Source organism: Stegostoma tigrinum, chromosome 19 (genome assembly GCF_030684315.1).
Source record: "Stegostoma tigrinum isolate sSteTig4 chromosome 19, sSteTig4.hap1, whole genome shotgun sequence".
In the NCBI taxonomy this organism is placed as follows: domain Eukaryota; kingdom Metazoa; phylum Chordata; class Chondrichthyes; order Orectolobiformes; family Stegostomatidae; genus Stegostoma; species Stegostoma tigrinum.
This window is the reverse complement of record NC_081372.1, coordinates 47,094,295-47,333,155: the sequence shown is the minus strand read 5'-3', so window position 1 is coordinate 47,333,155 and position 238,861 is coordinate 47,094,295. Positions and strand designations below refer to the sequence as shown.

At 41.3% G+C, this 238,861-nt stretch overlaps 4 protein-coding genes across 10 annotated transcripts; 1 reads left to right on the top strand and 3 right to left on the bottom strand.

Annotated features, from left to right (window-relative positions):
- Positions 1-25,390: 25,390 nt before the first annotated feature.
- On the bottom strand, positions 25,391-62,914 carry ccndbp1 (cyclin D-type binding-protein 1). Of its 2 annotated transcripts, XM_048550121.2 has the most exons (11): positions 62,771-62,914; positions 54,650-54,709; positions 53,621-53,700; positions 53,452-53,533; positions 48,822-48,918; positions 44,206-44,279; positions 43,607-43,683; positions 40,378-40,628; positions 39,701-39,761; positions 38,242-38,288; positions 25,391-26,366 (listed from the first exon to the last, which is right to left on the bottom strand). In XM_048550121.2, exons 1-11 carry the CDS (start codon positions 62,886-62,888, stop codon positions 26,258-26,260), a joined length of 1,056 nt encoding a protein of 351 aa, XP_048406078.1. In that variant the 5' UTR covers positions 62,889-62,914; the 3' UTR covers positions 25,391-26,257. The 2 variants fall into 2 exon arrangements, with proteins under 2 accessions (XP_048406078.1, XP_048406079.1); XM_048550122.1 differs by lacking the exon at positions 38,242-38,288 and having other exon boundaries at positions 26,252-26,366.
- A 10,493-nt stretch (positions 62,915-73,407) lies between these two features.
- Positions 73,408-144,543, bottom strand: znfx1 (zinc finger, NFX1-type containing 1). 6 transcript variants are annotated; one of them, XM_048549995.2, is made up of 14 exons: positions 144,342-144,543; positions 123,357-123,492; positions 116,541-118,448; positions 112,543-112,674; positions 107,325-107,473; positions 107,092-107,235; positions 106,376-106,496; positions 93,369-93,601; positions 92,120-92,259; positions 90,246-90,400; positions 86,857-87,002; positions 84,020-84,130; positions 81,189-81,284; positions 73,408-78,434 (listed from the first exon to the last, which is right to left on the bottom strand). In XM_048549995.2, exons 2-14 carry the CDS (start codon positions 123,475-123,477, stop codon positions 75,993-75,995), a joined length of 5,898 nt encoding a protein of 1,965 aa, XP_048405952.2. In that variant the 5' UTR covers positions 123,478-123,492; positions 144,342-144,543; the 3' UTR covers positions 73,408-75,992. The 6 variants fall into 6 exon arrangements, with proteins under 6 accessions (XP_048405952.2, XP_048405949.2, XP_048405950.2 ...); XM_048549992.2 differs by lacking the exon at positions 144,342-144,543 and adding an exon at positions 137,408-137,485; XM_048549993.2 differs by lacking the exon at positions 144,342-144,543 and adding an exon at positions 137,069-137,466.
- A 134-nt stretch (positions 144,544-144,677) lies between these two features.
- Positions 144,678-165,915, top strand: LOC125461639 (aurora kinase C-like). Its single transcript, XM_048550593.2, has 9 exons — positions 144,678-144,790; positions 146,247-146,303; positions 151,326-151,638; positions 156,435-156,489; positions 157,181-157,372; positions 159,850-159,988; positions 161,055-161,203; positions 163,851-164,025; positions 164,903-165,915. Exons 2-9 carry the CDS (start codon positions 146,262-146,264, stop codon positions 165,089-165,091), a joined length of 1,254 nt encoding a protein of 417 aa, XP_048406550.1. The 5' UTR covers positions 144,678-144,790; positions 146,247-146,261; the 3' UTR covers positions 165,092-165,915.
- Positions 165,916-167,640: 1,725 nt separating this feature from the next.
- On the bottom strand, positions 167,641-225,600 carry fam210b (family with sequence similarity 210 member B). Its single transcript, XM_048550154.2, has 3 exons — positions 225,102-225,600; positions 177,327-177,508; positions 167,641-171,009 (listed from the first exon to the last, which is right to left on the bottom strand). The coding sequence occupies exons 1-3, from the start codon at positions 225,354-225,356 to the stop codon at positions 170,793-170,795; spliced, it is 654 nt and encodes a 217-aa protein (XP_048406111.1). The 5' UTR covers positions 225,357-225,600; the 3' UTR covers positions 167,641-170,792.
- Between the last annotated feature and the right edge of the window lie 13,261 nt (positions 225,601-238,861).

The window sequence follows — 238,861 nt, the reverse complement described above, 5'->3', positions numbered from 1 at the left end:
CATAATAGTTGGAAATCCCTTCTGTACTCACAATGGAGTGTTGCTGAGAGAGACTGAAGTAGACTCCATTTTGAACTCCTGCATTATTTTTCAAAATGGATTTTATTTCAAATGAAAATTATAACAATAACGTGATGTATTAGTTTACACAACATTGCAGTTCAATCCTATATAATTGGTTGGTTTCAGTGCAGTGTAACTGAAAACTTATTTCCAAGATTCGGGCCTGTGAAGGTCAGATTTCACAGCTGCTCATAATAAAATTGGAATTTGTAAAATGCAAAGAAAGATTTCCATTACAATATGTTTGTGCTTCCAGCATTTTGAAAAGAAATTCGTGAAAGCATGCCATAAAATGTTTGCAACACTGAAGAAGACCATTCATCTCATCATGTTTGTACTGGCTCTCTGCAAGACAATTTCATCTGTTCCTGCTCTCCTGCCATTTCCCCATTACATGGCAAATTTTTTCATTTCAGATAATACTCCAATTTTCTCGTGAAAGCCAAATTTATCAACTTGATGCAATATTATACAGATGAAAATGTGATCAATTGAAATCATGAAGATTATGTTTCCTTTAATTTTAATATGTGCGATTCTTTCTTCCTTTTTTAAAGCAAGTTCTCGGTTGAACTCAACCACTCTTGTGTCCTTTCAGAACAGCGTACAGAATCATCAGCATTAAATCTGACAGCTGCAATTTAAAATGGACAGTGCAAGTGCAGGAGTTCATTTTTATATGAATAACAACAACACTAACTGGAATCAAATTTGGTTTTCTGAAGTGCTCAAACATTGTACGTGACCTAATGTTTTTGCGTTTGGGAAAGGTGCACACACCTATTTGAAGAGAATTATATAGCTTGTAAACAAAACTACAGAGATGGGCTTGGGAGAGGACAATTGTGCCAAAAGATGTGATAGAAAATTAATGACCCATAATGTACCCAGAACAATAATCTCTCAACATGTTTCAGGGGACTGATGACAAATGCATCTTATTTCAACACATTGGAGTTTTGTAATTATTGCAGCAAGTGCTCTCTATTTGTTCAAAATTGTTAATTTCTATTCAAGGGCAATGTTTGGTGTGATGGTGTTGCACAAGTTATTTTGGATGTTGGGCTGGTATTTACTTGCACTTTAAGAGAGGAAATGACCAAATCGATCACTATATTCTGTCTGAGCACTGCACCTTTGATACACATGCTTGTGGACAAACATTACATATGAATATAGTAATGTTAAGTACAGTGTTTATCATAGTTTCTGTATGTTATGCGGGTTTTTGCTATGCAATGCATCCTCTTCAAATCTCAGTTGACCCGTGATCTTTCAAAGATACTCTTTGAACAGGTCTTCAATAGTCATTGGGTGATAGTGAATGGAATCACTAGTGCTGTATATGCATCAAAAACCATTAATTCTTGAATGAGTGCAGTAAGCACCAGTACCAGTGGTGATGTCACAGGGATTTGGTCAGAATAAAAAAATTTGGAGGAGACAGACCGTGAGCTAGTGTGGCCCTCACAGTCTTTGTAGTAATGTAGATCAGATTCATGTCATCTGTAAATTGTTGCAATAATGCAATACATTTCATATCACTTACTTTTTAAAGATTCATTAATTTGATTTGGGAGCCACTGGCTGGACCAGCTGTTATAACACAGCTCTCGCTGTCTTTGAGAAGGTGAACTGCCTTCTTGAACCACTGATGTCCATTTTGTGTACTTAGACTCACAATGCTGTTAGGGAAGGAGTTCCAGATATTTAACCCAGTGACACAGAAGGAATGCTGATGTATTTTCAAGTCATCATGGTTCCCCTGTCCTTAGAAATTATATTAGAACAGATTAATTGTCTCATGTACAGGAGTACAGTGAAAAGTTTACAACGTCACCCCACACAGCACCATATTAGATACAAAGTATCTTGGTACAAATCTAAGGTACAAAGTAGAGAGATGAAAAAAAAGTTACATTACCTTATAGATATTTATAGCAATAGTCAGAAAAGTAAGAACAAAAGTTAAAAACATAAACATTTCAGTCTTTCTTTAAAAGGGCCAGATCAACGCAGGATGGCTTCCACACATGGTCTGACTAGGCTCACAAGCCACTGACCGTTTGCACTGGTCCCCAGTCCAACAACTGTTCCTGCTCTAGGAACACTCACTGTCCTGCTCCATTTGAGCCTCAGGCCTGCTGGCCATCCCCACACCGCATGGGGTACATTGGTTATCCTGCTTCACTCAGGCCTCCAGCCTGCGAGCCATCCCCGCACCGCTCAGAGTACATTGGTTATCCTGCTTCACTCGGGCCTCCAGCCTGCGAGCCATCCCTGCACCGCTCGGGGTACATTGGTTATCCCACTCTGCTTGGGCCTCCAGCCTGCGAGCCATCCCCGCACCGTTCAGGCTACATTGGTTAGCCCCCTTCACTCGGGCCTCCAGCCTGCTGCCCATCCCCGCACTGCTCGGGGTACATTGGTTAACCCGCTTCGCTCAGGCCTCCAGCCTGCTGCCCATCCCCGCACCGCTCGGGGTACATTAGCTATCCCACTCCGCTCGGGCCTCCGGACCACTGGCCATCCCCGCATTGCTTGGGCCTCGAGCCCACTCCATGCCATTCTGCCAGCCCACTTTGCTCTGGACAACAGCCACTCCAATGATGCCACCTCCATTCCAAGGTAAGCGTATTTTTTAAATAAAAAGAACTTTAAAAAGAGAAAGGAAGAAGAACGAGATAAGAATAAAGAAAGAAAAACACAGATGGAATAGATGATCCCTGGATGCTGCCTACTCCATCGCAGCCATTTTGGCGATTATAGTGCTCGTGGGTTTGAAAAGTGCTGTCAAAAGACCAATGGTGAGTTTCTGAAGTGCATCTAGTTGATGGTACACAATATTGCTACCGAACATCAGAGGAGGAGAAAGTGAATGTTTGTGGAATTGTTCCAATCAAGTGGGCTGCTTTATCCTGAATGATGCCAAGCTTCTTAAGTGTTTTTGGAGCTGCACTCATCCAGGCAATTGAGAATTATTCCATCACACTCCTGACTTGTACCCTATAGAATGTGAACTGACTTTAGGGAATCAGAGTTTCCTAGTCTCTAACCTTTTCCTGTGATCACAGCATTTATATGGCCAACCTAGACCAGTCCTGTCCAGTTCAGTTTCTGGTCAATGGTAGCCCTCAGGAAATTATCAGGGGATTCAGTGAGAAGTTCTGGAACTGAAATGACTCACCCCCAACAACCACAACCATTTTCATTTGTACCAGGTAAAACAGGAGCGGGTTTCCTCCTTTGACTTCAGTTTTGTGAGGGCTCATTGACGTAACACTGAGCCAAATGTAACTTTGATATCAAGGGCAGTGACCCTCACTTGAGTTCTGGAATTCAGATCTTTTGTCCATGCTTGAGCCCCCAGTGCTGTAATAAGGTCAAGAACTGAATGGCCCTGACACATCCAAACTGGACATCAGTGAGCAGATTATTGCTAAGCAATAAAGTTGGTATCCATCACTTTACTGATGATCGAGATTAGACTGATGGAGCAGTAATTGGCCAAGTTTGGTTTGTCCTGCTTTGAGTGCCCAGGACAAACCTGGGCAATTATGTGTGACTATGACTTTAATTAAACTAAAAATGTGGATATCCCAACCTACCCTCGATCGTTTCATGCTAGAAGGAGCTTGTATACATATTAGTTGTTTATTCCATGCTGCTATTTCTGATTACTTCTTAACAAGGGTGTTAGGCAAGTTTGAAAATGGCAATAAAAGGATTCAGACAGGAACAGAGGAGTGAAGAGGTTAATACTAATACTTTAAATCCACTGGTTGCTTCACGACCATTGGCAAGGCCAATATTTTGAACCTGCCAGCACAGTTCTAAAAATAAAACCAATTCAATTTAACGTAGGCTGCTTGATAAAACACTTTTGAATTCCAAATCTGTTTGTTATATTTACAGTCATAGAATCATGCAGCGTGGAAACAGACCTTTCGGACTAACCAGTCCATGCCGAACATAATCCCAACTAAACTAGTCCCACCTGGCCCATATCCTTCCAACCATGTCCTATTCATGTACTTATCCACATGTTTTTTAAACATTGTAATAGTGCCCACATTCAGCATTTCCTCAGGAAGTTCATTATATCCGTGAATGACATTTTTAAAAAATTGCCCCTTATGTCTTTTTTTAAATCTTTCTCCTCTCAGCTTAAAATTATACCCCCTCATCTTGAAATTCCCCATCCTAGGGAAAAGAAAACTACCATTAACTCTTTCTATATCCTTTATTATTTTAAAAACCTCTATAAATTCGCAACCTCCTATGTTCCAAAGAAAAAGTCCCAGCCTATCCAGCCTTTCTTTTATAACTCAAATCTTCCAGGCCTGGCAACAATCCAGTAAATCTCTCCTGAACCCTCTCCAGCTTAATAACATCCTTCCTATAACTGGGCAACCAGAACTGGTCACAGTACTCCAGAAGAAGCCTCACCAATGTCCTATACAACCTCAACATGACTTCCCAACTCTTGTACTCAAAGGGCAGAGCAGATAGGATATATGCATCAGCCTCATTCTCTTTACTTTCATCCATTTTAATTTATAATCTTGAACATGCCAAATAATTTCACCAAAATAAATTACTTTTATAAGAATTTGTGACATTACTCCCACTACAACATCTCTATTTACCATCTTATCTTTTAATCCAACTCTGATTTAAGACTGGTTGTAACCTCCAAATATACTTCCAATTAATATTTTCTCCTTCATCAACTCTGATTGGAAAATGGCATTGTGGCATTGCTTTGAGAGCTGTTGCTTTAAGATATTGATGTGTTATTGAGCACAGAGTACATTTATAAACCACTTAACCAACAGTTATGCAGGATCCAGCAAGAAGCAAGCTAACAGGAGGTTGCATGCACAGATATCTGTAACGGCAAGTTGTCATCTAACCTCTTAATAAACCTTTTTGAGATTTTCAAGCAAACTGAACTCATACTTTTCAATCTGGTTACATATCAATAACAAAAGAAAACATGACACATTTTGTTGTACGCACCTCATACACTTTTCTAACTTTAATGCATGAGCTATTATCATTTGAGCTCAAACTCTGTACAGCTTCTTAAGGCGACCACATTGCGTGATGCACCCTTACTGGCAGTGAACTGAGACCAGCAGGGATCTGATGGGCATTGTTTTTACACTAATAGTAACCCATGATTACCACAATGTTAAAATACTAATGAATGTTATGCACCTTTGAAAGATTAGAAGAAACCAGGTCAGCACTGCAATTTTTCATCTAGAACAAACATCAAGTTTTAGAAACCAGAAATGGCTTGCACATGACCCAGTTTCATTTCTCTCATTTTTAGAAAAGTATACGGTAAGTACAATTCTTAATCTTGTTAAAATAGCTACAGCAATATGGAAAATGAAACAAAATTTTATCTATGCCATTAGCATTGCAAATTTCAAATCATCTGACCCTCAGAAAATTGGCCATGACCTAATCCCAAATTCACATGCTGAAACTCAGAGCTATGTTTTACAAAATATAGTGGAATAAAGTGCGTGACACTCTAATGCCAAGCTTTCTTGTGGCCTTGCCATGTGTCAGACAGAAACTGCAAAAATTTCCCTGTAGTGGACACAGATTTACAAAGTCTAACCAACTCAAATTTACAATCATTGTGGAGACCAGGAACAGAAACCAGGCTCCCAATTCATCACAATTGATGAGAATTCACTTTTCAAATTTTACATTGTAGGTATCTAACCAACCTCAACAGACACTAGACATAGACAAACAGACAAGTTCTATTCAGTAGAAACTATAAATTCTACATTAGATCATTGATTTTGTGGCAACCTTCTGTCTCATAGAATAATGAATCTTAGAATCACTGAAAAATGTGTTGCAGCGGTTAGCTTCATGTTAAACATTGCCTGGTATAGTTCAGGAGCTCCACTCAGACATGGCTGTCTCTGCCACATTAGCTGAATTTCTTGCCTATTGGGATGAGACGGGATCTTAGTTCTTCAATGTTTCTGATCTCCACAATGACTCTAAATATCAGTTGGTTAGACTTTACAAATCTCTGACCACTACAGGGAAATTTTCACAGTTTCAGTTTGACGCATGGCATGGCCACAAGAAAGCTCGAGATTAGAATGTCACGCACTTCATTGTGCTATATTTTATAAAAGATAGCTCTAAGTTTTAGCATGTGAATCTGGGATCTGGGCCAATTTTCCGAAGGACATATGATGTGAAATTCGCAACATTAATTGGCATGGATACTGGATATCACTCCAAGTTGGTGGCACAGTAAGACGCTTCAGCTGGAGATCATATGCTCTATCCATTCCTTCTTTCATTTGCTCTTTTATTTTTCTTTTTTATCCTTTCTTTCCTGTCTTCAGTCTGCTCAGCCTCCAACCTCCTAGCCTCAGATCTCCTGGCCTCAGTGGAGACCCAACGAGATGTCCTCTTGGCCTGGCTTAGCGGCCTGGCATGGCAGCCTCCCAACTCAGTAAGGCATCTTTCCTGTCCAGCATGGTGGTCTCTCAGTCTAGCAGGAAGGCCCCACAGCTTGGCATGGTGGTCTGGTGCCCTGGCGTGGCGGTCTCTTGGCCTGCCATGGTGCACAATCCATTTGCCTCTGAATTCTCACATAAGAACATAACATAGAGGAACAGACATAGACCATTCAGCCCTTTGAACCTGCTTCACCTTTCAATCAGGTCACAGCTGAGATTCTACATCAGTAACATTTTACTAGCTCCATGTCTCTTGATGTTTTACGTTTATAGAAATTTATTGATTTCACTCTTGAACCTTCTCAATGACCAAGCCAGGATAACCTTGTGAGGTAGGGATTCCAAAGAATGACTACCCTCTGACTGAAAAATTATCCTCGTTATTTCAATTCTAAATTGCTTTTTTCTTATTCTGAGACTGTGTCCTTAGTTCTGGACTCCACAACCAAGGAAAAAAACATACATTTAATTGTTAATCTCTGTAAGGATTTTGTACATTTCAATGAGAGCACATCTCATTCTTTTAAACTCCAGACAAAATAAAAGGCCCGGCCTAGTTTTCTTATAAAACAATCCATTCATCTCAGGGATTAGTTTAGTAGGATGCCCCAACAATTTCCCTTTCCAGGCTCTTTTAATCAGTCTATTCTGGCACGTAATGGCACGTCTCTAGAGCAAGTGGAATTTGAACCCGGCCGTCTGGTCTAGAGGTATGCACACCACCAGTGGACCATGAGAGCCCTGTAATCTTTGTTTTTACATAATTTCTAACGAAACTGTTCACAGATATTATTGCACACATCTGGAGCAGGTGGGAATTTAACCCAGGACTCCTGACTCAATGATAGGGACACTACTGCCACACTACAAGAGCCCTCTAATCTTCATTTTTATGCTGTATAAGAGCCTATCTTATTAACATTGAACAATTGAGTTTCAATGGAAAGACGCATTTGCCTTTACAACAAAATGCATTTTAGTGCTTGATAGCAATAGGCACAAGTTACAATGGTCAGTTCAGCAACATTACAAGGAGCCAGAGGTGACATATCTGCTTCCATTGGGATGTCATACCAGACTGTTTCTTCTCCACCCAAAGAATGTGTGGCATCATTAGATTGGGTGAGCCTTCATGCAGCTTCAACATGAGCTCTTTCAGAGCCATTATCTTACATAACATCTCCCCTAAGCATTCTTTTCCCATTTAGATAACATATGTACATTTATATATACAGCTTCTTTCATATCTACAACAACTCCATCTCCATACCAAGTCTCTGACTTTACAAATTCAAGTGGTCCAGAGTATTTTTTTTTATAATTTTTCCAAATTTGCTTCTCTTCAGGCTTAGAAGGTTGGTAGGTCTTCGGTTTGAGGGCTGTTGATCTTGATTCTGATTCTCTACAAATCATTTCACTGCTACAGGGCCATTTATCTTTAAGATGTCCTTCACGGAGAATGTTTTCGCTGTTGAACCTGCTGGTTGGATCATTACCTATATGGGGCAACATTTAATCTCCTTCAGAGATAGCAAGAACTGCAGATGCTAGAGAATCCGAGAGAACAAGGTGTGGAGCTGGATGAACACAGCAGGCCAAGCAGCATGTTAGGAGCAGGAGAGCTGACGTTTCGGGCCTAGACCCTTCATCAGAAATGGGGGAGGGGAAGAGGGTTCTGAAATAAATAGGGAGAGGGGGAAAGCAAATTGAAGATAGAGAGAGGAGAAGATAGGTGGAGAGGAGGCAGGCAAGTTAAAGAGGCGGGGCTGGACCCAGTAAAGGTAAGTGAGGTGGGGAGGTAGGGAGGAAATAGGTCAGCCCAGGTAGGATGGACAGGTCAAGGGGGTGGGATGAGGTTAGTAGGTAGGAAATGTGAGTGCGGCTTGAGGTGGGAGGAGGGGATAGGTGAAAGGAAGAACAGGTTAGGGAGGCGGGGATGTATTTGACTGGTTTTGGAATGCAGTAGGGGGAGGGGGAGTTTGAAGCTTGTGAAATCCACACTGATACCATTGGGCTGCAGTGTTCGCAAGCAGAATATGAGTTGCTGTTCCTCCAACCTTCGGGTAACATCATTATGGCACTGCAGGAGGCTCAGGGTGGACATGGAATGGGAGGGGGAGTTGAAATGGTTCGCGACTGGGAGGTGCTGTTTATTACAAACGGAGCGTAGATGTTCTGCAAAGCAGTCCCCAAGCATCCACTTGGTTTCCCCGATGTAGAGGAGGCCACAACGGGTACAGCGGATGCAGTATACCACATTAGCAGATGTGCAAGAGAACCTCTGCTTGATGTGGAAAGTCTTCCTGGGGCTTGGGATGGGGGTGAGGGAGGAGGTCTGGGGGCAGGTGTGGCACTTCCTGCGGTTGCAGGGAAAAGGGTCGGGTGTGGTGCGGCTGGAGGGGAATGTGGAGAAGACAAGGGAGCCACGGAGAGAGTGGTCTCTCCGGAAGGCAGACAAGGGTGGGGAGGGAAATATGTCTTTGGTGGTGGGGTCGGATTGTAGATGGCGGAAGTGTCGGAGGATGATGCTTTGTATCCGGAGGTTGGTGGGGTGGTATGTGAGGACTAGGGGGATTCTCTTTTGGTTGTTATTGCGGGGCCGGGGTGAGGGGGATGAGTTGCGGGAAATGCGGGAGACACGGTCGAGGGTGTTCTCGACCACTGCGGGGGGGATGTTGCGGTCCTTGAAATACGAGGACATCTGGGATGTGCGGGAGTGGAATGTCTCATCCTGGGAGCAGATGCGGCAGAGGCGAAGGAATTGGGAATAGGGGATGGCATTTTTGCAGGAACACCCACCTTCCTGCACCTGTCCCCACACCTCCTCCCTCACCCCCATCCCAGGCCCCAAGAAGACTTTCCACATCAAGCAGAGGTTCACTTGCACAACTGCTAATGTAGTATACTGTATCTGCTGTAACTGTTGTGGCCTCCTCCACATCAGGGAAACCAAGCGGAGTTTCAGGAACTGCTTTACAGAACACCTAAGCTGGGTTCGCAATAAACAGCTGCACCTCCTGGTATGAGCCATTTCAACTCCCCCTCCCATTCTTTAGATGACATGTCCATCCTGGGCCTCCTGCAGTGCCACAGTGATGCCACCTGAAGGTTGCAGGAACAGCAACTCATATTCCTCTTGGGAACCCTGCAGCCCAATGGTGTCAATGTGGACTTCACAAGTTCCAAAATCCACCCTCCCCCTACTGCATCCAAAACCAGCCAAACCCGTCCCCACCTCCCTAACCTGTGCTACCTCTCACCTATCCCCTCCTCCCACCCCAAGCCGCAACCCCATTTCCGACCTACTAACCTCATCCCACCCCCTTGACCTGTCCATCCTCCCTGGACTGACCTATGTCCTCCCTACCTCCCCTTTACTGGCACCATCCCCACCTCTTTAACTTGCCTGTATCCTTTCCACCTACCTTCTCCTCTATCCATCTTCAATTCTCCTCCCCTTCTCTCCCTATTTATTTCAGAACCCTCTCCCCCGTCCCCCCCTCCCCCATTTCTGATGAAGGGTCTAGGCCCGAAACATCAGTTTTCCTGCTCCTAAGATGCTGCATGGCCTGCTGTGTTCATCCAGGTCCACTCCTTGTTATCTAATTTTATCTCCTTCCCTGCTATCTCAGACAGATGTCCAATCACATCACTGGGAGAAAAATCAAGCTCAAAAATGTTCAGCAAGGAAGACTGATGCTCTGTTGAAGCAAGTAGTTTCTGCCTTGCAAAATCCTGAATTTTCATACCAGGCAATATCTTCTTTGCCATGTTCTGAATCCATAGAAGTAGTTCTAGCTTCCAGGGAGTTGGATGTGGATCGTTATTATAGCAATTCTTTGCTCCCAATCTGTTGGTGTATCTGTGTTGAATATGCAGTTCTTTATTTCAACTTTTTATTTTGGCTTTATGTCTTCATCTACTTTTTGTAGTTGTTTTAATAGTGAACTAGACATGCTCATACCCTCAGTCATGTCACAGTACTTAACATTTATTTTTTTTCTCTAATGCTCCTTTGGAAAACAAATACCATATCAATATGTTTATGGGTCTTCTTTGCTATGCCAGGATTCCAGGCTGATGTTAATCTTGAACAAGTTTGAGCACTGGCTTGTTGGATCTTGACTTTGTTTCTTTTTGAACTTCGGCAGCCAGTTAGTGAACACACTCACAGGAGCATGCTAGTTCACTTTTAACACAAAGAATAAGATTTCTTATTGATCAGGGATAAAAGATAGAATATATTACACGAGACAAGAAGGTTGGAGCCTTCATTGCAAAGAACAGAAAAACTAAATCAAATTTACACTATTCCATTTATCCCAGCAACTTCCTTAGAAACGGCCAGTCCTCAGCAAACATAATTAGGTGTTCTCTAATGGGCTGACACAGCTATAACTGGTCTCCTTTCAGCACATTTATGCATTCACTAGGTGCTACTTTTCTTCAGCTCATATCCCTCCGGGACACATTTAAAACAAACCGCAGACTAGGTTCACTTTCACCTTCACAGAACATCAACACACAATGATTGACAGAATTTCGGAACTGTTGAGTTTCACCCTGGACCAACATTATTCAGTAAGAGTACAGGTTCTTTTCTCCCTCTTTCTACCTTTTCATTAATGCATTGACCTGTAAACTCCCAGCTCTCGCTTCATTGTTGTAAAATCCCCTTAAAATGCATGTTAACACATCTGGCTTTCAGAAGCCTCAGAACCACTCACAAATAAAATCAAAAATGCTAAGCCATGTATCCCCATTCTTAACATACAAAACACAAATTATAAATCAAAGTTAAAAGTTACAAATTATTCTTCACACCTCTCCCAAACAAAAAATTGAAAATGTACCTTACAGAGGCATTATCATTTTCTATCATAATCTTCTTATTGTTATTCCTGTTTTACTCAGACAGATTTTGCTCCAGCAGTAGCAATAAATCTCCAGCAAATGGACAAGGACTTCTCATAAGAATCATATTCTACCTAAATCAGTTTTGATCATGACATTTGTGATCAGAGATAATGGGAACTGCTGGAGAATCTAAGATAACAAAGTGTGGGGCTGGATGAACACAGCAATGTGCTCCTAAGATGCTGCTTGGCCTGCTGAGTTCATCCAGCCCCACACTTTGTTGTCTTTGATCGTGACATTTGTTTTCCTCCATATATGCTCTTGAACTACTTTGATGTTGCCTCTTTGAGCCACATTGAATGTTATTTAAATTTCAATTGCCTCGAATTTTTGGTATTTTATTTTCTGGAATTGATAGATAATTACGGCCAATAGAGGTGATCGTCTCTGAAGAAGTGTTGGATAAGTAAATTTCAAAATAGAGTAGAGCCAATACCAAACTTAGTCTCTTTTATCACAGTTGAATATTTCTGCTGGCAGGAATTCAGCTTTTGAGAAATGTAACTGATAGGTCATTCTGTCCCTATCTCATTTGCTGCAATAAAACCACAAATATTGCTGACATTGACAGGTAGTTTGGCATAATTCAGTGCTGTGCAAACCAATGCAGTAGTCGGTGCAAACTGTTAAATGTGTTCTGATACCACTCAATCCATTCATTTCTTTTTACCTTTAACAAATTTGCCAAAAAAGCCTCCACAGTGTTGAATTCTAGAATGAGTTCTGGCAGATCGACCTATGCCTATAAGCCACAGAATCCCTCCTTCTGTCTTCAGCAATGGAAAACTCAAGATAGGTCTTATTTTTGCTTCGCCAGAGGATACTTGGACTTTTCTCATAGTGTGATCTAAATAAATTACACTTGTGCATTGTTAAATTCACTTTTTGCCAAGCTTATAGTGAAATTAACTCCTTTTTACAAATTGAACAATTTGTTTAAGTGTGCTGCACCAAGTATGCAACTAGCCAAGCTATAATCCAGAAATTTCCAATATGGAAAAATGTGGAATTATTCTCACACCTTTATAGGCAAAGCCATAAATTTATGCAAAAATAGGCACTTACAGTTTTAAAACAACATGAAAAATACACAAATGCATTGTAACAAATCAGAATCAAGACAGCTAGTTGATTTCCCTCTTGACTGAAAAAGATAAATGACACGGCCCAAGGGTGCAAGTGGCCTGTTTGGTCAGGACATGAAAATGTAAATAGCCTTTTAGGAGGGTTCAATTGAGAAGACAGTTGGAATGCAACATGTCTCTGCTATGGAGATATAGGCTAATATTGTCAATATAGCTGCAGAAATTGGCTTAACATTTTTTTAAACTCATTCACGGGATGTCAGTGCCAACAGCCAAGCCAACATTTATTTCCATTCACTAACTGTTGTTTGGAAGGTGGTAGTCAGCTGCCAGGGCTAGAGTTTATTTGGGTGTAGGTCTGCCCATCATGACAGAGATCAACACAGTGACACTGAACAAATGATGGTATATTTCTAAGTCTGAGTTTCTAAATATGATGAGTGCCTTGAGGATAGTTTGCAGGTGATGGCCTTCCTGTGTATCTGTTGCCTTTTACTTATAAATGATATTACATTGGTAGGTGCTGCCTAAGGCACCTTGACACACTTTTGTAGCATATCTTGTAGATGGTGCACATTGTTGACACTAAACACAGTTATGAATGGAGTGAATGTTTGTGGATGTCCTCCAATTGAACAAGCTGCTTTGTCCTGGATGGTGTCAAGATCTTTTAGAGTTGTTCAGCTTCTTGATACTGTCGGAGCTGCATTCATCTAATCAAGTGGGAATTATTCTATCACACTCCTGACTCGTGGCTTTTATTCAGTGGACAGTCTTAGGGAATCAGTTGGTGCATTGTTCGCTCCAGGCTTGCTAGTCTCTGCTCCTAATTAATAGCCATTGCATTTATATGACTAGTCCAGTTCAGTTTCTGGCCCACAGTGACATTCAGGATGTTGATAGCGGGGGATATTGTGATGGCAATGCATTTGAATATCATGGGGGAATAGCCGGATTCCCTTTTTAGGAGATGATTATTGCCAGCGTTTGTGTGACACAAATGTTACTTGTCACATGTCAGCCCAAGCCTGGGCGTAGTTATCTGGACATGGACTGCTACAATATCTGAGGACATGTGAATGGTGCTGAATATTGTGTCTCATTTTAAGCTTGGAATGTTAGAATATAGGTCATATCTATCTTCACACAGTTTAAACATTTTGCATGTTTGTTACAATAAACTTTATTTGTACAGAACTATCTACTCTTTTTGGAATTAAAAAACCTGAGTGAATTTCTTCTGATACAAACCTTCTGATAGATTCAATTTAAAATCTATTTATGAAGTCATGTCATTACATTTGCTAAATTTATAATTTGCTGTGATAAGTAGAAGAGTGAGGCTGAGAAAGAATTGCTACATCTTTCTAACATTGAGTATAACTGGAATCACTCACATTTTTGGATGTTTCTGCAAATTTAACTACAGACAGAACATAGAACAGTTCAGCACAGTACAGGCCCTTCGACTCACAATGCTGTGCCGAACTTTTACCCTAAACCTAATGTCAATCTAACCTGCACCACTACCTTATACTATCATCCATATGCCTATCTAATAGCGACTTAAATGCCCCCAATGAGGCCAACTCCACTACCCTCTCTGGCAATGCATTCCATGCCCCGACCACTCTCTGAGTAAAGAACCTACCTCTGACATCTCCCCGATATCTACCTCCTTTCACTTTAAAGCTCAGTCCCCTCATAAAAGCTACCTCTACTCTAGAATGTCTACTCCATCTGTACCTCTGATCATTTTGTACACCTCTATCAAGTCACCTCTCATCCTTCATCGTTCTAAAGAGAAAAGCCCTAACTCTCTCAACCTTTCCTCATAAGATCTTCCCTCCATTCCAGGCAACATCCTGGCAAATCTTCTCTGCACCTTTTCTAATGCCTCCACATCTTTCCTGTAATGAGGTGACCAGAACGGACGCAATACTCCAAATGTGGACGAACCAGGCTTTTGTGTAGCTGGAGCATAACTTCATGGCTCTTGAACTCAATTCCTCTACTGATGAAAGCTAACACACCATACACATTCTTAACAACTCTATCTACCTGTGTGGCAGCTCTCAGAGAACTGTGAACATGAACCTCACGATCCCTCTGCTCCTCCACACTGCCGAGAATCTTTCCGTTAACCCTGTATTCTGATTTCAAGTTTGTCCTTCCAAATTGAATCACCTCACACTTTTTAGGGTTACACTCCATCTGCCACTTCTCAGCCCAGTTGTGTATTCTATCAATATTCCTGTGTAACCTAGAACAGCCCTCTGCACTGTCCACAGCGTGGCCCACCTTCATATCGTCTGCAAACTTGCTAATCCACCCTTCCACTCCTTCATCCAAATCATTTACAAAAATCACAAATAGAAAAGGACCCAGGTCAGATCCTTTTGGTACACCACTCATAACTTATTATCCGTACATATGCAGCACTTCACCATAAATCTCAGAGTTTTATTTATTTTAATTTAGTTATCTTTACCTGCCTACCAAAAGCATGATTAATGTCTTCACCGGAAGCCTGGCAAACGAAGGTAGAGATAAGATTTGACAGTTAGATCATGTTTGGATAGCCTTGTGGATTCAATCTCAAACACAATAAATCCTTAGGAGCTCCCAAGAGCAGATTTATTGCATAGATCATGTCAGTGATCAGCATTTCACTGAAGCATAAACATAACCCATTAAATTTTCATTAGAATTCTGTTTCAAACATTTTTATTGATAATTAATTGCAAACTGCATCCACTGACTAAATAATATTACACTAAACAGTGACATCAATCTCTCACAATGCACCAAGCAGAGCAAATAAATACTATCTAAATAAAAATTAATTGTGCTTTTGTTATCGTATTTTACACCTTAGTTAGAAAATACTTAGCAATTTCTTTACTTTAAACATAAACATACACAACAGCTACTAAAGTTTCACCTAGCCATAATTTAACTTACCGTTTTGCATTGATCTCAATAGCTCAATGTTTATTCTATTACCTCTCCTATAATGCTTCTGGCAAGTGTACTTAGATTCCTCGACCTTCTTCAGCAAGGTTTTCTAGTTTAAAACATGCAATCGCAAATTATAGAAAGAATGCGACGTCATCACAAAAATTGAAGAAAATTCCATTACACACTCTCTACACAATATTCGTATATTTAATCACATTTATTTTTCTTCTTTTTTTAGAAATGTACCAAAGGGAACATGTTATTAGTGCTCCTAGTGCAACGTCACTCTGTTCTCTTCTCCAAATAACTTTGCAATTTTAAGTAATTTAAAGATTAGGGCTTCTAAAATCACGTACTAAGTAGTTCATTAATTGGAAACTAATTAGGATAATTCTTCCTACTTTTAGGCAAAGTCCCTAACGACAAATAGTAGGATTTAATCATAGAGAAACATATTTACGTTGACTAAAGACTCTCGGGTACAATATTTTTTATTCAGTTTTCACCTCCCCAAGTACTATTATTGACAATTTTTGTCTTAATGTGAATCTTATATAAGGTATATAGTTATTTACAGCTCAATCCAATTTTTCATCTCTATAGCTGAGCTATTAGTATATACCATACTTCTATAAAAACTCCTCCATTTCTTTTCAGTATTTTAAAAATGTAAATATTCCACATATGCTTTTTTTAATGAATAAAATGCTTGTTTTCATACAAGGTTTCATAAAATACAAGATGATTTATGGGAGGAGTGTAACTAATGGAAAATAAATGTTATGTTATTTAGGGACCACAATGTTTGATGCACAACTTTCCCCATATAGCCAAGAAACAGCAATCAAGATTGTTTACAGGTCCTAAAACTGCTTAGGGTGGAAAAATGACTGAAACTAAGATTTTTATATGAGTGAGCTATTAATTGACATGGAGATGGGTATTTGTTCCAATTATGGGTAGCAACAGGCTTTCAATCAGAGGCTTTCCTTCTTCGGAGAATACCCCTTTGCAGTGCAAAGTTTACAACTGAGTGGCTCAACATGAAGTTGCCCACTTCTGAAAACTTTTAGCTAAAAGTAATGAAAAGAGCAGCCAGGCCATCACTGGGAAGGTGCACACAACCCTTCTAAAGATTGGCCTTGGTCGGACATCTCAGGTTCAGGTCATCTTTGCAGCAGAGCCTCAGGGTAGTGCCATAGGCTGAACTACCTTCAGTTTCATCATCACTGACCTACATTTCAACATAAGGTCAGAAATGGACATATTTCCTGATGATTGTGAAATGTTTAGCACCATTTACAGCTTCTCTGACACCGAAGCAGTCCTTTCAATTCCATGGAAAATCGGATTAGAATAGTTAAGCATTTGTTCTTGAATGGCGCAAACGCAATAGGCTGAATGGCCTTTTACGGTGGCTTTCTATCACAGTATGTCTAAATGTAGGAAAACCTGGACAATATCCAGCCCTGGAGTGTCAACTAGCAAGTAACACTCACGCTTCACAAATGCAAGGCAATGAACTTCTCCAAAAAGGCAGAATCGAATCATTATCCTTGAGCGTTACCATCATTGCACCTTCCACTTCAACATCCTAAGGGTGACCATTGACCTGAAACTAAACTGGATAGATAAATACTGTGGGTACAATAGCAGGTCAGGGCCAGGAACACTTCAGTGAGTAACTCACCTCCTGGCTCCATAAAGCCTAGTCATCATGCTAAGTCAGAATTGTGATGGAATACTTCTCACTTGCCTGGAAGTGTGCAGCTTCAGCAACACTCAAGGTGCTTGATGCTTTCCAGGACAAAGCAGCCTGATTGATTGCCATCACAAACAGTCACTCCTTCCACCAGCAATACCGTCTATCATCTACAAGATATGCTGCATAAGCACGCCAATGTTCAGAGATAGTAAGAACTGCTGATGCTGGAGAATCTGAGACAACAAGGTGTAGAGCTGGATGGACACAGCAGGTCAAGAAGCATCAGAGGAGCAGAAAAGCTGATGTTTCGGGCCTAGGCCCTTCTTCAGAAACGTTGGCTGTCCTGCTCCTCTGATGCTGCTTGGCCTGCTGTGTTCATCCAGCTCTACACCTTGTTATCTCATAAACTCTCCAAGGCTCCTTAGACGGTACTTTCCAAACCTACGATCACTTCCATCTAGAAGGCTAAGGGCAGCAGATGCATGGGAACGCCACTATGGTAGCATTCCCCTCCAAGCCAGTCACCAGTCTAACTTGGAAACATGTTACCGCTCCTTCAATATCACTAAGTCAAAATCCTAGAACTCAATCCCTAAGAGAATTGCATGCCTGCTTGCTCTAAGCCACATCATTTCAAAAAGGTAGCTCACCACCACCAGTCTGCTCTCTAATTATGTTTTTTTTTCTGTTGAGCTCTGAGGTCTGTGTGTGGCAGTTCCTCCCAAAAGAGGAAACCAACATGACGGCAGGCCAATCGGCATGGGCAGAAGTCACATGGCCACATGTCCATGCAGCTTGGGGGAACCATTGACGACCACATTCTCAAAGGCAGTGAGGGATGTGAAACGAATGTCCAGCAATCGATGCTTGCATCCCATGAAGAATTGTTAAAAATCTGCAATTTAGGATCAGGCTATTATTGTGCTAAAAATTTAAAACAGGTTGTATAAGATTTGTTGTTAAAACTTAGCTTGAAATAAGTAACTTTGGAAGTTGAATTCTGAAGGATCTGGTAAAAGGGTAAGCCACAGGCAGCTGCCTGCCTCATTCTTCAGAGGGATGGTGCAACATGATATAGATCCAGTGAAACGAAACTTAAAATTATCTGCTGATTGTTGATATTCCAGTCCACAACATAACAAGAAGATAGTAGTTTCGAGGCTGTTTTGCATAGGAGTGGTTGAGATTTTATTCACAGCTGAAACAATTATTTACAGCTCAATGCACAGCATACAGGGAGGCGTCTTTACATAGTAAAAGATGTTTGAGCTACCAGTCTCAACAAGTCCCCAAGGGTTTGTATTCATTTTGTTCATTCTCACGCTAGAATGAGCAGTGCAAAAGGCTTGTGTTTTGCATGATATAAAACATCTGTTTATAGGTCTTAAGATCAAGTCAGTAAAAATCTGCATTCAAAATATAGGGACTGAATCATACCATATTTGACAAAAATATAATTTCTGTGCAGTTTCAGGGAAGCTTTTGCTCCACGAGGTCTTGCAAGTTTTCTCAAGTTATCATGCCAAACACTCATTATTAACTACTTACCCAGTCCCTGTAGTGCCCCATTTATCTGATGCTAGCCCAATTCTCCTACTCACTATAACTTGTAGTGCTTGGCACCACTGGAATATCCCAGGATTCCTGGTGCCTGGCAAGACCTTTGAAAGGATTCTGTGTACACAATCACTGTCAGTCCAGAATTGTGTTGCACATTTGCCCCTGATGTGAAAGGTCGGAGGAAATTACCAGCCTGTTTTGCAGACAGGGACCTGACCAGGCTGATGTAGAGGAGGCCCGTTCTCCTCCCACAGACAGATAGAGGAGACCAGAACCATTCATGTCAGTACAGTCCACCTGCCAATCTTAAGAGAACTTTCAAAAGCCAAGTTGATTGATTTAGTGATAATAAAATGTGAGGCTGGATGAACACAGCAGGCCAAGCAGCATCTCAGGAGCACAAAAGCTGACGTTTCGGGCCTGGACCCTTCATCAGAGAGGATTTGTGCTCTTTTGTGCTCCTGAGATGCTGCTTGGCCTGCTGTGTTCATCCAGCCTCACATTTTATTATCTTGGAATTCTCCAGCATCTGCAGTTCCCATTATCTTTGATTGATTTAGTGGGTAAGTTAGAGTAGCGCTGCCTGATAAAGCTAAGAAGGCAGAGACAATTGATATATTAGTAAGGCATTTGGTTTAGAGAAACTAGATGAGAGGCCAGGAACTCCAGAGAGTGAAACATCAGAATCAGATGTTACTCAGTTATGGTTAAAATAGCTAGAGCATAAGAGAGAACAAAGAAATAAGAAGTAACAGAAAAAGACAAAGCAAGTGCACAGAAAGATAAGGAATGGGAGATGGAATTAAGAAAACAAATAAAATGGAAACGTAAAGGCAGGATGTAAAGGCAGGAAATGGAAATGAGAAACTAGAATTAGAATTACCGGAAGAAGAGAAAGCCAGGGAAAATTAATACAGGTTCAAAATTATGCTGTTGAGAGAGGAGACGTTAGATACTGATGCTCACCTTGGTGCCCAGAATCTGAGCCACAAGATGAAGTTCAGAAAAGAAATGTTTGAGGCTCCACAGGGCCTATCACAATTTGAGGAAAAGAATTGGTAAGTCTTCACGTCATTTGAGAAAATAGTGAGACAGATGAATCGGTAAAAGAGGCTAGACATTACTCATGCAGAGTAAGTTGACAGGAAATTTATTCATTGTCAGAAGATGCTTTTGAGATTATGGCACTGTAAAGATGAGTTAGCGCCTGAGGCATTTGGGCAAAGCTTCCTGAATTTAAGGAAGTAGCTGGGATAAACCCACATCGAGTTCAAAAGGGTGAAGCAAATTTCGGCATTTGAAGCTGAAACTACAGGTATAGCTATTAGAAAGGTTGTTCTTTTACAAGAATTTAGAAATGCTCTACCTCCCATAATAAGAATCCATGTCAAGAACCAACTGGTTGCAACAGTGTCGATTAAAATTTAATCCATAAAACTATGTTCTTTTGTCACTTACAAATTCAAAAGAGAGAGAAAATGGGGGAGTGAAAAGAAGACAAGCAGTCAAGGTAAAGAATGGAAAGGTGGGAATATCCCAAAGTCTCCTTGGATCAGAAAGGTACATTCTGAGGGTGGAGATGAAAGTCAAAAGCTGCGTTTCCATTGCAATAAGGTGGGACGTGTTCATTTAGTATGAATTCAGTATACTGGAAGTTGCAATGAAAACTCATGGGACTTACTGGAGCTGACAAAAAGGAGTCTAAAAAGGAAACTCCAAAGGAAAATGCCACTAATCAGATAGTAGCTTTAACTACAACTAAGAGACTGGAAGTAAACACTGCTGAGTGCAGAGGAACTACGTAGGATGGTTAAGAAATACGAAGCATATTTTACAAATGGGAAGACAACCCATTTGTCTTCAAAGGAAGTGTCCAAAGCCATAGCTATACCAAGAGATACAGAAGTACTCAAACTCTCTGACTGGAGAAGGATTAGGTTCCCCCCACCCTGATTAATAATGAAAGCCAAAGTGCTGGTAAATGGGATAGGTGAAAAGTATATCCTGGCTCTAAGGGACAAAGTCAAGTGACTTGTTAACTGGGCTAATGTTAGTCAGGATAACTGAAAAATTACAAATGGATGGAGATGATTTATTTCTGGGGAATGATATAGCAGGAGTCAAAGTTACAACTGCATCTATAATCTCGGAAAGTTCAGCTGAGGCTGAAAACATGGAACAGGTTCCAGCTATTTTGCCATCATGTGCACTGAGCAGAGTAATGACTAAACAAAATCCATCACCACAGGTTACAATAACACAGCACTTCGCCTGACAAAGGAGCAGCAATTCAAAAGCTTGTGATTTCAATCAAATCTGTTGAACTATAACCTGGTGTCAAGTGACTTCTGAATAATGCAGATGTTAGGACAGCTGAAACTCTGTTTGAAATGTTCTCATTCTGAAACAAAGTGTTTGACATTACTTTGTTAATTGATGTTCAGGAGTCAGATTCAGAGTTAAGAAAGTTAGCACAGACAGCTCACATAATACTGAGGAGTTCCAGAGTATTATTATATTCGAAACAGAGTTCAGGCACAGAAACTGAGACATTCTCACACAGCTGTGGATGCAGAATGGATAGTTGTTCATCTTATAGTGGTACTGCCTGGATATTATGAGGAGATATTGCAAATAATACATGAAATTCCTATGGCAGGATACGCACGAATAAGGAAACTGCAGGCATTGACAGACAGGTGTTTTACATGTCCAGAAATTCATAAAGACGTAGTGCAGTTCCTTAAAATGTGTTATACATGTCAGATAGTTCAAAAACATCAATATATGACTAAACCAGCACCGTTGATATCTATACTGACTTTTGAAGAACCTTTCAGTTAAATGTTAGCAGATTGCAATAGGACCATAATTGAAAACTAGCATATCTTCACAATTATGAATATGCCAACCCTATTCTCAGAAGCCATTCTGTTAAGGACAGTTAAAGTTTGTATACTGGTGGAAGTTTTATTTTTTTTTATTCATTATGGACTATCAATTAAACTTTGATAAGTTTAAACTTTGAGTCTAAAATTTGTGCAGATCAGTAGCAATTTGGTTATAAAACAATTGAAGTCAACTGTGGTGTCATCAGGAAACACAGGGAGCTGTAGACTCTCAAAACCATAACTAAGAAACACAGTCACAAATACCCACAGGAATACCCAAAGGAATAGGTTTTTGGCTATTTACTACCAGAGTTCCCCTGAATAAATCTATTAGGTTTAGCCCATTTGAAGTGACTTATGGTCAGGAGATTATAGGTCCATCGACATTGACTAGGGAGAAGTTCTTGAACCAAAAAGATGAATCCTCAATGTTGGACTATGTGTCCACATTTCTAGAAAGACTCACAGGAGCATGTGGGATTGCAGGAACATTTGAAAATTTCACAGGACAGAATAAGGTATTCAGCAACCACAACATTTCAAGTGGGAGATGAAGCACTGGCACTGTTGCCTTTACAAGGTGTACCTCTGACAGCAAAATTCAGCAGTTCACACAAAGCATTTAAGAGGGCTTGCAAAGTGCTTTATCCGATAAACACCCAATCATAGGAAGATTCTTGTCATGTCACATTGACATGTTGAAAGAAAAACTTTCATGCAGAGAATAAGGAGACACAAGGTATCAGGTGGTAAGAGTAGTTGAAGATGACAGAGACAACAAGAGTTAGGTAGGAGGACAGTTAGGCAGTTCTCAAAGCAAATCTCCTACGTTATGACTAGCTAATACAGAAATATTGGGACAATTAGACTCCATATTCTCATATTTACAGAAAGGAAAACGGAGCATCTTGTAAGACTACTGAGGAGATAACAGGTAACGGAACGCAGCGGATGGAATAGAACAGCACACGCACAGATCCTTGTGCCGATTCTGTCTAAATGTCTCTTAAACTTTGATAATGCTCTCACCACTTCTCCTTGCAGCATGTTGCAGGCACCTACCACCCACTGTGTGAAAAACTTTCCTTATACATCTCCTTTAAACCTATACCCCTAGCTTTTGACATTTCCACCCTGGAAAAAAGACTGATGAGAGGTGGAGTTGATGACCTGATTCCAATTGTTTTACATTCATTTTCCCAAGTACCTCAATGTGCCACTTGACCATGTCTTCAATTCATTTAACAATTCATTTGCATAAGAAAATCTTATCATAAAGTCACAGAATGAAACAGAACAGGCAACTAATCAGCTTAATGTGCATCATGAAAACCGAAAGAACTGCAGATGCTGTAAATCAGGAAGTAAAACTGAAGTTGCTGGAAGAGCTCAGCAGGTCTGGCAGGGTGTGTGAAAAAAAAGTTACCATTTCGGGTCCAGTGACATTCTGAAGAAGGGTCACCGGACCTGAAACGTTAGAGCAAGACATGCACGTTAAGCTATGAAAGACAGCCATTTAGTTCTACTCTTACACTTTCACCAGAGGCCTGAACCAAATCGACCGCAAACACTTAGCAAATTCCCTGAAAGTTAGCACATATGCTTGCAGAGGAATTATTTCAGGATTCTGGTGAATGAGTACGAGAGGGGAACTAAATGGCTGTTTTACTGCAGAGATAAACATGGGTCTACATTAGCTATATAGACATGGATATAGGAGAGTCAGGAGCAATAACACAGTATCCTTATTAGTTGGGTCTTTTGGCTGAGGTAACAATAACACCATTTTTGTCAGCAGGTTTGATGAAAATCTTAGGATTATCCCTGGACATAAGGAAATAAGGTAGAATGAGCAATGGGCAGAAACGAGGGGCCTCAAACATATCCCTTCTCTCTCCTTCCTGTCTCTTCAGTTACATTTCTCTTTGTCCTCATCTTTAACCTCACTAGCCTTCATATCCAACTCATCGTCCTCCAGCATGACACCACCTTGAAATACATCATTATCTTCCCTCTCAGCATTCTGGTGGGGCCATTTCCTCCATAATATTCTACTCTACTCCTTAATCAGCTTCAGCATGGCCTCCTTTCCTGGCAGAACCTTCCCTCAAAAACAGAAAGTTGCAAAGCCCACTCTTTTATGACTTTCCTTCTCAATATCAAAGGCTCCATTTTTTTTTCGGATGAGGCAGCAAATTGCTTATGGTTGTTTCAAGAACATAGAACATTACAGCACAGTACAGGCTCTTTGGCCCTCGATGTTGTGCCGACCTGCCAAACCGCTCTGAAGCCCATCTAACCTACAATATTTACTTACTCCAGTGGTGGCTGCTCATATGCTGTCTTCTCTAGGATGGGGAGAACAAACACAGATTGCGTGATCACTCAAAGACCAGCATGATTCCTAGCTTTTAGTTATCATTTTCATTCTTCACCTCATTCTCATTGGAACACTGCGGTAGTCCAAGGACAGAGATACAACGAAGTTCATGCAGCTTCAGGGGGCATTTTTTTTCCACGCTAGGTGCTGTACAGCCTAAATTCAATCCTGACTTCAAACCTTGCAGATTGTAATGTATGTTCCAATTGAGCTTGCCTACATTTCCATGTATCAGCGTTACTCTTAGTCTGGCTTTCAGATATCAGCTGTCCACAATTCTGCTATTCACACCTCTATAAATCTTCAGTTTCTTCTTCCAGTACCATCCCACAATGGCACTATATTATCAACTCTTTTGCCACTTAAGCTTCAAGCATATCGCAGAACACTTTTTCCACCCTTGCCCATTTCACCAGCTTAAAACTAGATACATTTCTAACTTTTATCAGAATTGGATAAAGGTAAATGACCTGAAAATAATTTGCCTTGCCAAGGTCCTGCCTGACTAGTTAAATATTGAACATTTTGTTTGCCTTCCTGAAGCAGCAGAATTTTAATTTTGCCATGTCCTTTGTCTTATTTGTTGACAGTAATAAAATTACGCATTGCTGATATGCCTTGCCTGACTTTGTAAAGACAAACTGGGACTTGACATGGGAAACAAGAGTTCTCCCAATTTGGGCAGATTTATGGTCTGTTTTATCATACTTTAACTGGTGCAAGTCTTATTGCAATTTCAGATCCAAATTACCTGGGGTTGGGCTGAGTTAAAGATGTTTAATATTATGTTCATAAGACAAATAATTTCGTTACAAATGCAAGTTACAACTCACTTCATCTGAAGTAAAATTCCTACTGATCGTAGCACTCAGGCAAACATTATAAAGTCTTCAGATTCATTGGTCAGTTGGCTCATACCAGTGTTGTACAAATGGGAAACGTGAGGCAACTGTTTGCTATTCAGTGAGTTCCACCGGAACAGGATTGGAAGGGGACACAGGCAAGGAGGAACAAGAGGAGAGTGTTAGCAGAGTGAAAGCTCAGGATCAAAGACGTCTGCCAGCGAAGCACAGGAATTGGGCTTGTCAACCCAGACTACTGAGGCATACAAATAACGAGATGGCTGCAACTTGACATTGAAAAGAATGGTATTAGGGCTCAACTTGAAACTTTCAATGACCGACTGATCAATGAATAGCTTGCAACAAACCAAATAATAGACTTGAACCAGAATACAGGGTTAAAGAAGCCACTTCACATATATTTCATATCGTATGTGAGTATGTCACAGAAGACACCAGAACACAAATTGTTAAAGAGCAGAATGACTTTATTAAACTCATAAAATGAGACAAAAATTTGCCTTTGATGCAAATATCATTTCACTTGAAGAGCTTTTTAGATATCTGAAATGCTATCCTTCAGCCAGGTGAAGTTCAAGTGCAATAATGTACTGCACATACATGAAGATTAATAGAAATTAGTACCAACTTGGATTCAATTATTCCTTATGGAGGTTGACTTGCTCGCTGAGCTGGCTTGTTTTTGTTCAGATATTTCGTCACCAGGCCAGGTGACAGCAGTGAGGTCCAGACAGTATAAATTCCAAGCGGAGTAGAACAACATCACTTCATCGAAGGCCTCACTGATTAATGTCACCTAGCATGGTGACGAAACGCCTGAACAAAAACAAGCCAGCTCGACGAGCAAGTCAACAACCTCACCCACAATCTAAAGTACAAATCTTTGCTAAAACGTTAACTTATTCTTAGCGCTAGAGCACATGTAGCAGTAACTGCTAAGAGTGCTCATACACATCTCACAAGCAACTTTTAGCCTCGGAGAAATTTTTGTTCCATTGTTCTGATGGAAGGAAAACAGTCGTAGCTCACAACTATTCCCAAAAGTCAAAAAGCCTTCCAATTTGTCGGTGAAACATTACTGCAGTTTTCAAAAATGAATGCTGAGATCCATGCAAGCGCATTATTAAGTCTGGAGATTAATGTGTCTTGAAGGAAGGGAATAACGAAAACCTTGATAATACATGTTCACCTACAGAGATTGTACTTTTATATATAGCAACACTCAAACATTTATTAAAACGTTCACAATTTTTATTCAATGCCTTGTGTTTCTTCAACATTCTTCTGTAATCTATGATTGCTCCAAACAGCACTATACAAAATTTACGTACTGCCCTGTGTTAAATGCTTCACTTTATCCATATTGTGTTCAATTGCTCCACTTAGAAATTGCAACCAGCTGTTCTCAGATTCAGGGCACACATGACTAGACCTATACAAAGAAAACAAAACAGCACTTGAAATGGCAGCATTATACAAAGCAGAAAAGTACGTAGATTGCTTATATATGCTCAGTTCCAAAAATGACAATTAAACAGTTTGATAACTACATTGTAGAACCATATTAATGATGACTATCTAACACTTGCAAGTTAAAGCAGCGATGGTGCTGCCTTTGCTGTTTTTATAATGAAGCTACTCATCCCAAATTAGCTTTTTCTTAGAACTCCAATTCTTCAGCCCTCAATAGAGTTCTGCATGCAAGTGGCTATGTGAAAACGCAGAGCTTCTCCCAGAATAATTTAGAGAGTACAAGACAAAATCTATGCTGTACAAACGTAAAACTAACTGTAGTTTGATTTAAAGTCTGCAGGATATTCAGAATAAGTATTTTTTTCCTCCTGGCTATACATTCACAGTCAAGACCGTATGAAGTTGACATTTGGTTATGCAACTGCCTCAAGCAGGGCACACAATATAATTATTCAATAGTAATTTCTGACACTAAGGCATTTCAGATTTAAATTTGATAGTAGTCTTCAGGATAATAGTAGCGTTAGCTACCTTTTTTTTTCCATATAGTAACTCTGAACATATGCTGTCTTGCTCTCAAGATTCTAATTCATTTAAGGAATTCAACACCTTAGCGATTTTGAATTTTTCTGGTTCCTAGTTAGCTATCCTTTGTTGACATTTTTAAAACTGTCTTCTCTCATTGTAGTCTCCACCTCTCCCTTCCTGGCAGCCTGTCATCACTTTTTCAGCCTCTCCTCAATCCCATATTCCCTGCAGCGTCCCACTACCCCCTTCCAACTTCCCCGCACTACTTGCAGTCTCCTAAAACCCTTGCGGCCCTCCCAAACACCCTCCCCTTTCTCACACTTCTTTGCAGGCTTCACCTCCCACCCACCCCTCACTTATAGTCTCTCGCTCCTTCTAACATTCATGCAGTTTTACCGTCCACCACCACTTGCAGACTATTTCTCCCAAACTCCAGTGAAAGCCTCTCTCATCTCCTGGTCTTTCATCACCTTTTGTTTTGATTTCAAATTGCCAGCATCTGTCCCGCTTTGTTTTGTATTCAAATTTCCAACAGCTGTCATGCTTTGTTTTGTATTCATACTTTATCTCATCAGCTTTCTCTACTCACAATGTTGAGTTACTATACTTTGAACATTATACAGGTGAGAAAGCACAGCAGTGAGCACAGACATGTAGGCTACCGTCAATACTTCCCTCTAACTCCTTCAAAGTAATTGTTACCTTTGACTTTATCAAGAATTTCATTCACCACGAACTATATAATTCAGGACCAAACTAATATTCAGAGATCAAATTTAATGAGTTAGCATGTCAGATGAGACCTCAATCTTTCATTGTCTGATATGAATTGTATTGTCTCTTTTTGTTTATGCTCCTCTTCAAGTAAGTCTTAAGAGTAGACTACAGGCTGATATAATAGACCATAAGATGAATTGTCCAGTTCATGAAATCCTTTCAACTTCACTTTGCCTTTTTCAGCCATTATGGCTCTACCTCTAACCGCTGGAATCCTAAACTACATTATATAGGAACAGTAGTAGGCCATTCATCCGCTCAAGCCTCTTCCACCATTCAGAGATTATGGCTGATCTATGGCCTTACCTGCCTTTAACCCATGTTCCTTAATAACTTTGTTTAGGAAAAATGCACCAATCTCAAACTTATATTAACAACTGAATGTTTTGTCTCCTAACAGGTGAATTTCAGCAATGTTCTGTTTATTTCAGAATAGGTCATTTGGGATGCCAGCAGAAACATTTATAACTGTGGTTCCACAGCTTAGGGACTTCAATTACATGGATAGATGGGACAATATCGGAAGGCTAGCCTTGAAAAGAAGGTTTAAAGAAGATTTAATAGAGACATTGCAAGTTATAAAGGTATAGACAGTATAACTACTTGGTAGAAGGATGAAAAGTAGTTACAAAGGGAAGTGGTAAAAGATACAGTGGCACCATGGCAAAAACTACTTTATAGGGTAGTTAGGATGTGGAACACATTGCACAACAGTGTGGTGAAGGTAGGTTCAACTAGGAAATTCAAAGGGGCAATTGGATCAGCTTTTGAAAGGAAAATGCACAGGGTTGTGGCTGAGGCAGGGGAATGGTACCACAGAATGTCACTTGCACAGTACAGGCATCCCAGGATGAACAGCTTCCTTCTGATATAATCATTCTGGGACAAGAAAATTCCTCAGCAACTCAGAACACAGTTGTTAGGTGAACACAAAGGAAATATGTTATAATAAAGATACACACTGTAGGCCCTTTAAAATTCTGATATTTTAAGTATAATAACAATTTAGTTTGCAAATTTTTTTTACTGTAGAGTTCAAATACAGAAGACTTGTATGAACTAGCATTTGTTCACTTCAATACACCCACTCTTAAAATTACAGGAACATCCCATTTATGGGTGGCACTGTGGCTCAGTGGTTAGTCTTGTGTCTCACAGCGCCAGGGACCCAGGTTTGATTCTATCCCCCCGGTGACTGTCTGTGTGAAGTTTGCACATTCTGTATGTCTGCATGGGTCTCCTCCGGGTGCTCCAGCTTCCTCCCACAGTCCAAAGATGTGCAGGTTAGATGGATTGGCCATGCTAACGTGCCCAGTGTTCAGGAATGTGTAGATTAGGTGGGTTACAGGGGGGTGGGTCTGGGTGGGATGCTCTATGGGCTTGTTGGGCCAAAGGGCCTGTTCCCACACTTTAGGGATTCTATGATGATTCATGATACTTCACACCCATGTGCGAATTCTCATAATATTTCCAATGTCCATGGGAAAGAATGATGACAGGAACTCAAATTGTTAAACAGCCAACATTTCAACCTTGAATCAAGGCATTCTATTTCATGGCACACTGAGAAAGGGAGAGAGCTGTTTTTGGGACTGGCTGCCAGTGAAGGGGCCAAGGCCCAAGTGGAAAGGATAATTAGGGTGATAAGAATGACAACAAATCAATATATGTACTAGCACTGGTCACAAAGAGAATTTTTTAAATTGCTTCAAGATTCAAAAAGTTACAATTAGAGTTCAGATCACAGTGGCCTAGGCAGCCAAAGTGAAATAAGCACAGAAGGTTGTGTTATGACTCATATGTCAGTATACCTTCAGGGGTTATGCTCATGATATCATTACTGCATACAAATGGAAGGTATAAATAACTCATACCCATCTTACCTTTGATCACTTAAGCATGACACTCTACTGGAAGTGTACTTCTCTGTCGTAATTCATAACTTAATATTAACCTTTGGCCATACTGACAGTTGTGTCGAAGGAATGAAATGCTTGTACATAACAGTTAGTTGGAATAAATTTCTGCTGAGTTCTTCAACACCATGATGTCCATGCTCAATTTCTTATGTTAGGGCTGATAACATAAGTATCACGTAAAACACCTTGCTGGAGACAACTCATACCACTAAAATAACCAAAGTTTATTACGAGATAAATTGCTCTTGCAAACAGTCAGCAAAGACGCAACATGCCTACAATCTTCTTTCTGTATGAAACTATTTCCATGATAGAAAGACACAAGTAATTTACACTACCTGAACTGCGTATGAAACAAGGTAAATGAGCTTGTAGCACAGACTGAAACTGGCAGGTACAGTGTTGTGGGAGTCAGAGATGTGGCAGCAAGGGAATCAGGGCTGGGAAATATCCAAGGATACTCGCCCTACTGAAAGGATTAGGTCGGTGGGCAGAGGGGACAAGGATGCCTTGTTAACAAATGATATTAAATCAATAGCAAGAAGGCAAATAGAGTCAGAAGGCATAGAATTTAAGCGGGTAGAATGGAGGATCTGCAAAGGAGAAAAGACCCTAATGAGAGTTATGTACAGACCTCCTAGCAGTAGTCAGGATGTGGAGAAGAAAACAAATCAGGAGATAGAAAAGTCATGTACGAAAGACATTATTGCAATAATCACAGGGGACTTCAACATCCATGGACTGGGAATTTAAAAAAAGGGAGCTTCAGGTGAAGGAAGCCATGGGGACAGTGACCAGAGTATGATAGTCTTCACTCTGCAGTTTGAGAGGGAAGAGCATTAATCAGATGTAATGGAATTACAATTGAGCAGAGTTACCTACAAAAACATTTAAGGGAGGAGCCGGCCATAGGTGATTGAAAGATAGAGTCTAGTGAGGAAGACAATGGAGCTGCAGTGGCAAGAATTTCTGAGGGTAATTCAGGACGCACAGCAGGAATTCATCCCATAAAAAAAGAAACAAGGGAAGTTGGGGATAGCATAAAAACAAAAGAAAAAGTATAAATGTGGTGAAGATTAGTGGGAAGTCAGAAATTGCAAAACCTTTAAAAACCAGCAGAGGACAACTTAAAAAAGGAATGAGAGGGGAGAAGACACATGAAGACTGCAAGAGTTTTTTCTAGTTATATAAAAAGAAAGATAAAGGCAAAGGAGGACAATGGGCCACTAGGAAATGAGTTTGGAGAAGTGGTAAGAGAGAACAAAAAAAATGGCAGAGGAACTCAATATGTGGATGTAAGTTTGCTCGCTGAGCTGGAAGGTTAGTTTTCAGGCGTTTCATCACCATTCTACGTAACATCATCAGTGAGCCTCCGGTGAAGCGCTGGTGTTATGTCCCACTTTATTTATCTGTTTAGGTTTCCTTGGGTTGGTGATGTAATTTCCTGTTCTTTTTCTCAAAGGATGGTAGATTGGCTCCAAATCAATGTATTTGTTGATGGAGTTCCAGTTGGAATGCCATGCTTCTAGAAATTCTTGTGCGTGTCTCTGTTTGGCTTGTCCTAGGATGGATGTGTTGTCCCAATCAAAGTGGTGTTCTTCCTCATCTGTACGTAAGGATACTAGTGATAGTGGGTCATGGCTTTTTTGTGGCTAGTTGATGTTCATGTATCCTGGTGGCTAGCTTTCTGAATAGGTATTTTGCATCAGTCTTCACAGTGGGAGACACCAGTGGCATACTAGAACTTCAAGAGAGTCAGAGGGCAGATGTGAGTGTAGTTGCCATTATTAAGGTGGTGATTCTGGAGAAGTTGAAACGTCTAAAGATGGAGAAATGGCCTGGGCCAGATGGACTACATCCCAGAGTCCTGAAGGGCATAGCTGAGGAGATTTAGAGACATTGGCATTGATTCTTCAGGAATCACTGGAGTTAAGGATGGTCCAACACAACTGGAAATTGGATAATGTTACACATCTGTTTAAGGTTGGAGGCATAAGATGAGAAATTATGGGCTGGTTACCTGGATCTTGGTCATTAGTAAGATCTTAGAATTCATTAATGTTGAGATTGCAAAGTACTTAGAAGTGCACAGGAAAATAGGGCTGAGTTAGCACAGGTTTGTCAAAGAGAGGTCATGCCTGATAAATCTGACAGAATTCTTGGAGGAGTTAACAAGCAAGTTAGACGTAACTATTTAAAATTTCCAGAAAGATTTTAACAAGGAGCCGTACAGGAGGCCACAAAACAAGATAAGAACCCATGATGTTAGAGGCAAAGTACAGGCATGGATAGAGGACTGGCTGACTTTCAGAAGACAGAAAGTGGGGATAAAGGGGTCTTTTTCAGGATGGGAGCTGATGACTAGCAGAGTTCTGCAGGGGTCAAGTGTTGGGACCACAGCGATTTAAGTTATACGTGAAGGATCTGTAAAGCGGAACTATTTTTTCTGTTCATTTTGGTATGTGGGCATCACTGGCTGGCCAGCATTTCTTGTCCATAAGAGATAATGGAAACTGCAGATGCTGGAGAATCCAAGATAATAAAATGTGAGGCTGGATGAACACAGCAGGCCAAGCAGCATCTCAGGAGCACAAAAGCTGACGTTTCGGGCCTAGACCCTTCATCAGAGAGGGGGATGGGGTGAGGGTTCTGGAATAAATAGGGAGAGAGGGGGAGGCGGACCGAAGATGGAGAGAAAAGAAGATAGGTGGACAGAGTATAGGTGGGGAGGTAGGGAGGGGATAGGTCCCCACCCTACCTCCCCACCTATACTCTCTCCACCTATCTCCATCTTTAGACGTTTCAACTTCTCCAGAATCACCACCTTAATAATGGCAACTACACTCACATCTGCCCTCTGACTCTCTTGAAGTTCGAGTATGCCACTGGTGTCTCCCACTGTGAAGACTGATGCAAGGGAAGACGGGCAGGTCAAGGAGGTGGGATGAGGTTAGTAGGTAGATGGGGGTGCGGCTTGGGGTGGGAGGAAGGGATGGGTGAGACGAAGAACAGGTTAGGGAGGCAGAGACAGGTTGGACTGGTTTTGGGATGCAGTGGGTGGAGGGGAAGAGCTGGGCTGGTTGTGTGGTGCAGTGGGGGGAGGGGACGAACTGGGCTGGTTTTGGGATGCAGTTGGGGAAGGGGAGATTTTGAAACTGGTGAAGTCCACATTGATACCATTAGGCTGCAGGGTTCCCAAGCGGAATATGAGTTGCTGTTCCTGCAACCTACGGGTGGCATCATTGTGGCACTGCAGGAGGCCCATGATGGGCATGTCATCTAAAGAATGGGAGGGGGAGTTGAAATGGTTTGCGACTGGGAGGTGCAGTTGTTTATTGCAAACCCAGCGAAGGTGTTCTGAAAAGCGGTCCCCAAGCCTCCGCTTGGTTTCCCCAATGTAGAGGAAGCCACACCGGGTACAGTGGATACAGTATACCACATTGGCAGATGTGCAGGTGAATGTCTGCTTAATATAGAAAGTCATCCTGGTGCCTGGGATAGAGGTGAGGGAGGAGGTGTGGGCGCATGTGTAGCATTTCCTGCGGTTGCAGGGGAAGGTGCCGGGTGTAGTGGGGTTGGAGGGCAGTGTGGAGCGAACAAGGGAGTCACGGAGCGAGTGGTATCTCCGGAAAGCAGACAGGGGTGGGGATGGAAAAATGTCTTGGGTGGTGGGGTCGGATTGTAGATGGCGGAAGTGTCGGAGGATAATGCGTTGTATCCGGTGGTTGGTGGGGTGGTGTGTGAGAACGAGGGGGATCCTCTTTGGGCGGTTGTGGCGGGGGCGGGGTGTGAGGGATGTGTAACACCCTTGACCGCGTCTCACGCATTTCCCGCAACACATCCCTCACACCCCGCCCCCGCCACAACCGCCCAAAGAGGATCCCCCTCGTTCTCACACACCACCCCACCAACCTCCGGATACAACGCATTATCCTCCGACACTTCCGCCATCTACAATCCGACCCCACCACCCAAGACATTTTTCCATCCCCACCCCTGTCTGCTTTCCGGAGAGACGACTCTCTCCGTGACTCCCTTGTTCGCTCCACACTGCCCTCCAACCCCACCACACCCGGCACCTTCCCCTGCAACCGCAGGAAATGCTACACTTGCCCCCACACCTCCTCCCTCACCCCTATCCCAGGCCCCAAGATGACATTCCACATTAAGCAGAGGTTCACCTGCACATCTGCCAATGTGGTATACTGTATCCACTGTACCCGGTGTGGCTTCCTCTACATTGGGGAAACCAAGCGGAGGCTTGGAGACCGCTTTGCAGAACACCTCCGCTCAGTTCGCAACAAACAACTGCACCTCCCAGTCGCAAACCATTTCCACTCCCCCTCCCATTCTTTAGATGACATGTCCATCATGGGCCTCCTGCAGTGCCACAATGATGCCACCCGTAGGTTGCAGGAACAGCAACTCATATTCCACTTGGGAACCCTGCAGCCCAATGGTATCAATGTGCACTTCACCAGTTTCAAAATCTCCCCTTCCCCAACTGCATCCCTAAACCAGCCCAGTTCGTCCCCTTCCCCCACTGCACCACACAACCAGTCCAACCTGTCTCTGCCTCCCTAACCTGTTCTTCCTCTCACCCATCCCTTCCTCCCACCCCAAGCCGCACCTCCATCTACCTACTAACCTCATCCCACCTCCTTGACCTGTCCGTCTTCCCTGGACTGACCTATCCCATCCCTACCTCCCCACCTACACTCTCTCCACCTATCTTCTTTTCTCTCCATCTTCGGTCCGCCTCCCCCTCTCTCCCTATTTATTCCAGGACCCTCACCCCATCCCCCTCTCTGATGAAGGGTCTAGGCCCGAAATGTCAGCTTTTGTGCTCCTGAGATGCTGCTTGGCCTGCTGTGTTCATCCAGCCTCACATTTTATTTCTTGCCCATCCCTAGTTGCCCTTGACGAGGTGGTGGTGAGCTGCATTCTTGAACCGCTGCAGTCCTCCTGCTGTGGGTCGACTCACATTGCTATTAGGGATGGAATTCCAGGATTCTGACCCAATGACAGTGAAGGGATGGTAATATACTTCCAAATCAGGATGGTGAATGACTTGGAGGGGAACTTGGAGGTGGTGGTGTTCCCATATACTTGCTGCCCTTGTCCTTCTAGATGGTTTAGAAGGTGCTGAAGAGGGTCTTTGGTGAATTTTTGTAGTGCATCATGTAGATAGTACACAGCTGCTGTTACTGAGCGTCAGTGGAGGAGGGCGTGAATGCTTGTGGATGTAGTGCCAATCAAGCAGGTTGCTTTTTTCTGGATGGTGCCAAGCTACTGGTGTTGTTGGGGCTGCAGTCATCCAGGCAAGTGGGGAGTATTCCATCACACTCCTGACTTTTGCCTTGTCGATAGTGGATAGGATCTGAGGAGTCGGGAGTTAAATTACTTGCTGCAGTATTCAGCTTCTGGCCTGTTCTTGAAGCCACTCTGTTAACGTGGTCAGTCCAGTGGAGTTTCTGGTCAATGGTAACCCCCAGGATGTTGATAGTGGATTCAGTGATGGTAACACCATTGAATGTCAATGGGCAGTGGTTAGATTACCTCTGACAACACCGTTGCTAAGCTTGCAAATGACAGAGATAGGTGGAGGGACAGGAAATGTTGAGTGGGCAGAGAGGTTGCAGAAGGACTTGGACAGGCTAGGAGAGTGGGCAAAGAAGTGGCTGATGAAACACAATCTGAGGAAGTGTTGGGTTATGCGCTTTCATAGGAAGAAGAGCGGCATAGAAAATTTTAAACAGGACAAAGCTTTGAAAATTTAAAGCACAAAAGGGACTCAGGAGTCCTAGTTCAGGATTCTCTGAAGGTTAAAAAGTAGGTCCAGCTGGCAGTTAGGAAGGCAAATGCAATAGTATCAATCAATTTAAGAGGACTAGATTACAACAGCAGTGATGCTCTGCTGAAGCTGTACAAGGTTCTGATCAGACCACATTTGGAACACTGCCAGCTTTTTTGGGCCCTCTATCTCAGGAAAGATAAACTGGCCGTAGAGGGGCGTAGAGGAGGTTCAAAAGAAAGGTCTCTCAGAATGAAGGGCTTGTCATATGAGGAGCAATTGAGGACACTGAGTCTGTACTCAAGAGATCAGAAGGATGGGGGAATCTCATTAGAACTTACAGAATACTGAGAGGCCTGGATACAGTGAACATGAAGAAGATATTTCCACTAGTAGGAAAGACTAGGACCCAAGATCACAGCGTCAGGGTCAAGGGACAATCCTTTAGAACGGAGGTGAGGAGGAATTCCTTCAGCCAGAAAGGGTAGTGACTCTGGAACATTGTCATAGAAGCGTAAGTGTATTTAAGATAGAAATAGATAATTTCCTGTGCTAATCAAAAACCTAAGGTTACAGGGAGAAGGCAGGAGAATGGGGCTGAGTAACATATCAAAAATGGGTAGAACAGCTCAATTCTGCTCATATATCTTATGGTCTAACACACTGCAAACATGATCATTAAAAGGATGTATAACGCCCCAATTAAAAAAATGCTATGACAAAATCATCAGGATCGGTTAGGCTCTTGTGCCCAAGTAAACGTTTCTATACTCAAAACAAAATAAATAAATTCATTCATTCATTTGGAAGTTTAAAAATAACTGAAGTGAGTGGGCATAACGGTAATTTGGACAAGAAAGGGATAGTGTAATTTTAAAGTATGTAAAGAATAATCCAAGTTCAGAGAGACTTAGTCATAATAATCAACAAAATGATATAAAACAAAGTAAAATTCCTTTTGGCAATTTGGACCTTACACCTGGGGCTAGAACATAAAGGAGAAATGCTTGCTACAACTATATAAAGTCCTGGTTGGATCACATTTGGAGCAGTGTGTAAAATTCTGGGCATTGTATCTGAGCAAAGTCATAACCAGCTTTGACAGAAGCCCAACAGAGGTACATTATTAATTTACCACGGTTCAAAGATTAGATAAACTCAATTTGTCCTTAATTCTTTCTTTATTAATGGGACGAGGGCTTCACTGCTAGGCAGCATTTATTTCCCATCCCCAATTACTCAGTCAACCAGACAGCTGTGGGTCTGGAGTCACATGTAGGCCAGACTAGGTAAGGATGGCAATTTCCTTCTCTAACAGACATTAGTGAACTTGATGGATTTTTCCAAAAATTGACAATGGATTTGTCATCATCATCATATTTTCAGTTTCAGATATTTTACTGAATTCAAATTCCACCATCTGCTGTGGTAGGATTCAAACCCGGGTGCCCAGAACATTATCCGGGTCTCTGGACTAACAGATCAGTGATAATACCACTAGGCCATCACCTCACCCAGAGTACTCTGTGGAATACAGAAACTTAAATGGTGATTTGATTGAGTGTACAGAGACCAGCTTTTTTTCCTACTAGTAAGGAGCATGTAGGTCAAAAAAGCATAACATTAAAATCTGGGCCCGAAAACAATTTTACTTTGGTGGAAATATAGACCACACACCCACAGAAGTAGTAGTTGATTAATCAGTAATTTGATCAAGCAAGAAAACAATTTAGACTCAGAACTGTCTGGCTTAGAATACCAAAGATTATATGATTTGAGGAGGCATTTTAATATGTGTTCAAATTGTTAAAGTATTGTCTGAAAACTCATAATATACTGAAGTAAATGGAGCTGGAATATAAATTAGCCATCATTCATCTCAACAAATGGTGGAAAAAGCCTGAGAGCCTAAACAGGCAAATTTCCCTTTCAAATGAACAGGGTGGGTGTTAGAGATAACAAGGTGTAGAGCTGGATGACCACAGCAGGACAAGCAGCATCAGAGGAGCAGGAAGGCTGACGTTTTGGGCCTAGACCCTTCTTCAGAAATGTTAGGTCAGGATTTAAGTAAGTGACACTGTCGCCACCTTGTGCCAGGTAGTGCACAACGGAACAAGGAGGAATGTTGTCTATTCCAGAACTTGAGGGGACAGTTTAAAACTAAGAGTTCCTCCTTTTAAAACAGAGGGGATAAGGCCATGTTCTTCTCTCAGAGGGTCTCAAGTCTTAGGAACTCTCTTCTCCAGAGTATGGAGGAGATGGAATCACTGAATGCCTTTAAAGCAGAGGTAGGCAATTTCTTGACTAACAGGGGAGTCAAAGGTAATGGGAGGGACAGGCAAGAACGTGGAGTTAAAACTACAATCAATTCAGCAACGATCGTATTGAACAGCAGAGCAGGCTAGTGGGAACTAATTTACATGTTCATGTGTGGGTGGAAAGCATCTAACTTCATCTTTTCACTTCACAGTAGATCTCTATCCCATACAAAGATGTAGAGTGATTTCTGTGTGGAATGAACTGCCAGAAGAAATGGTGGGGCAGGTATAGTTACAACATTTAAAAAGATAATTGGCTCTGTACATGAATAGCAAAGATTGGGAGCGGTATGGGCCAAACACAGGCAAATGGGACCAGCTTAGTTTGGGAACATGGTCGCGTGGACTGAAGGGTCTGCTTCCAATGCTGTATGACTCTATTTAGCGCATAGCTCATGTTTGAAGGCAAATATGAAAGTGCGAGAAATAGTCTTTAGATATTAAAACAAAAATGTACACTGCAATGAGTTTTAGAAATATTCTGATCATTTAACTCACTTGGCTATTTCCAGAACTTTGTTCAAGAGCATAGTGACATTTGTAGCCTGAAACAGAACAATACTTAAATTATTTCAAAATAGCTCAAATAAAAACATTTACAATATTCAAATAGTAAATTTGCGACTTTCTACAGGTGACCATAGTTGATCAATGCAATGCAACAGTGGCCAATACGTAGCAGTTTAAAAGTTCTCTTCGGGGCCTACAGGTTAGAAGGAAAAGACAGATCAAAAGATCACAACTTTCATCTTAAGAAAAAACTGCAATGTATACTGTCTGAATGAGTTAATGGCCTTTGCTCCATTCATGTTATTTTAAAGTTCTCTGGATGTCTTACATATGACTATATAATCAAGGTACACAATAGCAATTCAGAGATAGCACGAACTGCCGCTGCTGGAGAATGTGAGATAACAAGGTGTAAAGCTGGATGAACACAGCAGGTCATGCAGCATCAGAGGAGGAAAGCTGGTGTTTCGGGTCTGGACCCTAACCCAAAACGTCAGCTTTCCTGCTCGGGATGCTGTGTTCATCCAGCTCTACACCTTGTTATCACACAATAGCAAGGTGTGTTTTCAAGCAGTTCAGCGGCATTCCTTCCTCTCGATATAGTGCCATGCCTAAAATTTCCAGAGACCACTAATAGGTCACCCCAACCTAAAAAGAGAAACAATGAAAAGAGAGAGACGGTGGGTTACAGGCCAATCTGTGCATTTGTTAGCTGGTACCCAGTATATTACCTCATTGTCTAATGATGAAGTCACCAAAGAACCAAAAAATAAACAGATCCTACCACAAATCTATACGTACACTCAAGAGGTATCCTCTGTGTACACCTAAGTAGTATGAGGGCATAAGCTGAGGACAAAAACATTCTATTCTTGCATTTCTGTAAAAATCAACACTTTGTGCTCCTGCAGTCATGTTCCAAAAGGCCATAAGACACAGGAGTGGAATTAAAGCCATTCGGCCCATTGAGTCCACTGCACCATTTAATCATGGCTGATGGGCATTTCAATTCCACTTCCCTGCACTCTCCCCGTGGCCCTTGATTCCTTGTGAGATCAAGAATTTATCAATCTCTGCCGTGAAGACATTTAACGTCACGGCCTCCACCGCGCTCCGTGGCAATGAATTCCACGGGCCCACCACTCTGGCTGAAGAAACGTCTTCTCATTTCCTTTTAAATTTATCCCCTCTAATTCTAAGGCTGCGCCTACGGGTCCTAGCCTCCCCGCCTAACGGAAACGACTTCCCAGCGTCCACCCTTTCCAAGTCATACATTATCTTGTAAGTTTCTATTAGATCTCCCCTCACATCATACCTTAGTTCCTTCATACCATTAGTCAAAATACCAAAAAAAACCACACACAGTGCCATTTCCACATTCTGCTCAAATCAAGACAAACTCAGTATGGTGCAGCACTGCTGACTGCTTTTCAAGGCAAATACTCACATTCATTTGCACAGTCACGTGGTCCATTGGAGGATAAAGACTCAAGACCAATTCATCAACACTAGAAGAGGTAAGCAATAAGGTTACCAACAATGTGTCCAAACCTATCGTGACTTGCAAGGTTAGTACAGTATTCAAGTGCAGACAAGTAACACAATGAATTTCCTGTCAACAAAAAAATACATTTACAGAATCACAACGTATAACATTTATCAGGGATCCATTGAAAAGTACTTGTATTTTTGTAGCTCCAAAGCAATTTAGGAAGTAGTATTTTTGAACTATACTCAATGTTACTTCAGCAAATGTGTCAGCTAGCTTGCAAATCACACTGAACCAAATGACTAGATAACTAATTTTAACCATATTACTTCAGGAACAATGTTGGGCCTAGCAACATGAGAAATCCTCCAACTTTCTCAATTAATGCCATGAGATCTTGTCCACTATCAGTAGACAGATAGCACCTCTGCTTTAATATCTCCCATAAAAGGTGGCAATCCAGACAACGTTAGCTCCTTGCTCACTATTGCCTAATGACAGTTGGAGACGGAATTGTTCACAAGGCTAATATTTGATTAGAAGTAAAATAAAACTCACTTTCAAGCCCAACCCAACTGCATCGCACTGGTGTAGACTAAAGTTGCAGGTTTGCATTTAATAATATCATAACTCACCTGGGGCTAACTTCACCGGTAATGTCAGCCAAATCATCCAACTGCGTTATGTGTTGCAAGCTGTCTACCTTCCCATGAGTTTTCATTGCTGCAGAGACCTTTTTCAAACACGCTTTGGCTGCTTTTACTAGTCCCAAGCAAGGAGCCATGACCTGCTTGTCCGCTTCTGACCAGTAAGTGTCCCGATTTTCTCGAGTGTCTGCATCATCAAAAATGTCACTGAATGGATCTGGATTGTCTGCATGCTGAGCCTGCCAAGTACATACAACTTATTACTCATACAACTGAGATGCAATTTATTCACTGCTACCTTAAAAGGGGTCAGCATAGTCATCTCTTACAGCTATCAGCTCAGTATTAGATGGTGTGTAGGTTCCAGTTTAAAGTCTTCAGAATTCAGGATCATTTGGCCAAAAACATCAACTGATTTTTCTCCCCAAATGCTGTCAAATGTGGTGAGATTTTCCTGCAATTTGTGTTTTTGTTTCAGATTTCCAGTTATTTTGGTTTTCAGCAAAATTCTTGGTCAGCCAATGGCACATGCCCCTCAAATTACCACTTCTGGTGACAGGCTAAATGGATGCAAGCAAGCTCTCTGCCTGCTTTATATAATCACCAGGTGTGAAAAAAGTACAGGAAAGTTTTTTTTTGTCCCCCAGCCTCTGGTCTTTGGGCTCAAGTCAAACACTCATTATCGGCTGATTTAGTTGAAATTGAACATAATTTAAACTGCCACTTATTCATTCCTTTAGTTCAAAAAGATGAGCTGATAAACTTCATTATCACTAAATTTCCATCCTTCTACCTCTCTCTAATCTCAGATTAAATAATAAACAGGCTCACTACCGAATTTCCAGTAATTCTGTATAATTGGGAAACATTTCAAGCAAGTCATAACAGACATCTGAACAAGTAGATGAAAAACAAAATGGAAGCATTGAGAGATTAAATAAAAACAAAGTGCCAAAATATTCAGCAGATTAGGTGCTATCAGCGACCTTGATCCTTCATCAGAAGTGATCCGTACTTCCACCAAGTGGTCAAATATGGGAAATACAGTGCTCCAGTCTCAATTCAACATTTTTGTCAAACCATTCAAGGACACATTAAAAATGTGGCAAGCAAATCAATGAAACTGACAGCAGCTAATTATTCATGGTCCAAATGCCACAGAAGAGCTCTGACTAATATGAATACCTTGCTCGATATCACAGAAGTGACTGAAATTCTAGAAGAACTCGTGCAACATGTGCAGTGAGAAAAATAACAAAATTCAGATCAATAAAATTTTAGATCAATGGAAATGTGATGGGTTTTAAGCAATTGAAAGGTAAGGAGCCTGGGAAAAGAATAAATGGGAATGCACATGATAAGATGACAGAATCAGGTTACTAAACCATACTTACTACATTTTCACATTTGGATCGTCAACAAAAATTAATTAAAATGGACTCTCCAGTTGAACCAGTTTTTTTTTTAAAGAGAGCTTTTACTTTTATGTCGGTAATTTTTGTTTCAAAACCTGCATATGGGCTCTATGCTCCTTCAGGTGAAACTTCCTACTCAGCAATGTAAACTGTGAAGATGATTGTAACAGACTAGTAAAACAAGAAACACATTTTAAATGGAAAGAATGAGCAGCAAAAACATAACCAAAATCATATAATCAAAATCATTTAATCAAAATTGAATGCAGGGGATGAGTTGAGATGGTTGTATACTTTTTGACAGATTATGCAAGGAGAAACTGATTCAGCAAGCTGAAGGGTCCATTATTTGAGGTCACAGTTTGAAGGTAATTGGCAAAAGAGCCAGAGGTACAATGAAGAGTTACTTTATTCCACAGCAAGGTTTGATTTGAAGCATAGTTGGAGCTTCAATAGTGATTTACAAAAGGGAATCTGTTAATATTTAGAAGAGAAGAGAATACAGGCCAACAAGAAAGGGCAGGGGTACAGGACTAATTGACAGCTTCTTTCAATGCCAACAAGGCAGAGTAGGATCCAAACATAATATTTCCAAATTTGCAGATGATACAAAACTAAGCAAGAACGTGTGTTGCGAGGAGGATGTAAAACAGCATTAGGAAGATTTGGACGTGATTAATGAATGCTCAAGAACACGGCAGATAGAACATAAAAACAGAAAAATGTAAAGTCATCCACGGTCCTTTGGAGGAACATGTCTAAAGTATACCTTAAATGGTAAGAGGTTGGAAAGTGCAGATGACTCAAGTGTCTTTATTAACAAGTTAGTGAAGGCTAACATGCAGCTGCAGCAAACTATTAGGAAAGCTAATGAAAGGTTAGCCTTTAATGCAAGAGGATTCGAGTGCAGGAGTGGTGAAATCTTCCTTCAGTTGTATAGAAAATTGGTAAGACACAACTGGAGTTGTGGGCAATTTGGTCTGTATGTAACAAAGGGTATTATAGCCATGGAAGGGAATACAGTGAAGATTCATTAGATTGGTTCTTAGGATGCCAGGTCCTGTTCTACGGAGAGAGATTGGGCCAACTGAGCCTGGATACTGTGGAGCTTCCAAGAATGAGGGATGTTCTCACCAAATCCTATAGAGTATTTAATGAGGCAGACAGAGTAGGTGATGCTGCCCTAGTTGAGCTGTTTGCAACCAGGAGCCACAAGTTAAAAATAAGGCAGGTGCCATTGAGGAGCAGGTTAAGGAGAAGATGTTTTACTCAAGGGACTGCGAAATTTTAGAATTCTGCATCTTACAAGGCTGCAGTAACTTCGACTTTGCGTATGTTTAAGTGAGTAGAATTGATCGTTGATAACAAATGGTATAAAGTGTTGTGCAAACAGTGTGGATAAAAGACATTGACATATTCTATCAAATGATCGTATTAAATGACAAAGCAGGCTGGAGGTGTCGAAGGGCCTAATCCCCGTTCATAAAGGGTTATATGCTCTCTGCGTTACTGGAAATTCAGTTTTAAAATATCACACAGACATACTTTGAAGATACAACACGGACACAGGCTATTCAGCTCAACTGGTCCACGACAGCAGTTACCTGCACCCCTTTCCAACATTCTGTTCTGTTTTACAATTATTAAAAAAAAAAATTCCCACAATGTCATTATTTCATCAATCAGCATCACAAACACTGTACAATCGTTCCTATAGGACAGTACTGCACAAATCAAGGTCCTAAGACTTTGCAAAGACACATAATTAAGTTTTGGTTCATCTATTCTATTAGATTTTGTACCTGCTCCATTTCTTCCAAAGCATCTTCCACAATAGCTGCATAAGAAGACATCAGCGATAAAACAGCTGCCTGGTTATCTGTAGAGTACAAAGCAAGCAGTCTGTCATACTAATTTTTATTATTGTTATTAAAAAAAAAATCAGAATAGGTAACTAGATATGGTTGGCAAATATCACTCTCAAAAAGAGAAAATATCACATCGACATTGTATTAACAACAAATCTCACAAGTAACTCATAGTAATAAAAAATTCAAAGTGGTAGAAGCTCAGTCACCAATTACTCAAATTCAAAGCTCTCCAAAACTTTAAACGAGTCATAGTTAAATACTGGTTCAGAGAACATCAAAATATGAATTTTTATAGAAGAAAGGATGGGTGGTTGAGAGATATGAATGGGAATGAGGAATAGGAGATGGGGAGAGAGTGCAGAATGGTAGGGACAGATGACAGCAGGGAATGTGGGGAAAGCAAAATGGCATTGAGGGGGAGGTTAAAGCAAGAATTTTTGGTGGGGTTAGAGGGCAGAAGGGGAGAAAGGTGGGACAGGGCAAAGGGAAAAGGAGAAGAAATTTATAGCATATTTTGAAATCTACATTACCTTTTGGCAATTTAGAAAACCTGTCACAAGCTTCCCAAACTCCCCCTGTGGATGTCAGCTGGCCCTGTGTTAAACTGAGGCCAAAACATTAAAATGTCACATGCAAATCTACAAGGACTGAACAGAACACCATTATATCCAAGACTTTTACATCAAAATTATCTTGTGATGAATAACTCTTTAGCACATAAACACAGAGTTGAAATAGTGCTAAAGTTTGAAAAGAAAAATCAAAATAGACCTCAAAACAAATTGAATTTTATCAAGTGGGTTTCACTGTCAGTTTACGAGCACATGGCCACAATGACCAAATTCTGAATCACCAATCACATGTTTTTCTTAAAAGTTGCAGTAACCTTTTTAACCAAGTCTGTTTTGATTTACATTTGTGCTATAAGAAAATGAGAGCACAATTTTAATTCTCTCTTTTCATCTTATCCCTATGGTTTCATTTTTGACTAAATTAAAGATATTGCAGAAATCCAGTTGCTGAAGTTCAGGGAGGTGAAACTGAGAAGAAAGGGTCACCGGACCCGAAACGTTGACTCTGTTTTTTCCTTCACAGATGCTGCCAGATTTGCAGAGCTTTTCCAGCAACTTAGTTTTCGTTCCTGTGTTTGAAACTGAAAAGGATATTGACCATGCCTGGCAATATCTATAGAGAAAATGACAGGATTAATATTTCAGGTACAGTGACTTTTTTCAGAACTCATGAAAAGTGACTTCATCACTCAAGACTGGAACTCTATTTCTCTCTCCACAGATGCATTCTAACAAAGTGAGAATTTCCAACACTTTCTAGAGTTTTTAAGATTTCCAGTCTCAGCAGTAGTTTTCTTTTTTAGAGGTTTCATCCTCTCACTGGTATACTTCTGGCTACCTTGAAAGGAGACTGAATAGCAGGATGAAAATTTTAAACAGTGAACCCTGGTCAACAGCATCACAATGTGGATCAGTGAGCACAAAGGTGCTGGATAAGGAAAATAGGGCATAGTAGACCAAACAACAGTGGGTTGGAATAGTCAAGCCTAGAAGAAACACAGATGAGGATTCCAGAGCAGGTGGGCTGAAGTAGGAGTGGCATCAACAATATTAGTAGTGGAAATGGCCAGTCTAACACCACAGGATTAAAAATGACATGAAAAGTGTGACTAGTCAGGTTCAAATTTAGATAATTACCAGGGAGATGAATAAATAGTGGTTAGCAATTCGCATTTGGCTTTGACATTCTTGATAATTAAGCAGAGGAAGTTTCTGCTCATCCAGTTCTGAATACCAGACAAGCAGTTTGATAGTTATAAACACTGGAAAAGTCAGCAGATAGTAGTAGGTAGAGCTGGGTGTTGATAGTGCACATGTACAAAACCTTTGGTTTGTATCACCGAAGAGAAATAAGTATCCTTAGATAATATCCAGCATTCAGGGAAGAGGAGAAATCACTGTAATTGATATACTGTCTAAAACTGGATAATATAAAAGAGTATGCATGGGAGCACAAGGGCGTCCAAAAATCCCCTCTAAGACATACATCTACCTGACGTGGAAAAACAACAATCCTCCTCGTGTCATTGGATCAAAACAGTAGAATTCCCTCCACAACAACATTATGGCTGTACTTGCAAAAGGACTGCAGTGGTTTAAAAAGACTATCACCTCCTCGACAGCAATTACAGATGGACAACAAATGTCAGCCTAGATAAACTTAAACCAATAGGTTTCTGATGGATAAACATTTGACTAACAAAGGAGTCAAAATTTATTGGCAGAGACAGGAAAGTGAAATCAAAGCCAAAATCAGATCAGCTACAACCTTAATGAATGGGGAAACATGCTTGAAGGACCACATGGTATAGTCCTGCTCCAAAGTTGTATGTATGTACAAAACACACATACATACGCTTTGCCAGTGATGTCAACAAATAAAAAGAAGCATAGTCCCATGCAGCCGAACAGTAATGGAGAAGTGCTAGAGGAGGACAGTGTGCTCACAGGCTGCAGACTGTTGAGGACATTGGGGAAGAATAGTTTAACATTATGACTGTCACAAATGTGTCACTTTTCATTTTAGTAAGAGCTGTTTCATACTGTGGTACGGTGGGAATTTGACTGCAAGAATTCAAACACGAGGCTCTGGGAAACAGGAGCAGAGTATTGGAAAGTAACTACATGTTTTACACTTGTTAAGAAATGAAGGTTAGAGGTTGAGTATTTGTTTGTAACGATGATCGGGTCATTTATTAGTTTATCAAGGAGTAATAGCAGCAGGTTTTAAAGAAAGATGGATGTTAGCTGTGTGAAAGAATCAGCGAGTATCTGTTGGGGTCCAGGAAGAGAAGCTGGCTGGTCAGCAATTTTGTGGGAATATACTAGAAGTAGTAGCAGTTTGGACTTGTAAACAAGGTGAGTTAAATTACTGCAACAGAAAATGAATAAAATGATCTACAGTTCAACAAATCACAAGGATAATAAATATAAATATAGAGTGATCACCTGGCATTAAGCTACGCACCAGAAGTGACACGGACATAAACTCACTAACATCTGGGATTGAGCCAAAATCAAGCAAACAACACTGACACAGAACTTTGACTGGATGAAAGTTAAGATTAAATGTCACAGATTCCTCCATCATCATCGCTATATGTCCTTTCCCACAAACAAGACAGATCCACTTGAGGGCAACACAATGGTGTACAGTCAGGAGGGAGTAGATCTAGGCACATTGGTTATTGATTCCAGAACCTATGAAGCTTCGTGGCAACAAGTAAACATTAAGCACAAACAAGAAAGTCTCCAGTTGACTGACAACTATCACCCTCTCTCAGATACCAAATCACCATTTTTTTTGAAAAACATTTAGTAGATTGACCAAGGCCACAGAACGATAAGACGACTTCAGAGCAGTGGTAGGCCATTTGGCCCACTGAGTCTGCTCCACCATTTGATGAGGTTGTGGCTGATCAGGTCATTCTCAATTCCACTTTCATGTTATTAATCCAAATCCTATGATTTTCTAACTGTTTAAAAATTAGTCTCATCTCAGCATAGAAAATACTTAATAACCAACCTTCTTCAGTAAAGAATTCCACAGATTCACAACCTTGAGAGAAGAAATTCCTCCCTATCTTTGCTTCAATGAGTGACCCCTTACTTGAAGGTTATGCCTCTGCTCCTTGACTCTCCTACAAGAGAAGAAACTAAGGCTGTTTAGAGCCTTAAAAATCTTATACATTTCAATAAGGTTGTCTCTCATCATTCCAAACTCCAATGAGTACAGGCCCAAACCAATCAATCTCTCTTCATAAGAAAATCCCTCCATACCTGGGATCAACCTTCTCTGAAGTGCCTCCAATCTTTCCCCACGTGTAGGGACCTAATGTCTTCTTAATATTCAAGAACATACAATGGATGGGGAACTTCAATGTTAATTGGAGTAGCATCACTTTTGACAAAGTCAGAGGAGTTCTAAATTATACAGCTCCAGTCTAGGCCTGTGACAGAAGTTGAGACACCTACTATTTTAAATACTTACTTCCTCCAAGGGTACACCATGTAGACTGCACCAGCTAAGAGCTGCACTGTTAGTAATGGCGTCCAGGCTTCTTCAACTTTCTAAAACTGCTTTCTCAACCACAAAGGTCAAGAGCAGTAAGCACAGGAGGGCACCACCATCAAGTCACACACCAGCGTCACTTGCAAAAATATTGTCCTTCCTTCATTGTCACTTGGTCAAAATAGTGGAACTTTTGAAATGACAACATGGCCTACCTCGACCACTGAATGCACAAGGACAGATAGCAGTGTTAGGCTGCAGTTTACCAGCACTAAGACAAGTAAGAAAAGTCAATGAATGCTGGCCTTGCCAATGACACCCAGTAACTCAAATCAATATTTTTAAAATCTATTTTCCTAGAGAAGGCATTTTTTTTCTGCTCCTCAGAAAAGTTGGCGGTGAGCAGCAAGTCTCACAAAGTAAATGAGGCCATCACAAATTTACCCTTCAGAAGACTGTCTTTTGTTTAAATTTTGGGGAAAATAGCAAAGCTTGCCGAGTGAGAGAATGTAAAATCCAAATTCAGAAACACTTCATCAAAATATATACTACGTATTTTTCCTTCTTTTCCTTCTACCACCACACCCTCAAACATATAACACACAACTCATTTACTGTTACACAAGAATTATCAAACAAAACGTTAACATTAACGATTTTATAGACAATTAGTAGTAAACTAAGTAGCGTGCAGAGGGTCTACTGCAGGCATTCCTAATAGGAGTTCAGTGGAAATGACAGATCTGCCACTTTTGCATCGATGAACACCCAAACTTCAATTCAAACAAAATATCAAGTCAACTCAAGTGACAATCCATTCTCTAACCAGGCAGCTACAGATAAAAGTTACATTCTGGTCATAAAGAATTGTATATTAAGCACAGTTGAAGATTAAAACAAGGAAAGAGAGATACCAAAGTTCATTAGTTTTAAAAGAATATCTGAGCAATATATTTCTTGTTTTCCTGGAGGTATCACAGGCTTTGTTAAGTACTGGATTTTTAAATAACAATGCAAGTTTGTTTTACATCTTCAAATGAATTGTGTAGTTGAAATTCTGCACCTTTGAAGGGGTGTGCTCAGAATCACATTTAAAAGCTGAATGACTCCCTCCACTACGTCCACTGTGGCATCTCGAACTAATCGTCGTAGAGTTACACCTGAAGTATAAGAGACAAATCATTACCATCTCATAGCCATCACAATTAATGATTTAGAATCATACACTCAGATGTACAGCATGGAAACAGACCCTTTGGTCAAATTCTTCCATGCTGATCGTATATCCTAAATAAATCTAGTCCCATTTGTCAGCATTTGGCCCATATCCCTCTAAACCCATCTTACTCATGTACTCATTCAGGTGTCTTTAAAATATTCTCATTTAATCAGCCTGGTAGCTTATTCCATACATGCACCACCCTCTGCGTGAAAAAGTTGTCCCTCAAATCCCTTCTCAATTTTTCCCTTCCCACCTTAAACCTAAGTACTCTAGTTCTGGATTTCCCCACCGCTAGGAAAAGACAATGTCCATTTACCCTATCCATGCCCCTCAATTTTAATAAACCTCTGTGATCTATATAAATGACAAAAAGCAGCAGACCTAGCACTGATCCTTGTGGCATACTGCTAGTCACAGGCCTCCCGTCTGAAAAGCAACACTCCACTACCACCCTGTCCTCCACCTTCGATCCAGTTCTGTATCCAAATAGCTTGCTCTCCCTCTATTCCGTGATCTAACCTTACTAACCAGGCTACCATAAGGAACCTTGAATGCCTTGCTGAAGGCCATAAAGATCATGTCCACTGCTCTACCCTCATCAACTCTCTTCATTAATTCTTCAGAAAGCTCAAGTTAGTGAGACACGATTTCCCATGCCCAAAGCCATATATACTATCCACAATCAAACACTGCCTTTCCAAATACATGGAAATCCTGTCCCTCAGGATTCCATCCAACAACTGCCCACCACCAATGTCAGGCGCACCAGTCTACACTTCCCTGGCTTTTCCTTACCACCTTTCTTAACAGTGGCAGCGCATGAGCCTTCCTCCAGTCCTCCAGGACTTCACCTATGGCTATCAAATATCTCAGTAAGGGGCCCGCCAATCACTTCCCATCGAGTTCTAGGGTACATCTGATCAGGTCCATGGGATTAATCCACCTTTTTGATTTTGAAACATTCAGCACCTCCTTCTACATTATATGGGCATTTTTCAAGATGCCATTATTCATTTCTCCAAGTTCCCGATCTTAAATATCCTTCTTTTTATTATAACAATGAGAGAGGCTGGAAGAACACAGCAGGGCCAGCAGCATCTCAGCAGCACAGAAGCTGACGTTTCGGGTCTAGAACCTTCATCAGAGAAGGGGATGGGGTGAGGGTTCTGGAATAAATAGGGAGAGAAGGGGAGGCGGACCGAAGATGGAGAGAAAAGAAGATAGGTGGAGCGGAGAATATAGGTAGGGAGGGGATAGGTCAGTCCAGGGAAGACGAACAGGTCAAGGAGGTGGGATGAGGTTAGTAGGTAGGAGATGGAGGTGCAGCTTGGGGTGGGAGGAAGGGATGGGTGAGAGAAAGAACAGGTTAGGGAAGCAGAGACAGGTTGGACTGGTTTCGGGATGCAGTGGGTGGAGGGGAAGAGCTGGGCTGGTTGTGTGGTGCAGTGGGGGGAGGGGATGAACTGGGCTGGTTTTGGGATGCGGTGGGGGAAGGGGAGATTTTGAAGCTGGTGAAGTCCACATCGATACCATTGGGCTGCAGGGTTCCCAAGCGGAATATGAGCTGCTGTTTCTGCAACCTTCGGGTGGCATCATTGTGGCACTGCAGGAGGCCCATGATGGACATGTCATCTAAAGAATGGGAGGGGGAGTGGAAATGGTTTGCAACTGGGAGGTGCAGTTGTTTATTGCGAACCGAGCAGAGGTGTTCTGCAAAGCGGTCCTCAAGCCTCCGCTTGGTTTCCCCAATGTAGAGGAAGCCACACCGGCTACAGTGGATGCAGTATACCACAATGGCAGATGTGCAGGTGAACCTCTGCTTAATATGGAAAGTCATCTTGGGGCCTGGGATAGGGGTGAGGGAGGTGGTGTGGGGGCAAGTGTAGCATTTCCTGCGGTTGCAGGGGAAGGTGCCGGGTGTGGTGGGGTTGGAGGGCAGTGTGGAGCGAACAAGGGAGTCACGGAGAGAGTGATCTCTCCAGAAAGCAGACAAGGGTGGGGATGGAAAAATGTCTTGGGTGGTGGGGTCGGATTGAAGATGGTGGAAGTGTCGGAGGGTGATGCGTTGTATCCGGAGGTTGGTGGGGTGGTGTGAGAGAACGAGGGGGATCCTCTTTCGGCGGTTGTGGTGGGGAAGGGGTGTGAGGGATGTATTGCGGGAAATGCGGGAGATGCAGTCAAGGGCGTTCTCAACCACTGTGGAGGGAAAGTTGCGGTCCTTAAAGAACTTGGACATCTGGGATGTGCGGGAGTCGAATGCCTCATCGTGGGAGCAGATGTGGCGGAGGCAGAGGAATTGGGAATAGGGGATGGAAGTTTTGCAGGAGGGTGGGTGGGAGGAGGTGTATTCTAGGTAGCTGTGGGAGTCGGTGGGCTTGAAATGGTTACAAGCTGGTTGCCTGAGATGGAGACAGAGGTCCAGGAAGGTGAGGGATGTGCTGGAGATGGCCCAGGTGAACTGAAGGTTGGGGTGCAAGGTGTTGGTGAAGTGGATGAACTGTTCGAGCTCCTCTGGGGAGCAAGAGGCGGCCATTATCACTGATACATCCTTCTTTTTCTTGATGAGTTTTGTATCAACACAAGTTATTACACTCAACTCATCTACTCAGATGCCTTATGAACAACTTATTCAAATCAATTTTTTAAAGGACTATCTTAGAATAATAGAAAATGCAAAAATTTTTACTATACATTCTTGACGGAAATGTTGAGAAAAATCTTATGAAATCCATGTTCACAGAGGTAGTCAAGTATAATACTGCTGACAATAATCACCCATTAGGTAAAACAATCATCTTGCTAGGTCTACCACTGACAAATTTCAGCATTACAAGAGAACCATTCTTCCAAGTGTTACTCCTCAGAAAAATGATTACAATGGTGGGTTAGTGGCTGTGTTGAGTCCACTGATAATCCAAAAATCTTTGAAAAGTCGTCAGTTATTGGTGAGTTATTCTTCTTTAGGGTAGAATTGTGATAACTAATGCTTTCAACAAACAGAACTTCAGTCTATCAGTTTTATGACTGTTGATTAGTTATTTCATACATTCATGTCTAATCCACAAGTTTCCTCCCAAGTCACTTATTATTGCCGCTCCTTGAATGTCACTGGATCAAAATCTTGGAAAGCCCTCCTTAATTCCTTTCCACAGAGATCTTGCGCATATTCAAGGCCAAGATAGAGAAATTCTTGATCAGTAGACAAATCAAGGATGAAAGGAAAGGGCAGGAAAGTAAATATGAGGAGTGGCTGAATCTTCTGGATAACAGAACAGGCTTGAGGAACTAAACAGTCCACTCCCATTCCTTTTTCTTATGGTGCAATGGCATTGTGAAGGTACTTACACAAATTTATCACCGCAATTCAAGGTGGCAGAACACCACCATTTTCTCAAGGACAGCTAGATACAGGCAAAAAATGCTGGCCCAGCAAGCAATGACCACATCCTATTCGTGATTTTACTTTTAAAATAGCACCCTGTAAATTATCAGGCACCTTGTAATTTTCTTTCTCCTTCTAACCTGACAGTGAGGCTGACCAAGATGCTAAAGAAGCTTTCTGAGGCAGAGTGGGACATGGCTAGAAGTCTTTGAAGGTAAAAACAAAGACTTGAAATTGATACCAAAGGCTGTGACGAACCAGAAAAAATTATTTCAATGATGGGAAAGGGGATTGTGAAACAGAACCAAACAGAATACAAGATTCCAACTTATGAGTTGAGAACAGAAGGGCATTCAGGAAAGTTGGTGGAGTTAGGAGCAGAGGCATGAAAGACTAAGAAGATGCAAAATAGTGACTTTATTTTTATCTTCACTGACCTAAAGCAAGATGTGACTGTTGCAAGGTTTAAGACGGTTAAACTACATTCATAGGTGTACACACATTTAAAGGTCCCTTAAACTTCACTATGGGGGGGGTGGGAAGTGAAGAGAACATCCACAACTACATTAAATTATGCAGTTTGACAGGAGGGACACACAGACAACTGGAATTGACTACACAGATCTCTTGGAGGGCTTGTTTGGAAGGTCAAGTAAAATAGCGTGTGTTCAATTCAGTCATACATAACAGAAAAGCAATTCAAACTTGCAAAGCTGTAATACACACAAAATTGAATAATGTCATTCAGAACTGAGTTGGTATCGTTCAAATGTATTTCATGAGGAATAGCAGTTTAATGGTTAAAACTGTAAAAAGTCATCATTCTCAGTCACTGACATACTTAACCTCTCTCAACAGAGAAATAACAATTCATCCTGAATGCTTGCTAATTTTTTGAGCCATGTTTTTTTTTTAATTTTTCATTCCAAATCCTTACCTTTTCAATTTACAAAATGTAATAGTACATTTGTTGTATGACAGTAAGTTATAATGGCAAAAGCAAATTTTCATTTCTCTTACATTGTTGAGCACATTACAGTATTAACAACACTTCACTGGATAAATCTGTAGCAGTTCAGCAGCACTTGCCTTGGCTCTTGGGTAACCAATAATACACAGTGGTTAAATTAAGGATATTCTTCTGAAAGTCTGCAGTGAGTTTCTGACAGTCCTAATATGGAAAACATTATTAATTTGAATGTAGCATTGCTTCATCAAGTGTAAGAGTTATAATCAGAAGTTCAACTTATGCACTCACTTGTACAGATGGTAAGGGTGGTTTTGAAAAGGCGAGACTTAGCTTTGTTGCTTCATGTGATATTGCTTTGAAGCACTCACCTAAAAGAGACATGTTTAAATAATCTCGGCAACGGTTCAAAACAATAAAAGCTGGAACTAGTTATACTGACCACAAATCAAAACCACCAACTGTGAAATAAGCCTGGCCTAATACACCCTTATATCTAAAATTTATTATTGAGGCAGAGTTTAAATTGCTATTGCAAAATTTTCCCTATTATATTGTACTTGCTTTCTTAATGTTACGAGTTACTTTCATTGAAGCCAGTAGTACAATGACATTAGCAAAAGATTCTACAAATTCATAGAAATTTTTATTTCATCAAATAATAAAAATCACATCACATATGGGTTGGAACAAATCTTGTCTTCTTCAGTCACAAGTTATTACAAAATAAAGCTAAACACATAACTTCCTTCCACATATTTTAAGCTTTACTGTCAAGATTGATATGAGTGTGTTTACCAATGTTCTAGTCAATCATAGGGCATGTGGTTTTGCCACAAATTTTGGCACAGGAAAGATGCTAATAATGTTCTAAACTGAAAAACCAAAAAGCGAGAATGATTACTGTTAGTTGGAACAAACTACTTTCCTCTATATTCTTTCAACTGCAATCTTCTGACAGTTGGTTCTTTATCCTATGCATGCAATAGATAATGAACTTACGTTATTGCAACATGTGTGGCAACTTCCTTGTCCCCCTTACAACAGAGGCATTTCCTCCTAAATTATAAATATTTATAAGCAAAAGCTAACAATTCAAATATGTAAAATTAACCTAATTAAAGTCATTATTTCAGTAGAAATCTTAAATTGTACATATTCTAGCTTCCTGCTTGACCTCCATTACATGTCTAAAGTTAAGTTTAAAAACATCCCATCTATATTTAATTTATTTCATTATATCTGATGAGCACTACAGGTTACGTAGGCAGTCAATACTCAGTAATCTCTTCCTACATCTTTATACATCAAGCAACAAACCTAGACTTTTCCAGAAGTGCTGCAAGTCAAAATTTTCAGACTTCCATAATGATTCTCCCTCTGTAAAAGAGAATAATTTCCATGAATACATTGCTCCATTTTGCAGATTATTAAGAGAACAAATGCATCTCACTACAAGCTATTTGTGCTGAGTTATCCAACCTTAACCAGGAGAGTTCAGCACAAGCTGAGCTCTCAATATTCAAACTGAGGTGAGAAGGTGGAGTGGGATAATCACAGTCAAGGCTGCCAACCCAGCAATCACTGCAGAGAATACATGTATGACTATTAAAAGTACAAAAATCTCTAAAACCTCTACAATAGTACAGCACAGGAAGGAGACGTTCGACAAAGTGAGTTTGTGCAGGCACACTCGGACAGCAATCCACTTAATTCTACACCCCATATTTCCACATTGCATTAATACTTTACTCAATTCCATATTGAAGGCTAGCATTGTTAATGGCTGAAACAGATTTTTAAAAAATGGAGGATTTCACTAAAACACCGAAACAAGAGCTAACTGCTGGACCCTGGAGATCAGTCTAAATGGGGAAAAAAAAAAGAGAGAAGGGGAAGAAACAAAAGGTGCTAGTATTTAAAATTTTGACCACTAACATTTTCTTTGTTTTACCTTTGTTTCTTGAGCAATTATTTCAGAACTGCAGCCTCTGATTTCCCACACATTAATGACTGAAAATAGTCTCTATTTGCTTACACAAAGCAAAAACTTTGAAGATTTTTAAAATCAAAATCAAATATCCTCAGGCTCCTACAAAATTAAAGGTGCAATATATATACAGGTTGCAGTTGTGAATACTTTTTTAAAATTGTGACTGCTAAACAAGATTTTAGTCAGCACGCCAATAAACATTGCATAATGATTTTGCTAAAATCAAATTCTAAACATTTCAAAAGAACTTACAAGATGTAGATGGGCAACCTCAAATTTATTCAAAAGCTTTTTCCACTGGTAAAACTTTTATCATAATCAATAAAGCAGAATATTATTTAAACACAAAAATGACTGCAGAATTCCAAGATGAAGAAGCAGCTAGCAGTTTTCGTAAGTCACAAAAAGCTTGTATACAGGTACAACAAATAATTAAAGTGGTTAGTGGAACGCAATCCTTTATTATGCAAAGAATTGAACATAAAAGCAAAGATGATAAACTTCAGTTACACAGTGCATTGGGTGAGGCCACAACATCTTGAATACCATCCGACCCTCGTCTCTTTAACGACACAAATGCAATGAAAGTTGTCCATTGTTTTACTGATTTGAAACATGAAATGAGCAGGGTGTCTTATAAGGAGAGGTTGGACAGACCGAGCTTGTTTTCACTGTAGGTTAGAAGAGAGAAAGGTGAATTGACTGAAGTTTCAAAGATCCTGTAAATAGTGGGTCTGACAGCAGATGTGTAAAAATGCTTTCTCTTCAACGTGAATCTGGAGCTACAGGGTACTGTTTACAATTAGGTCTTGCCCTTTAAGGACAAGGAGAATTTTTTTCTTTGGGCACTGAGAGACTATGAAACTCTGCAAGAGAAGGTGATGGAGAAAGCAGCTCTTGAACATTTCTTTAAAGGCAAAGGTAAATAGACTTTAATTAGACAAGGGAATAAAAAATTATCAGAGGTATATGGGGCTGTATTAGGGTTAAAAACACAAACATTTCAAGCAGGATCCTACTGAATGGCAGAGCAGGCTTGGGGAAATCAAATAGCCACTTTGAATATTTGTGGAGACACCCATTCTTCACTCCAACAATAATTCTGTTGGTAAACAATAAAACAAAGCCATTTGAGATAACAAGGTGTGGAGCTGGATAAACACAGCAGGCCAAGCAGCATCTTAGGAGCAGGAAAGCTGACGTTTCAGGCCTAGACCCTTCACCAAAAATGGGGGAGGGGAAGAGGGTTCTGAAATAAATAGGGAGGTGGGGGGGGGAGGTGGATAGAGAGATCCCATTTCCCAGGTTTACACACAAACCACTAGACAGCTCCCTATGTTTAAAATTCCACTGTGCTTCAATTTCACAATAATCTCTTCTGCAGAGGAGTCCCCCGACATTGTTATGATCGACATTCTCCAATATCCATGTAAACAACCATACAAATGGGCTCTCATTCCACACACATGCTTAGACATTGGAGGAAAACCTGAAAAGGAACGAAAATTGTAGTGGACCAAAATCACACTTCCCACTTGAAAAAAATACATATACAGTTTCCAAGATTTATCTTAACAGTTCCAAGCTTAAACGTAGCTCCAATGGGTGTCAATGTCTCTCTCAGTTAAGAAAAGTTAACTGGGAACATTCAAATCAAATGCAGATCACATGCAACAGGGCACACAGAACGCAGAACTCTCACTTATGTACAAAGGTTAACATAGCAAAGCACCCCAACACCTTCAGAGAAGTGTAATCAGACAAGATCTGAGATTGAATCAACAGATGATATTGGGACAAAAAAAAACCAAATGCGCAGTAAATTAATTCGGTATTAGCATATTAAAGAAGTGGGAAAAGAGGCAGATCGAATCATGGAGAGAATTCTAGACTTTCTTTCGTGATTCACTCAAAGGATGTGAGCATTGCCAAGGCTAAGCATTTATTATCCATCCCTAAATGTGCACAAGGTGATGAGGTGCCTTGTTAAACTATGTGTAGCTGGAGGATCAGGAAAGCTGACGTTTTGGGACGGGATGCGAAACGTCAGCTTTCCTGATCCTCTGATGCTGCCTGGCCTGCTGTGGTCCTCCAGCTCCACATTGTTATCTCTGACTTCAGCACCAGCAGTTCTTATTGTCTCTTCTTAAACCGTCGTAGTCTATGTGGTGTAGATGCATCCACAATGCTGTCAGCTAATGAGTTCCAAAATTTAGCCCTAGACAATCGAGGTAAACCCACCAATGGTTGGAAAAATGCATATAATGCTACAGTTAGAAAAACATGCTGTTATGATTGTGAGGCTAGAGGAGGTGACAAAAATGAGTGGTTCAGCCAGGATGGGATTTAGGCACAAAAACGAAAATGTTTCTTTTAAAAAAAAGCACAAGATGCATACCAGAGGCCAAAGCTAAATGATGGAAATGTTGAGAAAAATCTTATGAAATCCTTGTTCACAGGAGTAGTCAAGTATAATACTGCTGACAAAAACCACCCATTAGGTATAACAAGATAATAAAATGTGAGGCTGGATGAACACAGCAGGCCAAGCAGCATCTCAGGAGCACAAAAGCTGATGTTTCGGGCCTAGACCCTTCATCAGAGAGGGGGATGGGGAGAGGGAACTGGAATAAGTAGGGAGAGGGGGGGAGGCGGACCGAAGATGGAGAGTAAAGAAGATAGGTGGAGAGAGTATAGGTGGGGAGGTAGGGAGGGGATAGGTCAGTCCAGGGAAGACAGACAGGTCAAGGAGGTGGGATGAGGTTAGTAGGTAGCTGGGGGTGCGGCTTGGGGTGGGAGGAAGGGATGTGTGAGAGGAAGAACAGGTGATGGAGGCAGAGACAGGTTGGACTGGTTTTGGGATGCAGTGGGGGGGGGGGGGGGGGGGGGGAGAGCTGGGCTGGTTGTGTGGTGCAGTGGCGGGAGGGGATGAACTGGGCTGGTTTAGGGATGCAGTAGGGGAAGGGGAGATTTTGAAACTGGTGAAGTCCACATTGATACCGTATGGCTGCAGGGTTCCCAGGCAGAATATGAGTTGCTGTTCCTGCAACCTTCGGGTGGCATCATTGTGGCACTGCAGGAGGCCCATGATGGACATGTCATCTAGAGAATGGGAGGGGGAGTGGAAATGGTTTGCGACTGGGAGGAGCAGTTGTTTGTTGCGAACTGAGCGGAGGTGTTCTGCAAAGCGGTCCCCAAGCCTCCGCTTGATTTCCCCAATGTAGAGGAAGCCGCACCAGGTACAGTGGATGCAGTATACCACATTGGCAGATGTGCAGGTGAACCTCTGCTTAATGTGGAATGTCATCTTGGGGCCTGGGATAGGGGTGAGGGAGGAGGTGTGGGGACAAGTGTAGCATTTCCTGCGGTTGCAGGGGAAGGTGCCGGGTGTGGTGGGGTTGGAGGGCAGTGTGGAGCGAACAAGGGAGTCACGGAGAGAGTGATCTCTCCGGAAAGCAGACAGGGGTGGGGATGGAAAAATGTCTTGGGTAGTGGGGTCGGATTGTAAATGGCGGAAGTGTCGGAGGATGATGCGTTGTATCCGGAGGTTGGTAGGGTGCTGTGTGAGAACGAGGGGGATCCTCTTAGGGCGGTTGTGGCGGGGGCGGGGTGTGAGGGATGTGTTGCGGGAAATACGGGAGACGCGGTCAAGGGCGTTCTCGATCACTGTGGGGGGAAAGTTGCGGTCCGTGGGACACGTGGAACAGTCCCTCTTCCGCACCTACATAGGCCCCAAACCCCACCTCTTCCTCTGGTACATTGATGACTGTATCGGCGCCGCCTCTTGCTCCCGAGAGGAGCTCGAACAGTTCATCCACTTCACCAACACCTTCCACCCCAATCTTCAGTTCACCTGGGCCATCTCCAGCACATCCCTCACCTTCCTGGACCTCTCAGTCTCCATCTCAGGCAACCAGCTTGTAACTGATGTCCATTTCAAGCCCACCGACTCCCACAGCTCCCTAGAATACACCTCCTCACACCCACCCTCCTGCAAAAATTCCATCCCCTATTCCCAATTCCTCCGCCTCCGCCGCATCTGCTCCCACGATAAGACATTCCACTCCCGCACATCCCAGATGTCCAAGTTCTTTAAGGACCGCAACTTTCCCCCCTCAGTGATCGAGAATGCCCTTGACCGCGTCTCCCGTATTTCCCGCAACACATCCCTCACACCCCGCCCCCGCCACAACCGCCCAAAGAGGATCCCCCTCGTTCTCACACAGCACCCTACCAACCTCCGGATACAATGCATCATCCTCCGACAATTCCACCATTTACAATCCGACTCCACCACCCAAGACATTTTTCCATCCCCACCCCTGTCTGCTTTCCGGAGAGATCACTCTCTCCGTGACTCCCCTGTTCGCTCCACACTGCCCTCCAACCCCACCACACCCGGCACCTTCCCCTGCAACCGCAGGAAATGCTACACTTGTCCCCACACCTCCTCCCTCACCCCTATCCCAGGCCCCAAGATGACATTCCACATTAAGCAGAGGTTCACCTGCACATCTGCCAATGTGGTATACTGCATCCACTGTACCCGGTGAGGCTTCCTCTACATTGGGGAAACCAAGCGGAGGCTTGGGGACCGCTTTGCAGAACACCTCCGCTCAGTTCGCAACAAACAACTGCACCTCCCAGTCGCAAACCATTTCCACTCCCCCTCCCATTCTCTAGATGACATGTCCATCATGGGCCTCCTGCAGTGCCACAATGATGCCACCCGAAGGTTGCAGGAACAGCAACTCATTCTGCCTGGGAACCCTGCAGCCATATGGTATCAATGTGGACTTCACCAGTTTCAAAATCTCCCCTTCCCCTACTGCATCCCTAAACCAGCCCAGTTCATCCCCTCCCCCCACTGCACCACACAACCAGCCCAGCTCTTCCCCCCACCCACTGCATCCCAAAACCAGTCCAACCTGTCTCTGCCTCCCTAACCGGTTCTTCCTCTCACCCATCCCTTCCTCCCACCCCAAGCCGCACCCCCAGCTACCTACTTACCTCATCCCACCTCCTTGACCTGTCCGTCTTCCCTGGACTGACCTATCCCCTCCCTACCTCCCCACCTATACTCTCTCCACCTATCTTCTTTACTCTCCATCTTCGGTCCACCTCCCCCTCTCTCCCTATTTATTCCAGTTCCCTCTCCCCATCCCCCTCTCTGATGAAGGGTCTAGGCCCGAAACGTCAGCTTTTGTGCTCCTGAGATGCTGCTTGGCCTGCTGTGTTCATCCAGCCTCACATTTTACTATCTTGGAGTTCTCCAGCATCTGCAGTTCCCATTATCTCTGATACCATTAGGTATAACAATCATCTTGCTAGGTCTACCACTGACAAATTTCAGCATTACAAGAGAACCATTCTTCCAAGTGTTACTCCTCAGAAAAATGATTACAATGGTTTGTTAGTGGCTGTGTTGAGTCCACTGATAACCCAAAAATCTTTGAAAAGTCATCAGTTATTGGTGAGTTATTCTTCTTTAGGGTAGAATTGTGATAACTAATGCTTTCAACAAACAGAACTTCAGTCTATCAGTTTTATGACTGTTGATTAGTTATTTCATACATTCATGTCTAATCCACAAGTTTCCTCCCAAGTCACTTATTATTGCCGCTCCTTGAACGTCACTGGATCAAAATCTTAGAAAGCCCTCCTTAATTCCTTTCCACAGAGACCTTGCACATATTCAAGGCCAAGATAGAGAAATTCTTGATCAGTAGACAAATCAAGGGTCAAGGGAAAGGGCAGGAAAGTGAATATGAGGAGTGGCTGAATCTTCTGGATAACAGAACAGGCTTGAGGAACTAAACAGTCCACTCCCATTCCTTTTTCTTATGGTGCAATGGCATTGTGAAGGTACTTACACAAATTTATCACCGCAATTCAAGGTGGCAGAACACCACCATTTTCTCAAGGACAGCTAGATACAGGCAAAAAATGCTGGCCCAGCAAGCAATGACCACATCCTATTCGTGATTTTGCTTTTAAAATAGCACCCTGTAAATTATCAGGCACTTGTAATTTTCTTTCTCCTTCTAAACTGACAGTGAGGCTGACCAAGATGCTAAAGAAGCTTTCTGAGGCAGAGTGGGACATGGCTAGAAGTCTTCAAAGATAAAAACAAAGACTTGAAATTGATACCGAAGGCTGCGACAAGACAGAAAAAAAATTTCAATGATGGGAAAGGGGTTGTGAAACAGAACCAAACAGAATACAAGATTCCAAATTATGAGTTGAGAGCAGAAGGGCATTCAGGAAAGTTGGTCGAGTTAGGAGCAGAGGCATGAAAGACTGAGAAGATGCAAAATAGTGACTTTATTTTTATTTTCACTGACCCACAAGATTTGACTGTGCAAGGTTTAACTACATTCATGGCTGTACACACATTTAAAGGTCCCTTAAACTTCACTATTGGGGGCGGGGAGGAGTGAAGAGAACATCCACAACTACATTAAATTATGCAGTTTGACAGGAGGGACACGCAGGCAAATGGAATTGACTATACAGATCTCTTGGAGGGCTTGTTTGGAAGGTCAAGTAAAATAGTGGGTGTTCAATTTAGTCATACATAACAGAAAAGCAATTCAAACTTGCAAAGCTGTAACATACCAGAGGCCAATGCTAAATGACGAGCACAGGGAGGAAGGCAAGTAAAATTAACAGAAATGCTGAAGAACACAGTGGGTTAGCAACAATGGTGAGTAAAGAAATAGTTAACATTTCAGACTTTTCATCAGGACGGTTCCAGGCTTGAAATATTAATTCCGAATCTCTCGCCACGGCTGATGTCTGACCCATTGAGCATTTTCTGCATTTTTTAAAAAACTTCAGAATTTTTGTTTCTGTATTTGGACTTAAATGAGAATACAGCTAACTGAGTTTTATATTAACTCAAAAGGCGGGGAAGGGGACAGAGAAAGGAGATAGGACGCTAGTCAGAAGTCTGCTGAAACAATATGGAGGAAGTAAATAGATGAACTTGTCCATTTGAGGCTCGATTAGGAATATAAACAACTTAGAGCCCCTCTATTGGATCCCAGCCTGTAAGATTGGATCAGGTAGACTAGGCCCGAAACGTCAGCTTTTGTGCTCCTGAGATGCTGCTTAGTGCCTATTGTGTTCATCCAGCCCCACACTTTGTTATCTCGGATCCTCCAGCATCTGCAGTTCCCATTATCACTAATTACACGCAAACACTAGACTGCTGCCGCTATTTCCACTGGCTCTGAGCTCCTAGGGCCGGCTGTTACCCCATTATCGCTCCTTTCACTGTCACTCGGGTGTTGCGGTAGATGCCAGTACATGTCCGTACACCCACAGACAAAGTGGGGTCCTTCAGGTAGAGGCCCTGTCTGGTGTCAGCAGTCCTCTCCCCCAACCCCGGGATCTCTGCTGTTGGAAGATCCTGAGGCCTGCTCCCTGGAATCAGCCGAACTCACCTCGCAGCTGCGACACCACCTCCCTCAGGCCGTTCGCAAGGTTCCGCAGCGGCAACCGCAGATCATCGTTCGCCTCCGAGTCCATGGTCTCACACGCAGCCGAAAGCAGCTCCTCCATCTTGACGCAAGCTCGGGGGCGGGGCCCGCTGTAGCAGGCAGGACTGGTGGGCGGAGGCTGGGTCGTTACGGATGAATGGGCGGGACCAGAGGTAGGGCGGGGCCTGACTGGATGCACAGGTAATGGGAACTGCAGATGCTGGAGAATCCAAGATAACAAAGTGTGGAGCTGGATGAACACAGCAGGCCAAGCAGCATCTTAGGAGCACAAAAGCGTCTCTGATGAAGGGTCTAGGCCCGAAACGTCAGCTTTTGTGCTCCTGAGATGCTGCTTGGCCTGCTGTGTTCATCCAGCTCCACACTTTGTTATCTCAGATGCATGGAGATTGACGGGGCCAGTAGACGAGGCCGGGTTCACGGTAAATGCGGTGGTGAAGGGAGTAGTCAAGCCCTTCGTTGAAAAGCAGATGGTGAAAATTTGAAATTTTTAATTCAGGCAGCACGTTAGTAAAGAACAGCAACTCATATTCTGCTTGGGAACCCTGCAGCCCAATGGTATCAATGTGGATTTCACAAGCTTCAAAATCTCCCCTCCCCCCACCGCATCCCAAAACCAACCCAGCTCATCCCCTCCCCCCACTGCATCCCATAACCAGCCCAGCTCGTCCCTGCCTCCCTGACCTGTTCTTCCTCTCACCTATCCCCTCCTCCCACCTCAAGCCACTCCTGCATTTCCTACCTACCAACCTCATCCCGCCTCCTTAACCTATCCCTCCTCCCTGGACTGACCTATCCCCTCCCTACCTCCCCACCCATACTCTCCTCTCCACCTATCTTCTCCTCTATCCATCTTCGGTCTGCTTCCCCCTCTCTCCCTATTTATTTCTAGTAGAGCCAACAGTCAATGGGAAACTTCGAACCAGCGTCTACGGGAAAACAACACATACAGACCAAATACTGAACTACAGGAGTAACCATCCCGACACCCACAAACGAAGCTGCATTAGAACATTATTCCAACGAGCCACCACACACTGCAGCACAGAGGAACTACGAAGAGCAGAAGAAAATCACCTATACAGCATATTCAAAAAGAATGGGTACCCAATGAACACAGTCTGCCGATTTCTCAGCAACAAACCCGAACAAACAGACAAAATGGGCCCAGAAACCATAACCGCTCTCCCCTACATCAAAGACATTTCCGAAATGACTGCCAGACTACTCGGACCTCTTGGCATCAGGGTAGCCCACCAACCCACCAACACACTAAAACAGCAGCTAATGAACTTAAAAGACCCTATACAGACAACAAGCAAAACAAACATCATTTACAAAATACTTTTCAAGAACTGTGACAAACACTACATTGTGACAAACAGGCAGAAAGCTAGCCACCAGGATACATGAACATCAGCTAGCCACAAAACGATATGACTCACTATCACTTGTATCCTTACATACAGATGAGGAAGGACACCATTTTGATTGGGACAACACATCCATCCTAGGACAAGCCAAACAGAGACACGCACGAGAATTCCTAGGAGCATGGCATTCCAACCGGAACTCCATCCACAAACACATTGGCTCCAAATCAATCTACCATCCTCTGAGAAAAAGAACAGGAAACGACATCACCAACCCAAGGAAACCTAAACAGATAAATAGAAAGTGGGACATAACACCAGCGCTTTGTCGGAGGCTCACTGATGATGTTACCTAGAATGGTGACGAAACGTCTGAAAACTAACCTTCCAGCTCAGCAAGCAAACTCACATCCAGAATTAAACATAATACTCTAAATGTGGCCGAACTAAATTCTTAATAAGTTGCAGCATGACATCCTGACTCTTGTACTCAGTTCTCCAACCAATAAAGGCAAGCATGCCACACGTGTTCTTTACCCCCTATCTACTTGTATGGCTACTTTCAGGGAGCTATGGATTTGAACCCCAATCTCCTTCTATACATCAATGGCATTCAGAGTTCTGCCATTAATTGTACACGTTTCGTTAACATTTGATCTCCCAAATCATAGCACTTCATATTTACCCAGATTAAACTCCATCTGCCATTTATCTGCCCATGATTGCAATTGAGCGATATCCTGCTATATCCTTTGACAACCTTCTACACTATCCACAACTCCACCAATCTTTGTATCATCTGCAAACATAATAACCCACCCAACTATATTATCATGTAAGTCATTTATATGTATTAAAAAGTGTAGAGTTGCCAACACGGACCCCTGCAAAACACCATTAGTCATGGACCTCCAGACTAGAAACCAGCCTTCCACCACTACCCTCTGTCTTCTATGGCAAGCCAAGCCTGAACCCACATTGTCAAGTCACTGTGGATTCCATGCGTCTTAATCTTCTGGATGTGCCTACTATGAGGGACCTGGTCAAAAGCCTTACTAAAATCCATGTAAACAACATCCACTGCTCTACCCTCACCGATCACCTCCGTCACCTTCTCAAAAAATTCAATCAAGGTAGTAAGAAATGATCTGCCTTGCATAAAGCCATGTTGAACATAGAACGTAGAACAGTACAGGCCCTTCGGACAAAGATGTTGTGCCGAACTTTTACCCTAAGCCTTATGTCTATCTAACCTCCACCCCTACTTTACACTATCATCCAAATGCCACGTAAATGCCCCTAATGAGGCCGACTCCACTACCCTCTCTGGCAATGTATTCCATTCCCCTACCACTGTCTGACTAAAGAACCTACCTCTGACGTCTCCCCTATTTCTACCTCCACTCACTTTAAAATTACGCCCCCTCGTATGAGCTACCTCCCCCCTAGGAAAAAGTCTCTGGCTATCCACTCTCTCAATACCTCTGATCATTTCGTACACCTCTATCAATTCACCTCTCATCCTTCGTCATTATAAAGAGAAAAGTCCTAGGTTTCTCAACTTTTCCTCAAAAGACCCTCCCTCCATTCTCGGCAACACCCTGGTAAATCTCCTCTGCACCTTTTCCAACATTTCTGCATCCTTCCTGTCATGAGACGACCAGAACCGGACACAATACTCCAAATGTGGCCAAACCAGGGTTTTGTATAACTGGAGCATAACTTCAAAGCTCTTGAACCCAAACTCCCTATTAATGAAAGCTAACACACTATACGCTTTGCGAACAACTCTATCCACCTGGGTGGCAGCTTTTAGGGAACTGTGGACATGAACCCCAAGATCCCTCTGCTCCTCCACGCTGCCAAAAATCTTTCCATTAACCCTGTATTCTGCTTTCAAATTTGTCCTTCCAAAATGTATCACCTCACACTTTTCAGGGTTAAACTCCATCTGCCACTTCTTAGCCCACCTCTGCATCCTATCAATGTCCCTTTGTAACCTAGAATAGCCATCCACACTATTGTCAAAGCGACTCACCTTTGTATTGTCTGCGAACTTACTAATCCACTCTTCCACTCCTACATCCAAATCATTTACAAAATTCACAAATAGAAGAGGACCCAGAACAGATCCTTGTGGTACACCACTCTTAACTGAGCACCATGCTGAATATGTTCCATCCACTAACACCCTTTGTATTCTAAGGGTCAGCCAATTCTGAATCCAATCTGCCACACTTTCCCTATCCCATGCCTCCTTACCTTCTGCATGAGCCTACCATGGGGAACCTTATCAAATGCCTTACTTAAATCCATGTATACCACATCCACTGCTCTACCTTCATCCACGTGTTTGGTCACCTCTTCAAAGGATTCAATAAGGTTTGTGAGGCATGATCTACCCCTCACAAATCAATGCTGACTATCACGAATCAAACTATGCCTATCCAAGTGATCATAAATCCTCTCTGTCAGAGCCTTTTCCAATAATTTGCCCACCACTGACATAACACTAACTAGCCTGTAATTTCCAGGGTTATCCCTATTCTGTTTTTTGAACAAGGAAATGACGTTTGCCACTCTCCAATCTTCCGGCACTATACCCGTGGACAGTGAGGATGCAAAGATCATCGCCAAAGGCCCTGTGATCTCTTCCCTCACTTCTCATTGAATCCCATCAGGCCCAGGAACTTATCTATCTTCAATTTCCTCAAAATTCCTTGTGCATCTTCCTTACAAACATGCACCTCCTTTAGCCTTCTAGCCTGAATTGTAATTACCCTTCCCTCAATTATAAACCTTACCCTGCTGTGTGTACCTTCCTTTTCCATGACTGTTGTAAAAGAAACAGAGTGATGATCACTACTGCCAAAATGCCCTCCTAACAACAGGTCTAACACTTGGTCCGGTTCATTGCCAAGCACAAATCCAAAGTGGCCTCTCCTCATGTTGGTCTATCTACATACTGTGTCAGGAATCCTTCTTGAATCCACTGGACCAAATCCATTCCATCTTAACTATTACAACTAAGAAGTTTCCAATCAATTTTTAGAAAGTTGTGGTCACCCATGACTACAACCCTGTTACTTCTGCACCTTTCCAGTTTCTGCCTCCCAATGTGCTCCTCCTCTTCTCTGCAACTATTAGGAAATCTGTTTAAAAACCCCAACAAAGTGACTGCTCCTTTCTTGTTCCTGACCTCAACCTAAACTGATTCTGTAGATATATCATTCTCAAACTGCCTTTCAGTAGCTGCTATACTAGCCCTGATTGGCAATGGCACTCCCCCAACTCAGTTACCACCCTCCCTATTTCTTTCAAAGCATCTAAATCCCACAACTTTAAACAACCATTCCTGTTCCTGAGTTAACCAGGTTTCTGACTGTCTCTAACTAGGCCATGGTTTTCCAAATGCATGTAAATCCTATCCCTAAGAATTGTCTCCAATTGCTTCCCAACCACTGGTCTGTAGTTTCCTGGATTATCCCTATTTCCTTTTTTGAACAGAGGAACAACATCAGCTACTCTGAAACCTTTCTAGTAGCTAGCGAGGATATAAAGATCTTGGTCAAGATCCCAGAAATCTCCTCTCAAGCCTCTCTCAATAAACTGGATCAGATACCATTGGGCCCCACCTTAATACGCTTCAAGAGAACCAACACCATTACTTTCTTGACCTCAAAATGCCCTAACATTGATGCTGTACAAACAACCACAGTGCAATGGGAATTTTGAGCCCAGCAAGCCACTCCAGTTAGTTTGCTAAGGCCAAAAATATTATTTGATGTGCATTTTGTTCATCGTAAATCAAATAGCAGCACAATAACACTGAAAACTTTATTCAAGTATTACCCGCAAAAATAACTATCTTACCCACCACCATTAAGCATACCTTGAGTTGGTGCGCACATCAAAGTGGCCTTGGTCTGCCCACTGCACTTTGGCACTGGAGGTGGGCGAGGGACATTCTCAGCTTGCACTTGGTGGCATTCTGTTGTCTTCACCTGTCACTGAAGATTTGTAGAAGCTCCAGCATCAGGGAGATTGTAAGCCTTGATATATCTTGGGCAAAGGACCTGTATCTCTGTATGCCCAAAAAAATGCATAAGACTGTTATTGTTTCCATATTGCTTTCCTCATGCCCCCCACAACAAATCCAAAGATTGATGGCTCAGTTCCTTGAGTCAAATCTTCAATTTTTGTTTCAGATATTTGTACTTCGTAGCCTTCTTGGTCTGTGCCCTGTCCAAGGACTTCTGGTCATCTTCAAAAAGGAACCCTGCGTACCTGGAATCCTACACCCACCCATATGGCACCATATCATATCAGCACCCTAACATCACACTTACCTTATATAATTATAGTTGGAAAACGGCTGTCAAATGGCTGTCAGAACCTCCAAATTTCAGAATAAGGCTGCTGATTGCTGTAAAAGGGGAACGTGATTCAATGCCCCTATTAAACCATTGTAACAGAAGCACAGCTCTGCATTTCTGAGGGAATACTGAGCAGAATCATTTCTCAAACACATTGACATCTCATCTTTCATAAAATGTCTGCAGGGATCACTTGGGTATGAGACGATCCACCTCCAACAACTATAGTAATCTTCCATTGAGTTTAGCATGAGTCTAGCCAGTGAAGAATTTTCCCTCTCCCTCTCATTTTGCTGGCTAGGACTCATTGATGCTACATTTACACTTTGGTATCAAGGCAGGCACTCTTACCTCACCTCCTGGTTGACTGCTTTGTCCGTAGGCAGTAATGAGGACTGGAGCGGAGTAGCACTGGCAGAACAAAACTGGACTCGGATGAGCAAATCGAATAAGCGTTGCTTGAGTTTCCTTCCATCACTTTGCTGATGTTTAACATGAGGCTGATTAGGCTAATTACTACTTAGTAAAACAATTGTCTGGATTGGATTTGACCTGTGTTTTGTGAACAGAATATTTCTGAGAAATTTGCCTGATTTTACAGCAGATGCTGGTGTTGCAACTGTGCTGGAAAACAGAGTTAGCGTCCCACTAGTTTTATAGACAGCAAATCATCAGTGCCACTGCTGGATTGTTGACAGGGCCCATGGCCTTTTCAGTGTCCAGTTTTGTGGCAAGCAAACAGGCAGATTTTATAGCGATTATTAAAAAAGAAAGTAATTAGTTTTTGTTATGGAGAGAAACTTGGATTTAGGAACATAACTTGCCAGATATCTTAAGTAATACATATTCTGGTTGGCACTTAGACAGTGACCAGTTTTTGTGATGTATTATGTTTGCGGGGTGTATGAAGACAATGGCGTGAGTCTTCTTATAATTAAGCATTTTTAATTGCAGTTTTTTAAAATAGATGTTAAACAATCAAGTCTGACAGTTGAAGTTACTGAAGGGGTAGAAAAATACAGACCTACGTCAAATCAATGTATAAGTGGAAGATAGACCCATATTTGCAACTAGTACCATCTAAGCATAACAACAAATGATTTCCATTTGCTTGTTGGGCCCTCAACCATAATTATTTAACTTCCCACACTTTTGCTTTCACCTCTTGTCTCTCGGGATCAAAATAAATTTCATCTTGACCTTACTGACCACCTCATTGGCTTTGCCATTCAACGGAGCTCCCTCCACTATGTTCTCCACATCCAGCATTTTACCTTCCAACTTATCTTCTCGATAACTCTACAAATATTCTTTCCTTCATACAATCGGACACTTCTCTTTTCCAAGCCTCAATTGAATCACATCTAATACTTGCAGTGCAGAATATTTCAGATCATAATCATTTGCTACATACAAAATACCTCACATCTCAATAGTAATTTTGCTTTTCATGTTAAATCAGTATCCTCTGAGTTTCGGCTCCATTGCCAATAAAAGATTCTCCCTTGCTGCTTGGCTTGGACTACTTGTGATTTGGAAACCTTCTACTGAATCCCTGCATTTTTTCTCCAAGGACAGCAGAGCCAGTGTCTCCATTGAATCCACATAGCTAATGTTCTTCATCCCTGGAATTATTTTACACCATCTCTAATATCTTACACCCTTCCCAAAGTATGGTGCCCAGAATGGGTTATAATATTCCACTTAAGGCTGAACCAGGGTTTCATACAGACTGATGAAATCTTCCTTTCTTTTTCTTTTACTTAAACTATTTATAAATTCCAGGATTCGACATCATTCCTCCACGTCCTGTATTGTTCAAAGATTTGTGCAAAAATATCCCAGGATTCCCCTACTTCTGTGGTCCCTTCTGATTTGCCCCCCCCCCCCACCTTACTTTGTAACTCCTATCCTTAGCCTCCCTACCAAAATGAATGGCTTTATACTTCTATATTAAATCCACATGTTCCACCAACCTACTTAAATCCTGTTAATTGTTTATCACTATCCTCCTGACAGTACGACCTTTTGCCCTATGTGGAAATGTACTTCAGTAGTAACTAAACTATTTCCTCGGTGCACACAGCCAAGCCCATTGTTCTTTTAGAACTCTGCTGGTTATTTTTTATTCAAAATTTTCTTGGCCACATCTATTCCATCCCATTGAAGTTGGTCAACTACTCCAATTCATTATTTTTACTTTGGATTGCTGATTGACGTTTTCCATAAATGTTCTACACCCTATAATCCAACTATCCATCTTCCCTAGATGTTCCTGCATTGACACTTGATCTGCTTGCCACTGAATTCCCCTGAACAAAATTCAATCGTGTCTTTTATCTCATTGCACCATATACTTATTCATCTAGAAAATTCTCCTGATCGTACTTCATAAACACTTCACCCTCTCTTCCACTTACACTACTACTGTCCTAGCATAAAACAGGATAAATAAAATCTTCTGTTTTCACTACTTTGTAGTTTTTGCATTTCTCTGTAATTCCCGTGCACATTTGTTTCTTTATATTATTTCCATGACCAATGGAATAAACAAAATAATTTAGAGGTCCCTCTAATTATCACTTAGTATAACCAGCTAGGTTCTGTCCGTGGTCCTCAAGGATATCCTCTTATAATACATATAATTATCCTCAATCAGCGCAACCAACCATCCTCCTTTCTTTCCTTCCCTACCTTTCCTGAACAACTTATCCAGGAAGATTGAGCACAAATTTCCACCTTTTCTCAAGCCAGTACTGCAGTAACATTTATATAATGTTGTGACCTCCAAACTGGTTCCAAAGTCCCAGCAATTGTCTCATTTAATTCAAGAAAAAATGAAATATTTTAGGATGGGGGAATGGGACATCTGACCAGTTCTGTCCAAGGTATGCCTATTAACTTAATATGAGTTGTGATGAAGAGTCACTGGACTCAAAATGTTAACTCTGCTTCCTCCACACAGGTGCTGCCAGATCTGTTGGTTTTGCCAGTGATTTCTGCTTTTAACTTAATACAAAGTATGCTTGGACACAAGACATGTGACCTGGCAGTCACTGGGACATGGGCCCAGAATAAAACTTATTGAAAATAAACTGCAAGTTAGGATACCTTATCATAGAATGTTCTTGATGTTTGAAGATTTCAGAGGCACTTTGACAAAGAGTTTTTTTGGGAAGAAGAATATGTGTTGCTCCGCCAGGAAAGAGAAAATGACTCCGTTACAACCAATTTTTTTAAACAAATGAGTGTGAAGTGTTAATGATCATGGAACCCCCTTTCAATGGAAATCTATCTGATAATTTTCAAACAGTAGTAATGTTATTTCTGCATGGTATCAAGGTGCTGCATTCATCCAGTCAAACAGAGGGTATTCCAAAACACATTGATGATGAAAAAGCTTTGAGAAATCAAAAGGTGCGTTGTGCATAATTCCCAGCATCTGATATGCATTGTAATCACAGTATATAAACGGCTGGTCCAGATAAGGTTTAGTCAATGGTTGACCTTCAGAATGTTGTAGGTACAGAATTTAGGGCTGATAACGTCATTGAATGTCAAGAGGAGGTAGTGATCAGAGATAATGGGAACTGCAGATGCTGGAGAATCCTAGATAACAAAGTGTGAAGCTGGATGAACACAGCAGGCCAAGCAGCATCTCAGGTCTAGGCCTGAAACGTCAGCTTTTGTGCTTCTGAGATGCTGCTTGGCCTGCTGTGTTCATCCAGCTTCACACTTTGTTATCTTAAGAGGAGGTAATGGCACTCTTTTGACAGAAATAGTCGTTTCCTGACAAATGAGGCATATTGTTATGTTTTAGTAATTAATGTACACCTGAAAGCTCTACAGGTTTCATTGCATTTGGATACGTACAGGTTTGTTATATGCGGACTTGTGAATAGTTTTGGACATTTTCTGGTCATCAGCGGACATCTCCACTTATGATCTTATGATGAAGGGATAGCCTCTCATTGATGAAAGAGTAGTCTTTGGACCACAATGACAGGTATCTAACAGCCAGTCATTTTCTTCCATGCTATGTACGACTTTAAACAGTGGAGAGTTTCCCCTGATTCCCATTGACATCAACTTTACTAGGGCTCCTTGATGCCACATTCAGTCAAAATGCTGCTTTGATATCAGGTTTAATCATCTCCCATCATCTCTGGAATTCAGCAATTTGGCCATGTTTAGAGAAGAGCTGAGTGTCTCTTGGAGAACCTAAACTATGCATCAGTGAGCAGTTATTGCTGAGTAAGGACCATTTGATAATACTGTTAATGTCCCCTTCCAACACTTTGGACATTAATGGGTCAAGTTGGATTTGTCCTCCTTTTCGTACACAGGATATAAATGGGCAATTTTCTATTTTGCCATGTAGATGCCAATATCTTGTCTAGGAGCATGGCGAGTTCTTGAGCACCACATTCCAGCAAAAATACTGAAGACTTGTCAGGAACAACAGTTCTTGCAATATCCAGGAAGTGAATTAGTCAAATTGGATGATGATTAGCATCAGTAACGCTGGTGAATTCAGGAGGGCTAGATGGGTCATTCATTTGGCGACTCTAGTTTCTGATGTTTGCAAATCCTTCAGCTTTATTTTTTGCACTTAACAAGTAAAGGTAGTAACAGCTTTGGATTTCAATGGCTGAACTAGAATTAAATTGAAACACCAAGGGAAAGGGATCTCTCATTTCAACCCAAAGGGAATCAAGCCATGAGGCAAAGCTCATCCCGTGGTGTTAATATTCCCTTGTTTGTACCATGTACAATATTGACTAAAATATGTAACAAAATCATTCAGCATTTTGTTAGTTTATGTAGACAGTTTTATTAAATACATTTTTAATATCAATTGGTTACATTTCATCCTTTGTCTTGAAGAACATATAATCTGTTAAAATGCATTGAATGTATGTTACAGACAGAAGTCTAAGATTCATGGATTAATATATATCAAAAGAAATGGATATTTGATTCCTAAAATCTGTGACAAAACAAAAACTGGCAAAATTCAACAACCAATTCTATTAAAGCCGCAAAAAACAAGTAAATCACAAATACCTAAGAAGAAATGCAGGGAACCAAATCCCCGTTTGTCCCGAAAACAAGACTAACATTGACAGAAGTTCACTTTTTTTTATACTTCTGGTTTTCTAAAATCTAAGCGATACAATTTATGATGGCAACCCAGCTGCTACCTAAGTGAATTACTCAGCCTGACAACTACTGACACTGTTTTAAAGGGAAGCCCATTCTATCGGTGAGTCCTCACAATGATGTTAAGACCCTGGCAATTCAGTTCACACAACTCAAAACTCTTGTCTTGTACTCATTTTTCTTATTTACTACTTACCCTGATGGCATTCTCTGAACATATGCATGAGGCTGTTTTAATGTTAATGACCTCATCTGATAGACAAATCCTAAGTAACAGCTTAAAGACTTAAGTATCTGCCACTCAAGATGTTTCTGATTTATCAAAACTATTTATTTCAATTTCATTAGCCTGAAAATCCTGGGTCAAGTGTCAGGAAGCATTTCGTGAGAATTTAATCCAAAAAAGTTCTGGGTCCAAATGATGCTCTTTGATTTGTCTAACATTGTGCTGTGCTACAAGGGGCATACTTCAGGCATGAGTCTACGGAAGCAAAAAGCATTGCTTGCTGTCTGCTAATCAGAACACAGTGGACTTGGACCAGCAAAGGTCCTGTAATGCCAGTCTTATTTTACAGGTCCAGATGAGACACTCCCAGTGAGGATGGTGCGTCCACATCTTTGTTGGATTACCAGCCATTTGAGTCGAAGGAATGCTGCACTGGAACAGCTTATTCTCCTCCCCATGTCATGTTAACACATAAGGGTGTGCTTGGAACAGGTGGATAGTTTGACACACTTTGCCCCTCACACCCCAAAAGAAAACCCACAAATTCTCAAAGTGAAAGCGGGTATTGATGTGTTGCAACCCAAGGATATTTCATAGATTTACTCTCACATTCACAGTAAATCTAGATTAATATAGTGAATCTGAAGATCCTGAAGATATTTGGAGTCTTGTTGTAGCCTGTGAGTATATGCATCCAAATAGCCTACAATGCCAAAAAGTTTGGATATTCTAGTTCTGCCTACCATTTTTTAAAAACCCTACAATTCATTAATAAATTTATAAATAAGATCTTCTGCTGGAGGCACTTTCTCATTGGAAGAGATCCAGACTGTGACAATCTACACTTCTGGCTACTGCACCATCTCCTGCTAGAAATCTATGATATTAACCATGGCAGACTTTGAAGAGGTGACATTCCCTTACGTGGATTGTCTTCTCCTCCTAAAAAGAATCCAGTGCTGGATGTTGCAGCAGGAATGCCCATCTATTACAGATGTTAGAACATTTGGATGAAGCCTGCCTTTATGAAGGTCACTTCAACATTCTTGAAAAAAACTCACTTTTGACTTTTCAGAGACTAGGCATGATCACAACCTTCCAACGCGGGCCTATTCCCTGCTGGATCATCTTCAACCATCCTAGACTGCTCAAGATGATCTCAAATTATCATGGTGTTCCACTGGAGAGGCTGAAAGACTTTTCAACAGAAGGTGATATTGCCAAGATTGCTCTTGACAAGGGGATCTCCTAATTCCCTTCCTGCCCTTCCACAAACCTGTTTAAGGCCATAGCTATGTTTGAGTGGACGGGGCTCAATGTTTTCTGGTCCAACAGTTCTTACCTGACTCATTGAAGTTTCAGTGGGAGAATATCTGAATGAATGAATGCAGAGTTCCCACGATTAATTGATTGCTGCATTTTAGCCGTGAGTGGGAAGAATATTCACTTGTGATGAAGGGTAGTAAGGAGTAAAATCAAAACTACAATTCAGCTTCTTAACTAACTCAATAGAAGATGCTTCTAAAGTTTTTAAAAGTATTAACTACTGAGTATTAAGTTGAAATGAAAAAAAAAGACCAATTTTCATTACAAGAAAAGGTTGTTGAAGTATTGTATGGATGCTCAACTAATATTGGAGATCCAAACATTTCCTAATTTGGTTTGAGGTTCGCACATGTCAGATTGACTGCAACGCATACAAGCATTGAAAGCAATGTAGATTGAAAACATTTTTGTGCATGGTGGATCATCCGTTAGTCTAGAGAAGTTTTAAGATGCATTATACATGAATTTAAACTAAGAAGGTGCTACGCTACAATTCAACCATCATCATTTTTTTTTGCATTAGAATAGGACAAAACAAAAAATGCAGCCACTCAAAAATTAAGCCTGCTGTCCAAATGATGCAACATGATTTTCAGTATTCAGCTACAGCTACCAAAATATCAATGTAAACAATACAGGATCTTTTTGTCACCAATGATTCACTGCATAGGAGTCAATGAACACAATCAATCAATCTATTAATATTATAAAAATCTTCTAAGATCTTCAAAATTCAACATATTGTTAGCAACATCTGACCAGGCAGAATGGTGAGCACCATCCATTTCTGAAGCCACTTGGTTGCTACTCTCCAAAGTATGGTTTCTACCCCCAATTGCTGCATTACAATCTGGACATTTTGCACTTTGCATTGCACCTCCACATTCTGTGATAACATAGACATGTCCATTTGGGCACTTAAACCAGTGACCTTGACGAAGGCCCATTGCTTTCACTATCATCACTCTCTCCTTCTCAGTTATAGTAAGACCAGTTTCAGGTAGAACTGATTTCAATTTTTCCATTTCCTTTTTAACAATCGTCTCATCATCTTCTGTGAACCGTTTTGTGCTTTCAAGGATCGTTTGCACGGATGCAATACCGTCTTGTGTTGAAGAGTCTAGCTTCCTGCCTGATGCCATGGAACACCGAACGTAAAGATCAGAAAGATATGTTAGCCTCTGAATTTCATTTTGCAGATCGGCAAGCTCCTGTTCTGTGAATCTCCCTCGGGGTTTATCAATCCATTTTAGACATTCAAGAGACTTAGTTTTGAATTTCACTTTCATCAGCAAATTTAGTCTTTCTGCTTGATGTTTAAGTTCAGCAATTCTAGTGAGAAACACAATTTTATTTTCAATCACACTCAGACCCTGTAGTGGCAGGGGGCTCTGTAGTGCAAAAGCTAAGTCTCTATTGTGTTTTGGAAGCTGTTCAGCTATTATAGAGTGACTCTTGAGTTCTAACTCTAATCGTTTCCTAATTTGGTTATTTTTCTCTGTATCTCCTTGGACAATCTTCTTCACTTTTTCAATTTCACTGAGACTGTTTTTTATTATTGCTCCATAGCGAAGATTCTTCCTGATGGGCATTCGACACTTTGGACAGTCCTTCAGCTTGATGGCTGTCTTATTGTCTTCTGGCTCCTGTTTCATATATTGGTCAAATGCAGTCACCTCAAAAATATGGCTGCAGTCTTCTAGCTGAACGAATCTCGCATCAGGCTCATCTTCATCCCCAAAGAAAATTTCAGTGAGCTCAGCATGGTGACACACACGACACAATTTGGGGCAAGGCTCGCCACAGAGTCCAACACATGGGTGCTTACATTTGAGGAGTTTTTTGCAAGGCTTGTTACAAGGTGGCCTGTCACATGGTTCTGAACAGAGCTTATGACACTTATAGTGCTGACAGACCCACTCACAGGGCTCCACACAAGGAGTACATAGCTCCCCACACTTCCGGCTACATTTACTGTGCTTGCATAAGTTTCCACAGCGTCGCTGGCATGGTGGGCACTCTTTTGTGCAGGGCTCCAAGCACTCGTGTGAACAGATTAGTAACCGTCTGCAAGGCTGCTTGCAACTTTCATGAAAGCGGCCTTCGTAGCAATGATGACAAGATCCTGGACACTGGTGGCCACAGTCCAGAAGCGTTTTGCATTTTTCTTTGCAAGGAACACATGTTCCAATCTTTGTGGCCTCTTTGATGCAGCAGTCTACCTCCTGGACATGATTACATTTCAGGGTTATTGAGACTTTTCTGGTGCACATTGCACATTCCTCGCCACAAGACGCAGCACATTTGTGGCCACAGCACAGGATTTTGGAACATGGCTCGTTACAAACAAAATCCTCTGGCTTCATGGAACAGGGCACCTTTTGTAAGTGTCCACACTGCGGAATCACTTTATCGACCTTTACTTGGCATTTGCCACATTTCTCATAGCAGGACTTTGCACACCTATGCCCATCTGCACAAAGTACATTCTGACATGGTTTTAAACAATTAAATTGTTTGTGCTCCATATCGTATGGATGACATGCTCTAGTACAAACATGGCCACAATCTAGCCTGTATGCACAAGGTAGGCTGCAGCCTCCCTCAGGCACTTTGTTGAAATCTTCTGCTTTGGACACAAGTGTCATAGTTTTAGGGTGATTCTGACAGGTCAACATCAGTGAAGGACCAATATTGGCCTTTTCATGCAGGGTATGCATGATCTTGCTCCAAAGAGGAACATTTGCCAGAATGCTCATGTTTCCTATACAGTAAAGACCTTTCTTAGCTCGAGAAAGAGCAACACAGACCCTGTTTGCTATTTGCAAGAATCCGACTTTGCCTGACTTATTGCTTCTCACAAGTGAAAGCAGAATAATATCGTTCTCCTCCCCCTGGTATTTGTCGACCACGTGCACTTTCACACCAGCAAATTTCTTGGACGGCATCATCTTGCGCAAAGTGAAGAGCTGTCCTGTATACGTGGTAAGGATGGTGATCTGAGAGGGTGCATAGTCCTGACAGATGAGATAGTGACACAAGGCTACAACAAAGGCAGCTTCGTGCAGATTCTGATGACTCTTCCCATCCTGGATTTCCTCTTCAGGGTAATTGTGTTCCACAAAATACAGGTTTGAAGACACTCCCTGTTGACAAATTATGGGAATGAAGAGTTTTTAAAAAATGCAAAGAAAATGTCAATGCAACAAATTCCACAACTGACTAGAACTGACTTATGCAGAACACATAACAAGTTGATAATAAATAGATGACTGAACACATCTATGTTGATGAGAAATTACAGAAATCTTCTTTGAAAGACCCCGTTTAAAACTGAACTGGCAGAGAGCTTGTCATTCTTTTGCAAGAGGCTTGAGGGCTTTAATTTTGAAATACTTCAGTTTATTACACATACAATAAGCATTTTCAAAAAGTGAAATTAAATTATACAGGCTATGCCATTGTACACACTACACTGATATATATAGTTGTAACATTAATTACTTGAATTCAGTCATGTACTAGAGTTAAGGGGAAGTGCTGATTTGTGCCAGCTTGAATGCATTTGAAATAATGTCCAGTTCAGTCTCAGTCTGAGATTTTTCCAACTGAACCATTGGCAGCCTATGTTATTCAGGCTGCTTCTTTAAAACAGAGTTGGCAGGATCAATACAGGCAATATTTATTACAACATTGTAGATTTTAAGCTACTTTTGTTATTCTAATGACAAAGGTGGGAAGCCTTCATGCTTACATCCTTCATTCCTTTATCCTAACGTTCATTTTCACACATACTAACCTTCATAATCTCGCTGTCACCTACATCCTTGCTATTCATCTCTAACTTTTACCAAGTTCCATCCACTTCTCATACATGTTTGCTGACCAACATTGGCCTCTGGTTAAGCTAAGCTTGTATTTTTTTGAAATTCTCAGCCTTGTTGTCAAATCTCTTCATGGCCTCAACGGCCTCTAGCTCTGTAATCTCCACAAATGTCTGTGATCCTCTAATTGTGTCCTCGAGCAGCCCTAGTTGATGGTTATACTTTAAGTTACAGAGACAGCTTTCCAAAGCGTGGGTCATAAACACAAGTGGGATCCAGAGCTTCGACTTTGGGATTGAGAGTTCTGAACCATAACGGCTGATGTGGACATCTATCCTCCTCCCCTCACCAATTTCACAGGTTTCTCCTCCCACTCCCAGCTTGTCAGATTGAGAGTTCACGACAACACTCACGCCTCGAGGTTGTGTCACAGTGGGAAAGCACAGGAATATAGGAAAATAGGAACAGCAGTAGGCTATTCAGCCTTCTGTGTTATTCAATACAATCATGGTCGATCAAACATTACAATGCCTTTTACTCATTCCAACCCAAATGTCACTGGTAATCAGAAACCTATTAATCTCTACCTTAAAAATACCCAGCGACTGAGCTTCCACAGCACTTTGTCACAGAGAATTCCAAAGGATCACAACTCACTGAGTAAATATAAAATCTCCTCCTCTTGGATCTAAATAGTAAACCCATTTTTTTAAAACTTGTATCTTCTGGTTCTAAACTTCCCAACCCATGGGAACATCTTACTTGTATCTACCCTATCTATCCCTTTAAGTATTTTGTAGGTTTTAATGAGATCACTTCTCATTCTTCAAAACTCTTGCGAATACAGGCAGATCTTGCACAATCTTCTTCATAGAACAGTTCTACAATCCTCGGAATAAGTTGGCAAACCTTCATTGCATGCTCTCCACAGCAGTAATATTTTTCCTGAGATAAGGAGGCCAAAATTGCACACAGCGCTCCGGGTGCAGTCTAACCAAGCTGCTATACAATTGAAGCAAGACTTCACGACTTTTGGACTCAAGTCCTCTTGCATTAAAAACTAGCTTCCCGTTAGTCTGATTGTTTGCTGTTCCTGCACATTAGCCTTCAGTGACTTAACAACAAGGATACAAGGACAACAACACAGACGTACTTTCGTATAACCAAAATTTCTAACATCCTACCATTTAAGAAATCCTCTGCACAGCTGATTCTCCCACCAATGTGAATAACCTCATATTTTTTACATGTTATATTCCATCTTCTATATTCTTTCCATTTACTAAGCTGGGTCATATTTTCCCAGAGCCCTGTTATGCCTTCCTTACAAAATACATTCCCCCTTAGCTGTGCATCATCTGCAAATTTGGAAATATCACATTTGGTTCCCACCTCCAAGTCATTGATGTATAATGGTGAACAGTTGGGGCCCAAGCACTGATCCTTGTGGCACCCCAGTAGTCACAACCTGCTAACATGAGACTGCCCCATTCATTACTACTCACTGTTTTCTCTTTGTTAGTCATTAATTCATACCAGTACATTACATGTGATTCCACGTGCTTAGACGTGTCTAACTAGTCTCCCATGGAGTACTTTATCTAACTCTTCTAAAAATCATGTATACAATGTCTATTTGTTCTCTTTTAGCAATATTGTTGATAAAAGCTTCAAAAAAGAAAAAAAAAACCTCCAACAAGTTGGAACCTCTGCCCTAAACCATGGAAGTCTCTCCTTAAATCTGTCTGCTTTTTAATCTCTCATTCCTCCTTGAAGATATCTACTTTGTTGACCAAGTGTTTGCCCTAATACCATTTTACATGAATTAAGTGTCAAAATGGTTTTACATTGGTTAAGTTTCAAATTAGCTTTTAAACACACCTTTGAAGGGGCATTTCATTACATTAAAAGCACTATATGTATGAAAGTGTGAACCAGAAGTTATCATAAATGCTTCAGTGAGTTCTCTAAATTACTGCAATGATCAGAGTAAAATTGCACTCGATATTATCCAATTTAGACTGTGCCATTCCTCTCAAAATGGTTTATTCACAACTATAGAAATGCAGATCAAACCTTGATATTTTCGTAATTCATTACAGATGGGTGATTCTCTAGTTGTTCATAGATATGAGGACTCAATAATGCAGCTATTTCAGGTCTCATGCGATGCTGAAACAAATAAAATTCATGACAGAATTAACTTTTTTCCCCAAATGTTAGCCTCCCACATACAATCACAGTCACTATTCTGTAGGTATTACACTCATGGGGAAATATTATGATTTGTAATATGTTGTGAATATCTTCTTAGTTCTAATAGAGTCTGTTACTCTCTTGTGTAAGACTTGGCTTGTGCACCTATATCTCCTTGTATGCAAGCATCACCTTGTAGCTTGGGCAAGATAAGCGAGTCTTAAGAATGTCAAAAGAATATGACTAACTTTTTTAAACAGAGTGTTCATGGGCAGGGCCAGATTTATTGTCCATCCCCAACAACCTGCACAAGGTGGTGAGCTACATTTTTGAACCACTGTAGAGCACATGGTATATGTACAGAGGTGGTTAGTGCTCGTGAAGCATAAGGCCACCGATCAGTTTCAGGTATGCACAAGCATGTATGGTTTGCAAAAGGGGAGACACCAAAAAGCATTTTAATCATCATGATGACTCTGCAGAGTCAACACAAATGCAATCCTCAGAGTGAAGGAGCAGATGGTTCAAAAATCACAGCTTTACGAAGTAGTTCCCAGGACTGGTCTTGTCAATCATCACCAAGTACCTTTCAGAGACTATAAAGCATAGATAATGTCCCAAAAATTAGTATTCTGAATGCTCCATGTTGACATTTGACAATTTTAACACTACTAGTGTTTCGTATGGGTTACTTATTACACAGTCATGACAGACATTTACTTTCTTTAAGGAAAGGGAATGTTGTCTTAGTATGCTTGCTGATATATAAAGTAGACTTATCTAAAGATATGATTATATAACTAGTTATGTCATAACAGGAATTAAGGAAATGTCACATGATGTAGCTGTCGATTTGGTTAACCTGCATTATGAACAGCACATCAAAACAGCCTTCAAAAAGGTCAGTGTTCAATCTCGATGTTTTACCTTCAGCTTTGATTGCTTAAGCTAGACACAGAGATAATACAATAAATATTATCTTGAGAAACAGGGCACTACAGGCACCAGTATGATGATCCACCCCATGCCTTACGCACCAGATGTGAACAGCTTAAAACTTACTTTCAAATCAAGATCAACATTAACTCTGCAGTTACATCCTCTTGCTCTTGTAAAGACCTTTGACTTTAAAGACATTTGCATTGCAATAAGGAACATTTGTAAATTGTTTTAAATTCACTGGGTTTCACTTCAATTTTAAGCCAGATTTCCAAAGTTGCCCATAGTTTTGCTGCATTCTTCAGGTCATCCTCAAAGAGACTGGAAGCACGAATCCTGTGGAGACCTTCAATTCTGACAGTAAACTTAACTTTGATAGCTTGCTCCTCTGGATCAATAACTTAGTGATTTTTAGAGGCATAGTTCAATTGCCTACTTAAATAGTCTGTACTCTGGATGTTTTCCAGTCTATCTTTGGACACCTTGCAGTGACTACTTCAGCGTGTTATTTTCTCCTTGAAGAAGGGACTGTTGCTTTAAAAGTCGTAGTGAATTGTGATGGCAGCAGAGCTGAGAATGAGCCACACCCTGTGCGGGTGAGCTGGCAGCACGAGCTTTTAGCTTGCAGGCAAGGGGAGCCCTGACATAGCAGTTAATTAATAGTGGGCAAATATATTGACAGTAGAAAGAACTTGGTGTCAAAGAAACAAGACTGCACTGAACTCTGCACCTGAAATGGCCATTGCTTTTCTTTGCTGGCTCAGATAAGCCAGGGAGTACACTCAATTACAGCAGTGACACAGTCACTCTTAGAAGTTAAGCTGGTGATCTATTTTCACCTTTTCACAAGGAGGTTCCAATTTAAATAACTGTTTTCAGTGAGTATTCAATGTTATTGCTTCAATAGAGGTTCCGCTATGTTATATTATCCATTACCAACCTGCACACAAAGACTGAAACAGACATAGGGATTGAACACATTTTTAATGAGGCTTCTTCTTACTGCTACTGTTGTCCTGCCCACTGTGCAAACTAAGTAAGGTGGCTACTGGCTCACAAGGCATTGTTTCATTTCGTGTAATGAAATAACTATTTACATACTGACATATTTAACTTAGTGTAGTCCACAATGGTACCGATCCAAGTTATGTTGTTTTTTGGAACAGCAGGGCCACCATTCCCTCTAAATATGCTGGGCCCACATTGTCACAAGCATGAGCTATACCCACAATGCTGCTGGGATTTCTCGGTTCTGTAGCAGACATTTGACAGCTGACCCTGTTGCTGTGGCATTGCACTGACGTGTGCATGATAAATGTGGAAACCATAGAACATAATTGCTGGGAGTGTTTGAACAATTACCATGCAGCAAGACCTTAGGAAGCTGCGCTTTAACTAGCTCTCATCTGCTCTTTACACCTGTTCACAGAAAGAAGGGGTTTGCGTCTGGGGAGGTTTTGCTCATCACAAATTCTTGGGCGAATATTCACTTTAGATTAATACAACAGCAGGAGGGAATTTTTCAGCTCCGTCGAGAAGCAATTTATTATTCATGTGGCTGTACTAGCTACTAAAGTAGCAGCGCTTGAGAAATTAGTGACAGGAACTGTGAGATTTAACCTCCCTGAAAGTCTGATGTTGACCTATCTATTTTTGTAATGTCACAGTTAGAAAATATTACCCTTTCAATTGTTTCTATTTAAATTAAAGCAATGTTCCAACAGCATTGAGACCAGGCTGTTGAAATACTTTTACATTTCATCAACTCTCACCTGATAATCTAGTCGTACATATGGAACATTGACTTTTACAAGGCGTTCAAACAAAGACACTTCCAGATAGAAGTTTCTGGCCAGATCGTACACTGTAGCACTAGGTCGAAGCTGTCAGGGAAGCATGAAATATTAATGACAGGCATTAAAAGGCACAAAAAAAACAAGAAATTCACATAATTGACCCATAATGAATAATGAGACAGAAACAGTCCGGCATAGGTTTGTGTTAAATAGCATTTTAATTGAAGTAGTTTCTAGTTTAGGTGGTTACACCTGCTGTATGACAGGACAGGCTGCTGACTGCAGAAATCTTGCCTTGTTGTTTAAAACTTAGACATTTCAGTGGGCTATCTTAGGTTTTGTAGACCCTGTTACATCATTCAAAAAAAAAGCACACATTGCTAATATTTAAATAAGTGAGCGACAAATGAAGTAAAAGTTGTGGCAAGGACAAAATGATTCACATTGAATATATCTACAGGACCCCTGGGCAAAATTGTGCTCATCTTTACAATCCATGTGCATCAAAAAAAATTAGATTTTTTTGGTTCTATTTTGTGGTTGATGACAAAAGCTCACTTTAGGGACAAGCTGAGCCAAAATAGTGACAAACCAAGTTCAAAAATAGTAAAATAAAAGAAGTTATTTGTGTTTGCTTGTACATCTGCTCTTCAGCTATGACAGCACATCACAAGAAGTGCAATGTAGGAAGAAGGAAGAAGAGGGTGGTGATGGAGGGTTATTTTTCAGACTGGACGCTTGTGACCAGTGATGTGCTGCAGGGATCGGTGCTGGGTCCACTTTTGTTTGTCATTTATATAAATGGTGTGGATGGGAAGATTGGAGGCATGGTTATAAGTTTGTGGATGACACCAGAGTTGACGGTATAATAAACAGTGAAGAAGGGTATCTAAGATTACAAAAAGATCTTAATCAATGGGTCAACGGGCAAAGGAGTGGCAGATACAGTTTAATTTGGATAAATGCAAGGTATTGCATTTTGGTAAAACAAACAAGGGTAGAACTTACACAATGGGTGTGTTGTAGAACTGAAAAGCATACAGGTTCATGTACATTATTCTTTGAAATTTGCTTCACAGGTAGATTAGTTGTTTAAGGAGGCATTTTGCACTCTTGCCTTCATTGCTCAGATCCTTGAGAATAGGAATTGGGATGTCATATTGAGGTTGTACAGAATGTTGGTAAGGCTGCTTCTGGATTGCTAGTTGCCCCTGCTATAGGTAGAATATTATTCAATTAGAGAGGGCTCAGAAAAGATTTTCCAGGAGGTTGCAGGGAATGGAGGGTTTGAGTAATAAAGAGAGACTGGGACTTTCTCATTGGAGCATAGGAGGTTGAGGTTTATAAATCATGAGGGGCATAGAAAAGGTGAGTGGCAATGGTCTCTTCCCTAGGGTACGTGAGTTTAAAACTAGGGAACATACTTTTAAAGTGTGAGGAGAAAAAAAACACTTTATTCTTACCCTACAGCTAAGATAAAAACAAAAGAAGAATTGGTATAACTATAACTTCATTGAAAAAAACTTAGAAAAATAGATTACATAACCATGAAACAGCAACCATTCCAATATAGTAAAACCCATAAATACACCCTGGGCAGAAGCAAATTCAGAAAAATGACTGGTTTCTCCAGACCAATAGGAAAGAACACCAAGAAAAAGTTCTAGTAGACTGCAAGGTATGGCAGCTTCCAAAACAACTCTCAAAACTCATTAGCTGCTGAAAGTTAAACTAAAACTCTGGCTCTATGGGAGCCTGACTCCACCCATTCACATTGCTTCAATTGTTTCAACTTTGTAAGAAAAACCCAAGACCTCACAAGTTGTTTTCTTTATTGGCTTGGATGAGACAGTTCAGTTAAAAGCCTCTCTTTCAGAGAAGGAACAAAATACACCTTTAAAAGCCATAGTATTGTCACAATAGGCATAACTTGTAATAATTTCAAAATAAATGACTTCAAAAGGAAAACTGTAATATAACCTTGGTAATATGAAAATCTAATGACTATTGTTAGGGACCAGCCCAGACCCCCTCAATATATATTAAGTCTGTAATCTAAGACATTAACTTTTTTATTTTTAAAGGTAAATGTGAGGTGCTGTGTTCTAGATGCTACTCAATTGGTCAAACTACACGATATTAAGCAAAACGTAATTTATTTAAACATTACAGTTAAAATCCAACAAAAGAGAGAGGAACGTGGAATAACTTAACTCTATTGGAAAACTTAACGCAGTAATAGTTACACTAACTATTACTAATTAACTGTTACAATATAGTGACATCCCAAATACACACCCTTGGTAAAAGACAATCTCAGAAAACAGATCGTCTCACATGCAGTTTACTCATCCGGGAGGAAAGAACATCAAAAGATAATTCTGAGGGAGAGTGTCGCAGCTGGGAGAGACTCACTGCTGAACACAAACTAAAATCCTTGATTCTGTGGGTGGGAGTTTGACAACACCCACTCAGCCTGCTTCAATTGTTCCACCTTTAAAAAAAAACCAAGGCTTCACAAGTTGTTTATCTTCTCATAGACAGCTCACCGCCTCTCCCTCAACCTCTCTCTAAAAGAAACCAAAACAAAACACATCTCTTAAAGCCATCATCACCTACTTTCAATCAACTCTGATGTTATATTTGACCCTTAAAAGGACCTGTACTTTCAACTATGACAGTAGCTCCCCAACCTCTCTAAACTGCTTTGAAAGAGAAAAGAGGACAAGATCAAAGAAACCCAAAAGCAATGCTTAACTAGATGAAATGAGCAGTCAAATAAATGGCAAAACGGGAACAGCAACTATACTGACCTGCTGATGATCCCCAATCAGAATAAGATGTTGGCAAGCACTGCTGAGTGTTGTTATTAAATGAGCTTCCAGAACCTCAGCTGCTTCTTCTACCACAACTATTCGGGGTCTTAGTTCCTGGAGTACCTTCCTATATTTCGCTGCACCTATTTGCATGGATGATTCAAGTCAATACTTTCAGTCATGAAGTCACAACTCATGATTTTTTTGTACAAAAGTAAAGTGCTGCAGATGCTGAGAGGCTGAAATAAAAACAAGAATTGCTAGAAATACTGAGCAGGTCAGGCAGATCTCAGAACAGAAAAACCGAGTTAACATTTTTTGGTCTGTGATGTTTCATCAGGATTGCAGATCTGCAGAAAGATTATTAACTGGAAATTTTAAGCAGAACTTTTGTAATGAGCTGGATTTGGGGACAGGTGTGAGTAAGCCCAGAACTTCACGCCCATGGTTGCCATGACAATTCTCAGCACAGGTCACATTTCCGGTCATTTTACAGGAGGTTAGGCCAAGTTTAGAATAGAAACTTCATGTTTTCAATTTGTTGTCGACCAGACCAAACCTCCTCAAAACACATCAAGAGACTGCCTCAGCCCGAATTTTTAATTGTACTTAGAGGCAAATGTAAGGCGCGATGTTCAAGACATGATTTGACATGACATGACTTAAACCTTGCCACAGGTGACAAATCCAAGAGGGCTGAAGGAATTTTCAGCTGCCACAATAACTACAACATGATAATGGACGGTAATAAAATGTGAGGCTGGATGAACACAGCAGGCCAAGCAGCATCTCAGGAGCACAAAAGCTGACGTTTCGGGCCTACACCCTTCATCAGAGAGGGGGATGGGGGGAGGGAACTGGAATAAATAGGGAGAGAGGGGGAGGCGGACCGAAGATGGAGAGTAAAGAAGATAGGTGGAGAGAGTGTAGGTGGGGAGGTAGGGAGGGGATAGGTCAGTCCAGGGAAGACGGACAGGTCAAGGAGGTGGGATGAGGTTAGTGGGTAGCTGGGGGTGCGGCTTGGGGTGGGAGGAAGGGATGGGTGAGAGGAAGAACCGGTTAGGGAGGCAGAGACAGGTTGGACTGGTTTTGGGACGCAGTGGGTGGGGGGGGGGAAGAGCTGGGCTGGTTTAGGGATGCAGTAGGGGAAGGGGAGATTTTGAAGCTGTTGAAGTCCACATTGATACCATTTGGCTGCAGGGTTCCCAGGCGGAATATGAGTTGCTGTTCCTGCAACCCTCGGGTGGCATCATTGTGGCACTGCAGGAGGCCCATGATGGACATGTCATCTAGAGAATGGGAGGGGGAGTGGAAATGGTTTGCGACTGGGAGGTGCAGTTGTTTGGTGCGAACTGAGCGGAGGTGTTCTGCAAAGCGGTCCCCAAGCCTCCGCTTGGTTTCCCCAATGTAGAGGAAGCCGCACCGTGTACAGTGGATGCAGTATACCACATTGGCAGATATGCAGGTGAACCTCTGCTTAATGTGGAATGTCATCTTGGGGCCTGGGATGGGGGTGAGGCAGGAGGTGTGGGGACAAGTGTAGCATTTCCTGCGGTTGCAGGGGTAGGTGCCGGGTGTGGTGGGGTTGGAGGGCAGTGTGGAGCGAACAAGGGAGTCACGGAGAGAGTGGTCTCTCCGGAAAGCAGACAGGGGAGGGGATGGAAAAATGTCTTGGGTGGTGGGGTCGGATTGTAAATGGCGGAAGTGTCGGAGGATAATGCGTTGTATCCAGAGGTTGGTAGGGTGGTGTGTGAGAACGAGGGGGATCCTCTAGGGGCGGTTGTGGCGGGGGCGGGGTGTGAGGGATGTGTTGCGGGAAATACGGGAGACGCGGTCAAGGGCGTTCTCGATCACTGTGGGGGGGAAAGTTGCGGTCCTTAAAGAACTTGGACATCTGGGATGCAGCCATATGGTATCAATGTGGACTTCACCAGTTTAAAAATCTCCCCTTCCCCTACTGCATCCCTAAACCAGCCCAGTTTTTCCCCTCCCCCCACTGCACCACACAACCAGCCCAGCTCTTCCCCCCCACCCACTGCATCCCAAAACCAGTCCAACCTGTCTCTGCCTCCCTAACCGGTTCTTCCTCTCACCCATCGCCGCACCCCCAGCTACCCACTAACCTCATCCCACCTCCTTGACCTGTCCGTCTTCCCTATCCCCTCCCTACCTCCCCACCTACACACTCTCCACCTATCTTCTTTACTCTCCATCTTCGGTCCGCCTCCCCCTCTCTCCCTATTTATTCCTGTTCCCTCTCCCCATCCCCCTCTCTGATGAAGGGTCTAGGCCCGAAACGTCAGCTTTTGTGCTCCTGAGATGCTGCTTGGCCTGCTGTGTTCATCCAGCCTCACATTTTATTATCTTGGAATTCTCCAGCATCTGCAGTTCCCATTATCTATGATAATGGACGGTGTTGACTACCAGGAGAAGCTGCTGTGCAGTTTTTATATATGGATTGTCAACAATGTGCAATGATGACCTTTTGTCACAATCTATGACTTGGTTATGCGTCACAAAACCTGAAGAGATTATACATCCAAGTAATGTTAAAATCAATCAGATAAAGAGTCAAATAAAAGAGTTATGATTACAATTAGAGGAAGTTAAAAGGTTTGCCAAGCACCTAGAATGTTCATCAGCAAATATTGAGTATGTGTTTCTGGTTCGTCAGGTGGGATTCTCCTCTTTCAGGCAGAACTCCTCGCAGCCTAACCTCAATCCTGACTCATTTCTCTCCACTGGGAGATCATTTGATAAGCGTAGGGTCTTTTGACAATGTTCAGCAATAAAACCAAAATGAAAAAGACAAACTTTTAAGGAAGCAGAAGTGGCCCAAATGTCAGGGAGTCATTGGCCTTGCAGGTTTTAGGAGCGGTTTAAGTCTACTAAACAAGATAGGTGGGGACTGTGTTTAAGGAAGAGAACTTCATCACAAGAGGTGAGAGGAGGGGAAGGCTGATGACCATTACAGCCACTTCCATCACCTTCTACATGGTGGTCCTTGGAAACACCAGTAATTAGGATTGATACAGGGGAGTCTGCAAGGATTACAATTAAGGAGAGTGCATCCAGCAATGAAGGAAGGACACAGTGAATTCCAAATTGCATAGAACAGGAATAGGATTATACCTCATTCCCTGCCCATTCCAGGCAGTGTTTTTGAAGCATTTTTTAGCCACTCTGTTAGTGTACCAGCAAAATTCGACATGCAGCATGTTTATCCAAATGATAAGCCCATTTATAAACAAGTTCACATTTCTGTTACATACTAGTCACTTGCCCCCTCCCACATGCAGGTTGGTACATCAATATTAGTATATTGATGCTAATATTGCACAATTTGTATTGAATCAGCAGAGAAAGTAGATTTAACAAGATCAAACCTGTTGTTGTCATCCCCACAACCTTAGCTTCCTTCAGAACCCAGAGGTCTTCTTGTAGCCTCAACTCTGCCAATCTGTCAGCTGCTGCTTGGTAGAGCTGCTCATGCTGAATTATCCTTCGCCTTACATCTGTTTGATACATGGACAACCACAACCTAGAATTTTCAAAGGAATTTTTAAAGTGTCTAATTGTTAGGATGATCACAGGTCTGAAAGGATAGGAAATATTGTGGGATTCTTTCCCCTCCAGGACACCACAAACCTAGGTTTTCTGTCCTGGGCCATTAAAATTGGCTGGGTATTCCTGGAACAAGCACACCCTCCACCCTACATCCAACCCCCACACCTCAGATGTGCTGGAAACAGAAGTAACAGCAGGAAATTCAAGTACAGTTATAATAGAACTCCACTACCAGCCACCAGACCTGTTTGTTTAGATCATTTTGAATTACTCGCACTTATTAATTTGAAGTTGCTTCTTTGCTCACATTCAAACTTCTGTATGACATATCGTCCTGAGGGGAATTGAGAAGGTGGTTTACTTGGGAGAGATTTCTTCTTGATGGAGAGTCTAGAATAAGGGACACAGTTTAAAATAAAGATTTCTCTTAGAGGGTGGTAATGAGAGGAATTTTTTCTATCACAGGTCTTTAGACTGTGGAAGTCCCTTCCCCAGAAAGCTGTAGAAACTGGGTCATTGAATATATTCAAGGCGGGTTAGACAGATTTTTGATGGACAAATGAGCTAAGGGTTATGGACAAAACAAGAAATCAGGAGTTGGACCGCAGTCAGATCAGCCACGTTGGAAGGTCTGAATATTCGGTCTACTCTTGCTCTTGTTTTCCTATGCTCCATGATTGGTTCTGTGCTTGGGATCTCTGTGGTTTCCAGACAGGGATTAAAAGTGAAGTCCACCTCTATCTTTTTTTAACATCACTATCAAACTGTTTCCTGAGGGCAAGTGTGAAGAAATTAGCCCCTAAATTTCTACATGTTGATGTTAAGTTCTAAATAGAAGTAGGTCTTTCAGCAACTGATCAGTTTCATATGAACGCAAGTTACATCTTACTACATTTAATATCTTCTAAATTTAAAGATAAAAATGCTTTTCAAAAACCATTTGCCTAAAACATATAAGTCTATGTAAAATTAACTCATGTTACCAACTAATATTTATTAATGAGCAAAAATCAGTAACATCATGCAAGGTTTCTGTGACATCTATCACTTGTTTTTTTTAAAAAGTTTGAGTTTCAGATTGGAATCTTAAAGCCATTTGTTAAGTCAGATTATGTGGCTTCAGTAAACTTACTTCATTGGTTCTTGGGTAAGAATCATAGAATCCATGCAGTGTGGAAACAGGCCATTCATTTAGTCCACACCTCCATAGAGCATCCCACCCGGACCCAACCCTTCACCTATCCCTGCAACCCTGCATTCCCCATGGCTAATCCACGTAACCTGCACACTACAGGCAATTTAGCATGGAGAATCCAGCTAACTTGCACATTATCAGACTGAGGGAAGAAGCTGGAACACCCGAAGGAATCCCAGACAAGCACGGGGAGAATGTGCAAATTTCACACAGACAGTTGCCCAAGGGGTGGAATCGAAATCGAGTCTCTGGCACTGTGAGGCAGCATTGCCAGCCATTGAGCCACTGTGCCAAACAGAAATAAGTAGCTTCATTTAAGAAACATGAAATTTATACAGAGCCCCAATATGCTGCAGTAGAGGTATCTCTTTGGATGGTAAAGCTCTGATAAGTGGCATTGCTATATACTCGCAAGAACACTGAGATTCAGCAACACAAAGGAGGTCAAATGAAACAGAACATTTTGAGAGAATTCGAGGATCAGCACTTAGCTCTGACCTGTACAAGCGCCAGCGATCTTTGAGAGGAAGCATCCAGATATTGAAAATTCTCTCCTCCTCTTGTGCAGTCATAGCACCACTCTTTCGCAGTTCTGCCTGTGCTTTCTGTTTCATTTTTTTTCTTTCACCTCGCTGTACCTGTTTAAAAATAGGAACAATGCATTTAAAGTGGGACTGAATAATTACGTGAAGAATATATTTTGAAATAAAAAGCAGCATTGGGCAATATTGAGGATAAACTTAAAGGATACATACATATTATGTTTCTTCTACAATGTGTTATTTTCCAACTATGCGTTGGCTTCAGATAATCTTATCCAGCCCAGTAGATAAATTGGTCTCAAAACTCCAAGCAAATGTTCTAACATGCACTGCTAGCAGTTAGCTTCCCTCCTTACCATGCTGTACTCTGAGTAATTTACACCAGTTATGTTAATGATCATACTGACAACATGAAGGGTTTCTATTTGTGGACTGAATTATATTCAGATACGCTGAACCCCGTCCTACTCCCGCCACCTCACCTCAACTTGGCTATGGGACCTGTCTGTCCAGGGGAAGAATGGCTACCCTAAGTTGTTTAATCACTAACAGGCTGGAGATGGAATTTCGGTCAGTCAGGGAGAGGACATCTCACCTGAAAGAGCTGCTGGCCAATCAGAGGGCCACAGCTCTCAAAGTAACAGCAGCGCCAACATGAATGGTGGTCACTGTCGGTACTACACGCAGGCAATAGATCAGAGCTTTCTCACTGTTCAAGAGTGAGTGGAGTGTGTGGGGAGATGCTGAAGTTTGGGAGTTCATGATAGAAAGGAAACCGCGGCAGTAGTAATGCCTTGCAGGAGGCAAGGTGGAGACGGGCAGTTCAACGAACTCAGGGAGCCAGTTAAGGGGTGATCCTTGCCACTGCTAACCCATGCAGGGAAGTCTGTTGAGTTGGTCACCAAAATGCAATGCTCTCCAGTTGCCAGTTAAATGAGGGTGATGGTGGGATGAGGTTCTCAAATGGAAATATATTATCCATTTAAAAGCCTCACTTGATCCACTGGTGGGGAGGTTGCATAAGGCTAGCCCTGTCACGGGTATATTCACAGTGGGACTAGACTGTGCATGTAATACATACCCCGTTGTCATCAAACCTGGTCAGTGAAAGAGCATTAAATCCAGCCCAGATATTTGATAACTTCAGTGAAGAGTTCAACTAATCATGACAGCAGCTCTTTAAAATTTCAAAGCGCTAGATTTACCTGCCAGCCATCTTGGTCCTGTGGATATGCTCCCCGAGCTCCCTGGTTGTTAAGGTTCATTGCTAACAAGGTGTTTGCCAGTTCATTGAGATCAGCATCTTGCTTCTTCTTGGTCCTCATTTTTGGTTCGTCGTCATCAATCATTCTCTCTCTCTGGATTAGCTCTGCTTCCTCAGAGATTTGAATCAATTCATCTTCCATGTCTTCATCCTCCAGATCCTCCTGCTGTGCATCTTCAGAAAACATCCAATAAAAAGCGTATGTAACATCGACAAGAGCAGGTTTGGGTCATAAGCCCTTTTGTACGGGCCAGGCTGTTCAATAACGTCATAGCGCATTTTCCAGCCCAACTCCACTTACCTGTTCAATCCCACATCCCTTTGATACTCCAACTGTATTCCCTCAATTGAACGTGCTTAATAACTGAACAGTACAGCTTTTTAGGACGGTAAATTCCAAAAATGCAAATTTCTGAGTGATGGAAATTGTCTTCATCTCAGTTCAAATTGATGAATCCCCAATCCTAAAACAATGATCCCTGGTTTCTATAATATTGTCATATGATTCATTGAGAACAATTTGCATTCTTCTAAACTCCACAAAATGTAGACCTGTTTTAATCAATCTTACCTCATAGGAAATCTTCACTGTAAACCTCCTAAAGACAAATCTTCCTTTTTTTGATGAAGAGACAAAAACTGTACACTTCAGGTGTGGTCTAACTAGTTTCCTTTATTTCATATTCCAAGCTCTTTGGAATAAAGGTTAATATAGCATATAATAAAATGTGAGGCTGGATGAACACAGCAGGCCAAGCAGCATCTCAGGAGCACAAAAGCTGACGTTTCGGGCCTACACCCTTCATCAGAGAGGGGGATGGGGGGAGGGAACTGGAATAAATAGGGAGAGAGGGGGAGGCGGGCCGAAGATGGAGAGTAAAGAAGATAGGTGGAGAGAGTGTAGGTGGGGAGGTAGGGAGGGGATAGGTCAGTCCAGGGAAGACGGACAGGTCAAGGAGGTGGGATGAGGTTAGTAGGTAGCGGGGGGTGCGGCTTGGGGTGGGAGGAAGGGATGGGTGAGAGGAAGAACCGGTTAGGGAGGCAGAGACAGGTTGGACTGGTTTTGGGATGCAGTGGGTGGGGGGGAAGAGCTGGGCTGGTTGTGTGGTGCAGTGGGGGGAGGGGACGAACTGGGAAGGTGCCGGGTGTAGTGGGGTTGGAGGGCAGTGTGGAGCGAACAAGGGAGTCACGGAGAGAGTGGTCTCTCCGGAAAGCAGACAGGGGAGGGGATGGAAAAATGTCTTGGGTGGTGGGGTCGGATTGTAAATGGCGGAAGTGTCGGAGGATAATGCGTTGTATCCGGAGGTTGGTAGGGTGCTGTGTGAGAACGAGGGGGATCCTCTTGGGGCGGTTGTGGCGGGGGCGGGGTGTGAGGGATGTGTTGCGGGAAATACGGGAGACGCGGTCAAGGGCGTTCTCGATCACTGTGGGGGGAAAGTTGCGGTCCGTGGGACACGTGGAACAGTCCCTCTTCCGCACCTACATAGGCCCCAAACCCCACCTCTTCCTCTGGTACATTGATGACTGTATCGGCGCCGCCTCTTGCTCCCGAGAGGAGCTCGAACAGTTCATCCACTTCACCAACACCTTCCACCCCAATCTTCAGTTCACCTGGGCCATCTCCAGCACATCCCTCACCTTCCTGGACCTCTCAGTCTCCATCTCAGGCAACCAGCTTGTAACTGATGTCCATTTCAAGCCCACCGACTCCCACAGCTACCTAGAATACACCTCCTCCCACCCACCCTCCTGCAAAAATTCCATCCCCTATTCCCAATTCCTCCGCCTCCGCCGCATCTGCTCCCACGATAAGACATTCCACTCCCGCACATCCCAGATGTCCAAGTTCTTTAAGGACCGCAACTTTCCCCCCACAGTGATCGAGAATGCCCTTGACCGCGTCTCCCGTATTTCCCGCAACACATCCCTCACACCCCGCCCCCGCCACAACCGCCGTAAGAGGATCCCCCTCGTTCTCACACAGCACCCCACCAACCTCCGGATACAATGCATCATCCTCCGACACTTCCGCCATTTACAATCCGACTCCACCACCCAAGACATTTTTCCATCCCCACCCCTGTCTGCTTTCCGGAGAGATCACTCTCTCCGTGACTCCCTTGTTCGCTCCACACTGCCCTCCAACCCCACCACACCCGGCACCTTCCCCTGCAACCGCAGGAAATGCTACACTTGTCCCCACACCTCCTCCCTCGCCCCTATCCCAGGCCCCAAGATGACATTCCACATTAAGCAGAGGTTCACCTGCACATCTGCCAATGTGGTATACTGCATCCACTGTACCCGGTGCGGCTTCCTCTACATTGGGGAAACCAAGCGGAGGCTTGGGGACCGCTTTGCAGAACACCTCCGCTCAGTTAGCAACAAACAACTGCACCTCCCAGTCGCAAACCATTTCCACTCCCCCTCCCATTCTCTAGATGACATGTCCATCATGGGCCTCCTGCACTGCCACAATGATGCCACCCGAAGGTTGCAGGAACAGCAACTCATTCTGCCTGGGAACCCTGCAGCCATATGGTATCAATGTGGACTTCACCAGTTTCAAAATCTCCCCTTCCCCTAATGCATCCCTCAACCAGCCCAGTTCGTTCCCTCCCCCCACTGCACCACACAACCAGCCCAGCTCTTCCCCCCCACCCACTGCATCCCAAAACCAGTCCAACCTGTCTCTGCCTCCCTAACCGGTTCTTCCTCTCACCCATCCCTTCCTCCCACCCCAAGCCGCACCCCCAGCTACCTACTAACCTCATCCCACCTCCTTGACCTGTCCGTCTTCCCTGGACTGACCTATCCCCTCCCTACCTCCCCACCTACACTCTCTCCACCTATCTTCTTTACTCTCCATCTTCGGTCCGCCTCCCCCTCTCTCCCTATTTATTCCAGTTCCCTCCCCCCATCCCCCTCTCTGATGAAGGGTCTAGGCCCGAAACGTCAGCTTTCGTGCTCCTGAGATGCTGCTTGGCCTGCTGTGTTCATCCAGCCTCACATTTTATTATCTTGGAATCTCCAGCATCTGCAGTTCCCATTATCTTTAATATAGCATATGCTGTCTATAGTGTCTTCATTGTAATAAAGCAGCCTACATCACCTTATACGTGTGAGTTAGATGCCAAGCCATATTAAGAATGTGAAGGCCTAAAGATTGCAAAGGAAAAGAAAACAAGGGAATAGTTCCAGGGATGATGAGATTCAGTTTTGTGAATAGATTAGTGAAATTGAGGTGCCTCTCCTTGGAGAGGAGAAGGTTGGGAGGAGATTGGTGAATGCTTTCAAAAATCATTACAGACCTAAGCATTAAAGAAATAAATTGATCCCTTTGGTGGAGAACCAGTGGACACCAATGGCAAAAAGAATCAAAGGCAATATGAGGGCAAACCTTTTTAGGTAACAAGTCATTAAGTTCGAGAGTAAACATGGTAGATGGCAGATTCAATTGTGACTTTCAAAAGGGAAGTGGATTTGATCAGGCTGGAGGGAAAAGACAGGGGATTGGGACTAGTTTGTGTTGGCCTTTGCAGAGAGCTAGTACAGACATGATAGACTGAATGACCTTTTTATATTGTAGCCATTCTGTGACTCAATAAGGAGATATTATGGTAAATGTCTAAAGGCTTCGTCAAAAGGTCCTATCGAAGGGAAAATATGAAGGAGGAAATATTGGTAGAAAGGTAGAAAGGTTTAGAGAGAGGGAATTCCAAAACATTTAGGACCTGGATAACTGAAGGTAAAACTGCAACTGTTGGAATAATTGAGCATTTCCAATTTTTAAAGCGCCAGAATTGCTGGAACACAGAAATCTCAGCAGACAGTTAATATTGGAAGAAACAACCAAGAGAGGGAACAGCAAGGTCTTTGAATACAATATAATAATTTCCCAGGTTGATGTGTTGCATAATCAGGAGCCAAGGTAGGTCAGCAAGTACAGAAATGAAGGGTGGTTAGGATGTTGAGAGAGTTTGAACACAGGCAGCAAAAATTTGAAGCCACTCGAGCTTGGAGTGTGGAATGAAGATGGTAAACTGTGAGTGCATAAGGAGACCAAGCGCAAAGGTAACCAAGGCATAATGGAGTATTTCAGCAGTCAATGAGTGGTGGAAAGATAATGCAATTAAGGTGGAAATAAACAATCTTAATCATAGTATGGTTACACGTTTGGAACTTCATCCAGGAGTCAAACATAACCGCAAAGCTCTGATCAAGATTTGAACGCAAGGTTATTTAATCCCTGCACATCATTATTTTTGAATCACAGCATTAAAAACTTATTTTACTCTTCTATCCTTCCTACCAAAGTAGATAATTGTACATTTCACTCAATCTTGCATACTCACTTAATCCTTCTGTCGCCACTTTGTGTCCTCCTCACAATTTATTTTTCTATCAGCAACCTTCTACACATTACACTCAATGTCCTCATCCAAGAAGTTATCGATTATAAATAGCTAAGTCCTTAACACTGATCCTTGCAGTGCTCCACTAGTAACAACCTGCCAACTGAAAAATGATCTAACTTCTCTCTATTAATCCAAGCTAATACATTACTCTCTGTCCAGTGGAATGAACCCAATTCCTGAGAGCAAGAGTAAACAAGATGCAACCTTTCAAGATTTGGCACAGAACTCCATGGCGTCTATGGGGTTTATCTCTGTGGGGTAAAATATTAAAGTGAAAAACAACCATTGTTTTAAAGACCAATAATGTGTCACTGTGGCTGAAGTTAGGAGGAGTTGTGAGAGATAGTTTAATCCACCCCCCCGAATCGAGTCATTTGGTCTTCAGAATTTTATTTTCCATGCATATTGTATTTCCACTTACATGCATCAAAACATCTATGTTTTGCTCATCTTAATTGTGAATGATTGTGCAGGTATTCTGGGGATTCAGATGTGTATAATTTAAATTGTATTGTAGTAGATAGGAATCCTTCCTTTCTTTTGCCATTTATTAAAGTTACTTATGTTACAACAGACAAGTTATTTTCTGTCAATGACAAAAACTAACCTGCATTTCTATTGATAACAAGGTGTACAGCTGGAAGAAGACAGCAGGCCAAGCAGCTCCTATGATTCTCCAGCATCTGCAGTTCCTACTATCTCTGACTTTCTATTGCCCTGGATAGCAATATGTCAGGCAAATTGGCCATTATTTAATTGGGATTTTATACATTAAACAACAAAATGTGGGACAGTGCAGCATGATTATTGGTGACTTAAAGTTATAAAGGTCTACGGCATGGAAACAGGACCTTCAGCCCAACTTGTTTTCACAATTAAACTATTCCCATTTCCCTGCTTTTGGTTCATATTCCTCCATCCATATACATGTCTAAATGTTTTTTAAATGATACAATTGCACTTGCTTCACTCATTTTTCACTGAAGTTTAAGGGATTAGTGTTCAGGGCCTTTCAAATGAAGTCAGCATAAAATTGGACGTGGAGTCAGAGCGAGTGGTAAAAGATAACAGAAAGCTACTAGGTTTCTCATACCAAAATAAGACGCTTTGGGAGCAGCTAAAACCATCCTGAAGCTAGAACAGATATTCCTGCTGTACTTATTGAAACTAACAAAAGGAAGGCTGCTGGAGGACAGAAATAAATTAGAGGTGGTGTTGCCTGCCCGAGCTAAGAACGCAGAGCTAATTGAAATAGTCACAAAACATCTGGGAACATTCAAAATACAGGAAAAAATAGGTACACCAAAAGAGGTGAGTCACTTGAGTTAGCAGGAATTCAATTGTGGTCTGAGCAACTATACCATGAAATAGAATTGAAGCTGATGGAAAAAAAAACAAGGGAGTTTAAATGTAAAAATTTGAATTTGAACTTTGGAGAGTGGTGAAATATAAAGAGGATGTTGTTTAAGAAGACTGGACCAGAGATTCATAAATAAATGGATAAAGAAAGCATAAAAGCAGAGAGAGAGGGAGGAAAGGCCAGCTTAAAAATGTTGTTTCTCTAAACTGCAACATTAGATGACAAAAATCGCAGGAATAGGTTGTGAAAGCATTCTTTACATCATTTGAAAAACTAGTAAGTGGAATGACGTGGCCAAAGGAAAACAGGACAAGTTGACAGATTGAACACGTGAAATATACACATCACCAGAGGAGGTTTCGATGAATTTTTGCACTGTAAAAATAAAAGGCCATTCTGGGTGAATATGAGTTTGTTTCTCAAGCAAAAATTTCAAAATTTGAGGAAGCAACCTGTGCAAGCATATATTGAATTTCAAAGGGTGAATCAAAGTGATTCAAAGGTGGGAATGAGCATAAGGAGTACACACCATGCACAAAGTTCTCAGAGCAATTATTCTTTTAGAAGAGTTTAAAAACTCATTAGCTTTGCTGACAAAAACCCTTGTTGAAGACCAGGGCGGTACAACTGCTAGACATGCAACAAGAATGGCTGATGATTATGAAGTAATGATTAAAACCGAAACTTTTCCTCATCTACCTCAAACTCAAGAAGGATACAAGAGTGGGTGAGCGAAAGGATAGGAAATAGCCAAGGTAAGGAAAAACAGTTGGAAATGTGTTAAGATCCCCTTTTCAGATCAGAAAGGAAGAAGTTAAAAGGTGCAGGTGAAAACTGAAGGCGTAAGAATTTCCACATTAATAAGACAGAACACCCTTGCTCAGAATGCTTGAGAGTCGCACAGAAAGCTTATGGGACTTATTTGGGTTTGTAAGACTGGGAATGCAAAGGGGCCTCCAAATTAAAAAAGAAACAGAATAAACTGTAGCTTTAACTATGAAACTGGAGGTAAACACTGCAGTCAGTGCAGGAGAGGTGAATAAGATAGATGAGAGGTACAAAGGATTTTCATCAAAAGGAATGGTAACTCCTTTATCTTTAAATGATACAGCTAAACATACCTCAGAGACAGAGTAGCTGTTGAAGCTCTTTTGCTGGAAAAGGAGATAGTTTACCCTCCAGAGAATGCAATGAAAGCCAAAGTGCTAATAAACAAGGTAAGTAGAGACTATAGTATCAGAGATAATGGGAACTGCAGATGCTGGAGATTCCAAGATAATAAAATGTGAGGCTGGATGAACACAGCAGGCCAAGCAGCATCTCAGGAGCACAAAAGCTGACGTTTCGGGCCTAGACCCTTCATCAGAGAGGGGGATGGGGGGAGGGAACTGGAATAAATAGGGAGAGAGGGGGAGGCGGACCGAAGATGGAGAGTAAAGAAGATAGGTGGAGAAGGTGTGGGTGGGGAGGTAGGGAGGGGATAGGTCAGTCCAGGGAAGACGGACAGGTCAAGGAGGTGGGATGAGGTTAGTAGGTAGCTGGGGGTGCGGCTTGGGGTGGGAGGAAGGGATGGGTGAGAGGAAGAACCGGTTAGGGAGGCAGAGACAGGTTGGACTGGTTTTGGGATGCAGTGGGTGGGGGGGAAGAGCTCATATTCCGCCTGGGAACCCTGCAGCCATATGGTATCAATGTGGACTTCACCAGTTTCAAAATCTCCCCTTCCCCCACTGCATCCCTAAACCAGCCCAGTTCATCCCCTCCCCCCACTGCACCACACAACCAGCCCAGCTCTTCCCCCCCACCCACTGCATCCCAAAACCAGTCCAACCTGTCTCTGCCTCCCTAACCGGTTCTTCCTCTCACCCATCCCTTCCTCCCACCCCAAGCCGCACCCCCAGCTACCTACTAACCTCATCCCACCTCCTTGACCTGTCCGTCTTCCCTGGGCTGACCTATCCCCTCCCTACCTCCCCACCCACACCTTCTCCACCTATCTTCTTTACTCTCCATCTTCGGTCCGCCTCCCCCTCTCTCCCTATTTATTCCAGTTCCCTCCCCCCATCCCCCTCTCTGATGAAGGGTCTAGGCCCGAAACGTCAGCTTTTGTGCTCCTGAGATGCTGCTTGGCCTGCTGTGTTCATCCAGCCTCACATTTTATTAAGTAGAGACTATATCCTGGTTCTGTTGTGCAAAGTGCAAGTGGAGAGTGACATGATATCCAGGAGAGTAGGAATAGATTAGTTGCAACAAAATTACTTTGGGACAGAGTAAACTTACTCCTAGGTAAGGATATAGCTGCCATGAAATTTATAGTTTTACCCATAATCACAGAAAGTCTGAGTAAGGTTATAGAGATGAAACAGCTACAGGAACAAGTTCCAGGCATTTTTCCATCATGGGTGGTGACCAGACAAATTAACAGACAACAGTGTGTTATTGTTGTTGAAATTAGGAGGGATTGAGAGAGACAGTTTAATCCAGCCTTCAAATCAGGACTGTTGATGTTCGAAATTTAATTCTCCCTGTTTTTTTTCTAGCTATCCATAATGTGTGTCAAACCACGTGTCTTCATTGTGAACAAAAGTGTAGGTATTCTGTGGTCTTGTATGGACAAAGTTGATAACTGCATATTAATAGATTATGAATCCTTCCTTTTCTCTATACTGTTAAAGATAAGTATGTTACAATACTTGAGCGACTTTTTTATGGCAGACTTAGAACATAAGAGCAAGGAGCAGGAGTAGGCCATCCGGCCCCTCGTGCCTGCCCTGCCATTTAATGAGATCATGGCTGATTTTTTGAGACTCAGCTCCACTTACCTGCCCGCTCACCATAACCCTTAATTCCTGTACTGTTCAAAAATGTATCTAGCCTTGCCTTAAACACAGTGAGTTAGCTTCAACGACTTCACTGGGCAGGGAATTCCACAGATTGACAACCTTTTGGGTGGAGAAGTTCCTTCTGACCTCAGTCCTACATCTGCTTCCCTTTATTTCGAGGTGATGCCCTCTAGTTCTAGTTTCACTTGCTAGTAGAAACAACCTCCCTGCCTCCACCTTATCTATTCCGTTCATAATCTTACATTTTTCTGTAAGATCTCCCCTCATTCTTCTGAATTCCAATGAGCATAAGCCCAGTCTACTCATCTCTCGTCATAATCCAACCCTCTCAACCCTGGATTTAACCGAGTGAATCTCCTCTGCATCCCCCTCCAGTGCTAGTATATCTCTTCTCAAGTAAGGAGACCAAAACTGCACACAGTACTCCAGGTGTGGACTCACCAGGAACCTTTACAGCTGCAGCATAGCCTCCCTGTTTTTAAACTCTATCCCTTGAGCGTTGGCAGACAAAATTACATTTGTCTTTTTAGTGACCTGCTGCACCTGCAATCCCATCTTCAGCGATTCATGTACAAGGACACCCAAGTCCCTCTGCATAGCAGTGTGCTGCAATTTTTTACCATTTAAAACGTAGTCCATTTTGCTGTTATTCCTACAAAAATGGATGACCTCACACTTATCAACATTGTATTCCATCTGCCAGACCTTTACCCACTCACTTAGACTATCTATATCCCTCTGCAGACTTTCAATGTCTTCTACACACTTTGCTCTACCACTCACCTTAGTGTCCTCTGCAAATTTTGGTACACCACACTTAGTCCCCAACTTCAAATCATCTATGTAAATTGTAAACAATTGAGGTCCCAACACTGATCCCTGAGGCACACCACTAGCCACTAACCGCCAACCAGAAAAACACCTATTTACCCCTACACTTTGCTTTCCACTGGTCAACCAATCCTCTATCTATGCCAATACATTACCTGTAATAGTGTGCAATTTTATCTTATGTAGCAGCCTTTGGTGTGGTACCTTGTCAATGCCTTCTGGAAATCCAGATACATCACATCCACAGGTTCCCCGTTGTCTACCATATAAGTAATGTCCTCAAAGAATTCCACCAAATTAGTTAAACATGACCTACCCTTCATGAACCCATGCTGGGTGTTCCTTATAGGACAATTTACATCCAGATGTCTTGATATTTTTTCCTTAATGATAAGATTCAAGCATTTTCTCCACGACCGAAGTTAAGCTAACTGGCCTGTAGTTACCTGCTTTTTGTCTACTTCCATTTTTAAACAGTGGTATCACATTGAAAAACAGCAATCTGTGGGAACCACCCCCAGAGTCCAGTGAATTTTGGTAAATAATTACTAGGGCATTTGCTATTTCCACCATCACCTCTTCTAGTACCCTGGGATGTATTTCATCAGGGCCAGGAGACTTGTCTACCTTTATCCCATTAGCTTGCCCAGCACTGCCTCCTTTTGTGATAATGATAGCAGGTGACGACCTAGAAACTATAACCTTCTTGCTATTAGTTTTCGGCATGTTATTTGTGTCTTCCACTATGAAGACCGACACGAAATAACTGTTTAATGTCTCAGCTATTTCCTCATTCCCAGTTATTAAATTGGCCTTCACATCCTCTAAAGGACCAATGTTTACCTTTGCCACTCTTTTACAATTACATATTTATAGAAACTTTTGCTGCCTGTTTTTATATTCTGAGCTAGTTTACTCTCATAATCTTACTTTTCTTTATAACTATTCTTGTAAAGATTTCCCAGTCTACTAGTTTCCCACTACTCTTTGCTTTTTTGTATGTTTTTTTTTCAAATCTGATACTTTCCTTTATTTCTTTAGTCATCCATGGCAGGCTCTCACTTTTCCTACAGTTCTTCCTTATCACTGGAATATACTTCTGCTGAGCACTGTGAAAAATTGCTTTGAAAGTCCTCCACTGTTCCTCAACTGACCCACCATAATGATTTTGTTCCCATTCTATCTTAGCTAACCCCTTCCTCATTCCTTCATAGTCTCCTTTGTTTAAGCGCAGGACGCAGGTACTGGATTTAACCCTCCCATGTTCCATCTTTATTTTAAATTTGACCATGCTGTGATCGCTCCTTCCAAGAGGATCCCTAACTGTGAGATCATTAATTATTCCTGTCTCATTACTCAGGACTAGATCTAGGATAGCTTGCTCCTGAGTAGTTCCATTACATATTGTTCAAGGAAGTTATCGCAGATGCATTCTATGAACCCCTCCTCAAGGCTGCCATTACTGACCTGGTTTGACCAATCGGTATGTAGATTAAAATCCCCCATGATAATTGCTGTACCAGATTTACATGCATTGGCTATTTCTGCATTTATTGCCCGCCCCACCACAATGTTGCTATTTGGTGGCCTATAGACCACATCTATCAGTGACTCCTTCTCCCTGCTATTCCTAATTTCTACCCAAATGGATTCAACGTTTTGTTCTGTAGAACCTATATCATCTCTCACTACTACCCTGATATCATCCTTAAACATGAGAGCAACACCACCTCCCTTCCCTTTCTGTCTGTCCTTCCAAACTGTTTGATACCCCTGGATATTTAACTCCTAGTCATGACCGTCCCGTAATCGTGTCTCTGTAATGGCCAGTAAATTAAACCCATTTGCCATGATTTGCACCGTCAACTTATCCACCTTGCTTCGAATGCTCCGAGTATTCAGATAAGGTGCCCTTATGCCTGCTTTTGCACCTTCTTTTGGGTCCTATTGCCTCCATTACTAACAGTTCTTGAGTTCTCCTTCCCTTTAGCATTTATCATAATTTTCAATGGAGTTAAAGCTTCTTCGTCACCTAAGCTGCTGCTTTGCCTTACATTAATTGTTGTTCTCTCTATACGCTCACATCTCCCTTCCCCCCTAATTACTAGTTTAATGTCCTATTTACCACTCTACTTACCCTTTTTGCCAGAACACTCGCCCTGGCCCTGTTCAGGTGGAGTCCATCCCAGCGATATAGATCCCTACTGTCCCCAAACTGATGCCAGTGCCCCATGAAAAGGAAACCTTCTTTCTCACACCATTCTTTTAGCCACGTGTTTACTTCCCTGATCATTGCCTCCCTATGCCAATTTGCATGTGGCTCAGGCAGCAATCCAGAGATTATGGCCCCTGAAGACCTGTTTTTTAATTTTGTTCCTAGCTTTTCATAATCCCGAAACAGGTCTTTTTTCCTAGTCCTGCCTATGTTGTTGGTACCTACATGGACCACAACAACTGGATCCTCCCCCTCTCTCACTAGTATCCTCTCAAACCGGTCAGAGATATCTCGCACCCTGGCACCAGGCAGACAACACACCATGCGGGATTCTCTAGCCAGCTCCCAAAGGATACTGTCTATCGCCCTGATGATGGAATACCCTACAACTACAATGTCTTTTTACTCCTCCCTCTTGAATGGCCTCCTGGGCCATGGTCAGTTGACTCATCCTTCCTGCAGCCCTGTTCCTCATCCACACATGGAGCAAGTGCCTCATTCCTCTGGGACAGAGCTGCAGCTCCTGTGCTCATGTCTGCAGGGTCCCTCTACCTGCCTTACTCGCAGACTTGATTGAATTTCTTTTGGCTTGAATAGCAGGCCATTAGAGAAGCTGATCAGCTTGGTGATCTATTGTAATTTTATACATTCTGTCAAACAGTGAGGGTGATAATTCATGCACTCTTCCTGGTTATGTTGTGACATCCTAGCAGAGAAAGCAGATTAATGGGCTGCAGGGATGGGATAAGTCATCAGCTTGGCCCTGTTCAAGAAGAATTGTAGTGTATTCTGACTGGATTTGGAAATTCGACCAACAAAAGCCAACTCATTTTGTGGCGGGATGACAAGAAGATTCAATCTTTTGGGCAGGATAGCTATCATACTACAGAATAACTGAATGCTCCACAATTATCATTAAACAAACAATAAAATGGAGATGGAGATTGAACTGGAGGCTTTCAATACAGATGTTAAGGTTTCTCTTAAAAGTTACACTTGAAAGAGCATCTAATTAGGAGATAGCAGCAAAAACGTAGACGGAATAACTCACCCCAATGAATAAAGTACTTTGACAGCCATTTAACAGGTGACAGGATCAAAGGTGACAAAAGTTTGCAAGTCAGTTTCTTCTGTCATTCCAAGGGGATCATGTTAATCAGTTAATGGTACGGCTGAAGTTAAAGGTTAGCAATGGAAGCAACACAAGGTGATATTGTTTGTGTATAGTTTCCAATTTATTGAAACACTTTTAACAATTGTGCACATGACAGTAGGAGACTTTACCTGCATTTTCTATGTTCTGCGGATCTTCTCCAGGAATTGCAGTCACACTCATGAAACCAAGGCCCAGCCACTCCACGATTAATGAATACCTTCTTCCAAGGAAGCCAAAATCATCAAATGCCTGCAAAAGCATTAAAATATCCAGTGAAAGTTAGTCAGTCATTCTGTCCTGAACACCATAACTCGCACAACATGCAGCATTAGCTCTCAGACAATGATGCAAAACATGTACTGTAATACTTTCAGGCTTTAACAGTATTAACAAATATCTTAAAGTATTCTTAACAGCAGTGGAATCAGACTTCAATTTTTTCTAATTGTAAGCAGATTTCTTTAATTAGCACCGAGGCTTCCCAGCACAGATCTGAAGAAATGGCAAAAACAATGCATTCAGTCCGGAAGATGGAGAGTTCAAACCAGAGCTCAGAACAGTTAGCTCCTGATGCCAACTTGTGACCTCTGCTAGCAGAAGCCTGCTTGCACACATCAATTAAAGTATATTTGGCTTCACCAGGTAGCAACCTGCACCCCCCACCACCACCCCCCACCCTCAACCTCCCCATGTAAAATAGCTGTCAATACTATGCATCTAGGCTCATCTACTGAAAGACGTACAAGAATTCTTATAAAACTGTACTTTAACTGACATCAATACATTCAGAACAGATATTGCATTAATGAAAAAAGATATACAGGGATGTCTTGTGTGATCATACCAGTCCATTCTGCAAACTGTTCCAATGCATTGCGGAGATATATTTTTCCAAATACTGTTCATGAAGAACTCCTTGTGTTGTGCACTCCAACTGCTGTGCTGCTGATCGAATTTTCTGCTCCGATTCCCTCATTTGAGTTGTGACCTATATTGAACACAAATTGAAATGATTGAATGAGTTTTGCTAACACTAAGACTAAGTCATGGGATTTCAACAGCATACTGCAACCTTACTTCAAAATAGGCGCCTCGCAAGTGTTGGGGAAGTTTTCTTCTGAAATCTCTGCTGTTCCTCAGTTCCTTCAGTGTAAATCTTTTCAGTAGTTCACTGTTACTTCTTCCACCCACTCTGACCAGGCCAGTGTGCAAAAATCCATAAATCCCTGAACAAGAAAAACACACACATACACACAATAACTTTTATAATAAAGCTATCTGGCCCAATTTTTTCTCTAAACTAAAACAAAGAGCTGGAAATGCTGAAGATCTGATACAAAAACAGAAATTGCGAGAGAAACTAGGCAGCATCCATGGAGAGAAAATCAACTTAAGGTTGAGTCCAAAAGCCCTACTTCAGAAATGCCAATCCTGCCTTTAAAAGTCAACCTCACGCCTTTGCAGTTGATACCTCTGACATCCCCTCATACATGAGCTCCATCTCATGACAAGCAAAAGGGAAAAGAGCTGCTTCCTCCACACTGGGTCCCCTGGGGAGTAGGCCTCAAACAACTGAAGTCAGGAAGCAGACACTGGCTGCATCTGAATATCTGGCAGTGTCTGGGGCACTGGAATGTCACTGTTAAGGCCTGAAATATTCGCTGAACAGCTCTTAAACTGATTGGCACTTGCTTGAGCTTATCAGTGGTGGGGATGATGAATTATTTGAGGTTTAGCACATCCCTCCCCATCATTTGGCCTTAGTAGGGAAAATCATGACTATTCTCCTTAACGGTTCATTACACCAATTTTGCTGGTCAATTGATGCCTGGAGTTTCTGGGAAGAAGGTTGAGGGATGACTGCAAGCTCCTTAATTGACCAACAATTGGTCAGTTGTGCTGCCAATTAAATCAGTCACTGCCCTAACTGAAGGTTTCTGCCATGGCAACAGTACATTCCTGTTTTCAAAAAGAACTATTTTATCTCGGCATGATCTTGCTGCACTCCCCTTTCCCTGATCTCAACTCAAGCAACATTTTACAGGGTTCTGAGAGAAGTGTAGCTTGGAGGGGTCTGGCAAATTGAGAAACCAGTTTAATAGTTTCAGACTCAGTTTTTAATTGTCTAATTTTTCCTGGGTAACTATGAAATGCAGCAAAACCCTCCAAATTCTCTGATTTAAGTGGATATTTTCAGATGTTTCAAGGCTCAGAACTGCCCATCAGAAATGTTAATTTCCTAGGCAATTTCCTCAGCGTTGGCTTCAATCCACAACTCTGCCCTTACTACTGGATACAGAGCTGATTTTTGTAAACTTATTTCAAATTAAAAGTGGCACATCAATACAAAACGGGCTGAAGTGGCCTTTATCAGAAATGACAGTCTGTGTGACTGTGGTAAATGACTCCTATGGTTTCCCACTTGCCTGCACCTTTAACACAGTTCACCATGTTTTTCTAATGCCTCTCCATCATCATCCGGAGGAATAGGAGGCCTTCACCTGGCTTCATTCCTGCTTATCTAGACAGACAGAGAACAATTTGCATTGACTTCCCTTCCACTGGAAACTCTTAAAGATCCAAATTTGACCCTTACTTCTTCCTTATTCAAATGCTGGCCCTTCACGACATCAATCAAAAACATTGTCAGCTTCTACATGTACGCTGCTGACGCCCAGCTCGATCTGATCCCACCTCCCTTAATCACTCCACTAACTCTGATTTATCACACTCTTTGTCACACATCCAATTGTGGAGGGTTCAGAAGTTTCTGCTACCTATATTCTGGAATGGCCGTATCACAAACTCCATTTACTATCCCCATTTCCTAGCTTGGTGCTGTTTGTATTGACTAAATGTTAGCCCACATCATATACATCACAGAATACTGCTTAAGTCTGATATCGCAAGTTTATTTACAAATCATTTACAAGGCTACAATATCACAGGCGTTCCAAGGAGCAGCAATCATGGGCAGATTACCATTCCACCCTTACTTTATCCCTGTTAAGAAAGTGCACGACATTTCTGGCAGAACATTCTCCTTCAGAAACGTGAAGGAGACTAAAACCTAACAGGTGCCTTGAAGGGCAGGTTGCTCACACAATGTCAAGTCATGTCCCTTTCTCATGGCAGTAGTGAGATATTTTATGGTTTAAATGTCCAATGAATGGCCACTTCAGCAGCTCTTGTGAAAGAGCACCCAATGTAAGTGTTGGGTAAGGATGCCAGGGGGTAGGGTATCAGGGTGCAAGCTCATAAGGGTGCCAGGTAAGTGAGGGAATCTTTAGGGTTGGTGTGTGATATAGGGTCAGGGAAGGGCAAGGGCATTTCAGGTCTCAAGGCAGGGGAGGTGGGGTGTCTGGTCCCAGAGCGAAGGGAAAGATCGCCAGATTTCGGGGGTTGGTGGATCTTGGCTCTCAGGGACTGACAGGAGTAAGTGGCTCAGTATCAACAGTGGGTATCAGGTTCTGGGAAAAGAGGGTTTATTGGGTCCCAGGTGAAGAGGGCAAGTTGGATCCCACGGGAAGTGGCCTTGTCAAGTCCAGTGGTGTGGGAGTCAGTTAATTATGTCAGAGTGCAGTGGCTAAATGGGTTCTGGGAGAAGTGTAGCTTGGAGGGGTCTGGCAAATTGAGAAACCAGTTTAATAGCTACAGACTCAGTTTTTAATTGTCTAATCTTTCCTGGGTAACAATGAAATGCAGCAAAATCCTCCAAATTCTCTGATTTAAGTGGAAATTTTCAGACGTTTCAAGGCACAGAACTGCCCATCAGAAATGTTAATTTCCCAGGCAATTTCCTCAAACTCTGCCACATTGGAAATTTCTGCACGGTACTAAATAAATGATTCCTGTCTACAGTGCAGAAGCGACCATGTGGCCACTGGAAAATCTGAGCCACAGTCTGGGTTTTATGTTTCCTGGTGTTACTGTACACGACATAAAAAACAACAACTGACTGTCTACACTGACTCCAATGTACATAAATAGTGACTGAAGACAAGGTGGATACCTTTCTATTGGAATGTCATATCTCATGATGTCACGTAAGTGTCTTAATGGTCCAGGCCTGTCTGGTTTGGAAACTGTACAGTAAGCCAACCACTGTGTCAGTCTACCTTCTGCTGAAACTCTCACTGATGTCTTTGTTACCTCTGAGCATGACAATTCCTATACATCTTGGCCAGCTTCCCTTCTTATAAACTTGAGCTGTTTACAAACTCTGCTGCCTGCGTCATAGTTTGCACCTCTGCTCAATCTGCAAGCATGTTTCTGAGCTTTCTGGTTGTCATTTTAGTTTTCCATGTTGTTCCATACAGACTTTCCTGCCCATGCTACTGTTGGGAACACACTGGCCTTACCATTAACTTTGTAATGGAAGCTGAAAGAGATGGAAGGACTTGGTCAATTTCTGGTTTGAAAGGGGCTAGCCTCATGATTTCTTAGAACCAAGAAGTCTGGAAGTTAAAGGTGCATGGTGGTTCACTTACTGTTTTTATGCAGACTTTGCAGAGAGGAGGCGGGCAAAGCTTTTGTTTAAAAAAACTTTCAGTTTTTTTTAATTCTTCATTCATGGAATGAGGCTGTCACTGGCTTGGCCAGCACTTATTGCCTGCCCCTGATTGCCCAGAAGGTAGTTAAGAGTCAACCACATTACTAAGAGTCTGGAGTAACATTTATGCCAGACTGGGTAAAGATAGCAGATTTCCTTCCCTGAAGGACATCAGATTTTTTTTTAAACGACAATTGGCAATGGATTCACAATCATCATTAGACTCTTAATTCCAGATGTATATTGAATTAAAATTACATCATCTGCCCAAGACGGGATTCGAACTCAAGTCCCCAGAACATTACGTGGGTCTTCGGATAAAGAGTCCAGCAATAATATCATTAGGCTGTCATCTCCACAGCCTTCTGTAATTGACAATTCCACAAATTCACATTCCTTTGACTCCTTATCTCTGTCCACATAATCAGCCCCATGTTCTGATAAAATGTCCCCAGGTTTTAGACTCCCCATTCAAGGGAAACATCCTCCCTGCATCCAAACTGTCCAACCCTTTTAGAATTTTATGCATTTGGATCAGATAACCTCTCGTCCCTCTGAACCTGGGCCTAGTTGAACCAATCTCTGCTCATAGAACAGTCCTGCCATCTTCAGTGTATCAAACTTATTCGGCCCTCCTCCTTGGCATTGGCTTAAGGTTAGACTCTTTCTTTTCTATTTCTCTTCAGTTTCACCTGAAACGATGACTTTATTTCCCTCTACATCAATTGTTACAGCAGGGTGTGGGGTGTATTTGATAAAGAAGTGTCCCTAATACAGAGTTGGGAGTGAAAGCTAGACACTTGCCCCTTCAAATGGGAAAAAATCTGCTAACATTAACTGCCTAGCCTTAGGGAAAATAAGTAGTCACTGAGCTTGTGGATTTAGGATTACTTACACTCGTAGAACCTTACTCAAGTACATGTGATTAGGTTTAGAGAAAGAAGATCAGGTTGGCCAAGTTTCTGTGGGATTTTGTTTGGTCGAAGAAGGGATTTGAATTTATTATAATGGGTTGCATGCATTTAAAATGTCTCAAAGCATCTTTTAGACAATGATTTATTTTTGAAGCACAGTCACTTGTTTTATAGAGTATATTCACAACAAGGCTGTATAAATGGCTCGTTTCACTAGTACCATGGCACTAACTGAAGTAGCATCCCATACAAACAATGGGGCTGGTTCTGGTTACAAGTGATTCTTGCGGGATGTGATTTGAAGGCCAGATTGGAACACTGCAACCTGATTCTCCAGCCCACTCTCATCACTTGCATTGCTCTGCATTAGCAGCTGAGTTACAAAATTTTAGTCTTGCGTCTCAAACTTGTAACTGATACAAGGTTGATTGCAATGTGTGTCTAGCCATTTGGCGCTTATCAATTGATGAATGAAGCAAACTGCTCTTTGATCCGGAAGTCAGTGGCAGATTGTCACATCGTATCCATTACTGTTTTTACCATCAAAAAAATATGTTAGGTTTAAGCCATAAATGCAAATTGCAATGAGAATAATAATTGCATCTTCAAGGTATAGCGCAATCATTCTCTAACATTTAATATAAAAGGTCAACACTACAAAACATCAAAAACATTTTGATTAAATATCCAAGTTAATTTACGTAAAACTGTTCAAGACAGAAAACAGGTTCACAGTCAGCAAATTTGAATGACAATTTAATACAACACCCAGGTGTTTAATAATGTATACAAAAAAATAAATTCAAGCAGATTGATGACAGAATCTTACCTTCAAGGAACTGATCCAATGCATGGTTTGTATAGCACACCACCAGAATTGGAAATTTCCTTAAATATTGTTGCCAAACTAGTTCATTATTTAACAGTGCTTGCACGATTTTTAACCCCACATAGGTTTTTCCTGTAAATAATAAATTGGCAGCACTTAGCCAAGGCTGAGGAAAAGCTTTGAAAAAGATTACAGACAATATAATCAATGTAGCATTTACCACACAGAAGGGTTTAGACATTTTTGTAAAACAGAAGCCCTAGTCATAGACAACTGCATTTTTGTTATCTGGGATAAGAGACCTGCCAGATTCTTTTGCCTTGTCTCATTACAAACACTGAATTCTACACATTAGTGCTAAGTTTGGATTTTTTTTAAGCTATCTTGCCAGAGAGGTTAGGGCAATCCAATTCTGAACATTTTTCATCTGTACTATTGGAACATACTTATTCTGCTTGTTAGGCCCAGAGGCAACATGCCATGCAAAATAAATGAGATGCTCGGAATTACTTTCATATTACATATCAGCATAGATCCTGGCTCTCATTTATAACCACTCAGTCAGCTGATTGCTGAAGAAAGCAGATGGAAGACACTGGCTGACAGCCAGTTTGTTAAAATTATATGATCTGAAGTTACCTATGAGCTAGAAACCCCTGAACAGAGTCTCAACAGCATCTCCTAATCAGAAGTTGGGAGAGCCATGTCCAGAGTAAGAGAGTCTAAGATGTTGTTGGTGTGATCTGACAATACTCTTGCTTCTTGTGGGTTCACAGTTGAAAGTTTAGCACTTGGGTCATCAGAGCTAGTGGGAATTCTGCTCAGGACACAGTCAAAAAGTTAACAGGTCCCATTGATCCTGACTTGCACACGTGTAGCATTTAGGCAGGTTCCTGATCAGCCACTAAAAATGTGAGGTTAATATCCCCATGGAATGGGACATAAATCAGTCGCAGAAATGTTCCTTTTTAGCTGCCCTTACACATTGTTTCCACCAGGCAGGGCGAACATTGGTTGAATGTGTCCCACTAATGGCTCCCAGCCTACTTACGCCACCTGTTTGCCTCTCCTGCCACCCCTCGTTAAAATACATGGTCCCAAGTAGGGCATTTCCCAGTAACAGCAAGCATCAGATATTTCTGGTCTGATGTTCATTGCTGTTGCACTGACCCCACACACTTTGCTGAGGTCAGATTTGGAAGGCACTGGTAGACTCAATCCTAGCCTATGTGAATTCAGGATCCTTGCAGCTTCACTTCAATTATTCTTCTAACTATGACCCCAGAAATTGCAAAAGATATTTCAAACTTCAGTGTGGCCAATCCGTAGAAACAGAAATCAAACAAGATTATCGGTGTAAAAGATTGGATGAAAATAAATGAAAAAAAATTACCATAGGTAACATTTAAAGGATTTTACAGCACCCAAACAGGCCATTTGGCTCAACACATTTATTCTCTGAATGAGAACCTCCTAACCTATTTTATCTCCTTCTCTCAACACATCCTTCTACTCCTTTCTCTCACCCAATTTATTTTTTAAATGTATCCACACTAGTCACTTCAGTTACTCCGTATGATAGACAGTGCCACAGTTTAGTTGCTTTCAGGGTAAAAGAAGTGTGAGCTGAATTCTTTATTGATTTAGTGAGTATCTTATATTCATGGTTCAGATTTTTGTCATGTCACACAACTGGAGGCACTTTTTCCACATCTACCCTATAGAAGTCCTTCATAAAACTTTCAAGAATTCTAAAAAGTCACCTCTCAGTCTCCTATTTGAGGGGATAGAGCCCTGCTCCATTCATCCTTCAATTTTTTGTACATATTAGTCGTCTAATTGGAGGCTTTCTTTTTGAATTAGATTCTTCATTTATTTATACATTTTCCAATTAATGTTTGAAATGAAGAAAACCGCCGAGGCTACCTCCCCTTGTTGAGTTATTGCAGGTCATCTTGTAGATGGTATATACTGCTGCACTGTGCACCAGTTGGGGAGGGAGTGAATGTTGGAAGTAATAGACTGGGTGTCAAATAAATGGCTGCTTTGTCATGAATAGTGTCAAGCATGTTAAGTCTTGTTGGAACTGCACTCATCCAGGCCAGTGGATAGTATTCCATTACTCTCCTGACTTGTACCTTGTAGATGGTGGACAGAGACTGGGGACTTAGAAACTTGCAGCTGAGTTCCAAGCCTCTGATCTTCTCGTGTAGCTATGGAATGTTATGGGGCAATAGTCAGATTCTTTCTTGGTAGAGTTGCACATTGTCTAGCACTTGAATGCTGCAAATACTCTCTGCGACTAATTAATCCTGGTCTGGATGTTGTCCAGGGCCTGTTGCAATATAAACACAGACCCTTCAGTACTTGAGGAGTTGCAAATGCTGCTGATCCTTGTGCAATCATCAGTGAACATATCTACTTCTGATCTTATAGTGGACACAAGGCCATTGAAGGGATAGCTGAAGATGGTTGGGTCTAAACCAGCATTCCCTCTAAACTGCAAGGTTGCACACGTGGTGTTTAGCATTGACACACCAATTGTGACACTTCCTTCTAATTCTGGAAGTTGTTGCTATGCACAGGCCTTGGAAGACTGCACAGCTGGAAAAAAAATGAGAGGGAATGCAAACTAAACTCCTGAGTAATATCTCAAGACTCAAATTATTGGCCTCTAATAAGTACAAACATTTTTCTTTTTGCTAGGTATGATTCCAACCAGTGAAGATATTTATCCTTGGTTCCCATTGATCCCAGATTTTCTAAGGCTCCTTGATGCCACACTCAGTCAAATGTTGCCGTGACCTCACTGGCAGTCACTCCTGCCTCACCTCTGAAATTTAGCTCTTTTTTCCATGTTTGGTTCAAGGCTACAATGTGGTCAAGAGCTGCTGGGTCCCTGACAGAACCCAAACTGAGCATCAATGAGCAGCTTTACTCCCTTGTAACAGTCCACAACCCTTTCCGTCACTTCACTAATGATGGAGAGATTAGACTGTTAAGGCAACAGTTAGCCAGGTTAGATTTTTGGCTCGCTTTTTGTGCACAGGACTAAACTGAAGAATAAACCATAATGGGGAGGTGTCAGTGTTATAGCTTGGCTGGAACAGCTTGCCTAGTGGTGTGGCTAGTTATGGAGCACAAGCCTTCAGTATTATTGCTGGAATATTGTTACAGCAGATAGCCTTTGCAGTATTCAGTACTTCCAATGATTTACTGATCTCACATGGAGTGCACCAAATTGGTGAAAGCTGGCATTTTTGACAGGGGGACAGGAACAGTCGAGATGACTGATCCGTTTGGAATTACTGATCAAAGAAGGGTGCAAATACTTCAGCCTTGTCCTTTTCATTGATGTGCCAAGCTCTTCCATTGTTAAGAATGGGGATATTAGTGGGGCTTCCATCTCCACTACACTTTTAATTGTCCACATCCAATCATGAGTGAATGCAGCAGGACTGCAAAACTTAGATTTAATCTGTTTGTTTCAGAATCATTTAGCCTGTTTATTACATACTCCTTTTATTGTTTAGTATGCAAATAGATGTGCTTTATCAAGTTGACATCTCAATTTTAGGGATGTCTGCAGCTTCTCCTGGCACGTCTTCCTGCAATCTTCGATGATCCTGGCTCAATGGTAATGGTAGAGTAGGGGATATACCTAAACATGAGGTTACAGACTGGGATTGAATACACTTGTTGCAGCTATGAATGAACAGTTAAATGCATTTAAGCTGGGGGGGGGGGGGGGGTAGAACAACACAATATTTTGTGGGAATTAGACAGAAGAATTGGCATTCGATTGTTTTGCAGCTCAATGCCACTCACATAGAAGAGGTGTTTGAAACTGCTCAGTGCATTTTTTTCATATTCCACAGTGATTTCATATTTTTAGGACAGAAAAGGAAAACACTGGAGATAAAGCTAGATCTATTTTTAAGTCAAAAAAACACATTCTAAATAAACTAGGAAAAAAAGATGCTGCTCCTTGAGTGTACCTGTCCCAGGAGGGCCTTGTATGATGGCCAACTCTTTAGTCAACGCCATTTGCAGGGCTTTCATCTGTGACTCATCTAGGTTCAGTTCTTCCTTTGATGGCCATGATGCAGGATTAAGGACATTGACGTTGGTGTTGGTTTGCAAATGTTCAAAGATTTGTTCAGGATTTTCCTCAGGATCCTGGGGTTTTGTGTTCATTAGAGCAGCAAAATCATAGCTGTCATTGAAATTCAAGTACCTTGGAATCTGGATTTCAGTGTCACACTCTACAATGTACTTTTGAAAGGGAACATCCTCTCCTTGGATCTCCTTTAGCCCTTCTAGAACATGGCGGTAGGCTTCAAAATACGCTGTTGTTTCAACCATGAGGAAACAATCCGAAGGGTCAACCTCAGCCAACAGATGTCGGCTTCGAACATTAAAAGACAGATGGACAATGCCCTCTTTTAGCTCTACAGGATCCCGATTTGACACGGTTGCAAACAGCAAAGTTTCAAAGTTATCTTTTGACATACACACGAGAGATCCATATAGCAGACGCTTTGAGTTTTGCCACCGGACAAACTTCAGTGGCGTTGTGTCAAACTGGACTTTGTAGCCTACGCCAGTGGATGTGCAGAGCGGGACTATGATACGTGTGTTGAAATATACTCGAATGTCATCAAATTTTCTCCTCCTGAGACCCTTGTCATCGTAATTCTGAAGCAAATCTAATATTCCTTCTCTCAGAGGTCTCACAAAATCTTCTCTTAGAAGGCGGAAATGGGTATCGAGGTAGACTTCAGTGCTTGCATATCTTTCAGTAATGAGATTAGGCCGCAGAAATGGCCTCTCTTCCAAATGTACCTCATTGTAAGTGGGATATATGGTCATTGCTCTGTAGTTGTCCTCAGGACCAGCTTCTTGATTATCGATCAACATATGGGTATCTGTCTTGAGTGTTCCGTCCCGTTTTCGCTCTTGCAGGTGATGGGTTATATTTTTGATTTTCTCCATGCTATTTTCAATCTGTTCACTAATTGAAACTCCAGCAGCCCGTAGGGTATTTACCGTGGGATCCAAAACCGAAATCATCATAGACATTTCCTGAACTGAACTGGCTGGGAAAATACTCACCAATTCCTGAAGCAAGAATAGAATACTTTCAACATATTCAGGATATTGATGCCTACGGGAAGGCACTGCTTCTGTACTCATCTGAACCACATAGCGAGGCAGTTGGACCTTCAGAAAGAGAGAGTCTTTTACAATGCCCAGGAGGTGCTGAATACTCTGCCGGTCAGTCCTGGACCTACAGGCTTTACATAAAACTTTACAAATGAGTTGGATAAAAGATGTATTTAGTTGTTGACTTAATAAGTCCTTTAGGCTGGAACCACAGGCTAAAGTTATAACGATTTCAGAAGGTTCTTTGTCCAAAAGGCCCTCCATTGTTTTATAACCAAATTTTCTCACAAACTGCTCTTTGTCCTTTGTATGTTCCTCTTTAGGTCCTTCTTGAGGCCTCCTTCTCTGGAAGTGAGGATTTCCCTGTGCTTCAACCTGCCTGCCTCTACCGCCCTCACGAAATTCATTCCTTCTCCTTGGCTCATTCCTGCGTTCAGGATGCTGATCCCTTCTGGCCTGTTGGGGTCCTTGGCGATTTCCCGGAACAGCAGGAGCGCGTCCAGCTGGATTTCTATTGGGTCTCACAACATTTTGCCTCCCTTCTGCCCATCTAGGGTTAGGGTCAACATTCCACTCTTGGTTCCTTCCTCTAGTCTCTCCGATTGCCAGCAGATCCCTGTGCCTGGGTGTGGAAAGTGCTCGTCGGGGTTGTTGTACACCTCTCTGGTTAGCTGGTCCTGCAGCATTCCTCTGGTTTCCATTATATCGCTGTCCTCGTTGTTGAAGTCGTTCCAAAGAGGCTATTGATATATTTAAAAAAAGGACAAATTAAATACTTTACAATCAAATTCTTCAGGCCATATTTGTTGAACAGCTTTTTTAGATGGTCTTTTCCCTTGTTTTCATTGCAAGTTGAATAACAACATCTCCTTTTCCCCAGACTCGCGGTGCAATTGTTTATTTCAAATAGCTATTGGACTATTAAATTTGAAAGATCCATGAAATAAAGTCCTTCTATTAAAACGTTTTCAGTGTATTATCTACAATTTACTTTAAAGCACGGTCCATGACTTAATAGTAATCCAGCAATTAATAGGTTTACTATCAAAATATATGTTTTGAATTGTTCTACAAATATTAACTTTCTTGGATTAGAACTGTGGTCTGGCTAATCTGATTAAAACAGTACAGTATCTTTCAGTTCACAGAATAGTTAAAGTCATAGAAGACATCTAAATACTCAACTATATTTATTCATCCACAGCATTTGTTGTCCATCCCTAATTGCCCTTGAGGAAGGTAGCGGTAAGCTGCTACCTGCAACGGCTGCAGGATAGGTGCACACTGTTGAAAGGGAGGGGAGTGCCATGATTTCGACCAGGTGACAGTGACGGAATGCTAGTATAGTTCCATATCAGGGTGGGTGGAGCAGGCAGAGTCCCCTGCATCTGCTGCCCTTGCTCTTTTAGGTGGTAGAGATTAAAAGTTTACACAGTCCTGTTGAAGGATGCCTGGTAAGCTGAGAAGCCAATTGCAAACCCCCAATTTGCAACAGATTCTTTACACTACCAACACTATATTCTTAAAACTTTTAGTACATTCCTAACTAAAGTATATGTTATGTAGACAATCTTTACCTTCTACAGGGTTAGCTATTAGGTGATGATAGCCATATTTGTGTATGACATGTTAATGGTTAGTTTGAAATTTTTAAATTCTTTTTCATGGAATTGCTGACAAGGCCAATCTTTGGTGCCCATCCAACTTGCTCTTGAACTGATTGAAATAAATGGACATGCAAGTCAATGTCAACCACATTGCTGAGGGCCTGGAATCACATCAAGGTCAGATCAAGTAAAGATGGCAGATTTTCTTCCTTAAAAAGGACAATATTCGGCCAAGATGCTTTTTTTCTTTAAATAAAACTTAATTATAGTTTCATGATCATCTTTACTGAGATTATCTGACAATTCCTGAATTTTTAGATTGAAGTTAAATTCCAACAATAATGGCTCATTGATCATATCCCCTGGGACATTCGTCTGGGCCGTGGGCCTCTCTATTAATAATCCAGAGACTAACCGATTTCTCCTAAATTCAACATCAATCTCTGACCATTTGCTGAAATTTGTCATTCTGAAACAGAATCCTCAGTGTAAAAATTACTACAACAAAGCCATTTGCATAAATCAAGTCAAATAGGGAAGGTAACTGGTAAAGAATAGAAAATTAAAGATGACCAAGAAACAGTAAACCAAAGAAATATAAAGAAGTAAAACAGTGAACAGAAAGTATTGGATTAAAATAAAAAGGCAGGGTATAAATATAAATGTTTCCTCACAGGAAGGGTCGGAACAATCAACAACTGACTCACCACACTTACTCTCTTTGGAAAAAGAATAAATTGCACTTTCGATTCAATGAAATGCATTTCTTTCCCCACTAAAGAAATTTCACAACAATGTTTAGATAAAGCTCAGGCTTTCCAAGCATGTAATCTAACACTGAAATATGCAATTTGAGAGCTGGCACTAAATTTAACTCAATTTCTGACTCTGGGAATTCCCAGAGAAATGTAGTCACACAAACTCTTGGGGTAAGGGCCTGAATCTTCGGTTCTGTGTTTTAATCCATATTTCCAACACACATGATACTAAAAGACTCACCTGACCCCAGCCCCTGACACCACCCACCTCCCACCAACACCCCCAACCCCACCCCTCTTCCCTCACCCCGGCCCCAATAATTTGGAGGAGTCACTTGCGTGGGTTCCCAGGGAAGGAGCCTCCCTGGGCAAAGTATGGTGGTCAAGACTAGGAGCCAATACAGGTGGCATTGCAATGGATAATGCTGCAATCAGACCTCTTTTTCACAGTACTGAGTGTCCTATTCTATGGTTTAAAGGTCCAGAATGACTTTGACAGCTATCAAGAATTGATAAGAGTGTGGAAGAATTAAAAGGTACATTGGTATGTGAATTGTGGGATACAGGGGGCAAGTGAGTGAGTTCGAGCTTTAATTAGGTCAGGGGAGGTTCGATATTTGGAGATTGGGGGTTAGTTAGGCATTGGACAGTCAGGTTTATAGAAGAGGAGAATTAGGCCCATGGAGAGGTTGGGAGAACTGGGTCCGAGCAGAGAAGTCAGGTCTCTAGGATCCGGGTCTGGAGGCATAGTCAAGTGCAGAGGAACTTACAATGGTGAGTCACTGGGTCAGTTTATTAATTAGCCATAAGTCAGATCAAGGTTTAATTCCTTTACCTTTTACATTGAACTTGTGAATAAGGTGCACGAATAGGCCGCATAACCTCTTGAGCCTACTCCACCATTGTACAAGATCATGGCTGACCTGACCACTCTGCTTTCTCATCTACACTCACAACCACTTAGTAAGCATTTATCTACCTCTGCCTTAAAATTATTCCAGGACTCTGTTGTGCTATATTTCAAGGAAGAGTTCCAAAGAGTCACAACCCTCTGTGAGAAAAACAATTCTCTTTATCTCTGTCTTAAATAATAACATCTTACTTTTAAAAATTATTCCCTTGGTTCTAGATGCTCCCACAAGATGAAATAAACTTTTGACATTCAGACTGTTAAGTCCTGTAGGGATCCTTCATGGTTTTAATCAAGCCACCTCCTAAGCTTTCAAATTCCAGCTGATACAAGCCTAGTGTCACCCTCCTTTCCTCATAAACAACCCACACACATTACAGGTATTCGTATACTAATCCAGTTCGGAGCTGCTTCTAATGTATTTAAATACGTTTTAAATAAGCAGACCAAAGGTGTACACAATACTCTGGATGTGAACTTGCTAAAACCAATTGTTTCTGATTCACACAACAGCTCACTCAGATCCCTCTGTATCACAATGCTCTGCAATCTCTCATCATTTAGATAATAGCTTCTTTTTTATTCTTCCTGCCAAAACAGGCAATTCTAAATTCTCCAACATTACATTCCATCTGCCATACTGCTGCTCACTCACATAACTATCTATATCCCCTTACAATCCTCTTCACAACTCACTTTCCCATCTATTTTTGGGTCATCAACAAATTCAACAGGATTACTTTTGGTCCCTTTAAAGTCATTTATATAAATTGTAAAATGTTGAAGCCCCAGCACTGATCCCTTTAGCATACCACTGGTTATATTCTGCTAACCCAGAAAACGATTGATTATATCTACTACTGCTTCCTATTGGCTACCCAACTTCTAACCGGCCAATATGTACTCCATACACCGTCATTTTCTGAAATAATCTATGATGATCTACATTATTAAAGGATCTCTGCAAATCCAAAGTACTTTACATCTGCCAGTTCCCCAGAACACATTATTTTCTTAATGAAGTTCAAATAATTAGTTAAACATCAATTCCCTTTCACAAAATCTTGTGAAAATCTTCCTCCAAATCTTGCAGTCGCAAACCATTTTCACTCCCCCTCCCATTCTTTAGATGACATGTCCATCATGGGCCTCCTGCAGTGCCACAATGATGCCACCCGAAGGTTGCAGGAACAGCAACTCATATTCCGCCTGGGAATCCTGCAGCCTAATGGTATCAATGTGGACTTCACCAGTTTCAAAATCTCCCCTTGCCCCACCGCATCCCTAAACCAGCCCAGTTCGTCCCCTCCCCCCACTGCACCACACAACCAGCCCGGCTCTTCCCCTCCACCCACAGCATCCCAAAACCAGTCCAACCTGTCTCTGCCTCCCTAACCGGTTCTTCCTCTCACCCATCCCTTCCTCCCACCCCAAACCGCACCCCCATCTACCTACTAACCTCATCCCACCTCCTTGACCTGTCCGTCTTCCCTGGACTGACCTATCCCCTCCCTACCTCCCCACCTATACTCTCTCCACCTATCTTCTTTTCTCTCCATCTTCGGTCCGCCTCCCCCTCTCTCCCTATTTATTCCAGAACCCTCACCCCATCCTCCTCTCTGATGAAGGGTCTAGGCCCGAAACGTCAGCTTTTGTGCTCCTGAGATGCTGCTTGGCCTGCTGTGTTCATCCAGCCTCACATTTTATTATCTTGGATTCTCCAGCATCTGCAGTTCCCATTATCTCTAACTATCTGACTAGCCATTTTTTTTAATCCACTAAGATGTAGTCCATTAGGTGCCATTAAGGATTTGTCAGCCTACAGCTCTAATGAATTTGCTCAGTACTATCTCCTGGTGACAACAATTTTCTTGCATTCCTCTCTCATTTCCTTTTCCTGACTAGCTGTCCAAGTAAGTGAGTCAGAGCCATCCAAAAAATTTGAGTCTAGTTCAGGATTACGGACTTTCTTAGAGAGTTGTAGATGCTGGGTGACTGTCTGTCAGAATTTTCAATTTCCCACGCAATTCCCAAGAAGTGATCAGGATTTCTGCATGGTCCTGACACTCAACTCCTGTCCCTGTTGCTGCAATAACTATCTTTCCAATGGGTTATCTGGGCAGAGGCCTTCTGTTTCAGTACAGAGATGAAACAATGAGATAGAAAGTTACTACATGCCAGGCACAAGCTCATTCAGCTAAAGATCACTCCAGCCATAGCCTTACAGCAGGCCAGTGCCTGGCTTGGAAAATGTTGAATATTTCAGCAGGACAGAGAGGCGGAAGAAATAACACTGGAAAATACAAAGTAAAAAAAAAATGCATTCTTCACTTGTTTTATGAAAGATTTTTGATCTTTCATAATCCCACTCACCATCTCCTCTCCTAGGGTTCCGTCTTGGCCTGTCTGCCGCAGCTGCTTGTCTGTTTGTGTTTTCCAACTCAGCTTCTTCACCCCTTCTCCTGTGGTTCGTCCTTTGCCACTCAGGATCCATTTGAGAAAACACGCTCTGAGAAGACAACAAGCCATTTCGTCTCACATTACATTACAACAAGAAATGGAATCCTTTCATCAATAGATGATGGTAGGGCAAATTATCAGAAAACAGGCGAATGAGGATAATTTTTCCTGACTTAAAGGGCTGTCCTCGTTCTGATTTTACGTTGATCATGCAGCAATTATTTGCAAAACTGTATCACAAGACGGTAAAACCCTATATGATTAAAAGGCTACATAACCAAGACCAGTCTTGTTTTCACATGACAGTAATTGGCAACTGAAAATTTTTCTATTCCCAATCTAAGGGAATTAAGGCTAATTACAGGTCCCTTATTGTCACTTCAATCTCTACTGAGATTGTAGAACTAGGAATTGAGGGCTGTTGTGGTATGGTAGTGGAGTCTCTCCCTGGACCACAAGGCCCAGGATCAGGTCCTACTTACTTTGGAGGTGTGTAATGACATACCTGAACAGGTTGATCAGAAAAATAGGTTAAAAATATACGAACATGCAAATAACTAGGAACTAAATCCCAGGCCTTGCTGGTCTGCTTAGCTAAGCCATTCAGCGTTATCAGCAACTGAGCAACACAGTAGGTGGTGACAGATTTCCTTATGTACTAGAATCAATTATCTACCACAAACTATCTGGGACACTTCAATAATAGTTGCAGATTATTTGGTTGAAGTAAGCCAGGAAATGAAGCCTAATATTCAGCAGTAATAAGAGATATCACAGTGTGGACGTGGAGGAACACAGCAGGACAGGCAGCATTAGAGGAGCAGGGGAATTGGCATTTCAGGTCAGGACCCTTCTTCAGAAGCCTAGTATTCAGCAGTGTTTTAGCTGTTGATTCCCAAGCAACCTTCTAGATCCTCAAGATCATTTAACGAGGTATTTTCTAAGCAAATGAATTCTATGTCGTGATGAAACTGAGTATGTATTTTCTTAACTGATTCATTGTATTGATGACTCAAAAAAATTCAACCATCAGCTTCAAATCTGTCTCAAAAAGGAGGAGTATTTTCCTTATAGCTACAATTAGATCCACAAAAATAGTTTACTTATTATGCTGCTGATGAATTCACATTCAAATTAATGGGCCTGTTTCCTGGAATGAAATCACAACTGGTCATTGATAATTTCAAAGCTAGTAGATGATAATAACACTAGCTAACCAAATTTCCTTGAATCATGTCAAAATTACTATTCTGACTCCTGGTAAAAATAATATCCATAAGTATCAGTCAATGGGAATCATACTGAGCTATTCAGGGTATTGTAGACATATACAGACAGGTGTATATGACCCAGTATAAGGTACAGGCCAGCTAATATTTATTTGTATTGATTCCCGTCTGAATGAATGGAGATGGTTTTCCAGCTCTACGCCATCTACCAAATCCAAAAATGATGGTTGATGTGAATGATTGATTAACTAGCATTGTGATGATCCAACATAACGTGGGGAAAATGTCAAAGTTGAAAGGAAGCTGTAGATTGTTTATTGGTGAGGAATATACCTATGTAAGGTATTAACTGATAGAAGAGCAGCAAGTTTCAACAAACTTATGAGTTTCATTTGTTGCAGTGTTTCAGTGAAGAAATTCTGTGATCCAGCATTAATTCACCTGAAGCCAATGGTTCGAGTAGAAAAGGAAAAGTATCATGTCTGAGGTTATCCTTCTAATTGGGTTGGTCATTAAAAGATTACCTAACAGCCAAATGAAGCAACCTAATGTGAATGTGAGTTCAGTTCCATAACTTAGCAAGAGTCAAATATTTGGAGTATGCCTTTCATGGGCTAAATATTATTCAACAGTTTAGTTAGAATGCCAACTGATCAGGTAGGTTCCGCAAAATACTGGCTATCCTCCGTATCTCAATTAATTGCTATTCTTCAAAATCATACATGTCACCATGTTATTTGGCCACATTGCAGTGCTATCCTGATGTGCTGCCAAGTACTAAGAGTAATAATAGTAGAAGCTATGACATTTTCCTCGTCCTTTTGCCACAGGAGCATGGAATCAATGTAATTTTGTCACCCAGATGATGAGTTCAGCTAGTTCACCACTGGACTATTAATCATCCGTTGCAGCAACATACAGCTTAAGAAGAACTGATGTCAATAAGCAGGGACTGAGATCTCAAGCACAATAATAAAAAAACTTCCTCAGCTGTAGACCCTTGTAAATAAATGCAGTAATAATCAATAGTGATGACTAAATCCTTTGTTTGTGTTATCACTGAAATTCGTGTGGAACACAAAACTTAAAGAAACAAGATTTTTACAAAACTGATCACCATAATATGATGCAAGGGAACACTTGAATTCTTCCAGCACATGGTGATCTTAATTGCCACATGCAAAACACTTCAAAACAAAACAATTATTTAACTCCCTGGTGTAGTCATGACGCTCTAAATTAATAAATTTGCACAAGAAGCTGTTGGTTGGGATAGGTACTATTTATATAATAATCAAAGTTTCTCCAGTAATAGCAAGAACTGCAGATGCCACAGTCAGAGTCAATACAGTGTGGAGCTGGAGGAAAACAGCAGGTCAGGTAGCATCAGAACAGCAGGAAAATCGTCATTTTGGGTTTACACCCTTCATCTCCAGTAGGTATTACTCTCTTATCCCCCAAATGATATGTAACGTAACACTCAAATCCATGCAGTTTTCTCTACTACAAACAATAGCTAGAAGGTACTGAAGTTCACGTACCCAGTTGTATTTATTACAATGAAACATTAGACATAACTAAAAAGATTCTCTGGAAGATTCTTTCACTATTTCATTTTCTGTCTGAACATGATTATTATTTGTGTTGTATTTTTAAGAACCATGAACATTCAGTGCAATTCCTTTCTTCAAAATATTTTGATGCAAAACAAAGCTGCTCGAATTATGATTGGCAACTGCGATTAAATGCATTTCTGAAGGTTACATTGTTATTGGGAATGCTTGACTGTCAGCCAAACAGCTATTTATCCCCATTTTCAATACTTTTATATCTGATATACAGGAAGATTCAAATGATTTTTTTTTTCTATTCACTCATGGAAAATGGGTGTCTTTGGCCAGAATGACATCTATTACCCATCTCCAATTTCCCTTGAAAAGCTGGTGTTGAACTGCCTATTTCAACCACAGCAATTTGGGTTGTCGTTACATCCACAATGCTGTTACAAATGAAGCTCCAGGATTTTAATCTCATGATAATGTATGGCTCCACATGAGAATGGTGTTTAGCTTAGATGGGAATTTGCAGGTGATGATGCTCCAATGTTTCTGCTGCACTTCTAAGTGTTAGAGGTTGTAGCTTTAGAATGTGCTGATGAAGGAGCCTTGTTAAGTTCCTGCCATGCACCTTGCAGATGGCAAACACTGCTGCCACTGTGTATCAGTGGTGAAGGGAACAAGTATTGAAGGCAGTAGATAGGATGCCACTCAAGCAGGCTGCTTTGTCCCTGGGTGATGTTGTGCTTTCTTAGTGTTGATTGAGCTGTAGCCATCCAGGTAAGTGGTGAGTATTCTAGCACTATAGTTATTAACATGTCTGATCCAGTTCAGTTTCTGGTCAATGTAACTTCCGAGTTGTTGACAGTAAGGGATTCAGTGATGGTAATGCCATTGAATGCCAAGAGGAGATGGTTACATTGTATTTTGTTGGAGATAGTCATAATGTCGTGGAGGTCTACAGCCTACAAAAAGGCCTTTCAGCCCATTGAATCGATACTGGTCAAAAACTGCACCAGAATATTCTAGTTCCATCTTCCTTACTTGATCCACAGCCTTCTATGCCTTGGCATTGCAAACACACATCTAAATAGATCTTAACTGTTATTAGGAGTTCAGCCTCTACAACGCTTACAGCTAGTGAGTTCCAGATTCCATCTGGGTGAAAACTTCTTCTCTTACATCTCCTCTGAAACTCCCGACCCTTACCCTAAATCTATGCTGGCCCCCAGTCATTTATCTCTCCACCAAAGGGAAAAGTTCCTTCCTGTCTACCCCTCTATACCCCTCATAACTTTATACATCTCAATCATCTCCCAACTCAGTCTCATGTGCTACAAGGGAAAACAATCCCAGTCTATCCAATCTCACTTTATAATTAAAAACTCTCCAGCCCAGGCAACAACCTGGTAAATTTCCTCTGCACCCTCTCCAGTGCAATTACATGCCTCCTGTAATGTAGATTCAAGGGTTGCCTACAATTCAAGAATGTCATTTACCCCATAGTTTTGTACCATTATTGTCTTGTTACAGATGAACATGTGCTGCTTCGACATCAGAAGAAAGGTGAATGGTACTGAATATTGTATAATCATCACTGAACTGTCTCACTTTTGATCTTAATGATGAAGCATCTGATGATGATGAGCCTTGGACATGATCCTGGGGAATTCCTGCAATGATGTCCCAGGACTGAAATTATAGACTCCCAACAACCACAACCATCTTCCTTTGTGGAACACTGATACCCACCCACGAAGAACTTAACCTCCAATTTCCAGTGACTCCAGTTTCACTAAACATCGTTGATGCCATACATGATCAAATGCTGCCTTGATATCAAGAACAGCTTCTTCATGTTTTTATCCTCACCTCTGAAGTTCAGCTCTTTTGTACATCTTCAGATCAAGGCTGTAATGAGGTCAGGAGCTGAATGGCACTGGCACAATGCAAACTGGGCATCAGCGAGCACATTATTGTTGAACAAATGCTGCTTGATTACACTGTTGATGACCCATTCAATCACTTTGCTGATGACTGTGATTCATAACATTAATAAGCAAATAGATATATATCAAATACGTCCTGCTTTTTGTGGACGTAGACTCACGGAGGCGTAGACTTATACAGCAAAGAAACAGACCCTTCAGTCCAACTCATTACGCTGACAGTATTTGGCCCATATCCCTCTCAATCCTTCCTATTCATGTACCTATCCAGATGCATATTTGAGCAACTTTCCTTGTTGCCAGGTAGATACCAGTGTTATTGCTGTGCTAGAGAAAATTGTAAACGAAATGGATAATCCTGGAAGGCATAATGAAAAACAATCATTTTTGTCCTGTGATTTTCCTCTAGGGTTGCTAACAGCTGTGTCCCAGAGATCAGAACTTCCTCTGAAGATTGAGAAAGGGTCCCTGAACTTGAAACATTAACTCTGATTCTTTTCTTCACAGATGCTGCCAGACCTGCTGAGCTTTTCCAGAACTTCTGTTTTTGTTCCTGCTTTACAGCATCCGCAGTTCTTTCGGTTTTTATCAATCATCTGATCATGGCGTCATGAGGGTTTGCAACTGCAACTCAAACAAAATAAATATTCATAGCCCTGGTAATACTTCTATTTTGTTAATATTTATTCATGGGATATGGGTGTCACTGCCAGCATTTGTTGCCCATTCCTAATTATCCAGTTAGGAGTCAGCCACATTGGTGTGGACCCATAATCATGTGGATGCCAGACCTGGTAAGGATGCAGATTTTCTTCTCGGAAGATCAGAAGTGAACTAGATTTTACTTAAAGTGACATCAGGCCAGCTTTTTTTTCCCCCTATTGAATTCAAGTATTACTATCCACCATGGTGAGATTTGAACCCATGTTCGCAGAATTTTGCACTGACGTTCTGGCTTGTTAGTCCAGTAACATTATCAATGCAGCACTGCCACCCCACAAGTCTGGCTAGATGTGTCAGATTCCAGAGTGAAATCTGGCTTGATAGAACATACGTTCAGATTTTATAGTTACTCGCTCTGGTGGTTAGGCACTAAGGGACAGCACAATGGCTCAGTAGTTAGCAATGCTGCTTTCACAGTGCCAAGGATCTGGGTTTGATTCCAGGCTTGGGTGACTATGCGACTCCACACAGACATTCTCTCCATGTCCCCGTGGGTTTCAGCCAAGTGCTCCGGTTTCCTCCTAGAGTATAAAGATGTGCAAGCTAGGTGGATTGGCCATGCTGAATTGACCGTAGTGTTCAGGAGTGTGCAGATTAGGGGAATCAGCCAGTGTAAACAGGGGGTTACTGGGATATGGCTGGTGCTGGGTCTGGGGAGGATGCTTTTGAGAAGGTTAATGCTGGCTTGATGGGCTGAACGCCTCTTTCCATACAGTAGAAATTCTACAATTCTATTAATGTATTTACATGAGACTGCAAATTTTCTTTTTTTCACACAAAATTTAAAAAGAAAAAAATAGCTATTGCGTCTAGTATGAGCAAATTCGGAGAATTTTAAACCTAAAAAGTAAAACAAAACTTTGACTCGTTTCTCAGCAATATCCTCCACACATTCTCAAATCCCAAAGAAAAATCACACATCTCAAGTCTTTCCTTTACTTAACCGACTCTTTCCAATTTTCCAAGCGGCTAAGACAGTTTTATGACTTCTTTCCAGTGCTGATGGCCTAAATCTCTTCTCAGTTCTGACAACTTGAAAACCTGCCAGAGCTTGGAGACTTCACAATCTAAGTCCTTTTTTGCTAGACTGACTATCTTTCTGATTCTTATACAGTCTTGCAACATAGAAACAGAGCCTTCGGTCCAACAAGTCTACACTGATCATATTTGTAAACTAAACCAGTCCCACCTGGCTGCTCTTGGCCCACATCTCTCAAACCTTTCCTATTCATGAACTCATTCAAGTTGTAACTGTACCTGCATGCACTGTTTTCTCTGGTAGTTCATTCCACACATGAACCACTCTGTGTAGAAATAAAAATTGCCTCTCGTTCTTTTTCTGCTCAGAGGAAGCTGGTTTCCTGAACTGATTTGCTGATTCTTCTGAACTAAGTCAAAAGCTAAACTAGTAGCCTCTGGCCTGTTTTCCTTATCTATCATAAGCTCAGAAGTATACACAACAACTGTCACCACAGGTATGCTAGGCACATGACTGAATCGCAGGTTCTCTTAGAAATGACGTATTTAGGTTGTTGTGGCTTTCTCACCCCTTTAAAATAAAACCATTACCTTAAGGTTTTGAGAAGATTTGTAGCTCTGGTCACTAATGCAGTTGTTGATTTGCTGGCTGAGCGGGTAATTTTGTCTGCAGGCATTTCATCGCCATACTAGGTAAATATCATCAGTGCGCCTCCAGTGAAGTGTCGATCTGCTTGCTATTTATGTATCCCAGTTTGCTGGGGTGGGTCCATCACTTCTGGATTTGTTTCTTAGTGGTTGGCATATGGGTTCCAGCTCTACATGTTTGTTAATGAAGTTCCAGGTGAGTACCAGGCCTCCAGGAATTCTCACGCGTGTCTTTGATTGACTTGTCCTAGGATGGGTATACTGTCCGAGTTGAATTGGTGTCCCTCTTTGTCCACTTCCATTGAAATGAGTCATAATTGGTCATGTCTCTTGGTAGCTAGTTGGTGCTTGTGAACCTTAATGGCTAATTTCCTTCTGGTTTGACCTATGTAATGATGTTGGCAGTCTTTACATGGTATCTTGTAAATAACATTGGTTCTGTTAGTTGTGGTTGTCAAATTCTTTACTTTTGTCAGTAGCTGTTGGTTTGTGGGTTGCCATGATTTCTAGGGGATGGAGTAACCTGGCGGTCATTTCAGATATGTCCTTAATGTATGGAAGGGTGACTAGTGTCTCTGGATGTGCTGTGTCTTCCTGTTGTGGTCTGTTGTGTAGGTATTGGCAGACTATGCTTTTCAGGCAGCTGTTGTTTCTAAATACACTGTATAGGTGCTCTTCCTTGGTAGTGCGCAGCTCCGTGGTACCGCAAGTGGCTCACTTAAACAGTGTTTTGATGCAGCTGTTGATGGGTATTGGGATGCTTGCTATTGTAGTGGAGTACCTGATCCACATGAGTGGACTTCATTTGTACTCTGGTCTGGAGCTCACCATTAGCTTTACGTTCAACCGAGCCACAAAACACTGCAGCACCTCAAAAGCTATGCAAAGCCAAGGAAGAACACCGATACAGCGTTTTTAGAAACAACGGTTACCCAAAAAGTGTAGTATACCAACACCTGCGTAACTGAAAGATACAACATATCCAGAGATGCTAGTCATCCAACCATACATTAAAGGGCATATCTGAAATGACCACCAGATTACTCTGCCCCCTAGGAATCTTGGTAACCGACAAGCCGACAGCTAACTGCAACAGCTACTAGTGAGAATAAAGGATCAGACTAACAGAACCAATGTTATTTACAAGATACCATGCAAAGACTGCCAAAAACATTACATACGCTAAACTGGAAGGAAACTAGCCATTAGGATTCATGAACACCACCATTCATTTCAATATAAAATGGACAAACAGGGACACCAATTCGACTGAGACAACAAAGCCATCCTTGGACAAGCAAAGACATGGCCAAGAATTCTTGGAAGCCTGGCACGCAAACTGGAAGTTCATTAGCAAACACAGAGCTGGACCCCATATACCATCCACTAAGAAACAAATCCAGAAGTGGCACCACCCATCTCAACAAGCGAAGACACATAAGTAGCAAGCAGGACAAGAACACTGACGACGTTACCTAGTATGGCGACAAAACGTCTGCAACCAAACTTACCAGCTCAGTGAGTAAGTCAACCGCAAAACTGTTACTTTCATGAAACTGAAACTAAAATTCATTTGCCTCTATTTTTTTTTAAAAAAAATCAAAATTCCTAAAATGATTATATATGTACAATTATTATTAAATGAACTGCAGTCAAACACATCATACTTGACTTATATTTAATGCAATTTTAATGCCAGAAAAGTACTGCAGGACAAATGGGAGGCATTGCTAGGATGTAGTTTGGACACTTAATTTAACCAGGCAAACTGCAAAAGGGTCAATCTACTCTAATGGGAAAAAGGAAAGTTAAACCTGTTATGATAAACAAAAGAGCTGCAGATGCTAGAAATCAGAACTTGCTGGAAAAACTCAGCACATCAGGCAGAATCTGTGGACAGAAAGCAGAGATAGAAGGTGTTCTGAAGGTAATTAGGCCCGAAATGTTAACTATGCTTTCTCTCCACAGATTCTGCCTGATGTGTTAAGTTTTTCTAGCAATTTCTGACTTCATTTTAAATTTGTTATGCATCATTTTTTATTCTTTAACTTGATGAGAATACTAAGTACATTTAGTGCCATTGCAATTTATTTGCCCCAGCCCTACTTTTCTTCTCCTAAAGATAACAATTCTTCCCAGATTGCAGTACCATTGGTGTCGGCAGCTATCCGTTATATCACACTTGCAGCTAATTCTCATGTGCAAGTTTTATTCAAGTGTTGTGAGGCCATTTAAAGGTGAAAGACCATCACTACCAAACCACATAACATTCGCAGTATTAGTGAACACAGGAAAACTTACTGATTTCTTGGTGGCCCAGGGCTCCTATGGTCACATTTAATACCACTAATTGTCTTGATAATTTTAAGTAATATCTGAACCTTAAATCATTCCTCTATAGTTATACTTGATTTGCTGGGTATCCATGTATAAGTCCACCCTGGATATGAATAGCTAAATGCGCAGAACAAGGCAAAACATGTTAAAATCCTCCCACTCTCCATGACACAGGATCACAGTTAGCAAGTAGACAAACCTGCAATAAAATTTTGTTTTATGCTTGTTTTAATATCTGGACTCCAAAGATCAGCCAAAGCTCCAAAGAGTTTAATAAGCACCACTCCATCATTGCACATTTAACAGATTTAAAATTATCTATCCATTTTAATTCTAATCTTTGATTCCCAATTTTCCAATTAAGAGTTTTGCTGTGAATTAGAAACGTTGATTACAATATTTGCTGAAAATTTCACAAATTCAGTGAATGAAGGATTTGGAGATACTTTGACATAAAGTGGAAGTTTTTTCAATTTTGCTGTGAAAAGTAACCTTCGCAAGACATAAGCATTTGTCATGTTTGTTCTATTATATTTTGTCTTGATCTTAGAGTACAACTTTGAATGAGTTCTTAATTGTAGTGATGTGCATTTTGCCAAAAATACTTGGGTCCACACTCCAATAACATTGTACTATAAAATGTAGTTTTAGCAGGTATTTGTAAGTTTGAATCAACTGTTTTAAACAATGGAGGATAAAGTTTAAACACATTATTGACAATCTCGGGCACATTCTATATACGACCGTTAAAAGTTAGTCTAGCTCCAAATATCAATTTTGTCTCCTTAAAAGTCGGGATATAGTGACATATTCTCATGTCTGAAACTACTTATGAACTATTATGCTGGTTGCTGAAAACTATCAGGAAAAGTAAATATTACACCTAGTCTTTAATGCAAGGTTTTCAATTCTGATAAGATTACTCCATGTATCTGGGAAATTGCAGGCCAAATGATCCTTCTTACGTTTATATTTGTGGTGTTAATTAAAACTACAAGTCTTGTTAGGCACTGAGCTGGGCGCTAAACTTCTGAATTTATTTTTCAGTGTAGATTGCTTGAAATCGGTTCCATTTTTATACCACTCTTCATCTTTGTGCTGCTTTGCAATTTTTAGCAGGAAAGAAGCCATGCATCACCTTCAGCATAGAGGGAAGTGTGGATACACTACTGCTCTGGATCAGCATCAGGAATTGCATAAGAAACCAGCAAAAAACGGCTAGCTATTCAGTTCAGTACTTCCCATCCGGAGCACAGGCTATATTTTAAACTCAGTTGGCAAGGGTAAAAAAATGCCTCCCATTGGTGTACATAATGAAATTCACTCTTTGATCAGTATAGTGTATATTGTGCTCATGTCTACTGGATCTATCTGAGATGCCTTAGGTAGCTTCACTGCCACCAATCCTCAGTTTTGGCATTAGTCTAAGTTATTGATAGCAAGTTGGGAAGAATATCCATTTTAATTCATCAGCAGATGATGGGCTCAGTCTTAGTAAACAGAATAGATTCATTACAGAATACTTAATAGCTAGTTATGTTACATTTGAATGACATAATTGTCAGACAAGAAACCATCAGGCTTGACTTAGGAGTAACATTACTGATAGCTAGAAGGGCACAACACTAGAACCGACTTTGCAACTTAGAACAATAGGCACAAACATTGGTTAGCTCCTTTCAGGAAAGGTCCCTTGTATTCTGAGGGATGGAGTTTATTTCGGAGTCAGTTAACCCTTTCAGGTACAAACAGTCTTATACAACATATCCAACAAGCTCTTGTTTTGTTATCAAAATCATTTGTACAATTGTTTTAAATAAGTAAAGTTGATTTACCAAACAGATTTAACACAACCCCATCTCCCTCCACACTTCCACAAGTCTCTGACTTTATAAAAGGCTGACGACTTGATTGTGGTAGAGGTCTGCTGCAGTTCATTGCTAAACTGGCACAGTTGTGAATCTTTGATCCCCTGAATGCCCTTTGCTGAGAATCCGCTCTGGCATGCATGTTTCTGTTGAATGTTGGCTCACCTGAAAGATCTTAAGTTTTGTCAAACGATGTCAGGGAAAGCAGTTGTGTTACTGAAATAAGTAATCTTTTTACATTATAGTAAGGTTTCAACGTTCCTGCCAATTCAGAAGGAACGTCACTGGATTTGAATCTTAACTCTGCTTTCTCTCCACAGAGATATTGCCAGACCTGCTGAGTCTCTCCAGCAATTTCTACTTTTGTATCTTGTCAGAATAACAGGTTTGATTTACGAGTAAGTACTGTTAGCCAAATGGACTTGGCACTAGAACTGGCCTTACAATTTAGAATAATAGGTGCAAAAGTAATGTGACGGTGCAATAATGTAAAAGATTTCAGGACGTGGAATTGGGCTTGGGTGGAGACGGTTTGCATATATTAAAAGATAAGCTCCGCCTAACACGATATGGACGATGTCCTGGGCAGAGCTTATCTTGTGATACATGTAAACTCTTTGGAGGTACTGTCTTTTCCTATATTCAATTCCTTATGCTGAAATCCTTTATATCACTACACTGTCAAATTATTCTTTAGTATGACATATACAGCCCTCACAGGCAACTGGGCGCCCTTTAGTTTTGAAACAGAATGACAAAACATGGGGTTAAAATTCAACCTTTATCTGAGGTTTCAGGAAGGTAACAGTAAATAAATGTTAGCAAGTTTCCTATTTACAAAGGAGAGAAAAAGTAAAAGAAAAACAGACGTGTCACAACAGCCTGTTGACATACGCCGCGATTTAGTGGCGAGAGGTCACCACACGATGGAGCCGTTAAATGCTGTCTTGGACTGCAAAGTAGTCAACAAGATACAACTGTAAGTATGAGACAGAGGGAGGAAATTAACAAAATTGACTAGATATGTCATGCCATCAGCCAGATGCAGTGGCAGCCATTGCCACTTCCTCTGCACAGGCAGAAACATTAGCGTTTAATCGTCTTCCCGTACAAACAACAGTTGCTGAACATTTAGTTCAAATGCACACAGCAATAGTCCTCACCCAACCACAAAAGATAAACTGCTGTACCTGCCCTCCGTTCCACGCACCCCATAAAAAATACACATCACGGAACATTACAACTTTACGATCAGCCTCCTGCCATTTTGCAGCAACAGCAAAACTTTGAGCTTTTCTTCGTTTCCAACACTGATTCAACAGGAAAGCAAATTTCAATAATATTGACCATGTCCAACAGCTGAAATATATTTGCATAGCGCATGTTATTAAAGGGTTACTTTAAACGTCAGTCAACTTTCCACAACAGGAACTGATCAGCACACGTACTTCCCCGTCCCTCGCAGGAGAGCTTAACCTGCTTATTATAGCTTGTAAGTGAGTTTTTAACCGAAAAAAAACCAGTTGGCTGCAGTTGACTGTGAAATTCCCCAAAGGGTCAAACTCCCATGGACTGGAACATTAATTGTGAGGGTGGGAGAGGATAAATTACATCAAAGTGTAAGAGTGTTTTCTCTTTATTCTAAAAAGAAAGTTTTGGTGGTTACAAAACTAACATTTCAGTTAATCTCCACAGTGATTTTGCTAAAAAAAAGGATGAATTAGTGACAAGAAGAACTTCACCCTGTGGCTGCACCCGTTAGCTGTGGACACAGGGTTAAGTTACAACACCTTATTGTCACTTATGCAATCAGTCAGCATCTTGAAGTGAGTTAAACACAGTAGACGGCAGAAAACAGCTCGGCGCTTGGGAAATGGGTCACCGATCTCCATCTTCCCCCATATCCCACCCCCATTGCCGACAACAGATTCAGAGACAGGGGCGGACAGCGACATCTCCTACACCAGGTCTAGCATACCTTCACCTGATAACACGAGACGGGCACTTTTGGGGAAGTTATGTGTGGGGGAGTGGAGAGAAGGGGTGGAGGTTATACACATCTGCCCGGCGACATGTCGCATCAATGACTTCTCGCCAAACACAATTACACTTCCGGATCGCCTGTGAAGACTCCACTTAGTCGGGCTGAGTTGCTCTGAACAGCTGAATAATTTAGGGCCGAACCAGGCTGGCTTGTCACTGCTGTTCCGGGGTGGGGTGGAATTACACCCACTGCGATCGCTAACCCCCTTCCAGATGGTTACCCCTCCTCATGGTACTGTAGCTATAATAACCAAAATAAGGTGGGTTGTCCACTGTACACCAGGGGCTCTTTACCTGCCTTTCTTCCGGCTTTCTCCCCTGTTTAAGCTTCACGCCCGGAGAACGCTACTAAGCGATGGCGGCAACAATGAAGCAAACCGGGTCCATTTGAACAGAGAGAAAACAAAACCAATGTCCCTTCAGGCAAAACAACTGCATCGATTTCAGTCGGTCCTGCCCTGACAGTGTTTGTTTCGAGGGCTCTGCTCCTCAGTCGACTGCACGATGGCCCTCTCCCTTTCGCTATATAAGATGCATCCGTTCAACACCCACATCACTGCCCCGTCAGTTTCGTTTCTCACTCGGGTTTTTTGATCCGAAACAACCACCAAGACTGCAATGAGAGACAGTCACCTGATCGGGTGAATCACCAAACGGCCAGCTTGCTAAAGGCGAGTCAGCCTGTGTCAGGGTCATCTGGCAGGAGACGACAACCCCATCTTGGTAAAGGAAAATGCTAAGTGGCCCATATAGATCACAGTTGCCAGGCGAAACAAACCAAGTGTTGCAGAAACGAATCAGAAATCGAAACTCCAGTCATCGCATAAATAAATTTTAGTTGTGAAAGCAGAATAAAACAATACCAGAAAAATGTACGTTCAATATTATTATTATACTCATAAGTTTGGATAATACGAAGATCTCCTTTTATATTGTTTAGCCTTCCTTATCTATATCTACTCACCCCTAAGAAAACAGTTCATTTTAGCTCAGCTTTGTTTTAAATCCATGCAATGAAAATGATAGGGAAGACTTGTTAATTATCTTTTATGGCCGACTTCAGTATACTTCCATTTAGTAAGGGAATGTGATGCATTCAGGTACATTTAAATTAGGGGCAGAAAATTAGGAGTCTTTCAATGGTTGACCTATTTGTGTTTTGAATTCCACATTCCCATCTACCCTTGATAATTTGTAATAACAATGTCTCACAAGAATCTATGCATGTCCACCTTAAAAATACTCAGTGGATCTGCCTCTGATTTATCATGCAAAGTGTTCCAAAGTTACTCAACCCTGTATCCTAAGAGGGCAACCCCAAATATTTAAATAGTGCTTCCTAATTCTGGACTCCACTACAAGGCACAACATCCTTTCTATGTCCACCTTGTCAAGACCATTCAGGATCTTCAATCCACTTCAATTAAATCATCCGGCACTCTTCATAACTCTTGTGGATTTGAGCCCAGTCTATCCAACTTGTCTGCAATTGGGGGGGTTGACTTATACCTTCTCTGAATTGCTTCCAATGAATTTCCATTGGGCTGGTGGGGTAAATAGGGGAGATAAAGGAGATTGACAGGCTGGATGGGAATGTGGGGAAGTTCAAAGTAAATGAGGTTGATGAGGAGGGCTAACAAGAAGAGAAGGTTTTCAAGAAGGAGTGATCTATAGTTCTAATGGCCAAAAAGAGAAAGCGGGAACAAGTTATTGAGCTGGGTGATCAGCCATGATTGTATTAAGTGACAAAAATGGCTTGAAGGGTCAAATGGCCTACTCCTCCTTCTATTTTCTATGGTTTTAATAAAGAGACCAATCATATACACAGTGCTCCAGATGTGGTCTCACCAATGTTTTGCACAACTGAAGCATGACATCTTTACTTTTATGTTGCATTCTTCTCTTAATAAAGGATAGCATTCCAATAGCCTTCCTAATTACTTGTTGTACCTGCATATTAACTTTTACAGACTCATGCATTCAAACACCTAGATCGTCCTGTAACTTGGAATTCTACAAGTACATTTTGTTAATTAGGCAGAGGTGGGAGAATGGACAATGCTTAAGAAAGGATGGTGTGGCCCTGCTGTGACAGTGAATTATTGGAGATAGGGCAGTGTCTTCATATTTACAGAAGGCTTCTATTTGTTTTTCATCACCAAACTATTTGCTTTGTTAATTATCAGACTGTAAGTTTGAGCTAATGTTTGGGACCATTAGTTCCCACTCTGCATGAAGAATTTGAAACAAGCATGAGCAAGTTTATTAAGTAGAATTACATGTAGAACAATAAAATGATACTTAGCAAAGCCAAACTCACAATCTGTTCTCAAACATTGTCTCCCGGCTCTCTGGTTGATTGCAGTACTGTTTCCTGTTCTTATTGACTATAGTGTATCTTTTGTGCATTTGGTTGTGCATCGAGGGACAGAAGACACTTGTTATGGACATTTTTAGTCAATCTGTTCAAACATATTACGGCATACCTCTGAAGCTGATGGACTTGAACACAGGCCTTCTGAAGCAAAGGTAAGGATGCTACCACTGCACCACAAGAGCTGCAGTTTAAACAAAAACCATGGTGGTCAATATAGTTCTCAACACCATGACCCTGAGATTAAGGGTCTTATGCTCTAACAATTGAGCTGACCAGGCATGTAAGACATTTTTGGATATGGCCTTGTGCCATTGATTAGTTTATTCTAGAGAAGGGTGAAGGCTCACTTTAGCCAACCTGAATAGTCTACAATTGCTCCATCATTGTATTGTAAAACTTACATGTCCCCTCATACATGACATATTTGTTTATTAAGCAGGAAACCCTTTAGCTAATGTAATAAACAGAACACTTCTTCATTTTTGCTAATGCCTTATTATGAAGCTCAGCAGCTGAAAAATGCTTCTCCAAGCTTTCAATCAGTCAAAGGTCAAAATACTTCCTGGCCCAAGCTTTTACAACAACGTGAATATTCTTCCACTATCTTCCACATTGGAATCTTACATGGACTAATTGTTCAAAAATTATGCTCACTTTCTCAGAAAATTCTGAATACGTACTTCCATACTAAATTTCTATATTTCTACCCTGGTCTGTATCAAAACTTATATTGTATATTGACTGTGAAGTCTGCTGCATTACACTTACCATCCTTTTTCTCGCTATGTGGCTAACTGGGAAAAAACAGGCTCCAATGATTCGCTTTGCCTATACATTGTACCATATAGCTCTCAAATGTTGTGAGATTTGGGTCAACTCAATCTCAGGAACCTCAATAATTAAAACACAGTAGTAAGCCACCTCAGAGAACCTTGTGACTGAGGGAGCACCTCAACGAAGCACCAGATTAGGATCAAAACGTACATCACATCCTGTCATCAAACACAACACAGATCAAACACAGTGGTAGGAAGTAGTAGGAGTGGATTTTTTGAAGATTTAAAAATACAATTGCACCCTAGTTGCTGGATGTGCTGAGTGTACGTGTCTAAGTCTGGAAATGGGCTTCAACATGAATTTCCCACTATCAATATCCTGGGGGTTACTAGTGACCAGAAACCTAACTGGACTATCCAAATTAACACACTAAGAGTCCTGCAGGGACTGTCTTACCTCCTGATACCTTTGAAAAGACACAAGTCAGAAGTGTGATGGAACAGTTCCCAGTTGCCTGGATATGGGCAATTCCATTAACATTCAAGATGCTTGATATGATCCTGGATAAATTTGATTTGGTACCACATTCACTATCTCCACCAATGATACTCAGTAGTAGCAGAATGTGCAACCTCCAAAATGCACTGCAGAAATTCACCAAGGCTCCTTAGACTACACCTTCCAAACCTACGACCACTTGCATTTAGAAGGACAAGGATAGTAGTTAAATGGGAGCATCAATACGTCCAAGTTTCTCTCCAAGCTGCTCTCCGTCCTGACTTGGAAATATATTGTCATTCTTTCAATGTCGCTGGTTCAAAATCCTGGCACTCCCTCCCTAGTACTGTTAAGGGTCTACTTTCAGCACATGAACCACAGTGGTTCAAGAAGACAGCTCACCACGACCTTCTTAATTAGGCATAGGCAATAAAAGATGGGCAATGCCCATATTCCATGGAAGATTTAAAATAAAATGTTAAATAAATGATAGTTTTATGCATTGTGTTCAAAGGTAAGAATATGGACATGAGTGTTAAGTGTAGACATAATGAGGATATATGTTCAGCTAAGACAGTCTCTTGTGTGACAGGTGCACATATTTTTCTAGCTCACAGCAGAGGGTTTCTTCCATTACCTTGTTACACCTGCAGCCCTTCATTCTCTGCAGGCTTTGTGAAGATGTCACTTTGCAAGACAAATTATTGAAACATCATGAAACAACAAAACTTAGAAACCTTTCATATTCTATATTGATGTCACCCACATTACCAAATGTTTTTGATGGTAGTGAGTACATGCACCTCAGATTAATTGCTGGTGTTTTGAGAGGTCTCATAAGCAATGGATGGGTTGGTTGAGACCACACTCAGCATCTTCTTCGCAGCTTTGGTCTTTTTACATAAAAAAAACTTCCCATACAGGGAGTGCAGCAAAGGTTCACCAGACTGATTCCTGGAATGGCATCTTTGTCTTTTGAGGACAGACTGAACTAACTAGACCTGTATCCACTGGAGCTTGGAAGAATGAGTGAGGATCACATTGAAATGTATAACATTCTGACAGGGCTGGACAGACTGGATGTAGAGATGAGGTTTCCCTGACTGGGGGTGAGAAAAAAGATTGGTGGGGGATGAGGGGAGGTTGGAGGGTCATGTCCAACCAAGGCATTCACAATTCCAGCATATAGGGCAAACCATATCGGACTGAGATGGTCAGAAATCTTTTCACTCAGAGGATAGCAAATGTACAGAATTCTCTATCATTTTCTGATGAAGGGTCTAGGTCCAAAACGTCAGCTTTTGTGCTCCTAAGATGCTGCTTGGCCTGTTGTGTTTATCCAGCTCAACACTCTGTTATCAAGCAATGTAAATGCCATTTCCTTTGGGTTTCTGCAATCCTCCTGCTGCAGTTTCAGTAGACCATGGGAAGGTAAACTAACCCCATAGTCAAAGGGAGATGCATTCTCTGATGCTGATATTCACACATTAGGTTCCAATCCCCCACACTCAGGTACACTGAAGTGCAGCTAAAACACTGACAAAATCCACTGGTATCAGGCATTATACCAACCTGTACTTAGCAACATATCAGACCCTATATGACCCGAACGCCCTTGCAAGGAAAGATCATAAATGCGACAAATTGTGCAAAGGATGAGATGAACACATAGAGGCTTCAGTTTTTAACAAAGTGTAGAGCTGGATGAACACAGCAGGCCGGGCAGCATCTTAGGAGCAGAAAATCTGACGTTTCAGGCCTAGAGCCTTCGTCAGAAATGGGGGAAGGGGAGAGGGTTCTGAAATACCCTGGATAGAGGAGAAGATAGGTGGAGAGGAGACAGACAAGTTAAAGAGGCGGGGATGGAGCCAGTAGAGGTGAGCGTAGGTAGGGAGGGGAGTGGTCAGTCCGTGGAGGATGGACAGGTCAAGGGGGCGTGATGAGGTTAGTAGGTAGGAAATGGGGGTGCGGCTTGAGGTGGGAGGAGGGGATAGGTGAGAGGAAGAACAGGTTAGGGAGGTGGGGACGGGCTGGGCTGGTTTTGGGATGCAGTGGGGGGAGAGGAGATTTTGAAGCTAGTGAAATCCACATTGATACCATTGGGCTGCAGGGTTCCCAAGCGGAATATGAGTTGCTGTTCCTGCAACCTTCGGGTGGCATTGTTGCGGTACTGCAGGAGGCCCAGGATAGACATGTCGTCTAAGGAATGGGAGGGGTAGGTGAAATGGTTCATGACTGGGAGGTGCAATTGTTTATCATGAACCGAGCATAGGTGTTCTGCAAAGCAGTCCCCAAGCCTCTGCTTGGTTTCCCTGATGTAGAGGAGGCCACAATGGGTACAGTATACCACATTGGCAGATGTGTGGGTGAACATCTGCTTGATGTGGAAAGTCTTCTTGGGGCCTGGGATGTGGGTGAGGGAAGAGGTGTGGGGGCAAGCGTAGCACTTCCTGCAGTTGCAGGGGAAAGTGCCGGATGTGGTGGGGGGGTTGGAGGGGAGTGTGGAGCGGTTAAGGGAGTCCCGGAGAGAGTGGTCCTTCTGGAAAGCAGACAAGGGTGGAGAGGGAAAAATGTCATTGGCAGTGGGGTCAGATTGTAGATGGCGGAAGTGTCGGAGGATGATGCGTTGGATCAGGAGGTTGGTGGGGTGGTACGTCAGGACGAGGGGGATTCTCTTTTGGTGGTTATCACGGGAACGGGGTGTGAGGGATGAGGTGCGGGAAATGCGGGAGACATGGTCGAGGGTGTTCTCGACCACTGCGTGGGGGGAAGTTGCAGTCCTTGAAAAACGAGGACATCTGAGATGTACGGCAGTGGAATGCCTCATCCTGGGAACAAATGTGGTGGAGACGAATGAATTGGGAATAGAGGATGGTATTTTTACAGGAAGGTGGTTGGGAGGAGGTGTATTCTAGGTAGCTGTGGGAGTCGGTGGGCTTGAAATGGATATCAGTTTCTAGGTGGTTGCCGGAGATGGAGACAGAGAGGTCCAGGAAGTTGAGGGAGATGTTACAGATAGTCCAGGTCAAGTTGAGGTTGGGTGGAAGGTGTTGATGAAGTGGATGAACTGTTCGAGCTCCTCGTGGGAGCATGAGGCAGTGCCGATACAGTCATTAATGTTACGGAGGAAGAGGTGGGGTCTAGGGCCAGCGTAGTTTTTTAATTACTTTTATAAATTGTCTCAGTTTCTTATGAAAGCCTGTAAAATCCTTCACAAAGGCAAAGATAACAAAATAAAGTCATGTGCAATATCTCTGCTGGTTTATTGTTATATTTAAGAGACCAGGCACACAACTAATAATCAGGTTTCCTTGTTTCACAATGGGAGCATATATCCAGTAACAATTATAAATGGCAATGATTTGAATAGATAAGGAGAAGATCATCACATTCCACTGCAGGAGAGAAACAAAATTAAAGCAAAGCTGTTATGTATCAGTTCTTTACATTCAGATTCTATGGTAATGTGATTATGATACAGAATTAAGAACCTTGTGTTACACATAATGCACAGCCAAAAATAAACTAAATACTCAGCAGTCATTTGTAAAGAGTTCAGGTTCATGACCCTTTATCAGAAGGAATACAGTAAAATAATTTATATCCCACCAGGGAGGGTCTAGGCCCGAAACGTCAGCTTTGCTGCTCCTAAGATGCTGCTTAGCCTGCTGTGTTCATCCAGCTCCACACCTTGTTATTTCGGATTCTCCAGCATCTGCAGTTCCTACTATCTCAGGGCTAAATTAATAACTTCCTGGTTCTTCCTTTCAAATTTAATGTTAAAAATCATAAGCCTTGCTAAAAATTCGAAAAAAAACGTTTTTACTGAGTACTGAATAAAGGATAGATATTTAGGAAAAAGAAAGGGGCCGTTTAAGATATTCTGTTTTCATGCAGGAAAGGAGGATGGCCTACCAGAAACTGTGGGTGAAGCAAAATCCATAACAGTTTAAAAAATGTGACTGATAACGATAAATATTTAAAATATGGTGGAAAAGAACACACGATAGAACTAAGTAAACATCAGCTTTACAGGAAACTATAGGCAAAAAGGCCTAGATGACCTCCTTGCGTAACATTCAAATCACAAATTCCTGACACCTCTACGTCTGCGCATGTGTCAATTTCCAGGCTGGGAGAAAGGGAACGCCGGCACATCACGTGACAGTACGCATGCACGCGATGACGTAACCGTCGGCCTGCGGCAGTCCGTTGAAGAACCGCCAATAGCGAGCGAGCGACGGGCAGGCGTCGTCCAATTGAAGCGCGGGCTCTGTTAAATGGGCTTAAAGTGCGGTGGATTTGAATTTAAACGGTAGAAGGAGCAGAGTGAAACGGGCGGTGAGATAGGCAGAGAGTGGGAGGTAGGTTGATTGTAAAGGAGGGGGTAGTCTGGGGGCCTGGGGAGAGGACTTTGGTTCGTCGCCTCTTCAGTGCTGGGGCTGGAAAAGGCCTCCCACCTCGCTATAGTCTGTGTTCTTAACCGTGATCTGGTTACCCTTTCCTGTGCCTTTGGGGCCCTGGTGTAGCCATCTTCAGTTTTGCTCCAATCTCCCTGAATCTGAGGGAGAGATATTCCCCATTGCCCTTGCCCCTTGCCCTTCAATCATGCCCTAACTTGTGTGTCAAGGTCAAGCTGGGGGATGAGAAAGTGGGGGCTCAGCCCTGTCTTCCCTGAATGTCGAGACGCCATATCACTCCTCCGCTGGGATTTTCCACGTAGCATTCGATTGTGGTGTATTTGTGTAATTTACTTAGCCTTTCAAATTCTTAATGGCTTAATATTAACTCGGCCAGTGATCAATACTGGCTACTCTGTTAGAAGTAGCAGCAGCACTTCGGAGATATTAATGGGTGCCGAGAAAATTTCACTTGCTTTGCTCTGAGCTGAAGTTTATATTGCTGGTACATCGTGGGACGCAATCTCTTTTTTTTCTTAGGCTGGATTAATTTAATTGCGTGGCAAATTCGTTTCTTTGAGTTTTAGCGTTCATCTAGTATTACTCATGGCTCTGCATGATAACTTCAATCAGTTACAAGTTTTGTCTCTTTTTACTCTTGTGTGGAGATTGGCGTGAGAAACGTATGGGATCAAAATCAGAAACTGCTTGGAAAAACTCTACAGGCCTGATAGCGTCTGTGGAGAAAAAGCAGAGTAACTCTTAGTATGCAGTGACTGCGCAGACTTTTGTCGTTAGTGGTGCTGATGCTGGCCTATCGCCAAAAAACATGTCTGCTACAGCACAGACCAGCTGGATTGGTGGGGTTAGGAGGATAATTTACAGCATGAAACGCGGCTGCTGTTGAGACTTTAACTTGTGTGAGGCGGTCCTGTTTTGTGGGATTTTCTTTTTCAGTAGTAGTTTTTTTTATTCAAGCCCTTGCAATAAAATGCAGCAGGAATCACTATACACTTCTGTTTTCTAATTTGTGCTATCTCTATCCACCAAGTACAAGTCTATGGATGTGACGAATGAGAAAACTTACAGGGAGGAAATGGCTTTGTTAACTGCTAATATGTGCATAAATAGATCTAAATTTTAATTCTGTTAAGCACACAGGGTTTTGTTTCAGGCTATTTCATTGGGACAGATACCCAGTGGGTTTTGACCTAGAAAATACTTCTCTAGGAAACTGTATGTGTTTGGTTGCTGCTACCCAGAGCTGCTTCTACTGGATTCAGGAAATCATATTTTGTGACTTGTGCTTTGATAGCTTAAGTTCTGCAGTGGAAATTCAAGCCTTCAGCTACCTGACCTCCAGAGAGAATATTACAAATAGCCTAATACAGTATAATAACTTTTTAATTTCCACTTGCAGGATTTTAGATTACAAATGGAAAAAAGGGTTGCAAGCCAAGGAGGACATGCTGGAAAGGTATTTTTGCTGCCAATTGAAATATTAATTAATGGTTATGATGGAAATAAACTGTTGAATAACTTAGTAGTCAGTCATTGATGTACAGCAGGGAAATAGATCTTTGGTCCAACTTATGCATGCCAAATAAACCTCGTCCCATTTTGCCAGCATGTGGCCCATGAACCTCAATCCTTCCTGTTCATAATTCATCCAGATATCTTTGTAAATGTTGCAATTATACCAGCCTCCTCCAGTTCCTCTGGCAGTTTGTTCCAGACATGACCACCTTCTGTGGAACAAGCTGTCTTTTTAAAATCTTTTCCCTTTTGCCTTAACCTATGTCCTCTAGTTTTGGTCTCCCTTACCCTGGGACCTTGACTATTCACCCTATCCATACCCCTTGTGACCTTTGAAACCGCTATTACGTTAGCCATTGGCCTCTGACACACCAGGGGAAAACAGCCCCAACCTGTAACTCAAACCCTCCAACCCTGGCAACATCCTTTAGTCTGTTCTGAAGCTTTTCAAGTTCATCAACATTTCCTATAATCAAGGAGGTCAGAGTTGAATATAGTATTTCAAAAGTAGCCACAACCTGTCCCAACTCCTATACTCAGTGATAATAAAATGTGAGGCTGGGTGAACACAGCAGGCCAAGCAGCATCTCAGGAGCACAAAAGCTGACGTTTCGGGCCTAGACCCTTCAGAGCTCTCTGATGAAGGGTCTAGGCCCGAAACGTCAGCTTTTGTGCTCCTGAGATGCTGCTTGGCCTGCTGTGTTCACCCAGCCTCACATTTTATTATCTTGGAATCTCCAGCATCTGCAGTTCCCATTATCTCCTATACTCAGTGTACTGACTTTTGAAGACAAGCATACAAATTTCATCTTTGCTAGCCTGTCTACCTGTGATTCCATCTTCAAGGAACCATAAATCTACTCTAAGGTTTTTTGACAACACTCCCTAGGATCTTGCCATTAACTGTGTAAGCCCTGTCCTGTTTAGCTCCAACAAAATGTCGGACCTTCTATTTATATAGATTAAACTCCATCTGCTGCTCCTTGGCCCATCCTTACAACGTTCTGTTGTATTCTGATGCAACCTTCACTGTCCACTTCACCACCAATTTTTGGTGTCACCTGCAAACTTACTTAGCATGCCTCCTATATTCACACCCAAGTCACTTGTATAAATGACAAAAAGCAGTGGATCCAGCACCTGATTGGATATTGTTCAGTAATACAAAACCTTAATGCTTCTGAAAAATTGCCTTCTCTAAGGCATTACATCTAAGAATGAGTGATAATGGGAACTGCAGATGCTGGAGAATCCAAGATAATAAAATGTGAGGCTGGATCAACACAGCAGGCCCAGCAGCATCTCAGGAGCACAAAAGCTGACGTTTCGGGCCTAGACCCTTCAGATCTGATGAAGGGTCTAGGCCCGAAACGTCAGCTTTTGTGGTCCTCAGATGCTGCTGGGCCTGCTGTGTTCATCCAGCCTCACATCTAAGAATGAGTTGTCTTCTCATAAGAGTGGATTGGTTCACATAAATGTGTACTTCTGGTTTTTTAAAATTGGTCACTTGGTGACGTTTCCAGATTTCTTGTGATCCTGCCATGATACCCCAGATTGAGCTCTTGGTTGAGGAGGAATGAACTGACTCCCCTTTTATTCCCTTTCACAGCACACCCCCATTCCATAAAAATGCAGCACATGCACATTGATTAGAAACTTGGAGCAAGTCCAGAAAGGAGAATTTATTAAAAGATGGTGTATGAATGTTGTGAACTTGTGGCAGTTAATATGGGTGACAATGATAACATATTTGGTAAATAAGCAGTTGATTGAGATTGGCTTTAAGTTAGCTGAAAAGGCTTTTGTCCAGCTTCTGACTTCAGTTATGCTTGCTTCTGGTTTCCAAAAAGATACACTCCCTTTTTAATTTGCAAGTAAATCAAGGATGACTCTTTTCTCACCTGTGACGCGCACATTTTTTGTCCAATAGCACCCACAAACCAGACTTGTAACTGGCTTGTAATCCCTGGTATAACAAGGTTTAGAGCTAGATGGACACAGCAGGCCGAGGAGCAGGAAGGCTAACACTTTGGGCCTAGACCCTTCTGAAAATGCTCCTGTTTCTTTGCTGCTTGGCCTGCTGTGTTCATCCAGCGCTACACCTAGTTATCTCAGATTCTCCAGCATCTGCAGTTCCTACTATCTTTGTAATCCCTGGTGTTGTTTTCCACTTTCAAGAATACACAAACATTGCCTTTATCAAATTTCTGTCTTCTCCCCTCCTGTTCGTAGTCAACAAACTAATAGGGGTTTATAGTTAAATTTTTCAGTGCATTTCTTGAAGTCCTCTTCTGGAAGCTTCTTTGATATTCATCAATTGTAACATTCTAGTCTCTCCCTTTTAAAACTAGACAATTCATGGACCTCTGGATGTGAGTTTGCTCACTGAGCTGGAAGGTTAGTTTTCAGACGTTTCGTCACCATTCTAGGTAACATCATCAGTGAGCCTCTGGTGAAGCGCTGGTGTTATGTCCTGCTTTCTAGTTATCTGTTTAGGTTTCCTTTGGATTGGTGATGTCATTTCCTGTTCTCTTTCTCACGTTGGCAGATGGGCTCCAAATCCATGTGTTTGTAGTTTGGAGTTCCAGCTGGAATGCCATGCCTCTAGGAATTCTCGTGCATGTGTTTGGCTTGTCCGAGGATGGATGTGTTGTCAAGCCAAACAGACATGCACGAGAATTCCTAGAGGCATGGCATTCCAGCTGGAACTCCAAACTACAAACACATTGATTTGGAGCCCATCTACCATCCTCTGAGGGAAAAGAACAGGAAATGACATCACCACCAACCCAAGGAAATCTAAACAGATAAATAGAAAGCAGGACATAACACTAGCACTTCATCGGAGGCTCACTGATGTTACCTAGAATGGTGACGAAACATCAGAAAACTAAACTTGCAGCTCAGCGAGCAAACTTGCATCCAGAAACTGAACCTGAACTACAAATCTTCTCTCAACTTGCTAATTCATGGATCTTTCAGACAGTCACTGGATTGCAATACCCAAAACGGTTATTCTCTTGTATGTACACTTTTTTCTAAAAATTGTTTCAAAAAAGTTCAATGTGTCTTAATTATCCATGGTTGTGAACCATTGTGTTCCGTTTAAACCAGAATTCTTAAATTTGCTGACTGAAGGACGAAGAGCTTTGGCATTGTCTTTTAATTTTGTACTCAGATTTACTGTTTGGTATTCACCTGAGAATTGAAACAAATGGTTGATATCAGGTGGGAAGATGAGTGCACGTAAAATAAAACGTTCATTGAACAAACTGTAGGTAAATACACCTGTATATTATAAAACATAGGAAAGATACCAGAGGAATTATTCCAGATTTTAATAACTCAAATATTATAGTGCCAAAGGACTGGAGGCTGGCTAATCCCCCATTTCCTTATTAAGGAGACAGAACATGCCTGAGAATTGCAGACCAGTTAGTTTAAAGCCACTGCTAGGTAAAAAATAATGGAACCCTTATAAATGGAGATAATAGAATGTTGAATGTTGATTTTATTAAATTTCTCTCTGGTTTCAAAAAGCATGTTTTGTGACTAAGTTTTTAATGGCACTTTTTTCCTCTTTTCTAAGAGGTAGCTCAGAAGACAAGGAATGCAGTGGATGCAACTTGTCTGTATTTTCAAAAGTGCCCTTGAATTTAGGATGTCCCATTTACAGGCTGAATAATTAGCGTGACATTTCATGACCAGTAGCCAAATAGAATTTGGTCTGGCTTAAAGAAGCAAGTAGAGTAGAAATAACAAAGCTGTTCAGTGATCTTCCACAAGGATCTGTGCTAGGGCATTACTGTTTGCAATTTATATTTGGTGCTTCGGACTTTGGAATCAAAACTACAATTTTGACATTTCTGGTTGGAGCCAACCTTGGGAGGATAGTTGGAGTGCAAAAAATTACAGCCAGGTGTTAACTTGCAGATATTTACTGCAGATAAGCAAAATAGTGCTGGTAGAAAGAACAGAGAACTTGCCTTAAGGTATAGTGAAACAGCTGGATTGAAGTGCACATACCAGTTGCTAACATTTGACAAACTTTTGCAAGGATGTAAAAGTAAAGCAAGCACCAAGTTTTACCTTTTTTAGCTGAAAAGTTGAGAAATTACGATAATCATTAAACCTTGGTTAATGTTTGGAGTAGTTAGCATTGCTAGTCACCATTATATGAAAATAGAGCCACTGAAGATTCATGTGATGTTACCAGGATGATACTAAAGATACAAAATTATGCATATTGAGGAGATTGTCAGGATGTCTCCTCCCTTGGGTGAAAACAAGTGTGTGTTCATAACACCATATTTTCTCATGAGGAAAGGCACATCTAGAAGTTGTCAATGGCAAGTGGTCTCCAAGAAATCCACTGAGTCAGAGTACTCAACATGCAGTTGCAGCTACTACAAGCCAGCTTTTTTCCCTTGTGTAATTTGCAACATTTTAAGGAAATTGAATTTAATTACTTAATCCTTTTGAGTACTAGCTGCAACAAACTGGGTAGCACTAACTTTGCTTCTTTGAAAAGAGTGTGGATGTTCTCTCTCATAAGGCACTACTGAGGCGATATGGCTTGTTATCTGAAACCCTGGCTGACTGGCTCCCTCCCTCCCACCTGTCCATGATTGTACTTGGTGTCAGTATCCTGTGCCTCTTCCCTCCCACCCTGCCCTGAGCATTAGGATGCACTAGTAACAAAATCCAAATGTCAATATTAGTATACAGTTCTCTGGAACCAAGATGCAGATTGTCTGTTTCCAACAGACAGAAACATGCAATAAAACCAAGAAAACTAATTTGTAGTTATGTATTTCAATGACTGGAGTGAAAGCAGACATATGAATGGTCTGCATTGTTTTTATGTGGCATTCTGAAATAGAGATGGAGTATTTGTTAGTGACAGGAAAATTATAATTGTTTGAATGTTTTTGTAAGAAAAGCCACTCTTTTCCTTTAAAAGATGCCAGCCTTGGATGGTCCAAAACGTGTTGTAGATTCAAAACACAATTCTCAGAATCGACCACCTACAGGGAGTTTGTCAGCGCAACAAATGGTGTCCACTTCAAACTCAGGCCAGCAAAGTGTACCACTTCAGACACGGATTCTGTCTGCCAATTCAGTTCCAATCAAGCGTCCAGTGTTAACAAATCAAGTGAAGCAGACATTGCAAATGCCTTCTCAAATGAAACAGACTTGTCAAAAAGAAAGCCAACAAACTTCTGAACTTCCTAAAAGTCAAACCAATGTACAAGCTGCTGAGGTGTCAAGTGATGGTACGTACAATTTTACACAATGCTAATTTTGTTGTATGTTTTAGTGTTCTACAATATTTGGTTTTGAAGTTAAGCATAACTGCTCCGGTTGATAAACTATATGGTTTTTTTTTTAACCTCACTCATAAGTAATGACCAGGAATTTAAATCTTGTATTATGTATTCCAAAAATGGCCCCTAGCCAAGATTTTCCACTAAAGCTATAAAACTGGTACCTGTCTGACATGCTAGAAAATCTGACCAGGTATGTCCTGTGCACGCAGCAGGACAAATCCAATTTGGCTGATTATTGACTGATATCTATAATGCTGGGGAGCACCAGAGGAGGCTGAGATGGATCATCCACTTGGCAATTCTTCTGGCTGAAGATTGCAGAAGCTTCAGTCTTCTCTTTTGCACTATGGGCTCTTTCATAATTGAGAATATGCTCCAATGAGTTAATTTGTCCACAGCCATTCAAAACTCGATGTGGCAGGACTGCACAGCTCAGGTCTGATCTGTTGGTTGTGCGATTGCCTGGCTGTATCACTTGGTGCTTGTGGTGTTTTGCCATGCAAGTAGTCCTGTTAGGTGGCTTTACCAGGTTGATACCTCAACTTCATCTTCAATTATGCCTGGTGCTGCACCTGGCATGTCTTCCTGCTCCCTCTCTACTTGAACCAGGGGTTGATCCTCCGGCTTGACAATGGCTGAGGTGGGGGAATATGGCATGCCATGTGGTTACAGGTTGTGCTGGAATACAATTCTGCAGCTGATGGCCCACAGCACCTCATGGATGGCCAGTCTTGAGTGGCTAGATCTGCAAGGTCACCTGTCCCATTTAGTTGGGTAACTCATGCCATGCAGCTCGATGGAGATTCTTATCAATGTGCGGATGGTCCTTTTATCTCCAAAAGGACTGTGCAGTAGTCACTCTTACCAATTACTGTCATGGACAGATGCAACTGCAGCTGGCAGAATCCCTCTCGTTAGTTCTCTCTCCACCTGCTGCAGAGCCAGTCCAGCAGATGTGTCCTTTAGGACCTGACCAGCTCAATCTGTAGTACAGCTGCTGAGCCACTCTTGGTAGTGGACGTTGAAATGCCCCAGCCAGAGTACATTTTGTGCTCTTGCCATCCTCAGTGCTTCCTCCAAGTGCTCAACACTGAATACTAATTCATCAGCTGAGGAAAGCCAGTATGTGGTAGTTAGCCCATGTTTAACCTTAAGCCATGAGAGTTCATGGGGATCTAGAGTTCATGTTGACAACTTCAGGAACAACTCCCTCCTGACTACATACCACTGTCACCACCTCTGGGTCTGTCTTGCTGGTGAGATCAGGCATATCCAGGAATGGTGATGGTGCCTGGGAGGTTGTCTGTAAGATATGATTTGGAGTATGACTATCAGGCCATTGCTTGAGAGATAGTAGGAACTGCTAATGCTAGAAAATCTGAGATAACAAGGTGTTGAGCTGGATTAACATAGCAGGCTGAGCAGGAAAGCTGACGTTTCGGCTCTGGACCCTTCAGAAATCCTGAATGCTGCTTGAGTGGTTTGAGACAGGTGTCCCAATTTTGGTATTATTCCCCCAGATGTTAGCGAGGAGGACTTTGTAGGATTGACAAAGCTGTTTGTCAGTGTTCTCTGGTGCCTAAGTTGATGTCAGGTGATCCATCTGGTCACCCTACTTTCAGGCTTTGTAGCAATTGCTACAACTGAAAGGCTTGCTAGGCCTTTCAGAGGGCAATTGAGTCAGTGTTGTGTCTCTAGTGTCCTACATGTAGGCCAGACCAGGTGAGGATAGCAGATTTCCTTCCCTGAAGTACATAGAACCAGGCAGGCTTTTCTGACAATTGCCAAATGATTTCATGGTGATCAATAAATTTTTAATTCCAGATTTTTTTTGTTTTAGTTGCCCCAGCAAACTGTCATGTGACCACTCTGAAGATATAGATTTGGTGACTCCAGTCTAGCTGCTTGTTCTTTAGCTGCAGCAGGGAAATATTGCAATTGTAGAGTATCTTCTAAAGTCCAAGATACAGATATCCAATCAATATACTAATTCATATTTGGGCACTAAATCATAAAGATTATTGTTCCAAGTCTGTAACTGTCTAAATATGTTAACCCAGTGAGCACTGCCCTGCTAAGCTTACATTAGATTTCATTAGAAATATCTGAGGATAATTCTGTCGTCATTGATAGATGACACAATCACTAGTGGCTGGAACTTCTTAGCCAACTGACTTCTGAAATTTTGTGTCCATGAATCTGTCTTGCTTCACCCTCCTGCACCTAACTCTGTCAAAGTTACTATTTCCTGGTCTGACTTAATTTCTTTGGAAAACTTTAAAACCTTTATTGCCCAGAGGGTAATTGAGTCAATCATTGCCTTGCTGCAAATTTGGTATCATGTAGACCTTACCTGGTAAGGGTGCCAGTTTGTTTTTGCCCCAAAGGACATTGGTGATAATTTGGCAATGGATTCAGGGTCATAATTAGATTAAATCCAGACTTCTCTTGAATTTAAATTCCACCATCTCTTGTGGGATTTGAAACTGGACTCCAAAACATTACCTGAGTGTCTCTGTCTCTGTTAACAGAGCAGCAATAAATATCACTAGCAGTTGTCTCGAGTGCTGGCCAGCATTTATTGCCCATCCTTAGTTGCCCTTGTAGGTGTTTGGTGAACTGCCTTCTTGAATTGGTGTGGTCTGTGTAGGTTGACTTCCAATACTATTAGTGAAGGAATTCCAGGATTTTCATACAGTGACAGTGAAGGAGCAGATTTCCAAGTCAGGATAGTGAGTGTCTTGGAGAGGGACTGCAAATGATGTTTCCCGTGTATCTGCTGTTCTTGTCCTTCTGGATGGATGTGATTCTGGTTTTGGAAGGTACGCCTAAGGATCACGGAATTTCTGTAATGCATTTTGCAAAAGGTTCACGCTGTTACTGTAACATCACATCCACTCCAAAACAATTTAAGTGTGCTGCTTTTGTCCTGATTGGTGCCAGGCTTCTTGAGTGCTGTTGGAGCTGCACTCATCCAAGCAAGTTGAATATTCCATTGTGAGCAGGCTTTGAAGTATCAGGAGATGAGTTACTTAGTGCAGTGTTCCTAACCTCCCCTCTCAAGGGGATCAGATAGTCAGAGCGGTAGATTGTGTTGAGTATAATCCTGCTGTCGTTGGCCCATAACACTTCATGGATGCCCAGTCTTGAGTTTTCAGATCTGTTTGAAATCTGACTCCTTCAGCATGGTGATAGTGGCACTCGATGCTATGGACAATATTCTCAATTGAAGGGGGGATGCAGACTCCATAAGGACTTAAGGTGATCACTCTTAGTAATGCTGTTAGAGATCAAAATCTGCCTGCAGACTGGTAAGGAGACATTCAAGCGTGTTTTATGCTGTCTTGTTAGTTCCCTCCTCGTTTGCCACAGAAGCTAGTTGCTATGTCCTTTAGGTCCTGCCCTAGGTCAGTAGTGTTGCTGCTGAGCTGTTTGGGTGGGGAATTTCAATGCGTACTAGCCAGAGTACATCTTGTGGCTTCAGTGCTTTCTTCAAGTGGTGCTTAATACTGAGTACTGCCTCATTGGCTGAGGGAAGGTAACCTGCTAGCCAGCAGATGGTTTCCTTGGGAAGCCATGAGACTTCATTGTGTCCAGAGTTAGAGGATTCCCAACTATGTATGCTATTGTACTGCCATCGCTGCTGGGTCAGTCATGCCAGTGGGACAAGACATGTTTCAGAGATGGGGGGTATCTGGGACATTGTCATAGAATCTTAGCTGCTTCTACACTGTGGAATCACACTATTTCAGCCCAGCAAATTCACGTGCCCCCCCCCCCCCCCCCCCAAACAGAATTCCACCCAGACCTGCTCCCCTGGTTTTTTTTTCCTGACATGTAAACCACCTAATGTAAACATTCTTGGGCACTATGGCCAATTTAGCATAGCCAATCCACCTAAACTGCACATTTTGCACTGTGGGAGGAAACCCACACAGACATGGGGGGAGGCGGGGGGAAATGTGCAAACTCCACAGTCACCCAAGGCTGGAATTGAGCCCAGCTCCCTGTGAGGCAGCTGTGCTAACTACTGAGCCACGATGCTGCCCCTCACTCTTGGAATGATACATCTGACAGACCAGGTCTGGCTGTTGCTTGATTAAGCTGGGAGACAGCTCTTCCAATTTTTGGCACTATCCACCCCCCACCACCACCACCACAAGCTGTCAAAGAAGACTAACTGAGTGGCTTGCTAGCCCAGTTCAGAGGACAGTTGAGTCAGCCACATTACTGAGTCTGGTGTCACACGTAGGCCAGACCAGGTGGTGATGAAGGGTGTTGATGACCCCAAAGGGTTTTTCCAATAATTGATAATGGCCTCATGGACTTGACAATGCATCAGCCTCTATTCATTAAAATTTAGTTCTAAATCTCATCAGTTCTAACTTTGTATTTTGTAACTTGATTAGGGAGGGAAGAGCTGGGACTTTAGTCTTTTGTTATATTGGGGGAGAGGACTTCTGTCACTACAAACAAGACTTGGGCATATGAATCCCAGAAGTGATCATTGAATAGAATGCTTAACCATAAGATTCTTGCAGTAAGAAACAACAGTTACTGCTATCTATAATTTCCAGTGCAAGAGAATTAGGGTATCTTCTGGTTTACGTGCAATGACAACTATTGCTAGGAAAGGGACCTGGAGTCTGTTCTTTTTTTTGTTAAAGAAACTACAAACAGCAATTTCTTGCTATGCGTTACCTCTGACAGCTTTGTCAATTCATTTTCTTCTTGTTAAATAGGGAAGACTACGAGTGCATCAACTGATTGTCATAGTGCAAGCGAGAAGAAAAAGAAGTGAGTTTAACCATTTTTTATCTCAACACTTCACTTCTCTTCAAATTCACTATTCTGAAAAAACCTTCCATTAATTTCTCTACCAATATTCATCACTTTTAATTCCACCATCCTGGGTGCCTCTTTCCAGTGTCAATCATAAATTGACAGATCTGATCACTTCATCAATTCCTTGAATAGTATTCCTACTAAAGTCAGTTCCTTCTAGTGTAGTGGAGAGTTTTGTGTAGCCTGCTCATGTAGGGCATATCCTTAAGTATTTAGGGCCTCCATACTTGCTAACTTTGCAGGCTGTGGCTACCTTTTAAAATGTTGGACTAAATAATCATTTATCCAAGTTAAGATTGTCACAATAGCTTGATTATCAGACTACTTAGGAAGGTAATGCCTACAGGTTAGTGGGAGAAATGAATAGTGGCCCCTTTCTTTAATGACTTTTTCCTAAATCCTAAGAAATACAACAATTTGTAGAGCAAATTCAACTAACCAGTAGAAGTTTTCAAAAGAGCTGAAGTGTGAAAAATGGTTGGATGTACGTTATTTTGATCAATGATTAAGTTATTTGTGGCTTTTAAATATTAATTGCTTTGCCAGTAGAATTGTGTTCAGGAAACATGCATTACTTGGCCCTATTTATATTTTCAGAAATAAAAATATTAACTATATTGCTCCAATGTATTATCTTTTCTAGAAAGCAGTGGTGCTTGGATGACTTTGAAATTGGACGCCCACTTGGGAAGGGTAAATTTGGCAATGTGTACTTGGCCCGTGAACGACAGTCCAGATTTATCCTGGCATTGAAAGTGCTTTTTAAATCTCAACTTGAGAAAGCTGGTGTGGAACACCAACTCAGAAGAGAAGTTGAAATCCAATCTCATCTCCGGTATGTTGCTATTTTTGTGGAGGGGACAGAATGGGGTGTAAGGAAAATAGTGGGCATTCTAATGACTTCTATGGTGGTCCAAAGGTATTAGTTCATTATTAAGAGAAATGTGCCTGCAAATAAAGTTGTCTGCTTTATATTAGTATGGACAGTCAAATGGCCATTCCTTAAGATTTGGCCAGATCTTGTAAGTAGCATATAGTTATTAATATGGAAAATTAGTAATATAAATAGCACCTTTTCCCTTGGCCTTAAGGTCTTTCTGAAATTGGATATATTAGCCCAGAGATGGAATTTGACAGCAATTGTATTCCCTTTGTAAACTAGCATTGCTGTTTATTGCTTTGGGAGCTGATTTGCAGCTAGTTTATTGCTTAAGTTTAAACTTCTGTCTTTAAAAGTTTCGAGCTTTTGAAAAGAGACAAAATAGCAATGACATGGAAGTTATTTCATACCCTAAATTTTGAGATAGCTAGTGTTTTTTAATGACATTCAATTTGCAATTTTTTTCTTTTGAAATAGTTTCAAGGAAAACCAATGACTGCACTATTTATCCATTCCATCTAGAAACTTTGGCTATAATTTGCAAAATGTCAACTCTCCCATGGGTAGCTTTCGTCAAGTTTTTTGTTCAATTTCCAAAATATTAATTGCAAGTTCATAATGTGCAACAGTACAAATGTTAACTTTAGCATCGTGCAAAGCTTTCCTTTTTAAAGCTAGAAGGCTAAATGAGAAACAGGGTCATACCTATAATCAACAGAATGGTTGTTAGTTGGTCATCTCTGCTCCAGGACACCCCTGCAGAAATTCCTCAGGCAAGTACCTAACCAGTACCATCGAAAGGAACAAAGACAGCAGTATGTAGGAACACAACCTGCAGCTCCCCTTCAAGCCTCTCCCCATCCTGTCCTGAAATGTATTGCTGTTCCTTCACTAGCTGGATCATAATCTTGAAATTCCTTTCCTAATGATATTGTTCGTCCAAACTAAATGGACTGTGGCAAGTGAAGAAACTAGCTTGCTGCCACATTCTAGAAGGGCATCTACGGATCAACAATAACCTAACAAGTGATATATAAAACCAGAGATAAATAAAACTAAAATTAAAAACCAAAAGCAGGATGCTGTAAATCAGGAACAAAAATGTTGTTGGAAAAGCTCTGGCCTGGCAGCATCTGAAGGAAAAAAAATCAGTTAACATTTCAGGTCTGGTGACCCTTCCTCAAGTCCTCATAACTATGATAATACTTACTGTCAACTTCTACTTCTGTAAAGTTGGAGCATGAGTTTGAGAACTTTGATGCTTTCATTATCAGTTCCAACCACTTGATGGCACTGTTCAATGTTTCTGTTTACATTTAGCATCAACCACTTTCATTTTGTCAAAGTGAAAGCCAGAAATGTACCCTCTAGGTGGGCAGTAGAATGATGCTGGTAGATGGAAGTTGCTGAACGTGTTACTTAGGCCTTCAGTCCTTGACAACAAAAGGAAAAGCAATTATTTTACTTGAGTAATTGACCACCTTAGGTCTGGGTAAATTTTCACTTGAATTTTTATTGGCCATTTGATAGGTGCTATATAATGCAGTTGTTTAAACAATTTAACATTTGAACTATTTGGAAACAAGTTCTTCCAGATGGTTCAGCAAGCTGTCTTTGTTTACAAAGCTACTCGTGCTTCAAGTGAGATTTTTGGAAAAAATGCTCAACTTAAAGAAACTTGTTTTTTCCTGATTCTTTTTTGACTAGGTTTGACTCTAGTATTAATACACTTTAAATGTGTTGTACATTTCCCTATTCTAAAACTTTCTTGAAAGTTACAAGTTCATACTTTTGCATGGCTTTCTGACTTTATTAATAATTTTATTAAACATAGGTGGCAACATCTCCACTATATGGTCAATAGTGTTTAGAAACAGGCCAAACTTTCAATCAGTTGAAATGCCACTACATTCAGATGGACCACCAGATGTGAAATGTTAACTCTGCATTCCCTCCACAGATGCTGCTAGACTTGCTGAATTTCTCTAGCAATTTCTGTTATGGTCCATTTCTTGTTTCAGTATCTGTAGTTGGGAGGAAATAATAGTCTGTCTGACTTGACAAGTGAATTTTTAAACTTTGAAATGGATGATTATCTCAGGCTTACGAACCCTAACATTCTTCCAATGTTGTCTTTCAATTTGATTTACAGCAGCATTTTGAAAATGTTAAGTGTTCTGATTCTACCCCCCCAAAAAAAAACCAAAAGGTAAACCAATTTATAGCTTTCAGTTTGAAATTGGTTGACCTTTTTGACACAACGGAGACTCCAGTTTAAGATGGTCCCTGTTTTAAAATTGCGACCATTCTGTGTGTTTATTTTGACTTCCTATGCAGTGACAAGTTTTTTTTCAATAGAAGTGACCACTTTAATATTCAGAAGCTATATGACTAAGCATTCCCTACCCTATTGGTTGCTGTTATTTCTACAGGCATCCTAATATATTACGGCTGTTTGGCTACTTCCATGATGCATCTAGAGTTTATTTGATCCTGGAGTATGCTCCCCGTGGTGAACTTTATAAAGAGTTGCAGCGATGTGGAAAGTTTGATGATGGGAGAAGTGCTACGGTATGAGATCATTTCTTGGTCTTGGGGCATGAACTTGTGTTGGTGTCCAGCGTGAATCGGTCAAGCCAGGGTTACAGTTATGCTGTTAAATTTTTCCTCCAGTATGAGACATTGTATATCAATGCCTTTCTACATGTGACTTGAAACAATTGTTTCTTTGCTGAAGTGTATCACCTGTCTCTGTCTGACTGCTTTTCTTGTAGTAACACGATCAGTTTTTAACAAATCACGTTACATTACTGAAAAAAGCATCGTCTACAATGCCGAAGTGTTTTGCTATTTTTATTCCTGCTGTCCTTTTCAAGCTATTGGTTAGAAACAACAGAATTTAAATTCTGTGTGGTGGTTACACACTTGGAGATAAAGGAACTTGTTCAAACAATCCATTACGAGATTAAAACAAAAACCACATACTATAGATGCTGGAATGCTGTAAACATTGAGTGGGCTTGGAGAGGGCAGTTAAATATTTCACTCTGCATAAATGGGTTGTTTTTCTTTTTTAAAAAAACTAATGCAAGTAGGCAAACCATTCTGGCGAATGTGACTTGCAGTTAAACAAGTCTGTCTACTATGAAATTCCATCAATTTCAGGCAACAAACTACAGGACTTGGTCCTCAAGATTTTGTATAGTTTTGAAATGCCAATCCTATTTAGAGGACCCAGCCAACAAAATTGTCACTTTGCAGCAGCTGTGTGCTATTTATTCCATCAATGTACACCATGGTACTTGTGGTTTTTCGGTTTTTGAAAAAGTGATTGTTCAGCTTGAAAAGAATTGAGCTGAAATTGAGGGAATACATAAATGGTTAACTTAGTTATAAATGTTACATCAGTCAAGTAACGGATGGGAGGGATAAGAAATGGAGAGTTCTAAAGAATTAAATCTAATATGTAAACCATGGTGTTATTTTTTTTGAGTAAATATGTGGAAGGAGCTGCTCTTTAGAGTAATAGGCTATTATAGCATTTAAAAAGCAAGGATCTGTAAGCACATAACCAATAAGTCATTTAGGTTTGATTTCAACAGTACTACCTGATTTGGTAACATTTTCCTTTTTGCAGTATATATCTGAGCTGGCTGATGCACTTGTATACTGTCATTCAAAGAAGGTGATTCATAGAGACATTAAGCCAGAGAATTTATTACTAGGAGCAAATGGAGAGTTGAAGATTGCAGATTTTGGATGGTCTGTGCACGCTCCAGCATCCAGGTACTGATTCCATAAAGCATTTTAGCTGCATGCATTCAATTTTAGGCTAACCTTTTTTATCATTTTGATATTATTTTTCCTATTAGTCTTGTGGTTTCCAAGCAAATTTGGTGGTCACACTTTAATTTTTTTTGATAAACATAAAATAGATTTAGAAAGTATAATTGTGCCTACTGAATGGAGATAGTCGCTGGTTGCAAATTTTCCTTGTCTGTCACATTAATCAGACATCTAAGTCTATAGATTTTTCTTTCTGCACATTGATCTGCTTCAGTGTTTCTGGATCTCTGTATTCCATATGACCAGAGAAGAATCTCATGTTAATAGTCCTCAGCAAAAACCAGTAGAATGCTCCATGAAACCTTCTGTCTGCAAAGTCAGTTGGGAGTTGTGGTTAAAAGGGTGTGTAATTGCAGGTCTCAGTGGGAGATGATAGCAAGCATTTAATGAGATTATTCTCATGCATGGATCACTGACTGGGAATGTTAAAAATAAGCTAGGGAGAAATGAGTAGCAGGTTTCCTTTCAAATGAAAGACCTGTTGTGGAGGATAACTTAAGTGAGTTGAGGGTACTTAGCAAAGGAGACCATACTAGCAAATGATAACAATCTTGCATGTGTAGTTGGCTGAAGTGAACTATTAGAAATTTTAAGCCTTGCCACATAATACAGCAATGATGTTTACTTGAGTGTTTGGACTATTTGCACTTCAGGGTATGCTTAAAAGTCTAAATGTTTTTAACTGTGGTCTCACTAAATATCTTTTTGAGATTGGGTAGTATGGCCTCTTGCATGTCTGTTTCATCAATATCTCTGCAGATGGGTAACTAATGACTATCAGGAACAAACCATTCAGGCCTGCTTAGTTCAGTTTTTACAACTTGTTCAAACTACTAAAATGTCACCATTCTTCCCTTCACAGGTGGGTATCCTACAAAACAACCAACTTCCTGTGATGTGTAATAAAGGCTAAGTAACCATTAAAGAAATTAATGTGGTCTAGAAGGCTTTAAATTAGATATGCTTCATCTAGCCCTGGAGCTGTATCCCATGCTGAGTCAGGCAAGGAAATTGGAGGGACACTGGCAACTTTAATACCTCTGACCACAGGTGCAGTGCGAGAGGCCTGGAGGACAGCAAATGTGATACTGCTTCTCAAGAGAAGGATGGGATCAATGGAGAGGCAGGGATTCATCCAGAACAGTCAGCATGGATTTGTTAAGGGGAGCTCATGTCTGACCAATTTGATAGGGTTTTTTTTAGGTGACCAGGTGAGCAAATGAGAGCAATGTCTTAGTCTGCTTGGACTTCAAAGCTCTTAGACAGGCAAATTGACAGCAAATGTAAATTAGATTCTGAACTGGCTGAGTAGAAGAGTGGTTTTTTTGTGGTTGGAAGCCTGTGTCATTGAGCTTCTGCAGGGATCTGTGCTGGGGGTCCACTTCTGTTTGTATATATTAATAATGCTTATCTGTATGCCCAGAGGGTTGATCAGTAAGTATGGAGATGATATGAACTTTGAGGTGGTGAATAGTGAAGGCAGACTTGAATTACAGGAGGGCATAGGCTGATCACTGGCAAGTGGAATTCAATCTAAATAAGTGTGCACTTGGGCAGGCCAAATGGTGATCAGTAGGAACTTGGAGCAACAAGAATAAGGACTTTGGTGTGCCTGTCCATTTGGTTCCTAAAGGTAGTGGGACAAGTAGATAAAGTGGTTAAGGTGGCCTGTAGGATACTCTGCTTTATTTGCTGAGGCATACAGTTGAAGAACAGTAAGATTATAATGGAAATGCATAATTCATGGTTAGTCCACAGCTGGAGTATTTGTGTGGTTTTTGAATCTGTTTTATAGGAGGGGTGTGATTGCACTAGAGAAACTAGTCTATACAATTTCTCTTCATAAACTAGACAGTGGTGTTTTCCTTTTGGAGTAGAGGTGACTGGGAGAAATGTTTGTGTAAAATTGAGGACCAGAGACAGGAAGAAACCTTTTCCTGTTGTGGAAGGATCAATGACCAGGGGACTTAACCTTTTTTAAAATGGTGTCTCTTTAACAAAGTGGTTATTCTCCTTTTATCTACTTTGGCCACATGCCTCATGATTTTGAAACCTTGTTTCAAATGTCCTGGCCTTCTGTTTAGTGTAAATAACTCCTAAATTCTGATCTTTGTGTAAATAAAATTTCATCCCTCTTCCCCTATTAATACCTTTTTATTGTATGCTGTCTTGCATTTCTACCACCTCCCCTTTTTCTCCCAATTGTTCTTTTTCAGAAGCTTCAGTTTACAAGGCTCTTGTTTAGTTGTCCTCAAATTTTGAAATTTACCCAAAATCTAGATCGGTGAAAAGAGTCAATGCTCCCACAAGGGAGCTTCTGCTATTTTATTTCATCTTAAAATACCATCTTAACTATTACTGTCATCCCTCACTCAATTTTGTAACCACATTGTGGTTACGTTCCTTTCTCTCTTTTTATTCCATTATCTGTAACTTTTCTCAAGTCTTTGTGGCACTTTATTGAATATCTTTGTGGATGTCATGTACTCCACATCAAAAGTCTCAAAACTGACTGCTGGTAGAAATACTCGATTCATTGTGCATGATGAAATGTGTGCTTCAAACATTTCTGTTTTCTTTTGTTTAGAAGAGCAACATTGTGTGGTACCCTGGACTATTTACCACCAGAGATGATTGAGGGGAAAATGCATGATGAAAAAGTTGACCTTTGGAGTCTAGGTGTTCTTTGTTATGAATTTTTAGTAGGTCACCCTCCATTTGAAGCAGCAGATCGTCAGGAAACCTTTCGGAGAATTTCTAAAGTAAGTGACCTGAATATTGCAGCTGTTATTGGAGGCTGGTTCAGCTTAAAGGATTAGCAATGTCCTGAAGTAGTCCAGTTTGCTTTCAGCAGGGATGTTTGCATCTAAATCTGTGTGCATACAAGGACTTGAAACTAAACTTTAAAATTTTTAACTTTGTAGGATCTGAATCTAATAAAAAGATTAACTTCACACCTTTTGAGGTCCAGATGATCACCTTCTCAAAACATGGCAATATTTCCCTGATAAGCAGAAAGAAGAGCTGTAACCTAATCCACTGACTGAACCAGATACTTTATTCCTTCCCTACATCCCCCTGCAGCTTAAAATGACAGCTTGGAGGATGATATTTATCCCTCTTGTAGCTGTATTCTAGATAGGATGAATGTTAGCAAAAAGACTTGCTGAGAGTATCCAGGTTGGTCCATCTGGCTGCATAAGAGTAGCTTTGGGCTCTTGTTAATCTTCTTCCGCTGAGACTCCAGAGATTTGCACCAATGCCCACACTTTTCGTGCCCAGCAACAAGCCTCTTCCAGGGATGCCTAACCTGAAGAAGTTACCCTCCTCCCTCTGGACCAACCTCAGGGAATCTCTCTCCCATTGCAACTCTATTTAATCTCTTCAGCCTTGAAACTGCTTGACCATGTCCTGAAGCAAACCAGGTACCACAGCCTCAGCACCTGCCTACAATTTAAGACCTTTTATCAGAATTTTGGGTAGTATGAGAGTTGAATTTCATAAATGAAAAATGTATTGAGGAAAATGTTGGGTGAAATACTGTTTAATAGAGACACAAGTGGCTGCAGTTATGTATTATTGCTTAACTGTGCCTGCATAATCCCTCATACTAAAATATTTTGTGCTGTGTTTTTTCAGGTTGACCTTAAATTTCCATCCTTCGTAGTGGAGGGGGCAAAAGATCTAATTACTAGGTTGCTGAAGCATAACCCGAACCAACGGCTACCTTTGAAAGATGTACTTGAACATTTTTGGGTAGTCAAGCACTCTGTTAAATCAGCCTCCCAAAAGAAGGAACCTGCGACACCATCTGATCCAAACCTGTAAACCAGGAAGGTGAAGGAAATGTATTGATTTGAGACTTTGCAGTGCAATAACTATTTTCTGAGTGCCTGCAGCCACCATATTGTCTGGAGTGCTGGAATCTTGCTTCATGTCAGCAGATCACTCAGGCTAATAGAGAATTGGTGAATTCTTAACTTACCTCTTTTTGTACAATGTCAAAATGTGATGTTTAGAATTCACAATTTGTTTTCACTAGTGAATAAAATAAACAAAACACAACCCAAATTGTGAAATTCAGATTCCCAACTGCAAGCGCAATGTTGCTTTAGACATGGAATTAGAGCCACTTCAAGTTTTGTGCTAATAACTGAGTTGAATTTAAACTGTTGTATTTAAGTGTCAATCTTGTAATGCAATCTAACTTGGATTAGAGATCGGAAGGGCATTTGTGTTGCTTGCAGTGGTTCAGATGCTATGATTCTACTCCCTTGCACCTGGTTAAAATTGTGGTCTGTTCCTTGGACTATGTAAATTGTATAAATTAATTACACTCCAGGTTGTACAAATAACATTATTGATGTTTAGTAACTTCTTCTGTGATGTCCTGTTCTGTCCTTGTACTTGAGACATTGAGGGAGGTAATCTTTAAACTGCATGTGTAAAATACTTTATCTTGTGACAAAAAATGTTCAGGATTGGATCAATGATTACATATACACAGGAGTTTTGATTTGCATGCAGTTATTGGATCACCTATTTTGTGTATATCAATTTTCCAATTGAATGTCTTCTAGTTAGAAGTATTCCTTTAAAGCTATGATTACAGTATCCATGAAACTTATCTTGTCATACAATTTAATAAACAAAGCCTAACTCTTGAAATAAAACACTTTCCTCCTGCCCCTCTTTTTTCTTCAGTAATTTATTATTGATCCCCTCTGAGGGTGATTGCAGTATTTCAAGACCACCTTTCTTTCAAACTGAATTGTGATCATCTGAAATGGAGGCATACTTTTGTAATTCATGGGTTGAGATCAGGGAGCTGTGATGCTGGGGCAATGAATGCTAATAAGAATCTAATAGCAGGCCCATTTTAAGTGTACTTGTGCTGGTTGTAGCTTAATGTAATGAGCTGTAAGACATTGCTGATGGTAATAATACTTGCAAATCCCTTTTCAGTGTACCTGTCCACTAATGGACCTTCCTACCACAACCACCAGAAATTTATTTTCCTCTCTCAATTTTGTGATTTTTTTTTTTAAATGGAGTCTCTCCAGTCTTAACCATGCAAAAGAGTTACTGGGGGAGTTTAAGAATTGCACCCAAAAATGGAACTTGCTCACAAGCTCTCATTTTCCCCAAATTCACTGCAACATAAAGTGCAGAACAACCATAGTTTTGATTTAAACAAAAGGTCATTACTCCTCTAGGTGAGAAATGTTGCTTAATTTGAAGTCTGATCTTCTGATCATGAAGATTTCAGTTTTACAGTCTGATCTGGCCTGTAGCTTGCATAATCAATGCTACAGTTATTTCCATTGCTTTGCTTTTAAAAGCAAATCACAGTGATTGCAACAATGCATTCAGAAATCCAATACTTTGTCTGCAATTTCCACTCCCCTCTGGCATTGCAGACATTCCCAAATTCTGTGTATGCAAACACCACTCTTGTTTTAACTATGAAAATGTAACTAACAAATTGCACAAGTTACTTGTAGAAAAAATCCTAATCAGTATAAGCAACTCCTTAATCATGCTATTTTCATGGAAGCTTGTTTTAATCTCTAATTCTCTCCATTGTTAGAGCCAATTTGTGACCAACTTCTTTGGATCAAATACTTAAGTTCAGCTAGTGGACATCCCATCCTTGTCCTATCTGCTGTAAAGATGGCTAATACTACTGAATTAGTAACTGTTACTGAGATTAAGAATTCCCTACAAGTTTGAATTCACTATTCCATAAAAGCCTATTGCCAGAGATCAGTTTTTTTTTAAAAATACAACTTCTACATTTGTTTGGATATCAAATGCTATAAACATTCAATTGGGGAACACTACCATGGTTCCTGGCTTGACTGACAAATCAATATTGTGGGTTTTTGTCCTATAGCCTTACTGGCTTCAAGAAAACACCTGTTCCTCAAATTGAATAACAGCAATCTTATCAGACTTTTTTTATTCCATGGATAGTTTGTCACTATCAGAAATGACAAATCTACAATCAATTCAACCGTGTTGTGTAGGGGCCTACTGGATGGCATGTTTTCAACTTGAACTTGTTTCTAGTGCACAGTGCAGCCATTTAGCTTGGGTACAATAAAGTTTGACCAATTTAGAAGTTATATTGCATGGACTAGAAGCTGCTCCTCCTGAATTTATCACTATGCTTGTGACTTGCTTAGGTGGTAGTTCATCTGAACAAAAGGATTTAAGAGTTTAGTTCCACAATCTATTGTTAATGGAAGTACTGGAGATCTACATAATGTATATACCGATGTCCAAGATAAATATGCCTGTTCAATTCAATCCTTCAGCAGTGTGGATAAAGCTTTAATAGGATTGCAGAAGGAAGAAAAGTAAAGAACTACCACTTTTTAAACAATTCTTTTATTTAATAACTTAAAACCAGCCTCTTGTTTCCAAGTTTCTACAATCTAATTCATTCTCAATATAAACATTAACTGTACAATGGATGATTCATTTGCAGATTTCAAATAGTCATGGTTTGAAAATAAATTTTAAGGCATATAACAACTAAGTTTGGTCTCAACCAGTCTAAACAAAGCACTTCATTATTCAACTTCCACTGGCAAATTAACTTTGTTGTCTTAAAAGAAAACAGTTACTTGAGTAGAAAGATGTTAAAGCTCATCTGGTTAAATTTAATTGTTTGACCATTTGCCTTAGTATTTAGCATACAAACTATTTACAGGTTAACTATAGTTCAGTTCTGAAGGGCCTGGATACTTTAAAATGCATAGTTTTTAAAAATTTTTCTACAAGTAAAACATACATTGTAGAACCAATGATATTCACAGTACAGGTTACATTGTCAACGTATGGCTTTAGGCCTAGCATGGTAAGGTTTTAAACTGTCCATTGCTCGTGTTCTAAATGCTTTATTCTGCAACAGTTTTAGTTTAATGCTGGTGAAGATTTGTTTATGCATCTCTAAAACAAGTGGCAAAATGAAATTAACTTATGCATGAGTAAAAATCTTTGATGGCATTTCTTGTATTTACTGTAACATTTAGGAAAATTCTACAATGAACTTAAGCATGGGAGAAGATAAACCAAATAACCAACAAAACTCTCGGCCTGACTTACAATAGTAAATGTTTGCATGCAGTGAGCACCTGCAGTATTTGGTATTGGATTCTGGCAGAATTTTTTTATTCTAGCTTTGGGTCTGAAATCCTAGTGTGCATCTTTGATAAAACTGACAATAGCAATATAAAAATGTAAGCAGAGACCGGATTTCACTGCCATCCCCCATTTGTGAAAGAATGCCACTTGAATGTATGAATTAGTCATGGAGTGAGGAGGAGAAATTTTTCCAGCTATTGGGTGAATAACCTATTGCTGGGCATTCCAATGTTCAGTACCCAGGATGGAAATATGTTCGAACCAACATGTGCAAATCTTTCAAAAGAAAGAGTCAGCAGAGTTTGCAAAGTCTAGTTTGAAAAGGTAAATCTGGCTCTTGCTTTGACTAAGATGGCATTAAAAATTGAAATTGAGTGCATTCAAATCTGGTCTTTGATTTATTTCCTAGTTTCAGACTTTGGAACACTTGACATTTAATGGAAACTTCTGAAGTATCACTCAATGCCAAAATAAAATTCCAAATAAATCTCAGGAATATTACCACCTATCCATTTGAGCTTTGAGTGCTTCGTCAGCACTTCTGTGGTTTCATACTAAACCTGGCAGAAGTTGTGCAATTTTGCATTTTATCTACAACTGTTTTCCAATTTGAATTGTCTTCATGTTGGAGATGACTGAAACCTCAAGTACACAATGGGCTAACTAAAACTGCAGTTCTCCTTCCTGTACACCTTGAAGGCTGAAGGTCCAGTATAGCTCAATGAAAATGTAACCAAGTAGAATTAACCCTGAATCAAAACTATAAAGAAGCACTGGGTCAGGAAAGCCAATTCTTTCAACAACAAATTTTCTTTATCTACTAGTGGAGCTGTTTAGAAAGAAGCTTAGCACAGCTATTATGGTTACATTAACAGAAGTGGGAGAGAGGGAAAACATCAATATTTAAACTAAGTGGTAATTAGAATTGTCATTTTGCTAGCACACTGATCAAGTAAATTTGGAGTCTGGATACTTTAAATGAAAATATTCCTTTAAACAAGCAGTGTTCCAGTCGGGGGTCCTGTTGAATGAAACAGTATTTGAAAAAGGCAAAGTGTCAAACATACTCCAAGTATTTGTTTCCGTATAATTATGAATCAAAGACTAGGCAGCAAGATATTTAAGTTTCCCTTGGTCCCAATTCATCCCCATTGGAATAACATGTAAAATTATTGCTTATTGATTTTGTAATTTCACTTCCTCAGTGTTAATGTGGTTGGTGCTACTGTTGCAGTTTTCAATTGTAATTCCTTAACATTTCTGCTAGTTTAAACTGGATTCTCAAAACACTGGGTTTGGAAGATTACACTGGCAGGTAGTACCTATCAAGTGGAGTGAAGAATCAATTCACTTGTCAACATTTAGTCTGCAACATTTTTACTCTATTGTATTAATCCTGTTATTGGCTGTATTAATTAAACTAATATCAAATATTTTGTTGCAGCTATCACTAATATGAGTACAATAGCAACAGAAGTGCCACGATTGTAGAGAGAAGTTGCCCCAGTGGACAGTTAATCTGCATGACGTTACTGTATAGAATTTTCAGAAGTGATCTCCCCATTTCTTAAACCAAGATTTGAAATATCATTAAAGTATTTTTAATATTTGGGGATAAACAGTTTGTCCACTCAACTACTTCTCCTGCCAGTTTCCTGTGTGCGCACAACGAACTAAAATTGTTAGGTAACTTGTCCGACCATTTTAAGTCCAAATTCATTGCTCTGCCAGAGCAAAGAATATGCACGTAGCAATACCTTCTATACTCCCCTACACCACCACCGGATGTCAAGCACTGCTTAGGGAAATACAACTTAACTAAAGTTGTATATAATGGGAAGCTTTGCACTTAAGTGAATTGAATAAAGCTCAACTGATAATCATGATGTAATGCAGGTTTAAATTGCTGTGAAATTAGCTGGAGTGAGTGTGAGTCAACTCAAGAATACCCCCTTGTATTCTTAACAGCATTATACAATAGCTTAGTCAAGCATCTGGTTTAAAGCTGAAACAGCACTTTTTTTCCTTCTTGTTGCTCATTTTCCTTCTGTTACCAATTTGGCTGTATTCGTTAAGTTTTAGATTGTCACAGAACAGATTGATTACAATTGCCTCATGCAAATACATTTCCAATGGTTTTTGCCTTCCTGGCAACTGACACTTCCGCTATTGAAAGCTAGTTGATAGTTGCCCTCGTTTAAAATATCCTGCAGTGTTGAGATTGAAGTTGAACAGAAGTGTCATAGTTGACCAGCTAACAACAGCACAAGCTCATAGGTAACTATTGCCTAACAATTTAAGTACTGCATTTGTGGATTTTCAAAAAATAAAAACTGTCGGGGGGTCCTTACACCTACAAAATTCAGATTCAAGTATTTCATGGTTTAGAAGTTGATGCCTTAAAAAGCCCAATCTTACGAAAGTACCTTACTATAAATGGCACAGAAATTAAAGTAATGCTCATTCGTACTGGGGCGAAGACCTTATGAACAGCATATGCTAGTACAAAGGTACTAGTACCAGCTGCCATTCTGGACTGCACAACTGCTTCACTAAATCCCACCTTGTAAAGAAGTGCAGCCACATCCACACCACTGAAAAACAAAACAAAACAAGTAATTAGTACATAATTAACTGAATTACATTAGAGTTAATTAGTCAATCCTAAAACTATTATCACTTACCTCAACTGAAGGCCTTCAGTGTCCCATAGCAACAGATTTAGTTAACAACGTACATGTCATAACTGGCAATGACAAGCACTACCCTAACCAAGCCGAGTAAGTTCTTAAAAATGCACAAAGCAAGACAGAATTTTAGTCTGTTACCTCTACCACTGTCCAGCAACAATTAGTGGATGTGAAAGTTATTCCTGCAGGTTTTCATTTTTTAAGTCTTTTCAGTTTGGTATTACACTTTGATCCTTTTTATTTGTAAAATTAAATCTAAAGCTGACAATGAAGGGAAAAATAGTCTTGAAAATGGGACAAAATTAAAAGCAAGGCAGAGACAGAAAGTGGCAGAGTCTACAATCTTGGCACTTCTGTCTTTGCACCAACCAGCAGGAATAAAAGCATTAGTTGGGGTAAAAACTGCAGAGTGAAAAGGTGCTAGGTCATTCAGATAGCAAGAACTGCAGATGCTGGAATCAGAGACAACACTGTATGGTGCTGGAGGAGCACGGCAGGCCAGGCAGCATCAGAGGAGCAGGAAAGTTAACATTTCGGGTCAGGACCTTTCAGGAAAGAAGGGTCCCGACTCAATGTCAACTTTCCTGCTCCTCAGATGCTGCCCTGGCCTGCCGTGTTCCTCCAGCTCCATAGTGTGTTGTCACCGAGTAAAGGTGAAAGGATAAAGGAAGATGGGACAAAGGCTATCTGAAGAACAGTGGAAAATATACATTGGGGTTACAGCTGGCTGTTCCTTAAGGACAGTTGTACCTATGATATTAAATTTAATGAATAAAATTAAAGAACCTACCATCTCATTTGTATGACAATTGGAGGTACAGTGGTATCAAGGGCTGGGTAAATACTTCAGGGCCACTGTTTAAGTCCCAAAGTAGAAGCTGATGAGATTTAAATTCAGGAAATAAATATGGAATAGAAACCATCTCTAAATGATTATTATGATTGTCATTGTTCTAAAAAAACTAATGATTTGCTAATTTCCTGTGTGTTATGGAAGGAAATTATTGCCCAGCCCAATCTAAATGTTTTTCTGTTTTTATTGTTGACACAAGAGCTGTGATAGCAAGTGACAGTTTCATGCACAATTTATAACTGTAAAGCCAGGGTTTATTGCCCATGACATTCATAGGCCATGAAAAAATAATAACTGGGGTGGGGGGGAAAGAGGTTGATAATGCAGCAAGCATTTATTTGTCCTAATAACCAAACTTTGTTAGATTACCATTTCTGCATGCAGAGGAAATTACAGAAATTAAGGAACTGCAGTCCCACTTTACCAATTTTTCTATGTAAAAACTTCTTAGAAGGTTGAGAGACCTTTCAATAAAAAGATATTCATAATCATAGTGAGTATAATTATCACACTGTTGATAAAAAGGTCAAAAGCCAAAAGGCATAATTTGAGATGATCAGCGAATGGCAATTTGGTCCTGAGAGAACCTGGTCAGAATCTAGAATGCGCTGTCTGTAGTGGAAGTTGAATTAATTCTGCCTCTCAAGAACTGGATCATTGGAAAATGACTGATTGCCATTAGCACCACATTTCAAAGCAAGAAGTGGCACAAGGTAAACTCTTCCTTCAAAAGGACTAGTGCAGACATGACAGGTCTGATTACCTCTTAAAATGGAACGAACTAGTTGGAGAGACGAGGGCACATCCTCAGGGTCAAATGACGACCCTTTAGAATAGGGATGAGAAGGAATTTCTTCAGAAAGAATGTTAATGGAGGGGACCTCTTGCTGAAGAGCACTGTGGAGATCAAATCATTGTAAGTATTTAAGATAGAGACAGATAGGTTCTTGATTAGTAAGGGGATCAAGGGTTACAGGGAGGAGACAGGACAATGGAGCTGAGAAACATATCACCCATGAACAAATGCAGAGTAGACTCATAGGCCAAGTAGCCTGATATTGCTCCTATATCTTATGGTGGTAGTACATACTGAATTCAAGAAGCCAAAAATAACATTTCATTAAATCAAAATTAAATATGTCTAGTTTAAGAAGCCATTGAAAATTAAAATGCTTTGTCATAAGTAAGCAGTGAGATTGTGGATTTCAAGCTTTTGTCTGTGGTGGTTTCTTGCTGAATATCCCACCACTTCTCATTACAGTACATTTTTTATTTTCCCAACTTTATTTGCCAATCAAATCTAATACAAAAATTAATCAAATATTTCCATGTTTCAGCCACCCAGTGTCAAAACTGAAGAATTTCATATCAAACTAGTCAAATGTCTAACAACGCTGCCCCTGCAAATGTTTCTGTGATCCAATTCCAGCCTCGGGAGACTGCCTGTGTGTAGTTTGCACATTCTCCCAGTGTCTGCGTGGGTTTCCTCCAGGTGCTCCAGTTTCCTCCCACAGTCCAAAGATGTGCAGGCTAGATGGATTGGCCATGCTAAATTGCCCGTAGTGTTCAGGGGAGTGAGTGTTATGGGGGATGGGTCTGGGTGGGATGCTTCATGTGGCAGTATAGACTTGTTGGGCCGAAGGGCCTGTTTCCACACTGTAGGGAATCTAATCTAAACTTAAGAAGAATATCCTTCTTGTTGATCAGCGTGGTACTTGCTACTTCCTACTCCATCTACACGACGGTTCTAGATAAAATAAGTACGAATTTGTAACCAAGTGGTGTTTTGTTTTTATTTTTAGTTCGCCCAACTTGACATGGAATGAGGGAATGCAAATAACATGTATCCAGTTGAAAAAAAAGATGAAAACTCGTTTGAGAAAGAAATGAGAATTACACCACAACCCAAATTAAGCACAATGTTAATTTTTCACTGCTATATTCTGCATTATATGGCATAAACTTCTGAACACTGTCCCCCTATTGTCAGATTAATGATAAATTTGTAGACCATAGCAAATTGGCAAACTATTTTGCAGCGTAGGAACTGTCTGCAAATTAGTTTTGGATTTTTTTTTGATAAAACTTTTCATAAAAAAAGCTTTTCTCCTACTCCAGCATGTTGACACAGGAATGACCGAATATTCTTACTGCTTTTAATTTTGGTGGTGCCTTGCTTCAAGTACTCGGGCTTCTCAATTTCATAAATACTTCATGGTTTGTGCAACTCCTAGCAGTTGGTTCAGACCAGAACTACAGTATATGCTGACAAACAGGTTAGAACATGAACTGATCAGGAATAAAATAAAACTTCAGGAAGAGGAAATTTATATCTGAAAACCTTTACCTCAAAAAGGAAGCAGTAAATTTTTCTATGCTGATACGAAAAAAAAAATAGGACTTGCTCCTTGGCTCAGTACTCAACTTTACCTAGCAATAATTAGTGGCTCCATGTTGGAATGCAGTTACAAATAGAACAAAATTAGTCCTGAATTTCTCACGGTATCAAATTCTCAATCTGGTTTTGATAAATCAGCAGAAAATGTGCCTAAAAATAAAGATACTAAGCAGAAATCCCCCATGCAAAGGTTCCTTCTGAAGGTGCTCAAGGTGATTTCCCTTTTGGTTTTGAGAACATTCCCCCAGAACTGAAAGGTCAATGGTGAAATGAGACACACAACATCAAGGCAGCAGTTAACAGGATGGCATCAAGGAGCTCAATGAACATTGGAAGTCAGGGGAAAATGTAATTAGAGTCAAATCTAACACAAATTAAGATGACTGTGACGTGCAGGGAAATCATTTCCCCAGAACATCAGCGCAGGAGGTCACTTCCTCAGAACGCTCTCTTAGGCTAGCTTCAGCTTCTTCATCAATTTCCTTCCTTCCATCATAACAGGTCAAAATGGAAATGTTCCCTCATGATTGCATAATGTTCAGCTCGATTTGTAACTCCTCAGATGGGGCATACACTGCTTCAGTAGGGTACTATACAGGCTCGGGCTGATAAGTTGCAAATAACATTTGCAGCACAGATATGTCAAACAATGATCATCACCAATGAGAGAATCTAACTCCCTGCTTCTTACATTTAAAAACATTACCAGTGCTGGATCACCCATTAGCTTGGAGTTACCACTGGCCAGAACTGAACTGGCCTACTCACGCTAATAATCAATGGGTAGAAATCTGCAGCAAGTAACCCACTTCCTGATAAAGTCTACCCATCAACTTCAAGGCATAAGCAGAATGTCATGGCATCTTCTCAATTTGCCCATATTAGGGTAACTCCAACACTCAAAAATATCAACACAATCCAAGACAAGGTAGCCACCAGATGGGACTCCCCAACCACAACTTCCGCAGTGACAGCAGTGTCCATACTATTTTTAAAAAAATGTCACACCGCAATTTACCTAGGCATCTAGCACTGTTCTGACTTGAGAATACAGGAAGCCTATGCCACAATAGACACACACTCACAAGACAAGAGGCCCAATGGAACTTATTTTACATGCAATAAGTGGTAAGAAAATGAGAAACATTTTAGTCATTTTTGTGCATGCTCTTAACGACTTTCCAACCAATTCCTTTCTGAGTGTCTGGGAGCAGACTGCCCACAAAACACAGGAAGACTGTGTAGAACACCTAAGGCCAAACATGCTCGTGTATAAATAGACAAAGTACCCCAAACAAATTATTTTTGTTTTTGTCACGCTGAGGCTGAATTCTGAAAAGAATGCCCAATTAAAATCTCACTAAACAGGCTAAAAACTAATTTCAAGTAACAAAATTACCATCAGGCAGAATAGAAATCCCTTTTTTGTATGGTTGCAATTTGATCTCCTACAAAATAGAGAATTCATGGTTTTCCACAACATCTTGAAAGACAATCCAAAAATGTGTTGCCACAGAGATGGTCATTCAGTAACTTAGCTTGGAAAGACATGTGGAATTTTAATCAAATCAAAAATTACAGTGATCAGCAAATCATGAAGTAGAAAATTAAAAGATATCAAGATTGAAATATTCCGCAAGCAGCTGCCACAATGATAAAAGGAATGGTATGGAGTGTGATTAATTAACTGCTCTGAAAAGAGCTGAGCTGTCAGATCCAGAATGCAGAGAATTGGTGGAGGCAGAGAATTCTACACTGTTGCAGTTTGAATGCGGAAATATAATGCATCATTATCTCAAGTAGGATGGGGAAGTGACATATTGTCCCACCCCTCTGAAAACATACACAATGTTCTTGGATCACTCTTCAGGAAAACACTGAAGTCAACAGGAAGAAAATTCCAATTCTTCATTATTTTCTTACAAACAACTCAGAAAAAAAGTGTTCCACAAAATGAACACATCCCTCGTAACAACAAGGTGCTGTCTGCTCTGACTCAAGTTAACCCTCTCAGAACTGAATGGCATTTTAAAACTATATTAAAATCAATACTGCTTTACAGCAGTACGTCTCAGTACAGGTAGAGAAACAAAGTCTAATTCTTAAAATGAATAAACTCATTTATATTTTTACTGTTTTTTTATATGTCAATCCTGATCTAATTGAAGAATGATTGAAGCTTAAATGGAGCATAAATATTTCCATGGACCGCTTGGAACAAAATGACCTGTTTCTCTAACATATTCTATAGCATTCTGTTTTCTTTTTAAATTTGTTCACGGGATGTGGGCATTTACTGGCCATGCTCAATTACTCCAACTGCCTTTTCAAATTGCTGTAGTCATCTGGTGTAAATATATCTATAGTATTCAATATGCAATCATGACAAATCAGTGAAGTACTCTTTAAAACAGTGTTATTTAAGCAAACCTAGCCACAACATTACAAACAAGTTAGTTATCACAAAAACTGTATTCAAATCATTGATAAACTTGTTCGTTGCTGGTTTTTTGATGTTGACTCAGGGAAACACTTTGGGAAAGAGGAGTTCACTCATTTGTGTGTGTTTTAAATAGGGTAGGATGCTGTTAGTAGCTCAGGATGCAATAGTTAAATGGAAGTCACCATTCATGTTAAAGTAGTTAATCTGAACTAGAAATTGCATGAGACGTTTCCTGATTATGATCAAATGAAATCTGTTTTCATACATCTATTACTTAGATAACAAGTGAGAATAGGATCAGACTAAACTGTAATGCCCTCCACATTTCAATATAAAGCCCTGCCAAAGCTTACACAGGAAGCGTAATACTTGGGGGGAAAAAAATGATATTACTTGACATCTGATGCCCATCTTACAGCCTTGAAGAAAATCAGGGGGGGATTTGGGGAGACAATAAACACTTTATAATCACATTGCTAGAAATGCTCACTCATTACAGTTTAAAATGGATCCTTTACAAGACTAACCTTGAAACCACCAGATAAAATATTCCAAGTGAGGTCAGTGATATTCCAACGTGAAATACAACCCCCACAGCTCCATATTCTTTGAAGACTTGTTTCAGCTGCTGGGACTTGCTGAGTTTTTTACTATCACTGCTATTAAATCTTCTGGCATCTTTCCTAGTCGTTCCATCTCCGTTCTCACTCTGAGGACGCACAACAAAGAGGAAGGTTATTGATAAAGCATAAAAGCAAAAGAAACAGCAAGACAGATTTTATACAAACCAAGAACCTAGTTAATAAGGTAAGGTTCATTCTAAACTTTCTCTATTGAACATAAGTTTGTTATTAATTTGTTATTATTACTTGAAGTGAGCTTTCTGCTTTAGTATTGAGTGGGTGTTCAGATAAGTGGGGTATGGATGCTAGGGCAGTTGCTTGCTCCTCCTGCAAAATGTGGCAGTTGGGAGATGTGGCACACGTCTCCGCTGGCTACATCTGCGGGAAGTGCACCCAGCTACAGCTCCTTGAAAACCGTGTTAGGGAAATGGAGCTGGAGCTGGATGAACTACGGATCATTCGGGAGGCAGAGGGGGTAATTGAGAGGAGTTATCGGGAGTTGGTCACTCCTAAGGCTCAGGACGAGGATAGATGGGTTACAGTTAGGGGGAGGAAAGGGGACAGACAGACAGTGCAGAGATCCCCTGTGGGCATTCCCCTCAGCAATAAGTATACCGTTTTGGATACTGCTGGGGGGGTTGACCTACCAGAGGAAAGCCATAGTAGTCAGTTCTCTGGCACTGAGCCTGACACTGTGGCAAAGAAGGGAAGGGGGCAGAATAGAAAAGTACTCGTGGTAGGGGACTCGATAGTTAGGGGAATCGACAGGAGATTTTGTGGGCAAGATCGGGATTCCCGGAAGGTATGTTGCCTCCCTGGTGCCAGGGTCCGGGACGTCTCCGATCGGGTGTATAAAGTTCTGAAAGGGGAGGGTGAACAGCCAGAAATTGTGTTACATATTGGCACAAATGATATAGCCAGAAATAGGTTTGAGGATATAAAAAGTGATTTCAGGGAGTTAGGATGGAAGCTGCAGAGCAGGACGAACAGAGTAGTGTTCTCTGGTTTACTACCGGTGCCACGAGATAGCGAGGTGAGGAACAGGGAGCGGGCGCAGCTGAACACGTGGCTACGCAGCTGGTGTAGGAGGGAGGGTTTCAGATATGTTGATAATTGGGATGCCTTCTGGGGAAGGTGGGACCTGTACAAGAAGGACGGGTTGCATCTGAACTGGAAGGGGACCAATGTCCTGGGTGGAAGGTTTGCTCGAGTAGTTCGAGAGGGTTTAAACTAGTATGGCAGGGGGGTGGGAACCTGAGCTGTATACCAGAGGTGAGCGTTGATGCAGGTGAGGCAGTAGCAAGAGGTAGACCAGCTAGTGGGAAGGATTTTCCTGGGAAGGAACCAAGGGATCGGTTAAAGTGTGTTTGCTTTAATGCAAGGAGTATCAGGAATAAAAGTGATGAACTTAGAGCATGGATCAGTACCTGGTGCTATGATGTTGTGGCCATAACAGAGACATGGGTTTCTCATGGGCTGGAATGGTTGCTGGATATTCCAGGGTTTAGAACATTTAAAAAGAATAGGGAGGGGGGAAAAAGAGGAGGGGGTGTAGCACTACTAATCAGAGAGGGTATCACAGCTACAGAAGCTTCCATTGTCGAGGAAGATCTGCCTACTGAGTCAGTATGGGTGGAAATTAGGAACAGCAAGGGAGTAGTCACCTCGTTAGGGGTTTACTACAGGCCCCCCAATAGCAGCAGGGAGATTGTAGAAAGCATAGGTCGACAGATTTTGGAAAAGTGTGGACGCAGTAGGGTTGTTGTAATGGGTGACTTTAACTTTCCTAATATTGATTGGAACCTCCTTCGAGCAGAAGATTTGAATGGAGCTGTTTTTGTAAGGTGTGTTCAGGAGGGTTTCCTAACGCAGTACGTTGACAGGCCGACGAGGGGAGAGGCCATTCTAGACTTGGTGCTCGGAAACGAGCCGGGGCAGGTATCAGATCTTGTGGTGGGAGAGCATTTTGGTGATAGTGACCATAACACTCTCTCATTCTACATAGCTATGGAGAAGGAGAGGATTAGGCAGAATGGGAGGATATTTAATTGGGGAAGAGGAAACTATGATGCGATTAGACACGAGTTAGGAAGCATGGACTGGGAGCAGTTGTTCCATGGTAAGGGAACTATAGACATGTGGAGATGGTTTAAGGAACAGTTGTTGGGAGTGATGAGTAAATATGTCCCTCTGAGACAGGCAAGACGGGGTAAGATAAAGGAACCTTGGATGACGAGAGCGGTGGAGCTTCTAGTGAAAAGGAAGAAGGTAGCTTACATAAGGTGGAGGAAGCTAGGGTCAAGTTCAGCTAGAGAGGATTACATGCAGGCAAGGAAGGAGCTCAAAAATGGTCTGAGGAGAGCCAGGAGGGGGCACGAGAAAGGCTTGGCAGAAGGAATCCGGGAAAACACAAAGGCATTTTACACTTACGTGAGGAATAAGAGAATGGTCAAAGAAAGAGTAGGGCCGATCAGGGATAGCATAGGGAACTTGTGTGTGGAGCCTGAGGAGGTAGGGGAAGCCCTAAATGAGTTTTTTGCTTCTGTCTTTACAAAAGAAACGACCTGTGTAGTGAATGAAACCTTTGAAGAGCAGGTGTGCATGCTGGAATGGATAGAGATAGAGGAAGCTGATGTACTGAAAATTTTGTCAAACATTAAGATTGACAAGTCGCCAGGCCCGGATCAGATTTGTCCTCGGCTGCTTTGGGAAGCGAGAAATGCAATTGCTTCGCCACTTGCGAAGATCTTTGCATCCTCGCTCTCCACTGGAGTCGTACCTGAGGACTGGAGAAAGGCAAATGTAATTCCTCTCTTCAAGAAAGGAAATAGGGAAATCCCCGGCAATTATAGACCGGTAAGTCTCACGTCTGTCGTCTGCAAGGTGTTAGAAAGGATTCTGAGGGATAAGATTTATGACCATCTGGAAGAGCATGGCTTGATCAAATACAGTCAACACGGCTTTGTGAGGGGTAGGTCATGCCTTACAAACCTTATCGAGTTTTTTGAGGATGTGACTAGTAAGGTTGATGAGGGTCAAGCTGTGGATGTGGTGTATATGGACTTCAGTAAGGCATTTGATAAGGTTCCCCATGGAAGGCTCATTCAGAAGGTCAGGAGGAATGGGATACAGGGGAACTTAGCTGCTTGGATACAGAATTGGCTGGCCAACAGAAGACAGCGAGTGGTAGTAGAAGGAAAATATTCTGCCTGGAAGTCAGTGGTGAGTGGGGTTCCACAGGGCTCTGTCCTTGGGCCTCTACTGTTTGTAATTTTTATTAATGACTTGGACGAGGGAATTGAAGGATGGGTCAGCAAGTTTGCAGACGACACAAAGGTCGGAGGTGTCGTTGACAGTGTAGAGGGCTGTTGTAGGCTGCAGCGGGACATTGACAGGATGCAGAGATGGGCTGAGAGGTGGCAGATGGAGTTCAACCTGGATAAATGCGAGGTGATGCATTTTGGAAGGTCGAATTTGAAAACTGAGTACAGGATTAAGGATAGGATTCTTGGCAGCGTGGAGGAACAGAGGGATCTTGGTGTGCAGATACATAGATCCCTTAAAATGGCCACCCAAGTGGACAGGGTTGTTAAGAAAGCATATGGTGTTTTGGCTTTCATTAACAGGGGGATTGAGTTTAAGAGTCGTGAGATCTTGTTGCAGCTCTATAAAACTTTGGTTAGACCGCACTTGGAATACTGCGTCCAGTTCTGGGCGCCCTATTATAGGAAAGATGTGGATGCTTTGGAGAGGGTTCAGAGGAGGTTTACCAGGATGCTGCCTGGACTGGAGGGCTTATCTTATGAAGAGAGGTTGACTGAGCTCGGTCTCTTTTCATTGGAGAAAAGGAGGAGGAGAGGGGACCTAATTGAGGTATACAAGATAATGAGAGGCATAGATAGAGTCGATAGCCAGAGACTATTTCCCAGGGCAGAAATGGCTAGCACGAGGGGTCATAGTTTTAAGCTGGTTGGTGGAAAGTATAGAGGGGATGTCAGAGGCAGGTTCTTTACGCAGAGAGTTGTGAGAGCATGGAATGCGTTGCCAGCAGCAGTTGTGGAAGCAAGGTCATTGGGGTCATTTAAGAGACTGCTGGACATGCATATGGTCACAGAAATTTGAGGGTGCATCCATGAGGATCAATGGTCGGCACAACATTGTGGGCTGAAGGGCCTGTTCTGTGCTGTACTGTTCTATGTTCTATGTTCTATGTTCTAACAATGGAAATCAAAAATAAAAAAAACAAAAATTTCTGGAAAAGTTTAGCAGGTCTGGCAGCATCTGTGGACAGGAATCAGAGTTAATGTTTCAGGTTCAGTGACCCTTCCTCAGAACTGATTAGCTAGGAAAATGTTTATGCGGAAGGTAGGGTTGAGGGAAGGGGTAGAAGTAAATAATAGGTGGAGACATTCTTTACGTCCACCTAAAAATACAGATCAGAGCCTCGCATTAATGTCTCAATCAAAGGACATATGGTAATGTAGCAGTCCCCCACAAACGCACTCAAAATAAGTACTGGAGTTGGGCAGACGAAGGAGTGGATAATGATAAGGCTGAGGGTAAATAGCTATTAAATGGGGACCTTTAGTGGCTAACGATGGATTGTGTGTAATAGCAGACCATGTGATAACAAGGCCTGGTGTGCTGGGGTAGGAGTAAGGACATGGGACAGCTCTAGCCCTAAAAAGTTGATGAACTGAGTCCAGAAGGCTGTAGAGCTCCCAAGCAAAAAATAAATAAGATACTGTTCTTCAGCTTGAACTTCGCTGGAACACTGCAGCAAGCCTCAGGCAGAGATTTTGGCTAGGGTACTAGGTAGTGTATTGAAGTGGCAGGCAACTGGAAGCTCATGGTCCTTCTTGCAGACAGAAAGTAGGTGCCCGTTTTGTAGAACACCTAGTCTGTACTTCGTTTTCCCAGTGTAGAAGAGGCAATGTTGCGAGCAGCAAATGCAGTCGAATAGATTGTGTGAAGATAAAGCCTTGTTTCATCTGGAAGAGGTGATTGGGCCCTTGGATCCCGAGGAGGAAGGAAGCGAACAGACAGGTCTTACACCTTCGGTGGTGGGAGGATAGGTGCCGTGAGGCTGTGTTGGTATCATTTATTCAGCAACATCTTCTAAAGGTATGTCACGCACAAACAAATGGTCATGTAAGAGTGTCAACTTGCTTCAAGGAAAAGGAAAAGGAAAAGCTGATGAAAAGCAATCAAATCATTATGTTTAGGAAATGATGGAAAAAAGACTGGCATCTTTCATGACCACTAGATGGCTCAAACCACTTCATAGTTCTTGAAGTCTTTTTGAAGGGTTGTCACAGTTACAGTGTAAAATGGGCAACAGCTAATTTCCATCTAGCAAAACCACGGAAATAACTACACGAGAACTGGATTTTTCTTTGCCAAGTTGATTGAGAAAGAAGTATTAGCAAGGACAAAGGCATAACTCCCCTAAACATCTTTAAAGTGTCTTGACATCTCTTATGCCCACCTGGGAAGGTCAGATTGGAGCCTCGTATTAATGTCTCAACTGAAGGACTTATGGCAAATGTATCACTCCCCCAGGAATGCATTCAAAATAATTACTGGAGTGGGACTTGAACACAAAAAAAAAGTTGTGATGCAGACATCAGCAAGTTGCTAACTCAGTTATGGCCAATTACAGAAGAGTCACAGCAGAATTAATGTGATCTTTTTTCTTTAAATGCTTGAATGAATTACTCGGGCAGAGGGAAATCTTTGCTTCCAATTCTTGTTTGTGTATTACTCATTTTAAAAAAAAAAATCCCTCCAAAACTGGAAGATCACCTGATGTGCAAATGCACAAGAAATAATGGGAACTAGATCAAAAACCCTTTATCAATTTGTAAGAGTTTCTTTTTGACCTAAACATTCTGACTAAGCAAATAATGAAGATGCACAAGCTCAGTCACTAAGCATTCGGCAAGACAAAGAAAAAATGCTAAAAATATAGAAACTATGATGGAAAAACACAGATCAGTATATGCCTACAAGCCGAAAGAGTGCAAAAACACTTCATGCAGATCCTGAGGTGCCATCTATGAAACTTTATGATGGGTGCTGTTCCACCTCAGAGGCTAGCATGCTATATACATTGTCAGCATTCACCAACTGTAAGACGTATATCCACATGTGCGCACGTGCGTGCGCGTGGAAGACCAATGCTGGAACCTCGGGATATTTGCCACCTCAGTGTTACAGTTGCTTTAGGGGGTAGTTGGTTGTCACCTAGGTTGTCTCCTTTGTTACGGACCTCTCTAATGATTAGTCGTAGTAATTAGTTCACCTCCACCTCCTCTGGGCAATTAAGGATGGGCAATAAATGTTGGCCTCGCATCTGATCCGTCATAGCGATTAGGGGCCTTGGGGGTTCTCACTCCATGAACATGACTACAATGTATTTCCACCCACAGAGTCACTGGTGGAATGAATAGATCTAACATGATTCTATAGTTTAGCATGAACATTTACCCCTTCAGAACCATTACTTTATGCACACTGGCAATAATTGATCTAAAAACAGAAGCAGAAAATAGAATTGAATGAATTTTTTTACAATTGGCCACAAGATACTAGTCTTCAGATAGAATACAGCAACTTGTTGTGATCTCTTCTGCCACAATGAATGTAAACAGGACAGCATCAGTAACATAAACAATGAATGCTGGAAACATGCAGCAGGTGAAACAACATCTCTGGAAAGACAGGAGGAGGAAGAAAAACAAACAGCCTCCTGCAAGACCCGCCTGAGGTGCTGCACTGTTGTTTCTATTTGTAAGTGCAGGCTGATCAGCTGCAAGGCCCTGAAACATTGCCCGCCCACTTTCGGATTGTAAATAGACAGTGGGTGTGTGCTAACAGATGGCAATCACTGGCCAAAACTGCTTAGAGAAAAACATACATATTCCTAACACCAGGATCAAACTAAAGTGATAAGGTTTAACAATTGCCAACTTGAAAAAAAATCACAAAGTAAAGAGACTTACAAAAAAAAATCCAGCAGCTCTTACAGGATCCCATTATGTAAAATGCTCCTTGCAGAAGCATTTAAGAATCCTTCTTTGAATGGAAATTGAATTTTGCAACAACGTGCAATTATACAGCAGCTGAAATATAATAAAAGGCCCAAGGCATTTCAGAATTGAAACAGGTAACGAACTGCAGCAGAAGAGCCAAATCAAAAGGCAGGGTTTAAAAGAGTAGGTTTCACTTCATCAATATATGCTTTTATTAAGAGAACATACAACAACTGAAAGCGAGACAGTTGTAACCACCGAGACCTGACTAACATAGCCACCACCATCGGGTCATTTGTAGGAATTTCACATATCAGTTACCATCTTGGCGCCAGCCAATGCAGCTATGTTGAAAGCAAACTGCCTGTCTGCAATCTTACAGTACAAAGGATACCCTTTTGGGAAGGCATTCTATCCTGCTGTATGATAAGGCTTCACAGGAATGTGGATAAAGCAGGCATTTTAGCTGCCTGCCAATTAAATTAAAAACGCACACAAGTTTAATGCAGCAGACAGATTTAGGAAGAGTAAGGAGATCAGGTCATTTGCAACACCAGAGAGATTAATGATAGCGTGAACCATTTCTGTTAAACTAGGTTAACACAATGGATGGAGGTTAGTAATTTTATTCAGAAACACACTAGCATGGGGGTGATAGAACACAGATTCTTTTTCTATAAATAAATGGTACTAGAAAGGAGTCAAATGTGCACATAAATACACTTGGAAGCAGGTGGGCTGCCAGTATAAATTTCTTGTACAAAAAGTAGCGAGTGACAACAGATTTTGGGTTGAAAGGTGAAACTGATCACTGCAATGCTAATAGTTAACAAAACTCACCCTATTTATGGTCCATAAAGATCAACTCATATTTAAACAAAATTATAACCTGTTATTTATTGGCATCTATTACACAAAAATACTGAAAAAAGATTATTCCTTACACCTTGAGAACAGTTAGTCTAATTTAGTTAATAATGGTAATTATTGAAGATACTTAGTATTTATTATATTGTTGGTTAGAAAATTTTTAAAATTTATCACTAAGTCTCAACTTAAAGAGCATAAGTGGACACTGCACCCAAATCTTCTCAACAAACCCCAATGGGGGGGGCTCACACTTCGGACACATCTTAGACTCTGGTCTGATGGTGCACTGGGGCAAACATTGCTTTGGACTGTAAAATTTGCAGCCTTAAAAACCTTTACATCATTTTGATCTATTCATCTTCATAGAAGATTGAAAAAGGAAGACAGACAGACAGACACTCAGACAAGGGCTGTTTACAGCAATTTTTTTATTACACTGGCTAGCAAATTTCTGCGTGAGGACGTTAATTCCACCCATAGCCTGTTAACTGACCACTGGGCAATGTTTTTCACCAAACACTTTTTATTGGATAGGAGAGATTATAATCATCAGGCTGAGTAACTGCATTGTCCTCTATCCCTCAATCAACATCACAAAAGGGACAGATTTTCTGGTCACTATCACATTGCCATTTGGTGGCAGTTTTCTTTATATGGGAGTTTACTTTGTGCAAACTGGCTGTCATATTTCCTGCATTATGACAGGTGTCATAATAAGAATGAGGAAGAGAAAAACGTTGTCAAACTATGCTGAACCTTATCACAACTAGTAACACTTCCTCACTCAGGTGGCTCAACGGGGCCAGTGGCTATATTGAAACAGCTAAACTTCCAGGGGTCTCCTCAGCCAACTTTATTTTCAGTGACCCATAGTGATATTTCTGATATAAAACTTGTTAAAGACAATTTTCATATTGCACCTCCCTGTTCTATATACACCTTAAATGTTCAAATCATCCCTTGTAAAATTTATTCTGCTAGAGCCTTTGCAATATAAAAATAATCCACAAGATGCACACACCAGTTCTAAAGATTAATATTTTATATTGGCACGTTTCCTGAAAAAAAGCGCTCTTAAATTGCCAAGATAATGAATTCAATTACAGTAAAAATTGGAAAGAGTAAAAAAAAACAACATCGATTCCGAAACTGGCTGAATCCTTGTTTGGAATACAAATTTGCAAAAGTAATGACTTTTAAAAAAAAATGCAGTATTTCCCAAATTTCTCTCCCTTGTCTTTTATAAATTTCCTCTTATGTGCCACATAACAGTTATTAACTAAGGCATCTGAAAGAGAGTACTCTTAACATTGCCTCAGTTGAAGGAAAATTATTCACCCAGCAAAGACTCAATAGTAATTTGAGGTTTTACAAAAACATAAGCCTCTAACTCAGAGGCGTGCAGACATATTTGACATTTCACAGAGTGCCAGTAATTTCCAAGGAAGTGGGATAGTAAAAATGTCAAAACGTGATTCAGACAACCAGACTAATGCTATAAGTGCATTGCCTCAAATTCCGCATGGCCAGCTAGTGAAATCAGAATTCGGTTAATAGATCTGGAATACAGAACTAGTTGTAAGTGGTGGTGACTATGAATTTAAACATTGATTGTTGTACAGACCCATCTGGTTCAAGAAAATACCTTACAGAAGGAAATCTGACCAGGCCTGCATGTGACTCTAGAACCACAGCAATGTGGTCGACTCTTAAGTGCTCTCTGAAAAAGGTCTTGAATGGCTAGATAAATTGAAGGGCAATTAAGGATGAGAAACATATGCTGGACTTGTAAGTGATTTAAAAACCAGTAGTGTTCCTTAGACATACAAATATTGTAGCCAGCGAGTACAGGCTCTTAATAGGAGCTAGCAGGGTACAATCCATTACATTAATGCTGGACATAGGAGCACAATATTTGACTGGATTTGCTATTAGCAGTCAGCAACCTGATGAGCTTGCCAGCACCCTTCAAATCAACAAGCCACCTTTATTAGATTTTAGCTAGAATCTGCCAAGCAAATTGCCCAGTTGGCTGTATAACAACATTGAAAGGCTAAGCTATGCCTGTGTTATCACTGTTAAAATATTCAAACAGCATGTACTTGAAAACATCCTGCAACTATGATGACATTTATAACCCAGATTATGGCCACACTGTATGCAAATAACTTGCCTGTTAGTTTCATGTCATACACAGTCACGGATATTGCAACGTATCACACCGCACTAACTAGCAAAGCTTATTTTGGAGCAATCTTAAATCATGACTAACAATGTACAGTACAGGTTTGTACTTTGGAAAGACAACAGCAGGTGAATTACCTATTGGATACAATCTCCATCATTGTATGGATGAGATCCACCTCCACATAGTACTGCAGTGCAGTACTGTGTGCACAACATTTGACATCAATACATCTTGTGAGACACAAAACACTGTAAGAGACCTTTCCACCAGCAACATCTCCACTAAATCTCCCAAATTCAGGAGGACCACATTGTGGGGGGGGGGGGGGGGGGGACACGATCGTCCGTCTTGAAGCTAGTTCTACAAGCTACCAAACTCTCAAAATCAATGTCAATGGACCAACTACTGTATCCGTGTGGCTCAAAATTTATCTTCTCTGTGATGTCCTGTTTTGCTCAGCTCTCAGGTGGCCATCATTTCAGTGATGGACAAAGAAAATGAGACAAAACAACACTCTAATGCTCTCCCAGTAGAGCAGCAGTACTATTACTGACTGGGAGGAACCTGCTACTAATCCCTCAAAGCAACAACTTGTCTTTCAGGCTACATCACGTTTTGATTCATATTTTAGTGATGAGGCAGAATAGCTGCAGGGAAGAAAATCCTGTATGGCAGACTTCCAAGCTCCATGGGCCTTGCTAGTGTAAAAGATTTTTTAAAAACTGGCCTGTTCCACATGGATAGAGTCAGAGAGATGTAGAGCATAGAGACAAACCCTTTGGCTCACCTCATCCATACCAAATCAAATATCCTAAATAAATCTAGTCCTGTTTGCTAGTGTTTGGCCCATATCCCTCTAAACCCTTCTTCCCCCCCACCCCCCACCCAAGCCTTTCAGGAGGTGTAATTGAATCAGCCTCCACCACTTTCATTGGCAGCTCATTCCATACATGCACTACCTTCTGCATGGAAAAGTTTCCCCTTACGTCACTTTTAAATCTTTCCCTTCTCACCTTAACCTATGTCCTCTAGTTTTGGACTCCTCACCCTAGGGGGAAAAGACCTTGTCTATCTACCCTAGCCTCCTTTTATCAACTTCTATAAGGTCACCCCATAGTCTTTGATGCTCCAGGGAAAATAGCCCCAGCCTTTTCAGCTTCTCCCTACAGCTCAAACCCTCCAACCCTGGCAACATCCATGTAAATTTTTTGAGCCCTTAGAAGTTTAACAACATCCTTCCTATAACAGGGAGACCAGAATTGCATGCAGGATTCCAAAATTGGCCTAACCAATGTCCTGAACAGCTGCAACATGGCCCTATACTCAATGCACTGACCAATAAACGCAAGCATCTACTTGAAACCCCACTTTCAAGGAACTATGAACCTGCACTCCAAGGTCTCTTTGTTCAGCAACACTTACCAGGGACTTACCATTAAGTGCATAAGTCTGGCCCTGATTTGCCGTTCCAAAACACAGCACCTCACATCTTTCTAAATTAATCTCCATCTGCCAGTCCTTGGCCCAGTGGCCCATTTGGTCAAGCTCCCATTGTACTGAGGTAACCTTCTTTGCTGTCCACAACACCTTCAATTTTGGGATCATCTGCAAACTTACTAACCATACTTCCTGTATTCACATCCAAATTGTTTCTATAAATGACAAAAGTCAGTGGAACCAGCACCGATCCTTGTGACACCAATGGTCACAGGCCTCCAGTGTGAAAAATGACCCTCCACTATCACCCTGTCTTCTACCTTTCAGCCAGATTGGATTCCAAATGGCTAGTTCTCCCTGATTTCTATATGATCTAAGCTTGCTAACCAGACTGCCATGAGGAACAATGTCGAACACCTTACTGAAACTCGCACAGATCGCATCCACTGCTCTGCCCTTGTCAATCCTCTTTGTTACAACTTCAAAAAAAACTCAATTACGTTAGTGAGACAGACAATTTCCCACGCACAAAGCCATGTTGACTATCCCTAATCAATCCTTGCCTTTCCAAATACGTGCAGATCCTGTCTCTCAGGATTCTCTCCAATAGTCACAACAAAGATTAATGGCAGAAGGTTATGGCCCTGAGCAGACATCATTGAAATGAAGGGAAATCCAGCCTTTGAAACCCATTTTACATTTGCATGGCTCATTGGTTGGTTTAGTGTGCTGTTTTGAAGGCCAAGAGATTCAGGAAGGGTAGTTTTTAGGATTCATTTGCCAATGAAGCAACTGTACTAAGAGACCACAAAAATCTGATAAAATTAGCCTTTTAACATTTACATAGTTTAAATCCAGCTATCCATTAGTGGTAGGAATGATCCCCAAGTGTCTTACACAGTCACAAAAACCATGTCCCTGATACCAGAGATATTTGCTGCTGTCACACGAATGCACATTTCTTAAACCATAATACGGCAGATGCAGGAAATGTGAAATGTGAACTTTATAAGCTTTGTGATGACAGAATTATGGTGTGTAGTTGATGTATAATCATTGAAAGAGCAAAATTGATACCACCAGGTACTAACTGTAGAAGTGAATCAAACTAGCATATATTCTACATGCGATGGAGGAGGAGCAGACTGTTTCAGCATTGTCTGCACCCAAAGAAAAGGCCTTGTTTTGCAGCTTAATAACCATAGGGGCTTGCTGACTGTCATAGTCCTGCACATGCTTATCAACTGAACATGGAGACACAAAATGCACCTGTAAGGTAAGAGTTTTTTTTAAAAAAATAAAGTAAACTGGTCTTCCAGTTTTCTCCCACCATCCCCCCCACCCACGCCCTCCCCCGCCCCCAACCCTTACAAGGCTGGTACAGTGCAAGATCCACACATTGAATTAAATTTTGTTATCTTACTACAGCAAACAGCTAACTGTTCAATACCAGTCTGAAAAGGGTTAAGATTTGATTGAATGCAGTAAGCATAGCGATGACGTTGTAAGAACTTAGTGGGAGATTAAGCAGGATGACAGAGGGGGATAAACTAAAGGCATGGTCCTCCAAATAATCATGCAGTTGTTTTTTTTTTTAAAATTCATTCAGAGATGTGGGTATCACTCACTGGGCCAGAACTTATTCCCAAATCGGAGATGGTGGTGGCAACTGGTCTTCTTAAAACTGTTGCAATCATGTGATGGAGGTACACCCACAATGCAGCTGGGGGAGAGTGTTCCTGGATTTTCACCCAGCAACACAGAATGAATGGTAATATAAAAGTCAGGACAGTGAGTCGTTTGGAGAGGAACTTGCAAGTGGCAGTGCTCCCATGTATCTGCCGCTCTTGTCCTTCTAGATGGTAGCAGCTATGTGTTTGTAAGATGCTGTTTAAGCAGCCTTAGTGACTTTCTGCAGTGCACCTCATTGACAGTACACAATGCTGCCACATTGAGCCAGCGGAGGAGGGAGCGAATGTTTGTGGCTGTAGTGCCAATCAAACACTTTCCTTTGTTCTGGATGGAGTTCAGGCTCTTGAGTATCTCCTGGACGAGTGCAGTTCCAACAATTGGGGATTATTCCATCACATTTGTGCCTTATAGACAGCCTTTGGGAGTCAGGACAGGAGTTACTGGCTGTAGGGTTCTGACTAGCTCTTGTAGCCACAGCATTTATATTGTAGTCCAGTTCAGTTTGTGGTCAATGATAACTGCCAGGATGCTGGCAATGAGGATTCTGCAACGGACGTCAAGGCACAAATTGTTGGATTCTGCCTTGTTGGAAATGGTCATTGCCTGGCACAAATATTACTTTTCAGTAAGACTGGATATTGTTCAAGTCATGCTGCATTTGAGCATGGACTGTTCAGTATTTGAGGGTTACAAATAGTGCTGAGCATTGCACAATGAGTATTCCTACCTCTGACCTTTTGATGCTAGGCTGATTCCCTCGCTTATTGATAATGTAAAGTGGGTGATATCAGGTAAAAACAGTTGGCAAATTGTGATCTAATACAACTTTGCCAGTGCCCTTCATGGATGTCTGGTCTCGATTCCCTGTACCTGTTCGAAATATATCCACATAGCATGGTAATAGAGCCACACAACATAGAGGGTATTCTCAAGATGAAGAAGGGGTTTTGACCCCACAGGGTCTGTGTTACAGTCACCCCTTCCAATGCTGTCACAGGCAGATGAATCTGCAGCAAGCAGACTGGTGAGAATGATGGTAAATAAAGTAGCATACATTATTATTAACTTCAAGGCTTTGCAGAGATACAATAATCTTGTTTACAAGTCACTTTCCTTTCGACCAGAATGCTACCCTTGCACAGAATAAAGCTCCCTACACAATAGAAGAGTTAAGATTGTCTAAATTTCTATCAGTTTTCACTTGTGTGGCGAACATTATTGATGAGGCAAAGTATCCAGACAGATCCCCACCCAGTCAGAATACAACGTCAAAATTGTCTGATCCACAAGGAATGCTTGCAATTCCCGACTCTCAGCCAACACCAATGTTTTTCAAAGCAAGGAGTTCAAGATCTACTTCTTCCAAATATAGAGACTTGAAGAAATAACTAAGAACTCAGTTGCACATTTTACAAATAACTTGCAAAAACTAGGTCATTATCAGGCCACTTAACTTTGATTTTGGAAAAATACAAAACCATGCTCAAGAGGTCCTGGAAATACTGTGGAATATGATCAGATAGGATTAATCAAGTTAGGTCTCATTTCATCTAGTGTGTAAAGTTTAATAGATATATGGGGAGCAAAACAGGATACTACCAACAATACCAGCAAATGAATTTTAACATTTACAATTACTATGCTGTTAATAGGAAGGCTTGAAGTAGAAACCAGCACACCCCCTGCCCCAAAAGAACTAATGCTAATTGTTCTGAGGAAGGGTCACTCGACCAGAGACATTAAATGCATTTCTCCCTACAGATGCTGCCAGACCTGAGCTTTCGCAGCAATTTCTGTTTGTATCTCCTCTGAAGATCTACCCTTGCAGCTTCCCACTTTATAGTTCTAACCCTGTCCAGTCCACTTCCAACTTCTCCCAAAAATATACTAACAGGAATGTCCTGACAGAGCCATGGTTAAAGCCTGCTTCTGCCCCAAGCTTATTTCTTCCAATTGGGATGCAATTTTCTCTCCCCTTTTCTAATCTATATTCAGATCCTTCTGTTGCCTGAGGGAATTGCAACAATTTCCAGTTTTGTTCGTCACTACCTCTTCACGCTCAACATCCAATTTCTCTATGCCTCCACCTCCTGGCAGGATGGTCTCTTTTTTTAAATGGCAGCCCAAACTGTCCCCATCCAACAACATCCTCTTTCACCTAACTGGGCTTACTCTCTCTTTTCATTAAACAAAGGGTTTAAATGTTTAAGTTTTAGTTTAAATGCTCTCGCCATGGGTACACACATGTACCCAAACACACCGATCCTTTTTGCGGTTTTGGAAACATTTGTTATGCTAGGCCTACTTAAGCCCCTTCAAATCTTTCTTATCCAGTTCATTGACTACCTTACTTGTACTGTTTCCCGTCTCTACAGAACTGAAAAACAAAACAATTATGCTTCCAATTTCCACACTTCTCTCACTGCCATCTGGTCCATCTTTGGCCCTCCCTTTCCCTTGGTCTACATTTCCAGGGTCCAGGCGGTCACTACAATTCCACTTATTCCCACAATAGCCTTGACTAGACTCAATAATCTGATCAGCCAGTCTCTGCTTATGTTAAGAGTTTTGGCTACACTTCACAAACCCATTACATACCTTTTTACACATTACAGGCTGCGGTTATGTTAAACCGAACAGAACATCTCCAGCTGTCCCAACTTAAGAGCTGTCAACACTTAAAATATCATCAGGCATGACATTTACAAACAGCATGAATTACGCAGATATCCAAATACATTACAAATGATGAAATTTTGCTTTCCCCCTCCAAAGAAAAGTGGATTTAAAAAGGAGAGTAATTTTTAGTCCTAAAAAGCAATGTTCTTTCACATAGAATCATAGAATCCCTACAGTGTGGAAGCTGGAAGCAGGTCCTTCGGCCTAACAAGTCCACACTGACACTGACCCTCGAAGCACCCACCCAAACCTATTCCCCTATCACCCACCTAATCTACCCCTCCCTGAACACTAACAGCAATTTAGCATGGCCAATCCACCTAACTTGCACATCTTTGGATTGTGGGAGGAAACCCACGCAGACACAGGGAGAACGTGCAAACTCCACACAGACGGTCGCCCAAGAGTGGGAATGAACCCGCGTCCTTGGCGCTGTGAGGCAGCAGTGCTAATCATTGTGCTGCCCAATCTGTACAGTTTCTATTGAGTCATAAGAGTTAAAACCATCAGCAGTCATCATTATGCAATCCATTTGCCTGTTTGACACCACTCTCTACCTAGAGGGAGCTCTGCTTCCAGCCATGTCACCATGACAACGAGGGCACTAGCACCTGAGTGCCACTCCTACACCCAATGGAACCACTTGGATGTAGCAAAGCAGACGAGTGACCCGGAAATACTAACGTACAAGCAAAGAACGGGAAGAAACAAAGTTGTGCCTGTCTTGGTGTAACCCGAGAACAGGGTAGGAGCATCACTGGCAAGGTCATGACATGGAGGTGCCATTGCCAATGCCAGACTGGCATGGACAAGGTCAGAAGTCACATGGCACCAGGTTATAGTCCAACAGGTTTATTTGAAAACACAAGTGTTTGGAGTCTCACTCCTTCAGCTGTTAGAGCAAGAGCGAGGCACAGAGGGCCAGGCTGTTTACATTTTTAAAATCAGTTAGAAGGCTTTAATTTATTAAAATGAATTTGTAAATTCCTGAAGTCCTTTCAAGTCCTTGTCCTGACAGAACTAAAAGTTTTTAAATAAGTGCTAAGAAGAGGTGACATTTTAGGTCAGACAATGCATGTTAGATGTGAGGCCTTGTTTAAATCCATTCCTGTTTTGGCTTGGGGCGTCTTCCCTGGACTGACCTATCCCCTCCCTACCTCCCCACCTACACTCTCTCCACCTATCTTCTTTACTCTCCATCTTCGGTCCGCCTCCCCCTCTCTCCCTATTTATTCCAGTTCCCTCTCCCGATCCCCCTCTCTGATGAAGGGTCTAGGCCCGAAACGTCAGCTTTTGTGCTCCTGAGATGCTGCTTGGCCTGCTGTGTTCATCCAGCCTCACATTTTATTATCTTGGAATTCTCCAGCATCTGCAGTTCCCATTATCTCTTGGCTTGGAGTCAGACTGGTTTCATTTCTAAAGCAGGAATTTAGAAATAAACACCACATTGGCTGACTGTCTATAAATTGACTCAAATAGAATGCATCTGCAAATACAAAACTTACTGTGGGAGAGCCGGGCCATCTTTAATTGTAAAACTGAGTGACTTGCCAGACAGTTTCAGAGGTTTGTTAAGGTTTGGCCACACCTCTGAAGTCACAGAGAGGCCACAGAAGCTGAGAATGACTTATTTCCTTCCCAAGAGGACATTAGTAAACCCACAAGGGGTTTTATGAAGATTCAGTTGTTTCAGGTTCCAATTCATGAGATCAGCTTTTTGCTTTAAAATTATTCGCCAATGGTATTTGAATTCTCCCAGCTGTAGTGGAGCATGCATCTCCCAAGCATTAATCTGGCCCTCTGGATTGTAAATGGAGTAATTTAACTACTACGTAACCTTCACAAAGACAACATGATGTGCTAATTGTTTTCAAATTGGAACATTAATAAGCAGAGATGGTTTGGAATAAACTTAACTGTTAGTCAAAGCACAAAGTGTGGTCCACTTAGCTGTACTGAAAGCCTCATATTAACATGCGGGGCTTATCCTTTGCAGCTGGAAAAGAACAATGTACATGCGTTACCCCAGTATTGACACAACAAAAAAGTCGGTCACAGCCATTTGCTTGTACATTTCTCACAATAATGCCTTGATCAGAGTCAACTTGCCAAGTTTAAAATTTACACCAAGCCTAGCAGTCGTCAAGTGTCAATTTTCTAATTAAGTTGCTGAGAAACCTCGAAGCACATGTCTAACCAGGACCACCCTGCCTCTACCCATAAGATTAAACATAAAATGCTTGAAGGATGGTGTTTTGTTCTATTTCTCCAAAATGTTTCCAGAGTTTTGTTTTCAATTAAAATTTCCTACATCTACAACGTTTTGTTTTTGTTTTACTAGTGGGCATGGCAATGTAATGGTGTGCTATTCAAGTGGTAATCCATGGAACTGAGCCCAAATGATCCAGAGCCGTGAACTCAATTCCACCAAGGGAGGGGAGGAATCTAAATTTAACCCATTAAATAAATAGAGAATGAAAAATTCCAGTAACTGTAAAAGGTTACTGTGGAAAATTGTTCGCACAGAAAACTGGCATAGACTCAACAGGTCAAATTACTTTCTTTTGTCCTGTAACTATGCTGTAATGCTTCGTTGTTGTAAATCTAACTCTGCTCATTAATCTCCTCTGGAGAAGGAAATTGTCACTCTTACCCAATCAGGCCCATCTCAGGCTTGTTCCAGAGGTTTGTTTTTAAGATTTAGCAGCACTTTCACCCCCTAGAGCCTGGGTTCAATTCTTTGTCAGGGTTTTATTGCTTTGGTTAGAAATTCTTCCTGCGTGTGCCTTGAAAATGCAAAGCAACTCTGACAGAGACAGAATTAGCAAGAATTGAAGTTCCACTTCAGAGGTGCAAATATCACGTGGGAAACAGGTCAAGTTTGGGAGTGAAAGTGAAAGGGGAAGGGCTAAGAGAGCTGGTAAGGCACTGACTGTCGAGTTGGTGGTAGAGAATGAAATCTGGGTGACGGATCTTGCTGCCAAGTGTTTAGACTGGCACAAGGGTCCTACTCCTAATCAGTGAATCACAACTGCTGTTTCAAAGCAGCATTCCAGGCTGAATGGCCTCTCTCTGTTCTGCAAGTTTCTGTCCTTTGTTTCCCAACACCAAAGCTGCTTGTGAGGTCTCTATCATCACAGATGTTAATCTTCAGGCAATTTGTTTAACTCGTCGTGTTGTTAAGAAACTGCTCAGCATTAGAAACAGCTGAGGTTTTGGTCGTTGACAAACCCAAGCTGTAGTGCTAAAGACGTGCTCCAGAACCAATTGTGACCTTAGCCAAAGTGTTCCAGCACAGCTACCATTTGCCGAGCTAGGTCCTTTCCATAAATCACCCGACCGCTACTTAAATTAACTCCCAATCTGCAGACTATACCCAGACTACTCAGTTGGTAGCACTTTTCCCCAGAAAGAAAACCAGTTCAAAGCAAGACACATAACTTAAAATGAAAGTGGTGGAGGTGGGTACAATTACAGCCTTTAAAAGAAATTTGGACAGCTAGATGCGTAGGAAAAATTTACAAGGATATCGGCATAAGACAGACGAATGGGACTGGTATAGTTCAGCACAGACAAGTTGAGCCAAAGGGCCTGTTTCCGTGCTGTATGACTCAATGAACATATTGGTTATTCTGGAACATTGTTTTGTTTACCTCAAAACAAGGTGAAGTATTATATGTCACTCACAAAGTTTTACTGTCTTTTCCCTTTGTGTTGACACAGATTGAGAATGTCTGTTGGTTAAAGTCCCACTTTCAGAAATTAAGCACAACAATCACAGATGACAGTCTAGTGTTGCAGAGACAGAATGCTGCAGGGTCAGAGGTGCTGCCTTTTGGATAAAGTGTCAGATTGAGGACCTCTCTGCTTGATGCAAACTTCCCAAAGCTCTTCATTGAGGAGAAGCAGGGCTTATCCACATGCTTTGACCAATAATTATATCTCAAAAAAAACAAATTGGTCAGATTGTTCTCCCATAGCTTTTCACTGGAAGTTGCTGTGTGCATATTGTTGTAGAAAACATAGCCAATGACTATACATCAAGGACTTCAGAATATCCAGTAGTCATGAAAGGTGCCATATAGAGGCAAGTCGATTATAAAAAGCTTCAATTTTAAATTCTCAGGTTTCAATCACTTCACAGTTTGCCTCTGTTTCTTTAACTTCTTCCAGCCTTCTAACCTGTCCCTCTCCTCAGGCTCTGATTCATATAGCACAGAAACCGACCCTTCGATTCGACTCGTCTGCACTGACCAAGCATCCCAATCTGGCTTTGTCCCATTTAACAGCATTTAGCACATATCCTTTTAATCCCTTCCTATTCATACACCCATCCAGATGCCTTCTAAATGTTTTAATTGTACCAACCTCTACCACTTCCTCCAGCAGGTCATTCTGTACATGGGCCACCATTTGCATGAACAAGTCACCCATCGGGTCATTTTTAAATCTTTCCCCTCTCACCTTAAACCTATGCCCTCTAGTATGCCCCCATCCTAGGAAAAAAAAAAGTCCCAGACTATGCACCCTCTCCTCATTTTATGAACTTCTGTAAAGTCACTCCTCAGCCTCTAAAGCGCCTGGGGGAAAACAAACCTCCAGCCTATCCAACCTCTTCCTAGAGCTCAAACCCTCCAGGGATGGCAACGTCCTTGTAAACCTTTTCTGCAGCCTCTCAAGTTGAACAACATCCTTCCTATAAGATGGTGTTGCACTGCACATAGTATTCTAAAAGTAGCCTCACCAATGTCCAGTACAGCTATAACACATGTCCCAACTCCAACACTCAATGCTCTGACCAATGAAAACAAGCATACCGTTCACCTTCTTGTCTGTCACCATCCTGTCTATGTATTTTTCAATTTTCAAGGAACTTTGCACCAGCATCCCCCTGGATCCTTTTGTTCAGCAGTATTCCCCAAGGCCCTACCATTAACTGTACAAGCCCTGGTTTGCCTTACCAAAACACTACACTAAATTAAACTTCATCTGCCAATCCTTAGCCCATTGTCCCATCTATTCAAGGTCCTGTTATACTCTGAGATAATCTTCTTCAGTCTCCACTACACTACCTATTTTAGTGTCATCTCACTAATCATGCCTGTCATTCACATCCAAATGATTTACAAAAACAACAAAAAGCAGTGGACCCAACACCAATCCTTGCAGCACAATGAAGATCACGGACTTCCAGTTTGAAAAGCAACCCCCTACCACTACCCTCTGTTCCCTACCTTCAAGCCAATTTTGCATCCAAGTAGCTGGCTCCCCCAGGATCCCTTGTGATCTAACCTTATTTGTTTAATTCTCTTCTCAAAATGGACTTCGAAAGATTTTGTCTTTCACTTTCCTCGCTGAATTTGTAGAGTATGTCAAGATAAAACTGTGTTGATGCCAAAAGTACAAGACTAATTTGATGCATCAATGTTACCTACAGGCATAGTACTGGAGCTCTGGGACTGCTCACTGTTTTAAACATATTTATAGACTGTGCACAGGCTAAAGGTAGATTTATCACAACTGGGAAAGTTAACGTCCGGAAACAAACCGATTAAAAAGTTGGTAAGTTGATACTCCAGTTGCATGACACAATTAGTTCAGGTGAGATGAGAATCAAACTTTCCATGATATCTACTCCTCTGATTCTACTGCATTCCCTGCCCTATTACTGGCAGCCTTGTATCCTGTGTAGGCCCAAATGCTCTGGAATTTCTTCACTAAAGTAATCAACACCTCACATTGGTCACCTCTCTCCAGGACCTCTTCAAAATCCAGTTGTCTGATCAAGCTTTAGGTCAGCTCAACCCAATCTTCCTCTGCTTTAAATGGCTTTGGATGTTTTTGTCGGCAAAACGCAATATATTAATACACATTATTATTGCTTCTCAAGCAATAAAAAACAAAAACAAGGAGCAGGAATAGGCAATTCAGTCCCTTGATCCTATTCTATCTTTTAAGGTGGTCATAGCTGATCTTATCTTGGCAACTCCACTTTTCCCATCTGTGCCCCATAATCTTTAAACTCATTGCTAGTTCAAAATCTAATCTTCTCCTCATCCTGGCGGCCACTGCACTCTGGGATAGTGAATTCCACAGATTCACAAGCCTTTGAAAGTAATTTCTCTTTCAAGTCTGTCACCTCAGTCTAAAATTATAACTTCTGGTTCTTGATGGTCACTGTACATCTACTTTGTCGATTCTACCCCCACCGCAACTTGCCATCTTACATATCTCAATTATACCTGCTGTCATTCTTCTAAACTCTACTGCGAATAGGCCTAAACTTGTCAATCTCTCCTCATAGGACTGCCCTTCCAATTCTGGAATAATCTTGCCTCCAATGCGATTACACAATTCAAATAAGGTGAACCAAACTTTGTGCAGTACTCCAGACACACACAGTCATCAATGCCTTGTCGAGACACAACAACGCTTCCTTCTTTTCATATTCCATTCCTTTAGCGATGAATGGCAAAATTCCACATGGCCTCCTCATTACTAACGGTACCTACGTAGTTTTCTGTGATGCATGCACAAGGTTGCCAAGATTCCACTGCACTGGAGCATTTTGAAATTTCCCTCCAGTTAGATAAAGTAAAATTGGAAATAAATAACTGGATGCCATATCCCAGGGGCTAACAAGTGGTGGGAAGGTTCTTTGTAGAGCTAGAAAGGCCAAGGGTTTGGGGGGGGGGGGGGGGGGGCGCACGGTGGATTTAATGGAGTAATTAAAACTTTGAAGCATTTAGGTTGAACAATTAAAGAGGGACTATTTCCACTGGCAGGATCTCAGTAGCAACAGTGCACAACAAATGTGACAATTATCAAAATTCGAGGACTTCTTTGAAATTTACGATGAGTTTTGTTATGATCTGAAATGCCCTGGTTGAAAGAATGATGTAATCAAATTTATTAGCACCTTCCAAGAGAAAATTGGATGCATACCTAAAAAAAAAGGGGCAAAATAATGCAGGGTTATGGGCACACACAGAAGCAACGAAACTAATTAAATTAATCTTTCAAAAGCCAGCACAGGCATGATGGCCTCCTTCTGGACGGTATCACTTATTTTTAGAGAAAAACAACTGTGTGAATACATTTGAAATAAAATAGGAAATTTGGTCTCTTCTCATCAACTCAATACATCTGCATCATTTATCTCTGGGAAAATAGTATTGCACAGAATTCCCAGTGTGGAAACAGGCAATTTGGCCCAACAGTCCATACTGACTCTGCGAAGAGCACCCCACCCCAGACTCTCCCCGCCCACCCTATCCCTGTAATCCTGCATTTCTCACGGATAATCCAGCTACTTTACACATCCCTGGACATTATGGGCAAATCTCCACTGCCATTCCATCTAGCCGGCACATCTTGGACTGTGGAAGGAAACCGGAGCACTTGGTGGAAACCCACAGAGACACAGGGAGAACATGCAAACTCCACACGAGCAGTCACCCGAGGGTGCAATTGGAATGGGTCGATGGCACTTGAGGCAGCAGTGAGATTAAGAGTGTCTTTTGGAGAAGACAATTGTAATCACCATATTAGCATTTTTACTACCACAAGTTTGGGCCTACGTATGCGCCATTCACCCCCTCTGTCCGCTTAAAATCTGCCACGCTGGTGTTGGAACTCCAGTGTAAAAGATGTGCAGTGTCTTATAAGTCAAGGTTTTCCATTAAAGATAACATCAAAAAGTAGCTTGCTTTCTTATCTTGTTGTACAATCCCACTGGAAATGACAAAACACTTATCTGTTCTCACAGCCTTGAAAACATACTGCTTAAAACGTTGCAACTGAGGTTGTGAATCACCAAACTTTCTTCTATGTAAAAAAACTGTGTCAAAGGGAAAAAAAGCGTTTAAAAAGTAGCAGGCAGATTGGAATTAAAAATTTAAGCAGTAAAATTTCCCCAGCACAAAACTCAGGACAAATATAATCACAGAATTGTGATCTGTGACAACAAGGGCAGACTTTAAACTTACAATCAATAAAACTCCTGTACATTGCCAGTGAAGTTCCACTGGGTTTGTAAAGTCAGAGTACTTTGGCTACCTACGTCAGAATGATTTGCGGGAGACGGATTAATATTTCTAAAATTTGTTTGTGGTATGTGAGCATGGCTAGCAGGTTAGCATTTATTTTCTGTCCCTAATTGCCCTTGCGAAGGTGGCACTGATCGTCCTCTTTGAACTGCTGCAGTCCACCAATAGTATAATGAGCAAGCTCAAACAAGGATGTTCAACTTGGGGCTCAGGAGTAGCATCTGTCCAGGCACAGTGGAACGAAAGCCCTCCCTTTGTACATGATGTAAGATTAGGAAATATCAGTAGCACCGAATGAGGTGTAACATAAAAGAAGAACTGGCCAAAAGGAAAGAAACAAGTAAACCGACTGGGAAAGGGGAATACAGACAATAAGTTGCACTTGCACAGCACATATAATGTCATAAAGTACGTTAAGATCCTTCCATTGTCGAATAACACTCATCACCAAATGACAGGAGGAGATATCAGAACCATCAAAACCCTCTAGAGCAGAAAGAGGTCATTCAGTCCATCTATTCTGCAGCAACCATGTGAACTGCATCCCACCCGGACCTCCACCATAACCCTGCACTTACCATGACCAATCCACCCGACCTGCACATATTTGAATCATGGGAAGAAACTGGAACACCCAGAGGAAACCCACACAGACATGGGGAGAACCTGCAAACTCCCCATAGACGGTTACCCGAGGCTGGAATCAAACCCAGGTTCCCAGCACAGTGAGGCAGCAGTGGTAACCATTTAGTCACTGCACCACCGGGGCAGGTGCAAAAAAATCCTGGGTCAAAGTATTGTTAAAAGGGTCATCTAACAAAAAAAAGAAGAGAAAGAGAAAAAAAAAGGAGAAGGGAATTCCAGATTGTGTTAGCTATATGTTGAAGAACAGCTCTCAGAGATGGACGATTAATATCAGACAGACAAAAGTCAGATTTGGATGCCCCCAGAATTATAGCAAAGAGATGAACAATTAAAGGCTAGACTGAAGATCAGCTGTAAAACTAACTGCACGGAGAATTAAATTTATTCATGCTCACGGTTAAGATTTTATTGGTAAATATTGTATAATCTCAAGTTGAGGCAACCATTGATTATAAAAGTCTTACCTCACGTGACTGCGGCCTTTCAGTTGTTCCAGCAGCGGGAGTCCAGGGGAAAGCGCAAGGGCAGCTTGGTAAGCTTAAACCTAATAAATTTGGGAGGTAACTTACTACGGGTGTAGCATATCCGGTATCTCCCACCCTTTCAACTCCTCTAACCTAATAATAACAACTAAATGTGGTGAGCAGGTAAGCTATTTGCATTTCCACCCTCTCCCCCCATCTTTGTTATCTTTTGGAGTGGTCACCTAAACACCAAACCCTCTTGGAGTAAGTCAGAAAGCAAAGCCGGAGTCTGTTTGAGAATATCACAGAGCAAACTTACTGGTGCAGAGAACGCCGTGAAGCTAAAAAAAACACTAATTAATTTTAATTATTTAACTAAGTAGAGATGGCAGGCTAGGTGACGTGTTGCAGCTGTATGATGTGGGAGCTAGCTGATCCCATTGAGAATGGCAGTGACCACATCTGTAGCAAGTGTTGGCTGCTTGAGGAGCTCCAGCTCAAAACTGATGAGCTGGAATCAAACTCCAAACACTGCGGCACATCCGGGAGGGGGAGAAATACCTGGTTACTGTGTTCCAGGAGGTAGTCACACCTGGTAGATTAACTAATGTTAATTCGATCGGTGGACAGGGACAGCAGTGACTGCCAGTGAGGCAGGTAGAGGGACCCTGCAGACACGAACACAGGAGCTGCAGCCCTTGACATTATCCCACAGGTATGGGCACTTGCTCCCTGTGTGGAAGAGGAATAGGGCTGCAGGAAGGATGAGTCAAGTGACCAAGGCACCATGGTCCAGGAGGCCATTCAAGAGCGGGGAGCAAAAAGACATAGTAGTTGTAGGGGATTCCATCATCAAGGGATAGACAGTATCCTTTGGGAGCAGGATAGAGAATCCCACATGGTGTGTTGTCTGCCTGATGCCAGGGTGCAAGATATCTCTGACTGTCTTGAGAGGATACTAGAGAGGGAGGGGGAGGATCCAATTGTTGTGGTCATCAGCAGGGCTAGGAAAAGAGACCTGTTTCAGGATTGTGAAAAGCTAGGAACAAAACTTAAAAAAACAGGTCTTCAAGGGTGAATCTCTGGATTGCTGCCTCAGCCACGTGCAAATTGGCATAGCGAGGATCAGGGAAGAAAACATGTGGCTACAAGAGTGGTGTGGGAAAGAGGGTTTCCTTTTCATGGGGCACTGGCATCAGTTCTGGGACAGGAGGGGTCTATACCGCCGGGGTGCACTCCACCTGAACAGGGCCAGGGCCAGTGTTCTGGCAAATAGGGTAGATGGGGTGATAAATAGGACATTAAATTAGTCATTAGCAGGGGAAGGGAGATGTGAGCATAGAGGGAGAACAACAATTAACGTATGGCAAAGCAGCAGGTTGACAGGTGACAACAAAATTTCAACTACTTTTCAGAAGTAGGATAGAAGTTAAAGGGAAGGAGAACTCAAGAGCCGTTAGTAATTAAGGTAATAGGACCCAAAAAGAAGGTGCAAAAACTGGCAAAAAGGGTACTTTATCTGAATGCTCGGAGCATGTAAAACAAGGTGGATGAGTTGATGGTGCAAATCATGGCAAATGGGTTTAATTTACTGGCCATTAGAGACATGGTTACAGGATGGTCATGACTGGGAGTTAAATATCCAGGAGTATCAAACAGTTTGGAAGGACAGACAGGAAGGGAAGGGAGGTGGTGTTGCTCTGATGTTTAAGGATGGTATCAGGGTAGTAGTGAGAGATGATATAGGCTCTACAGAACAAAACGTTGAATCCATTTGGGTGGAAAGTAGGAATAGCAGGGAGAAGGAGTCACTGATAGATGTGGTCTATAAGCCACCAAATAATGACATTGTGGTGGGGCGGGTAATAAATGTAGAAATAGCTAATGGACGTAAAAATGGTACAGCAAGTATCATGGGGATTTTAATCTACATACCGATTGGTCAACCAGGTCAGTAACGGCAGCTTTGTGGAGGGGTTCATAGAATACATCTGCGATGACTTCCTTGAGCAACATGTAATGGAACCTACGCGGGAGCAAACTATCCTAGATCGAGTCTTGTGTAATGACACAAGAATAATTAATGATCTCACAGTTAGGGATCCTCTTGGAAGGCATATAGTCGACTTTAAAATACAGATGGAGCGTGAGAAGGTTAAATCCAGTACCTGTGTCCTGTGCTTAAACAAAGGAGACTATGAAGGAATGAGGAAGGAGTTAGCTAAGGTAGAATGGGAGCAAAAACATTATAAGGGGTCAATTGAGGAACAGTTGGAGGACTTTCAAAGTGATTTTTCACAGTGCTCAGAAGTATATTCCAGTGATAAGGAAGAACTGTAGGAAAAGACAGCCAGCCAGCCACGGATGTGGCAGCACGGTGGCTTAGTGTTTAGCACTGTTGCCTCACAGCCCTAGGGACCTGGGTTCGATTCTACCCTCAGGTGGCTGTGTGTGGAGTTTGCACATTCTCCCTGTGTCTGTGCAGGTTTCCTCTGGTTTCTTCCCATAGTCCAAAGATGTGCAGTTTAGGTGGATTGCCAGGCTAAATTGCCCTTAGTGTTCAGGGATGTGTAGCTTAGGTGGGTTACAAAGGGATGGGTTTGGGAAGGATACTCCAGGGGTCAGTGTGGGCTTGTTGGGCCAAAGGGCCTGTTTCCACACTGTAGGAAATCTACAATCTATGTCTAAGAAAATAAAGGAACACACACACAAACACACAAAAAGCAAAAAAAGAGTAGTGAGAAACTAGTAGACTGGGAAATCTTTAAAGGCCAACCGAAAGCTACAAAATAATTATAAAGAAAGTACGATTATGAGAGTAAACTAGCTCAGGATATAAAAAACAGACAGCAAAAGTTTCTATAAATATGTAAATTGTAAACAGTGGTGAAGGTAAACATTGGTCCTTTAGAGGATGTGAAGGCCAATTTAATAACTGGGAATGAGGAAATAGCTGAGACATTAAACAGTTATTTCGTGTCGGTCTTCATAGTGGAAGACACAAATAACATGCCAAAAACTAATAGCAAGAAGGTTATAGTTTCTAGGTCGTCACCTGCTATCATTATCACAAAAGGAGGCAGTGCTGGGCAAGCTAATGGGGCTAAAGGTAGGCAAGTCTCCTGGCCCTGATGGAATACATCCCAGGGTACGAATGGAGGTGATGGGGGAAAATAGCAAATGGACTTGCAATTTTTTTCCCCAAATTCACTGGACTCTGGGGGTGGTTCCCACAGATTGCTGTTTTTCAATGTGATGCCGCTGTTTAAAAATGGAAATAGACAAAAAGCAGGTAACTACAGGCCAGTTAGCTTAACTTCGGTCGTGGAGAAAATGCTTGAATCTATCATTAAGGAACAAATAAAGACATCTGGATGTAAATTGTCCTATTAGGAACACCCAGAATGGGTTCATGAAGGGTAGGTCATGTTTAACTAATTTGGTGGAATTTTTTGAGGACATTACTTGCATGGTGGACAAATGGGGAACCTGTGGATGTGGTATATCTGGATTTCCAGAAGGCATTTCGCAAGGTGCCACATCAAAAGCTGCTACATAAGATAAAGTTGCATGGTATTACAGGTAATGTATTGGCATAGATAGAGGATTGGTTGACCAGTAGAAAACAAAGAGAAGGGGTAAATGGGTGTTTTCCTGGTTGGCGCTCAGTGGCTAGCAGAATGCCTCAGCGATCAGTGTAGGGACTGCAATTGTTTACAATTTACATGATGATTTAGAGTTGGGGACTAAGTGTGGTGTGTCAAAATTTGCTGATGACACTAAAGTGAGTGGTACAGCAAAGTGTGCAGAAGGCACTGAAAGTCTGCAGAGGAATATAGATAGTCTAAGTGAGTGGGTAAAGGTCTGGCAGATGGAGTACAATGTTGATAACTGTGAGGTCACCCATTTTGGTAGGAATAACAACAAAATGGGCCATGTTTTAAATGGTATAAAACTGCAGCACACCGCTATCCAGAGGGACTTGGGTGTCTTGTGCATGAATCACTAAAAGTAGGATTGCAGGTGGAGCAGGTAATTAAAAAGGCAAATGGAATTTTGTCTGCCTTTGCTAGAGGGATAGCGTTTAAAAACAGGGAGGCTATGCTGCAGCTGTATAGGTTCCTGGTGAGGCCACACCTGGAGTACTGTGTACAGTTTTGGTCTCCTTACTTGAGAAGAGATATACTAGCACTGGAGGGGGTGCAGAGATTCACTTGGTTGATTCCAGAGTTGAGAGGGTTGGATTATGAGGACAGACTGAGTAGACTGGGATTACACTCGTTGGAAGTCAGAAGAATGACGGGAGATCTTATAGAAAAATGTAAGATTATGGAGGGAATAGATAAAGGTGGAGGCAGGGAGGTTGTTTCTGCTAGCAGGTGAAACTAGGACTGAGGCATCGCCTCAAAAATAAAAGGGAAGCAGATGTAGGACTGAAGTCAGGAGGAACTTCTTCACCCAAAGCATTGTGAATCTGTGGAATTCCCTGCCTAGGTGAAGCAGGTGAAGCTAGCTCGCTGAATGTATTTAAGGCAAGGCTAGATACATTTTTGAACAGTAAAGGAATTAAGGGTTATGGTGAGTGGGCAGGTAAGTGGAGCTGAGTCTCAAAAAGATCAGCCAAGATCTTATTAAATGGCGGGGCAGGCTGAAGGGGCCAGATGACCTACTCCTGCTCCTGGTTCTTGTGTTCTGATGAGGCAATGCAACACATCGCTCTAAATTAATTAACTTAGATAGTTAATACTTGAAAGATATTTTTTTAAAAATGCAGTCTTCCAATGCTTTAAACCGTGTGTATTGGGGCATGTTACTAGTATAGAGGAGAAGACATGGACTATGCGTCACTCCCACAGCAACTATTTGAACGACCAGACACCATCAGGGTATCACAGACCAAACAAGAATAACATCAACTTCGGTGATAATGGGAACTGCAGATGCTGGAGAATCCAAGATAACAAAGAATGAAGCTGGATGAACACATCAGGCCAAGCAGCATCTCAGGAGCACAAAAGCTGAAAGGATGAAGGGTCTAGGCTTGAAACGTCAGCTTTTGTGCTCCTGAGATGCTGCTTGGCCTGCTGTGTTCATCCAGCGTCACACTTTATTATCTAATATCAACTTCGATGCTCTTTTCTAGCAAACGCTTCACTTCCATTTTGGCTTCTAGGCAAATGGTTTCTCAAGTAGCACCTTACAGAGCTCGAGGCAGGACAGGACTGCCCTTCACCTATGCTTTGGACAGAGGCTGGCAGCCTCCAGTCTACATCATTATAAAGTGCTAATTCAGTTCAACATGAATCAAGTGGTGTAGAACAACTAATACCCTCTGTAGCATAAAACTTTGATTTGCATAGTTCAGTGTCTCCAGGCTCTTTATACTTTCAAATTAATTGTGAGGTAGATACATAGCTACTTCTTCAAATCTGAAGTTAATTTTAATCACTTGGAGCACTTTTAAAAAGAAAACTCAGTTTTCCCAATGCACATTCATATACATTTCCCACTTCCCGAAGAGATTTAAGCAACAGAAATCAATTTTTTTACGAGTTAATTATATTTGCGCAGGCAATTAGCAGCTCTTTACAATTACTTAGTAATATGTCCCACAAGTGAATAAAAACAGGTTATTACACATTGACGTTTCAGCATTATTACTTGAGATATTCTCACTTTATATTTGTCTTTCCAGCTGGTTGAACAAGGCTACGTTGCTAAGAGATACTGAACTTCAACATTAGCACTTAAAATTGAGCAGACCAACCTGCAAAGGCAGCAGAATCAGGTTTCACCAGCGTCGTTATAGCAGCATTTCAAAAGGCAGCCAGACAGTTTGAGCAATGACGCAATAACCACAACAGAAAACCACAACAAAGCCCTAGGTAGAATGTAGCCACGCTACCTTACTACCACAGACGTTCAGTTGGAGCAATTTTGCTGGAGCAGTATTGATTCTACAGCACTTTAACTAAGTTTCTAACTTTGGCTCATGTCCCTCAAGGGACAGCACAAACTCTCAACACCTCTACTCCAGGTGACTGATCAGGTATCCTAACATTTGGTCGATTAGCTAATCTGTTGACTCAACTTTCTCTCCCTGCGCACAAATTATGCTTGCCACACATTTCTCCACCCACAAAACACGCACACCCACCACAAATTTCCACTGCCCACATATACATATCTGTCACACATTCCAAACAGCAGGCCAACATTTGCTTCCCTAAAGTGGACCTGCCTCCCCTTATATTAGGAAAGCACTAAAGGCAGTCACCAACAAATCTATCAGGAACACTGACACAATTAAATGTCTCAATATTAAAGCCATACCAAGCCTAGATCTGCTGGGACACCTGTGCTCTGATACACATGCTGATTGCTCTCTTTGCAGTTCACACTATTTCTGTGTTTACGGATGAGGTGCCACTACAAATACTAAATCACCCACCAGTTTCCAAAACGGTCACCTTCTCAATCAATATCTAAAAGGAGAGCAATCTTTTGAAAAAATGAAGCACATCCTTTTTGATGGAGTAGGTCTACTTGCCTGCCCTTCATTCTCCTCTCTAGACATAGGTAATTTGTCTGTTACGGTGTCAGTTTTAATGGCCTTCCGGTATAACAAATACCACTAGTGTACTGCCTTTAAAGGTGAAAATGTATCTTGTGATCCGTTCTCTAATCAAATTAATGATTTTCAGTTCATGTCTCTGACATTTCACCCTTCACAATTTACCAGCTGCCTTCATAGCCTGAAAATCCTCTGTAAACTCACCGCAAATCTCCTCTTTCGAAACAAAAAAGGTAAACAAGGCTCTTAATCTATTCCCACCATCGAAATTTCCCAATCCCAGATTTATTTTTGCCACTTGAGTTTCTCTCCCACCCCAGCAACAGCATTCAGTCATTTGCTAACAGTTTGACAGACCTAACAACAACATAAACACCAAGCTTACTCTGATCAGTAGGTTCCATCTGTTCCAGATGGCCAAATTACCTCACGGAGCAGATGATGCATATTGAATTGGAGGCAGACTGTTTGCAGATTTTTTTGTTGAAAAAAAAATAGCAGTTAATAACAAAGTTTGAAAGAGCTCGTCACCGTTCAGACAGATTTAGTTATGGGAAGAGCCCATTGTGATGCTTTGTCCGATGTTAAAATCAAAAATATTGAAAAATATCCATTAGCTTGGCCATAACATGACTGTTTAATTTCTGTCATAATATTATCAATTAGGTCAGCATATATTTGAAACCAGTGAAGTCTTACCTTCTATTTCTGACTGACAGTAATAACACCGAGATAAGCTGTAATAGGCTTATCCAGGCTTGTTTTAGCATTTAAAAAAAATCTATTGACGCTTTGTATAAATGAATCAATCCTCAGAGTAGAAGTACATGTCACTGCACATGTACTCACTAAATCTCTGGGCATCACAGTGCCACGAGATTCAACCTTATTCAATTATCGGCCTTGAAAAAAGTCTCGAGTGACTCACAAATTGACCACTGTATTCTCTTGTACTAATCCCTTGATTACACTGGTGTCAAAAACTAGAAAATGGAAGTAATTGTTTTTCCATGCAGGAACAGTCCACAAAACTCAGTACAAAATTATTTTCTAAAAAAAAGGAAAAACACATTTTGTGCTATTTGTCAAATGTAATTTCGTTAAGTTTCCAGCTATTCAAATGTGTATCACATTTATTAACATAGAATGTAAAGTTTAAAGGAAAAGTTCTTTTTGCTTGAAAGGCATAGAATCCCTACAGTGTGGAAACAGGCCGTTCGGCCCAACAAGTCCACACTACCCCTCCGAGGAGCATCCCACCCAGAGCCATTCCCCTACCTTTTCCCTGTAATCTGGCATTTTCCCTGTGTCTAATCCACCTAATTTACAGACCCCGAAACACTACGGGCAATTTCTCTTCCAATTAACCTACACATCTTTGGACTGTGGGAGGAAACTGGAGCACCTGGAGGAAACCCACGCAGACATGGGGAGAATATGCAAACTTGACACAGATAGTTGCACGAGGGTGGAATTGAACCCAGGTCCCTGGCACTGTGACACTGCAGTGCTAACCACTGAGCCACAGCGCTGCCCAATACAAAAAGGCAGTGCAGGCTTCAAAAGCATTAGCAGTGTCACTGAAACAATTAAGTACTTGGGAACACATTTTTGAGCAAATATTACAAATGGTCTTTACACAAAGATGTGCTCTCTCATGAGATAAAGGTTATAAATTTATAAGATCCCCCATCCCTATACACACAAGCAAATAAACTGGGTTGACACTGGGTTTTGAGGGAAAGCTGGATGAGTTGATGAGCTGAAAACTGCATGAGTTTGCTGGATGAATCAATAAACCTGTCTGTCTACTCAGGTGGTATAAAAGATTCCATGGTACATTCCAGGATGAGGAGGGGGTGTTTTGGTTTCCTCAATTACCACCACAGTAATTGTAGTTTAACTGGTAATGATCTCATTCTGATCTTTCCCCACTTAGCTGCGCCATATGAGCTTAGTTTTCTTTCCAAATTTTCTGGGAAAATGTTTACAATTTACGAAGTATTACACTTTATCTGGATTCTACCAATTGATTGTGGACCAGTTGGTGTCAGTCATTCCTCTAATTTCTCGTCTGCTATTAGAAAAGTGAGCTTGTGAACCATGTCTTCCATAATTCATTTCATGAACGTAAATGCATCCAATATCCTCTCCAGCCCTTTCTCAGAGATTCAGCACATGCTGCCGCATAGCACCAGGAATCCTGGTTTGATTCCAGCCTTGGATGACCGATTGTGTGAAGTTTGCACTTTCTTCCCCATGTCTGCATGGGTTTCTTCCGGGATGCACCAGATTGCTCCCACAGTCCAAAGACGTGCAGGTTAGGTCATGTTAAACTGTCGCATTGCATCCACGGATGCACAGTTTCAAATGAATGAGCCATGGGGAATGCAAGGTTACAGGAATTGGGTGGGGGTGTGGGTCTGGGTGTGGGTCTGAGTGGGATGCTCTTCCGAGGGTTGGTGCTGACTTGATGGGCTGAATGGTCTCTTCACCGTAGGGATATTATGATTCCATAAACAAAAGTTCCATTTGACAAACACAAGATACAAGAAATGCAAAAAAAATTCACTTTCCACTACATGAGGGAAAACAATGCCTTGAGTAACAGGTCAGTTTAGAAAATTAAGGATTTACCAAAAAACAAGAGATTTTAAATGACAAGAGCATCAAGATTAATGACAGACCGTACAGCTTTAAATGCAAAACAATGCTAAATAGTGCAGTTCTGACCTTACTCAAATCTTTAATCTGAGGTATGTATAGGGCAGCCAGTTTACATTCTGGGGCTGCATGATTTTTAAATTTTAAAAAAAATCAATGATGGTGTCTGACTTGATGTGTTGTTAAAATAATTCACCAGTCATTTAGGTCTCCTCTCTGAAGACTGTTTGAGCAAATTAGACCTACACTTACTACAGATTGCCTCTCATTCTTTCAATCTAATTAAAGCATAAAAGATGGTAAAGGGATTGACAAAAGTAGACACTGAGCCAATGTTTCTCCTTATAGGCTAATTTAGATTGACAGGTCAGAAATGATGGGGCAGACTCGAGGGGCTGAATTGCCGATTCGTGCTTCACGTTCTTATGTGCTTATTTCTGAAAACAGCTCAAACATATCATTATCCCTACAAACCCAACTTCAGTATTTGTCTGTATTATTTGTATTACTCTGGAAAGTACCAATTGTTTGTAGAACATACATAAAAAGTTCTTTCTTTTGTTTTTCTACTCTACACAGGTTTCCCCCCATTCTATACTAAATTTTCGATCACTCAGCATTCTTCTGATGTAACTTCATCTCTGCATTAGCATTTTACAGTTGTAGCATCGCACACAAACAGTCGCTGCTGAGTACTGTTTAAGGTCAATAGCAAGAACGCCAGCTTTTGGTTACTACGGAGTTGCATTATCCTCACTATTCATCTAACTTAATACGTGATAATACTACTGCACCTATGCAGTCTTGTGTGAAGGACCAGCTATCAATTTGTCAAATGTACACATGTAGAAATGGTTAGTAGTCATCCAGCAGGACTGGCTAGTTGAACAGTACATAATAAAAGAAATAGATGCACTTCATAAAGCAGCACTTTCATAGCTTCTGTGGAACGCAATTGCCAGCCACAGAGCATGCTGTTGATGTTGTCTTTTAGTGGTAGCACGTCTGTATTGCCACTTCCAGCATCCACACAATGACAGACTGTTGATACACATAAACATTGCACTGGTAGTCTGGATAGGCCAGTGAAGGTCCCAGATGTAGAATCCCTCAGCACCTCAAAAGGACGTGTCTTATATAAACAATGGACTGAATAGTCTCCTATACTGTAACGATTCTGTGATTCCCTCAATTTATCTCTCACACACACACACTTTCTCCTAGGTCAAAAACTATTGGTATAAACCTTTACATAATGATGAGCTGTCAGTATTTGTCATTACCCTCTGAAATTGACCGCAGCTTCAGGATGTCAGGCACGCACAGAAATCCTGAAGTTCCAGTATGTCACACAGTGCTCCACCACAAACTGCGCTGTGGTTCTCACTGAAAATGCAACTTCCGTACTCTAACATTGCTATCAGAAGTCCATGAAAACTACGGCTTATTCTATCAAACTGGAATTTTAACAATCATGTAATTACCAACATTTGGAGAATACAGCTAACAATCCATTCCCCACAAAAAAGTTTTGATTGCTAAAGCAACCAATAGGTCCATTGTTCAGAATATTTTAGTTTCTACATTCTCTCATTGTGCATGTCCCAATCATGTGCATGTCCCAATCATGAACTTTGTCCAAGTGAAAAACAATTAAAGAACTTTCTGTCACGCTCTGCACATTTTATTTGTGGTGGGTTGCAGCATGTCTGTGAAAATCCTATTAAATGATTGGCTGTTAGACAGCCAGACGATTTTGTTACCAGCTGAATAGTATCCAGCTGAGAATGCTGCAACACAACTTCTACATAAGATGATCCCACAGACAACAATTCGTTAACTGCAAGATAACCTGTTTGTAAGTATCGTCGGTTCACAGATAAATAAACATTGGGAGCCCTGTCTGCTGACATGGCCAAAGTCCTCTTTAGAATAACACAGTGGGAGCTGTAATAGCCCAATGACAAGGAAGGCTTAGTTTAACGTTTCATCTACAGGACGAATGTGACCAGGGCTTCAAGAACAAATAACACAAATAATCTTCTTTTCTGCACAGAACATAATTATAGTTGGCTCAGTAGCTAAACTTGTAGCTAAAACTGGAGCTTTGTAAATACAAACATTTAGGCATACCGAGTCAAAGAGAATCCCACCAGCTCACACCCTTAACCTTTATCATTGACTAGCATTCAAAACGTACATTCACCTGTTCCCACTGCTCATAGCAGCCAGGCCTCAGCGTGTGACACAGATCTGACTTCACACAGCCAATGTATACTGAAAAGGAATCTGAGGGGGCAACACTTTCATGCAGAGGGTGGTATGTGCATGGAACAAGTTGCCAGAGGAAGTGGTGGAGGCGAGTACAATTACGTCATTCAAAAGGCATCTGATGAGTACATGAATAGGAAGGGGTTAGAGGGATGGGGCCAAACGCTGGCAAATGCGGCTAGATCAGTTCAGGACATCTCGTCAGCATGGAGGTGTATAACCATGATTCCATAACTACTGCAGTTCTGTTATGCAACAATCAAGTTTTTTTAAAAAGTAATTCTAATCAATAGTGTAAATTTATCTTCCCAACAATCAAAATATATTTGTGTCTAAATTGTGCACAACCTTAGGATATCCCAACACACCAGTCAATGAATTACTTTTGTCTTCAGTATAGCCCCTATTATAAAATGCAGAAATAAATAATTTTCATGCAGCAAGCTCCCACAAACACTAAATGGGGTAAGTGAACATGGTTCAGAAGAAGCTCAAATTTTAATTCTATTTCTCAATTCACAAATGCAGCCAAAGTCAGCTGAGATTTCCCAGCACTTTCCACATACAATATTTCAAATTTCCAATAGCTTTTGTGATATATTTGGATGACGGAAAAGTGCTGGTCGACACTGCATGAAAAAAATCCCCACTCTTCTTGCAATCATACTGTAAGTAATTTATCACTGCCCAAAAACACAGACAGGGTAAAATATAGAAATAAAGCAGCCAATTTGTAAACACAAGCTCCTACAAACAGCACAGTAAGTGATCAGGTTTCCAAAAAAAAAACTGGCTCAGAAGACAACAGACACGGGAGCAGAATTAGGCCATTCGGCCCCACAGGTCAACTCACCATTCAATCACAGCTGATATGCTTCTCAATCCCATTCTGCTGCCTATTCCATATTGCCCTTGATGCCCTCACTAATGAAGGGTCTATTTCTGTCTGTCTTATGTACATTCAATGACCACATTCTTCAGCAGTAATGAATTCCACAGATTCACCACCCTCTAACTGAAGAAATTCCTCCTACCACAGTTCCAAAGATCATTCTTTACTATGAGGCTGTGCCCTGGGTCCTAGTCTCTGCTACCACTGACATCTTCTCCAATTCCATTCTATCCAAGCTTCCCAGTATTCTGCAAGCGTGAATCAGATCCTCGGTCATCCTTCTAAACTCCATCAAGTACAGATCCAAAGTCCTTAACCACTCCTCAAACAATAAGTCCTTTATCACTGGAATCATTCTTGTGCACCTCTTACAGACATACAACCATAATCCCTGCAGCATGGAAACAGGCCCTTTGGCCCAAGAAGTCCATACCGACCAACAGAACATCCCACCCAGACCCATCCCCCTATAACCCATTTAATCTACACATTCCTGTACACTATGGGCAATTCAGCATGGCCAATCCTCCTAGCCTGTACATCTTTGGACTGTGGGAGGAAACCCACACAGACAGAGGGAGAATGTGCAAACTCCATACAGTCACCCAGGGGTAGAATCAAACCTGGGTCCCTGGCACAGTGAGGCAGCAGTGCCAATCACTGAGCCATGATGCCACCTCTTCTAGACCCCCAAGTTCAGCACTTCCTTCCCCAGACATGGGGCCCAAAACTGTTCTCAATATTCCAAATGCAATCTGACCAGATCCTCATACTGCCTAAGAACCCTACTCTTGTATTCTAGCCCTCTTGAAATGAATGCTAACATTGCATTTGCCTTCCCAACTGCCAAGTAAACCTGCATGTTAATCTTAAGAGAATCTTGAACTAGTATACCAGAGTCTCTTTCTGCTTCAGAATTCTGAAGCCTTTTTCCATTTAGAAAATAGTCTGCCTCTATTCTTCCTATCAAAGTGTATAAGCTTGCATAATTTCCACATTATGTTCCTGATGTCACTTCTTTGCCACACTTCTTTGCCACACTTCTAGCCTGTCCATCCTTCTGCATCCTCAATACTACTTATCTATCCACCTATCTTTGTGCCAATGGCAAACTTAGCAAGAGGGTGCCCTCCGTTGCTTCGTCCAGATTCTTACCATATAACGTAAATTGTTGTGGTTCCATCATAGTCCCAAGCAAACTCTGCTAGTCATCAGCTGCTACTCTGAAAAAGACCTCATTACCCCCACTCCATGCCTTCTGCCAGTAGGCCAATCTTCTACCAATGTCAACACCATGTCCCTAATACCATGGGCTCCTAACTTATTTAGCAGCCTCCTGCGTGGCAACTTGTCAAAGGCTTTCTAGAAATCCAAATTGATCACATCCACTGGCTTTCTTTTGTTTAACTTGCTTGTTACCTCCTCAAAGAATTCCAACAGATTTGTCAGGCATGATCTGCCTTGACTTGGCCCTATTTTATGCTACACTTCCAGGTCCTCTGCTATCCCATCCTTAAATGATCGGCTCAAGTCTTACCAAGAACAGCCAGGCTAACTAGCTTGTACCTTCCCATCTTCTGACTGCTTCCCTTCTTAAACAGGGTGTTACATTACCCATTTTCCAGTGGGATTTCTGTGAACCTACCTGACTCCATTGATTTACGAACGATCACCATCGATGCCGCCACAACCTCTTCAGCTATTTCCTGCAGACCTCTCCAAATGCAGTCCATCTGGTCTGACTGATTTATCCACCTTCAAAACTTTCAGCTTCCCAGCACCTTCTCCTTAGTGATGGCCGTGACACACACCTCTGCCCCCATCCTCTCAGATTGCTGGTATGCTGTTGATGTCTTTGCACCGGTTTTCACAGTCAAAGTACCTATTCAATTCCTCTGCCACTTCTTTGTTTCCCATTATTTTCCCGGCCTTACTTTCCAGTAGTCCAATGTCAACTCATGCCTCTCTTACCTTCTACATATCTGATTTTTTTTTTAGTATTACTAGATAGCTTACACTCATATTTAAATCTCTTTTACTCCTTATTGCTTTTTTAAAACGTATCCTCCATTGGTTTTTAAAAGGCTCCCCAATCCTCTCGCTTCCCATTAACCTTTACCACATTGTATGCTTTATCTTTCCATTTATGCCGTTCCTGATTTCCCTATTAACTCTGGCCAGCTGTTCCTTCAGGTTTTCTTAGTTACCTCTACTCAATTGTAACACTATTAAATCTGAATCCAGCTGCTCCCTTTCAAATGGCAGGGTGAATGCCATCATATCACAGTCACTGCACCCTCAGTATTCCTTCACTTTAAGCTCCCAAATCAAGCCCTCCTCTCAGATGAAGAGCAAATATTTTACACAGAGGGTGGGGTTCACATATGGAATGAACTTACTGAGGAAGTGGTGAACGTGGGTATAATTACAACGTTTAAGAGACATTTGGATAAGAATGTGAATAGGAAAGATTTGGAGGGATATGGGCCAGGAGCAGACAGATGGGACTAGTTTTATTTGGGAGTACGGTCAGCACAGACTGGTTGGACCGAACGGTCTGTTTCCGTGCTGTATGACTCTAATACATATCATTAAATCCAGAATTTCCTGTTCCCAAGTTGGCTCTACCACAAGCTCCTCCCAGAAAAAAAGACACAAACAGACATTCCACATATTCCTTTTCATGGAATCTGCTACCCATCTGACTTCCCTCGTCCACTAGCATACTGAAGGGAGGCTTGTACATAACTCTCATCAGTCTCATTTCCTTTGCGGTTCCTTGACTCTACCCACACAGGTTCTAGGAGTTCCAACCACAGATCATTTCTTGCTATGGATTTAATTTTATTTCTTACTAAGAAGGCAACCCTGCCCATCTGCCTGTCTTTTTGATAGGACACATATCCTTGGATATTTAGCTCCCAGATCTGATCCGCTCGCAGCCACATCTGTGATGCCCACACTGTCGTACCCGCCAATTTCCATTTTTCCTAGGAGGTCATTTACTCTGATTCGAATGCTCTGTGCAGTTAAGTATATCATAGGATCATAGAGATGTACAACATGGAAACAGACCCCTCCGTCCAACACATCCATGCTAACCAGGTATCCTAAATTGATCAGTTCCTTTGGCCAGCATTTGGTCCATATCACTCTAAACCCTTCCCATTTATGTACCCATCCAGATACCTTCTAGATGTATTAATTGTATCGGCCAACAATTCCTCTGGCAGCTCATTCCATACTCAAACCACCTTCTTCAGGAGAACATACACAGGTTCCCTATATATTTTTCCCCATCTCACCATAAGCTTAGGCCCCCTAGTTTTAGCCTCACCGACCCCGGGAAAAATTCCCGACTATTCATCTTATTGTGAGTGCCATGGCTTTTGTAAACTTCTATAAGGTCACCCCTCAGCCTCTGACACTCCAGGGAAAATAGCCCCAACACATTCAGCCTCTCCATACAGCTCAAACCCTCTATCCCTGGCAACATCCTCGAGGAAAAAAAAACGTTTTCTGAACCCTTTCAAGTTTCACAACATCCCTCGTATAGCAGGAGACTAGATGTGAACGTCAGTCCTTCCTTGACCACTTCCCTTTTCATAGGTATCCCCTTATGTGCTCGGCCTGAAGTTAGATTTTTGATCCTTTCCATACTCTTTGTCCTGCTGCCAATGCCTCAAACTTTAATAGCCTCCCCCCTTCACCCCCAACTAGTTTAAAGTCCTTATGGCCCCTCTACTCAGCCTTCCTACTAGGATCCTGGTCCTAGATTGGGTTCAAGTGGAACCCATCCCAAAGCTACAATTCTCTCCTATTCCAATACTATGTCAGTGCCCCATGAAAATGGAACGCCTCTTCCCCACACCATTCCTCTTACCATGTGTTTACTTTCCTAATCTTGTTCTGTCTTTACCACTGGAGTGGAAACATTAACTCTCTTTCTCTGGCCACAGTTGCTGCAAGAACTGTTGAGTTTCTGTAGCAATTTTTGTTTTTTGTTTAAGACAAATAGAGCCTCAGTTTCGTGATTTCTCAGAAGCACACCATTTCTGACAGAAAGGAACTAGAGCATTAGGCTTGGATGTGTGCTCAAGTCTCTTGAAACCATGAATTCTTGACTCAGACACAGAAAGACTATTACTAAGTAGCAGCTGACAGCTTGCTGTAGCGCTTGAATAATTTTTTTTGGAACCGACGTCTTATATCCCTACTACCAAGTACTGTAACTTCATACGATCCCTAATCTCCTCAAATAAACTGAACTTTTAAAGCATAATGATACAACATTCTCCACCTTTACTTTAGCAACAGAATTATAGATGAATAAAACAAAAACTTGCATTTATATAGTGCTTTTCATTACCAGACACTCCAAACAGCTTTACGGCCAGTATAATTTTATAGCATAAGCAGTCTTGTAACATGAACATTCACTGCCCAGTTCTATTTAGTGAACTTCCGGAAAAGGTAAGATGGTAATACCCAAATAATCTGTTTTAGGCTCAGGGAAATAAATATTTGCATGGCCACTGGGGATTAAAATAAACACAATATATTCGTATAGAGGTTTCGATCCCAAATTTTCAATCTCAGGCAGGTACACAAGGAACATTCACAAGCACTGAGGTGGTGAGGCCCCAAGAGTGAAGTCATCTGAATGACCTTGTTGTACCTCAATGGGTGGGCACACAGCAGAACTTGAAAAGGCAGTGAAACAGTCAAATGCAAGCAAACTAAGCAAGTCATTCCAAACACTTTCCTTGGACATCTCGTTGGGTCTGGAGGCATTTGGCAGCAGTGGGTACCAGAGACTAAACATATGCCTTGATAAAGAGTTTTTAAAAAGTGTTTATATTTTGCAAACACAATTTGATTAAACTCACCCATAAAATTATTGTGCATGTTTCTGAGCACTGCTAGTAAGATATTTTACTCCACAGCTCAACTCAGTCTAAAACTTCCAGCTGATACACATTCACAAAGCAATTTCTCTCAAAACAGCAATTTACTCTCAAGTTTCCAAACACAACATTGATTAAAGGCTATGTAGATGCCAATACTTGCAGTCATAAACAGTGCACTCTTTCACTTAGTGAGAGCAATGTAGTAGGGATCCACTAAAGTTTAATGCAGTTGTAAGTAAATATCTAACTATACTGCAGAGCTTTTTGTTTCCTTCCACAGCGTAGGGGTATTTGGTTCTCATGCAAAATAATTCACACTATGCCTTTTAATTCAGACAGAAACAAAAAAGCACCAAACTTGATTACGTAGTATCTTGAAAGAATTAACTGATTAAGAAAGTTAAAATAAACCAAACAAATGTCATAGCTTGATCCTGTTCATTATGGTTCAATAGTTACAAATGTACTGACATGATTCTCCTTTTGAATCATCTTCTGAGAACAATAGGACATGCAGGGGTGTTGTTTCATTAGCACACGCTATTATCCCAAAACAGTTACTCATCTTCAACAAAATTTCTTAAAGTGCATGGCCACCCAACTACTACAACCAAGCACAAACTTGTCCTGATCTGACTTTCTTTTACAGAATTTGTAGTGGATGAGATGGGGGCAAAAGCGTGATCATATGGCAATTAGGAACTCAGATCCTGGGTTGTTCTCCTCTGCTCATTGACATTGACATTGAAAGTAATGGTGGCCATCCCAATGAAGGCTGCAATAGATGATGGAAGCTTTTGCCTCAAGAACTCTGCAACATAAATTTGCTGAATCTACTTCAGCCAAAGCTACAGGAGGTTATGACTCGGAACATGCTGCTCTGCTTTATACACCAACCGTCAGAAGCTAAATTAAAGCACATCACAGCTGACTAATCATTTCTGTTTGAACACTTCTTTGGCTGTAATTTTCATGCAACAAGAAAGATCAATTTCACATGGAATTACTGGGCCCTCAAGTTATTTTGTTCAGAAAAATTACACCACAAAGGTGGGAATGTAATCAGTGAGATCAGAGCATAATTGAGGTATACACCCATTGTACTCTGTATTTAAAATGACTAAAAAGAGTTCATTAAATTATTTTCTGACTGGCGCATAGTTTCGCCCCTTTCGTAACACCATGACATACACTAAAACTTGTCATGCATTTCACCACGTACAACGCCATTAGACATACTCAAATTAATTTGCCCATTTCATGAAAAGGAAGATTAACAGTTAAATTCAGCTGTTGAATTAATCTCTAAAGAAACTGGTCAAATCAATGTGCACAACTTTATGAATATGCTCACTGAGCTCATCGTTAAATCTATCCATTCAGACCATTTCATTTCAAAGATTTCAGATCCAATTTGCTGTAAATCAATGTCACCATTTCAAGCTAAATTATCTTACTGTATGCGTTTTTAATATGAGCTAATCATGAAATTGTGACATCTGATTTGTTCTTAATTCTAAACAACTTGTACAAAGTTCACAGCTTCAATACCTACTGCAACAGGAAGTCCTTAACACCTCTTTATAAATTCATTCATGGGATGTGGGTGTCACTGGCGAGCCAGTATTTTTATTCTTCACTGCCACCTTCTCAAGGGCAACTAGCAACGAGCTGCCTTCTTGAACCGCTGCAGTCCACGTGCTGTGGGTTGACTACCACTATCTTTAGGAAAGCAATTCCAGGATTTTGACACAGCAACACTGAAGGAAAAGTGGTATATTTCCAAACCAGGATGGTGAGCAACTTAGAGGGGAATCTGTTGCTGGTGGCGTTTTCATATAGCTCCTACACTTGTCCTTCTAGATGGATGTGATCACTGGGCTTTGGGAGGCGCTGACTAAGGATCTTTGGTAAGCTTCTTCATTGAATCTTGACAGTAGTACACACCGCTGTTACTGAGCATCCGTGGTGGAGCAAGTGGATATAGTGCCAATCAAGCAGGCTGCTATGTCCTGGATGGTGTCAGGCTTTCCAACTTTTGTTATAGCTGCACACATCCAGGCAAGAGAAGAGTATGATAGAACCTCGTAAATGGTGAATAAACTTTGAGGAATCATAAGGGGAGTTATCAGTCTCAGTATTCCTAGTCTCTGACCTGTTCTTGTAGCCTGTGATTATGTGGTGCGTCCAGTTGAGTTTCTGGTCAATGGTAGCACCGAGGATGCGCACAATAGCGGATTCAGTAGCACCAGCGAATGTCAAGGGATGGTGCTTAGATTCTCTTATTGGAAACTGTTATTGCCTGTCAATTGCAAGGCACAAATGTTATTTGCCACTTGCCAGGCCAAGTTTGGCTATTGTCCAGATCTTGTTGCATTTGAACATTGGCTGCTTCAAGGTCTGCTGACTTGCAAACGGTGCTGAACACTGTTTGTCGATGATTGCACATCCCCACTTCTAATGGAGAGAAAGTCAATTATCACATTAATTTGGATTGGCTAGAATCAGAGTCACACAGCACAGAAACAGACCCATCAGTCCAGCCAGTCCATGTTCCCAAACTAAATTAGTCCCACCCACCTGTGCTTGGCCCATATCTCTCCAAGCAGCTTTTAATTCATGCACTTATCTAAATGTCTTGTAAACTACCTGCATCCTCCACATTCTCTGGCAGTTCATTCCACACACAATCCACTGTGTAAAAAAAAAAGTTATCCCTCATGCTTTGTTTAAATCTTTCTCCTCTCACCTTAAAATTTTGCCCTGTAGTTTTCAACTCCCTTTATCCTTGGGAAAAGACCCTTGCCATTCACTTTGTCTATGCCCCTCAAGATGTTTACAAACCTCAATAAAAGATCACCCCTCAAACTCTTATGGTCCTGTGAAAAAAGTTCCAGGTTTTCCAGTTTACTTTTATACCTCAAATCTTCCATTCTCGGCAACATCCTAGAAAATCTTTTCTGAACCCTCGAGTTTAATATTATCCTTCCTATAACAGGGGGACCAGAACTGCATACAGTACTCCAAAACAGGCCTGTACAACCCGAACATGATGTCCCAACTCCTATACTCAAAAGGTCTGAACAATGAAGGCAAGTTTGCTAAATGCCTCCATACCCATCCTATCGACCAGTGATATAAATTTCATAGAATTATGTACCTGAACCCCTAGATCTCTCTGCTCTACATCATCCAGGGGCCCACGTTATCTGTATAAGTCCCAGCCAAGGTAAAAAGTTTCACAATGCTTGCTCAGCATGTTATTTGCGACAATACCAGCATTTGTAAACCCACAATGTCACCTTCCACCATGCATATTTTAATTTCACACCACCTCCCCAAAGAGAAGGTGATAAGCAAATTACAGTGACTCACAGGAAAATAATTTGAATTCTGTCTAGTTTGGTTTTAATGCTGTGAGTCATTGTAGTTTGAAATTAAAAGTATATTACATGATAAATATACATTTAGTGAATACCCCTAAAATACTCCCATTCTAGTTACAGATTACAAAGTTATTTTATACTCCATTGAAAGCTGTACATGATTTAGTACTTCATTCTGAAACATCTCAGACCTATTACACCACCGCCAACGACAACACCAGGAAAGATTGTGACTACACACACCAACTGGAAACACAGTCTATTTTAGGACTAATTCATTAAAATAATGTCATTAATCTTTAGAACTTGCAATAGCTTCTGGATTAAGATGTCATAGTGAAACACAAAATTCTGAAGAACTTTTACAGATTGACACAGTTTTGTTTTCCCTGACTGGGCATCTCAATCATGGGAGTGTCAGGGTAATAACTAATCACTTAAAACTGAATTACGAGAAATTTCTTTGAAAGATTCTTGAACTTTGAAACCGATGATTCCATGGGTGCCTCATTAATAATACTGGAAGGTTTAAGGACTCAGAATTAAAGGGGTATGATTTGCAGGTGGAACACAGGTTTGGAGCAAAAAATCAGCCATGATTATAGTAAATAGCAAAGTATGGTGAATGGGTTTACATTTTTATTTGTGTATACAAATTTCACTGGAAATCCAGCAAATATTTAAACTTTTGTGTGATTCCTGTTCAAAAATCAAAGGTAATGTTAGCAACTAGACAGAACTTTACATGGGATTATGAATGAATTTACTTTGCCATCAGATCACCAAATAAATCAAAATACTAAACCTTTCTGCAAGATGTGAACCGTATTGTTTCCATAAAACTAAAGATGTGGAGGCTCTTAAACCTCATAGGAAAGTCCAACCAGAATTTTCAGTCTTAACCTCAGTCATTTTATGTTGGATTGCATGACAATCTTCAACAGTCTGTCCCCACTTGCTCTGCTTACATGTTGCAGCTGTCATACTTCAGTGATGCAGTTTATTACCACTTTGTTCAGTTCATATACTCCCTTCCTACTGTGCCGTTTATAAACCTCAAAGCATTCAGTGCTTCAAACAAACTGTGTTCCAAAACACCATGTTCCTATCACAAAATAACAATTGCTGTCGGCTGCAAGGAATTAATGCAAAGTGTCTTATTTTTAGTGGGCAGGTGTACAGTTGCAGACGTTGAGATCAATCCAAAACAAGTAGTGATTTCAGAAGACCTTGTAATCTAAAATCCAAGTCTGTAAGCCTTCAGGAAATAATCAAGCTGCTATCCAATAAAGTTACACACACACACAAAAAAAACGTTTGGAATCTGTTTGCATAGGTAGTATTAACAAATGAACCGTTGAACAAAGAAATACAACAAACTAAACCACACCTTAAATTTATCCCAAACTTGCAGGCATCCATCCGCCTACCCTAGGGATTATCTTAATTTGCAAGCTACGGATAAGCGAGCTCTCCCCAGAATTATCTCTTACCGTCCGCCAATCCTGCAAAAAAAATCGTAAACTCTGACCCAGGAGCTTGTCTTTTGACCTTTACCCAGCCGACGTACTGTATCTGACAATTCCTCTCCAGTGAAAAATTCACAGCAGGCTTATAGCAATTTTTTAAATGCAGCTGTTGATTTAACAGGTTATTAAGCCAAAAAAAAAGCAACGGTGGCTGCAAAGTATTGGGAGCCGATACATCTGACTTGTTTTTACCCTTTTTGCTTACGCGCCACTGTTACATAATAAATAATTTAAAATACCAACAACTTTTTTTGCGCCTCGGCTGAACAGATGATGTTCACGTGTTAAACAGACAGGAGTTCCCTGTTCCTGATGTTGCCAGCAGACTGATTCAATGAATTGGGGAGGGTAGAGAGAAAAGAATGCGATCGGAAACCTTACCGCAGCAATACTCACCGTGCGCAGCCCTCTCAATGCACCGAGGCGAGGGTCTGACCATCCCCGGGCGGCCGTACAGCCCACTCCCCCGCTGCTGTGACTCCTTGCCCCGCCGCCGGCGGTGAAGGTAGCGGCCGCCCGGCTCTGGGATCCCCTCCCGACAGCGGCTCCAGCTCGGGTGGCGCAGCGGGCTCCCCTCCCCACGCATTGGGGAAGCAGCAGCAGCAAGACACGGCTCTGCCCGGGCTGCTGGAGGAGAAAAGGCGAGAGCATCGCGGGGAAGGGGAGGGTTTAGTTCCTCTTCTTTAACCCCTCTCCTCCTTCTGTCCCTGCCGACCCACAGACAGGAGAGCGAGAGTCCCGAGGAGAACAATCTCCTTGTCTCTCTGTCACAGCGTCACAGCTGCTACTTACTAACCCCCCGAGTCCACACTATTCCTCTGTCTGGCTGTCTCTGCTCTCCGCGTGATTCAGCTTGTTGTCAGTTTCAACTAAAACCCTCCTTCCCCCAGACATGAAAAAAAATCTACAGAGAGATGCCTCATTGGCCAGGATCTGGCCTGATTGACAGTCAACCATCCCATACACACATACACATGCTTCAGTCCCAACAACACATGAAGTTGGAGAATGTCGAGAATAAACAACCATAAGACAAAGAAAGAAAAGCACAAAGGCTCCAAACACACTCACACATAAATTATGCATTAAGCCCAAAGACCTGCTAATTGGGGTTGAGGGAAAACCATGAGAGAAGTTCGGAGCAATTGAAAAACACTGGCGATCACAATGTTTACACTCGCAGCTCGGGGAGAGCAGGACAGCTGCTTAAAATGCAAATAAAATCACTCGTGTGAGAACAGCCGGGAGGCACCAGGCCTGAGGAATTAAACACAGCCTTGTTTCTCAAATTAGATCTTGATTTCCGCTGTCCTGGATGATATTTGGGACACTTTTCTGAAGTTGCTGGAATCATGCGCGATGAATCAAGTGCTTTGAACACAATATGGCACGCTAAGTCTTACTTTCAAAATCTAAAGAAAATTTATTTTGCTTTTTTTTGCCCTCACCGATTGGGGAATTTAAAAATGAATTTTGTAAGTAAAAATAAATGGAAGAGGAGTCAATAATCGTGAAATGGGATATTCTTCAGGATCTTATGATGTACAAAAGGGGAACCATCTTATGAGAATGGTGATTATTGACGATCAGAGAGGGGAAAAAAGGTCTTGTGCAGTAAGTTTCTCTTGTCTGGGAGAAAAATGCTTGGTTTCTTACTCTGAAAAGACTTAGCTTCAACCAGCATTACACTGCTGAAAATACACAGGACAGTGCCTGCATTTTGACCCTATTAATTCAGACCAAGCGATTTCACAGCTTCGCATTGGTGTGTTGTTCAACTGGAAATGTGATTATGGTGGTTCTGTGAAAGCTTAGGAAATTGCAACTGATGCTGGAATCATTACATCAACGATGGTTCCAACACAGAAAGTAACTATTCACCTCCCCTGAGCCTGTATGAGATCCTTTACAAAGGCAAACCAATAAACCAAGTCATAGCATTTCAGCATGATGCTTTATCATCGCTGGATCTGCAATTCTGCGGAAAATCTTGAAGCAAGTTGACCATGAAAACTTGTTAACATTTTGAACCGGAAGAATATATTCTCCTTGAATATTTTGTTTCTTTCCAAGATCTCGAAATTTCTATTGTAGAAGTTGAAGAATATATGCATTTTGGGTTTGAGACGGGTGACCGTTGGAGAATGTAGCTGCAGTTTGATTTTTCGTCATGTGTTAACTAAACATCCCAAACATGACTATCGCGTTTCCCTGACATAAAGAAAAAAAGTATCTTTCTACAAAATGTTACGTTTACTTCACAGTTGATTCTATCTCGTGTCTGCCTTCGGACTAATGATTTAATCTTTCGTTTACTTATCCATTTTGCAATCTCAATGAAATTTCTGCAAGCTAATTCTTTTTTTCCAGCTGCATAAATAATTACTAGACTGGAAAATTGTGCTTTCACTGTTTAAACGCGCATTTTAAAACATTGTTTACATTAGTAATCATTTGGGACAAAATTTATCTAGTTTTTAACAGGTTTCTATATTGATATCTGCAATGCAATCATCCAATGCAAGTCCAGTATTTAATCTAAAAACTGTTTAGATACTGAAACACTCTTGGCAGTAAACCTGTGTTATGATTCAACAATGAAAGCCGTTTTGCAGCCTTGGTCTTGGAGGTGATTTGGTATTAGTACAAACTATGAACAGCTTGTATCCGTTGTACATCAGGGTTGTGTAAGGCTCACTCAAGGAAAACAAATTTTGATTTGATTTAATATTTTCAGTGCCACAGTCAAATTTTAACTTCTTAAGTCTGGAGTAGATTTATCAGCAAACACTCCATCCTTTTCAAACCATATGTTTTGCTTCCTCAATTAAGTGACCGAGGGCATGATCTAAAGAGGTAAATTTGATAAATCTGGACTGATTTGGAATTCTTTTCAGCATAGTTGTTCTTGTTATGATACTGAAGGACTACATTATAGATTCGTACAAAAATATACCAGAAAAAGAGGTTATTCAGCCCATAATGCCAACGCCAGCTCTTTGCCAAGGCTTTTCAGATAGCCACATGCCCAGCATTTCCCCCATAGCCAACTTCAATCATTCATCGATTCTGTTTAGAAAGTTACAACTCAATATGCTTCGCCAACCTTTCGGGCATTACTCATGTAAAATAATGTTTTCTTACTTTGCCTCTCTTTTCTGTTCCAACTATTTTAAATCTCCATTGTTCGACTACCAAACCTGGAAACTGCTTCCAGGGGAGGTGGTAGAAGCAGAAACAATAGCAAAGTTTAAGAGGCATTTAGACAGACACATGGCCAGGCAGAGAATAGAGGGATAGGGACTGTGTACAAGCAAATGTTTAGAACAGCATCATGGTCAGCACAGACATGGTGGTCCGAAGGGCCTGCTCCCATGCTGCACTGTTCTATGTTCCATATTTGCTGGATTTTACTTGTTCCAGCAGGGTGTGTTTTTGCAGCAGGTGGGGAATGGTGCATAAAATAATCACCATGTCGCCAATCTACCTAATTATCTGAACTCACCCCATTAATATGTTAAGGATGGGTTGCCAAACTCAGCAGCCTACTTGTCATATTTAAGTAAATAATAAGGGGTAATTTAGACATGTTGACGTCTATTGGATTGAATTATATGGTGCCCACACCTCAGTATGGCTGGTGTGAGCAGCCATTTGGGAATGATCAGCTTCCCAAGAATTCTGCTCTGACAGTTGCAGTACCAAGCAACAAACTGTGTATCATAATCAGGAATGTCCAAGTCTATGTGTCGCAGTCTATACTGCTTTCGCTGAACTTAGTTGCTTTAGAGATGCCTTGTGGTGCATTGGGTGGCATCCATGCCTCTAAGCCAGAAGTTCCAAGTTCAAATCATTGGAACATAGAGACAAAAGTAGGCCATTCAGCCCCTCAAACCTGCTCTGCCATTCAATAAAATCATAGTTGATTTATGGCCTAACTCCAAAAGCCTGCCTTAGGTCCATGACATTTCTGCTTAATAAAAATGTTTCTAACTAGATTTACATTTAAAATAATTTAATGAGCATTGACCACCACTTAGAGCCTCACAGCAAAGTAACAGACCATTTGGCCCAGCTCATCTATGCCGACCAAGTTTCCCAAACTGAACTAGTCCCATTTGGTTGCATTTGGCTCAGACATCTCTAAATCTTTCCTATCCATGTATCTGTACCAATGCATTTTAAATGTTGTAATTGTACTCACCTCTACCACTTCCTCTGGCAGCTCGTTCTGTACATACAGCCTCTGTGAGTAAAGGGTGCCATTCATTTTAAATCTTTCCACTCTCACCTTAAATCTATGCAATCTAGTTTTTTTTGCCTCTCCCAGTGTTTGTTGTCACAACAACTTGAGCTGTTTGGGAGGGACCAGTTGGGCCAATAGGATAGAGAGCCAGTGTGCATCAGCCTAGCGCTAACACCATGGGGTTCAATCCCCATTTCATTTGGGATCCTATCCATGGGAGGTCGTAGCACGATGGAGTGAATCTGCCTTCAGACGGAGAACTGAGGAAGAATTTGCTTAGAATAAGATGGACTATAATTGTTCTCTGCAGGGTTTACCCAGGACCTGAGAAACTCAGCTGAGTGTTGGTTGCTAATTTAAGGCACTTGCCATGTAATATTTCTCTCAGTGACAGGTGGGGTAGCATCAAGTTGCACTCTGCCATCCTTAACAATCACACAGGCTGTCTGTTGCTGTTCATTGTAACATGAAAAATGGTCAAATGGGCAAAGTTCCTGGAGACACGGATGAAACAATACTCCATGAGGGGACAACATCCTTAGCTAAGGACAGAAATTTGGAGGGAAATGGTACTCTCCCAAGCATTTGCTTAGTTGGGTTCACGTTTTTGTAATAATGCCCCTTTTAAGTAAACAAACAGATGTCTTTCGGATCAGTGATAAAGCTAAAAACTGCAAGTCATTACACCTTCTGTTGGGAGTGGTTTAAAGATTAGTTAGTAATAGCTTTAGTTATTTTTAAAAGAGAGAACAAAACTATTCTAACTATGTATTACACCCTCATACTGGCCTAGAAGGCTTGCAAAACTGGTCAAACAGCTGAAAAAAGTGGACAAGGAAACAACTTGCATTCACTTAGCATCATTCATGATCTCAAAATGTTTCAGGATACTTTACTATATAGCTAATTGAGTATGTTTAAAGTGTAACCGTTCCTTGAATATACAAGATATGGCAGCCAAGTTCCACAGTAAACAATAAGATGAGATAATCTATTTTACCGATTTTGGTTGTTAAATATTGGCCAGGATTCCAGAAGGAATTTCCCTGCCCTGCTTCTAAATAGTCCCTGGGAATTTTTGTATTCACCTAAGTCAGTTTGACATTTACCTGATAAATGGAACCTCTGACAATGCAGTGCTTGTCTTAGTATTGCACAAGGTCATCAACTTAGCCTTTGTACTCATCTCTGCAATGGATCTTGGACCACTACCTCTCTGGCTCAAAGACTAGAATTGTACTGACTGGGCCACAATGCAGCTTTAAAAATGGGCAATCAATCAAAACCAGCTGTGAATATAGGCTTAATGGACATGAAGAAAGTGAAGCAAGGTAAATGCTTTACAATTTTGACAGAAATTTTCCAGGCCTATTTGAACACAGGATTAGTCCTGGGGGTAGTAAGAATGGCTGATGCTGGAGTCTGTGATAACACAGTGTGGAACTGGAGGAATGCAGCAGGACAGGCAGCATCAGAGGAGCAGGAAAGGTGACGTTTCGGGTCAGGACCCTTCATCATTTCTGAAACGTCAGCTTTCCTGCTCCTCTGATGCTGCCTGGCCTGCTGTGTTCCTCCAGCTCCACACTGTGTTATATTAGTCCTGGAGAGTGGAAGATAGCAAATATGATGATCTTGGTCAAGAAAAAGGCCAAGGATAACTCAGGTAACTATAGACCTATCAGCTTGACGTCACTAGTGGGAAAACTGATGGAGGCCATAATATGGGATAAGGTAAACATACACTTAAGAAATGTACACTTCTATTGGACAGTTAATGTGGCTTTGTCAAGGGGAGATTGTGTCTGACAAATGTAATTGAGTTCTTTGACCATATGACAGTCTGAAGAGGACAGTGCAGTGGATGTTGTACACTTAGACTTTCAGAAAGCATTTGATACTGTGCCACATGGCAGGATGGTTAGCAAATTAGAAATGTTTGGGTTTGATAGATCCTTTTGAGAATGGATTAGATATGGCTAAAAGATAGGAAACAGAGGGTAGGTATAGATGGGCTTTTCTCAAAATGGAGATGAGTTGAGAGTGATGTTCCCCAGGGATCGGTGTTGGGACACTTGCTTTTTCTGCTTTTTATAATGATGTGGAGGTGGGTGTTGAGGGCAAAATCTCTAAATTTGCAGATGATACTAATCTAGGGAGAATAGTGAATTGTAAGAATGGTGCTGAGCAACTGCAGAGGGACATTGACAAGTTGTGAATTGGGCAGACTCCTGGCAAATGAATTTCAGTGCAGAGAAAAGTAAAGTAATACCATTTGATAGAAGAAACATAGAGAGACAATACTGGCTCAATGGTACAACTTTGTCAGGAGTACAGGAGCAGAGGGACTTCAGGGTTCACGTGTATGATTAGCTGATGGTGACCAGGCAAGTTGGAACAGTCATTAAGAAGGCTCATAGGATCCTTGGGTTTATAAATAGTGGCAGAGTATAAAAGCAGGCAAGTGATGCTTCAGCTTTACAAATCATTGCTAAGATCACATTAGGACTACTGTGTTCAGTTCGGAGCACATAATTTAAGGAACAATATTAAAGCCCTGAAGAGAATGTAAAAGATTCTAGATTTACTAGAATGGTGCTAGGAATGAAGGATTTTAGATTCAAGGAGAGATTGGGCTAATTCTCCTTGGAGCAGAGAAGATAAAGAGGTGACCTTATCAAGGTGAATAATTTTGAATGTCCTACTTGACTGGTTGAAATTATGAATAATTTTGAAGGGTAAGGAAGGATATTCTGTTTCCACTAGTTGGTATGTCAGTAACTAGGGGTCGCATTTTCAAAGTTGGCAACTAGAAGTGGGATGAGAAGAAATTTCTTTACTCAGAGAGTCGTAAAGATTTAGAATACACTGCCTGAGACAGTGGTGGAGGTGGATTCCATCAGAGGTTTCAAAAGAGAGCTGGATATATATTTGAAAATGATAAAGTTAGAGGGCTACAGTGTTGGGGCTGAAGAGTGGGATCAGCTGGGTAGCTCTTTCAGCAACCAGTACAGACACAATGGGTCAAATGGCCTCCTTCTGTACTATAACATTCTATGGTATGATTCAATAGTGGTGATGTTAGAAATGACAATGACTGGAGTTTAAAGAATTTAACATTAAAAATTACTACTAAAGGAACAGGGATATAGACATCTGATAAGATTTTTATCTTGTTCAAGAGCATGCTACATTTGTAAGAGAAAATGGAGCTTCTGTCACCTATCACGACATGGAATCCCAGTCCCAAGAAAGATGACCTGACTCGAAGTGAGCTGATTTAATTAATTTAAGCGAATCATTTGTCTTTTCTAATAACTTAAGAATAAGTCAATAGCTTTGACACAAGATAATTATAACCAAACTGTGCCAAAGGTAACACCAAGTCAGTATATTTTTCTCTCCGATGCTGATTATTTGCTGGGTATTTCAATCATCAACTGGTTTTAACATTAGAAATTATTTATAATAATTGTCTTTTGATAAGATATTGGATTGAAGCATGGCATGCAAATGTATTCAGTGTGTATATGCTGTTTTTGGTAAAAAATAACTCTGACTGTCAGATATCATCAACTTATTTTGAAACTTCTGCCTCAAGTTAGTGTGAAACTGGCAGTGTGAAAACGACATCAGATTGTCAACTCTGCACCTTATTCCTATCGTTTCCAATCTGACTTCTGATTAGTGCGATGGCCAGTCCCAGTGGGATTAAAAATTATCTTGTGAAATGCTAGCAAGCAAATACATGTTGAAATGCTGTCAGCATAATTTCTTTTAGCATATATGGTGGCATTCCTTTGCAAACCCAAATTCAGATACAAATTAAATAGATTGCAGAAGTGATATGCATTATACCTTAACTGGTCATTTTGCTGCTGATTGAGAGTTAGCTGTATTCACAAAATACGTGGCTTGAATACACCCCAGCTTCTGGAGATCGATGTATAAATCATAAACTACTGATTTACAGTTATCATAGAATTTTACATGCAAAAGGAAGTTATTTAGCCTCTCATTGGTCACCTTTGTTCACTATAGAAGGTTTCCGCTTAGTGCTCTTCCCTCACCTTTTTTTGTTTTTTTTAAAATGTTTTTATCCGCACCTGATTATGGATGCTAATTTCACTGCAACATGTGCCATTGCTTCGGCATTGTGAAAGAGACAGAATGGTCTGTTTAATGCCTGATGTTTGAATTGGAGCTAATATCGTCTCAGAATGGTTCCAAAATAATAGAGGAATTGAATATAGTGAATTGTGCTGCAATTGAAATGCATTAGAATTGCTGAGTATTACTGTCCTCATAATCACCTTTTGTGTCTGCTTATGGGGTCAGTACTGTCTGTTTGATACAGTACTCTGTCTGTGCTATGTTGTCTGGATGATCAATGCTGCCGTTTTGTCTCCTCAGAAGCATTCCCTAAGCTGTTGTCTTCTTCAGCTGATGGCTCTTGGTAAACTGACATCTCTATCTGATGTCATAGGAAGGTGAATTTTGACAAAGTGTTTGTATTGTTTCACATTTTAAACAGAAAAAATAAGGATTTTAATTAATGTTATTTTGAGTGCAAAACTGCAGTCTGTAGTTCAGCAAAGCTCAATGAATAGTTTGTGGTTATCAATTTTCAGATTCATTTCTTGTGAGATCAAAGCAATGAATTGTGAAGAGTAAGATGTGAAGAAAGTGCACATTGGAATGGAATTAATATGCTAATAAATTCATTGTGACACATCAGGCTATTCAGCAACCACAAAGCATTATGTTTCTCGTATGAAATCACTTTTAACACAAAAAGAAAATGATAGTTTTTCTGTACAGGGAAAATGTTACTGTTAATTTTACTTCCATGTGACTGCTTCATGTGTCTACTCAATTAACTCTCAGAAGTTGTTTACTATTATACTGTAATGAAATGTTTCAAACTTCGGAAAATTTACAAATGATAAATTTTTTCTGGAAATCTGTCCTGATAATGTAAGTCAGGAAAGTGAATTAATATGAGGAAATTATAACTAACAACACTGCAGCAGCATAGCAATCTTGAAGGATTATTTCATCTTCATTAATGCAAGAGTATTATTCACCGTGCGAGTTATATTTGCACCATTACAGAAAACATTATCGTGACATTTACTGCAACATACAGTTAACCCTGCTCTGCTTTCTGCCTGAGAGGGACAGTGATAAACAGTTGTCTTAAGTGATGTACCACACACCATTTGGGGATCAAAACTGGATTGTGGGTGGTTCAGTAAATAAAATTATGCTCTCAGTCCGCCCAAGCTTTGAGTAAAGGTCTCTCCAGAAAAGCGGAATCCAGCTCTATGTTAATTTTAAAAAAAGAAAACTACTCATTAGATGTGAGACTTTCTGGCTGGGCCAGCATTTATTGTCCATCCCTATTTGACCTTGAGGAGGTGGTGGTGAGCTGCCCTCTTGAACTGCTGCAGTTCATATGCTGTAGGTCAACCCACAACACATTTAGGGAGTCACTCCAGGATTTTGACCCAGTGACAGTGAAGAAATAGTGATATTTTCCAAGGCAGCATGGTGAATGGCTTGAAGGGGAACCTGCAGGTGGTGGTGTTCCCATGTATCTACTGCCCTTGTCCTTCTAGGTGAATGTGGTCATAGATTTGAACGGTGCTATCTAATGATCTTTAGTGAATTTCTGCAGGGTATCTTATAGATATTACACACTGCTGCATCTGAGAATCGGTGGTGGAGGGAGTGAATACTTGTGGACGTAATGCAAATCAAGTGACTGCTTTGTCCTGGATGGTGTCAAGCTTCTTGAGTGTTGTTGGGGCTGCACCCATCCAGGCAAGTGGGGAGTATTCCATCACACTCCTGACTTGTGCCTTGTAGATGGTGGACAGGCTTTGGAGATTCAGGAGATGAGCTACTCACCACAGTATTCTTAGCTTCTGGCCTGCTCCTGTAGCCACTATGTTTATGTGGTCAGTCCAGTTCAGTTTCTGATCAATGGTACCCCCCAGGGTGTTGATAGTGGAGGATTCAGTAATGGTAACACCATTGAATGTCAAATGGTGATGGTTAGATTGTTTCTTATTGGAGATGGTCATTGCCTGGCATTTGTATGGTATGCATGTCACTTGCCACATGTTAGCCGAAGCCTGGATATTGCACATGGGCTGGTTCAGTATCTGAGGAGTCACAAATGGTGCTGAGCATTGTGCAGTCATTGGCAAACACCCTCACTTCTGACCTTATGATGGAGGGAAGATCATTGGTGAAGCAGCTGAAGATGGTTGGGCGCAGAACATTTCCCCAGAAAATGGTAACCTAGTACACTTATTGTCGTACTCATGTATTCCCATACTTGAGTACACACGACAATAAAATCTAATTCTAATTCTGAGGAACTTCTCAAAGATGTCCTGGAACTGAGATGTATTTACGAAAGAGAGTAAACTAGTAATTATGATGAATTTGTTTTTATCAAATATTGATGACCAGTGGTGAGACCGCAAGGCAGGCTTTTAAATTACTTGTGAAGCCATTCAAAAATTTGTCATGACCAATGATCTATTCAGCTAGCAAATGAAAGAAGTTCATTTAGCATGGCTGTCAATGTAATTAAGTAGAATCCACTAACTGCCAGTGTAGCCAATAAAATAACTTATTTGCTTGAGTTAACATAATAAGAAACGCATGATGTAAAACTTCTATGCATTCAATTAGTAACATTAGGGTTCCACATATTGTGGGCCACAAGCTGCAGTCTTCTAATCTCTTCTAATACTCTCGACAAGTATGTTAAGCAGAGGATATGAATTTATTTTAAGCCTGATGTGTCTATGTTGGAAGCACATACATTGATTAGACTTGAGATTCCAGTCAGCAGCTGTACTAAGAGCTCCTATCACAGTGGATTTATTATTAATGACCAGGAATAGTATTATATCCTTCTTTAGATAGTAGACTTCGATTTCTACCTTTCAATAAATTCCGCTGGAATAGATGTTATCTCGATAGGGGTCTGGTATGAAAAACAGTAATCCTTTCACTTGTAAAGAAAAATTAATTTTCCTTTTGTGTTAAATAGTTTTTCTTGAAAGAGATTCAACTTTTGTGATTATTAAAGAGCCTGATGTGTTACAGTGAATTGATTAGCATGTTAATTCAATTCAAAGTGCGCTTTCATCACATCTTACCTTTCTCAGTTCATTATTTTGAACTCCTATGAATTACAATTATTTCAAAAGCTGTATTTCCATATCATAAATCAAATTTAATGATTGTTAAATTCACTGCCATGTTTACTTACATTCCAATGGAGGGGCAGGGGAGAGGGGAGATGTGTAAAGTGGTTAAGAGAGAATAAAACAAAGAACTGTGGCTGTTGGATATCTGAAGTAGACAAAAACAAATTTTTGGAGAAACACAGCAGATCTGGCAACACCTTTGAAGAGAGAAACAAAGAAGGAAGTGGTCATGTTATAAAATGATTTGACTTGATGTTGAGCCCTGAAGACTGTAAGGTCCCAAAATGGAAGATGAGCCTTGTTGGAGCATTGCAGCAAGCCTGAAACAGAGATGTTGGCCAGGCAACACGGCGGTGTGTTGAGGTGGCAGGCAGCTGGAAGCTCAGGGATCCTTTTTACATACAGAAGCTAGGTGTTCCGCAAAGCATTCACCCAGCCTATGGCTCATCTCCCCAGTGGCAAGGAGATTAGGAAAGGTCATTAAGAAGGGTTACTGGACTCTATTAATACTTACACCATTTTCTCTTCATAGATGCTGCCAGATTGGCTGAGCTTCTCGGGCATTTTCTGTTTTTGCTGGTTTCACATTCACAATTCTTTGTTTTATTTGAAGAGATATGTACTGACTGTAAATGTGAGCAGTCATAAGTACTCTAACGGGTCTTTTAGAGATATGGAGAGTCATTTGATATTTATTCAAAGGGGGCCCCAGACTGGAGCAGCAGTACAAGAGTGGAAAAAACACCAAAGTTAGGCGACGTCATTCAGGAACACTTGATATGATCACACTGGATGAGTTGAGAGTGAGTGAGTTAAATAACCTGCTTCCTGCTCTTTACCATTTCCTTTCAAACCAGTTTATATAACAGCAGAAGAGAGTTGTGAAGATTTGTTGTGTCCGCCATCCCACACATATACTCATTTCAGGCAAATGTTTAGGCTGTGACTTGGCTCTTCCTTTGTACCTATGACTTAATAGAGGCATAACCTCACATTTTATAATTTCTTGGCAACAATAAGTTGTGTTCCACTGAGCTATACAACACCCTTCCATAGTTTAAAGTGTGTCTTAGAAGACGAGAAAGAGGAGTAGATGTTAATGGAGAGAATGGAAGTAGTTCAGAGAAGATTTACTGGACTAATACCTGGAATGCGTGGATTGACTTATGAGGAAAGGCTGGACAGATTAAGCCTACTGTGGATTCTGAGAGGATTTGACCGAGTGGGAAGGAACCTGGACTTCGGGGTGATCGTTTAAAAGTAAGGCATTGCCCATTTAAGACTGAGATGAGGGGGGGGAAAAACTTAACTCAGAAAGTTGTGAGAATTTAGAATTTCCTTCCTCAAAAGGCATTAGTTGCAGAATCTTTAAATATTTTTAAGTGAAATGTAGATAGATCCCTGATTGCTAAGGAGTGAAGGATTATAGAGGGTGTGCATGAATATAGAGCTGAAGTTAAAGCCAGATTAGGCTTAAGGGGTGCATGTGTTTGTTCCTTGTTTGGAATTCCAGAGCTTAGGTCTGATGTCACTGAAATCACTGGCTCAAGGGTGTCCACATGACAATGATACACTCTCCTCATAAAGGTATATCATATCAGTGGGCTGAATTTTCCCAGAAATTGGCTAAGAGTAAATTTTGGTGAGTTTCATGGTGAGTTTCTCTCTAAGAGCCTTAGCAATACTTACCCATTGTCTGAAACACACTTCATCATGTCTGTTGTACCCCGCTTGCCATATCTTCCCTCATGCAAGAGACTGAATTACTTGGCATTACATTCAAACATATGAAACAGGAGCAGGAGTAGGCCATCTGGGATGTTGGGCCTGCTCTACTATTCAATAAGATCATGACTGATCTTTTGGTGGACTCAGCTTCACTTACCTGTCTGCTCACCATAACCCTTAATTCCTTTACTGTTCAAAAATCTCTATATCTTTGCCTCAAAAACATTCAATGAGGTACCTCAACTGCTTCATTGGGCAGGAAATCCCACAGATTCATAACCATTTGGGTGATGAAGTTCCTCCTTAGCTCAGACCTAAATCTGCTCATTCTAGTTTCACCTGCCAGTGGAAACAATGTCCCTACTTCTATCATTACCTATTCCCTTCATAATTTTCTATGTTTCTGTAAGATCCCCCCTCATTTTTCTAAATTCCAATGAGCCCAGTCCCAGTCTACTCAATCTCTCCTTCATAAGTCAACCTTCTCAACTTCAGAATCAACCCAGTGAACCTCCTCTGCATCCCCTCCAGTGCCAGTACATCCTTTCTCAAGGAGACCAAAACTTTTCACAATACTCCAAGTGTGGCCTCACCAGGACCCTATACAGCTGCAGCATAACCTCTCTGTTTTTAAACTCCATTCCTGTAGTGATGAAGGACCATTGCCAGGGTACCTCAGGAATCTAAGCTCTAGGGTTATCATTAAAGCCCAACTGGTTGTCAGGCCAAGTCTGCCAGTCTGGAATTGCCCTTTGTATTCTACTGTGCATAAAGTGGGAGAGGCACCAAAAACATACATTTTTAGGTCTCATGGGTGGCACAGCTGATCTTTCATCGCAAATACAAATGCACATTCATAAATGCAATTCTTTTTAAAAACCAAGCTCCATGGGTTAAGTGAACCTAGCCTCATTTGACTTTAGGACCATGCCTACTCTTCGCCAATGGCCAGT

Bases quoted from the DNA above. Each gene is read 5' to 3' on its own strand.
- ccndbp1 (XM_048550121.2), bottom strand. From the start codon at position 62,888: ATGGAGGAGCTGCTTTCGGCTGCGTGTGAGACCATGGACTCGGAGGCG. The intron at 53,701-54,649 runs GTTTGTTGCTTG...TGTCTCTTTTAG, and splicing joins GCACTTCTGGAAAAGTCTAG to GTGAGTGCTTCAAAGCAATA. The intron at 48,919-53,451 runs GCAAGTGCTGCT...CTTATACTTCAG, and splicing joins TTGGTTACCCAAGAGCCAAG to GTGTAACTCTACGACGATTA.
- znfx1 (XM_048549991.2), bottom strand. From the start codon at position 136,107: ATGCAAATATATTTCAGCTGTTGGACATGGTCAATATTATTGAAATTT. The intron at 118,449-123,356 runs GTGAGTGGGATT...ATATATCAATAG, and splicing joins GAACCCTAGGAGAGGAGATG to CCTCTTTGGAACGACTTCAA. The intron at 112,675-116,540 runs GTACACTCAAGG...TATTATTTACAG, and splicing joins ACAAGGCCCTCCTGGGACAG to GAAAAACCTATGTGGGGTTA.
- LOC125461639 (XM_048550593.2), top strand. From the start codon at position 146,262: ATGGAAAAAAGGGTTGCAAGCCAAGGAGGACATGCTGGAAAG. The intron at 146,304-151,325 runs GTATTTTTGCTG...TTCCTTTAAAAG, and splicing joins AAGGAGGACATGCTGGAAAG to ATGCCAGCCTTGGATGGTCC. The intron at 159,989-161,054 runs GTATGAGATCAT...TCCTTTTTGCAG, and splicing joins ATGATGGGAGAAGTGCTACG to TATATATCTGAGCTGGCTGA.
- fam210b (XM_048550154.2), bottom strand. From the start codon at position 225,356: ATGCTCTCGCCTTTTCTCCTCCAGCAGCCCGGGCAGAGCCGTGTCTTG. The intron at 177,509-225,101 runs GTGAGTATTGCT...GTGCGTCCTCAG, and splicing joins CATTGAGAGGGCTGCGCACG to AGTGAGAACGGAGATGGAAC. The intron at 171,010-177,326 runs GTTAGTCTTGTA...TTTGTTTTTCAG, and splicing joins TTTTATCTGGTGGTTTCAAG to TGGTGTGGATGTGGCTGCAC.